The sequence below is a fragment of the Grampus griseus genome, assembly GCF_964374135.1.
Source record: "Grampus griseus genome assembly, chromosome: 7".
Lineage (NCBI taxonomy): Eukaryota > Metazoa > Chordata > Mammalia > Artiodactyla > Delphinidae > Grampus > Grampus griseus.
Genome location: NC_139001.1, coordinates 65,883,232 through 66,157,801, shown reverse-complemented (window position 1 = coordinate 66,157,801; position 274,570 = coordinate 65,883,232). Strand labels below are relative to the sequence as shown.

The window sequence follows — 274,570 nt, the reverse complement described above, 5'->3', positions numbered from 1 at the left end:
GTAATTGTCACCACTGTTTATGTTCTAACTGCCACACCTGCCATATTTTTATGAAATGTATGCTGTGAATTTATCACTTTCTTTTTAATTCACAGGTTGTTTACTATTATATGTGACTATTTTTGTAAATGGGTTTATGTTTGGGGAGAGGGAGTAAAGGTAAGAAATTCTATGTTTCTCTACTGTATAACTGGATATATTTTAAATGAAGGCATGCTGCACTTCTCATTCTCACATGAAAAGAAATCACATCACAAAAGGAAAGAGTTTACTTCTTGTGTCAGGATGTTTTCAGATTTTTGAGGTGCTTAAATAGCTATTCATGTTTTTAAGGTGTCTCATCCAGAAAAATTTTACTGTGCCTGTAAATGTTTCATAGAATTCACAAGCATTAAAAAGTTGTTTTATTTTTTCATAATCCATTACATGTACCTGTATATATGTATATATGTATATGTGCGTGTATATACATATATATGTATACACACACCACACACACACACACACACACACACACACACACACACACACACCCCATTACATAGTCATTCAGAGTCCTGGCAGCATGACTTTAACATTTTTGATAAGTGTCCTTTGGCATAAAATAAAAAATATCCTATCAGTCCTTTCTAAAACCTGAATTGACCAAAAAGCATCCCCTCCCATCACTTTATAAAGTTGATTCTGCTTTTTCCTGCAGTATTGTTTAGCCATCTTCTGCTCTTGGTAAGGTTGACATAGTACATGTCAATTTAAAAAATAAAAGTCTGCTTTGTAAATAGTAATTTTACCCAGTGGTGCATGTTTGAGCAAACAAAAATGATGACTTAAGCACAGTATTTATTGCATCAAATATGTACCACAGTAAGTATAGTTTGCAAGCTTTCAACAGGTAATATGATGTAATTGGTTCCATTATAGTTTGAAGCTGTCACTGCTGCATGTTTATCTTGCCTCTGCTGCTGCATCTTATTCCTTCCACTGTTCAAAAGTCTAATATGGGAAGCCATATATGTCAGTGGTAAAGTGAAGCAAATTGCTCTATCAAGACCTCATTCTTCGTGTCATTAAGCAATAGGTTGCAGCAAACAATAAAGAGCTTCTTGGTTTTTATCCTTCCAGTCTTAATTGAATACTCTATGGTAAAAAGCCCGATGTACAAACATGTTGCAAGCTGCTTAATTCTGTTGAAAATATATGGTTAGAGTTTTCTAAGAAAATATAAATACTGTACAAAGTTCATTTTATTTTATTTTTCAGCTTTTTGTACATAAAATGAGAAATTAAAAGTATCTTCAGGTTGATGTCACAGTCACTACTGTTAGTTTCTGTTCCTAGCACTTTTAAATTAAAGCACTTCACAAAATAAGAAACAAAGACTAACATGCAGTGTAGGTTCCTGCTTTTTTTTTATTAGTACAGTAAACTTTGCACACATTTCAATGTGAAACAAATCTCAGACTGAGTTCAGCATTTATTTGCTTTCAAATAGTGATGCCTTATTATCAAAAGAGGCTTAAGGAACGATCAGTTGATATTCTTGGCATCGCTTGAATCAGATGTTTCCACCTAGTCTTTTTATTCAGTAAATCATCAGTCTTTTCCAGTGTTTGTTCACACAGGTAGATCTTATTCTTACTGACCCATATGGCATTAGAACTTTATCAGATATGATATGAGATCCAAGCTTTTCTTTTCAACAAAAATTATATAAGTGAAATTATATTACCAGTTACAGCAAAACACTTTGTGTTTCTTTCACAAGCAACATTAAATGTAGATTCTTTACACTAAGGCTATTGACTTGTAGTATGTTGGTGAAATGCATGCAGGAAAATGCTATTACCATAAAGAACGGTAAACCACATTACAATCAAGCCAAAAGAATAAAGTTTTTGCTTTTGTTTTTGTATTTAATTGTTCTGTCGTTGTTTCTATCTTTGAAATGCCATTTAAAGGTAAATTTCTATCATGTAAAATGATCTGTCAGAAAAAATGTAAAAATACACATTGAATATAATAATTCATCTTTAAATTTTTTCGTTTAATGGAAATTAATTAAGAAGAGTGTACTGGATATCTAGTTTTAATATTGGCCCAAAACCTAGATATGGTATTGGATACAGTAGTGGAAAATTACAAAAATTAATAAAAGATTGACTAGCATTTTAAGTTGTGCATCCTTTCTCCTTCCCGTCTACCTACTGCTTTGTTTTGTTTTGTTATTCTCTTTTCCATTTTGGTTCCTTCCCTATGTATTCTTGATGTACTTTCTATATAATTTTCCATCACTTCCTTGGGCTCTCAGTATTTTTCATTAAGGATATTCTCATTTTTTCTTTTCTGTTCACCAAATCTCTTGCTTATTATAGTCTGTAGACAACAGATCTGTACACTTAGGCCCCTAATAATCTGCTGCACTAGAAAAAGTTCATATAATATCTTCATATTCATTTCTATAATTTTGGAAGCAAAAATTCCAAGTGAGCTTAGATCTCACTCTTTATAATATATAAACAAAATTCCCCAAATGACACAGATTTGGTTTTTCCATTTAATTATGAGAAGTTTGAAATGTTTTTGAGTTCTGATTACCTATTAGAAATACCTGAGAAGATTTAATAAATGCCAATGTTTGAACCAAAAGCAGACCAATTGAATTCATATCTCTGGGGATGAAACTTAAGCATCTAATTTTTTTAAGGCTCCCCATTGATTTTGATTTATACTTAGGGTTGAGGACCAATGAGTTAGGGTATCCTTGCTCAATATGAAAAAATGTTCTGCAGAAAATGCACCTGTTCCCTTCAGCACTTCATTGTATAAGTCATCATATACAAGTTCCCAATATGATGGCTTTGGGGGTGTTTATCTTGCAGTGAGAGAGGTGTTTATCTTTTTTTTTAATTTTGTTGAAGTATAGTTGATTTACAATCTTGTGTTTAATTTTTGCCATACAGCAAAGTGACTCAGTTATACATATATATTCTTTTTCATATTCTTTTTCATCATGGTTTATCACAGGATATTGAATATTGTTCCCTGTGCTATACAGTAGGAGAGAGGTGTTTATCTTTTTTTTGTTTGTTTATCTTTTTTTTAAGCTTTTTTTTTTGTTAAATATTTATTTATTTATTTATTTGGTTGTGCCGGGTCTTAGTTGTAGCAGGCGGGCTCCTTAGTTGCAGCTCCAGGGCTCCTTAGTGGTAGCTCACGGGTTCCTTAGTTGTGGCATGCAAACTCTTAGTTGTGGCACGCATGTGGGATCTAGTTCCCTGACCAGGGATCAAACCCAGGCCCCCTGCATTGGGAGTGTGGAGTCTTACCCACTGCGCCACCAGGGAAGTCCCAAGAGGTGTTTATCTTGAAGTGTGACATTGACCCATTTGTATCAGGGGTTCTTTTCTAGGACTGTAGTTGGTGGAAAGGGAATTCTATCAGAATAGTTTAGAGATCTTCAAATTATACATACACACACATACAAAATGGCACCTCAACTATCCCTAGTGCATATGGGGGTGGTTTAGGAAACAGTATGAATTCATAGAAATAGTCCTCCAGATACCCTGTTGGGTAAGAACCATTAAATCTGGACAATGGGAGGCAGCTTATATAAAACGTTCATTCGATTTGTCATTGTCAAGTCACATCTAAACAGGAAAGGCTTCCATTCTTATCTTGGGCAGCCCTCATCATCACTTGTTTTCCTAAGCTCTGGTATAATACAGATCAATGTACAAAGAGAAGGGAGGAGTGAAAAAAAGAAGGGAGAGGATGAAAAGGGAGAGGAGAAGGAAGAAGAGGGAAGAAAAATGGGAAAGTCGAGGAAAGGAAGGGAGTATAAGAAATAGGAGGGGGTGCTTCATGAATTATCCTCTGAAAAAAAAGTCTTTTGTTGTTAATATGTACAGCAATAGTGGGGGAAGAGGGAAGGAAGAGGTGTGGGTGAAAGAAATTTTGCTTAGTTGTCAATATGTCAGATCCACAATATAAATGTGATTCTCCTCTCTTTTTTTAAAAGAAAAAACACCTACGAAAAAGTTGAAGAGGACATTATGCAAGTAAATGTTATGATTGCATGAATCGTGAGTTTTATTTATTTATTTATTTATGGCTGCGTTGGGTCTTCATTGCTGCACGTGGGCTTTCTCTAGTTGCGGTGAGTGGGGGCTAGTCTTCGTTGCAGTGCACGGGCTTCTCATTGTGGTGGCTTCTCTTGTTGTGGAGCACGGGACCTAGGCACACAGGCTTCAGTAGTTGTGGCGCATGGGATTAGTGCTCCGCGGCATGTTGGATCTTCCCGGACCAGGGCTCAAGCCCGTGTCCCCTGCATTGGCAGGCGGATTCTTAACCACTGCGCCACCAGGGAAGTCCCTCGTGAGTTTTTTTATTTCATCTGAACTAAATAAATATTTGAGTGTCTACTACATATCAGCTTTATGATAGGAGCTGAGAGATCAAACATGAACTTAACTGTCCAAAGGAGGGTTGTAGCCAAAGGTGAAGAAGCTTGAAAGTTATGCTAAAGAGTCTGGAATTTATTCTGTTGGCAATGAGGAGTGATTGATTGCTCCAAGCAGTAGAATGAGCAGTGAAATCAGATACATCTGTACCTATTTAAGCTGATAGTAATAAGGGTAACTTGCCAGTTTTTTGCTAATATCTTACAGAGATCTCATTTTCCCATCTCTTTTTTTCTAAAGGTGTCTGTGTTTTTATCTTTTTAGTACATATTTTTAAAAGAATATACCTAGCTTTTATTTTATAAAACCCAATTTGATATTTTCTATTAATAGCCTATCTTAATCTACTTACATTTATTTTAGGTACAGATGTATTTTATTTTATTTTTATCACTATTTTGTGCTTTCTATTTTTCAAGCTTTTTTCTTTGTTTCTTCCTTCTTTGCTTTGTCCTCTTTTGCATTAATTTTGTTATCATCATTTTCCCCCATCTCTACTATTGTGAAGATGCACATTATCTTCCTTCCTTCCTTCTTCCTTATTTCTTTTTATAAGTGATTACTTTTAAATTTTAACATGTATACTTAATTAGTGAAATATAATCAATAGTTGCACCCTTATCTGGAGCAATGAAGTTCCAAGACTGATTTCATATCATTGCTCACTTCTTGTGTTATTTTTGTCTACTATTTTAATTCTACCTTGTCTGGCACCCAATGAATTAAACAGTATTATTATTGTGGATTTATGTAGGCAGTGCTTTTTTTTTTTTTTTAGATGTTGGGGGTAGGAGTTTATTAATTAATTTATTTATTTTTGCTGTGTGGGGTCTTCGTTTCTGTGCGAGGGCTTTCTCTAGTTGTGGCAAGCGGGGGCCACTCTTCATCGCGGTGCGCGGGCCTCTCACTATCGCGGTCTCTCTTGTTGTGGAGCACATGCTCCAGACGCGCAGGCTCAGTAGTTGTGGCTCACGGGCCTAGTTGCTCCGCGGCATGTGGGATCCTCCCAGACCAGGGCTCGAACCCGTGTCCCCTGCATTAGCAGGCAGATTCTCAACCACTGCGCCACCAGGGAAGCCCGGCAGTGCTTATTTAGACTTATTTAGATGTTAATTCATTTCTTTCTTTAAATTTGCTTCTTTTGCTTACTTCTTCATTTTGTGTTCTATTTCCTTCTTGAAATAGATGAGGAATTCTGTTAGCAAAGTTTGTAGATAGCAAACTCACTCAGTTTTTCTTTTCCTGAAAATGACTAGTCAGCCACATTTTTAATACATTAGCTTATATTATAATTATTTTTGATGTTTTTTAATTTTTTTGCATCATTATAAAATTACTTTTATTAATCTGACTTAGAATTTATGCTAATGTAATTTGAAGATATTTATTAGTATCTTTAATTAAGACAATTTCAGGAAAACTCTTAGATTTTAGCATTAGAAATATTTTCTCATCCCATACTTTTCTATTCTCTCCATCTGGAACTTTTGAGGATTACATGTTGAAATTTCTAAATCTTTCTCCCATGTCTCTTAATGTCTCTCTCTTATTTTTAGTGCTTTTTCTGGATAATTTGTCAGATTTTTTGTATCAGGATAATGCTGTCTTCATAAAACAAGTTAGGAAGTGTTCATTCATTCCTGAAAGAATTTCTGCAAGAGTGGAATTATTTCTCACTTAAATATTGATAGAATTCACTAGTAAAGCCATCTGTAACTTGAATCTTCCTTGTGCAAAATTTTAACTTAAAGATATTAATTTCTTTAACAGATATGGGGCTACTGAGATTTTTTCCTTTTTTTTTTTTTCGTTTTGATAAGTTGCATTTTTCTAAGAATTTCCTCATCTAAGTTATTGCATTTACTGCATAAATTATTCAAATCACTCCCTTTTTATTCTTGTAATGTCTGTGGCCTCTCTAGTCATATCCCTTTTTTCATTTCTGATATTGAAAATTTGTAATTTATCTCTTTTTCTTGATTAGCTTATCTAGGGATTTCCTCAATTTTATTAATGTATTCAAAAATACTAACTTTTGGTTTACTGATTTTCTCTACAGTTTTTCAGTTTTCTGTTCCATTGATTTCTGCTCTTTTCAATTCCTCTACCATCATTTTCATTTTCTTTCCTTACTGGACTGACTAGACATCCATTATAACATTTAAGAGGTATGATGATAATGGTTAGCTTGTTTACTTTTGATCTGAGTATGGGGAAGATTTTAATAATTCACTATTAAGTATGCTGTTTTGGTGTAGGTTTTTAAAATAGCTATCCTTTATCATCTTAAAGAGGATCCCTTCAGTTCCTAATTTTCTAAGAAGTTTTAAAACCACTTATAATACTGAATTTTATTAAATTTTTATTGTATTATATTTAGGTATTCATAGTGTTTTTCTCCTTTATTTTTATATTGCAGTAAATAACATTCATTGATTTTAGAATGTTAGATCTAATTATTTTCCTGGAATTGAATTCAGTTTGGTCACTTTCATTATCAATTTCATATATTGCTGTGTTTCTTTTTTTTCATATTTTGTTTCATATTCTTACATCTATTTTTGTGAAAGAGTTTGGCTTGTAATTTTTCTTTCTTTTAATGTACTGGTTAGATTTTGATTTTAAAGTTATGCTAACCTCTTAAAACAAGATGAAAAAGGTTTTCACCTTTTTGTTCTCTGGTAGAGATTAAGATTGGTATTAATTTTCCCTTAACTGTTTGGATAATTTACTAGTGAAGGCTTCTGGGGCTGAGTTGGTTTTGTGTACAAGTTTTTAGTTTTTTTCTTTAATAGAGAACCATTCAGATTTGCTGTTTCTTGTTTCAGTTTCTGTAACAAATTTTTCAAGGAATTTGTCCATTTCAAATGAAATTTCAAATTTATTCACATAAAGTTGTTTATAACTTTGTTATCTTCTACAAATCTGTAGAATCTGTATTAATGACCCTTTTTTGATTCTTGATATTGGTATTTTGTGACTTTTTTCTTCTTACTATTCAATCTTTCAAAGAACCAACTTTTGACATCTTTTCTACTGTATATCCTTTTTATTTCATTGGGTTTTTTTTTTTTGCATTTATATTTATAACTTACTTTCTTCTATTTCTATGATTTTTATTTTCCATTATTTTCTAAATTATTGAAATTGATTTGTAGCCTTTATTGTTTTTTTAGTAAATGCATTTAGGCTATGTATTTCTCTCTAAGCATGACTTTAATAACATCTACAAATTTTGTTATATTTTATTTTGTTACCATTCAGTTAAAAATATTTTCTAAGTTCTATTGTGATTTCGTCTTATCTTATTGGAAGTTTAGAAGAGTACTGCTAAATTTCCAATACTTCAGGAATATCTAGATATATTTGTTTTGACTTCCAATTTAATTTCTGTTTATTCAGATAATATACCCTGAATAATTTTAACCATTTAACATTTGAGAGGAATTGCTTTTCAGCTCAGCATCTATCAAATGTAACATAAGTTTCATGTGTAGTTGAAAATGAAATGCATTATTTATTTATTAGATGCAGTGTTTTATATGTTTAAAAGATCAAGTTTATTGGCCTTCTCATTCAGAATACATCTTTATTGATTTCTTCTGTCTGTTTCTTCAATCATTTACCAAAAGGGTATGTAAAAATCTCCCAATGTATTTATGAATTTGTTTGTTTCACTGTTAAGTCCTGTTAACTTCTGCTATATATCTTTTGATTTTTATTTGGTTATTTGATATTTATTAGCACCTAAAATTTATAATTGCTACATTTTTGTAGTAGATAGACCCTTTTATCATTATGAAATAGGCTCCTTAATTTCTAGTAATAATAGTCATAATAATTGCTAGTAATAATCTCTAGTAATTGCCCTAAATTCACTTTGTCTGATATTACTATATCTACAGTGGCTTTCACTTAGATGGAGGTTGCATGGTATATCTTTTTTCATTGTTTTACCTTTAATGTTTCTGTAACTTCATATTCAATATTGAATATGGATGTTTTATTTTGTATCCAGTCTGACAATCCTCATCTAACAATCTTTCACACACACACACACACACACACACAATACATTTGGATTTAAATTGATGACTTCTTTTGGATTCATTATTGGTATTTTTTTTAACTTTATACATTTTGTTATTATATTGTTTTTAGCTACCCCACCAACTGCCACATGCTTCTGTGACTTATTAAATTCTAAAATAAATTAGGGGGGTACCTTCAAGATGGCAGAGGAGTAAGACGTGGAGATCACCTTCCTCCCCACAAGAACATCAAAAATACATCTACATGTGGAACAACTCCTACAGAACACCTACTGAACGCTGGCAGAAGACCTCAGACCTCCCAAAAGGCAAGAAACTCCCCACGTACCTGGGTAGGGCAAAAGAAAAAAGAAAACATAGAGACAAAAGAATAGGGACTGGACCTGCACGTCTGAGAGGTAGCTGTGAAGGAGGAAAAATTTCCACACACTAGGAAGCCCCTTCGCGGCCAGAGACATGGGCTAGGTGGGGGTTGGAATCTTTGGAGCCTCGGAAGACAGCAGCAACAGGGGTGCAGAGGGCAAAGTGGAGAGATTCTCACACTGAGGATCTGTGCCGACCGGCACTCACCAGCCCGAGAGGCTGGTCTGCTCACCCGCCGGGGCGGGCGGGGGCTAGGAGCTGAGGATCGGGCTTCAGAGGTCGGATCCCAGGGAGAGGACTGGGGTTGGCAGCCTGAAGGGGGCTAGTGCACCACAGCTAGCCGGGAGGGAGTCCGGAAAAAAGTCTGCGCCTGCTTAAGAGGCAAGAGACCATTGTTTCCTGGTGCGCGAGGAGAGGGGATTCAGATCACCGTCTAAATGAGCTCCAGAGACAGGTACGAGCCGAGGCTATCAGCCTGGACACCAGAGACAGGCATGAGACGCTAATGCTGCTGCAGCAGCCAAGAAGCCTGGGTGCAAGCACAGGTCTCTATCCATACACCCACCCTGGAAGCCTGTGCTTCCCAGGACACTGCCAGGGTCCCGTGATCCAGGGACAACTTCCCCGGGAGAACACACGGCATGCCTCAGGCTGTTGCAACGTCACACCAGCCTCTGCTGCCACAGGCTTGCCTCACATTCCAATTATAACTACCATACCCCTCCTTTCCCCTGGCCTGAGTGAGCCAGAGCCCCCTAATCAGCCGCTGCTTTAACCCCATCCTGTCTGGGCAGGAACAGAAGCAACCTACGTGCAGAGGCGGGGCCAAATCCAAAGCTGAACCCCAAGAGCTGTGCGAACAAAGAAGAGAAAGGGAAATATCTCCCAGCAGCCTCAGGAGCCCTGGATTGTATCCCCAAAATCAACTTAATGTACCCTGAATCTGTGGAATACCTGAATAGACAACGAATCAACCCAAAATTGAGGCGGTGGACTTTGGGAGCAACAGTAGACTTGGGGTTTGCTGTCTGCAACTGACTTGTATCTGATTTTTATGTTTATCTTAGTATAGTTTTTAGCGCTTGTTATCATTGGTAGATTTATTTATTGGTTTTGTTGCTCTCTTTTTTATTATTATTATTACTTTTAAAATTGTTATTTTAATCATTTTTTTATACTTTTATTTTATTTATTTATTTTTCTTTCTTTTTTTTCTCCCTTTTCTTCTGAGCTGTGTGGCTGACAGGGTCTTGATGCTCCAGCTTAGTGTCAGGCCTGAGCCTCTGAGGTGGGAGAGCCGAGTTCAGAACATTGGACCACCAGAGACCTCCTGGCCCCACGTAATATCAACTGGTGAGAGCTCTCCCAGAGATATCTGTCTCAACATTAAGACCCAGCTCCACTCAATGGCCAGGAAGCTCCAGTGCTGGATGCCCCAGGCCAAACAAGTAGCAAGACAGGAACACAACCTATATTTAAACTCTGGAAGGCATTATTGTTACAGCCAATACTCACTTAGATTTCCCATAATATTAATGCTTTTTATTCCTTCTTGAATTTCCTTACTTATGAATCATTTGTCTTCTGCTTGAAAAAAACCTCCCTTTAGTATTTTCTTTACTGTGGGTCCACTCTTATTGAGTCTCTGAAGTTTAATTTGCCAAAAAGTGTTTCTTTTTTATTTTCAGTTTTGAAGGATATTTTCACTAGATATAGATTTCTAAGGTAATTTTTTTTTTCTATTTTAGTATTTTGAGGGTGACATTATTTTCTGTAAAATGATGATTTCCCCCCAAAACACCTAAAACCATGTCTCTCATACAAATTTTTTAAAAGTCCAAGATTTCATTTAACTCCTTAATTAATGAGAAAAACCATAAGAACCCAAACAGCAGGATCAAGTGAGGACTGACTTACAGAGATCTATGATCTCTATCTGACAACACTGATTTGCTTTGCTATGAACAGGAATCATTTGCTGGCCGCAGATGGATTTCACATGAACAGAGACACTGCAGTTTCTTGATTCAAATTCCCTCTTTTCCACATAGTGCCTCCAGATATCTCTGATCCACTGTGCTTTTGGCTCTTTCATACTTCGCTTTCTACCTCTCCCATGCCAGAGCTCCAATGAAATTCTGGATCCTCGTACCTGTTAGAAGCAGACCATGTGACATTGTAACCACCCTCTCGATTCTTCCTGTACCTACAGGACAGCACCACATTGCTCCCAGGATTTGCCAAATGGGGTCATCTCTAAACATCTTTCAAATGTCTTAGGCTATGTCCTGAAAAGTGCAGAATATGCCCTCTGCTTGAGAGTCACTTAAATCTATCTTTGAATGGTAATGGTCTACCACCACCACCTCCAATATTAGTTTCAACTGTGAGGTGGGAGAGAGAATCAGGTCACTCATATCTAATCCCCTTCTCTTAATTTTTTCTCTTCTTTTGCTCCACTGACCAGTAACAGGAAATGTTTTCCCTTTCCTGTGAGACAAGAACTTCCCTTACATAATAAACTATTCTTCCCATTCTAGAGCCTATAATTTATTCAATTCTCTGAACTTTGAGTCTTAATATGCAAAAACTCAACATTACTATAAATTTATAAATATCAAATTTGGAGAGGAGCAATGTTTTTTCCCCTCCAAATTGTTGTAATTGATATATGAATTCCTGTTATTTGAAACAAGAAAATGTCATGTTTTTCAGATAGAAAGGATTCAAGAAAAGGAGAAAAACTTATTTAGAAGACAAAATGCAACAGGAGATAACTCAAACATCTTGGTATACATAAATAATCATATACATTTTAATTGATAACTCTTATAGCATATCATTGAACTCAATCTTCATGGGGTAAGAGGGATTATCACCACATGCTCAATTCTAGAAAGGCTTTCTATAAAAGATTGGCATTATTAGAGGGAAATATAAGTAGCTATAACTATTGCCATTATTTTCCCCACTAGCAAGCATTCTCTTGGAAAACATGCCAATATTTTAGGAAACCATATTCTGATGTGTCTTTGTTGGCCCTTTTTTTTTTCTTTTTGTGGTTCCTCAAAAAGTTAAACATGGACTTACCATATGACCCAACAATTCCACTCCAAGGTATTTAACCACGAGAAATGGAACTATATATTCACACAGAAACTTGTACACAAATGTTTTTAACAGGATTACTCATAACAGAAAAAACGTGGAGACAATCCAAATTTCATCATTGAATGAACAGGTAAACAAATTGTGGTATATACATACAATGAAATATTATTCTACAATAAAAAGGAATGAAGTACTGATATAAACCTCGAAAACAATATGCTAAACGAAAGAAACCAGACACAAAAGTTTGCATATTATATGTTTCCCTTTATGTGATATATTCAAAATAAGCAAATCCATAGAGACAAAGCATAATAGAGCTTACAAGGGGATGGGAGGGCAGAATAGGGAGTGATTACTCAATGGTTATGAGTTATTTATGGAGCGATTAAAAAGTTTTGAAACTAGCGAGAGCTGGTGGTTGCACAACATTGTGAGTACACGAAATACCACTGAATCATACATTTTAAAATGGTTATATTATGTGAATTTCACCTCAAAGAAAATTTGTTTTTAAAAAAAGTTTACATTATTGAAACTCTATCCACTAGAGGACGCTGCTTCCATTGAGAAGCATGACTGGTTTTTGGTGGAGTAGAAGGAGTTAGCCTTGCAAAAACATTTTCTGCTTATTTTCCTTCTATTTTAGGTGTTAAAAAAAAAAGTAGCCAATTTTTTCTAGAAAACATTCCTGGAAAAACTATGAATTTGCATTTGAATATACCTCTTCAAGAAAACATGTTTGTGAAACGTGTATTAAGAAAATATTTCTTTCCTTGCATATAGAAGACCTCTTAGTTCAAAAATTAAACCAACATGAATAAATTATGAAACTAAAGAAAAGGTTAATGGAAAGCATTTCAGAGACTCATATAAAACTTAATGAACAAAGTGTTCAAGCATTCATATAAATACAAAGTTTCAAATACTTCTTCATTATTACTGTAAGTACTTGAGAGAGTCTTGAAAGTGTTTATCCATATTTTCATGAGCACAGTAACATTTAGTTATCCAACTCAGCTCATGTCTTAACTTCTTTCTCTGATTCATGAAATACTTTGTCATGTATTAAAATTAATAAAGCTACATTTGTGGAAGTCATATCAGGAATAAAATAATTAGACCATAATCTCCCTGAGCTACTGTGGCTAGGGCTTTTTAACAAAGTAACACAGGAAATATCATGTATCCACATGTGTGGAATATTTATGTTCAGCTCCAAAACCACACAATAAGTTACTCTTCCTACAAAACGAAAGTCTTCCTGCCACCATACACAACAACTTCCAATTGCAGCAGGGAAAAATTAGCCCAAGAAAACGAGTCCACAAAGTAAATCTGATCCAAAGGGCTCTGATTAGTACCATACAATTATAGTATTGTAGAGCCATTGTTGGGTTAATTTATAAAGTGGGCAGTCAGCCTTTTCCAAGGCATACTAACAGGAAGCAAAGACTTCCTCGGGAATCAGCTGATAAACACTATAAAGACCATGCTCTGAACAAAATCAGAATGATACTAAGTCCTCTATGAAACAAGAAGCAGGCATATCAGTATAGACAGTTTGGGACAAGACTCAATAGGGGCCTGGCTAAAAAAAAAAAAATCCAGAAACATAAGCTTAATCATAGGCCTTTAGCAACATCTGGAAATATACCAGAATCTACTCTATAATCAATATATAAATCATATATAGATTTTCCTAAGGTGTTTCAATTCAGTCATTGTAAAACCAACAAATGGAATATCTATTTGTCATCTCCACCAAATAACTTTCAGATATACATATATATATATATATATATATATATTTTTTTTTTTTTTTTTTTGCAGTACGCGGGCCTCTCACTGTTGTGGCCTCTCCCATTGCGGAGCACAGGCTCCGGACGCGCAGGCTCAGCGGCCATGGCTCACGGGCCCAGCCGCTCCGCGGCATGTGGGATCTTCCCGGACCGGGGCACGAACCCGTGTCCCCTGCATCGGCAGGCGGCCTCTCAACTACTGCGCCACCAGGGAAGCCAATTTTCAGATACTTTTATGATAGCATATTAGTTTTCAATTTCTGAGTAATAACCACAACATGGTGGTTCAGACATGTTTATTATCTCCCAGTTTCTATAGATCAGGAGTTTGGGGACCGCTTACCTGGATCCTCTTCTTAGGACATCACAAGGCTGTAGTCAAGGTATTGGCCAGGGCTGAGGTCTCACCTGATGCCTGAGGTCCTCTTTAAAGCTCATGTAGTAATTGGTAGAATTCAGTTTCTTTTAGCAGTAGACCCATGATGGCTTGTTTCTTCAAGGCCAGCAGAAGAGAGTCTTTTCTGCTTCAAGTCTCTGAGTTCACTCTAATGACAGACACATGTCATTTTACATTTGTCCAAACCCACAGAATGTAAAACACCAAGGGTGAACTATAATGTAAACTATGGACTTGGGTGATGATGTGTCATGTAGGTGAATCAATTGTAACAAATGTACCACTCTGGTGGAGGACATTGATAATGAGGGAGGCTGTGCATGTATAGGGGCAGGAGATATATGGGAAATTCCTGTCCCTTCCTCTCAATTTTTCTGTGAACCTAAAAGTGCTCTAAAATAATTAAGTCCTTTAAATAAATTTAAACCAGTTGGATACCTTCATTACATCTCCAAAATGTAAAATATTTTATGAGACACATATTAATAGTATGCCCTATGATGAAACTCACCTGCTTTAGAGTTTAAAATTGGATTGATAATGTATTGCTGATTCTTGCTTTTCATTGCTAAAAAATATAAGTCCAAATAGGCTACAGAGAATGGTTAAAAACTAGCAATTGTATGCATTTCTGTTTGAAGTTATCATTGTGTTTAGTACTTAGTCACTGGGATAACAATTACTGATATCACCGAAGCACATGCCTCGCCCACCTGCCGTGTTGCTGTGGCCACGTGAGTCTCTCTGCCTCAGTTCCTGTGTTGCCCTCATGGGTAGCAGCACTCCCAATGCTTATTGCTCAGTCTCGCTCTACTACTCTTCTTCTGGTCCCACTTTAGCTCAACACAGAGGAGTAATTCAAGTCTCCTGTTGTCATTCATTTCTTACGCCAAGCTCACTGGTGAAAAGTGGCAGGGTACACATTCATACATGTAAATTGGCAGTGAGTCCAAACTTCAGAGTCTGAGATCGTGTCACCCCTGGGTAATCATCTGGGTTTACAGGCCATGTTCACTCAGCAGCTTAGAGGCAGAGTAGACCCAGTCCTGGGGAGAAGCTTGGCTTCCTGCTATGAACAAGTGAGAGGAGCTCTTCCAGTTAGCTAATGGGAAACATGGGAATAATTTGTTCCCTAGACAATCTGGGTCTGACATTATGTCCTCTGGGTAGCCTTCCTAATGTCTCAGGATTAGAAGTCTGGCAGTCCGTCTCTTGGAGTCTGTGCTCTTGGCCGAAGAGTGGCAGCAATAGAGTCAGAGAAACCAGAGACTTACAGCTTGAGAGATATCTTACCACGAGGTAGGTAATGCTATACTAAGCAGAGAGACAGTGATGTTCACTATACCCAACAGAGAAGCAGGAAACTCTAACTATGAAGTAGCACAGAATAGAACAGCAACAGTTGGGGACTGCCACGTGGAACAGTGGCAGTGCCAGCGGGAGTAAATATGAGCACGTATATGTATTTATGCAAAACACAAATTTGTGAAAATTGGGACCTCCTAGAAATATTTGTAAGGCTGGAGACCATGTAGAACAGGAAGAACAAAAACTAGAAATATTTGGGTAGCTAAGGTGACCAACCATCTAGTTTACTTGAGAATTTCCTGGTTTTAGCACTGAAAGTCCCATGTCCTGGGAAATCCCTCAGTCCCAGGAGAAGGGTTGGTCACTCTAGTTATAACTCTTACTGTGTTCCAACTTGTCCTATATTCTGGTTAGACCTGGGGAAATTTGGATCATACATTTTAAAATTATATATACATTTTATTATTTTCTTAGTTAAAAATTCTAGAAGTGAAATTGCTGGGCCAAAGATTGCAGTTAACTTTGTCATTTTTGACACACATTTTCAAGTTGCCCTTGAAAGAAAAAGAATTAACCTCCTACCAAATATTAAGGCATTTTCAAAGCTATAGAAACTTAAATCGCTTGTACTGGCACAGGAATAGATATATCAATGCAATTATATTCATTCAAATCCAGAAATAGATTTAAATATGTATAGGATTTAAGATATGATAGATGATATTTCATATCAGTTGGGAAAATATGGATTATTTAATGCATATAGTTGGGCAGCTGTATAGTCATCTGAAAGAGAAGTGAATCCCAATCTCCCTCCTTATAACAAAATAAATTCTAAATTTACCAAAATTTAAATATTAAAATAAAAACATAAAAATATAGAAAAACACGTCATTTTTTTTATTATCCTTGAGTAGAAAATGACTTTCCAAGTATACAAAAATCTGCAAAGTCCAAAGCAAATGACTGATTCTCTTGAACATGTATAAATATTTTTTAAAAGACATGCGTATTCAGGATAACATTCAATAAATAAATCAACAAGAAAAATAATAAAGTGGAACAATATTTTCAACACAAATGACAAAGAATTAATTTTTTTAAAAAAGAATTCACAGAAAACAAAATTCAAATAACCAATAAATATCTGATGTTTGGCATCACTAGCGCTTAAAAATGCAAATCAAAACAGCACATTTTTAACCATTATATTGGCAAAGTTGAAAAAATTTGATAATATTCCGTCTAACGTGGGTGTGGGAAAACAGGCATTTTTTTTTACAAGGTTCTTGTAAATTGAAATAACATTTTGGGATGGCAATTTCACAATATTTATGACGTTTTAAATTAACATATCTCCTTTACCCAGCAAATCCATTGGTAGGTGTTTATTCTTTAAATATATTTACTCAAATACACGATGACATAAAAAGAAGAATGTTCGCTTCTGCATTAGTTATAAGAGCAAAGAACTGAAAATAATTTAATGCTTGTCAGTAGAGTTCTGGTTAAATAATGTGACAACTACTTAATATAATACAACGCAACTGTTGATAGAATGAGGCAGATTTATATTAACAGAAATGGATAGTTGCTGTGGCGCAGTGGTTGAGAGTCCGCATGCTGATGCAGAGGACACGGGTTCATGCCCCGGTCCGGGAAGACCCCACATGCCGCGGAGCGGCTGGGCCCGTGGGCCATGGCCGCTGAGCCTGCACGTCCGGAGCCTGTGCTCCGCAACGGGAGAGGCCACAACAGTGAGAGGCCCGTGTACCGCAAAAAAAAAAAAAAAAAAAAAAAAAAAAAGAATAACATGTTTAGAATGAGTTTATTTGTATAAAAATGTATATACAAAAAGAAATATTCTGGAAGGATAAACATGAAACCGTTACTCATCACTTCTGGCAAGTATCAATAGAAATAGGGCCTAGAGGTTGGGCTGGAAACTTTTCTTTTATATTACACTCATCTGGATGATTTTGTTTTGGCCACAAGCATGGGTTTTTAATAATAGAATATTACTAATAGGAATTTTAAAGGACGTACCAATCTGTTCTTGCACTTGTTTGCCTACTTTCATGATATCTTCCCAACAAGAATGGATATTTCCTGAATGGCTTCATTCAGGTTGATCACAGTTGAATGTCAGGGAGACGAGGAAGCATGTCAGCCTTTTGCAGTGTGTGATGTTCATTCTGTTTGCCCCACTTATATGAATTTTTTCTAAATTAAGTGAATAAAAAGGTTCTGAGTATATCCCCTAGACTTAGTTCTGGAACATGCCTCTTAAACTCATAAAAAACAAAAAAGACTCCTCCTACCCCCACCATCTCTCCCTTTTTACTAATCAGTAATCAAATCATTAACAAATGGCCCTGGATCAGTGGGTGGTGCTGTCTGTTGGTCAGAAACAGAAACTCAGACTACCTCACACTGTATAAGTTTAATAAAGGGATATGTGTGGAAATCAGGAAGGCAAGAACCCCACAGAAACTCGGGAAGAGTTGAATGGTTGAGATGCAGTGAAATTGAACAGAGTGAGGTAGAATTATCCACACAGCATTAGGGTTCATTTATTTGGTCACCTCATTAACCGAGCACATCCTTGTTGGGCAATGATGGAGACTTATCTCTGCTCCCACCAGCCCCCACCCAGCTCGTGCATCTCATTTGTAGCTGCTTCTTCTCCTTCATGTCTTCACTTCACTCATGGCTCTCATGGCCCTGCCTCAACATGGTCTCCTGGGTATCTTCTCGGCTTCTGTTCCCACATGGTCTTCTCCTGCAGATTCTCTCTCTGTTTCCTGGCTTAAATTCCAGAGAAGGAATCTAGCTCCCCTCATGACTTACCTGTGCTTAGAGATTTCTATTCCAGGCCACTTTGGATGGTTGCCTTTGGGATAGGAACCTGTCTTGTGCACATAAAGGATTGGAGAATATAGACCTGACTTACCATAGGTTGGGACCAATGTGTAAAAGTGAGAGAATTATTCTGGATTTTTTGCCTAAATAGCTTTAAAAGATCTCTGCAAGAAACTGTGGAATTTATATAATAACAAGAAAATGACACTTCTGCTATTACGATTTAGACCTCTCCTTCAGCCATATAATCAGGTAAAAGCAATGAATCTTACTTGATAAAAAAAATCATATCTAATAAAGAGTTGTCCAAAAAACATTAGACATTATCAAGTCTAGAAAAATATTATGTAATTTATCCTTCTGATTTTCTGGTTTATATATATTTTACAATATACACAATATACTAATATACTATTAGATTAGTAATTACTAAGTAGCCATATGTAATTAGGGATATGTTTAAAAATTAACTGATAGTGTTTACATTCAAAAAAGTTATAAGCTACCCACTTGACTGTCAGCTTTATGAAGTCAGGGCTCCTTTCATTTATCCACATTTCTCACTTAGCACCTAGCATTTAACCATGTTGAGAAGCTCTTGTAAGCCAGACCAGATACTAGTTTGTTTATTGTATACCACAGTCCTGAGGATCCATGTTTTTTATAGAAAGGGGTAAATCAGTATAGTAGTCAATGACTTCAGCAGAAGTAGTACTTGTGGATATAATGTGACAGAATCAGTGTGCCCATCCTGTACAATGCACTGTGCCTGCCCAAGCAGTGTGCAAGGGCAGGAATCCCACCCCATGACTGAGAGCTGAGAGCTGGAATGGAATGAAGGGCTCTTGTCCAAGAAACATTCAAGCACCGCAGGAAAGGGGTGCAAGGCTAAAGAGCTGAGAGGTAGCGCCTTGTCCTGGCATGGACACACTGATCACAGGGATGTATAATTAGGCCTCTGGCTGTGTCGCCATCCCGGGAGGTAACATATAGGTAAGTTAACAGGTCAGCAGGGCCATTAAGTTGAGGCACAGAAAAAGGTTTCAGGGAGGAGCCAGGAATCTGGAATCCTAGAGAAAAAATTGAGTCAGGAAAAAAAAAGGGTAGCTCTCTAACAGAGACCAGAGCAGATAGAGAATCCAGGGATGAAGCTAAATAGGTACTCAGCTAAATAACTGCATCAGGATGGCCCTTGTTAGTTTTGTTAAACTGCTAGTTTCTCAGTGACTTTTCTTGGACCAATTGGAAACAGTTTATAAGTATGAGGTAGATTTTCAGAAACATGGTCAAGGGCCATTCTCCCTGTTAGAATCTTTTTAGATGCTATAGTTTCAACAAACAGAAGTAATTCAGGTATGGAATATATGGAAATATATGCGGTATTAGGAAGAGATTTTCTATTATTAAAAAGATAAAATACTTAGGCTACTTTCAAAGATGCTTCATAAAATGTCCCCAAACTTCTGTCCATAGCTTAGCATTCATTTTTATGTTTCAAAATACCTTGGAGGCAAGCCACACAGACCAGAAGTCTTTACTCATGCAACACACGCATGTTCAAGTCTCTATATCTCAATGCCTACGTGTTGGTCCCTGTTGTATAGTGAAGAATTTAGCTGGTCTTTGTCTTCAGGTTCTGGGAAGTAGCCTCTAAATCCTTGGAATTTTCCAAGTGATAAGGGTATTTTTGTTATTCACGGTGGTGGTCCCTGACACTTTATACTTGTGACCTACTAGTTCCCTACTCATAGGGAGTTTATGCTGAGATGACTCAGGACCAACCATGTAATCAGAGGGTTGGGGCTTTGAGCCATGTGACAGAAGCCCAATATCCAGGAAGAGGAGGGTGGGTATAGATTTAGTTCCATCATATGGCCAGTGACTCACTCATTCATTCCTGTGTAAAGGGAACCCAATACAAATTCTAGACACTGAAGCTTGGGTGAGTTCCCCTGGTTGGCAATACTCTGTTGACTTAAAAAACAAGCAAACAACACTCCCAAATACCATTTATTAAACATCTATTCTGTTCCAGGCACTATACCAGATTACAGCAGTGACAAAAGCTGCCAGTGCCCTCTGCAGAGCAGAGGTGAAGACTTTGGGGTCCTCTGCTGTGAAAGCTGCAGAGTTCGCAGCTGTCACCGGAGCTGTTGAGCTCCTCTGGGACAAAGGCTGCCGGTGTCCTCTGTGCAGCAGGTCACTGAGGGTCTCGATGGCGCCCGCCACATGGTTGGTGACGATGCTGATTCTGAGAGCCCCTGACCTTCTTTTCTGTTTCCCGCTTTCTCCAGATGTTTCAGCCAATCCAATCTCCTCGGCAATCCTTTCTGTGCCGTCATACTCTCTTTTTCTTCCCTCCACTGAGTTGCTGTAGGATCTTAATTGAATGCTTGAGCCCTCCCAGGGCTATTTTTATTCATGAATAGCAATCTGTTTTTATGGGAGGATGAAAAGTAAGGATTTCCTACTCTGTCTGCTTGTTAAAGTCCTAGATCTGTCTCTCTAATCACACCGAGTATTTAAAAGACATGTACTTAAGGGTCAAGATTTAATAAAATTAATTTTTACTGCTTCATTAACATTCTTAAATGAAACTGGCTTTTTCTATCTTTCTTTTTCCCACGTCTTTGTGGCAGGAAGAATAAAATTACTAGAAATGGAGGACAGTAGGGTGCCACTGATGGTCTTTGTGCTAAAGCACCAGCAGTTTTACCATTATTGCTTCTGCATCATCTATGCAAATGTCAACAAAGTGGGAAAGAAAGCAGATAATGTCTTAGTGGTATTATGAAAAGCATTTTGATCTCATGGACCCACTGAGAGAGTACTGGGGGCCCCAGAGGGTCCATGGAACACACTTTGAAAACTGCTGATGAAATAGCACTCCCTGTTGCTTAGTGATGCTTCCACTAAAATATAAGCTTCTTGGAGTCAGGTTCACTCCTGTCTTGTTTGTCATTTTAGTTTCAAAGCCTAGAAAACTGCTCAGCATGAAATATTGCAAAGTAAATATGTATATAACAAACGATGAATTTAATGTTAGTCATATCTGAAGCTTGCACTCCACTGTTTTGCTTTCAGTGTTCCCCTAATAAATGTCTATCAGTTATCTTGGCTGATAAGACAAAACAAAACAAAACAAACAAACAAAAAAGCAGACTCTATAAAGCTGGTCTCTTAAAAGGCTTACCCTGCATGTGATGATATCCCAAAAATTACATAGTCAAAAGAGATCGTCTTTAATTCCATAGTGGAACTGGTCTCGTGCCTGAACGCAGAAGTGGCTTCTGATGCATGCTCTAGTAACTTCCCATCCTTGAGCCCTGCATGGAAGGTCAGCTTTTCCATGGCAATCTCTATAACAAATGGTGCAAAACACATTCTTTCCTTTTTTTTTTCTTTCCTTGACAATAGCTTCCCTTAAAAAGGCAGTGGGGAGGGTAATTATAAAACATTTAATGTCCACTTGCCTTTTCAAGCACTTTAAAAAAAAAAAAAGTACTTGCTTCTTATTTCAATTATTAGTTGCTGTGAATAATAGAGTATTTTTCACCACAGCTCTGACTGTATTTATTCCGTAATGAACTTGTCTGATGGAGAGCATAACATCCCCATCAAAAGCCATGCTGCAAGGGCAAGTGCCTCCCCGCATTTGCACCTGCTGTTTTCTCTGCAGAGAATGTCCTCCCCCGCTAAAACCTTACCTGTCATTCAAGCCTTAACTCCAGTCTCACCTCTTCTCTATGGCCTTGTGGTCTTCTCCACATGCAAGTTATGTTTCCATCTGTTTCCCCCTGTCATTTATACATACCTGCTGCAGCACTGATCATGATGAATTTTAGATCTTTACCAGCAGGGATGATGTAATCGTCAACTTTGGGTCCCCAGGACCTGGTACAGTGCCTGAAACAAAATAGATATTTAACAAATGGTCTTTGGGATTGTTGTTGTTGCTGTTTTTTAAGTCAATACTATTATCCTGTCGAGAGAATCTAAGCAAAGTTGTTTTATCTTCTGATTATCATACAGATACCTCATGATATATGCTCCACTATGAGATACATTATCACCTCAGAGAAACCAGATTTCATAAATGCTATATAAATCCTGGCAACATGTGGTCCAGTCCTGCCTTGAGTACATGCAAAAAGGTAATAAAGCAGCAAGAAAAACAATAAGAAGCAGTTTAATTCTTCCGTGTTTTCCAGAAACTTCAAGGAAAGTGTGCTTTCATAAAGGTAACAGCCCAACTCCTTGATACTGTGGCAAAGAGTGGTCCATGGAAGCATTAGCTTCACTGGGAGCTTATTAGAAATGCCAAATCTCAGTTCCCAGTCCCAAAATATCCAGTTTAACAAAATCCCCAGGAGATTTGTATGCTTGTTAATGATTGAAAAGGACTAATCTAACTTCTTAAAAATCACCTTCATCCATTTCTCTCATTTTCATTGTTTTCAAAGCAGCTGTTCCCATATCTCTCATCTATGGGTGCTCTGTGATTCCAAATTTCTGCCAATGGGTAATAGAGATATTTCTAGAAAGTAAAACAAATCCCACCTCATCCCCATCCTTCTACAGAGGAAGGAAGGACTGTGAAGGTAAGAAGAAAAGGACCCTGGGAAGGATGAGGAAGAAGCAAATCTGAAGAGGGAAGGTGCTTGTAGGTGTGAGTGGTTTACTCTGGAACATCTATGGTTTGTTGTATAGTCAGTGAAAAATAGAACAAATTTTATTTTTATCTTTTTAAAAAGTGTACACTCTTGAAGAAAACTACTTCCCTATTAGAATCCAGATTACTCTGCTCAGATACAGCTTTTTGGAAACAGTATTAATTAAAACAAAACTACTAAATCACCATTGGTGATGGTCATGTGAGTTCAGAAAAACATTGTAAAGTCTCTGATCTTTAAAGAGTAGAAGGATAAACCACTGATTTACTCTAATTATTTTATCTCGGCTCACCTGTCTGTGATCTGTGATTTAGCAATTCAGAAGTGTCTCCTTAAGAAAAAAAAAAAATGTGTTTTTCCCTAAGCTTATTAAACTGTTGACTTGTGGTTCTAACTCATTACACTTAGCAAAAATATGAACTTCAATAAGAATCTGATACAGGCAATCTAAGGAGCCTTAGATGTTGACTTTTCACAATGCACGCTGTCTTTTTTTTAAAAAAATATATTCATAGCTTGTTGCTTTATATTAAAGGGATCCAGAATAAACCACTGTGGCATAAAAAATTATTTTGAGCTGAAGACCTTTGAGTTGCTGAAATCCCTTATCTGCCTAAAAGCAGAGCCTCCCCAAAAGAACCCAGCTGTCACAAATCACCTCCCGGGGGCAATGCTAATTTCTTCTTGGAGACCAGTAGTCAGTACTGCACCCAAGCAGACATTGCTACAAAACCATCCTATCTCCCATCTATTCTCCTAAAGCCCATTTATCTTTTAAAAAGTCATTTGTTTTTCCATAAGTGGCCTTTTTAATCCCCTTCTAAGGAGTCATTTGTTCTCCCAGAAGTGCCACTCTGCTCCCCCCAACTCCCTCTTAAGATGGTATATAAGCCCCAAATTCGCCTCCTCAAGTCACATTTCTTTGTGAACTCCCTTGTATACACATGTAATTAAATCTGGTTTCTTTCTTCTTGCTAATCTATCACTTGTCAGTTTAATTGGAGGTCCCAAACACTTAACATAAGAGGGTAAAGTTTTTGGTTTGCAGACAATATTCAATCTTATCAAATTTGAGGCAATCTAAATTGGTATTAAAATGGCAGGCGTACCCAGACCAGAATTAGTATGATTTAACCATTTTATAACTATTTACTCTTTAAAATTTTGGTGAATGTGAGCTGAATTCACTCTGCATAATCAATAGAACCATAGGAAGCGTGGATTAGCATCAGGGACACCAACAGTGCATTTACGTGACTGATTCTTTAACCATTCAGGGCTCACACATTGGTGTTTTCTTCAGCCGCATGGTATTAAAAGAAACGGCGAATTTTGACTACCTTTACGAGAGGCATATACTCTGGTTTTATACCATTCCCGCTCCTCTGTAGTATTCGACATACTTGCTTCTTACATATTTTTAATAACTTTATAGCACCTGAAGGCAGTTGAGCAAGTGTCTCCTGATTTTAACTAGATTGCTCAAGATAACTGTAAATATCCACTAAATTCTGAATAATATCAACCTAAGAGCTAGGCCTAAATCCATATCGTTAAATTGCATTTCAGCAGATTTTTGTTATGGCAACATTATACAAAAACAACAGTAATTCCCATTAACAATAAAATAGTACTCAAATTGATTTCCTATATTAATAGTTCTAAAACTTTTGGGGGTAACACACACTAATTAAGAATGTGATAAAGGCCATATACTTTCTGTCCAGCAAAATGTACTTGCTTTCCTTGTCCCCCAAATACTTCACAAGCAACTTTAAGTTGTTTATGAAAGCCCATTTGTAGAGTGCTTTTCCATTAAGTACTTAATATGGTGAAAACTAAGCAACTCGCAGTTAAAAACTGAGCTTCTGAAGAAGCTACTACATTAAGTGTGTGTTAGTGTAATGGTGACGTTATCTCAGATCTCATATTGAATGTTTTAGGTTACAAACTCTTGGAGAAGAGACTATATCTATCATATTTCTTTCCCAATGCAAAGCATAATTCCACACCTGGTATTACTACTACTAATACTGCCTTCTTAATCTTTAATATTTGACAAGTGTATTTGAAAGTTGCAGATAGGTTGGGAAGTTGATGTATAAGGGATTTGGAAAGCTTTAGTATTTGCTGTTCATGGCAGAACAATGCAAAGATTATTATTACAATACATTTTTATAAAAGATGTGACTTTATAGTAATTTAGTTATCACTATTTTGAATCCGTGGGCGTATCATTGGCAGTTATGCTACGTTATGCTAAATCTGTAGATATTTTATTTTATCATGCATGTTTCTACATGATTGAAGAGACCATCTCTCACAGGATACTATACCATCCATTTAGTATTTTTTTAATTTTTTTTTTTATTGAAGTATAGTTAATTTGCAATGTTGTGTCCATCTCTGCTGTACAGCAAAGTGACTCAGTTATACACATATAGACATTCTTTTTTCAATATTCTTTTCCATTACAGTTTATCACAGGTTATTGAATGTAGTTCCCTGTGCTACACAGTAGGATCTTGTTGCTTATCCATCCTATATATAATAGTTTACATCTGCTAATCCCAAACTCCCAGTTCTTCCCTCCACTACCCCCCTCCCCATTTAGTATTTTTGATAGTTGATTAACGAAAGAAAAGAAATGGCTGCAGCAGAAACTTGGATACATATTACCAAACAACCACAAAACTGCTATCACATACAAAATCTGTCTTGCTCTTACTTCAAGAGCTGTGTTGATATTAAATGATTTATACTTGACACGTGTGATTTATAAAACCCCCATTAGGAAGTAGTTATTTCTGTATATCGAGATTTTGTTTCATTTCTTCTAACAATAAAAATTAGGCCGAGGCTACTTTGTTCTTTAAAAAGAATAAACTTAGAATATATAAAAAATCTTTGGATTCCAAGAAAAAATTAACATAAGAATTTTAATATGCTGGATTATTTTTACTCATTGTTAATCTTAATAAGTGCGTTCAATTGAATCCTGACTCCACAACTTAACAAATGCAAAATTTTTGAAAGTTGACCATGCATTATATTGTAAAAATTTTTAAAAATTAAATTGAACACGTTGGCTGGTGTACAGTAATTTTATTCAATATTAGTTCTATTCCCCCTCCCCTATTGATGTGATGGAGTAATGGCTTCATGCAAAATTTTCATCAAAGTCTGATAGTCTTTTAGAACAATAGCTGTGCAGTCTTTGTAAATGTATAAAATCAACACTGTTCTCTAGAAGTTTTCCTTCCAAGTACTTAAATAAGCATGCAGTTATTTCCTTTGTGGAGAAAGTATGACAAAGATTTGATAACATCTAACTGGAATTATTTTGGTTCACTTTTCTCTGAGGAATTAGTTGATTTTCAAACTTAAAAAAAATAAACAAGGGACAATTTGTTTAAACAACACCAAATCTTGGCCTCTCCTCACTTCTATCTCTTTCTATACATACCTATCCACCAACAATTGTGATACTTAAAGGGGCTTCAATGAACTCCTAAGACTTTGCAGAGTACAGTTTGAAAATGATTACAGTTTCTCTATACCTACACGTCTCTGTCAATAGAACAAAAAAATTAAAATAAAATTTCTTTTCCACCATGTTTATGTTTATAAGAAGTTTTATTTTCATACTTCCTATCTCAAATTTAACTGAAATTTACCCATTTAAAAAATATTCGATTAATACTGGCTTTTTAGTCATTAAGGTTTATATGGATCAGTCACTGCATTCAATTGATTATTTGTGTGTCAGATTGAGTAGTGTTGAAAGTAATGCTAAAACTCTACTAAAGAAATCTGGGAGAGGGCTTCCCTGGTGGCATAGCGGTTAAGAATCCATTTGCCAATGCAGGAGACACAGCTTCGAGCCCTGGTCCGGGAAGATCCCACATGCCGCAGAGCAACTAAGTCCATGCGCCACAACTACTGATCCTGCTCTCTAAAGCCTGTGAGCCACAACTACTGAACCCATGTGCCACAACTACTGAAGCCCATGTGCTTACAGCCCATGCTCCACAACGAGAGAAGCCACCGCAGTGAGAAGGCCACGCACCGCAACAAAGAGTAGCCCCAGCTCGCTGCAACAAGAGAAAGTCTGCATGCAGCAACGAAGACCCAATGCAGCCAAAAATAAAGAAATAAATTAATTTAAAAAACAAAGAAATCCAGGAGGGTAATTAAAAGGTGAAAATTAACTAACAAATATTTATCAAGTATCTACCAAGTATAAGGTACCACAATAGGCTCCATGTGAGTGCAGAGGGTATGTGCACTCACAGAATTTATATAATATAGTTGAAACTTAAATAAATAGCTTATATTATAATACAAAGAGTGTAAATGCCTTGAGTTATTAAGTAGAATAAGAGTTCAGAAGACAGAAGAATGATTAAGGCTGCCAGAATGGTTGACCATTTAAGCAACATAGACCCTGAGGAATGATCAAAGCATAGATAAAGAAAATGTTAAGGAAAAGAATGTAATAGAACAAAGGAACAGAATTGGCTAAAACACAGATATGAGGAAGCAAGAAGCATATATGGAAAATGGTGAGTATCTAGAGTGGTCCTATAGGACAGTGCTTGTCAAACTGTGCTCCAGGAAACCCTACAGTCATGTAGAGGTAAATGAAGTGCCATGATAAAGGGGAGGAATGCTAAGTAACTGGATCTTCAGAGAGCCCTTCAACACCCAAAACACTAGACCACCTCTATTTTTGTTTCTATATATATTGAGGTTCCATATATAATTCATTTTGAAAAAACTTTTCCTCTGCTGAAACAAAAAATAGTCAGTGTTTTAGGATTGTTGTTGAAAACTAAATTCAGCCAGCTTAAGGAAGATAAAGATGATTTATTATAAAGAAACTGGGCATTTCTCAGAAACCAAGAACAAGACTGTGGGCAAGAATTGAGCCTGTTACTACAAGGGTAAGAATTAATAAAGCCTCAGAAAGGAACTTAAATCCAGAAATAGAAAAATATCAAGAGTTCAGAAAGCATGCTTTCTCTGTTTCTCAATTTTATTTCTCTCAGTGAATAGACTTCATTATTCTTTCTTCTGCAGAGAAGTTTTATTTGCTTCTTTGTCAACACAGTTGGCAGAAGCAGACAGATCAAAGCTACCAAGTGCTTCCATGGTACGGGGACTGGCTAACTGGAGCTGTGATAGGTTAAAAGTCATAAAGATTAAAAAGAAGAAAAAAAAAAGATGAACAGAGAATCTGTGACCTGCGGGACAAATCACTTGGCCAAATTTATGTGTAATTGGTGTCCCACAAGGAGGGTGGTAGGAACAGAAAAAATATTTGAGGATATAATGGTTGAAGTTTTCCAAGTTTAATAAAACTTATAAAACAATAGTTCAAAGATGCTTAACAACCCCAAACAGAATAAAAGAAAACCATATAAGGCATAGTATAATCAAATTTTTGAAAACCAAGTCATAAAAAGAAAATCTTGAAAATAGCCAGAGAATAAAGGCAAACTGAATACAAAAGTCAAAAGAAAAGAATGATGGCAGATTCTGGTCAGAAACACAATAAAGCAATATTTTAAATACTTAAAAAGGGAAAAAAATCCTTTCATCCTAGAATTCTATATTCAGCAAAACTATTTTTCAAAAATAGAGGTGAATTAAAAATCTTTTTAGAAAAACAAAAGCTTAGAGAATTCATCACCAGTATACCTTCACCACCAGAAATATTGAAGGGAGTTCATCAAGTACAAGGAAAATTATGTTAGAGGGAAATTTGAATCTTCACCAAAAAATGAAGAACACCAGAAATGTTAAATATTTAGGTAAATATAAAAAATATATTTTCTCATTTTTAAGTTCTTTAAAAGATAATCAGTGCAAAAATAACATGTTGAAGGGTTTAAGCATATGTAGAAGTAAAATATTTTACAAAAATAGAGAGAAATGGAAATAAACTAATTTTACATTTTTATACTAAACATAAAATGGTATAATATTACTTTATAATATACATTAAAGAGGTATACTTTACCCCTTGCAACCTCTTAAATATAAAATAATAAGTTATTGCTAATAAGCCAATATGGAGATAAAACAAAATTATAAAAATATTCTTTTATAAAAATATAAAGAAAGAAGAAAATGAGGAATAAAGGAAAAGATACTTTAGACAATGCAAAGCAAAACAAAACAAAAAACAAGGAAAGGCTGACAATATCAAGTGTTGGTAAGGATAATAAGGCAACTCTCATACACTATTGCCTTACATATGAGTGTGCAAAATACCTTGGAGTCACTTTGGAAAGCAATTTAAGAATTTCTTTCCAGGTTAAATATACATTTACCATAAAATCCAGCAATTCCATTACTAGATATTTTAACTTGTATGTGTACATTTATTGAAGCTTTATTCTTTTTTTTTTTTTTGGCTGTGTTGGGTCTTCGTTCCTGCTCACGGGCTTTCTCTAGTTGCGGTGAGCTGGGGCTACTCTTCATTGCGGTGCATGGGCTTCTCATTGCGTGGCTTCTCTTGTTGCAGAGCACTGGCTCTGGGCGTGTGGGCTTCAGTAGTTGTGGCACACAGGCTCAGTAGTTGTGGCTCGTGGGCTCTAGAGCGCAGGCTCAGTAGTTGTGGCACATGGGCTTAGTTGCTCCACGGCATGTGGGATCTTCCCAGACCGGGGCACGAACCCGTGTCCCCGGCATCGGCAGGCGGACTCTCAACCACTGTGCCACCAGGGAAGCCCAGCAGGCAGATTTTTAACCACTGTGCCACCAAGGAAGTCCCGAAGCTTTATTCTTAATAGCCCCAGCAGAAAACAACCCAAATTTCCACCAACTGCTGAATAAACAAATTGTGGTATATCCATAGAATGGAATACCACTTAGCAATAAGAGAATGAACTAATGCATGCAACAACATGGATGAATCTCATAATCATTTATGCTAAGTGAAGCAGGACTATCTACTGAAGAAAGACTATCTACTGCATGATCCCCTTCATATAAAATTCTATAAAGGGCAAAATTATAATGACAGAAAACAGAGCAATAATCCCCCCTGATGGAGGTGGAGGGGAACGGTGTGATTAGAAGGAGGTATCATGGAGCTCCCTGACCCCCAGAGGTTCACTGTCCTCTAAACTTCGGCCCATTACTCTCGGCGGCCAGGAACAAAAGTCTTCCTCATCTCATTCAAAAATTATCAGCTTTATGATTTAATTTTCATTAAAGCCTCTCTGCCAAGAAGCATAAGGTTGGGTCTTTGATTAAAAAAGCTCGGTGCTTTGTGACCACCTAGAGGGGTGGGATAGGGAGGATGGGGGGGAGACAAAAGAGGGAGGAGATATGGGGATATATGTATATGCATAGCTGATTCACTTTGTTATAAAGCAGAAACTAACACATCATTGTAAAGCAATTATACTCCAATAAAGATGTTAAAAAAAAAAAACACTAGTCGAAACTGTTAAAGACCAAGGTTATTCTAAACTAGGTTTTTGATTATAAGCCACAAACATGAATACAGTGCATAGCTGAAAGAATAATACTGAATAGAAGCCAAAGAATGTGTGGATAAATGATTCCAAAAAACTTAGTGACTGAAGACTGTATCCATGCCTGCTGTGGAAGACAGAATTCTAAGACGGTCTCCATTATTAGCATCTCCTTGGTGTACACATCCTACACAATCCCCTCCCCATGAGTGTGGACAGGACTGGTCATGGCAGAGCGCTCCAGCAATTACGTTATCCATCAGTTCACTTTGAGTTAATAAAGAATGGAGTTATTGTTCCTGGATCTGATCTAACCAAGGTGAGCCCTTTAAAAAGAGGTGGTATCTAAGAGAGCCATTCTGCTGACCTTGAAGAATGAGCCGCTATAAGTTTTATCAACACAAGGGAATGAATTCTATCAACAACCATATAAGCTTGGAAGAGGAGATTCCCGGGCCTCAGATGAGACTCCAGCTCTGGCTGACACCTTGATTGAGCAGAAAATACAGTAATGTGGTGTTCGGACTTTGGACACATAGACACTGGTCATCTGTTACACAGCAATAGAAAATGAATATGCCTATCTAGAGTTGGTGCTGGAGTTTCATTCTGGTCATTATGACATAAACTCTCTCAAAGCATTTCTTTGTTGCCAGTGCTATCTGTCCCTCTGAAGTGGTGAGAATTTCCCACTACCCACAGTGTGCACCTTCAACTAGTGTAGAGGAAACAGTCAAAGACCCAGATGGGTGATATTCTTTCCCTTCAAGTAAGAAGATACACAGTATACACTTTTATGTCTTTCCATCCACCTAGATTGTGCATTCCATCTGGGGGGAGCATGTGCTGTGAAAGTTTTGTAACCATTTAAAAAGTATTTATAATGTATTTTGCTTTAAGTCTATTCAGTGTATAATAGACAAAAGCAAATGACATTTTTTTTCCTTGATGGCTCTTTCACCAGTTTCCCAAGGATGGTTACTATAATTTAGTTAAAATATTCATTTTATTTCTAGGACTTTCAAGATCCTGATTAATATCCATTCAACTATAATGCCAAAACCTTTTTTGACACTAAACACTATTTACTCACAAAAAGAATAATAAATGTCAGTTACTTTTAGCCCAATAATTGCTTAATAATTACCAAAGTTTTTAACATCTATAACAGGTAGCATTAAGACAATGCTTACAATACCCAGATAACTAATACCATTTCATTATCATCAGCTGGTACATATTTCTAATTCATAGATGAGAAAAGGAAGAATTTCTAACTTATTGACTAGAGGTCAAAGGAAAAGTATTCTCTCTAATCCAGTTTCCAAAAGTCAGATCTGCAAACTTTTTTAACCTGCATACTCAAGTCAGTAAGATATTTTCAAACAAATATCCTCAGTTTATGGGTGTTTATTTATTTATGTTATAAATAAATATATGTCTATATTCCTTACATTACAAAGGATGCAACAGAATTTTTAAAAAATGAACTGAGGAAGCCATAAACATTATTTTAATAACTATTTTAATATGAAGGGGGACAAAATGCTTTTTAAAAATATGTATATATTATGTTATAGGGGACAAAACTAACATTTCATGTGCCTCATTATTTATAAAAATATTTTAGCTTAACGCTTTATAATATAGGAATTTGCAGATATGAGTTTAAGTTCAGTTTACTTAGACACTTGGGTTTAGTAGCCCATCTTAGCTGACAAAAAAAGGATGCAGATCCAGACAAAAAAAAAGTCTTTTTTTTTTTTTACTTTTCTTCTCAAATCATCCCACTCATTTCTCTATGTTGTCCATTAAAGATTTTTGTTGAAATTCAATCAAGATTTAATCTTCCCTGAAGTCCATCAGTTTTTCTTGTAAACTAATCAAGTGTTAATTATATCTTTAAATAATGGTTCAAAACCCACTGAACCTCTTTTGAAAATTTTTTATCAGGGTAGAAAATTTGTTTTCCATATTTTTAAGTGTGCAGATTTTTAGCAACAAAATTATGTAATGATGGAAACATCCATTTTCAAAATGCTCTTTCCATAGCCTGCATTTATTTCAGAAAAGAGTTCTTTTTATTGATCAACTTCTTGGATCTTAGTAGATTATTCCTCTTAATTAGGTTGAGAAACAGCTTGCATTAAGAGTAGGAAATGTGGGCTTCCCTGGTGGTGCAGTGGTTGAGAGTCCGCCTGCCGATGCAGGGGACACGGGTTCGTGCCCCGGTCCGGGAGGATCCCACATGCTGCGGAGCGGCTAGGCCCGTGAGCCATGGCCACTGAACCTGCGCGTCCGGAGCCTGTGCTCCGCAACGGGAGAGGCCACAACAGTGAGAGGCCCGCATACCGCAAAAAAAAAAAAAAAAAAAAAAAGAGTAGGAAATGTGTCAGCTGTGTCATTTTCAGGTGGCTTACTTGTGGTTGCATTACTTGCAATGTCTTCAATCAATCACAATTCTTTTTAAGCCACTAGTCCATTTTCTGAAGGCTTAGGCCAGTGAAAATCAGGGGGGAAAATCCATACATCCACCTAAATGAGCCCCAGTGAAATGCTTTGTGTTGTAATAACGTTTGAATGAGAATGTTTCTGTCAACCCCTCCTCCATTCTAAAGACCCACTTTCTCTACCTCAGTAGGTGACCCATGACTGCCCCTGCTGATGGGCTCACTGTGAGGGCCAGAGTATGAGTAAAGCCTAATGCCTTTCTTAGCTTTCAAATTAAAATTAAATTAAATTAAATTAATAAAATATTTTTAGTTTTTTCTTTCCCCATCTTCAATAGACGTCTTGAACAATTCACTTTGAAGATTGATGTTGGTCATCACCTTCACCAAGTCCTGGTGATGCTTGATAAAATTTCAATTCCTGAGTCCCATCCAGACCTACTGGGGCAATGATCAGAGTTTTAAAACAAGCTTTACAGGTCACCACTTTACACAACAAAGGGACAATTTGTCTTGAATCAGTGATTCCCAAGCAAAGTAGAAAAACAGGCTTATATCAGAATTAACTTGGGATGCTTGTTAAAAATATCCAGACACTGGATTCCATCCGAGAGCAGCTAAAACCAAACCTCTACGAGTAGGACCCAGACTTTTGTATTTTTTAAGTGATTTCTCATGCAGGACCCAGTATGGAAACCACTGCAGTCTATATCACTGAAGTGAGCTTTGTAATAAGAACTGACATTTTTCTTATTCCTCTCAAGATTCAATTTGCTAACAAGCTTTTAGAGTTCTTTGAGGTTCTTAGTTTAGATCTGTGGTTCTCAAAGTGAGGATCCCAGACCAGCAGCAGCAGCATGACTTGGAAACTTTAGAAATACGAATTCTCAGACCGCATCCCAACCCACTGAATCAGAAACTTTGGGGTGGGGCTGAGCACTCTGTGCTGTAAGGACCCCTGAATGTAATTCTGATGCACACTTAAGTTGGAGACTACTGGTTGAGGTCAAATCATGAAAATTACCTGCCCCATTTTTTGGTGGGGAGGGACTTTATAATAATTTCCTATTTAAAAACTAAATTAATTTCTTAAAAGTTGTATTATTGACAATGAATAAAACCTCATGCATTCTCTCTGTGTTTCCCTTAAGTTGTGTGCTGCAGAGATTGGCAAGAATAGCACCATTTTAAATACTGTATTGGGGGAGCCTGAGATCAGAATTGAGGAAATCTTTTAAGGTTAAGTTCTCACAAATACTTCCTCCCAAAGACCTTGTGCTAGTCTGTGATTTCCCAGCAGATGTTTTCCATTATACTGCTACTGGGTCATGACAGACGCTGCAAGGTCTGCAGTTGCCATGACAACCATGGTTTTTGGTCTGCAGAGAATACTATACAGCTCAGAGGTGTATGTTTTTTCCTTAGTAATGAAAATGTTGATCCATCAAATGAATTGATCTAGTTGACAACTGTACATTTGATAAATCAGCAGTAAATTTGCACAATCACATTTATTATACATGCTTTATCCAGTGGACTGTATGCTGTTTCCACTAAATTTTCTAGACAAATAAAGAGCCTGTGGTAAACATATCAGTCTTTAAAACTATAAAAAGCTGGGGGAAATGTTTTCTTATTCTTATAAACCATATTTTTCATGTAGGAGAAAATGACTTTAGGGAAAAAAAGCTACAGATTTTGGTGATTCACAGTTACTGTTTTATACTCATTTTGAAACTATTTTCCCCTTGGTCATTCTACAAAATGAAAGCAAGTATTAATTTGCAAAGCAATGATAATTTAATAACATTGTAGATTTGAAAGCAATATATGTAGCATCTAATTGTTGGTAATTTCATTAGGGAACTTGTTATCTAAGGTATCATTAGGTTTTACATTCACAAAAATGCTATGGCAAAACATTTTCAGAATTAAGGTCCTTTGAAAAATGAACCAATTATTTTTAAATTAAATCAGGAGACAGTTTCAGGTTTTTTTTTTTCCTACCAGTATATGTCTGGACATGACAAGTTTTCTCTCAATTATTATTCACAACATACTGAAAACCTGTTCTGGTTGGTTTATGACCTATATAAGAATGAAAATCTTTCAAACAGAGGTATTTTAAATTATGGTAATTACTTTCAGTTCTAGGTCTCATGAAGTCAGGGTCAAAGTATAATGTTCATTCAGTAAGCTGTGAAATCTAACTGCATTTCTTCTACTACAAAGTAATTAGGGATGGGCTCTATTTTCTACTTGTTTTTGCAATACTTTAAAAGTTTTTGCCTTGAAATATTTTTGACTAAATATAATCATGTATATGCATTACATTGATAGGTAATTATTCCATTTTAATTCTTTATTTTTTGAATTGGTTATAACTCAATGAAAATTTGAAAATATTTTCTTTTTTCTTTGTTCTGGAAAATAAAAAAAGTCTTTATATTCTTTCATTGGCAACTTTCTCTGAAATATAGACCTTGAAATAATTATATTTGGTATTTTTCTTCTACCGGTTGTATCTTATTGCAATGCATCAGTGGTGTGTGTATTTTTATTCTTTCCTCCTTGTAGATTATGTGCTTCCTAAAGTTCAGTATTATTTCTTTGGTTTGTCTTTGTATCCCTTGTAGTACCTAATACAAACATAGGTGCACAATTAATCCTTGTTATAATCAATTGAAATAAAATATTTTATCCTCCTGTAGATTTCAATTGAATGAATGTCAATCTGGTATTGCTTTCTAGATTTCTGAATTTTCCAGATTCTAAAATTAATATTATTTTCATAATCTGAAAGGAAACTATGCTTTAAAATAACAACAAAAGTAGGGCTTCCCTGGTGGCGCAGTGGTTGGGAGTCCACCTGCCGATGCAGAGAACGCGGGTTCGTGCCCCTGTCCGGGAAGATTCCACATGCCGCGGAGTGGCTAGGCCCGTGAGCCATGGCCGCTGAGCCTGTGCGTCTGAAGCCTGTGCTCCGCAGCTGGAGGGGCCGCAGCGGTGAGAGGCCGGCGTACCGCAAAATATAAAAAAAAAAATAAATAACAACAAAAGTGAAATTCAGTAGCTACCTTTCTGCCTTGATGTTCCTCTCAGTTCTACGTCACCTGGTAAACACAACAGTGGTGTTTGTATGTTTTTATCACCCTCCAGCCCCTCTGAAATTATGGATAAAATTTTTGAAGTGATGAAGTCTGTTTATTCTAGAGAAATTATACATCCACACTCAATCAGGAAGTGGAAGAAAAGAGTCCCCTTTCTCCTCATCTTGTTCTATTCCTTTCCACCCACCTCTCATCCTCTCCTCTATGGGTTGGTCTTTTAGGAAAAGAAGAATCATAGGATTTCAGAGCCGAAAGGGACCTAAGAGACTATTAGGTTACAATCTCCAGTGCCCCCTGGAGCTGGGCAGTGGGTGTAGTGGGCTTGCCAAGGACTGTGTTGTCTTGGAAAACACAAGCCCCGTCCAAAGGAGGCAGTGCATACTCAGATCCAGGCAGTTATTGCCAAGAGAGAATGTAGGACAGCTCTGCCAGTTCCTTCAAGAAAATTCAAAAACGGATTTTTATCTAAACATCCCAATTTTAATTTTATTTTTTTAAACTTAAAAAAAAATTGAAGTATAGTTGACCTACAATATTGTATTAGTTTCAGGGGTACAACACAGTGATTCAATATTTTTGTAGATTACATACCGTACAAGGTTTTTATAAAATATTGGCTATATTCCTTGTGCTGTACATGATATCCCTGTTGCTTATTTATTTTATAATTGGCAGTTTGTACCTCTTAATCCCCTTCACCTATTTTGTCCCTTCCCCCACCGCTTTCCCCTGTGATAACCACTAGTTTGTTCTCTGTATCTGTGAGTCTGTTTCTGTTTTGTTATATTTGTTCCTTGTTTTGTTTTTCAGATTCTGCATATATGGGAAAACATACAGTATTTGTCTTTCTCTGTCTGACTTATTTCACTAAGCGTAATACCCTCCAGGTCCATCCATGTTGTCACAAATGGCAAGATTTCATTCTTTTTTATGACAAAGTAATATTCTATTTTATATATGTACACATACACCACATCTTCTTTATCCATTTATTTATTGATGGACACTTAGGTTGCTTCCATAGTTTGGCTATTATAAATAATGCTGCTATGAACATAGAAGTACATATATCTTTTCAAATTACTGTTTTGACTTTTTGGATAAATACCCAGGAGTGGAATTGCTAAGTTGTATGGTTAGTTCTATTTTTAGTTTTTTGAGGAAACTTCATACTGTTTTCCATAGTGGCTGTACCAATATACATTGGTTCCCTTTTCTCCATAACCTTACCAAGACTTGTTACTTCTTGTCCTTTTGACAATAACCATTCTGACAGGTGGAAGGTAATATTTCATTGTGGTTTTGATTTGCATTTCCCTGATGATTAGTGATGTTGAGCATCTTTTCATGTGCCTGTTGGCCATCTGTATGTCTTCTTTGGAAAAATACCTATTCAGGTCCTCTGCCACTTATTAATTGGGTGGTTTGTTTGATATTGGGTTGTATGAGTTCTTTACATGTTTTGGATATTAACCCCTTATCAGACATATCATTTGTAAATATCTTCTTCCATTTAGTAGAAATGGAGGAAATTCCCTTTCGCTTTATTGATGGTTTCCTTCACTGTGAAGAAGCTTTGGTTTAATTAGGTCCCAAGGTCCCATTTGTTGATTTTTGCTTTTCTTGCCTTCGCTGATGAGACAGATCCAATAAATATTGCTAAGACTGATGTCAAAGACTATACTGCCTATGTTTTCTTATTGGAATTTTATGGTTTCAGGTCTTACATTTAAGTCTTTAGTCCATTTTGAGTTTATATTTGTATATGGTGTGAGAAAATTTTCTAGTTTCTTTTTTTTATATGTAGCTGTCCAGTAACATCCTCTCTTTTAAATGCTGGCAACTGATGCACACAAAAAAAGTACTTTTTGTCCAAAAAAACGTATCCTCAGGCCAAAATTAGTCCATGAGCTACCAGGTCGCAGAATGTGCTTAGACCAAACTTTCGTTTCATAGCTGAGGAAACTAAAGTTCAGACTAATATGAAAACTTGCCTTAAGACCATCCTGGATCTTAGACAGAAACTTCAGTTTATCAACCATAAGTGTTGGTGACTTGATAGAGATATTTTCTAAACAAGTCAGGAAGGAAGTTTGCAAGCATGTACTCTGTGGGGATGGAGTGTCCGGAAACTGTTTTATATCTTTGATCATGGAAGCAAGAAGGCATTTGTTTTGTGGATTAGAAAGTGACAACAAGGCTTTGTTTGAGTAGGTGATATGGCCCAACATCTGAGATGCAATGTAGAGTAATAATGCTTAATTTGTCTTCATTGCATTTTTAAAATAACTCCAAGTTCTTTTGTGTAGAATAACATAGCAGTCTCTGAATTACAGTTAAAGTTTCGCTAATGCAAGGAAATTGATATATTTTATATTACTTCTATTAGATTATTATTTTCATGAATGCTTTAGGATTTGTAATTTAGAGAAAGAGGAAATTATCTACCGAAATTGCAAGAATAATCTCTCTCCCTGCATTTATATTATTACATTGCATTTTGTTTTCTGCATTTAAAGTGTTTTTTCCCTAAAGTCTCAAGAAAATTCCAATACATCACTGGTAAAATCAACCAGACCTTCCTTATAAAAAGTAAGGTTTCTATATCCTTAGATAAAATTTTGTCCACCGAAGAGATTTTATATTAAAATGGCCCATCATGCATTGCTCCTTGTCTCACAAACTATACAAGATTGGAAACAGGATCAACCAGACCAGAAATGGCTAAAATCTGAAGATGAGAGTATGGCTGCAAAGATTAAGAAAGGCCTAAATCACAAAATACATCACAAAGCACACTTCAAATGTTTAATAAAAAGACTCTACATCAGTGTTCCTCAGCCCAGATCACCCAGGAAACTTAAAAAACAAAAAAACAAAAAAAACCCAGTGCCCAACAAAGAATTCTGATTGAATTGATCTGGGAGGTGGGCATACAGATATCTTATCCCAGTGCAGCTCCACTGAGATAAGTACCACCTCCAGTGGTACTGATACATGGTGGAAATAACAAGGGATCCAGAAGTAGGTAAGTTCTCCTCTAAGTGCTCATATCAGTCCTTGTCATGCATCCCAGGATGTCCAGCATCAGTAACTAAAGAGGAGGGACAAATCCATCTCAGTCCCATAGTGATGTGCTGACTACAGAAGAGGGAACCGAGAGCCTTAGTTAATTGCATCTTAAGTGCCAAAGCTGATCGAGTTCATGATTCCCTCTCAGTGTCTATTTCCCTGGCCAGCACAGCAGTTTCCAGATAAAGTGGCTTGTGTCAATAAGACTAAAGTCCTTTTAGTTCTCTGGGGACTCAAAGCAGTAGAGGAGATTAGGACATTGACAGAACGAAGCACCACTTGCTGGACATGCTCAGGGACAAGGTTGTAGTAGAGTCCACCTAATAGAAAATGTAAAAGCATTCCAGAGAGCACCAGAATTCTGCATAGGAGGCTGAACTCTGGCTGGCAGGGAGGAGAATAGTCCTTTGAAACCTGTCTTAAAGTTACATTTGCAAAACAAATCACTTGTTTTACCTAGAACATGTGTTTATTTGCAATACAAGAAGTTATAGAGCCATGAAAGGCTGTTGGAGATTATGGATTTAACCAAATATCCCAGCCAGCCATCTATCTGTGATGTCTGTGATGGTTTAGTTTAAGAGCCGGCTGGTTGTCAAAGCAATTCTTAAACACAAGGTCAGGGGCAGAGAGGGAGGCTGAATGCTCTAGTATGGCCACTGGCACAGGCCTTGAAGTGATGGGTTTGGGAAGAACATCAATACTCTGAATGACACTCAGTGGTGAAAAGTTTATTCCTGACTAGACTTGACCTCAGAGGGTTACAGCTCCCAGTGTTAGTTTATTTAAGTTCATCAACATCTCCCAAGGTGCTGGGTCAGTGTTGTTTCCGGTACAGGCCACGTTATGGACTCAGAATCCTCACTTCTACTTCTTCCTAAATGTCCACTCTGACAGTTAATATTTGGACCTTCAGAACATCGAAATTCTTATTATCCTTATCTACAGGATAACTAGGACAAATTGCCACAAACTTGCTTCTGTTAAAGGATTCCTTAGTAATTTTCTGTGCCAATATTTAGAGTTGTCACTTATCACTTTAAGGAAGAGAGAAAATATGGATACATACATTTATTTCCGTTTAAGCTCTGAGTAATTCTCTAATTTACATTTAATCCTCTGAGAACCTACAGATAGAGATTTACACAGTAGAGATAACCAACTTTTATAAATTTTAATATTTTAAGTTTTAATACTTAACATCAAAAGGATATATCTAGTGAACACAAAACTTTCAAGTCTGTATTTCCGAAACTGTGTTCTGCAGACCTAGGGTTCTATGGTGTGTTAGCAGTTGCCCATACACTCATGTACCAATGTAAACACACACACACACACACACACACACACACACACACACACACACAGAATTTACTAGATTGGGAGGTGCTGTCTTAAGTAAATGCAAACTGGCTTAATTACTCCAAAAATTGAAAAGCTTATGCCAATTAACATTAGGAGGATATATTTTAACACGTTTCCAAAATTATTCAACCAATCAATCCACCTTGGAGGGTCATGTGATGAGATTAGTGTTTTTTAAAAAGAACTTCAGAAGAATGTGTTCTACATGATATACTGAAAAGCCATGGATTTTGAAATCCCAGACAGTATTCAAATTCCAACTTTGTCACTTATCCATCAACGTGACTGTGGACAAGCTACTCAACTGATTTCTTGAGTAGGAATTGGATAAATAATATCTGCCTCATAAGATTGATCTGAGATTAAAAGATATGAATTATGTAAATATCTTGGAATTATGGAAATACAGAAGTCCTCAATATATCAAGAAATCTGAATTCACTCCCTCCTCTCACTTGAGTCTCTTCTGATGGCCCTTCATGCACATCCATATGTATTTATATGATTCTAACCAAATTTCACATATAGATCTTGTTCTTACTTCACTTAATTATTTGCTATAAAGATGGGCCTGTATTAAGGTAGTCCATACAACTTAACAGGCCAGCTAGCATTCTATGGTATTAGACACTAGTTTCCTTGGACTATCACTTACTGTTGGACATTTGAGTTATTTTCAAAGTTTCCTTTTCATAAACAGCTTTGTATGAACAACTTGGAAAAAATTACTTGTTTGCCTTTAGACTATTTTCTGGGAGTATATTCCCCAAAGTGCAATTACTAGGTCAAAAGAAAGAAAGCATTGTATAGCTTTTTTCACAAATGGCTCTGCAGAAATCTGAACCAATTTACAATGTCACTTAAAATATATGTGTACCTTTTTTACCCTAACCTGTCACCAATGGATCTTTATTGCTTTTGCTAGTTTAATGGGTACATACTGGTACCTTCAGTTTGCTTTAAGGCAATTTTATTTAATTTCCAGATTTTTAAGTATGATGGTTTACTGTCTATTTTTATGCAAGTATGCAAGCTGTTTATTTTACTCTTTTGATATTTATTGACTAGAATCTGAATCTGAATCTCCAGTGTTATAGGATCTTCAGCCAACCTCATGTTTTAGGGCAAATATTGATAACATGTGATAACACTTCTTTAGGATGACGAGCAAGCTTTGTCATGTGACTCCAACCCTTTCCTCTTTTACCACTTCCCGGCCCCATTCTACCCTCTGAATTTTGTACTTTAGCGGATCTCAATTTTTTTTAGTACAAGAATGATGCCACACAAAATCTAGTGCTCAAATCTCAGCTTATGGCTGGCCAAGGTTGTTTAAGTTTTTCTAAAACCCAGAAGAGTCATGATCTCAAACTTATATCAATAATTTATCCCATGGAAAGCCTTTAACTCGGATCCTGATAATTTTTAAATTAAGGTGTAAAGGGACTAGACAATTATGTAAGAGCATTACAGAGGACTATTTCATATAATGCCAAGCTCTGCCTGCAATATTTTTCTCACTTGGCCACTTTCTACCCAGTTCTTTAGGACCAATCCTGACTTTAGACAACAGTTTCCATCTCACTAATCTATAGCTTAGCATTCAGTTGCAGGTCCTGCTAGTCCAGTCTTGAACTGCAGTACTGATCACTAATTTATCTGTCTTGAACCCAAGGATTAAGGTACTTGGTTTTGCCTCTGTGGGCACTCCACAGGGACAGTTGTCTGTTCTCCAAAACTGAAGCTTGTTGGTGGCGGGAGAGTTGGTCTGTGACCTGCTGATTGACTATAGACGCTGACTTCCTGCCTATCCTAAGCCTTAGCAAATATGGAGTCATCTTATTAACTACTAACAGATGAGAAGCTAGATGAATCATGATCCAAAGTCTGAAGCTCTACCATTGTTTTCCACAGAAAAGAGTGTGTGTTATTTACATGGCAAACTGAACAGCTCTCTCTTGCCAAGGTCCACAAAATGAGGAATCTTTTATATGCATATGAATGACTCAAATATTTCCTTCTCTATATTAAGGAAACATGCATGCTTTGTAAAAGAACAGTTATTGAGGACTGTGTACTGAAAGAAAAGAGGCAGGAGAGGGAGCCATAGAGGAGACAACCCGGCAATTGTCTGCAGAAACATTTCACTAGATGTCACCCCACTCTTGAGTCAGGATTAAGGTTTTTTTTTAGCAGAGCACAGTAGCAGGAAAGATGCCTTCAGTTTCCTGGCAAAAAAAATCTTCTCTCTCCTCCAACCTGATGGAGTATCTGTGTGTTGAAATGATTCCAAGTCATAAAAGGAACTTCTGGCTTTAACCAAATGATTTTTAATATCCGTGAAGTTTTGACATTTGAGTGATGATGTACTATGCTAACTTACTATGTAATTGTATATAGTGTATATTTACTATATAGAAATTGTAAAATGCAAATAAGCAAAAGGAAAAGGGAAAAACCCTACATGACATGACCTTGCTTTCAAAAATAAAATTACAAACGTTTTGATACATCCTTCTAAAATTCTTCTTATACACAAACATATACAGGCACTAAAGAGTTGACTCATAAAGTACATATTATGAATTCTTTTCATGTCAATAAATACATCTGTTACTGTGAACATATAATCACTTAAACGGCATAATAGTATTATATTATTTATTAAGTTCCATATAGTCGAACATTGACACTACAGGCTTGAGATCCTAGTATGTTGAAAAAAGAGGTGAGCCTTAATGTATTTTTCCCATGTTTTATATTAGTGGGTATGACATTACCAAATCTTACTTAAACCATTTTAATATTTTCCTTTGAAATAATTGTTCAAACTTCAAAAAAAAAATCTTAGAGTAAGCCACCTTTATCCAAGTATTTGATATGAATATGTGTATTTACCACTAACTTTTCAATTCTAAGGAAGAAAAATGGTGACTTACTCGATGTGAGTATTCACTCCTATGAAGCCTGAAATGGCTCAGGTTTCTTATCTGAATGTGTGTGGAGCTGGGGGGGATCAGCGGACACATATTGTGTACAAAATATTGTGTGTATGTCATTTACTGGCAAAGACTTTATAGGTTTCAAGGTTTTCAAAGATGTTAGTGATATATTCTTGAGACCAGATGTTTCTGTGTTCTTATTCCTTACTGGGTTAGTTCATGCTATTTATTTAATTTCTCTGATCTCATTTTTTCCACCTGTAAATTGGAGGTCATGATATCTACCTTGATGTGTCATTGGAATTAAAAGAGATCATGCTTTTAAAGTTCCTGGTCCATAAAAGCACCAGGAGTTTATTTTCTGTTTTATAAATGAAACTTCCTCTTTCTCAGAAATATAATCCATGATTCTTCACGTCAGTTGAATGAATGAGTAAATAATACATGTTTAACTCTGTAAAACGATTAAACAGATTTTATTGAACTGCACAATTATGAGGAAACCATGCTTCCTGCTAGTATTTCCATATGGCTTTTATCAATATGCTTTTTTTTAACATCTTTATTGGAGTATAATTGCTTTACAATGTTGTGTTAGTTTCTGCTGCACAACAAAGTGTATCAGCTATATGCATACATATATCCCTATATCCTCCCCCTCTTGCATCTTGCTCCCTCCCACACTCCCTATCCCACTCCTCTAGGTGGACACAAAGCACTGAGCTGATCTCCCTGTGGTATGCAGCTGCTTCCCACTAGCTATCTATTTTACATTTGCTAGTGTACATATATCCATGCCACTCTCTCACTTCATCCCAGCTTACCCTTCCCCCTCTCTGTGTCCTCAAGTCCATTCTCTACGTCTGTGTCTTTATTCCTGTCTTGTCCCTAGGTTCGTCAGAACCTTTTTTTTTTTAGATTCCATGTATATGTGTTAGCATACGGTATTTGTTTTTCTCTTTCTGACTTACTTCACTCTGTATGACAGTCTCTAGGTCCATCCACCTCACTACAAAAAACTCAGTTTCGTTTCTTTTCATGGCTAAGTGTCCATCGACAGATGAATGGATAAAGAAGATGTGGTACATATATACAATGGAATATCAATATGCTTTTGATCTGTTTATTCTAAGCACTATACATTCTTATAATTTTTGTCTTCCTTTGATTTTATTCCTTCTCTCTTTTAATTCTTTCCTACCTGGCAAACTAATGAAGTCATTAGGCCCAAAATGAAATAAATCCTGTTGGGTTATGAATATATGATTTCAGTTTCTGTTGATATCCACCATGTGCTAATGGAATACGTTGTTTGGTTTTTGAAAGAAAATAATGACGTGATGCTCCGACAGCTCACTCTCTATACACTTTCCATAATAGTCAAGTAGTAATAGGAAAGTGGTTGCTTTTCTGTGACAGAGCTGTTTAGATAGCCTGGTCAAGCCTCATAGCTTTGCCTGCACCTACCCAGCAAGTGAAGGAATAAAGCAAGAAAACTTCTATCCCTTCTCACTAGGATACATGCTCCCCACTCCCTCAAACACACTATTTAAGTTTCCTCAAAAAGATACTGTGTTCAAGGAATGCTGTATCGATCCTTGTATTACCTTTATCAGAAATGGTTTCTTTCTCAGGCATATTACTAAATAGAAAACACCACTGATCTTGACTTAGCACAGAAACAAATATGTGTGCTTGGTGTATGTGTGTACATGTACATGATTTTGTATACGTACAAAATTCAGTTCTTTGTTTCTCAGTCTCCCGCCCTATAAGAACAATAAGGGAAAAACCCAGCTAGGTGGGAATTGGTTAATCTTTATTTGCAAGCCTTGTACTTCTAATGCCAGACATTTTCTTTCTTTCTTTTTCTTTCTTTTTTCCCTAAGTGGGCTTGTCTGAATGATTCCAGAAGAAGTTAGTAGGTGGCGACTTTCAACTATGCTTTCTGTGCTAAACGTGTCTGCTTTTACCTTGGGTACTGTGCAAACTGTGCTCACGCTGTTTTACTCTTTAGGGCTGTACTTGCTCAAGCTGTGTTACTGTTCACTACTGCTGTAACACCAAGACCTAAACATTTTAAAAGAGAGGTCAAAATAAACACATTCTGTTCCTTTACTCAATGCGTCTTCATGGACTGCTTAATATGCACCAGATACTGCTTGTGTGATTAAGTGTACACTTCTCTTATTAAGTTCTTCCTATTAGCTGTGTTTATTCTCACTTCTGGAAAAAGAAAATCTGTTTTCAGAATACAGTATTATATTCAATGTACACCTTATATGCAGTTTGCTGCCCATTGTATCTGATTCATGTGGTTTACTAGTTTCTGCCTTTCTGTGAACTTTGAAAAGAATGTAAGCATTTAGACTCTGTTTCATCAGTTCAAAGTTTAGGAGGATTTGTTTTAAGTTATTGAAGTAGTCGATACAATAACCCCTTTTACCGACCTACCCTCATTGAACAAATCTCCCATTTCCTATAAATCAAGGTAAACTGAAATAAAACTATACATTTGGTCTTGGACCCGAATGTAAGTTGATATGAAGTAGTGTTATTTATTCAATTATATTTTGGAACACCTTTTTACACATCTGGCACAGTGCTAAACTATGAAGACCTGATGATAAATAAAGGTTTCTGCTTTTTTTTTTTTTTGCGGTACGCGGGCCTCTCACTGTTGTGGCCTCTCCTGTTGCGGAGCACAGGCTCCGGACGCGCAGGCTCAGCGGCCATGGCTCACGGGCCTAGCCGCTCCGCGGCATGTGGGATCTTCCCGGACCGGGGCACGAACCCGTGTGCCCTGCATCGGCAGGCGGACTCTCAACCACTGCGCCACCAGGGAAGCCCAAGTTTCTGCTTTTAATAGGATTTTTTTTTTCTTTTGGCTGCGCAGCATGTGGGATCTTATTTCCCGACCAGGGATTGAACCCGTGCCCCCTGCAGTGGAAGTACAGAGTCTTAACCACTAGACTGCCAGAGAATTCCCTAGTTTCTGCCTTTAAGAAGCTTCCAGGGCTAAGCTACATGCTAACCTGTTTCCTTCCATCTGGTGGAAAAATGATAGAAACTTCTATGGGTTCTCCTTTTTATATACACCCAAGGGTCAGATTTCAAACTCAGAACTGAGTTATCAAGAGTTTCTTACATTGAGTATCCATAAACTAAAATCGGCACACTACTAATATGTACCGAAGTCTCTATATCGATTTTTATTACATATCCTTTCAGCAAATATTTATTTTAAAAATATCTAGCATTTATTTACTAATGTTACATGCACTGTACTAAATATGCATATGTATAAATAAATATAAATATTGTCTCTTTAAATATACACAAAAAAACCCTACAAAGAAGGTATTATTATTAAACCCATTATACAAAAGAAGAAACTAAAGCTTAGGGAAATTTACATCATAGAGCCAGGACTGGAATCAGGGTCTGGATCTGGAGCCCATGCTTTAATTACATTGTACTAGATGTTGGGGATTGAATGATGAGCAAATCAAACACCTCTCCTGACCTCATGGAGCTTACAGTCTAATTAGGGAGACAGATACTAACTAAATCATCATACAAATATATAAACACAAACAGTAATAGGTACTCAGAAGTGCAAATACAGGACATTAGAACAAAACTACCATGGGGAACAAGATATAATCTGACAGGGTAAGAGAAAACATCTCTGACAAAGTTAGATTTGAGCTTCTTTCTGAAGTATTAGCGAGCTTTAAATCGGTGCGTGTAGTGGAAAAGCCGTTAGAGGTTAAAGTATTCATAGACAGAGGACAAGACTGTGAGGCAGAGGAAATTAAAGGAAATCCAAAATGGCTGAGACACCTCTAGCCAGGAGAAACTGGTATGAAATCTAATGAAATCTGTGAAGTATTAGAGGCCAGACTGTGTTGGACCATAGGCAATGTTAGGAATGTTTGTCCTTTTCCTGGGCGCTTTGAGAATCCATCCGCTCAGTAATTTTAAGTTTCTAAAAGTTCTATTTACCTCAAAACACTTGGCAGTTTTGCAATCCTACTGCACATAAACATAAAGACATTTGAAACTTCTTCAGTCTTTGTGAAGATTTTGTTATAAGTGTGTCGAGTTGTCTGAGATTTTTATTTGAAGTTATTTATTACTTTAAATTTTTCATTACTTTTAGCTTATCTTCATTACATATTTAGTTGGTTGTAAAATTTTTGGCTAACCTCATTCATCTGGAATGTCCAGTGTTTGCATTAGTAATATTTTTGGCCTATAATTTTAAAAATATTACCTGAAGGTTAATATATGTTATAGTGTAAGCTTTTGTCTTAGTACATTCAGACTAGTATAACCGAATACTACAGACTGGGTGGCTTATAAACAACAACAAAATATTATTTCTCACAGTTCTGGCGGCTGGGAAGTCCAAGATCAAGACACAAGCAGATTCGGTGTCTGCTGAGAGCCTGCTTCCTGGTGGAAGGAACAAGAGAGCTCTCTGAGGCCTCTTTTATTAGGGAAATAATCCCATTCATAAGGGCTCCACCCTCATGACCTAATCACCTTTCAAAGGCCCCATCTACTGAATTAAATGGTTAAAATTTCAACACATGAATCTGGGGGAGACACAGACTTTCAGTCCATAACAAACACGATGATGCCTATCGATAGAAAATGTGTACGTTATTCCACTTCCCAGATTTTCTTAAAAGGAGGCACTTTTGTTATAAAGCAGAAACTAACACACCATTGTAAAGCAATTATACTCCAATAAAGATGTAAAAAAAAAAATAATAAAATAAATAAATAAAACACACCATTGTAAAGCAATTATACCCCAATAAAGATGTTTAAAAAAAAAAAGCTAGATCATAAAGAAAAATAAATAAATAAAATTACTTTTTCAAAAAATAAAAAGGAGGCACTTTCTTGTTGTGTGGTGGTTGTTTTTTTCTACGTTGGAATCTAGGCATTAAGTAGGATGCTTGTTTTAACAAAAGTCTTTTATTTTTTTTCCCAGTGGGTCAAATTCAAAAAATATTTGACAGCCATACATGCCCACCTTGCATGAATCAGGCATGAAACAAATACCACACAAAAGAGCATTTCTATAATGGAGATGAGGACAGAGGGAAAACAGACTGCCCAAGTCTCCCTGAAAGAAATGGGAAAGGCTGTAAACCAGGCAATATTTGGTCTGAGGCTCTACGGCTGAGTGGAATTTTGCCATGTTTTTCAATGGAAGAGAGCAGAGGAAATAAAATGTAGAACTGCATGGAAATGAGAGAATATTCCATAATTACAAAGTACTGATAAACTTGAAATTCCAGAAAACAAACAAAAGCCACAGCAAGTGATCAGCCAGGACAGGTATGCAGCTTGTGAGACACATGGAGGTGGAAGTGTCCAGTTTGCCAACTTTTGAAAAGAAATCTGTTTTTCACAGAGGTAGATTTTATGACCTATAACAACTGAGGACCCAAGACCAGCAGGGGAAGCAGAGTCTGCCTTAAATCATGAGGCTATTTCTAGGGAATGGTGAGTTACTTGACTTTCAAGTGAGAAAGTACATAAAAATATTGTGATGGATATTGTTGGAAGGGAATACACATTGTTGAGACTCCTCAAACTTTCTATTTTTATGGAAATTAGTAGTCAGGAAAAACACACCAAAAGGAGATGATCAATATGTATGCACAGAGTTTTGGCTCTTGACAAACACCCATATGATAACGTCAGGTCTACTCAGCACATTAATGAATTTTGGCAAGAGTTATGAATTGTCTTAGCAACGTCCCCAGGAAATGAAGTTTGGCTGATGCAATGCCATCTTAGGAAAGGCCAGATCTGCATATCATTAACATTTGTGTTGGTGGGTTCCCAAAAATGGATGTAGTTTGACCCCAAACGAGTGTTGCAATAAAAGCCCCTGCTTGCTACAGGAGTGGGAAACCATGTGAGGGAAGCAAAAAATCAGACGTTTCTTCAAGCACAAATGGCTGGTGTCAAAACCGGTTACAATCGTGCTATGTTTGGCAGCTGCACCTGCGTGGTAACTAGGGAGCTATCCGGGTATGAATGTTTGTTTCACACATCAGAATTTAAAGTAGAGGATGGAATACACTGGGCAACATCTCATGAAAATGGAGTTTTTTCCTCCTTCCATAATTTGAGCCCAAAGCCTTAAAACAGGAGGAAACCATGACATAATAGTGTTTTCATCTGTAGAAAAGTACATATTTTTCGATGCTAGTAATGGCGTTTAAAAGGGGAACATGCCTATTTGGTCACAGGCCACTCCGACATTATAACTCTCTTGGAATTTCCTTTTTAAGCAACCTTTCCTAGAGGCCCAGTATTGGCCTGAGACCAATTTACTCTTTGCCAAAAAAGTTATTTCTCAGGCCCAATTATCTAGGAAGCTCATAAAATGTGTGCCTTGGCAGACTGAAGAAAAAAGATTTTTTTTAATCAGGTTTTCCAGAGGAACTCTCAGAATTTCCAATCCAAGATCCTGTTTTGGTTGGAAGAAAGTGCACAGATAGAAACATTAATAAAGAAAAATGAGGAGTGTTGTCTAACTATGGGCAGATTTATTATATCAGGACCCTCCTAGTGGAAGTGAAGGGAATGGGAAAAGGAAGGAATCTAGAACTAAGGATCTCATAAAATGCCCATATTTAACATGCACAGTCATTTGGTAACCTACCTTAAGGAAAGGCCTAGAAGTCAGAGGCAGGATAAAGACCCCTTTTTATAATTGTTTGAACCAGATGAGTACGGCAAAAGCAAAGAGGACCAAGAGGTTAGTCTGAGATCCATGTCAGGTGGAGGGTCAGGAGACTGATAATGGCCTAGGACTTCGCTTATTTATACCCTGTTGCCATGATTTTAAGGTGTGTTTTTATCTTCACAACGAGACAACAGTTACCTTTATTCCTGTTTTCTCTAAGATTTCTCTGGTATATCTAGTTCTTTTATCCGAGAGGCCTTTAAACATGTTAACTTCTGTTATTCCTCTTGAAGCGAGTGTATGTACCTTAATCCAGAAGAATTTTTCCTGAAATTCACAAAACAAAGGTAGGATGCGGAGACATTTCAATGCTAATTATATATGCCTCTGAATGCTATTTGCTTCAAATACTTAGGTGACAAAAATAGTATTCATTTCTATCCTTCTATAAACTTACGTTTACTTTTTTTTGCGGTACGCTGGCCTCTCACTGCTGTGGCCTCTCCTGTTGCAGAGCACAGGCTCCGGACGCGCAGGCTCAGCGGCCATGGCTCACGGGCCTAGCCGCTCCGCAGCATATGGGATCTTCGCGGCCAGGGTACGAACCCGCGTCCCCTGCATTGGCAGGCGGACTTTCAACCACTGCGCCACTAGGGAAACCCGAACTTACGTTTATTCTTAATCCTTTGCTTCAAATAAGTTCACAACTGCAGACTGATCTTTATCAGAAAATAATAATAACAATAACAAAAATAATAGTACTCACGTCGTAGCAGGAGAAAGGGGTGTGATCTCGCGTGAGTTCCTGGGAGAAGCTGCCAAGTGAGGGTCCCTGGCTTTGCGCAGGAAAGAATTAAAGAGCGAGCTGTAGTAAAGTGAAAGCGAGTTTATTTAGATAGATACACATTCCATAGGCAGAATGCAGTCTGTTTCAGAAGGCAAGAGTGGGAAATATGGGGTGAATTTTTATGGGCTGGGTATTTTCATATGCTAATGAGTGGGAGGAATATTCTAACTAGTTTGGAGAAGGGGCGGGGATTTCCAGGAATTGGGCCACCACCCAATTTTTTTTTTTTTTTTTTGGCGGTTCGCGGGCCTCTCACTGTCGCGGCCTCTACCGTTGCGGAGCACAGGCTCCGGACGCGCAGGCTCAGCGGCCATGGCTCACGGGCCCAGCCGCTCCGCGGCACGTGGGATCCTCCCGGACCGGGGCAGAAACCCGTGTCCCCTGCATCGGCAGGCGGACTCTCAACCACTGCGCCACCAGGGAAGCCCCACCACCCAAATTTTGGCCTTTTTTTGGTCAGCCTTGGAACTGTCACGGTGCTTGTGGGTGTGTCGTTTAGCATATGCTAATATATTGCAATGAGCGCATAATGAGGGTCAGGGTTTAGGGAAGTCAAATCTTCCGCCATCTTGAGCCTAGTAGGTTCTAACGCGTCTTCGTCATGTCCTGTTTTTCTCAACGGCTGTGTCATTCTCTTAACGATTGTGCCCTGCCGCCTCCCCTCCAGTCTCAACGTTACAGCATCCTCTTTGGTAAGATAAAAACTTAAAATCTTGATGTCATTTTTGTTCCTGCAAATGGAGACAGGGAGAAAAACTGGGAGAGTGAAAACACTTCAGAATTCTGTGTGTGTGAGTGGTAAGGAAATGCAGTGATTTCACCTGGACTGGTTTAGAATGAATAAAAAAGTTTAAACTGGGTGAAAACAAATGGCCCTGGCATTCCATTCCCCTCATGGATTGCCCTAAGGAGTCAGTTTAGGGTATGCTGAGTGTCAGAGCTGCTCTGTGAACCAGCTGCTGGATTCTATTGCTTTAGGAAAGAGGAAAACCAAATGTTATTCTTTGAAATTTAAGGAAACATAGAACTACCTTTGAACTAATCAAGAACACTTTTAAAAACCCTATTAGGATTTTTAAGGCCATTTTGAGAAACAGAAAATTCACCTGAAAATGTTTTACTGGCCAAGTCTCTCAAGGCACCTGCTACCATTTCAAATATTTGAATTCCATGGGAAACTTTGGCCAAACCTCACATTATCATATAACCATGGCAAGATTTTTCTTGTTCTTTTTGCTTTTTTGCAAATAAAACTCTTCTGTTTGCAAGGTGCAGCTGTAGGTACTACATCTTCCTGTATGAGTAGGACAAAACAAATGAACATATATCATGTATGAAACGTTATTAATTATTTTGCTACTTGTTTTCTTTTGCTTTCGAGAAATTCATATTTAAATAATATATTTTTAAGAAACCTTTAGAGGTAATGTGTTGGCCCTCATCTTTGTCTTTTAAATATATAAATAACCCTGAATTGGTACAATTTCTTCCTGTGATCATGCCAGATTTGTAATAAATATCTATGTACTGATAAGGAAAGAGTGCCTACCCAAACACTATCTGGGAGAAATGCCTCCCTGGGAGTTACAGCAGAGATCAACTTGGAGGGAATAAAATGACAAAGCATGTGTCATTTCCATCATTCCCTCTGAGATGACTACAGAAGAATAGGATGTATAGTCCTATAGTACCCTTCACTAAGATTTACAGCAATTGTTCCTTTCTTTCAGATTGCTGTTACTTTCCTCAGTGTTACATACTGTCATTAAATTCTCCACCCTCACTATTACAGCTTCCATTACCACCCACATGGCACTACGGCTTTATCCATGGGTGGCAGATGTTATCACCATATGTCATCCGATCAATTTTCCATTCAAGGGTAATGTAATGTTTGGGGGAAAGCCAACTCACACTTTAGTAAAGGCTTTCTCTGTAGTCTTCACCAGCCGTAAATGCAAGCATCCTTTCAACTTCTTGGCTCTGATACCTAACCAAAAAATCAGCAGGGATCTTAGAAATGCATTGCATATTTCCATGTTAGTTGGGCTCTCTCTCACTATCACCTGCCAAATTGTTTCCTACTAAGGAGTTTGGCACTATTTTGCTTTCCTCTACTTTTATTCTTCTCAGAACATTCAGGACAGAGAATCATTAGCTAGATGAATCCCAAAGGAGATAGTGGTTTCAGGTCTGGTTCACGAGGTTGTTACTTCTTGTTTATTTCTAGGATCTTTACTTCATCTCTTTGTTCCAGAAGTTGGCGTTGCTCATAGAGTTTGAAATGCTTATTCTATAAAATTCTAAAGGATAGCCAACACTAAGACAAGATCAATTTATCATTATTTATCATGATTTGCACATGCTCTCTCTCTTTCATTCCTTTTTGTTTTCTTCTTTCTTCTCAACATTTTCTCCCAACTCCACTCCTCTCTTGCTGTGGGTTTATACTTTTCCACATTTATTGAACACTTACTATTTGCCAATCACTGTGCTGTGCTCTGCATATTTAAATATTAAATAACTACATAATTGTGGATGCATCTGGACTACCACTCCTCAAAATCGTCCCAATTCCTTTCTGATGCAGATGGGCCCCAAATCCCACATTAAGAAATGCTAACCTAGGGATTCCTCCAGCTATTCCTAGCAGTAGGACCACAGAAGCTTGGAAAGCATCCTCCGCAGGAGAGGACTTGAAGTGGGAATCAGGGATAATTTAACCTTCTCTTTATCTCCAGCAGAGCTACCCCAAATAACCGAGCACACAAAGTAAAATCAGTACCCTTCTATCTAAAGTCAATTTTAATTGACAGCCACTCCCTTCCTAACAAGATTTACACCCCTAAAAACTTTCCATAGTTATTTCTGGGCTACCAGTGATTTGCCCTCATTCCAGTTGTTCTTGGAGTTGAAGAATACTTTCTTGTCACTTCTCTTTTTTTCTCCCTTTGGTCTTATTTCCATGAGGACACATTACTGATTTAAGAAATTGAATAGCAAAGCCTATAAATATCTGTACGGTGGAGAAAACATTCATTGTTTAATTTATACCCTCCCACGGAAACTTTTTCAGACCCTCACCTAGTGAAAGCTCAATTAATAGCACTTTTTATCATAAAGAGCCATGATCTGTATTATATTTTGTAAGAATTCAATCTGTATATGGTTTAAATTCTTCGTCAGTCCTAGACCAGCTTCCTTTAAGCTGTGGACAGATTTGCTTTGTTGCCTTAAAGAAGTCTAAGGATATTTTCCTCAGTTGTCCTTTTTATGCCTCTTAGTTCAGAATTGAAATGATTTTGCCCAAGGTTATTAGAATAATATTGGAATTCAATTAGTCACTTTGAGACATGGCAACCGAATGGCTGACTCCTTTTTAATTTTTAACAAGTTCCATAATTCACATAGAGAAATTGATGCCAGTATTTAAGATATATGAAGAAATGCAAGCCACATAACTTTGAAATATTTAAATATTCTAATACTCCGGATGAAATATCTTTTTCATACTGACTAGGCTCTGAAACTGGTTTTTAATGAAAACAGTGCCCAACAGAGGTTGAAATGCAAATAGTATTATGCATCAATATAAAGGGTCTTGATTCATTTTAATTTTATCTCTTTGCAAACTGAATGTGCATAATGTTATCTTGATGTTCAGTCTCAACCTCTTCTATCTACATATCAAAATGTACAATAAGAAGATCATTTTTTTCACTGAAAAAAAATCAGTGGGAACTGAAAAATAAGCAAGGTACCTAAGCTTTACGTTATTTTGCTTTGATTTCAGGTGGGTAAAGCATTGATTTTCCTACAGCCAAAGCAAGACATTTTTACTTCAGCCGAGTTCCCCTGCAGATATTTTCCATAGTTTGGAGCTATTCTTTGAAATATCTTTCATCTCTTTATTCCTTTCCTCTCCATGTTCCTTTTCTCCTCTCCCTGCCTCTCTCCAGCTGCAAGGATTTGTCTCCTAAAAGAGTGGGGGTGGGAGGGAACGAGGGATGAAAGCAGACAGGGAGCATGAGCTAGAGAATGCCAGGATCTGGCTTTTGTTATTGGTTGGCTGCTGCTTGATGGGTAGACTAGGGAGGAGAGAACTCTTCAGTCTGTTCTGACGGAGCCGAAGTACAGAAACCATATTTACAGGTAAGAGCAAAAGAGAAGGAAAAAAATTATTTTTCTTCAAAAGAGAATGCTTCTCAATTCCTACTGAGACAATTTTATGATATAGAAATTATTCTATAAGACATTTCCTTGAAAGTGTGTCCCTCTCATTACTTGAGGAAGCTTTGCAATGAGCTGTTCTCTCTCCCTGCAAAATCCTTAGCTGATAAAAACACCAGAGGCATGTCTTATCCTGGATAACTTTCTAGCAAGTGTTACAGAAGCAAAGTTAATGGATAAGATGAGTCATCATGTGTCTTTTATCGTTTGTTTTTATTCAAGTTTATGTTATTGGAAATCAAAGGAAGGTTGAAGAAAGCTCGGTAAAATTCACAGGTCCTGAGAAAATGGAGCTTTCTCCGAATATACAGTATAAAATTTCACATGGTGTTTAATAGTTACAACACAAGAAATGGTTTAGGAAAATAATTTTTGCAGGTTGTAGACTCTTTTAGCACTAATTTAGCATGAATGATTTATATGCATTTTTTAACTCACTCCTCTTGATAAACCTCATGCTATTGAGTAGCTATATCATTTTGTTTAATGAATTGTAAGCTCATATGATAATTAAACAACTGTCTTTATCAACATGTATGGAGCCGTTTCCATTTTCAAAGCTTAGAAACATGTTTTTGAAGGATTAAACACTGCTGTAAAAAATAGCATCTTATTAGGCAAGTTTCATTGGTAGTTTCCTTTATCAATCAAATATATCTAGGTAAGAATTCCATCACAGTATTTATATTGTTGGTAATATCCCTAGGACAATATTTTTTAACAGCTCAAAATTTAAGGTTTTACTTTACCAGTTGCTTCTCTCTCTTAATATTGTCTTTTATTTATAAGAGGGTAAATAATAAGGGTAAATGTATAAACTCAATGACACACTTACAGTAAAGACATGAAAAATAATTTTACTCCAAGTCCATTTAATATTATAGTGATTTTAATTCATAAATATAGGTCAATTAAGGATGGGGAAACTCATTAAAATGGAGCTTATTTTAAAAAAGGTCATTACTGACTTGAAGACATTGACCATCAATTAATACTTGTTGATTATAATAATAAAACAAAGTCTTTCAATGATGTAAATGACTTGTTCATATATTTTAAAAATACTCCTTTTGAATGATTCACAAACTAATAGGAACGAACATGTACAATTTCTAAGGATTTTTTTGGTCTTGTGTTTGCTTTTTGTTTTTGTTTGAGAAAGGAGATGGATTTTGTCTTTGAAGAACAGACAAAAACATAACAGTTCTTGCAAAATTGAAAAAAGAGGGGGAAAAAAACTACTGAATATTCGGTAAAGATTATCTAAATGAATGGAGAACTATCTTTAATTTCCTAAATGTGCTGAACATAGTTATGTTTACACACTTAAGTGTCATATTGACCCAAGCAAATACTCTTGCATGATTTATTTTGAACTATTTCTGGATTTCAAAAATCTTATGATACTAAAATATTGCCATGTTTCTAATTATTCATGGATTCTTCTGATCTTGTTTTCAAAACAAAATGATGGTAGAAATTAATCCATGCCTTAGACTGGAATTTAAGGTGATATGTAAGACCAGATATTCTTCGCCTGAAATGTGTTAAAGAAAATAAATTAAGGCAGTTATAGTTTTTGAAAATTATAAATTCCAAGTAAATCTACCTCCAAGAATGAAGGGGAATTGATGAAAATTAGAGAGCAGAGTTCCACATGGTTTTAAATTATTCTGTTTCCTTGGAAACCAGCTGCTGCAGATGCATTTTGCTTTCTTTGGCTAAAAATATCATCCTTTTAATAATTGGCAAGGGAAAGGTTCTGAATAAAACCAGAGTATATTGTTGCTGCTTTCTATAATTTCCTTAATGGCTCACATATTTTGGATGAAAAGTAGATAAAACCTTTCTCAATCAGCATTTCCTATCATCCATGGGCAGACGTCTGCATGAGATAACTATGGTAGCCTTTACTGAAGGGACTGCATGAAAAAGAGTGTGTGTGTGTGTGTGTGTGTGTGTGTGTGTGTGTGTGTGAGTGTGTGCACAGGCGCGCGTGCTGGGGTGGAAGCAAGAGAAAAAAAAGTATGAAAGAAAACAGTTAAGAGGTTCCTGTCCAAGTGAAGGATGAAACAAGGCAAATGAGAACCATGTAAGGCTGCTCTATGAGAGATGCCAAAGCAAGACCATTTGTTTTTCCTTTAGTGCAAACATTAAGATTCAAACGTAGGTTTTTAATGGAGACCACTGCATCCAACTTTGTCTCCTGTGCACAATACTTTCTTCCTTTTTTCTCTTTATGTTTGTAATGGTTAGTAGGATACTGAGCAAGACAATAAATTAAACTTTTTTTAATGTATTAGTCATTTTAGTCATAAAAAGAAAAGCTTGAGATATATGTTCAGTCTATGGATAGTGAAGAGGATTAAATACATATTTTGACAGATTAAGACTGTTTTTTACTTAATGTCCAGACTATCTTTTATTAATGTAGTCATTTCCTTACCTTTGTAATCTCATATATAAAAAATTATATATTGCAACAACCTAAAACTGTTTTTTATTAGTATTAAGGTAATATATTTGAAATTTAATAGAAATTATTATAAATACACATATGTACTTTTTGTTTTATTTGAAACCCTTTGCTTTTGTTTGGAAATAAAAATTCATTTTCTGTGGCTTTCTTTATAAAAAATAAAAATCACTACTACCATCGTATTTTACTCTAGGCAATTTTTAAAATTACAACATTTTCATTATAGTTTTTTTTCTCTCGGCTATTTGGTGAGAGGGAAAATCAGCATAAAGCTGTCACATCTTTCCTATTTTATTATAATTCAGATGAGAGTCCTAACTCTATCTTCTCTTTACCATTTGTTAAATGCTTTTGACATATAATATCTTATTTTCATAATATTAACTTAGTGTATTAGATTTATTGTTAGCAATGGAGCAAATAAAGTACTACAAGCTTAAACCATGTTTTCATATATTTAATATCTAGGCAATACATTATTTAAAGTTAAATTAATTTGATATGTCAGTATGTTATTTTTCAAAGAATTAGGATAATGGGAAGTATTTAGCTTTTATCAATTAACACGAGCAAAGCACTTCAGTGGCAGCACTTTCATTGTAAACACAGATGACATTAAAGAGCGCGCTAACAGCAAATCAGATAGACTAGTAAATGGATTATGCAACCTGTATAAATAATTCATTTCAGGCATAATCAAAATTACCAAGTATGTTTCAAGTTCCTTAAAATGATGCAGTGCATGGACTTACCCTAACTACAGATAATTTTTAAGTAGTTTGTTAGTAGTGGTTCTTTACTGTTTCGTGCTTCTTTATTAGCTAAAAGCAGCTTGCCAGATTCGTAGGGGAGTTTACACAGGTCTCTTCAGTCTCACAAAATGTATTCAGGAAAATGAAATATTAATAGTTTCCTCTATAATATAGGTAGACAACTTTATAGCTATAATGAAAATATGCTGGTTTGGCAAATAACCCCACATTGTTGGAAACGGAAGGGTGGGATTTAAAAGAAATGGAAATTCCAGGTTAAGAGAGTTCGGGTCAGGTTTCACAATGTTCAAACTGTGCTATGTACTTAAGGTAATTCAAGCAAATGAAAAATCATGTTAACATTTGTACTATGGTAGGCCATAACTCAAATATATTCTTGATCAGAATTTATTTTTGACTTAGTATATACCGAATACCTGATAGTATAGTATAGGGCTTATATAGCTGTAGAAAGGGAGTTGGTCCAAAGCAGCATTATTACTCTTTAATTACCATTTCGTAAATCAAGGAGCAGGGAATGGATTTGCTTATCAAGCTAACGATCACATTTGGATGTTTCACATATCTCAGTGAACTCAGTTGGGCAAATCATTTGATTCCTTAGTCAACTGTTTAGATCTCAGTTGGTGACAAATAGACTAAGTAGTTTGACCTGAAAATTGTTGAATGTGCATGCTTTGAGAATACAGACTCAGTATAACTTTTCAAGCATTTAATTCATACAATTATGATGACCTTGGTAAATGTCAATGCCACTTCTAAGGATCACACTTTAACAAGAAGACTACTTGATGGGAGATCAGCTTTGCCATCCATTCATTTTAGTCTCATGGCCAAAAGATAGTAGCCATGTGATTTATTTCCAAAGAGTCTTTGTACTTTAGTGAGATCAGGAGCTTAACACATTATCTTCCAGTACAACAACAAAAGGTAGTACACACAACACATTTCTATATTTCTCCTGACTCACATGCACATTTGTAACAATATTAAATCACCAGGTAAAAGTAGTTCTTATGTAAATTTTTATATCTTTAAACGATATTGACTACGAAGTCCTTTAGCAAACACTCATTTAAGTTTCTTATTCCCTTTCAGTATTTTAGTCTTCCATTATTCTAGAAGTGTGGAGCTGGCCTATAGAGATAATCCCTTCCTTGACCGCTTATTTTACCTATGAACAAAGTAAGGCACAGAGAAGGGTTCCCACAATAATTGTTTTAGTGGGAAACTGAGCATTATGTAAAATAAGAATAGCCAAACGCTATGAGTTTGTATTAAATATTGGATATAATGCATTAAATACTGGAGGGATGGAAAGCAGAGTTTAGGAGGACTTTGGAAGAAGGTGGAAAAACATGGTGTGGCCAGATGGTCCCCAGTGCGTGACAACACAGGAATTTTAGAGTTGCACAGAACTCTTCACTTTAGTCCTGCTTTTGGTTTCCTGTCAGCCTGATCACTTTGTCTTACTGTCATAATCTCCTTGACTTTCTGTGAGTTTGCTGTCAGGGTCAAAAATGCATTTTAGTTTTGTTTTCTAGTAAGTGTTGTTAGAGTTAGCTGCTGTCATATTGTGGATATATCACAACATACTTAATAAATGAAACAAGTAATTTCCTAAACAGGACTCCTGAATGTATTTACAAAGATTTTCATTTCCTTTTCTATCTCAGGTTAAGCTAGCCAGGGAAAATCAACAATGTCATCAGTCATTACTCAGTAATACTGGTTTTGATGCTGTCAGCATATTAAGGCAGAAAGATTCTGGGAAAAGTTTTCAAAAGTGATTTTAAAACTTCTTGCTTCGCTGTCTCAAAATTCCTTTTTTGTAGTTCATAAAACTCAAACCTTAGGTTGTTTGACCACTGTGATGTCTAAATCAGTAAAGGGCCCCAAGCTGACTCTCCCAACCTGCCCACTGAAGTCCCCTATAGGACTGAGGGTCAAATGGGAAACTGCACTTAGGGACTCCATTGTAAGCTTCTATATTCAGAGATCTTCACACACTATGGGCAGGGCCATAGCTAGCAGCCTCAGGGCCACCTCAGTCCTATCCTGTGCTCCCTGCCATTACTTCTTAGTGTGGTCCTTCCAGTCACTTCTAGGACCTCTCTATAACCTTTTATCAACTCAATTATAATTCTGTGGCAGAGGGTTTCCTTTGTCTTGTATCATCAACATCTACCATAATGCCTGATACATTTTATATACCAAATTGTATCAAAATTGTTTTTCTGACTGCATAAATAAGTGAATAATCTTGTCAGATTATTCTTACCCTTTTCTTGCACCTTCCCCAGTGACAGACACTCATTACATGCTAAAGATAGTCCCTTTCTTTCATGTGCTGCTTTGTTAACACTCTTCAGTGTGATAATGTTCGTGTCACATAAATGTCATTAAGCCATGCAAAATTTTGTATTGCAGACTTTTTATTATGCAAACTCCTTTTGACCTCTCTGACTTTAACAGGGGATTTCATCTGTATGCAGTCCCCATTTCATGACTCCCTGCACTGTGCTGTTCTATTATACTACTCTTCTGTTTCTGATCACACGCACACACAGGCACACACACACAGATCATCATCATATAGTAAATCAATGGACTAATTGAAAATTAATGTAATTAATTTTTATATTAACATGTAATATAAATGTTAAATAATGTTTGTTTAAGAAAATATAGTAATAAGTATTTTACCAATCTGATACATATTCCATCTCTCAATAACTCCCCACTTTCTTGAGTCAGAGTTATTTAGCAACATTTGATTAAAGTTTAAATTGTTCAGCAATATTTTTCTTCTGCTCCAGGTCCACTTTCTGCCATTTATCTTGTGTTGTGGTGAACAATTTTAAGTCATCGTGTTTGGCAGATGACAATGCTGAATCAGCTACAAAGAATCTAAGGGTGTGTACTAAGAGTTAATGTACCCATTTTACTGGGGTTTAATATGTCTCAAGGTAAAGGCAAGCAGATAATACAGGACAGGTGGAAGTCCCAGTCTGCCACAGCAAGGTAGAACTTACTGAAAAAAAAAAGGAACGTCACGCCATGATGTAATGTCTGGGGAGTCTATAGAGAAAGAACAACTGCTAATAGCTAATATATCTTTAAATATGCTCATGTGTGTGGGGACTGTACTGTGGGTGTACATATATACCCCTTAAATGAAGGATTCAGTCAGCCAGTCAGCACATCTGCTTCTAGAAATGCATACTCTAGTACAAATTGGGTATTGTAACTTTGGCTAACCTATTAGTTCTTTAGTACAGCATAGTGATTGATGAAATGCGTAATGATCGATGGAATGCATAATAAACTTTGCAGCTATACAGTCTATAGTTCAACTCCCAAACATGCTATCTTACTGCCTGTGTAAATGTGGGCAAGTTACTTAAGCTATCTGAGCCTCAGTTTCCCTTTCTGTGAAATTCAGTTATTATCTACCTGGGTGATATTGTAAAGACTGATAGATCCATGTAGAACATTTTTCACTACAGAATTTAAGACATAGTCAGGAATTGTGTGCAATTTCAGTTGTTACTGTTAGTCATCCTTTTCTGTTAATAAACTAAGAATGGAAGGAGCAAAATAATCCCCAGGGTTTTTAATGGCTTCCTAAATACTATTCCTCATTAGGGGATTAAAAAATTTCTTTTTTTTCCATATTAACTGCAGTTAACTCATTGGATATCAGCTGGCTAAATTAGTACTGTATGAGATAGTAAAATTGCAAAAACAATTTAAGCAATAAGATACCATCAGGAGTCAAGGAAGAGTGTGATGATTAAAATATGATTTCAAGTGCCAGAATGCCCAGGTTCGGGTGCTGCCTGTAAGACTAATTAGCTTTATGACCTTGGCTCATCATCTAACCTCTCTGTGCTTCAATTTTTAATCTGAAAATGACATTAATAATAATGCCTACCTCCTATGCATACAACAAAGATTAAATAAGTTGATACATGTCGGATTGCTTTTCTATTGCCTTGCAACAAACTACCGCAAATTTAGCAGTTTAAACAATGCCCACGTATTATCATGTAGTACTGTAGGTCAGAAGTTCTGCCGAGTGTGGCTAAATTCTTAGCCACAAGGCTGAAACCAGGGTCAGCACAGCTGAATTCTTGTCTGGTCACTCTGGGGGAAGATCTATCTCAAAGCTCATACCTGTTGGCAGAATTCAGTTCCTTGTGCTTCTAGGACTAGGGTCCCTGTTTCCTCCTTGCTGCAGCTGGAGCCACTCTCAGCTCCTAGAGGCTGCACACATTCCTTGTCATGTGACCCCTTCCATCTTCAAAGTCAACCGCAGAGAATCTCTCTTGTGTGGAATCCTTCTCACCCTTAATTTCTGTCCTCTAGATTTAAAGTTTTATGTGATTAATTCAGGCCCACCTGGATAATCTACCAGGTCACTGATTTGGGACCTCCATTATATATGCAGATTCCCTTTGCCATATAATGTGAACATAACGGAGTGATATTTCACCATATTCACAATCCTGGGTTTATACAAAGAGCACACACCAGAAGGTGGGCAATCTTGTATACCACCTTAGAATCCAACGTAATACATATGTAAAATGCCAGAACAGTGCCTGGCATATAGTAAGCATGATGTGTGTTAGCTCTTACTCTTACTGAATATATGAAAAATTTACAAAATTTTAAAAAAAACAGCAACGTTGCAGTAATGACAAGGGTATAGTGAAATGACATCCTACTGCACCATTAAAGACATAAATTGGTAGAACCTTTCTGCCAGGTAACTTGACAATGTGTACTGAAAGCCTGGTAATTCCACATCTAGGAATTCATCCTAGAGATATAATCAGAGATGTACACAAAGATATATGAAAGAAAATGTTAATTATATGGAGGTTTATAATAAATATTTTAAAAGAAACCAAGCATCTCCCTTAGAATTGTAGTTAAATATTATTGCATAGCTATTCAATGAAATGCTGTGTAGCCTTAAACACAAAAATGAAAATCGAATAAAAACAAGTGGTTTAGAAAATTATTTAATGAGAAGGGAACATGCTCATGTTATAAGTGGAGGAATTATAGGTTACAAAGTTGCATATATAGTGTTAATCAATTAGTACTCCTTCTGGAGTGTGAAGTGGCCTTTCGGCAAGACAGGTTCACATGACAAGGGAGGGAACATACCCTGATGCTGTCTGGTCATGCCCATCCATCCAAAGAACAAGGGTATCCTCAAAAGAAGACTTTGTAGTATCTCCCCTAGTTTTCTGTCCTGTTGCCATTTATTCCATGCCTTGAAGAGAAATGGCATGCTCTGGTCGCTCACTTCTATTTATAGCCCCCCTCTATACTGAACTGACTAAATTGCACTCTTAGTCAAGACTTTAGTGTATTGTTTTTGTTTTGTTTTAGCTATAATGCCAAGCATCTGGAATTCATAATACATACCAATGGAGGACATATAAATACCTACAGTGCACATTCTAACACTGTAAAACAGCTACTACTAGCCCCATTTAACAGGTGGGAAAACTTTGGCTCAGAGAAATTAAGTAACTCACGAAAGAACTATTTAAGGAAATGGTGAAACCAGGTTTTCAAGCAACTGGCTTCACCTTTTTCACCATACCAGTGACTCCTGGTAGTTCCTGGGACTCTCTTACATTTAAAAAAATTTCCCCAGAAAATTTTAATGATTAGCCTAGTCTAAGTCCTACTGTAGGACACATCACCACTTTCCCTATACCTGAAGGCAAATTTGTGGTAACAGTGCAGACTGCTTTTTTCTCCTAAGCTTTTTCCAGCTCCAGGCTCTCAGGTTCTAAATTTTAAATTAACTGATGTGTTTTTAATTGGGGGATCCAGACATCACCACAAGTTCAGATTAAAGCAGTTTATCCCATTTCCCTCTCAACCCAAAGGGAGATGTACCAAATTTCATAATCTTTGAAACTAGCATTTCTCCATAGATACTACAACCCAGGCTAATTTCTTCTACCTCTTCATCTTCTGTGACTTAACTCTTGATAAATATCACTGCCCAGATCTCTCAAGTCACCAAATTGTCCATTTCTCCTTTGGGGATTTTCTTCCATTCTTTACAAACTCTTTCTCCCATGTCCTACTTTCCCTTCATATCCCCAGGGCCATTCAATCCCCAGGGCCATTTCACTTTTATTCACCTTTATTCTGCATCTGTCTCTGGATCCAACAATCTGTCCTCATTCTTGTTCTAGTCTTTGTCAATTAACCTTAGTAATCAACCCAAGCCCATGGTTGTATCCCAGCTCTATAGAAGTGTTCTTATAGTGGGGGAATAAGGGGAACTTAAAAATATATATATGGTTGTGAAGATTTACTATTTAGTATATTTAGGCTCTCTGGTGTCATACAATCATAAAATCAATCATTGGATACTTTATTCTGTAAAACTTGCCTAATAACAACAAATACTTAAGTTCTTGGGGGAGATCCATATAAACTCTGAACTACTGTTTTTAGAAAAATAATTTCCATTTATAGAAAGGGCAATGTACCCAACATTCATGGTAGTTCTGACCTCAAAATGACAAATTATATTTTTACCTTTAGATTCTTTTAGTGACCTGTCTCAATTCAGTTATTTCTCATTACATCATAAATTGAACATAAAAATTAATAATTTATTTTCTTCCCCTACTCCTAAATGCTAGTAATCTTTTGTCTTTTGAGTGTCTTGGTTTGTATAAAAACATTCAACTGTCATTTTGAATATTTTAATTCAAAATATGACTCTGCTATTTGATAAAATTATGACTATTTTCATATTAGGAGCAGTATTAAGAAAATTGTATTATTTTATATACTTTTCAAAAGGAATTTTTGGATATAGGATTAATAAGAATACTATTAGATAGATAAAGAGAACCTAAGTCGACTCCATTTTTTTTTCTGGACCTGGGACACATAGGACCTTGTTAAGGGGCCCTGAATTAGAATTCTAAAACTTTTGACTTTTAACAAATATCATAATCTTTTAGGTGCTAGAAAATATAAATCAAGTCATCCATACTTCTGTCTGCTTGCTAACAGTTTCATACAGCCATGTACTCTCAAAAGAGCATTCTGTGTTATAGGGTGACAATATTGCTTAGGATTGCTCTCCCTGGACTATGTGGCTGGGGCAAACTCAATCAAGGACACTCATAATAACTCTGTTCTCCCTTCCCACCTATTACTGCAGACATCTGAATGGGGGTAGCATCTTAATCTCTCTCACAATTTAACTTCTGCATGATCTCACTGTCTGTTGCCATGGAAATAATTGTAACATTGCAATTTTAGTACTACAGCCAGAGCACACTACAGTAGAATCAAACTGGCAGACACAAAGTAGGATGAATCTATTTTTCCTCTCTCTCTCCAAATATTTCTTATGCTTTTGGACATTTTTTCCCATCCTTTCTTTGTGTTTACTCAGCTAATTACACAGTTCATTCTCTCTTTAATGACTCTGTGCAAGTTTCTTCAAGGTCATCAGAACTAAAAGTATAAATGTGAGCAAATCCACACAAATTATTTACATCGATTTCATACCAGTTAAGGAAAAACTTGCAATAGCTTCCTATAACGATTAAACAGGGTACATCAACATTTAAAAAAATCCATCAACAGCTCTCAGTTTTTAGGAGGTTTTCTGCAATTCTTTTGAACTCTCCATAAGTCGCTTGAAGATAAGGGAGACTCTTCAACCGATTGCTTTCAAACAAGGTCAACTCCAAGCCAGAATCCTATAACCCTTGCAGTAGCAAGTAGTAGTTATGGATTTTACTTTAAAAAAAATCTTGAATGAGTAGCTTTAGGGAGGGTGGTGGATAAAATAGTTATTAACTCTTTGCCTCCATATTCCCATCAATAAGTGAATCTTTGATAATGGTCACCATCCATATAATGCCTCTTCTCTACCAAATTAAAAGAAGTATTCCTTTAGAGTAAGAAAGGAAAGCCTTCTTTTTCATTGTTAATTTTATTTGCCAAAGCAGTACCACAAAGTGGTAGGATATATCAGAATTGGTCCTATTTAAAACCTAACAGGAAAGGTGGCTCCCACCATCATCAAATATTTGGTAAATTTAGAGACCAGAGATGGTTGTAGGTAAAATTAAGTAACCACATTACTTTGGGAAGCACTTTGACCTTCCTTCCCCTTCTAACTTCGTTCTAAATTCTTTCCCCACCAAAGAAACCTCTTCAACCCTCCGACTGGTCAGGTTCTGATTTTAACTGTTCATCTGAGCTGCTAAGTCCTCCTTAATTCTAGGACTTTTCCATTCCCCATCAAATCTACCTTTCCTTTACCGTAGGCCCTCTTTTTCTTTGTTTTTTTTTTTAATGAAATAATAGGCAAATTTGTGGTCTTTTTTTCTTTTTTTTTTTTGGCCGTGCAGCACGGCATGTGGTATCTTAGTTCCTCGACCAGGGATTGAACGTGTGCCCCTTGCAGTGGAAGCACAGAGTCTTAACCACTGGACCACCAGGGAAGTCCAGAATGAGTGGTCCTTTTAAAGTACAAGTGAGATATTATCATTCCACTACTTACGCCCTTCATCTCATGTAGAGTAGTATCCAAAGTCCTTACAGGCTCTACACAATCTAGCTCCCAATACCTGTCTAACCTCATTGCCTACTATGTCGAACCCAGGACCTCGACACTCACCGCTCCTTTGCCCTGGCCTAATCTTCCCCCAGATGTCAAAATCGCTGGCTCCCTTACCTTCCTCACTGTAACATTAGCTCACCAAGTAATTAAAAATGCAATGTTCTCTATCAGCCAATCTCTTAGTCACTATACCACTTGACTACTTATCTTTCTTCATAGTATTTAACTCTACAGGACATATTATATATTTAACTTACTTATCTGTTTATTATTTGTTTACCCCTTCCCCCATCAACACCCAGAAAGTGAGCATCATTAGAGGAAGGAATTTTTTTTCTGTGTTGTTACTTTATTGCTCTCTAGCGATAGTCACTATAATAGTCACTGGTTCATGCTAGAAGCTCAAGAGATATTTATTGAATAAATAATAAGTGGCCCCTTAACAAAGTACAGAAAACAAATCTCTTTTCTATAGAATGGCACAAATATCTGAACGAAGACACAGATTCCCTTACTCAACAATCTGAACTAGGATATATTTAAAAGAACAAGACAATTGTTGTTTAGTGTTGAGGCTTTCAGGATACAATACGGTAGAGGATGTTCTTTCAGAAGTAAAACGATATGCCAATTAAGGATACTAGGAAGCAGAAAGTACAGAACAGAGGAAGCCAGTCAGCAGAAGGACCTGGAGCACATATGCCCCACAGAAGCATAGCTACCAAAACTGAGGGACTCCATGAAGTCACTGAGAGGCACAATGCAAGTGGCCAGACTTCTTAAGAAAGTCACGCTAATCAGATTGGTTCCTTATTACAGATAGGACTGCCATGCTCAGTTTTGATGGCTTAAGATACTACCTCTCTTGGGTAGTATACTACCTCTCTTTGCACATGTATCGTGCAAGTGTCTTTTGTAAAGTAAGTTTGTTCTCCCAACTTATGTATCTCTAGTAAAGGCATTTCAGGTACTGTGTTGGGCTAGTGGGGAAGAGAATGTTTTGATTCCTTTGTCTGTTGATCCTTCCAAGTCACAGATCTGAACCATTCTTTGTTTATTTTATAGAGCCAATCCAAGAGGGGTTTTAAATTACAATGTAATCTAAAGAACACTCCTTTATAAGCAAAATTAATAAGGGAAAGGAGGATGGGGCATGTGAAAGCTAACAGTGTAAAGGATTGCTTCTGAATGTGAATGCGGCATTGGCCAGATTTTGGAGTGTGTTAAATTGGGAAAGCATGGAGCTGAAATGACCTGGACTGAGTAGTAGCTTCCCACTTTGGCCTGGGTGTACACCTCCAGTTTGCCATAGTTCACACTGCTTACTACCCACTGTCTCTTTGGTTGTGAGACCACTTATTATTGTTCCTATGCTATCATTTTCCTTCGGGTAGAAAAGTATTTCTTGATACCTTTGTTACAAATAACAGTAGACAAATGAGAAGACTGAGATGACTTCATGATTTTATTATATCTGACCCTCTTTATTCATTGAGGTTAACTGCCATTGTAAGAATTTGTGTTTGCAACCGCTGATTACCTTAAGAGTTACTTTATGGCTATGAAGAAATTATTACTCTCAGAGGTCTAATGACTCATCTAAATTGACATTAACAAATTTTAAAAAATGCATCAGGCTACCTCTGACTGGCTTTCACTGACCATGTTGATACAAGAGTGAAGAGACTTAAATTAATATTTTATCCAGCAAAAGATTTAGGACTGTGATTTACCCTATATTAAATCTAGTCTGCCAACCTCTGTGGTATAGGACTCAAGAATTCCCTGTAGCTCTGCTGAACTGACTGGAAACATTATAAGGCATCTAAATTCTGTAGGTATAGCCATTCCTAGCAACCAGTTTGATTTTTAACGGACAGAGAGCCCCAGGAAAGTAGATGCCTTTGTACCTGAGAAAAAAGAATTCCCAAGCAACATAGACATGCCCTAATCAGTATGCTCCGGGTATGACAGCATGCAAGTGAGTGATCTATTTCGTTCTGAACCCCTGCTCTGTGACAGTACGTGATTTACCAGAACAAATCAAATAAATGTATTTGACTCCTGTATTTGACTCAAAACACTGAGCCATATTTCCTTATGCAGCCCTCTGAATTCACATTCTTAATTTTGACTTTTTCTCATAAAATACTGTTGTCAGAATGCAAATAGCAATGAATCAAGGTAGAACTGTTTTCAATGCTTTCAAACATTGTGTAAAGAATGATTTCTGCATGGATATGACACTCTGGCAGACGTGGTTCAAAAAATTACAACCCCCCAAAACAATTTGGAGACCTTGACTGTGCAATCAGTGGTCAGATATCTCAATGCTCTGTTGCTCCCGTTCCTGCTACAGGTACATGTGACAGCGCTGCAGCGATGAGTGGAATTTTAAAGGAGAAGTTGGAAGAAATTGAGGGCTCCGCACCCTGCTCCTCTGTGCAGGAATCTGATGATGAAGTTTTTAGCTGTGACAGTGCCACCAGTGTTGATAGCGTCTATCTGTCCACTTCTAATCATTTCACTGGTGAGTATCTGAGGCTGTACTTCAGGTTGTACTCTAAATTGTGTTGTATGGTCGATTCTTGGAGTTTTTATCTGATGGCTTATATCTGCCCCTAAGCTGTTTATGATAACAGACTTAATTTGCAAAACATGATACCATTTTGGTTAATTAAGTCTCAGTAGTTTACTCCTGTTTCTTTCTACAGAGTGAGTATGAGAGGCAGAAATGAGTCCAAAGTTAAGCAAATAGCAATTGAAAATAATTTCCTATGTGTCTTCAGTTTTCTGAAATAGATTCATCTTTTCGAAATTAAATCATCTGAGCTCTTTTGAACATCTAATACTAGTCAGTGAGTTGTGGAATACTTGCAGTGCTGAGTACAAAACATTCACTTCCCAGGTGAGAAAACGGTGTTTGTTTTTAAAAGAATGCTGCTCTGAAATAAAAGCCTTGAAAACCCTAAAATTCTGTAGTTGTTTGGATACTGGTAAACCTCAGACCCAAGGCCGGGTTCATGCGCTACAGTAAATACAGCTTTCTACACATATATACTTCTCCTAAGCAGTTCATGTGAACAACATCATTTAACTTAAGGTGATATGTTCAAACTTAAAATTGTAGCCATTTAAAGTTGCATTCCTTGTAACACATGCTCATATGAAGATTAGGCAAATCCTTTCCAACATTTCCATGTCCACTCAACACCAGTCATTAGGAGACTGGTGATTTTCAAACTATGTTTTAGAAGAGTTAACATCATTCAAAGCAAAACTAAACAAAGTCAATAAAAACCCCTGGGGCATTTGTGTTTGGGGTTTTTTTAGCTCACCAAAACAGCCTTTTAAAATTCACACTGAAGTTTATACAGTGTGGCTCTGTGATACCTCTAATTCCATTTTTAACCTTCCTCTCCATTTTTTTTTTTTTTTTTTTGCGGTACGTGGGCCTCTCACTGTTGTGGCCTCTCCTGTTGTGGAGCACAGGCTCCAGACGCGCAGGCTCGGTGGCCATGGCTCACGGGCCCAGCCGCTCCGCGGCATGTGGGATCCTCCCGGACCGGGGCACGAACCTGTGTCCCCTGCATCGGCAGGCGGACTCTCAACCACTGCGCCACCAGGGAACTCCCTTCCTCTCCATTTTTAACCTTTGTCTCCCTGACCGCCAAGAATTCAAAAGTTTGTTTGGTATTCATGAATTCTCCCTCATCACCGTTAGAAGGATTTAGAATAAAAATAGGTGTAACTTTATAGGAATGTTTAGCTTCTGTTATTTATCTCTTGACTAAAGTAGAACTTATTTTTAATGAACTTGTAGAAAATATAAAAAAGTAAGGAGAAGATAAAGGAACACTTGGGAGAAGGGAGGAAACAATAGCTGTTTTGAGAACAAGATTCTCTAGTTACATAGGACAGTTACTGTCAATCAGTGGATTTGCGGGATAAGTTTTGTTTGAAATTTATCTATAGCCTTCTGCTTCTTTCTCTAAGTGACTGTAGCCTTGTGGTAGGCACACACCTTGCTGTCACCCACGGTGCCTAGAAGAGCACTGAATATTGAATGTTGCTTAGACTTCTTTATTGAGTGAACAGATTAATTTTCAGACAATTTTTACACTTTTTTTGATAAATAAAAATTGTATATATTTAATGTGCACAACATGATGTTTTGACTTATGTATGCATTGTGAAATTATTATCACATTCAAGCTAATGAACATTTCCATCACCTCACAGTTACCTTTTTTTCGTTTTTGGCGGTGGCGGTGGTGGTGAGAACATAAGATCTACTCTTCTGGCAAATTTCAAGAATGAAATACATTATTTTTATAATTTCCGACGACTTTTTTTTAAACTGGAGAGAATGAGTCTACTGGATGCCCTTATCCTTAGAAAAGCAACAGTGCATGTATAAATTCAAGAGCCTCAGGAACACTATTAAATTCCTTTTCTGTGTACCTTGAGAGTGTTCCTTCTCCAAGCCCTAGAGCACGGCAGGAGCTCCTAGTACTTCTCAACTGTTACCCCTTTAGCCACTCCCGAAAAACACCATCAATCTAGACCCTGTTTCTTTGAGGTCTTCCTACTCTAGTGCAGTGCAGCATTTTCCACACACCTGTGATTTGTTTTGAAACCTTCAGCATGCTTAAACCTCCTCCCTCCTGTCTATGCTTCTCCTAAAGTTACAAATTGACTCTCTCCTGGAAAAATCAATTGCAGGCCTTCTCTATGCAAGGTGCCTATTGATTTCTATAGCTTGTGAGCTCACAAAGTACCTATAATGTTCATTTAAACACCATCAGGTCTTACAATTGCAGATCAAAATACTTTCCAGATGAAAGTAATGTTCTAGTAGTGTACAGGGGTTTGAAAAATGATAGGTCAGGCACTTGTTATGAGCACCTGAACAGTTCCCTGGAGGGTAAAAGTTTGAGTGGAGAGTGGTTTTATTTTGATATAATAAACTATTTGATAACTATTTTGCTATCTGGTCATAACTTTCCTGCTTCATCACCATGGCACGAGTCTATGGAGGAGGAGATGTCTGTTGTGTACAGAGGAGACAGCAGGCTAGTGAAAGCAGTGGCGAAGTTTGATTAGCTCTTTCAGCTACTTTTCGTTGCAAGTATTCAAGGGTTTTGAGGGAAATATTTACCGATACTCCTCTGTAAGGAAACAATGGTATGCATCATTGAGCACCTTGTAACTGAATGTGTGAGGATAAAAACGATTTGGGATAAACGGTGGGGAGGAGGAGTAAGAAAAAAATAGATGGAAATGTGACAGTAACAGGGGTATTTCCTGTTACTGTGGGTTATTCTCAGCCTGATCTCCAGTACAAACGCTTATTATTTTATAAAATTGGGCAAATTGAGGAAGAAAGTGCATTTGAATTTTTTTAGAGGGTCCAATGATCTTATATATGAGTAAGAAAAAAAATAGTAGAGTCAACCCTCATTTTGAATTCAAAGAATGTTAGAACTAGTAGAGCCTTTGAGAACATCTAGATTGACCCTTATTTTACCGATGTGGAGACCACAGCCCAGGGAGAGTTACTTGACAAGAATCCAAATGTGAGCTAGTGGCAGAGAACTTTATTGTAGATCCCTAGAGGATTGGCCTTTCTACTAGACTGTGCTGCTCTCTGATGGGTCTGTTATATCACTGACTACTAAGTAGAGGGACCCAAATCATCAAGTGAAAGACATGGCTGTATCTTTTGTGCCAGCTCCTCTTAGAAACAGAATGAGCCCATCTTTCGGCATCTCATATCTGTTGCCTTTTTCTTCAGTTGGTTTCTATTGAAAGTGTGCATATCTTCTGGCTGTAATACAATGCCAGTGATGAGTTTATGAATAAATTCAATGAGCATAAAGAAGTAGTGGACAGAGAATTCGATTTGAGTGTGAATGAACCATTTCTCTTCCTCCTGCTGTAAGTGACAGGGCAGACTGTTGAGATTTTGCTTGTGTGTCCCTGACATTGATGAAAATATCTTACAGCAAACATGTTGTTTTACATTTACATGAATGAAATTGGTTTGTCATGGTGACATAATGCTACTTGTGATAATGTGAAAATGTTACGATGAAAAGTAGGTGAGATGCAGTCTGCGGTGTGCATCTTCACTGGCAGCTAACGAATAGAAGGTTATTTCATTTACTTTAGAAGTAAAACCTTTGTATATTCCACTTTTGCCAGAAGGGTGAATAGTCATCCTGGATTCACTGAAAAAAAAAATAATAATAATGATATCCTTCCATCCCTTGAACTCCAGGACCCTACATTACTTTTACTTGTTCAATAATTCAAGACTTCAGAAACCCACTTAACTTGCATTTCAATGAGACTCAGTCACAGCTTCTGACTGAAGGCAGTAATTATATTCCATTTTACTGGCTAGGTAAAGAATTGGCTTTTATGTTTGCTTGTTTGTTTTAAGCCCTGAAAAACTTAAATTTGGCTTTAAATGTAAAAGCACGATTAGACCGAGTTTCAAATAAAATTTTATATATTGATATCGTAGTGAATCTAGAAAAACAACACATTGCTTGTGGTTTTAACTCTCAGTTAGGTACTATAAAAAACTAATTATAAAGATAGTTCTGGTGGTGTTAATGGTACTATTTCTTACATTATTCAAGGGATAAGGCCCTATTAGCATGAGATCCAAAATACTTAATAGAAAATCTTCCATTTTTCCACAGCTCTTATTTACTCAGGATGTCTATAGATGGAACTGATCTTGTAGCTGAATTTCATAAAGAGTACAAGAAGTAGAGCTGCTATTAAATATTAAAGACACCACCTTTACATTAGTGATCAGAATATTTTCACCTGACAATGTAATTTGTTTACAAATATTTCTTAGAGTATTTGCATTTTATATACTTCTTGATAAGAATCATTCATATCTTTATTTTGGGGTCATCTAGAAGTGGTCCTGGGCAATAAGGAGATGATTACCCAGTTGCAAAATAGTGTGACTTGAAAAATGGATCCAAATGAATTTAGGTGATTAAAATTCTGCTCAGCATTTTCAAAGTCCCATAATCTTTTGGCTTTGGTTTGAATACCAGAGGCTGACTGGCATTATACTTGTTGTTTATGATGGTGATGATAAAATCATAGTGCCTGAAGCAACTGTCCTTGTGTTTCTCAAAAGATTTTAAAATTCATCATGCAAATCAGGCAATCTGATGCTTTCTGACAGCTCGAGGGAAGTATACTTGTGTGCATGTGAATGCAAAAAAGAATTAAACCTGGTTCTGCTAAAAAAAAAAAAAAAAAAAAAAAAAAAGCCAGTTGGTGCTATTTCTGAATTGGCTGCAATATTTAACCATTTCACTCTGGAAAATACTTGTTTATACTCTGAAAATATTACTTCTTTTTTTGTCTAAAGAATTTGGGAGTAAACCGGGAATGTTTTAGGGCCACAGAATTATTGTACCATATGTTTTATACGTTCGGCTACAGTGATCAGGCATGAACTAGAATAGTTAAGTGTCTGAAATTTACTGAATTCCATTGAGAATTAGATTAAGGTTAAAAGTACTGTTTTTAAATGTAATGAAGAAAGAGCAGTCATAATAAATATAACAAAACATAAATATTTGATTTTCAACCAAAGGTCAGCATATAGAAACTAGAAAGACATTTTCTTTGAATGGTGTTTAATTTTCAGGTAGGAAAGTATATATGTATATGTATAGCTGATTCACTTTTTTATAAAGCAGAAACTAACACACCACTGTAAAGCAATTATACTCCAATAAGGATGTTTAAAAAAAAAAAGAAAAAAATAAATAAAATTGAAATGGACACTCAATTTTTTGCATTTGGCTTTATCTAATCTCACAAATATTATACCAATGGAGCAGTAATGAAGACTGATTTATGTAATTTACAATTCTAGAAATTTGAATGAAATGTTATGAAACTCGCTTTATATAATGAACTATTAAATCACTTTAAGATCCTTAATGGATATCTGCAGTGGTCTTAGCATGGCAAAAAACAAAAACAAAAATAAAAACCTCAAACCAAATTCTAATAAAACAATTTCCAAAGTACTGTGAAAGCTGGTGAAGATTGCTGCACCAAGTGCTAAAAGCACTAGATATTTCTGGCTGAAATACAATAGTGGGTCCCATTAATTGTGATATTGTGGAGACTGAAATGCACTCAGTGCTATATATTTTTATGCCATGATTGAATGATAATGTTAGTGGATATAAAAGTGTATATATTTTAGTTTTAAATCATATTAATAAAATTACTTTTAAATATTCACAATTAAGAATACTTAATATATTTCATTTTAAACTTTGCTCTGATGCCCACGATTTATACATTTCAAAAAATGTATATATTTTGAATCTTAACAATGCCAGCATTTGGGGTATTTAATTCCATCTTTGAGGAAACTTGTTTGGAAGAAATAAGGACTATTAATTTTAAACATAGTTAATTTTTCTAACTTTTTAGCCTGTTCTATTTTATAATTTCTCCAAAGATGTTGTCCCTTATCTTCTTGCTATGTCAGCTCTGACTTTCTGTTGTTTGCTGTTTCTATGACAACCATCATGTTGGCTTGAAGAGAGTAGTACATATTTCAGATACATATACAATTCTAGACACACACACACGCACACTTTTAGAATTTTTTATTTACCAAAAAAATTGATGACTAGGCTGACAATTATAGTGGTCATTAATCAGTACTAAAATTAAATGCTATGCTAACATCATGGCTCCGTAAGATATATATCATATATTTGACCTAGATTTTTTTAAAAATATGCACAGGGCTTCCCTGGTGGCGCAGTGGTTGAGAGTCCGCCTGCCGATGCAGGGGACACGGGCTCGTGCCCCAGTCCGGGAAGATCCCACATGCCGCGGAGCGGCTGGGCCCGCGAGCCATGGACGCTGAGCCTGCGTGTCCGGAGCCTGTGCCCTGCAACGGGAGAGGCCACAACAGTGAGAGGCCCGCGTACCGCAAAAAAATAAAAATAAAAATAAAAATATGCATAAAGCTAGATAAGCTGCAAAAGAAAACTGAGGGAGTAAACTTAACTAAAATTTATGGACACTAATAAAGAAGCGTATATATTTTAAAAGTCCCCTCAATATGAGATAAATATTTTGATGAAAAAAAGAATGAATGGAATTCAGGATAAGCAACCTAAATAAGCATTGTTATTTTCAATAAAACAGCTCTTACATTTTTAGGATTCGCTAGCTTTGCAGCTAGAATATGGAAATGGTTGAAATTTATAATTACAATATTTTAAGTTCCTTGATGGCAAAGGCTGTGTCTTATATTTCCCCCACATTACTTAATGTTAATAATCATAATAGCAAGCTTTATTAAACATTTTATCACTTGCCAGGCATTGTGCTAGATGTTTTAAACAAATTATTTTATTTGATTCTTATAACACTAGGTCCTAAATAAATTTATTTTTGATTGGTATGTTCATGACTTTTTTATAAAAAGTACATGTCTTAATTGATCAAATGATTTCTGTCATCTTAAACATGACATGAGTGAAGTGAAATAGGCTAACTAATTGTATAGAAATTAATTAAGATTGCTGGATACAATTAGGGTCTCCTTCAACAGGTACAGACCCATAGGAAAAATGTTTTTATATCACATGTTCATGGTTTCCAATGTATGCATATAATATTGTCAGTATAAATGAAATCACTCTCCAAACTTCCTACATAGTTTTAAATTTATTAATAAATCAGAATTCAATATTCTAAGATTAGAACATTGAAATATTTTGAATCAATATATTTAACATTTATTTATTACTTTAAAAAGTTAAATATTTTAAAAGTTTTAGCTTTAATTTTTGCAGTATTTTTTCTTATGGTGAAAAATTATAAAGAAACTATATGCTATGCAATTGGTTAAATAATCTATGGAAAACCCATATAGTAGATTCCCATGTGGCCATTAAAAAGAGCTAAACAAATGTATCTATTGACATAAAAATATATTCACATTAATAAATAATTCACATTAATTGCAAAATTATATTGCAGTTTCATTCCATTTGTAAAATCTTACACATGAGGTATGAATGTAATAAGATCCAGAAACAAAATGAGAAACACATATTTTCTATAGAAAACCTTAAGTTTTCTCTGAATAGTGGCATTATGGGTAATTTTAATTATCTATGTATTTCTCAATATTTCCCAAAATCTATATATTTTCTCAATTTATATGAATATATTTTAGCTTAACAAGATTTATTGTGTCCATTTATTACAATAGCTTTCTAGAATTTTTCACTAATATAATTACTGCTGTTATAATATGTTTATAAATTTTCCCCTGAAGTTGGAAATCATAGTTCAAAGGGTACATTTTAATTGCCCTCCAGAAAATTTTACCAGGTTATGTGCTCACTTCTAGTAATTGAAGTAACTGAGTGCCTTTTCCTCTAACATCTTTCCAGCCTTACTAGGCATTCTCTCTCTCTGTCTCTGTGCATACTTACATACGTACATACATACATATACACCTGGCCAATTTGATAGGTAAAAACTGATATTCTCTCTTTTTTTTTTAACATCTTTTTTGGATTATAACTGCTTTACAATGGTGTGTTAGTTTCTTCTTTATAACAAAGCGAATCAGCTATACATATACATATATCCCCATATCTCCTCCCTCTTGTGTCTCCCTCCCATCCTCCCTATCCCACTCCTCTAGGTGGTCACAAAGCACTGAGCAAAACTGATATTCTCTTAATGCTTTAACTTGAATTTCTCTGAATAGTAGGAAGCTAATTATTTATATATTTATTTATTTGCCCTTTTTTGTGTGTATAAATTGTCTATTTTGGTTCTTTTTTTATTATGATTTTCTTTTTCATTGTTTTATATTAAGGATTTTTGATTAACCTATAAGCAATAGTATCATTCCTATTTTGTCATTGATCTTTTAACTCTGTTTATGTTTGCCATAGAAATATGTCATTGTGGTCAAACGTATCATGGATTTGACTTTTAGGAGATGTTTAGGGAGACCTCAGTTCCCAAGATTAATTGCACACAAATAACCTCCTCTAGAACTTTCATAAATTTCCATTAAAAATTTAGATCATTAGACCAATTGAAAATTATGTTGGCATACTCTATGAAAGAGATAAATTTCCAGTTTTCCTAAAATCATATACTGAATAATATAATAGTTTCTATCAATTTGAAGTTCTGTTCTTATCTTGAACCAAATTCTTATTCAGTATTTGTAGTAGGATCAGTGTCTGTAGTTTTCTTTCTATTTCATCATCTAGATGGTTATACCTAAACCAACAACACTGTTATATTATGACTCTGTAGTAAGTTTTATGTCACATAGGAGTTCCTAATTTTCCCTAACCCATTGCTATGAAGAGAAACACAATACACTACCATACTCTTTAAAGACTCTATTAGCTATTCTCACATAATTATTATTTGAATTTTATAAGAATATTGTCAAGCTACCAAAAAAACCACTGCTATGCCATTGGATTTACATTAAATTTACAGGTTAATTTGGGCCATAAGGCAAATTGACACCTTATAATTCCATTCCAGGAATGCCAGATAATCTGTCCATATTTAACTGTCATTTTACCCACAGTAGAGTTTTATGCTTTTCTTCTTGCAGTGAATTTTTCTTGAGTCCCTAAGTTTGTAAAATATTTTTGTACCTGTTATGAATGAGACTTTTCTATATATGTTCTAACAGATTATTTTTTGGTACTGAGAAAGGCATAAGGTTTTTTTCTTTTAATGGAAATGTTTCCAGGTTTTCACCTTTAATTTGACTGTAGGATATCCTTTATCCTATATTAAGGAGGTATCCTTCCATTAAAGGTTTTTAATTAATAATGAATGTAAAGTTACATCAAATTCTTTACTGGAATATATCAAGATAATCCTATTTTTCTTCAAACTTTTAATATGATGAAGTGAAAACTATTTTTTCTAATATAAAACTATTATTGCTTTTGACTCTGTTTTATCATAAAATATTCTTTAATTTCACATGAGAATATAATTTAGTCTGGAAATGTGGGTGTATTAAGAGGTCCTAAAAATGTTCAAGGTTATTTTAAAATCCACTTAAAAATATGTTTCATTGAGAGAGAACAAAGTTGAAGGCATCACTCTTCCTTATTTCAAACTGTATTACAAAACTATAGTAATTAAAACAGTGTGGTACTGGCATAAAAACAGACCGTAGATCACTGGAACAGATTAAATACCCCTAAAATAAACTCAGGCATGTTTGACCAACTAATACTTTACAAGGGAGTCAAAAACACTCAATGAAGAAAGGAGAGTCTCTTCAATAAATGGTATTGGAAAAAACTGTACATTCATATAAAAATAATGAAACTGGACCTCTGTCATACACCATTCACAAAAATTAACTTGAAAAGGATTAAAGACTTAATTGTAAGGCTGAAAACTGCAAAACTCCTCAAGGAAAATATATGGGAAAATCTCCTTGACATTGGTCTTGGCAGTGGGTTTCTGGAAATGACACTAAAAGCACAAGCAACAAAAGGAAAAATCAACAAGTAATACTACATCAAGCTGAAAAGCTCTGCATAGCAAATAAAACAATCAACAAAATGAAAAAACAATCCATGGAATAGAGGAAGTATTTGCAAATAATATATCTGATGAGTTAATATTCAAAATATATAAGGAATTCATGAAAATAATAAATAAATTATCCATTAAAAAAATGGGCAAAGGAACTGAATAGAATTTTTTCAAAGTAGACGTACAATGACCAACAAGTTCATGAAAAGGTGCTCAACTTCAGTAATCATCAGGGAAATGCAGATCAAAACAGCAATGAGAAATTACCTCACACTTGTTAGAATAGCTACTATCAAAAAGACAAGAGATAACAAATGTTGGCAAGAACGTGGAGAATAAGGAACCCCTGTGCAGCCACTATGGAAAACAATATGAGGTTCCTCAAAAAATTAAAACCATATTCCCACATCTGGGCAAATGCCCAGAGGAAATAAAATCACTATCTCAAAGAGAAATATGCACCCCTTATGTTCATTGCAGCATTATTTACAATAACCAACCTATGTCCATTGATGGATGAATGAATATAGAAGTTGTGGTGTATATATACAATGGATGTTATTCAGCCATAAAAAGAAGAAAATCCTGCCGTTTTTGACAACATGGATGGAATTTTGGGCATTAATGCTAAGTGAAATAAGTCAAACAGAGAAAGACAAATACTGTATGATCTCACTTATATGTGATATTAAAAAACAAACAAACTCATAGAACAAGAATAGACTGATGGTTTCCAGAGGCTGGAGGGTGGGGGAAACATGGAGACATTGATCAAAGGCTACAAAAATAAATAAACACAATAAAATGTTTCAAAATGCATTTCAAATTCACCCAAACACACACACACACACACACACACACACACATATGGTAATAAGAAAAAAATGGGCCAAAAAAGCGCTATACTTTTTTCCACTTAACTGGGGAGTAGTAAAAAGATAAAGTATAGATATTGCTTAATGTGAAAGAAGGAAAAGCTAGAAACACTAGTGTTTAGTACAAATAAATAGATATAGTGGTTTGTTGAGTCTTCTTTACCTATTTTGCAAATGGGTTAAAGGATAAATCATCCACTTTATTAAAAAAAATCTTTCTTCAACATTGAGGTACGATAAAAGGGAACAAAACTGCTCTGTTCAGCATCCCACATATTGTAGCTGCAGATTAACTTTAAACACATTTTTGTTTCTTTGTGGCCAATTTTTGTTTTGATAGCCTCCATCTGGCATTGATCTGCATTCATTTTGTAGTCTGATTACCAGGCATGAAACAAAGAAATCAACTGGTTCCTCTATCTTAAAAGGCTGGGAGAAATTACCTTTTTAGATTTCTTTTTTTTAAATTTTTTAGTATTTAAATTCTCTATGTAAGATAAAAGAGGGAGAGAATTCATTCAGTATGACGGTAAAACAGGACCTCTCAACACAACCACATTGACTTAATTTCCCTTACTCGTAATAAATAACTATACCCGTTCTTTAATTGCATTTCTTTTACTGGTTATACTTGGCATATGTCCTAGCACTTCTGTAAAATAGTCAGTTAATGGTCACGATTATGTTGGTGAAGACTTTTTACTCAAATGAAGAAGCCCTACACAATCTAGCTTAAACAAAAAAGAGCAATCTTAGTTCAAGTAACTGAGAAAGGCAAAAAGGGATCTGGAGGTCAAATACCAACCTCAGCGCTTCCTCCGACCCCAATGACTTGGCTCTGTTCTCACTATGGGAGGGCCTCATTTTCTCCCACTGCATATGGGGTATTGGGTTTCCCTTAAGATCTATGGAAGATATGTGCCTACACATAGACATACACATCTTCCTAGCACTATATATATATTTTTTTTTCGGATTTTAATGCTTTAATTGTTTTTTAAACATCTTTATTGGAGTATAATTGCTTTACATTGCTGTGTTAGTTTCTGCTGTATAACAAAGTGAATCAGCTATATGTATACATATATCCCCATATCGCCTCCTTCTTGCGTCTCCCTCCCACCTTCCCTATCCCACCCCTCTAGGTGGTCACAAAGCACCAAGCTGATCTTCCTGTGCTATGCTGCTGCTTCCCACTAGCTATCTATTTTACATTTGGTAGTGTATATATGTCAATGCCACTCTCTCACTTCGTCTCAGCTTACCCTTCCCCCTCCCTATGTCCTCAAGTCCATTCTTTACATCTGCGTCTTTATTCCTTTCCTGCTGCTAGGTTATTCAGAACCTTTTTTTTTTTTTTAAGATTCCATATATATGTGTTAGCATACGGTATTTATTTTTCTCTTTCTGACGTACTTCACTCTGTATGACAGTCTCTAGGTCCATCCACCTCACTACAAATAACTCAATTTCGTTTCTTTTTATGGCTGAGTAATATTCCATTGTATATATGGGCCACAAAGAACATATATATGTATATATGTTCTTTATCCATTCATCTGTCAGAGGACACTTCGGTTGCTTCCATGTCCTGGCTATTTATTGTAAATAGAGCTGCAGTGAACATTGTGGTACATGACTCTTTTTGAATTATGGTTATCTCAGGGTATATGCCCAGAAGTGGGATTGCTGGGTGATATGGTAGTTCTATTTTTAGTTGTTTAAGCAACCTCCATACGGTTCTCCATAGTGGCTGTATCAATTTACATTCCCACCAACAGTGCAAGAGGGTTCCCTTTTCTCCACACCCTCTCCAGCATTTATTGTTTGTAGATTTTTTGATGATGGCCATTCTGAACAGTGTGAGGTGATACCTCACTGTAGTTTTGATTTGCATTTCTCTAATGATTAGTGATGTTGAGCATCCTTTCATGTGTTTGTTGACAATCTGTATATTTTCTTCGGAGAAATGTCTATTTAGGTCTTCTGCCCATTTTTGGATTGGTTTGCTTGTTTTTTTGCTATTGAGCTGCATGACCTGCTTGTAAATTTTGGAGATTAATCCTTTGTCAGTTGCTTCATTTGAAAATATTTTCTCCCATTCTGAGGGTTGTCTTTTCGCCTGGTTTATAGTTTCCTTTGCTGTGCAAAAGCTTTTAAGTTTCATTAGGTCCCATTTGTTTATTTTTGTTTTTATTCCCTTTCTCTAGGAGGTGGGTCAAAAAGGATCTCGCTGTGATTTATGTCAAAGAGTGTTCTTCCTATGTTTTCCTCTAAGAGTTTTATATTATCTGACCTTACAATTAAGTCTTTAATCCATTTTAAGTTTATTTTTGTGTATGGTGTTAGGGAGTGTTCTAATTTCATTCTTTGACATGTAGCTGTCCAGTTTTCCCAGCACCACTTATTGAAGACGCTGTCTTTTCTACAGTGTATATTCTTGCCTCCTTTATCAAAAATAAGGTGACCATATGTGTGTGGGTTTATCTCTGGGCTTTCTATCCTGTTCCATTGATCTATATTTCTGTTTTTGTGCCAGTACCATACTGTCTTGATTACTTTAGCTTTGTAGTATAGTCTGAAGTCAGGGAGCCTGATTCCTCCAGCTCTGTTTTTCTTTCTCGAGATTTCATTGGCTATTCGGGGTCTTTTGTGTTTCCATACAAATTGTGAAATTTTTTGTTCTAGTTCGGGGAAAAATGCCATTGGTAATTTGATAGGAATTGCACTGAATCTGTAGATTGCTTTGGGTAGTATTAGTAATTTTCACAATGTTGATTCTTCCAATCCAAGAACATGGTATGTCTCTCCATCTGTTTGTATCATCTTTAATTTCTTTCATCAGTGTCTTATAGTTTTCTGCAAACAGGTCTTTTGTCTCCTTAGGTAGGTTTATTCCTAGGTATTTTATTCTTCTTGTTGCAATGATAAATGGGAGTGTTTCCTTAATTTCTCTTTCAGATTTTTCATCATTAGTGTATAGAAATGCAAGAGATTTCTGTGCATTAATTTTGTATCCTGCCAGTTTACCAAATTCATTGATTAGGTCTAGTAGTTTTCTGGTAGCATCTTTAGGATTCTCTATGTATAGTATCATGTCATCTGCAAACAGTGACAGTTTTACTTCTTCTTTTCCTATTTAGATCCCTTTTATTTCTTTTTCTTCTCTGAATGCTGTGGCTGAAGCTTCCAAAACTATGTTGAATAATAGTGGTGAGAGTGGGCATCCTTGTCCTGTTCCTGATTTTAGAGGAAATTATTTCAGCTTTTCACCATTGAGAATGATGTTGGCTGTGGGTTTGTCATATATGGCCTTTATTATGTTAAGTTCCCCCTATGCCTACTTGCTGGAGAGTTTTTATAATAAATTGGTGTTGAATTTTGTCAGAAGCTTTTTCTGCATCTATTGAGATGATCACATGGTTTTTATCCTTCAGTTTGTTAATATGGTATATCACATTGCTTGATTTGCATATATTGAAGAATCCTTGCATTCCTGGGATAACCCCACTTGAACATAGTGTAGGATCATTTTAATGTGCTGTTGGATTCTGTTTGCTAGTATTTTGTTGAGGAATTTTGCATCTATGTTCATCAGTGATATTGGCCTGTAGTTTTCTTTTTTTGTGACATCTTTTTCTGGTTTTGTTATCAGGGTGATGGTGGCCTTGTAGAATGAGTTTGGGAACATTTCCTCCCTGTGCTATATTTTGGAAGAGTTTGAGAAGGATAGGTGTTAGCTCTTCTCTAAATTCTTGATAAAATTTGCCTGTGAAGCCAGCTGGTCCTGGGCTTTTGTTTGCTGGAGGATTTTAAATCACAGTTTTAATTTCAGTGCTTGTGATTGGTCTGTTTATATTTTCTATTTTTTCCTGGTTCAGTCTCAGAAGGTTGTGCTTTTCTAAGAATTTGTCCATTTCTTCCATGTTGTCCATTTTATTGGCGTATAGTTTCTTGTAGCAATAGCTCATGATCCTTTGTATTTCTGCAGTGTCTGTTGTTATTTCTTCTTTTTCATTTCTGGTTGTGTTGGTTTGAGTCTTCTCCCTTTTTTTTCTTCATGAGCCTGGTTAGTGGTTTATCAATTTTGTTCATCTTCTGAAAGAACCAGTTTTAGTTTTATTGATCTTTGCTATTGTTTCCTTCATTTATTGTTCATTTTTTTCTGATCTTCTGATCTTTATGATTTCTTTCCTTCTGCTAACTTTGGGTTTTTTGTTCTTGTTTCTCTAATTGCTTTAGGTGTAAGGTTAGGTTTTTTATTTGAGATTTTTCTTGTTTCTCGAGGTAGGAAGGTATTGCTATAAAGTTCCCTCTTTGAACTGCTTTTGCTGCATCCCATAGGTTTTGGGCCATCGTGTTTTCATTGTCATTTGTTTCTAGGTAGTCTTTGATTTCCTCTTTGATTTCTTCAGTGATCTTGGTTATTTAGTAGCATATTGTTTAGCCTCCATGTGTTTGTATTTTTTACAGTTTTTTTCCTGTAATTGATATCTATTCTCATAGCGTTGTGATCGGAAAAGGTACTTGATACGATTTCAAATTTCTTAAATTTACCAAGGCTTGATTTGTGACTCAAGATATGATTTATCCTGCAGAATGTTCCATGAGCACTTGAGAAGAAAGTGTATTCTATTGTCTTTGAATGGAATGTCCTATAAATATCAGTTAAGTCCATCTTGTTTAATATGTCATTTAAAGCTTGTGTTTCCTTATTTATTTTCATTTTGGATGATCAGTCCATTGGTGAAAGTGGGGTGTTAAAGTCCCCTGCTATTATTGTGTTACTGTCAATTTCCCCTCTTATGGCTGTTAGCACTTGCCTTATGTATTGAGGTGCTCCTATTTTGGGTGCATAAATATTTACAGTTGTTATATCTTCTTGTTGGATTGATCCCTTGATCATTATGTAGTGTCCTTCTTTGTCTCTTGTTATAGTCTTTATTTTAAAGTATGTTTAGTCTGATATAAGAATTGCTACTCCAGCTTTCTTTTGATTTCCATTTGCATGGAAAATCTTTTTCCATCCCTTCACTTTCAGTCTGTATGTGTCTCTAGGTCTGAAATGGATCTCTTGTAGACAGCATATATACAGATCTTATTTTTGTATGCATTCAGCCAGTCTGTGTCTTTTGGTTAGAGAATTTAATCCATTTACAATTAAAGTAATTATCGATATGTATGTTCCTATTACCATATGTTAATTGTTTTTTTATGTCTTTTTCTTCTCTTGTGTTTCCTGACTGGAGAAGTTCCTTTAGCATTTGTTGTAAAGCTGGTTTTGTAGGGCTGAATTTTCTTAAATTTGGTTGTCTGTAAAAGTTTTAATTTCTCTGTCGAATCTGAATGAGATCCTTGCTGGGCAGAGTAATCTTGGTTGTAGGTTTTTCCCTTTCATCACTTTAAATATGTCCTGCCAGTCCCTTCTGGCTTGCAGAGTTTCTGCTGAAAGATCAGCTGTTAACCTTATGGGGATTCCCTTGTGTGTTATTTGTTGTTTTTCCCTTGCTGCCTTTAATATTTTTTCTTTGTATTTAATTTTTGATAGTTTGATTAATATGTGTCTTGGCCTGTTTCTCCTTGGATTTATCCTGTATGGGACTCTCGGCCCTTCCTAGACTTGATTTACTATTTCATTTACCATGTTAGGGAAATTTTCAATTATAATCTCTTCAAACATTTCTCAGACCCTTTCCTTTTCTCTTCTTCTTCTGGGACCCCAATCGAATGTTGGTGCATTTAATGTTATCCCTGAGGTCTCTGAGACTGTCCTCAATTCTTTTCATTCTTTTTTCTTTATTCTGCTCTACAGTAGTTATTTCCACTATTTTATCTTCCAGGTCACTTATCCGTTCTTCTGCTTCAGTTATTCTGCTATTTATTCCTTCTAGAGAATATTTAATTTCATTTGTTGTGTTGTTCATCATTGTTTGTTCGCTCTTTAGTTCTTCTAGGTCCTTGTTAAACGTTTCTTATAATTTCTCCATTCTAAGATTTTGGATCATCTCCACTCCCATTACTCTGAATTCTTTTTCAGGTAGACTGCCTATTTCCTCTTCATTTATTTGGTCTGGTGGGTTTTTACCTTGCTCCTGCATCTGATGCATATTTCTCTGTCTTCTCATTTTGTTTTACTTACTCTGTTTGGGGTCTCCTTTTCACAGGCTGCAGTTTCCTAATTCCCATTGTTTTTGGTGTCTGCCTCCAGTGGGTAAGGTTGGTTCAGTGGGTTGTGTAGGCTTCCTGGTGGAGGGTCTGGTGCATGTGTTCTGGTAGGTGGGTCTGCATCTTGTCTTTTGACGGGCAAGGCTGCCTCTGGTGGTGTGTTTTGGGGTGTCTGTTAACTTAGTATGATTTTAGGTAGCCTCTCCGCTAATGGATGAGGTTGTGTTCCTGTCTTGCTACTTGTTTGGCATGGGCATCCAGCACTGGAGCTTGCTGGCCATTGGGTGGATCTGGGTCTTAGCGTTCAGATGGAGATCTCTGGGAGAGCTCTCACCGATTATTATTACGGGGGGCCAGGAGGTCTCTGGTGGTCCAGTGTCCTGAACTTGGCTCTCCCACCTCAGAGGCTCAGGCCTGACACCAGGCCAGAGCACCAAGACCCTGTCAGCCACATGGCTCAGAAGAAAAGGGAGAAAAACAAAATTTTTTTAAATAATAAAATAAAATAATTAAATTAAAAAATTTTTTAATTATTAAAATTTAAAAAATTAAAAAGTAATAAAAAAAAGAGAGCAACAAAACCAATAAACAAATCTACCAATGATAATAAGTACTAAAAGCTATACTAAGATAAACATAAAAATCAGATACAAGTCAGTCACAGACAGCAAACCCCAAGTCTACAGTTGCTCCCGAAGTCCACTGCCTCAATTTTGGGTTGATTCGTTGTCTATTCAGGTATTCCACAGATGCAGAGTACATCAAGTTGACTGTGGGGATTTAATCCGCTGCTCCTGAGGCTGCTGGGAGAAATTTCCCTTTCTCTTCTTTCTTTGCACAGCTCCCAGGGTTCAGCTTTGGTTTTGTCCCCACCTCTGCATGTAGGTTGCCCCCAGGCTTCTGTTCCTGCCCAGACAGGACAGGGTTAAAGCAGTGGCTGATTAAGGGGCTCTGGCTCACTCAGGCTGGGGGGAGGGAGGGGTACAGTAGTTATAATTGGAATGTGGGGCGAGCCTGCAACGGCAGAGGCCAGTATGACGTTGTAACAGCCTGAGGTGTGCCCTGTGTTCTCCTGGGAAAGTTGTCCCTGTATCACTGGACCCTGGCAGTGGCTGGCTGCACAGGCTCCTGGGGGCAGGGGTGTGGATAGTGACCTGTGCTTGCACATGGATTCTTGGTGGCTGCAGCAGCAGTGTTAGCGGTTCATGCCCATCTCTGGGGTCCAAGCTAATAGACACGGCTCACACCCATCTCTGGAGCTCATTTAGGCGGTGCTCTACCTTCTGTGGGCAGACAGGGAAGGAATCCCCTCTCCTCGTGCACCACAAAACAATGGTCTCTTGCCTCTTAGGCAGGTCCAGAGTTTTTCCCGGACTCCCTCCCAGCTAGCTGTGGCACACTAGCCCTCTTCAAGCTGTGTTCACACGGCCAACCCCAGTTCTCTCCCTGGGATCTGACCTCTGAAGCCCGAGCCTCAGCTCCAGGCCCCACCCACACCTGCAGGTGAGCAGACAAGCCTCTCAGGCTGGTGAGTGCTGCTTGGCACTGATCCTCTGTGCAGGGATCTCTCCGCTTTGCCCTCTGCACCCCTGTAGCTGCACTCTCCTCCATGGCTCCCCCCCATCCACCCTCTGTCTCCGCCAGTGAAGGGGCTTCCTAGTGTGTGGAAACTTTTCCTCCTTCACAGCTCCCTCCCAGAGGTTCAGGTCCAGTCCCTATTCTTTTGTCTCTGTTTTTTCTTTTTTCTTTTGCCCTACCCAGGTACGTGGGGATTTTCTTGCCTTTTGGGAAGTTTGAGGTCTTCTGGCCACATTCAGTAGGTGTTCTGTAACAGTTGTTCCACATGTAGACGTATTTTCTTTTTTTTTTTTTTTTTTTGGGTACGCGGGCCTCTCACTGTTGTGGCCTCTCCCGTTGCAGAGCACAGGCTCCGGATGCACAGGCTCAGCGGCCATGGCTCACAGGCCCAGCCGCTCCGCGGCATGTGGGATCTTCCCGGACTGGGGCACGAACCCGTGTCCCCTGCATTGTCAGGCAGACTCTCAACAACTGCGCCACCAGGGAAGCCCTGTAGATGTATTTTTGATGTATTTGTGGGGAGAAAGGTGATCTCCACGTCTTACTACTCCGTCATCTTGAAGGTCCCCCCTCTAGCACCATATTCTTGAAGACAAGGAGCAGTCTTTTCCAACCCTGGCTCTAACAGCTCAGATGGTGAAATAGCTCATGTTTTCATGAGGATTGTCTTAGTGTGTCAACTATGTGCCCATTTATGTTCAGTCTCTGCCCTTCCTCTGAAAATTGCATTTCCTGACTGCCTTGCCTACTGACTTCCCTACAAAATGCAAAATCAGAGTTCATAAGCCCATTCAATAGATGAAGAAACTGATATTATGTAATTTGCCCAAAGTCACAGAAGAAAGATGAAAACATCAAAAGATGTCAACCTCTGTTTTTTGGTACTCCAGAGCCTAAACACTTTTTATTACATTGTCATGCCACTAATATTTCTCTCGAACTGCATTGAATCTTCATTTCTCTACTCATATCTGTAAAAATCTTCACTCAGTGTTCAGTCATTATTCACTTTATGGTAAAATCACTTTATTATTAAGTCATCTATCATGAAGTCTATCAATAGATAGACTTCTGTAACAAAATTTCCTCATATGATATCAAGACTTTTTGTGGCTCTCCTGTTGCAGAGCACAGGCTCCGGACACAGAGGCTCAGCAGCCATGGCTCACAGGCCCAGCCGCTCTGCAGCATGTGGGATCTTCCCGGACTGGGGCACGAACCCGTGTCCCCTGCATCGGCAGGCGGACTCTCAACCACTGCGCCACCAGGGAAGCCCTAGACTTTTTCTTTTCTTCATCCACACATACTTGACATTAGCCAGTGAGCTCCTTGGTGTTGCAAGCAGACTAATTTGGGGTCAGATTAAATACATAATTATATATACCCCATTTCTGTCTGCCACTACATGCAATATTCCTGAAATGTGGAGAAAGTATATAAACACATTAAGTAGTAATTAGGTGCTGGGCACTTTCTACAGGGAAATTTTGGTGAGGCTCCTTATATCTTAACAGTGGCAGAGAAGAACATATTCTTAAGTAACAAATATGTGGTTTTTTCTCATTTCTTTTAAGAGAATGGAAGTTGTCAGGGCAGTGCCAGCAACCCTGCAAGACATTATTTGGGCATTCCTACCCTGCAGAATAGTGACTGTGTGGTTTCCATGCAGGAGAATCAAAACAATTAAAATAGATACTGTAGACTGCTTCATTAACTGAAAGTGGAGGGAACAAGTCTGTAAAGATCTTCCTCTTTTACTTCTGTCAGTGGATATTGCTTTTTCTTTTTTTAAGTTTAATTTCTATTTTCTGCAGCTGAGCATGAAAGTACACTGACTAACACAGTCTGCAATTTAGCTATGTTCCTAGGACCATCTGTAAGAATTTATGCATTTCTTGGGAATCTGATCAATTCTAGCAGCAATTCTGTATTTTCCTTGTGAAATTAAGGAGCCCTGCAATCAATTTTATATTTAAAAGTTGGTTTCTGCTTGAAAAAAAATGTGGACCCAATGTCCAAAAACTATTCTGTGCTTCAAAATTGGTTTCCTTGAATAATTCTCTCTTATGCAGACACACATGCATTTTTATGTGAAGTCGTAAATATCATATCACAGAATTTAATGTAAGGAAGATTTGTTCCTTCTCTCCTATCTATTTATTTAGTCATTTATTTATATCATTATAGACTCACAGATATTCATTTTATTCTTTGGGTTATAATCTAATACTGTCATTAATTTTTATTGCTTAAATTAGTCCAACTTTGACCATTGAGAGTTCTTTCAGGTCAGTCCTTCTGTCCTTCTCACATGACATAGACTTCTCATGTGCCTATCCTTTTTTCTTTCCCTTTCTTACTTTTCATTACTGTAAGATGATTCAGGTTCATCTTGTATTTACCCTGTCCCAATCCTAGAATTAGCCATTTCTCAAAGAGTTAGGTTTTTAATATGAGTCATTGGGTAAATGGTGATGTCATTTACTAAAATGGGTAAGACTGAAGTAAGAGGAGGAAGCCTGAGATTTGTTATCTTTCTCTTTCTTTCTTTCTCTCTCTCTCTCTTTCTTTCTTTCTTTCTTTCTCTTCCTTCCTTCCATCTTTCTTTCATTTTTTAATTATTTTTTGACATGTTAAAATTTGAAAAGCCTATTAGCCATTTAAGTGGAGCTGTAGATTAGAGTAGGCAGTGTGTATAAAAATCTAAAATTCTGAGAAGAGGTTCAGGCTACATATCTAAATTTGAGAATCACAAATAAATGGTGGTATTTAAAGACATAGGACCAGATCTGCTTTCTTAGGAAAGGGTCAGATAGAAAAGTCTCAGACCTCAATCCATGAGAGGATTTAGAGGTTAGGAAGAATGGAAGAAATCAGGCAGGAAGGTTGAGGAAGGGCAGTAAATGAGGTAGGAGAAAACCCTACTCTGTGCATGGTATGTTGCAAGCCAGGTAAAGAAATAGCTCAAGACTGAACTGAAAATCTGAGTCAAAATCTCTTGAGATATTGAAGATAAGGACTGAAAATTTACCATTGGATTTGGTAATATTCAAATTCACTGATGACCTTGATAAATGCTATTTCAGTGGAACTGTGGACCAGTTCCACAGTCTAATTTTGGGGAGTTCAATATAGAATTACATCTGAGAAATGGAGAATACCTTCTCTTGGGAAGTTGCTACAAAACGGAGTGGAGAAATAGTGATAGTGAGATGGGGAAATGATAGAAAGGGAATTTATTTTTAAGTTTGGAGATATTACAACATATTTGCAGACAAAGGGAATAATAGAGTAAAATAGGGGGGAAATGATGATGCAGAAGAAAGAGGGGATCGTTAAAGTAGCAAAGACCTAGAATTGGTGAGAGGAAATTAGAATCCAAAGCTTAAGAGAAGGAGATGACCTTAGGTGGGAGAAAGAACAGTTTCTCCATCATAACAGGATTGAAGGCAGACTATATGGGTACAAATATCAAGAGTACATGGAATATAGTAGGAAGAAGGAAAGAAGTTCCAGGCCCTGGAGTTCTATCAATTTTCTTAGAAGCAATATCATAAACCGAGATGGAAAAGATGAGAAGAAATGTTGGACAGTTGAAAAGAAGTAAAGGTGCCTTTTCATGGTATCATAGAGTTGAATTATGAATTAATAAGGGAAATGTGATATTAGATTGTCAGGCACGACTACTGGGGACCCACTTGCAATAGCCTACATTTTCTCTAGTCATTATCATCCGTTCAGCTACTAGAGGCAGGTTCATAGTAGGAAGAGAGTTGAGTTTAACTAGCTGATTTTTTATTTTTTTGGTCACATTGATTTGAAAAAGAGAGAAAAAGTCCTTCATGGTGAGTGTATATGTGAGGAAGAGATTACAATGATGAATAACGGACCCTAAATTCAGTAAGTGGGGAAATGTGAACATGAGTGGGACAACAGAAAAATGTGTAGAGGTCAAGAAAATTTTGTTGATGAAGTGTACGGTTTATCAGAGACTTTTCGTCACAAAGATTCTTTAAGGCTTCCCCACACCTTACTGATACATTGCTCTTGCGATGGTAGAATCTGAAACATCTTTTCAATCTCTTTTATGATAATCTGTCTAGTCAGGTTTGCACCTTTTCTTGGGTCAGTCTTGCTAATTTACAATTTTCTGGGAAATTATCTACTCCTTTAGGTTTTTTAAATTTTTACCTAAATTTTCACCCAAATTTTCTTATAGTTCTTGCAAATTCCTAGTAATTATAGTTATGTCTTTTCCCATGTCTTTAAATAGAGATCTATCTGAACTCTTTCAGAGAATTGTTTGCACACTTTGGAGCACAGCTGATTGAGTGGAAAAATCCCATGGTGACCACCTGATATGTAAATAGCCTAACTAGGACTGATTTAATTTCTTTTGATAACTCTTGTCCCCACTTTTACTGAAATGGAATGACTAAGTGCTATCATCATTTTAGAAACTTTTTTGGTCATGTGATACTCTTCATTATAGTTCAACACATATTAGGAAAAAATGGAAATTAATTATTTTGTTGTTTGTTAAATAGTGGATTAAGGGCTGCATATATTTTGATAACCGCACTTTATCAGATGTATGAAGGTACAAAATTGAAGTGGTATTGTTACTTAAGAAATCATTCTAAATAGAATCAATGTGATTGTCAGTGGTGTTTTATTCTCTTAAAAAAAATAGGGCCAGGGCTTCCCTGGTGGCGCAGTGGTTGGGAGCCCGCCTGCCGATGCAGGGGACACAGGTTCGTGCCCTGGTTCGGGAGGATCCCACGTGCCGCGGAGCGGCTGGGCCCGTGAGCCATGGCTGCTGGTCCTGCGTGTCCTGAGCCTGTGCTCCGCAGTGGGAGAGGCCACAGCAGTGAGAGGCCCATGTACCGCAAAAAAAAAAAAAACCTCTAAAAAAAAAATAGGGCCAAACTGTACATGGCAGATTGGTCTTTCCTGCTAGATTCCTTTGCCCTAGGCCCTTTGCTTCTGTCAGGAAGTTGTCCTTCAGAGTGAAAGATGCTTTTGCTGGTTGCAGGCATATTAATTATGCAATACTGTATTTCGAGATGCAATTGCAAATATAACTAAACTATTGCCCTGAACTTACCAGTCGTATTATCGCCTTAGAAAACCTGAACAGCTAATTCACCTTTCTTCATTTGTGTTCATAGAGTATTTCCTTTTGACATACTGAAACTGAGATGAAGCAGGCTTCCAGACTTGCAGAAGTGATCAGCTTGGGGGTCTCAAACTCCCTGATCCTTGGAGGAACAAGTGTATTCTCAAAATCCCCACATTTGCAAGAAAGTTATTTTTTTAGAGATGGCAACAGTTAAGAGTGTTTTAAACAAGTTAAAATTCGTTATATCTAACCACTGAATCATCCACTATAAACAACACAAGCTGATCTTATAGCTCAGTCAAGGCCACCACTGAGATGTGACCTTCAGTGACCTCAGTGAAGTCTAGCATGGCTATTGATTAAAACATGCCAGCAAGAGTCTGTGCCTCATTGACCTGCTAAAGGTGCCCTTTAGAGAAAATGTTGACAAACACAGGAGAGAGCCTTGACCCTCACTTGCCACTCTGAATGGCTGCTGGGATTTGTAAGTTGATTTGCAGTAATGTACGTGGGCAACCGGGAAGCCATAGGGCCTGGAACTAGGAGAGGTGGTGTTCACCTTTCCCTCCAGCCCTGTGACATTGCAGAAATTTCTAAAAATGAAAACTGGTTCTCAGGGAATTTCTCAGTTGAACCCCAGGTATTAGTAAAGACTAGATATAAACCATAAGTGTTAGGTGCACATTTTAAAATGATAATATAGGTTTGTGTCAATTTTGTTTTTCACAGAACTCATAATCAGAAACTGAGGTTCTTTAGATGAGCACAACAAAAGATTTGTGAGGACAAATGATGTTACATTTACATTAGTATACATATTCCAAGTCTTCCATAAATGTCACCCTCCTTGAATATTTTTCATAGTACCTGAGATAGTTATATGTGTCCACAAATCAGTCCCAGATGTCACTTGTCACTGCTAAGGCCACCCATGGGACTGCAGTCCCACTCAAATAGTGGTGTAGTGAGTACTGCAGGTATTCTAGTTTGTTCTGCCAAGTAACCGTGCGTATCCGTGTAGACACACGTAAAGTTTAAATGGAGAAAGAAGCTCCTGGAGACACAATTGTCCTGAGACAATTTTTTTCTTAGGAATTTTTGATGTTCTAAGCTTGTTTGAATGCCATCAGCATAAATTGTTTGCTCAGTCTATTTCTTCATTCAATAACCCATTTACAGTATTTCTACATTAGCTATTGTTACTGGCTATGATCAGTAATAGTTCATTTCTGGCTATTGTGGAAACACAATAAATGAACCACACTTCACAAGTTTCTCTACATCATGTTTAAGGAAAATTGTTACACTTGTATATGGACATAATGATTTATCTTAACATATTAGAATGGAAAGTTTATTAATCTTTAGGAAAAGTAATTATACATATTTTAGTCTGGGGAAATAAAAGCACGTAATTACTGCCAGGATTTTATCATCTCTTTAAATTATTGCACTAATCATAATAAATACTCATTGTGATTTTCATCAACTATCTAGCTACAATATTTTGATTTTCCTGTTTATTTTTGTGTCTTGAAGATACGAATCTCCTGGAGACTAGAAAGTTATTTAAATCTAGTGTAATGCTGATTGATAAGATAAAATGCCTTTAATTTCTTATCCATAGTAACAGTTGTTGATTGAATAATAGGTAAATAAATGAATGAACATGTATGAATGATTAGAAATTTACTACATTTTTCTAAGATGAATGTTCTTTCTGCACTAATTTATATACGGTATGATCATTCAGTTCTAAATTTAATGCCTTATTTATATTCCAAGATTCCTATTGATTTTCCTCTGTGTCACATTATATTTACACCCTGTCATCAGCTTTACTCTTTGAAAATATAACGTTATGTAACATATTGAAACATATTTTCTTTTATAAGGAAAAAATAAGGAGATATCAACAGACTGAAAAGATGTTTTCAGAGGCATAGATTCTTCAGGAAGATACTGGCGTTCATAAGATCTCAAGGTTAGCATACATTATTATTTTCATGCTTTTACAGATCTGAGATATAACTGTGTCACTGCTCCGTGTTGTTATTGCTAATGTGTAATTGGATAATAAGGAAAAATGCTCTTATATAAAATACATATTTTTTAAAAGATCTTTTCAAAATTTTTAGAAATTCATTTATACCAGAAATGTATTATTTCATTCAATTGGGATGGTTACAAGAAAATATTGTTTTAGTAGAGAATCCATTGGTTATTAAAATTTTCTTCTTTTTTAAAGGGTAACACTGTTAGCATAAATATAAATGTTAGGCATTCCTATAAAATTTTATTTTTGATTTCTTAAGGAATGTACACCTATTTAGCAAATTTTTTATTTCTTTTGTATCTTTGGTTACAACATACACACATATATACATATAGTTTAGAAGGATAGCTGATCAGCAATCCTTCTAAAATTCTTAGAATCCCACTCCCCAACTTTCCCAAGTACAGTGAAAGAAATTTTACTCTTGTCAGAAAATGTGACCTCAATAAAATGACAGTTGATATGAATGAACAAAAAGATATTTGAGAAACTTTTCTAAGTTGTTAGAATCATATGTCTAGAAAAGAAAAGCAAAATAAGCCTACTCTCATTAAACAGCTTTTTATAATAGTAAACAAATGTAAAATATTCATTTGGAAGTTTGAGTTACAACGTAGGTTAAAATGGCTCATTCTAATGGGATAGCTTGAGAAAGTGAATGATTTCTGACTTCTTTATATTGTGGGACCCAATATCAAATATTCATGATTTTAAATGAAATGTATTAATGATGCTTATTTATTTATTTTTATTTGTTTTGTATGTTTATTTATTTATCTTTATTGAGATAACATTGGTTTATAACATTATGTAAGATGCATGTGTATAACATTATGTAAGATGCATGTGTACAACATTATATTTCTGCTTCTGTGTACAACACAGCATGCTCACCATAAAAAATTTAGTTTCTGTCTGTTACCATAGAGTTGACCTTCCTTACCCATTCCCCATGCCTCCAACCGCCTCCCAGCCCCTTCCTCTCTGGTAACCACTACTCTGTTCTCTGTAATGATCGTTTTATTTTTATTGCCTTGGTCAGGCTTGCCTTCAATATCTACTTGTTTTCCTCACTCATCCAAGGATATATTCATTCAAAATTTATTTAGGACTTACGATATGCAAGACAATGGCTGAGTGCTGCTTTGGTTGTTTCAAAATGAATAAGATATGGTTCTTGTTCTCGAGAATTGCCGAACCAATATGTTTCTCGGAAATTAATTTTATTATTAACACAAGCAACACATAATTAAAAAGACAGGCTAGATTTAAAAGGGCATGTAATGAATTCTAAAGCACAATGGGAATTATTTGGGGATTATTCATATTTTCACATTATGGCTTTTATTAGCCTACAATACTGAGAGTTAATACCAATGGGAATGATGCTCCGTTACAACCCACACTCAAATGACCTTTTATTAAAGTAGCTCTTCAAGTACACCACAAGTAAGTAATATGAGATTCTAAGAAAGAAAAGTCTCTTTTTTGCCACAACTGCAAATTTAATGTTGTAGAAAATAGTTATGCAAACACATGAAAAGAACAAAGGTGAGCATTGCCTACTTGGTTTTTCTTATTCCTGTACAGGCAACTTTATTAAGCTCACCAGAGAATTAAATCATTTCCCCAATGACCTAGAAAGGCAAGTAGATTTGCAATGCTTGTAATGTAGGTTTGAATGATATAAACCCCTAAGGAATCCATATGCAAATAGCTGGATAAGTAAAGAGATTTGCAGTGGAGTGGGAGTCCAAACTCTGCTGGAAATGGAATCGCATAGCACTCTGCTTCTCACAAAGAGCTTTTAGAAAGGTCATGTCTTAAGAAGTTAAAGCAAGTCAAGTAATTAAAAATAGTAAACATCTTTTTGAAAAGTCAGTGAAGACACCCCTTTCTTAATTATTCCATTAAAGTGGTTAAATTAATTTATATAAGAACTACAATCATTCAACAAATATTTATCAATTGCCTGCTATGTGCATGGGGGCAACAGCAGTGAATAAAATACACCAATATCCTTGCCTTAGTGGAAATTACATTCTAAAGGGTGGAAATATACAATCAATAAAAAACAAAGTTAATTATATGTTACATTAGATGGTGATGGTGCTATGGAGAAAAAGAAAACAGGTAAAGAACATAGAAAGTAAGGAGGGGTAGAATTTTTAAAGCGCCTAATAACCTAGTACTACATAATTTGTACAAAGGAGATAGATGTCACTTTACCCCACATCGTGCCAACTAAAAGCAAGTATAGTGAAATATAGCATCTGATGGTAAGTTTTCTAAATCATCATTTGCTAAGGTAAATATCATTTTAATGTACGTAAAATAACTAGTATGTATTTCAGTTTCGCTGGAAAGAAAAGACTTTTTTAAATGATAATACATTTACTACATGTACATGAAATACTGTCAAAGTGTTTGCAATAAAGAAATATACAACTGAACATGGATTCATCCATTCACTTACTAAAGGATAAAGACTGTAACTATCCATCTGTGTATGGGGGAAAATCAATCCATTTTTTAGAATTGAATAAATATTATAAACCTAATAGTTAAGGATCTCTATGATAATATATATAGATGATTCATGGTGCTAGAAGACTCTATATAATTTTTTTATTGTTCTATCATCAGTCTTATTATCATTTTGGGAGAGTACGGAGTACTGGGATTGAAGACAGAAGGAAATTATTTAAACACCACCTCATTCACATAGTACACTAATTTTTTAAAAGACATGTGTTTCGTTGTACATTTGATTTATTAGAAGAAGTGTGGAGATTTGGAAATTAAAATAAATCAATCTATTTGTGATCTTCAACAAATGAGTCATCAGGTTTCTTTTGATGGTAATCTGGTTGGAATTTTTCTGTGAACCATTAGGTGCTGAGCACAAGATTCTGGAGTTGTTTACAGGCCAGATAACCCTGCCCATTTTTTGGAGTCTGCACTATAGATGAACTCATCACATAAATTGACATTATCTTAAAAGCCATTCAGTTTTGACTTTACTGGATAAAATTGAAAAGTTTAGCCAACTTGATGTGCAGAAAAGTAGTTAAATCAGTTTTTTCGTTGTTAATAAGTCAATGTGAAAGGAATATCTAGCCATCCAAAAGAACAAAATTTAGATTAAGAGGTTTCAAAACCTATTAAGTATCACAATTCCTTTAATCTTCCAAAAGACAGGTATTATAAATAGTATTATCATCTAAAGGAAATAAATGGCCAGTATTGAAGTAGTAAAAGAAGTACAAAGTAAAGGTCACGACTGTTTAGAAGACCTATCTTAATTAAACCAAGGCAGTGGGTATATATAACATGCTGTATTGTAGACAGAAGAGATGGTCAGCTCTGTGAAGCTGACCATACAGAGGCAACCAGCACAACAGTATTGTCTGTTTTGGGAAAACCAAAAGAAAAGAAAAAATAAGAGTTGCAGAGGACTAGTGGAAGATTATGGGAAAAACAAAGACTTCTTATTAATGTCACTGTGTCAGAGATAGATTCCTCCCAAACCAACATTAATCTTTGTTAGATTTATCTAGAGACTTTGAAAGAAAGAACTAGAAACTCTCGTTTAAGGGTAACTAAAACATGACTTTTCAAAAGCAAGTAGAAAATAGCAAATGCTTTCCCTTAAATTCGCTCACTTTCATCTTCCGTATATGTGCTTTACAAAAGTTAAACCCAGGAATATTTTGCAGATTTGTACCACAAATCCAGTTCCCCATGGACTCTTCCAAATAATGACTCTTGCATCCTCTCGCAAACCACCACACACAAATGTACACCTTTGAATCTCACATCACCTGGCATGCCCATGTTCTGGGTTGTTCCTCCCTCTCCACCTTTCTTCAGTGGTTCTCCAAATGACTTCCTACCATTCTCCTTTTCCATCATTCTTATAAATGATCTGTCTAATCCAGGTTTCTCAACCTCAGCACTACTGACACTTTGATGGCATAATTTTTTGTTGAGGGGCTGTCCTGTGCACTGTAGGATGTTTAGCAGCCTCCCGGGCAGTAGTCGCCAGTAGTACTCCACCCCACAAGTCGTGAAAACCAAAAATGTCTCCAGACATTGCCCAGTGTCCCTTTGTCTCATCCCCAGATGAGAACCACTGATCAAATCCTAACAGTCACAACCTCAATAAGCATCCACTCCATATCAACAACCTCCCAACCACCTACAGCATCTTGTTCTCCATTAAAACTCAACTGAGACCCTTTAAATTCCAGCCCCCTTTGTTAAAGTGAAACTCACTTCTGACCATCTGTATTTGTTTTTAGTTCCCTTTTATTTGCTTATACCTGGCCTTGTATCTAAAATGTGTCTAACGGAATGAGTGAGAAAATTAGGGAAAAGGAAAAATAAGGTAAAAACATAAGATTGTCAGGAGTTGCAAATGAATAAACCCTTTTCCTCTCACTTTTTTTTTCTTGAATTCATGGATACTTCCATGTTCCCCAAGTCTTAACTTGGAATTCGGCTTGGACACCAGCAGCTCACCCTCCACATTTCTTAGTCTGTCCTTTTTACAGTGTACATGCAAACCTGAATCCATAGGGGAAATCTCTTTTCTTACATACAGGCACATGAGTGCTCCAGGAGCAAATTATACCACTCTGCAGATAGATGGTTTTCTAATCTGAGTCAGCCCCTCAGTAGCATTCGCTAATCCTTTCACCCTGACTGTGGTCAGCCACCATTTCAAAACCGTATCACCCCACACAAGCCATGCAATCTCTCCCCTTCACTCTCAGTGCACCTGCTGTTTTGACAAGAAAAGTAAGGTCATTTTGCGGAAACTACTTGTGCATCCTTGCAGTTCCCTCCAGCACCAAACATCAACATCTATCACCATTCTTTCTTTCCTCCAATCTTAAGGGATCAGGAGTCCTTCCTGCTATTCAAGGCAAAGCGTGGATTTGATTTTATTCCCTATCACTGATGCTGAGGCTTTTGCCATTAATTTCCCTTATGTCCTTTATCTTCAACTTTTTCTTCTTTGCTGGCCCTTTTTCTTCAACCTGTACATGCTCTTCAAACTTCTATCCAAAAAATAAATCAGCAAACAGAAGCAAGCTGGCCTCTCCCTTCACTAGATTTCACTTGCTGCTGCCATCCAATTTCTCTACTCCCCAGCTCATTCAGACTCTCCATAGCTGCGGTTATCTCCAGCCTCCAAGGTTCAGCCACTCCTCAGCACAGTAAGATCTGATTTCTAACCCCATTTAACAGAGCATGCTCTCTCTAAAGTCTCAGATGACCTGCAGCCCTTATCTTGACTGGTTCTCTCAGGGGTATTTGACACTGTTAACTTCATTTTTCTTCTTTCACTCCCTGGGCTGCTGTGACACCCCTCCCTCTTGGTTTGCCTCATACCTTGGAGACGCTTTTATAAAGTCCCCTTTCACAGGCTCTTCTTTCTCTGTTCTTTCACATAGTCAGGAATCACAACTCAAATACCAATAGGCAGCCATAGGTAATATAAATGAGCGAAATCAGCTGACTGAAAGCAATAAACACTGCCGGGGCCAAACAACTTGCCCACGAAAGGTCTTGATATTTCACTCGTGCTCACATGATAGTGCTCCCTAGAGACCCACCCTCAGCTTACTTCTCATCCACCCTCCTGGCTCTCCCTGATCAAGCAAAGCCACTCTTAAGACTATGAATGACATAGATGGCAGTGACTCCAACCCTGTTCTTTGATTAAACTACAGAATTGCACATTACACACACATGTCTATGTCTACAGGATATCAATGCCTAGTAAGGACAGACACAAAACCAAATCATCAGAGTAATGGAAATACAAAGTCCAAAAACAGACACGATATACACGTGATCATAACATGCAACAAAGAAATAATCATCAGTCAATGGGGGAGGCCTTCCAATGAAAGGCTGTTAACAACCCCAAGTACACATAATTAATTCGTGTCTGATAAAGAAGGCACTTTGAATGGGGAGAAGCAGGGAAGGACAATGGCTTACTTAGAAGAAGGTACTAGAACAATTCTTTAACTACGTGGGGAAAGATAAGGTGAGATCTATACATCATACTATACTGAAGTAAATTGCGGATAGATTTAAAATATTTTAAAAGATTTAAAATTACTTTAAATATTTTCAAATGTTTAAATTATTATTGAACATTCAGTAAATTCAATAGCTCACAGGTATTTATGTGCCTTGGGTTTAGGAAAGCACTTAAGCAATGCAAGAAAGCAAAAGAAAAATGATTTATTCATTTTTATATTTACAAACAATAAAATTTACTCTTCTTGGTGTACAGTTTCATGAGATTTGACAATTGCACAGAGTCATGTACTTCACCACAATCAAGATACAGAACAGAGCTTCTCTGGTGGCGCAGTGGTTGAGAGTCCGCCTGCTGATGCAGGGGACGCGGGTTCGTGCCCCGGTCCGGGAAGATCCCATATGCCACGGAGCGGCTGGGCCCGTGAGCCATGGCTGCTGAGCCTGCGCGTCCGGAGCCTGTGCTCCGCAACGGGAGAGGCCACAACAGTGAGAGGCCCGCGTACCGCAGAAAAAAAGAAAAAAAGATACAGAACAGTTTCATCACCCCCAAAATTCCCTTGAGGTGCCCCTTGTTGGCCCCTGCCCATCCTAATCCCTGGCAACTGATCTGTATAGGTCACTATAGTTTTGCCTTTTCCAGAATGTCATATCAGTGGAAACATACAGAATGTAATCTTTTGCATCCGGCCTCTTTCCCTTAATTAAAATGCATTTGAGATAGATTTATGTTGTTGCATATTTCAATAGTGTTTTCCTTATTATTACTAAGTAGTATTCCATTGTATAGATGTATCACAGTTTGTTTATCCATTAAAGGACATTTGGGTTGTTTAGATTTTGATGTTTTGAATAAAGCTGCTATAAGGATCCAAGTAGAATTTTTTGTGAGAAGCTAAGTTTTCGTTTATCATGGGTAACTGCTTTGGTGGGATTGTGTGTCACATGTTAAGTTTATAACTTTCTAAGACACTACAAAAATGTATTCCAAAATGGCTTATATCATCTTGCGTTTCCATCAGTAATGTATGAACATTCACACTGCTCCACACATTTACCAGTATTTGGTATTGCCAGTTTTTTTTTTTAATTAATTAATTAATTAATTTAGTTTTGGCTGTGTTGGGTCTTCGTTTCTGTGCGAGGGCTTTCTCTAGTTGCGGCAAGTGGGGCCACTCTTCATCGCGGTGCACGGGCCTCTCACTGTCGCGGCCTCTCTTGTTGCGGAGCACAGGCTCTAGACACGCAGGCTCAGCAGTTGTGGCTCACGGGCCCAGTTGCTCCGCGGCATGTGGGATCTTCCCAGACCAGGGCTTGAACCCGTGTCCCCTGCATTGGTAGGCAGATTCTCAACCACTGCGTCACCAGGGAAGCCTTCCAGTTTTAATTTAATTTATTTTATTCTAGCCATTCTAATTGTTGTGGTTTTTAATTTGTGTGTCCTTAATAAATAATAATATTGAGCATTTTTACTTGTGCTTATTCACCATCTATATACATATATACTTTTGTGAAGTGTTTGTTCAAATATTTTGTCCAATTTTTTTAAAAGTCTTAATTATTTAGAGCAGTTTTAGGTTCACAGCAAAATTGAGAGGAAGGTACAGAGATTTTCCATATATTCCCCACCCCATACACATGCATAGCTTCCCCCATTATCAACATCCTTCACCAGAGTGGTAGCTTTGTTATACCTTTTGTTATACCTGATGAACCTACATTGACACATCGCCCAAAGTCCATGGTTTACATTAGGTTTCATTCTTGGTGGTGTACATTGTATGGGTTTGGGTAAATGTATAACGACATGTATCCATCACTGTAGTATAATACAAAATATTTTCACTACCCTCCGAGTCCTTTGTGCCCCACCTACTTATCTTTCCTTCCCACCCTCAATCCCTGGCAACCACTGATTTTTTACTGTCTGCATAGTTTTTGCCTTTTCCAGAATGTCATATACTTGGAAGAGTATAGTACATAGCCTTCTCAGGTTGTCTTCTTTCACTTGATAATATGCATTTACGTTTCCTCCCTGTCTTTTTGTGGCTGAAAAGCCACATTTATTTTTATCACTAAAAAATATTCCATTGTCTGGATGTACCACACTTTTTTATCCATTCACCTACTAAAGGATATCTAAGTTTTGGTAATTATGAATAAAGTTCCTAGAAACATTCACTTGCAGATTTTTTCATGGACATAAGTTTCCAACCCCTTTGGGTAAATAATTGTTAAGTCATATGGTAAGAGTATGTTTAGTTTTGTAAGAAACTGCCAAACTGTCTTCCAAAGTGCCTGTACCATTCTGCATTCCCAGGAGCAATGAAGAGTTCCTATTGCTCCACATCCTTGCCAGCATTTGGTATTGTCAGTGTTTTGGATTTTGGCCATTCTAATAGGTGTATAGTGGTATCTCATTTTTAAAATTTGCATTTTCCTGATGATATATGATGTGGAACATCTTTTCATATGCTATTTGCCATCTGTATATCTTTGGTGAGGTGTCTGTTCAGGTCTTTGCCCCATTTTTTAATCTTTTTTTCTTATTGTTGAGTTTTAAGAGTTCTTTGTATATATATATATATTTTTTTTTTTTGGCCTGATTTTTTTTATTGAGTTGTTTTTATTGTTTAGTTTTGAGAGTTCTTTATAAATATTCTGGATAAAAATCCTTTGGGAGATGTGGAATTTGCAAATATTTTCTCCTTTGTGACTCGTTTTTTGTATTCTTGACTTTTTTCTTTTACAGAGTAAGAGTTTTTAACTTTGATGAAGTCACATTTATGAATTTTTTTCTTTTATGAATTAGGATTTTGGTGTTGTATCTAAGAGCTCTTTGCCTATCCCAAGGTCATAAAGATTTCACCTATTTTTCTTCTAAATATTTTATAATGTCATGTTTTACATTTAGGTATATGATCAATTTTGAGTAAATTTTTGTATAAGGTTAGAGACTGAGGTTCAATATTTTGCATACAGACATCCAACTGTTTCATCACTATTTTTCTTGAAGACTCTCTCTTCTCCTTTAAATTGCCTCTGCACTTTTGTCAAAAATCAATCATATTTGTGTGGATCTATTTCTGGTCTCTCTATTTTGTCCCACTGATGTATGTATTTGTAATTTTTCCCATTATCACAGTCTTGATTCCTGTAGCTCTGTAGTAAGTCTTGAGATCAGATAGTGTGTGCCCTCTTCTTTTTCAAAATTGCTTTGTCCTATGCATTTTAAAATCATCTTGTCAATATCTAAAAAAACCCCAATTCTTCTGGGGTTTTGATTGGAAATCATTGACATATATTTTTTAAATACTCCAAATTAAACTTAAATTAAAAAATCTTGAAAAATATTCACTATATATATAAGATACAAACAGTCAATATTATTAAAGTATGGAGAATTGTTAGATATCATTAAGAAAATATAAACTTCATTAAGGTAATTAGCAAGGCCTTGTGGGAACTTTTTACAAAAGGTGTTCTGGTCAGCTCTAAATTTAAAAAATAATGTTAAAATAACAAGTAATCAAAAACATTTGATGTGTAATGGTCATAAAAACATAAAAACTTTGGGAAATAATGTAGCATACTGACAGAGAGCATCATTTTAAGGTCAGACTGAACTTTGAGTTCATTCTTTACTTATCTGTGAGGATTTAAGCGAACTTTCTAATGTTCAGATACTCTATCAATTAAGTAGAAGAAGATAAAGTCTGGTACATTGTAAACACAAAAGTGGATTATTATTGGTGAAGATGTGGAGAAATGAACTGTATCATACTGCAAAGGTGGACAAGTAAATTGTTTCAACTTTTCTCAAAGACCATTTGTCATTATGTGTCAAATAATCGTACTCCTTACATATTCTTAGGAACTCCAAATATTTACAAACCTTAATGAAACAATCAATTATGAACACAAAACTATGTATACAAAGACATTTATTAAGATAATATTTAGGGACATCCCTGGCGGTTCAGTGGTGAAGACTTTGCCTTCCAGTGCAGGGGGTGCAGGTTCAATCCTGGTCAGGGAGCTAAGATCCCACATGCCTTGTGGCCAAAAAAACAAAACAAAAATCAGAAGCAATATTGTAACAAATTTTAATAAAGACTTTAAAAATGGTCCACATCAAAAAAATCCTTAAATATAATATTTAAAATAATGAAAATGGGAAACATCTGCATGTCTGAAAATAATGAAGTAATTAAATAAATTATTAAATATCCATGTAAAGTAATATCCTGAGATGGTTAAAATAAAGGTGTTCCACAGCATGTTTTATTATTATTGGTGACATCTGAAATATACCAATAAGTGAAAAAGTAGGCTATAAAACAGCTTTTACAGTATGATGTCATTTATGCTCTTAAATGATGTATATGCATGTAAGAAAGGATGATTATATAAATGCATATGTGTATGGGTGTATGCACATATACACATGTACGTATAATGGAAGTGATTAGGTCTGTGTGGTTGGGTGTAAATTTAATTAATTGCTTTTTTGGTGTTTTTCAGTAGTCTCCAAATTTCCTGAAAATACACCTTATTATTACAAAAAAAGATAATTTAAAATATGGAATAGGAAGGGATAGGAAATCATAAACTACATAAAAAAATAAATAGCCAACTACTTAAAACATTATTTATTTCATAGATGACAGTGAAGGGTGATTAGCCTTATTATTTAAGGAAATTCACCAATTAATATGAACATCAATAGGACTCCAATAGAAAAATGGGCTAAAATAATAGAACAACATGCATAAAAATGAAATATAAGCAGCTGATAAACATATAAAAAACTTCATCTTTAACAGTACTCAAAGAAATGGGAATAAAGTGTTATAATTTTATGTCTATCAAACCAGCACAGATTTTTTTATTGCATATCTGTTTCACTGACATATACTGTTGACGGAAATACATTAGTAGCAAAATATGTTAAACTTTCATATGCTTATGCTTTCTTATCTTAAACAATAAATTTCCAGACAAAAGCAAATATATCATAGAATTACATATAATTGTTTGAATCATTGAAAATAATAAGCATGTTCTATAATAGGAGAATTGTTTTAAAAATTGTGGTACATCCAGAAGATATAATATGACACATCCACTGAAATTTCATTTACAAGAAATTTTAATGACAAGAAAAATACTCATCATATGTTAGATGAGAAAAATAGACATGAAAAAGTGGAGAAAATATAAATTAAGTATATAAAAGGAGCATTAAAGTAAACCAAAGACAGAGAAATTAAATAAAATATTTTAAATTATTGTATAATAAGGTAAATATTATAAATAGCATTTGAAAACAGATTTTTTTAAAAAAGTAGAATGGGAAGTGATTTGTATTTTTAATTTCTAAATGTTCATAGTGTTTTTTTCTATTGAGGTATAGTTGATGTACAATACTATATAAGTTTCAGGAGTACAACATAGTCATTCACAATTTTTAAAGGTTATTTTCCAATTTTAGTCATTATAAAATGTTGGTTATATTCCCTGTACAATATATCCTTGTAGCTTATTTACTTTATGCATAATATGTCTATTAATCCCCTACCCCTATATTGCCCTTCCCTCCTTCCCTCTCCCCACTGGTAACCACTAGTCTGCTCTCTATATCTGTGAGTCTATTTCTTTTTTGTTATATTCACTAGTTTTTTTATTTTTTAGATTTTACATGTAAGTAATATCTGTCTGATTTATTTCATCTAGCAAATGCCCTCCGAGTCCATCCATGTTGTTGTGAATGGCAAAATTTCATTCTTTTTTATGGCTGAAGTAGTATTCCATTGTATATATATACCATATCTTTATACATTCATCTGTTGATGGACACTAAATGTTCATAATTTTCATGTAAATCTTAATTTTAAAATATTTGTTTATCTCCTCTATGTCTCAAACTTTTTCCTGCTACTGTGTTGACCATCTCATTTAAAAATAGCCAGTCATGTAAGTCAGGAAGCTTCTCACTCATCAGTCATTTCCAGAAAACCACGACCAAATTTGACTAAGTCTTTTCTTCATGCTACTTCTCATCCCCTCCTGAGAGCTGCACTGTCACTACCACCACTTTAATTCTGCTGCTCTTCATCTCTCAGCTGGATAACTTGATAGCCTGTTGATGAGTTTCTCTGATTCCTCTTGTGTCCCTTCAAATCCATTCTCAATACAGCCTCCCGGAGGCTCAATCTAAAACAAATGTCTGACCGTGACCTTCATTCACCCTCCTGCATTTCTTCAGCAATGTCCCATACATTGATAAGATCCAAGCCACTTGTCTCAAGTACCTGCTTTTTGCATTCCTCTTCAGCATCTTCGCTCACCGTGCTCAACCTTGATTCTACATTTCATCATCCTGAACTCTTATACCCACCCCCTTGGTTCCATACCTTTGTGCCTTGACATAGATGCTTTTTCTGGTTGGAATGCTGTTCTGTTCATCCTCTCCTCTCTTTTTGTTGCTTCACTAATTCCTCTTTGTACTGAAAGGATTAGATCTAGTGACCCCTCAAGCAGAAAAGTTTTTTTCAGAGCTTTTTCCATGTCCTAGCTCCTTATGTTTACTATCAGATTATTATCAGCTTTTTTTTTCAAATTATCTATTTACGTGTTATCCTCCCCTCAAGACCAGTGAGCTCCAAAGTATAACCTTTGGGGTGAACAAGAAGATCTTTTGAGAAGCAAAGTAAAAATATTAGTATCTCTATTTCTGTTTGTTCCTCATTTCTATGTTTAAGTATTCATACAATTGAGATAATATATTTGTACAATAATACATTATATTATATATAAATGCATATACATACATATATAGGATGGCAGTGAATGCAGAAACTTTTTTTTGCTGGTGGGAATGTATGGTTTACCATGCTTGAAGACCATTGCTCTGAAGTTTTGCAAGGGCAAGGAATATGCCTTTTTATCCATATTTTTATCCATATCCTTTTTATCCATATAGGGACTCTCTGTTGAACTTAACTGAAAGTAAAATTTTAACAAACTCTTATCTATATTTATGAAGTTGGTTGTGAAGTGATTAAAAATTTAGATTAAGGTGGAAAATCCTCTCTCTCTTGTTTACTAAACTTGATGTGTATGAGAGTTAGAGGGAATTTGAGAGAGAAAAATACAAAGCAATAGAGAAAAAAATTCATATTAAAGTAACTTTCATTATTGCAAATGGTTTTAAATCATGAGGAAATGAAGTTTTAACATGCATGCTTATAGTTTCCCAAAGGTACTTAAAATGCAACATTGTCTTAGACAAAAAGATCTATGAGGATTTATAAAAGGGAGCATAACTTTTCAAAGCTAATGAAGTTTTGAGGATAGAGTGTGTTTGTGCATCCCAATTCTACAAGCTCAGAACTTGAAAGTCCTTTAAAAATTCCCTTTTCAAGGAGTTGCCCAGTTTACATATGCACTGGGATATCTGCCAATCAGTATTAATACTAATTGATAGAAGGACCAGAAGTCTAAACCCGAGAGAAAATTCCATTCAAATGTTTGATTACCCTATAGTGAATGACTCTCCTAATTTTAATAAAATCATATTTCTAGTTTTCTGTAATTCCAGACAAAGAATGTAGGGAAAATGTAAAGGAATGTCATCTTCCTGGTTTGTATAAGGACAAATGGTACACAAATGAATGAATAATAAAATATTTACAAGCTGTGTTTTTGTTTTTTTTTTTTTTGCGGTACGCGGGCCTCTCACTGCTGTGGCCTCTCCCGCCGTGGAGCACAGGCTCCGGACGCGCAGGCTCAGCGGCCACGGCTCACGGGCCCAGCCGCTCCGCGGCACGCGGGATCCTCCGGACCGGGGCACGAACCCGCGTCCCCCGCATCGGCAGGCGGGCGCTCAACCACTGCGCCACCAGGGAAGCCCACAAGCTGTGTTTTGGTGTTGTTTTCAGGGAAAATTTGAAAGTATATATCTAAATATAACATCAGATGTTGGAAAGGAATTTTTCTCTTCTAATTAGTTTTTAAAAAATCTTTATGAACATGATGAATAAGGAGGCCCTCTTGGATTTTTTTTTCTTACAAAATGTTATAACTTTATGTTTTCCTGCCCCTGCTTCATTTTAAGTAGAGCTGATCTAATTTAGTTGGTTTTTTAGGTTTTTAACATCAAGCCAAAAATAAACATCTAAAAATTTGTGTTACTCTTGGACAATTATGTCCCACTCTAAGGCATACATTTCCTGAAACTGTTATTTTTATCTCACTCATGATTACCTGTAAGAATCAAAAGAAATGAATATATGGTATGCGGTATTTCTCACATGGCCTCATATATTAAGAAAAAATTAAAACTAACAGATGGAACCTATTTCAGAACACCTAAAAAAATCCCTTAGTTTTAAAGTTCTTTTAGTCTCCAAAATGATTTTTCAGACCAGGATAATATGGTATATCTTGAAGACAAACATTTAGGGAAGTTTCTTCAACACAGGTTTGATTTCCAGTTGTCGACATCATATAACTAGTTTCTTTTACAGCCAGCAGAGATGGTAGCTTCAGCCTTTCTGTTAAATATAAATGGGAAGTGTTGGAAAAATGGCTGCAATTTTATGCTTAATTTTATCTCTAGGTATTCTACTTTCTAGATTTCTAAAGCAATAAATACAGCATAAGTAACAGTCAGAAACACAAAAGTGTAATTATAATGACATGAGTGTTTCCAAATTCTCCTTTTAATCAGCATCACCCTCATGTGAGACTGATTGGGAAACTCATTCTGCTTTGAAATCTACTTTTTGATTCATCCCGTAACAATGCGAATCCCTTATTTAGCCACGTCTACTTGAAAATCAGTAAGGTTAAAGGGCATAACAAAGTGCTAACAGAGGCCAAGCTGCCTCATGCTCACATTATGTGCTCTATGTTGAAACTTCCAGAGGTTTATTGGTGCAGTGGGACTAGAAAAATGAGAGCAGAACCAATTTTCTCCCTGGCCTTCACCCTTTCCCACAGACCACAGGATAACCACCATTATCAAAAGGAAACTAAAATTTTCCTCTTCTGTTTTTTGTCAAAGTAAAATAATGGGATTTCTTTTTTCTCCTCAAGGATGTTTCACTAGGTCAAATATAAATCTTAGCAGAATATTGCTTATGTTCAGAACAAGTAGTGTATTTCCTTTTCTTTCCCTCTATTGCTGATATATGAATAATGAGTATTAAAATGAACATATGTAAATGTGAAAGCTTTACACCAAGTTGACAAGAATTTTTAAATTGTATTTATGAATGGGCAAAATATGCCTATGCTTTTTATTGTTTTCAACGTGTCTATTATGAAGATTTATGTTGATGAAGTCAATACCACATAAAATGAATCCTAGATCTAGGAGACAATTAATTCTTCTCATAACTGTAAAACTTGAAAAAAAATGTAAAGAAAGAAAATACAGTAAAAATAACATGTGTGGTGAAATGATCTTATCACAAATTGTACTGGTTTCTTTAGTAAAGAACTATCTATGCTTTAAAAGTAAAGAATTAAAACAAACATATTCCATTAAGACAGGGCTGAAAACTGGCAGCCTGAAAACTGAAGATATATATTTTCTGGCTATCAAGAGTTGGCTTTTTAAAACATTAAATTTGCTGAATTTCCACTACTTTCCATTTTCTTATTCTGTGCTATTTCACATATTTTGTTATCTCTCTGGCCCTGAAGTCATCTGGGTTTGTAACCCCAGCTTTAAAAAATTGTTTTTGCATGATTTTAAAAACATTAGCAAGTGTGCAGAACAGATTCTCTTATTTACTATCAGTAGACATGTAAATTCTTTACGGTGTTTTCTGAGGGTATTAGGTAATATTTACTAAAACATTAATTCCTTTGAATCTTCTATCTCGCTGAAGTTATTCTACAGAAACACTCATATCGGTGCGTAAAAGATGTTCACTGATAAATTGATGAAGTGTGAAAAATAGGAAACCTTCCAAATACCTGTCAATAATGTATTGGTTTAATAAATTATAGTAAATACATAATGGAATATTATATAGCTCTTTAATAAAAGAATGAGGTAGTTCTAATGGACGGGATATGGAAATATATCAAGTAAATATTATTAAGTAAAAAAAGAAAGTGGCAAAATATTTTTGTGTTTGTGTGAATAATTATCTCATATTATTAAAATGATAATACATGACTATATTGCTAATGTATGCCAAACTGGTAATTGTAGCTCTCTTTTATGGGGTAGGATCATGATGGGTTTCTTATATATTAAACCCATACTCCTGTAACATTTAAATAATTAGAGCAAGCATACATGACATATAATAAAAAGCTAAACTATAGACATCCAAAACACTGCAATTTTCTATAAAAAAATTATCAGTTAAGAAACAATTTTCCTGGGCTTCCCTGGTGGTGCAGTGGTTAAGAATCCGCCTACCAATGCAGGGGACATGGGTTCGGGCCCTGGTCCGGGAGGATCCCGCATGCCGTGGAGCAACTAAGCCCGTGTGCCACAACTACTGAGCCTGCGCTCTAGAGCCCAGGAGCCACAACTACTGAGTCTGTGTGCCCCAACTACTGAGGCCTGCGTGCCTAGAGCTCGTGCTCCACAACAAGAGGGGCCACCAAGTTGAGAAGCCCGTGCACTGCAACGAAGACCCAACTCAGCCAAGGATAAATAAGTAAATTTAAAAAAAAAAAAAGAAACAATTTTCCTATATTTATACCTTAGGCATAGCTTAAGAACAGTGATATATATATGGTCCAGATTGTAAACATTCATTTGATTATGTTTACAAGATTTTTGTTGCTTTTTTTCTTATTTAAATGAATAAAATGCATTGTTAGAGGTATAGATAAAATTGTTAAAATCTAACTCATTCTTAGGAAGAAGAAGAACAAATATTTAGGTACATATTTCTCATAGACTTAAGAGAAGCATATGTGGAGCTTCATGAAAACTTTTATGCTGTGGACCAGGTCTATTCTCAATGCGTTAGATATTTCTTCTTTGACTCACATTTTAAAATTCTGTAATAACCTGTTTTGGAAGGATAGAAAAAGCATATTCCTCCTGCTGTTGAGATGAAAAATTTGTCATCTCTGTCTTAATCATGAACTAGGCAGTGGGTTACAAAATAAACTTGGCAAAATTTAGATGACCTGTCCTTGTAGACCATTTGGTCTACAAATGGACAGATGATACACAAGATGACCTTCTTGTCATCAAGGATAGGATCAAGAATGAGGCAAGCTTGCATGCAGAAGAAGGAATTTGTGTGCTAGCCTTGGAAAATGTTATGTCTGATCTGATCACAATGACAGGTTTATTGCCAAGATGAGAGGGAATTAAAACCTGGCTGGCCTAAGGGGAACTTGAGAATAAAGAGAGGATGGCAGTTTGGAAAATGAGATCATGGCTTGGACTATTGTCATCATTATCAATAGCAAACATATACTGAGAACCCACTAGATGAAAGGCATTGAATTACGTGTGGTGAGGCTGTCGTTATAAAACCCACAGGAGAAGCTGACAGAATGATATATATTTACACAGTTGATTTAATGGTATAGTTAGTCATTCTTGACATCACCAGAATTGGTAACATTCGAAAGTTTCTGTTTCCCATGAAACTATGACTCTTCTCCTTATAAAAATGCACACAGAAGTTTACATGTGAAATCAGAGGTTCATTCATTCACAGATCCCTGATTTTCTTTCAAAAGGATTTTCTTAGGTTAACACTAAAGATGGAAAAGACAATCTGGTTTTGAACTCCAGGGTAATATGCACATTTGTGAACCAATAATATGCTCTCAAAATTCATTTTAATTAGATATGCCGACACAGACTTTCTGTGCATTTGTCAGTTTAAATATAAAGTGTCGAATATTCTAGTTGCTTGACAAACAGTAGTAGTTTTGTTGTTGTTATTGTTTTAAAGTTAGTCCAGGACGTGCAGACTCAAAGTTTTAAAATGTAGATTCATTTGACCTCAGATTTCTCTTGTTTATTTATTATAGATCATGATTAAACAGATTTCTTCAAAGTGAATCTGGGCATGCTTTTTACTTCTTCCCTAAGAATGAACTGACTAAGATTTCCTCAACGTCACCATAAATTTCAGCTGAATACGATTTCACATGATTCCCCCCATCAATGAACATGTCAATATCCAATGACCACATAAAAACCATGCTTTGTCATTTCAAGTATTGGTTTTGTTAGGTGTCGAATAGATAATAACTGTCTTTAAGGCTATATTATTCTGGGTGTTTACTGACCTCACCTTTACGAAATTACTCAGAATTTCTAGAGTGTGTGTTAAACATGTGTTAAACTCTTCAGTGCAACACACCAAACAGAAATGTATATAAGATTGTGCTCTGCTTCTGCCACAGAGACACTGGCACAGACATAGATTCTGGTGGAATCTGCTCATTCTTCCAAAAGTGATATTTAGTCATGATCCACTATAGGTAATTCTTTCCTGTGTGTCAGTCATAGGACACATTAAATGTTACATCACAGGAGAACAAGATTTTGAATTGTGTTTTCAATTAGGTAGATGAATAAATAATATGCATTAATATTAATCAATATGTATTAATTAAGATCTGCAAAGAGACCATATGTTGCACTGGATATAGCCATTGTTTCCATATTGTATCAGATGTATGGTAGTCTCCAAAGGGAAATTGAAAAAAGGATCTATAAAACAAACAATCAAGCAGGAAGCTCTGCCTTCCCTTTCCTCTCTCTATCTCAATGGGTTCCCCAAAAGAACTATCCACAGCAGTCCAGATTTCTACTCTTCACATCACTTTATTGTCTTTGTTGCCCCAGGACAGAAGATAAATCAATGTCTTCAAGTGTCAGGAGACAAGGATGGTGGATAACAAACTCGACTGTTACTGACACATTCAGTGCCATGCTGCTTTTTCGTGTTTATGGCAAAGGGACAAAACAAGGGGGAAAGAAGCTACTTACTGAGTGCCAGTGGGTTTACCAGCCGTGACCTCGTGAATACTGAGCTTTTGGGATTTGTTGACCACATGGTAAAGATATTCAGAGACTGAACAACAGGGGACCCAAAGGCCCTTTACATCAGAAACCTCACCTTAAATTTTCCAAATGACAATATCCCTGGATCCTAGACATATAATGAATGATATTTATCTGCTCTTTCACAAAAATGTTACATGAGGAGTAGCTGAAAGAGTTTTTGTCATCAATGAATATCTTTTATCAGTATTATAAGTGTACATGTGAGAAAAAATTTATCACTAACTTAAAACTCATTTGTTATGAATTATTAGCAATTGTTCAGAATGTAACATCTCCTCTCAAAGAGCTCATAATTTTTTTTCACATTTCACTTATGGTAACCCAACGAAATATTATATTACTCACTCAGCACTTCCTTTTCTTTCTGTATCCTCTTAATGTTTCCTCACTTCTTTTGCTTGCTTTTCCTTTTTTCCATCCTCCCCTTTCTATTTTCTTCTCTTCTCATTGATCTTAGGGTTTCCTTCCCTCACCTTAATTAAATTTATGACCTAGAACTGCTGTTTGCCTTCCCTTTTTCTTTTTGATTTGTTCAGTTCAGGAAACATTTATTATCTACCACGTGCACAGGCACTGAGAATCCTAAGTGAAGAAGAAATAGCTTCTGCTTTGAGGAAACTATGGCGTTTTTTTCCCTTTGGCTCCTGAGGAGGGGTAAGAAAAACAAAACTAGATTGTTTGTGGATAAAGGGGAAGACAAACCCAGCCTTTATCTTTAGCATCATTAGCAAGAACCAGCTCTGCTTCAACCGGATCCCTTAGCAGTTCAGTAGTGACTACAATTCCTTAAAGGGGCAAAATCTTTCATTCTACACTATAGGAATGTCTATAAGTACAAATACCCCTGAGAGAAACCTAGTTAATTAAGCTCTTCCTATTTGAGATTCCCATGGTGCACTGTTTAATTTATTTTATTATTATTATTATCATTGTATACTATCTTGCCTCTAACTGTGCTATTTCCCCCAAAACAGTAGGAGAAAAGTGGGACAGGCCGTTTTAAAGCCCTGGGATTCTAATTTCCAGCGTTACCTTCATCCCTTCCCCTGGTATTCTTGCTTCTTTGAAGGTTGTATTAGCTGCCTCTTCTTTCTCCTATCTCCATAAAGGAGTTAACTAATTCTGTGTTCTACACCACTTACCCACTGCCCCCACTTCCATTCCATCTCTTCCTCCATAACTCTTGGGGAAGACAGGAGCATGTCTAGTCTTCCACTATTTTCATATGGTCTTAAAGAGCTATTTCATGGAATTGTTTTTGAATTGGATCATTGACATTTTCAATGACATCCTCCTTAGTATTTTGCCTTGACATTTCTCCCATTTTTTTCATGACCTCTCCAGGAATAGAAATAGTCTCTTTCTTCAGTTGAAGTGTCCCCCTCCCCTTCATTAAAGAATAATGAAATGGCTTCTCTTTCACTGAATCTTGACATATTTTCTGGAATGTGACAATACATTTGTGAATGCTATTTTAGGGACACACACCTCATTTATGAAAGATCTAGCATCTGTTGCCATTGCTAGGTACCTGCCTTAACCAATTTTCAAATAGCAAAAACCGTTATGTATAAATTTCTATCACTTGTTACTTCAAAATCACCCAAATATATTTAGAATTTTCCCCACATTTGGTGAAGAAATATTCTTAATGATGGATTTTAGGAAATATGAACTATCGTGGGGTAGCAGGTTGGGAAGGTGAAGTGATATTTAAGCAACCAAGATAGGCTTAAATTTTCTTTGAGTTTTGTCCTTTATCTTTAAAATTCATGCAACTCTTTGTATGCAACTCCATGCTATCTTTATGTTTATTATAATACAGTGGGATGTTTTGATTACTTACAGCATTTTCTCTAAGTTTTTTCATTAAAACTGATAGATCAATATGCATTGTTTTTACTCTGTGCTTTTGTGTTAGGTCTGCCATGCCTCCCTTAATAGAGAAACAGGAATAGACAATAATTTGCTTTTTCCTTCACCCTGCCCAACTAGGCCACTGAATTTTTATGGTTAATCAACTTGATCTTCTTCCTTGTCATGTACAAACCCACTTTTCCCCTCACTCCTGTGTGACGTTTCACCTGACATGATATAAAAGCCTCACTGATTTGTCCAATATTTGGTTATTTTTCCCAAATGAATGTGTATTTTTAACATTTTTACCTAGATCCTTTTAGCTGTCTTTGAGAACTCCAAGAAGACAAAAGCTTTGTTTCTTAATCTAATTTATAGTGTGACTTGTACGGCTAATGGATAACAAGATACTTAATAAATGCATTTTGATGATGATTTTTAAATTTCTTTTCCACAGCTTTCTTTATATAACCTTCTTGCTTGAATGAATGTGGATTTATATTTGTAATCAAGTGGTTACCTTCTAGAGGTATGGTTAATAATAAGGAAGAAATCAGCAGTAACAGGAGTGATTGTTGATATAAAAATGGCATAAATTTTAAAAATTAATTTAATACATGCTTGGGCTTCTTTTGTTTTCATGTGAGACTGATTCTTGGTTAAGGGTGTCTGTTAGTGACTGTGCCAGAGCAAACTGTAAGGAAATTTCTTGACTTAAAACTAGAGGTGCTGGGAATCAGAATAAATCCACAGGTGACGCCTAATTCTTGAACTTGAGAGATCTCCAGAGTTGCTGGTAATGTGCCAATAAACCTAAAAGATGAAATGCTAGAAGTAATTGACCTGTAGTCCATCCCCAATGAAACAACATGAAATTACAATACTCTCTGGCCCAAACCTCTAGCCTATTACTATTCCTGGAGAGCAGAGTGCATCGTCTCACTGAGGCAAGGTGCTGGCAGGCAACCAGGTCTCTCTCTTTTTCTGCTCTAAAATGCATTGAATAGGCTGTTGAACTTGTTTATATTATTTGCTTCAGTGGCTTGCCTTGGCAAATTACTCCCTGTCTTTATTGTTAGATTCAGTGTACTGCTAGTGTTTTAATTTTAGTTGGTAGCCCAGTGTTTAACATTTCTACTAGTGTAAACAGTGTTGGATAAGTTGATATTCTTTCTGAGAAAGAAGCTTATAAAATTTATCTCATCCTCTATTTGGCATTCTTTTACCCAGTACCAAGAAAGCCTCTATGTTTGAATTTAAAATTATGTTTATTCTATGGGAAACATAATTAATACCTATGAACTTGTCCTTTGCTCTACTGCTGGGCAAGGCATTCTCTTCTTTAGCTCCTTCCAATGCTTAACTGTGAAGTCAGCTTCTCTTCATCATTCTCTGCTCACTAAGCCCTGGAGACACATGTAGACTTTCCCCTCCTATTCCACAAGACACCTCATTGATCTTTCCAGTTTTATTGCACCAGTTCTTTGTTTTCCACAGGAATCCCTGCTGGCTTGTCCCTACAGGATTCTGGCTGCATTCTGAATTACATACGTAGTCTAAATCTCTAAAGCCTGAACTCTGGATTCTGGTAAATTAGAGGGAGAATTTAGCTGCCTGGCCTGCCTGGAAAGGATAATCCATTTCTGTGGTTGGTAGTTTGTAGTCATTCTGTATTTATCTTTAACATAGTTTCTGTATAATTTGTATAATTTATGCATCTAGAAATAACATCACAGGAACATTTTGCATATATTTTAAAAAATCAAATATTTCTATATGGCAAGGTTTTCTCTGAAAAGCATGCCTTTCCAAAGAAAATGTTGCATTATAACATCTTGTATTGCTCTGACTGCTTGAATTTGGAGTCAGTATTTTATATTCCATCAAACAATCAACAACTTTTACTTGAATATTCATCTGAAGGATCAGTTAATGTTCAGAGTTCAAATTTCGGCTCAGTCCCTGTCTAGAGCTTCTGGCCTCTTTCTACCTGATTACCTGCTACGTAATTACATCCTCTCTACCAAATGGATTTTTTTAGACCGTGAGAAAAGGTTGTCATGTTCTTTTACTTGCGTAATTCACATATTGGAGACTATAGACGTTCATAAAGGAAAAGCCCTTTTGCCTTATTCTCTACCGATGACTTTTCACATATCTTCTAGAATGCAGGCTCTCAGTGGAAATCTGTTCACCACTCCAGTGTCCTTGCTGATAGTTTCCCAACATAGCTATCACAGCCTTGGAGCAGTGATTAGAATTTTCAAAGATATTTTTTAAATTGCCTATTCCTTTCCAGAACTTCTGATAACTTCATCCCAACACTCCTGACACTCTAGTTCCTCCCCTGGAAAATTAGTTTGCTGAATGCAGAATATCACTGATGGGACTGTTCTGTGCAAGTGAGTGACATGGAGAAAGTAAAAGCGTTGACTACCAGACCTTTGAAAATTAGATGAAGCTTTCTGGGAAAAAATAAAAAGCCGATACACACAACTTTTTGCATATACTTTCCTAGGACTCATGAATCTCTTAAAACTCCCTATTACCATTTGGTGTTGATCTTGTCAGCATTAGTGAAAAAATATATATATATATTATATGTGTATATATATAATATATGTGAGATTTATATTGTGAAATATATATAGTGAAATACAGTAAAGGTATATGCATGTAAGTATATATGTATATAAATATGTAATACTTAAACAAAAATACTCAAGCAATTCATTATGTGTCATTAACTCCTTTTTTCAGTTGTCAATATATTATGAATCTCTTCTCATATCAGCAGTTATCCAATGACCTCATAATTTTAATGACTGAATAGTATTACACCATAGGTATATCAGATTACATAGTAAATCCTCTATTTCCAAACAGTGAGATTGCTTATATTTTTCCACTATTCATAGTGATCCTTAGAGTTAAGTGCTTAAATACATTTATGATTGTTCTCTCTGCATAAATTCTTAGAAATGAATTTTAGGACTTTTGATAAGAAATGCCAATCAGTGGACATTTATCTTGCATATTCTAATTCCAACTGATCATAGTATTCTCTCTTAGTAAACATGAATAAACATGATTATTCAGGAATATTCATAATCTTCAAGATTTCTGGTGACAAGTCTTTATGGAGTATCCAGGAGTAAATCTGAATGACGTTTTTCTGAATTTACCGAGGATCTGTGCTTTTGTAAGCAGCAGTAGATTCTCGAACTCCTCTGAAACAGATCAAACAATTAGTTAGCTCTTACAAGTAGTTGAGATATGTTATGTGGTTGTGTCCCTCTCCTGAACACGCTGAGGGTGACAGTTATCTGGCTTCCTGAATTGGCTGAAACATCAATCGACTCACATTTAATTTGAGGCTTTGGGATTTTCTACCTTTACTAGACCAGGTTGTTTCATCCATCTTCCTTAACTATGCCCAGCATCTCCCTGGACTGCAGAGCTAGAGCTGCCCTTGTCTCTAGCTGCCCTTATTCTTTTTACTACTGGAATTTTTATCTAACTGATTTGCCTTTTTTTTTTTAATAGAAGAAAATATTTGTAGCAAAGGGCATGCAACTTAAAAGTACATTTAGTTAGGAAAGATAGAAATAGAAGTTATTTGAAATGATTTAAGTAAAATATTGTGAACATTTCAATTATATTTTAATCAGAATTTGAAACTGGTATGTGACTATTACCACATCTCCATTATCATTTAGTTACAGCTTTAAAAGGTCAAATATGTTATTTTCTATCTGTTAAAAAAAAAGCTGATTTACCACGGATAGAGGAGAAGACTTCTCAGTCATCAAGCTCAATTATTTCCTTCTCATTCAGGATTTGTTGATGTTCTAATGAAGGTAGAAGTTGATTAAAATAGTAGGATTTAACTTATTTTGAAGTTGCAATAAAATCAGTGGTTTTAAATCATTCGTTCAATAAATATTGATTAAGTTCCTATTTTATGTGCAAGACACTATTCTAGGGCCTTGAACACATCAACAAACGAGATGAAGATACCTTCCTTACAAGAATTTACTTCCTAGCAACAGAAGATAGACAATTAGCAATTAATGTAATATTATGTTCTGTGTATATATCATGTAATGTATATAATATATATATCATATATATGATAATCTATATATAATATAGATTCTGTATATGTAAACTATCCAGAATATCATATAGTAGGTTAGAAAGTGATAAGGAAAAAAGAAAAATAGAACTGGGGAAGTAAGATCTGAAGGGCAGAGTAGGAGGGTGGGCAGATTGTAGTATTAAATAAGGTGGACAGTTTACTGAGAGAAGGAAAGAATTGGAAGAAGTGGAGGAGGTAGTCAGGGGTTACCAGGGGCAATAGTGATCCAGGCAGAGGGGACAACCAGAATGGGGGCCCTTAGGTGGGAGTGACGCCACTTAAAAGACAGCAGTGAGGCCAGGGATGGCATGAATGATTAAGAAGAATGACTAAGAAAAGAGTTGTAGGTGATGAAGTCAAAGAAGTAAAGGGGTCTTGTTTATACAGACCCTTTTCACTAGTGAAAAACTTTATTACTCTGAGTAAATGGAAGAGCCCTTGAAAGGTTTTGGGAAGAAGGTGACATGATCTGACTTAGACATTTAAAAGGATCTGCCAGGCTGCTGTATTAAAAACTGTAAAAGAGAAAAAAGGCAGAAGGGAGACCTCTAATGAAGTTTGGACCGGGTGATAGCAGTGGAGGTGTAAGAAGTGGTCTAATTTTGGATGTTTTGTAGGTAGTTGCAATGGGACTTACTGACAGGTTGTGAAGTGCTAGAAAAAGAGAGAAGACAAACAGAGCAACTGGGATCAAAGTATGATCAGTGGAGATGGAGAAGGCCACGTATAACAGGACTGAGTAGGGGAAATCAGAAGTTCAGGTGAGGATAAAAAGTTTAAAATATCCATTATACATTCAAGCAGAGATAGTGAGGATGCAGGTAGGTATTGCAGCATGGAGTTAGGAGAACAGCCTGGACAAAATATATAGCTTCAGCAGGGAGATGATATGTAAAACCACGAGAGAGCATGAGATCACAAAGGCAGTAAATGTAAATAGAGAAAAGATCCAAAAATTGAGACCTGACCCTCTCCAATTTAATCAAGAGGTTGGAGAGAAGAGGACTACCAGAAAAGGAGACTGAGAAGGACTAAAACAGTGAAGTAGGAGAAGAGACAAAGGATGTGACATCATGGGTCACAAGAACGTGCATCAAGAGAAGGAAGTGATTGGTTGTGTCAGCTGCTTCTGATAGGCCAAGAAAAGGCAGATTGAGAATTGGCCATTGCCTTTAATGATACGGAGATCACCGCTGGTCTTGATGAGAGCTGCTTTAGTGGGTCAGTGGAATTAAAGCCTGACTTAAGTGGATTTAAGAGAGTATGGGTGGAGAAGATTTAGTGTATGTGTAGATAGTTATTTCAAGGAGTTTTGCTACAAAGGGGAGCAAAGAAGGGGGGCAGTAACTGGATGGGAAGTGGTGTTGGGAGAAGGTTGTCATTTTCTTAACTGGGAGAGACAACAGCATATTTATATGAGAAGGATCCAGTGGAAAGTGAACAATTAATGACACAATTAATGACGTGGCAGAAGGAGAGAATTGCTGTCTCAGTGTCCTTGAGTAAACGAGACGGGGTAGGGTCTAATACATAAGGGAGGTGAGCATATTGGGAAAATTTTAATATACTATTTTGACACTGCATGACAGTCTCATTATAAATAGTTCAAAGAGTCCAAGATTCAGAGTAGAAGTGGGTGGCATGTGGATAGGTATGTGGGCTTACTGTCACTTATTTCTAGGTTATTAATTCTTAACCAGGGGCCATGAGGATAGTGACCATATCTATCTTATTTATTCTGTGTGCCTAGCGCCTAGGATGGGTTCTGGCACATTAAAGAGGTGCTTAATAAATATTTTCTAATTGACTGATTAGGTGAAGGAGATGTTTTATTTTCTGTATTTCTTACATTTAGCATAATTTACCCTTATACTTTTTTCTTGCAGTTTTATTGAGATATAATTGACATATAGCACTGTATAAGTTTAAAATGTATACCCTTATTACTTTTTAAATTAAAAAATGAACGTTATTAATCTTAAAGAAATGAATGGAACCAGGAATCTATAATTGGTGATTTCAAGTGAAAAGCAATATTTAAAAAATAAACTACCTTGGGCAACTTACTAAATACTGTGTAATTCTGAACTGTTGACTGAAAAAAAAAATGCACAATGAGAGTTGTGAGTTAAGTTTTATTTGGGGCAAAATGAGGACTATAGCCCAGGAGACAGCCTCTCAGCTAGCTCTGAGGAACTGCTCCAGAGAAGTAAGGCGAAGGTCAGTGTTGTACATGATTTTAGTCCAGCACACATGTCAGCAGAGGCTTGTCACGAGGAGCAGCTGTCTCCATTCATGATTTTAGTGCTTTTCTAGATATGAGGAGATACAAGAATTTGGGCTCATAAAATCTTCTCCTGAAAATATCTAAATATCTGAAGGCCTGTTCTGCCAGTTTTTCCCAGAGCACAGAGTGCCTCATTCCTGATCTCCACCCTGAATTCCTTCCAGGGTGTGTTGACGGTCAGAGGTTGCAGCAGCTAGTGACTTAATCCTTGCAGAGGCAGATGGCAATGCCAATTTTTAGATGGCAAAACCAAAATAAAAATAATATGTATGGGATGCCAATAATATGGTAGGCTTTTCCATTTACGTAGTAAGATATTACAACTAACCCCATTTTATAGATGAGGAAACCAAAGCTTAGAGATGTTAAGTATCTTGACAGAAATCACAAGGTGAAGTGAAAGACATGGACTCAACCAAGGTCTGTCTGACTTCCTGCTCTTCCCTACTTCACAAATCTGTGTTTTGCAATGCTGGTACCCTGCATAAAAATATTACCCAAAAACCTAATGCAACATTTTCTTTGTATCAGATTCATTCTAAGCAGTTTCTTCACCACATAAATTCAGAATTGTTTCCTAGCAGTATTATCTTGGCTTAAAATGTATTTTTAATTAGTAGCCTTTTAAGAAAGGTAGAAGCACATTTGAACGAGTTCAGAGGATTTTCCTCAAACAACAAGGTGCAGCCAGATTGCTTTTTCTGATACATACCTGTCTTTCCTCCCAGGGGAAGGTGGGAGAAGAGAAGGAGCTTACAATACGGAAACCCATTTATAGTTTGAGACCCTGGAAAACATTACAAAGCAGAAAGTGAATTATTTGTCCTTTTGTCAAAGTTGGAATTCTAACTGACTTAAAGTACAGAATTCAATTCATTGGATAGGCATCTGGGATTACATTAGCCATATTCTGATTTTTTAAAAATTTGAAGTATATTAGTAAACATTGTGAAAATCTTTTCAAATAATATTAAATATATTAAGTAAAACTGAACGTTTCTTCTTTATCTCCCTTCTCCTAATGGTAAGCATGGTCAAAGCTGACTATGTCTTTTTTCAAGACTTTTTCTGTGTACAGTAAAAACATTATCTTGGTGTTCTCTGCTTTGGAACATACGTAGGAGCCACACTCATTTTTACATCTGCAGAGCATCCCATGTTATGAATGTGTCAATACTCATTTAACTATTTCCCTATGGAAGGACATTTGAAATTCTTTTCAATTTTTCACTGTTACAAATAGTGCTACAATAAGCACCTATGTATTTCCAGAGAATATGTTCCTAGACATAGAATTACTGGTCAAAAGCATTGGGCATTCAAAAATTTTGACAGATAGTGCCAAATTACGGGGGGAAAAAAGCTGCTCTGCAACGAAGTAGGCCAAAGCTTGCTATCATAGCCCTTTGCCAACACTGAATATCATCAGTCTTGAAATCTGCCAATTTGAGGTGTGTGTGTGTGCTTTATTGGTACCTCTGGATTTTAATTTGCATTTCCCTGATTATTAAAGAAGTTGAGCATCTTTTCATCTGTATATTGGCAGTTGGTATTTCTTTTTTCTATTAAGTATCTGCATAGAATTCAAAATATGCCCAGTTTCTCAATGATTTCTCCTTTTAGGTTTGACTGAAATATTCCAGAGAGTACCCAAGTTTTACCCAGGAAATAAGAGTACATGTGCAGATCATTATTTTCAAAATGGAAAGTATATTTCTTTTTGTGGATTTTTTTCTTGACTCTAAAAGTAAGTCATGATAATGATAAGAAAAATAAGATCCAGGTGTGCAGAAAACCATTTTTAAAAAACTATTAAGAAGACAATTAAGAAAAATGTTAAAACCTGTTACAATAACAACCCAGAGGTACCCACTATCAACATTTGGGTGGATCTGTACACTTTATTTTTTAGCATACCATTTTACCAAAGTGATAAAAGATGATAGTACACATTGTTTTTAAACAATTTGAAGTATTTTAAATTGTAATTTATTTTGTTTTTATTGTGAAAATAATTCACACTCATGGTGAAGCACACAAATACCTAGAAAAGTGTAATGTGGAACTCAAAACTTTCTGCTCAACCCTGCTCCTGCACAAGCTAACTTTTTGGTTTGCTAAATTATGTCCTCAACAATTGCCTTATTATTTTGGTGTTCAGACCCATGGAGAAGGCCTACTTAAGCAATAATGAAGTGAAAATTCCCTCAAAATATGCACTGGTATTAATTAATCACAGAATTTTGCTTTTCCTGAAGTATCATGGGTAAAGCATAGTCATGGGGTATGAAGACGTGATTGGAGTCCCATTTCTGCCATTTATTAATAGTCTGACATTAAGAACTACTTCACTCCTCCTCAGATGCAAACTGGGATTAGTAACGCATACCCTTCAAGGTACTCTGAGGATTAAGTGACATTACTGCCTGACACATGGCAAAGTGCCCAATAAATACATTTGAATTTGAATTATCCAAACTATTCCGTATAGCTATATTTATCTTATAACTAGATTTACACAGGAAATGTTATTTTCACATCATTTATTTATAACCAAAAGTCTTTGACTTACCACAAAGATGGCAAACAAGACTTTAAGTGTTGTGACATAAAACATAAGAGCTTCACTAGGTCATCACATTTATTATTTTCAAGCACAGGGCATCTAAATTGTTTGGAAATCATTACGTCCTAAAAATTGAGAAGCGTAAACACGAGCAAGCACATAAATCCTACTAGTAGCGTCATTTTTTTTTTACGTGACATTAGAGTAGCATATTTAATCATGGTATCTCAATATTCCTATGAAGAATCTACTGTGGACAGGATAGTCTTTAAATAGAAGGTTTAGACAGAATTATGTCAAAAATTAATACAACCCATATTCATGGCATTTTTCAAAACTACTCCTTTAGGAATTTCTATTCCAGTCTAAATAAAAAGGGAATTAGCTTTTAAAAATATTTTCCCACTACTAACTTTCCTTATCCTTTCAACTTGTTTTGGTAATTGTTTTACTGAGGTTATATATATTTTACTGAGGAGATATATATATATATATATATATATATATATATATATATATATATACACACTGTGTATATATAGTAGTGAAGAGTTTTATGGCTTACTTAAGGGAAACTTCTTTTGAATTCTTGAATTCTTTGACTCTGTCTACTTAATCTGCTCTTAGTTATACTGAGATTGCCTGAAGGAATAATTTTGAGCTGGTGTTTCATATTGTGAAGATGATTCTATTTATAATCTGAGCTAATAGACACTGCATTTTTATGAAGTCTTCATCTCAGAGCCCTATTAAATCGGGGAAGTACCAGAAATGGTTGTCACTTTTTCAATGTAAAAATATCAATATGAAAGAAGGCAAAATGTGCCTTTGATATTGTAGAATATTATTGTAAGTAAGGCCTTATTTTAGAGGGCAATTCAATACATCAGTGAGCCTATGGATGAATTATGATGTGATCCTGTGGGAAAAAGAAAAATCAAGGGGAACAGAGTGGACAATTTATTTTGAATAGAGTGGGAATGGTATTAACAGCTCAATTAAGTACCAATGGTTTAGAATTAGCTAAAAGTCATTGTCTTCCTGGGACAAATATATTCTAGCTTTTCTAACTTGCTTTATGTTTCACATAAATGCGAACTAAAATGTGTTTACATTTTTCCTGTTGACAACAGAGCAAGCCAAAAAAGGCTTCACTTGCTGAGTAGAAATGAAGATTCATCCATCTTTGCTTTCTAGAACACTGTCAGGGCACAATTCTTTAAGTTTCTATATTTAGGCTAACGTAGACACATTTTCACTGGAGAAGTTTGGCCCAACTATTCTGAATCTTCCGCATTCCTCGCTGTCCTACTTTCTCTCTCCATCTCCAGCACACGTTCACCAACTATGTCTTAGGAAGCACCATCACTCCATAGGTGAATAATGTTTTCTCATCAGTCGCTCTGCACTGGATTCAGGCCTCTGACAAGAACAGCTATTTGATAAAATGACAGTGGTCAGCTTTTCCTCAAACATAGTTTCTCTGCATTTTTAGTTTTATCACATAATCTCACTTTCTCCACCTCACCTCCTAAAGAAGACTCTTTTTTTTTTTTTTTACCCCTGAAGTTGCTCTTTCAGATCCACCTTCTCCTACCTTTTTCTATCATCTGCTTCCAGAGCTAGACAGCTTTCACAGTCCCTTCCTGTGTTCTCATTCTTTGATTGCAAATCTGCCTGAGCTTTAAATGTAATTCCAAGGTCATTCCCCCACAGAGTGTTGAAGCTTCTGTTTCACACTCGCTAGATCAGGCTAATACCCCTAATCGTTTCATCTCCACTCAGAACCCTAGGAAAGGCACACTGTTATGTGTTCTCCCTACCCAAGTGTGAACTCTGTAAAAGGATGTTGAAACAGACATTTAAAAAGTTCCCACTAAGAGAAAATGAAGGATCCATCACACCTTATTTCCATAATGCTTTATCTATTTCCCCCCAAATCTTTTAGTCTCCCCCAATACCCAAGTGAATGGTGGGAACTCCTGCTGTTTGTCTCGCTACCACTCAGCTTTCTCTTTCTCTGTTATCCCTGAGTGCTAAATCACAAGTGGAGATAGAGAAATTACACATTAAAAACTCTCATGTGTATCCAGCAATGGCAGAAGTCAGTTTCAAAAGCCCCTGCAGATCTTGATAATAACGATTTCTTTCTAATTCTGGTTGTTCATTGCTAAAATAGAAAAGCTGGGAGCAGGACAAAATTGTATTCCCAGAGAAATCTAAACAGTAGCTCTTCATAACAAAGTAAAAATAATGTTCACTGATCTGCAAACTTTATGGGTATATCATAAAATATTGGGTCACCACTCTGGATCTGGTAACAAAACAAAAATATGTAGATTATTCCAAAAAGAACAGCTCAGAACTCCAAGTTAAAGCCGTAATGTCAACCTGTTCTCAAATGAGACAGATACATGGAAAGAAATCTTCAGAGGGCTTTTTAAGAGCTGCCAAAGAAATACAGAAATTCAATAAATAGAAAAAGTGTGGAAAAGCATTCACATTTATTTTCAATGAAGAATCTAGCCTATTCTCATGACATAATGATAAACAACAAGAGAGCCTACGTCCTTGATTTGTGAAGACTTTATGAGGACCATCCTCCAGAATACTGAGAACTCACATTGCTGGGAGGGCCAGTGTTCTGACACAGTCTCTGACCGATTCTCCTGCCCTACATTTTTCGTTTATAAGCATGTTGGGCAGAGTGGCTCAAATGGAAATTTAATTAAAAGAGAAAAAAGCTACCAGTTTTTCTTCAAATAGGTAAATCATGATTTTATGGAATTTCTGATTAATATAAGTGTATAATATACCAAAATCGTCTCATCACAGGAATTCTACTTCTGGTGCCCTTAAGCCCATTCCCTTCAGACTCCTGCAGCCGTCTCCAACAGTAATCTGGACAGAAAACCAAGCATCTGTTCTAGTGTAATACTCATCCTGCATCAACCAGTGTTAAGGTGAGATATGCTTTGGTGTTTGCAACATAGTTGTCAGCTATGGACTTGGTAGGATAATGAAAGTTAATATTTATTGAGTTCACCATGGACTAGTACACTCATATCTTCTTTAATCCTCAGTAACCTGAAAGGTACAAATTATCATTATCTCTGTACACAGCCATCTACAACCCCCATATCACCCCCTCCTTCCCTGAAAATTTTAGCTTTTGTCTTACTGTTACTCTCCCTAACATCATACCTTCATAACCTAATTCTTGGTTATATCTATATCCATGTAAATAAGCCTTTCAGTGGTAGGTTTCTGACTACCTTCTCCAATAGCTTTATCTTTTACTTTCCTCCTGTGTACATACCATACAACTGTTCATAACCAATAATTGTAACCCTTCTGTGATCTCCATTCTCTAACTACCTCCTATCTTACTTGCTTCCTCCCCCTAGTAATATGATTCTTATAATCCTTCAACCCCATTGGGACCTACCATGCATGGATCCCACCACCTTTCCACTCATGTCTTCCTTTCTTCCCCAAATAAACTAGATTCCATGGCCCATCATTATAATCACTTCCTGAAATTTACCCTCAACTCCCTTTGCCCATCTCTCCTGCTTTATAATACATTCCTGGCATGACCCCACCTCAGGTTCAACCTTACATTGCCTATTTCAGACCGGTTTCCAGCTGAACATGACTGAAGAAAAATGTACAACTATACTGATTTATTTCTATTTAAATTCATAACCACTAATTTCAACTGAGTCTAGGTGGCAGTCACTAATCCTATCTTATTTTCCAGGTCCACTAAGTCCCTTCCCATCCAGAAGACATTCTTTTTCTTCTTATAACAAAACTCCAACACCTCCTCCCCCCATCTCTGTGGTCAGCTTATGATCTTGTTCACTATTTCACTGAGAAAATAGAAGCAGAAGAGAAATGTCGTAGGCGCTCCTCCATATCTCAACCTTCTATTTGTCACTATGGATGAACTGTTTGTGTTGCTATCGAGGCCAGACACTCAACTTGTACACAAGATCTCATTCTTTGTTGCCTATCCAAAGATATTGCTCTGGTATTTACTGTTCTCTCCTATATCATCAATATCTCCCTCTACTATATCACTTCTATCAGCTTGTAAGTATGCTTTTTTTCTTTAAAAGTGAAGTCTCTTTTCTCCCACGTCACCTTTCATCTATGCCTCATTTCTATCCACTCACTTAGCAAAACTCCTTGAGAGAGCTATTTACACTCTGTGGTCTGGCATTGCCCCTACCACTTCATCAAAGCTGCTCATCAAGGTCACAGTGCTCTTTGAGTTTCTAAATATGATTGTAATTCTCAGCCTTCCGCTTACCTGACCCATCACTAGCTTTGGAGAGAGTTGATTACTCCCTCCTGTGCGCCGCCCTATTTTATTTTATTTATTTTTTAAACTTTACTTTGCTGCCAAGAAACTACACTCCTCGTTTTCCTCTTGCCATGTTTGCTGGCTCTTCTCAGTTTCCTTTGTCAGTTATTCCTCATTTCCCCAGTCACTAAACATTGGGGTGCACAGGACTCAGTCCTCAGACTGCCTCTCTCCTTTATCTGCAATCTAGAGACTTTGCATATTATTTGTTCACTGGAAAATGTTTATCTTTAGCTTAAAGTCCTTCCATAAATTTCAACTCATACATATAGATAGATAGGTAAAACTACCTATCTGACTTCTCCACTTAAATATATAATAGACATCTCAAAGTTAATTTGACCTAACCTAAACTCTTATTCTTATTTATCCCTTGGAAAACTTTTGCAGGCTTTCCAGGCATAAAACACTAACGCCCTCCTTATAATTGCACAGGTGAGAATCCTTGGAGTCCAGGTTGTCTCCTCTGTTTTCCCTAATCCCAAATCAAGCAAGTCTTTTCTGACTCTACTCCAAAATATATTCAGAATAAACCATGTCTTATCACCTTCACCTGATTCAGGTCCCCATCATTTTTCATCTGGTTTATTGTTAACAGCTTCCTAACTGGCCCCTCTTTCTACCCTTACTCTCACACAGTGTATTTTCAACACAGCAGCCAGAGTCATCTTTTTTTTTATTTTTTGCGGTACGCGGGCCTCTCACTGTTGTGGCCTCTCCCGTTGCGGAGCACAGGCTCCGGACGCGCAGGCTCAGCGGGCCCAGCAGCTCCGCGGCACGTGGGATCCTCCCGGACTGGGGCACAAACCCGCGTCCCCTGCATCGGCAGGAGGACTCTCAACCACTGCGCCACTAGGGAAGCCCTCTTTTTTTTTTTTTTCAGAGTCATCTTAACCTTATTCGTATTGTTCACTTTTCTGCTCAAGACCCTCCAGTGACTTTCTGTTTCACTCAAAGTCCTTACAAGGGGCTACAAATGACAGGACTATCTGGTGCTCTTCTTATGCCTCAATCACCTCACACATGTCTCTGCCCTCGTCTCCTCCTCTCTCCCTCCCTTGCTCACTCTTTTCCAACATTCTCACCTCCTTGTTATTTCTGGAACGGGCCATATCCTTTGTGTTTGCCATTTCTTTTTTTCTGGAATTCTCTTCACTGCAGATGCTCTCATGGCTCACTTCTTCACCTCCTTCAGGTCTTTGTTCAAAAATCACTTCTCAGTGAGGCTTTTTCTAATCACTCTCTAAAATTTGCCCACCTCCTTCTCCATCCTAGGACTTCACTCCCTATCCCTTGTGCACTTACCACATGATACAGTGTATATTTTATTTAGTTATTTTCTTGTTACCTATTTATTTTCTTTCTCCCCTTCTTCTCTTATGTCCACTAGAATGAAGTTCCTCGAAGGTGAGAATTTTTTCTGTGCCTAGAAAAGTGCCTGAAACATAGTCGATGTCCCCAAAGTATTTTTTCATGAATGGTTTCCCATTTTAAATAGGACGCTTAGAAAGTATAAGACCAAAACCATAGAGCAAGTAAGCTGTGCTGCTGAGTCTGGAACCCAGGCACTCTGAGTCCCATGCCTTGCCAAGTACTCTTCACCTAGACCTGTTTACCAGATGCTGGAGTAGGACCTGGAGTGGCAGTGACTCATCATCCCTTGCTTACTTATTAATGGTGAAGCTGGGATAGTTACAGGAGAGAAGTTGTACTTTCAATACAAATTGGAAAATAAAATGGAAACAATGAGGAAAGGCTCTTAGAGCAGTTTTATGAATTCAGAGGCTGAATCTTTTTTTTTCATTCTAATTAAATTCATTTATTTTTAATTTTTTAATAGATCTTTATTGGATTATAATTGCTTCACAATACCATGTTAGTTTTTGTTGCACAACAAAGCGAATCAGCCATACTCATGCACATGTCCCCATATCCCCTCCCTCTTGAGCCTCCCTTCCACCCTCCCCATCCCACCCCTCTAGGTCATCACAGAGCACCGAGCTCATCTCCCTGTGCTATGCTGCTGCTTCCCACCAGCCAACTAGTTTACATTCGGTAGTGTATATGTATCCATGCTACTCTCACTTCGCCCCAGCTTCACCCTCCCACCCCATGCCCAGAAGCTGAATCTTAACAGATGAGTAGGAATAGCCAGAGAAGAAAAGAGGAGGTATTTTAGGTGATAGAAATAGCATTGCAAATACATGGAGGTGTATAGTTGCATTTTATGTTCAGTGCCCTATTAGTGGGATGGAAAAAAAAAAACATATAGTATTTGATAGAAGGTAAGACTGAGGCAGGAAGAAGAGTCCATATGGTGGAGACTCTTGGGACCATGCTAAGTATCCTGATAGTGAGTCATGCAGGAGTTTAGAGGGGTGGGGGGGGGGGTGTTCCTTGATTACACTTCTGTTTGCGATTGCCCACCCAGTGCCAGGTGTAAAGAGGGAGACCAGGGACTAGACCAGCACAGTGGTCCAGCTCAGTGAAAATGCCTGGGCAAAGACTGCAGTAGTAGGGATGCAGCTAAATGGGCAGAACTAAGAAATATTTGGCGGAGGAGTCAGGACTTCATTAGGTGGAATTAGGAGTAAGGGCAGGAAAGCACTGAGAGTGATTCCAAGTTTCTTGGCTTCTGCAACGGGGATGGTGTTGCTGGACTAAGATATGGAACATGCGAGAGAAGCAGGTCTGGTGGGGATGACTTCAGGTTCATTGTCTGACACAGTGACTTTGAGATGCCTCAGGGAAATCCAAGTAACAAAATTAGTCTGAAGTCTAAAGAGAGATCAAGGCTGGAGAGGCAGACATAGAGGTCATCTGCATAAAAGTGAAAATCAAACCCTGAGAATGGATCAGACTGCCAAGGCAAGAACGGGGAACAGGGAGCAGTGGGTGGAGAATGCTGGGGAACACCAGGTGGGAATGGCTGCAGGAAAGAGGGCTGGATGAAGAGGAACCTGCCATGGCAACCAAGAATCAAAAGTCGGAAAAGTGGAAGATGCCTAGGGGAGTTTGATGCAAGTGACAGAAATAGAACACTTAAAAAGGGCTGAAAAATTTTAAAGGGATAGTTTCTTCTGGAAAGGTCAGTTCTAAAGGAATGATGGAAGCAGATGCCTTATGGAAGAATAGATGAGAGATGACAAATTACAATAATTTTCCAAATTATTGGATATAAAGAGAGAAGTGGAGTAATATCAAGATGGCAGTGCAAAAAGTGCTTTGTTTCATTTTTCAAATGAAATGAGAAGGTGTGTTCTGGGTTGGTATTTATCCTATACACATTGCAATTATTCACTAGTTGCTTATGACTCCTACTAGATCCGATAGTCAGATTTACCTATTCTGATTCCATGGTGGAATCTATTCCGATCTATTCAGAATCTAGAGTCAGCAGTCAGGGTCATCGTTAAATATTTTTTATATTCTCCTTAGTGTGATTATAGGCTAAAGGGAAGAAGGTAGAAAAGGAATGGCTGAAGGTATGGAAAAATGGCAATTATTCTTAGCAAAGGTTAGCAAACTATGGCTGAGAGCCAAATGTGGCCTACTACTTCTTTTTGTATGACCCTCAAATAACGGTTTAACGTTTTTTAACGATTGAAAAAATAAAAAGAGCGTTTCATGACCCATAACGATTTCATGAAATTCAAATTTCAGCGCCCATACATAAAATTTTATTGGAACGCAGACAAATCAATTTGTTTACATACCATCTACAGTTGCTTTTGCATTGCAACAACAGGGTTGAATAGTTGCAACAGAGACCATATGTCTTGCAAAAGCCTAAAATATGTATTATCTGGTTTATTACAGAAAAAACTTGTTGACCACTGATTTATAGTACAATTCTTGAGAAGAGAGAGGGAGAAGATGGGATCAAGGGCACATGCAGAGGTATTGGCCTTGAACAGGAAAAAAGATGCTTCATCCTACAAAACGGGGAAAGGATGATAGGATTGTGCAAATATAAACAGTTTTGTAGGGGCTGGAGGAGAAAGAGGTGGGGGCTCGTCCTCACCACATACACCTCACACTCTAAGTGAAATGTGTTAGCTGCCATCGATCATGACATTCTAGAGGACAAAAACTGTGTCGTATTCATCTCTGTCTTCCCCACACCTTTCAGCACAGAACCTTTCTTTCAGCCACTCTCACTAAATATTTAATTGAATCCCAGGTGAAACTCTATTATAAGCGCATTCCTAGAAACCTCTGCCTTTAGGGCCTTGCATTTAATTCTCTTACTATCTGAGCCCACATTTATTCAAGTTTGATATGTTTAGAGGTGTAAAGAAAATGGAAGCTGACTTCTTATTCAGTTAATTTCCAGTTCACTAAATGGAGTCCATATAGTCAGAAAGAGTTAATATTCTTATTAAAATTGTTCTGTTTTTCCCTTTTTTCAGCTGGAATAGTTTTGTATATCAGTAAGGTGTTTTAAGAATAAATACTATACAAGTATAAGTCATTAATACAGATTTTTTTTAAAGCTACTAACAATGTAAAAAGAAAATAGGAACCACAGGAAAGTTTAAAAGTTAAAGGGGAAAAATTATTATAGAGTAGCATATATGACAACCCTCAGTTATTTTATTTAGCCAGCATGGTGAGTTTTAAGAGCTTGAATTTTAACACGCTTGGGTATACACTACTCATTCACTGCCATTGTCACAGTTGCTACTGTCTTATACCTGCTCATACGAATATATTGCCAGCCCGGACCTGAAAAGTATTTAAATTTCTAATTGCTAATGAAGAGTTATCTGAAAGCACAGAACAGTACAGATGACCAACTTGAGGTTTATTTTCATCATGGCTTAAATATACATGCACACATATACATACAAGAATATTTACATGAATATACATAAATTCACCCCAATCAGCCGAATCGTCAGCTCTCCCTTGTTTACTTAAAAAGTAACAGCATGACAGTGGTAATCATATTACAATATATAAATATATCAAACCAACACGTTGTACACTTTAAACTTTCACAATGTTATGTGCCAATTATAAGTCAACAAATAAATAAGCACCAAAATAAAAAAAAAGTAACAGCATGTTTGTGAAAGTGTCTATTTTACCTGTTAATCTATTGTGAAAATTAATTTTGCAAACACCCAGTTATCTAATGTTCTTTAGCCCCCCAATAAATCTTTCCATCTCCAAAGGGAGCTATACGTGTGATGACCTATAATGATATTCATCTTGGCATGATCATCGTTATAGTAATCTTCTAGTAAGGCATAGATTGCTGAAAAGAATACTCTGAAGTGACTGATGATAGCGTTATAATGCCCAGTGACAGAGAACATATCTATACATTCAAAGTAATAGTAACTAGGCACATTTACACACTCCCAGGCTGCCGCCTCTAATCTAGAAACTTGTCTAACATGTAAAGTACAGCACCAACTTGCAGTAAAATGATGTGTCAGGAGCTTTGGGGGAGAAAGAGAGAGAGAGAGAGAGAGAGAGGACATATGCAAAGGGAAAAAAAAAGCAAAATATTATGCCTATTAATCAATTCATGGGATATGAGAATTGGAAAATGGGAGTTTTTGTTTCTTCTTTCCAACTGCATTATTTTTCAACAAATACAAAATTTTGGTTCTTTGCCACTTTCTTCAATAAATCACTCTGGTACCAGAAAAAAAATCCCCAAACAAAGCAGTGCATGGTCTGTGAAGGTGACAGAAACATCAATAAAAATAGTCAGTTTAACTGTTGATCTCTATTGATAGAGGTGTACCTTTAAGATCACTTGTTCTAAATGGTATCAAACTCCTCATAGGTAAAGGCTAGGAGGAACAGGATATGGTTGCAGCTGAACATGCTTTTCATTAAGTATCTTACTTTAGGCTTTCTATCTGAACAACATTTAAATGCATTAGACCAGGATAAATGTTGGGAAGCTGACATTTTTTTAAAAAAATGAACAAAACATAATTTATTAGCAGACTGTTCTCTGGAAGGAGTCCCAGTTATTTACAAGTAAAGAAAAGGGATGTATAATAGAACTAATAGTTGTACTAATGAGCAAAATCAGGTTCTATTGTCACCATTTAGTTTTGACACATTAGAATTTAAGGGAATATAACTAAATTGAGATCTATAAGAATAGGAAAAATGTTAAATTTGCATTTTAAGCCATCTTTCTAGTCTCCTGTTTGTCCCATATTATGGAATTACTCTGCATGTGATACTTTTTCAAACCTAATATCATTTTTTATTCATCCTTATCCAAGGACAAAAGGTTAGGTCCTATTTCTTGTCTTAGAGAGCTCACAAACTATTATTTTATCTGAAAATTTCCTCTTGTTAAATGATGGGATCAATGGACTTCTCCCCTAAAAATATATTTTTAATAGGAGTGTCAATTTTATATAGTATACATATACTCCCAGGAGCAGAGGAAGTTGCTTAGTGACTTCTGTAAAGCTTTTTTGAAAATGACCCATGGTACTGGTCTATGTAGTAAGAGAATCAGGGAGTTACGACTGCTTTTTAGCACTCACCTTAACCATACTTTTCATAATACCTGTGAACAATCCTTATATGCCCATCTCTTTTCCTGCATCTTCGTCTATCATGTTATTCTATAGCCAACCCAAGCTCTATGCTATCTTTTCTCTCTACCCTTAAGCCACGTGGTTCTCACTGAGTGATTCCATTCATGCCCCGCAGCCTCTGCATCTCCTGTGACAGTGTCTACCCAAACCACCGGAAGCCTGGCTACCATGCTGAGCTTGAGTTATTCAAATCACTCTGTTTTTGATAAGAAGAAAAGCAACACAGTAATCAGGTGATAAAGTACTATTTAAAAGCAAAGCTCAGCGCTTCCCTGGTGGCGCAGTAGTTGAGAGTCCACCTGCCGATGCAGGGGACACCGGTTCGTGCCCCGGTCCGGGAAGATCACACATGCTGCAGAGCGGCTAGGCCCGTGAGCCATGGCCGCTGAGCCTGCGCATCCGGAGCCTGTGCTCCGCAACGGGAGAGGCCACAATAGTGAGAGGCCCACATACCGCTAAAGCAAAGCTCAAAATATCTGTGTATAATTTGGTTAACTACTTGATCAGATATGAAATGCAGGTCCGTATGGCAAACCAGACTTTTTCCCGTTATGTGCTTGGCTTGCAGATCTACTCTGTTAGTGATTTGCCTTTAATCTCTAAACTGTTTATTTCACTGGTGTTTATGATATGATTTGGCTCACTGAAGCTTAAACCTTTGAGGGGTAAAAAATGCTATTATTTTTATATTTAGTTATAACTGTCCACTTTCACACAGTGCATTTAGGAACAGGAAACATCCCCTTAAACACTATCCATTTATCGAACATATAAAAGGAAAGACTTTAATTCCTTATAGTAGTTACTAAGGGCTACCACTTGTCAAATACATTTCTGCAGTTAAATAATAAAAAGCCAGAGTGTTTGATTGAAAAGAGCACTAGTCTAAGCTAAGAAAGTGGCTACTTGAAATATTTATGCCTTACTTTTCCCACCAGTAAAACTTCTTCCTTGCATGGCTACTTAAGGATGAAAAGTATATTTAAAACACCTCAGGAGAAAATTCAAGTCCATCAAAAGATTGAATAAATTCAAGTTACCCAGCAAAACCCTCCCAAAGGCCATATGAAATTGGACTCATAAAGGGAGAATGGTTGAAATGTTTTTTTCTTCCTCTCCAAGAATGATTTCTTACGTTTCCAATTCAGCAACGATCCTTCTGTTTATTCTGTGCCTTGATATTCAACAAAAAGTCATTTCAATCTTGGCAATATATTCACCCAAACCGAAAATGAACTGTTCATTTGGGTTTCATTCTCTCTGCAAATATCATAAAATTACATTTATTCTCTCTTCTATAAATTTAACACCAATATTTACAAAATTCTTGCAATACAGGCCACATTATATTCTCTTTTGTCCTATGAAATTCACCACAATTAAACTGAAATCTTACTATTTTCCATAGCACAGTATGTCCCTTGCCTCAAGAGGAAAGAATAGACAGTTGTGATAGACAAAAACTGAGTAAGAAATTTCTACTTTGTAAACCGTTTTTCCTTCTGGTCCATCTGCTGTAGATTTGATGCAGGAGGGTGTTCTCATCATCAATCAGTGTCTCGATAAGTATTTCTTATGTTAATGGCCATTAAAGTCTAGTGAACTTAATGCTGAAAAAACATAAATACAAAGCTCTTCTATATGTAATATTAGTGTGTGGACATTTTAGTCTATCTAGCATACTTTTATTTAACACATGTCATGAATTGGTAGAAAGCTTCTGTTTACAGAAATAGCATTCTTAAAATAGCTTACATATTGGCAGACATGTTGATCCAAAATGTGAAATGTTTGTGAAGGCCCATTAGCAAAGCCTGAATACCTCTTACGTGCAAGTGTCTGTACTCTAAAAGAAACCTACCTCTGACTTCAAAGAGACTATGTTAGACAAATAAGTACATGCAAAATCACAGGCACTGCTCTTGGACATGGGAACAGTTGAAGCACATCTCTTCTGTATTTGGAAGAAAAGGAGGAAAGGGAGAAAAGTTGTTGGCAAAGAGGGTAGTAATGATGATTGGTACTTGAGGAAAAGGTCCAAGACATTTTATCAGTTGGAGGAATTTTTAACAAGGCTGAAAATGTGTTACCAGCTGTGGAACAGCTACAAGAGGAGAAAAATTGCAAGGTATCCTGTCTGATCCAATTCTCATAACCCTGTTGTGATGGGTGGGAGGAGGAAGTGTGTACAATATCTCCAGTTTTCATTTGTTTTTTATTGAGACGAGCTCAGAAAACACAAACTGGAAGCTGGTGTTAAACAATAATTCTGTCCTCTGAATAACAACCTGCATGTTGCCAGCATTATCAAACGTTATAAAGACAGCTATCTAAAAGCTGTGTACACCTTATGTCTATATTCTAAAAACATTTTTGCAAGAACTTGTGCAACAGCATTGAGCATCTCTGGTGTGAAAGCCTTGTGGTAGGCACTAAAGGTATAAATATGAATAATGTGGAGGCTTTATCTTTGAGATCCCAGTTTATTGGTATCTTTCTAGAAATGTAGACACATTAATACAGTATGATGTTATAAAGTGGATAGTAGAGTACTAAACAAAGACACATGAAAGAGAGAGAAAGGAATGGCCTTTTCTCTCCATGTGCAAAGGATATGGAGATAGGTTTTAAAGGGAGGGCAATTTTGAGCTAAGTCTTAAAGGGGAGGCAAGAGTTGATTGATGGAGGAAATAAGAGTATAAGAAATCAGAGGACCATCTCACAGTTAATACTGGCCTGTGGACTGAGAATGGGCTTCTATTCCAGACTCTTCTATTTATAGCTAAAGATGTAGGGGTCATTACAGATTAAAAGTTGCCCCTCAAATTGTTGCCTGGGAAACACTCTCCAACTATGTTATGATTGGTTCTTTTCCAGTATACAATTAATAACTATAACAAAACTGACAATAGTATATTTAGGTTCAGAAGTTTCAGCATCATTTCTCTCTGGGATAGCAAGAAAACAAGAGTTCCACTCCTGGACATTTGCTTTGCAGGCACTCTCCAAGCATAAGGAAAATTTAGTATGAATGCATCAATATTTTCCCAATTAGATGTTTTTACCTCAGGCTTTCCAATTTTTCTGCTGTTAAATTTCAACCGGAACTACATAATGCCCAGCTGTAGATTTTTTTTTTTAATTCTCAAGGTCGTCTTCCAGTTTAAACATGTATCTCTTAGCTCTAGTGCCCTTACCATTTTTTGTGAAAATACAATCTCTCTCCTCCAGGCAAGTAAAGTAATTTATCATAATGTAGGGCTCAGCAGCTGGGTCAGAAGTAGGGTTACTCTACTCACTGAGACCTTCTTGTGCCACCTCCAGTCACCCCTTCTCGTCCACTGCCACTGAGAGAAGGCATGGGAGTAGATATGTGAATCTCTTTGCAGAACCTCAAAAGTGAATTTAGAAAAGCAGTGCAGTATGTAGTTCCTTAAAGAAAATGTTGAAAAGGAATCTGTTCATCAATCAAAAGAAATCACATCTTTAACAAAGCTGGTAGACAGGATGGCATCGTGTCCAATCCAGCCTAAGGGTGGAGTGTGGAGGCAGAGTTCAATTTCCTTCATATCTAAAGGCTTAAACTTACAGCAGTTGAAATTGTTTGAACAATATCCTTATTTGAAGAACCTAGGGGCAAGACGGGAATAAAGATGCAGACCTACTAGAGAATGGACTTGAGGATACGGGGAGGGGGAAGGGTAAGCTGGGACAAAGTGAGAGAGTGGCATGGACATATATACACTACCAAACGTAAAATAGATAGCTAGTGGGAAGCAGCTGCATAGCACAGGGAGATCAGCTCCATGCTTTGTGACCACCTAGAGGGTTGGAATAGGGAAGGTGGGAGGGAGGGAGATGCAAGAGGGAAGAGATATGGGGACATATGTATATGTATAACTGATTCACTTTGTTATAAAGCAGAAACTAACACACCATTGTAAAGCTATTATACTCCAATAAAGATGTTAAAAATATATATATCCTTATTTTTAAATGCCTTTCTTACCATTAAATTAAGTTAGCATAATTAATTTTAATATAAAAGTTCTAATGTTATTAATTTTACATTGTATCAGTAACAGGAAACAGAACACTTGTAAAATATAGAAAAAGCCAAAGTCAAAAATCAAAATCACCTATTACCTAACGTCCAAAAGATAACTATTTTTTATGATTTTGATTCTACTTTTCTAATTATTTTATGCTTATAGATACTTAAAATATTGAGCCCGTAGTGTGTATATTGCTTTAAACTCACACATAGTCCCTTAATTCCTTTGATTCCTCTCCAGTCTTCTTCTATACATATTAGTTGTAATCATGTTTCTTTATATTTCTGGGAAATTTCTTCACTAATTATTTTTTAAGCATATGTATTGTTTTTACATAGTCAAAATACTGATTTCAATGGCTATCTGATATTCTACTACATTGATAAATATACATTAAGTATATTTAGGTAATTTAAAGTTGGTTTTTTTGTTTGTTTTTTTGCGGTACATGGGCCTCTCACTGCTGTGACCTCTCCCGTTGCGGAGCACAGGCTCCGGACGCGCAGGCTCAGCGGCCATGGCTCATGGGCCCAGCCACTCCGTGGCATGTGGGATCTTCCCGGACCGGGGCACGAACCCGTGTCCCCTGCATTGGCAGGCAGACTCTCAACCACTGTGGCACCAGGGAAGCCCCTAAAGTTTTAATTATTGTGTGATTTCTTGAAATAGCTTTGTATTTAAAAACCTCATTCTTCTTGTAGCCCATTAAACCATAAATTTATTGCTGCCACCTGGTTCCACAGTGGCCATGGAATATAGTAAATTAAAATAAAGGGAAAATGGAATAATGTAGCCATAGGTGTCCTAGGTCAAAGAAATACTGTATAAATAAAATGTAATAAGCATATGTAGACAACCTTAAAGTCACCTCACTGTGAATGGCTGGGAAACAGTAGCAATATAATGCCCAATTTTGTCTCAGCCGTCATAATTGCATGTTCCATAGATAACTATCAGTAATTAAAGAGGCAAAGATCCAAATCTTGCTTTGGCTTCAAAAGAGTAGCAATAGCTGTGGTATCCCCAGTTGTCGGCTAAAGTTATCAGGAGTTATAGTATTCAGATAAAATGTATTTACCGTTCTCTCTATTCTTAATCCCACATAAGAAATTCTTAGAATATCTAGAGTTTAAATGAGACTGTGATCAAAACTTGTTTTTACTGTTTATTTACAAGGCTAATGGCTTTTCTTCAATGGCATGTTGATGTTCTAAACTAAGACACATGTGACTAAGACAAGGTTCTTTAGCCTAACGACCGAATTAAATAACACCACCTTCCAATACGAAGGAACACATATGCACTATGATCACATGTGTACATAACGATCATATACTAGTATTATAAGGGTGTATAATTTCCTTCCCTCCAGAGATAAAAATCAGAGCCAAACATGGTTGGATCATGGTTTCATGTAATAGTGCTCTTTGATAAAACAGACATGAATAGTGAATACTAAACAGGAAGCCGACTATATGAACAAGGAAGAAAATGCATGCTTCAATTCAAAGAAACCAGTCACTAGCATTAATAGCGAGCCACGGGATTAAGCTCATTAAAAAATTTGCCTAAAGGAGAAATCTCATTTGCTTCTTGTATTTCTTCATGTCGTATGTTTAATATAAAGCACAGAGGTGGATTTTGTGATCTGGATCATGATTTTAATCTGCATAGAACACTTTAATAATAGTTTCCTTATCTGAGTACCACAATTAAGTTCAATTGATGGTATTCCAGATTTGAAGTTTGATTGTGAAGTTGTTTTTCTTTCTTTACCTTTAATCAGGCCACTGAGAGAAATTCTGTTCTCTTAAAAGTTAGCTGTGATGGAGGGAATTGTTTATCTAGGTAATCGATTTTGTCTATGAGCTCCTCTGCCAGGCATTGGGCACTCAGAGGTCAAGAAGGAATCTTTGTGTTCTTAGAACCATGTACTTTTGCCAGGTGCATGGTAGGCATTCAGTATTTACCACTGAGTGGCTCCATATCTGATATTCCTCTTGTATTTCTTTCTTTCTTTCTTTTTTTATTTTTATTCTTTTATTTTTTATTTATTTTTATTTTTTTATTTTGTTTGCGGTACACGGGCCTCTCACTGTTGTGGCCTCTCCCGTTGCGGAGCACAGGCTCCGGATGCACAGGCTCAGCGACCATGGCTCACGGGCCCAGCCGCTCCGCGGCACGTGGGATCTTCCCGGACCGGGGCACGAACCCGTGTCCCCTGCATCGGCAGGCGGACTCTCAACCACTGCACCACCAGGGAAGCCCTCTTCCTTTCTTTTTTAATGTATTATTATCTTTAATTAAGTACAAAGACTTTCCCAATCATGTCATCTGGAGATCATTTTATCCAGTGCTCTGTTTGGCCGCCAGTCTCTTGTCTCTCTTCTCAGCAATGGTAAGGCAGATACCCCTTCCCTGGGGAAGAGAGATCCATGGTTTGTTGTTTTTGCCAATAACAAAAATGTTGGAGAGCCAGATGGCAAAGCTGTTGCCATTGGCATCTTTCACATGAACTATATCAAAAGAAACAGAATGTCTTTTCTGGTTGGTGATCACAGCAATTCTTCCCAGGTTAGCATCTCCAGTCACCATGCTCAGGTTACCAGTGTCAAATTTGACAAAATCAGTAATCTTGCCAGTCTCCAAATCAATTTGAATGGTGTCATTTACCTTGACGAGGGGATCAGGGTAGCTGATGGTGCGAGCACCATGGGTCACCAGATGAGGGATTCCTTTTGTGCCCACAAAGATCTTTCTCATGTTGCACAACTTATACTTGGCCTCCTCAGGTGTAATATGATGAATAGCAAAGCGATCCTTGTTGTCATGGATGAGACGAAAATTCTCTCCAGTCTTGTCAATACTGATGACAACCATCAGGGTAGGTTATATCAGTGTGAACCTTGCCATCAATCTTAATGAAACCCTGCATGCAGATCTTCTTTACTTCATCTTCTGTTAAGGCATACTTATGTCTCTTCCTTAGGAAAATGATTAGGGGGAAACATTCCTTCAGCTTGTGGGGACTTGTAGATGGACAAGGAGCAAACACACTAGTCAGTTTATCCAAAGCTTTGGAGTTTCTACACAATTCAGGTGCTCCTTGAGACCATGAGCCATAGCTGCACTAGGCACAAAAAGACTTCCTCTTATATGTCTATCCATGGTTACTGGTATCTTCATCCATACTGTCTCCTAAATTAAAAATCCTAGATTCAGGGTTCCCCCTCACTCCCACTTAAGTATCTGTTGATTTATTTCCTTAATATCTTTCCTCTCCATCCCCAGGGCTGCCACTGTTTTCATTCAGAGCTTTATAACTTTTTTCTAGGATATTTCAACTGTCTCATTTGGTCTCCTTTCTTCTAGACCCTCTCTCTAATTCATTCTCCTGAGTTACCTAATAAAACACAGTTGTAGTCAAGCCACTTAAACATCCCCTATAAGTACAAATTGATTCTTAGTTGAACTCCAAACAACCCAGCATTACAAATGCACAATCCCATATCAAGATCAAATAACGTTACCATTTTCACAGTGAAATTTTTAGTTTCTTTCACATATACATTAGTCATGCCTCAGAATCTGTATGTATTATAGCTCTTCTTCCCAGCATACTCTTTTCCTTTTCCACAAAAGAACTCCTACTCATCCCTTAAGATTTATTTTCCATGTCACCTCCTCTATGAAGCCCACTGTGACTACCTTAAGTAACATGATACCAGTAGAGCCACACTGCATTAAAGCCATACTACCTGGATTTGGATACTGACTCTGTCACCTTGGCAAGTCACTTAACCAGTCTATGCCTTAGTTGTCTCATCAATGAAATGGAGATAGTAAAAGTAATTACCTCATAGGCTTGTTGCAATGGTTATGTGAATCAATTAATACACGTAAAGTAAAACACTTCAGTCTTGGTTAAGTGTTTGATAACTGTTAGCTATTTTTATATAGTTTATTCACTCCCCTCTTTATGTTCTTATATAATTTTCAGTTAGAGAATGTATCCCATTATGCTGTATCTATCTCTTTATATAGGTCCCTACCTCTAGATGGAAAGCCACTTAGCTTGAAAGCCACTTAGCTTGAAGACTGTGACTTATTCATCTCTTTAACCTATCAGAGCACCAAACCAGATCCTGAGCATATAGTATTCAGTGAATGTAAAATGAATAAATGTGTGAGTGAATGAATGAATGAATGAATGAACAAACTCAGGTAAATAATATGCCCAAACTGTTTCTGTATGTGTCTGTTACACAAATCAAAGTAGATTCAGTCTATTAGCCAAGTATCTATAGACTTGTATTGGTGAAATAAAATATAGGAAACTCTTTCTTGTGCCTTGAACCCCAAAGCAGTGTCATAGCCCTTCTAGTTACGATGTAACCTTCCCATTGACATGGAAAAGCCACTGGTCCTATTAAATTATTATTTTTTTCTTTTTTACCTGCTCAGTCCACGTTTGCTTTTGCATATGCTGTTTGACTCCATATTTTTGGTCTCTGGTTAGACATCTAATTTATTAATAAGATGAAATCATTATAATCAACTCTGATGGTCACTAAGAAATAAATGTATCCTTTGTGTTCTCAGAGAGGAGGTTTGCCTCATTTAAATGCTCTTTTCTCTTTATAAATGCTGTTTTCTGATGCCTTTGTGGTGATAAAGAGAATGAAGGGTGGGGGGGGGAACCTAGATACTTTCTTCTCTGGGTCACTTTGCATAAAGACTTCTTTACAGCCACGTTCAGATGATTTATGTACATATTGTATATGCAGCAGCAGCAGTTATTGAGCTATTCCTACCATTTAACCTGCATCATTCTGAGTGGCCGTTCACTGGCTGCTTAACTTAACATCTGCTACTTTGGTAGTCTAATATCCAGATAGGATGAAGAATCAGAAAAATAAAACTCCAATAGGCTTGTTTACTTCGATAGGTAATGGTGTGTGGTTTTGCGGGGTGGGGTGTGTTTTGTCTTAGTTTGCATTATCCAAAATTATCTATCTTTTTAATCTTTGCAGAATTAAGACATGTTTGTCTTTTCCCAACTTAGGAATCAGACAGCAGAAAGAAATATAAATGGTCTCCTCTGTGTACTGTATTTAAGGAAGGTCTTGTTGTTTTATAGTCTTTTGCAGCTTCCCAAACACAACATTAACAATATTTGATATTAACAAATTTTCACAATATTTGAAAGTAGACAAACTGAGGCCAATACAAATCAAAATACCCGTACAATTACTAAATCTGTCTAACTAAACTAGTTAAATGCTCTCTAGTTGTCATATATAATTGGTAACTGAATCATAAAACTATTGACTTTTAAGGCTATAAATGAGATCAGAGCTTGGCTTATCCAACCAATATAAAATTCCTTCTTTCTTTTTGACGAATTCCTTTCTCCTCATTCCTCAATTGTCACCTTTAGTTCAGGCTTTCATCATATCTTCTTAACTCCTCTTCCTCAACCTCCGTGCTGCCTTGGTGCTCTACGAGTCTAGACACGCCTCAACTGCCAAAGTTGCTTTCTTTATTCATCACTTTGACTATACCGCTTTTCCTATGCCTTGGTCACTTCCCAACATCTCATACGTTGCAAAAATCTCCTCACTTCAAGCTTCATTGCACTCCAAGAAGGGGCACTAGACTTCCTTTTCTCCTTCACCTCCCAACACATGCCTAAATCTCCTGTCACCCAAAACACTTCCTCAAAGTCCTCTCATTGTAGTTAGTAAAGCTCATGCCCATGTTTCTGGGCTTTTCCCAAAGTACCATTACTGGGAATTCCCTTTTCTCCTGGCTAGTGAAGCAATCTCTTCCCTATTAGTTCAGAAACCCCATTCCTGCAATACAATCTTCTTAGATAAATCAGTCCTTATGTGCTTTGGACACACCCTGAATTTTTTTTTTTGCTTCTTTCTCTGCCCTCCTAGGTTGTATTTTCTTTTAATGCATCCATTAAATTCATCCATTTCACTGAATATATGTATCAGACAGTCCTTTCATGTACTTTTAGGTTTATTATGTTGTCTCTGTCATACACATGTAAATAGGTTCCAGTTATCAATTGCTGAGTAACTACCACAACACTTAGTGTCTAAAACAGCAACCATTTTATTACATCTTATGAATTCTGTAGGACAAGAATTTTAGAAAAACTCAGCTCAGCGCTTCTCCACATAGTGACAACTAGGGTCACTTCATGATATCCGTTTGGTGGATGGGTAGGTTTGGAGGGTCCAAGGTGGCTTTACATACATGTTAGGCATCAGGAATGGCCGGAACCCTGAGCTCGGTTTGGACTGTTTGAGCAAAGTGCTTATATGTGGCTTCTCCAAGGCAGTCTTAGGGTAATTAATCCTCTTACATGGCAACTCAAGGCTCCTGGAAGACTCAAGAGGCTCCAAGAGGCCCAAGTAGAAGCTTTAAAGTTTCTTAGGACCTAACCTTGGAATTTCTAAAACATCACCTCTGCAGCCTCTATTGGATTAAGCAAATCATTAAGACTAGCTTAGAGTAAAGGCAAGTGAAATTGGATTCAACCTCTTGATGAGAAGGATAGCATAGGAATATGTAGCCATTATATGTAATATATAGATATAGAGATAGAGATTAGATAAATGATAGATAAAATCTTTTGATAAATGGCTTTAATTATGGTAATGATTTTCTGACTTTAGGAAACAATATTGAAAAGAAATTGTATTGATTGTACCTATAATGCATGTTGTCAACAAAATATTCAAACTTTAGAAAACATTCTCTCTACTTTACCACCCTCCCGTAACTTGCTCAGCACTTTTTTTTTTTTAACCTAGATAGACTACAGTCTTCTTGGGTACAATGTATATTTCATTTTTTATATCCCTAGCAACTGTCTCAGAGCTTGGTACACAGTAAGCTCTCAATAAATGTTTGCTGAATTGAATTGAATTAGTCCTGGATTTTGAGGCTGACATGGCCAACTTAATGACTTCTCTGAACATACCGTAAAGAAGGATAAAGGTAGCAAGAAAATCCAGCCTTATCAAGGATAAATCCAACAGGAGGTACTGATATATATATTAATATATATATTATATATTAATATATATTTATATATAATATATATATTAATATATATATATGCCAACTAATACAGTTCTAGAAAACACAGGTGATGGTATCAGTTAATCTTTTCCATCTTCCTTCATGCAGTAGAAATTTCAAGAGACCATCCATTTAGCATGTCTATGCCCAAATTACTGCAGGAGCTGGATAGCAAACATTCTGGATTACTTCTGACAAGCTTTAGTTATTTTGGAGAAAAGGGGGGCAGACAAAATGATTCTATTATGCCTTTGTCATTAGAGAAAAGCCAAGCTACTAAGAGTCAATAATAAGAATTGACATATCTTTTTGAATTCGCAGCTTCTAATATACAAAGTAAATTAAAACGTCCTTTTAATCTTGAATGGAATTTCCTTCTTTAAGCTGTGATCTTGTGTTTCTCTGTTAATTTCAAATTTAAAGAACTCTTGGCTGATGAAACTGTTGTATAAGCAGAGGCACTGTTGTTCATTGTGTAATGTGAGAATCAGAAACTCTACTGCAATTCTCTTGTCATGTCGCTGACAGAGTTCCAGAATTTTGATTGGAAGGATGGGTATATTTTATAATTTGTTTTAATTCTGAGGCAATTTTATGAGATTTGTTTCAAATTACTTACTAAATTCATTTCTATTTTTTTTCTGTATGTATTAGGAAAAAACTGCCTCTTGTTTCCAAAAGTCCTATCTACTCATTATATCTGTTTGTCTTGGCTATTAGGATAATGCATTTAAAAATTCTTTTAAATAATCATTAGAATTTTACATCATTTTTTCTCATTTTACTAATATTAGTGGACAATGCTTGAATAAAACCAATTTAGGGAACTGAAGTACAAAAATCTTGCTATATATTTCCATGACATGCTTTCCAAAAATTTTTCTGTTCCTGTTTTGCAGACTTGACAAATAAGGCATAAGATGATAAAATAACTCACCAAGGTCATTTAAGATAATAGTAGACCTGGGAAGCTTATTACTGTTTCATGATCATTTTGTCTCTTTCTAGGTCTTTCCAACTATGTTGTCCACCTTTAAATACCTTTTTCAACATTAATGAATTTAGTAAGCTTTTACATTTAATACATTGTTTACAGACTATAGTCTTTCTGTTGGAGACATTATTTTACTAATTTGTTTTAATTGCTAGCTATTTCTATATCCCTTGTATTTATTTATAGTTCTTTCTTACTGTAAATTATTTCTTTACATACATTCATACAAAATTCACATATATGGATTTTTATTTCTAATTTCACACCCATTGCCCCTCCCTGTCCCAAGAATTTGGAAGTAACGGTTTTCTACTGATTCTTTCCTTCCATTTGGCAACCATTTTATTTCACTGTTTTTGAAGTGATGCAGTAGGAGAAAAATGGCTGCCTTTTGTTTATTTCCTTGTACATTAACATGATGACATCATCAAAGATATTAGCTAGAATGTACATATCTTTAAGAACCCAGAGGTACACTATAAGCCAGAAACACTCTGTTTTCCTCTTCCTCTTAATGCCCCAAGGTTTTGCAGCTTTAGTGTAGCTCTTGTGTGCAGGGGGAAAAAGGAACTTGAGCATTTTGGAACAAATGCATTAAAATGGTGGCATTTAAAACATATCTGAATATTTTTTCAATGTTAAGAAAAATCCATGAAAAGGCAGTTATTTAAGTCATGAAACATTCTAAATCAATGCTACCACTACAAAAAATATTATAAAGCATGATGTTAAATCATTGTATTTAGAGACTGGCTAAAATATTTAGCCACATGTGCCTATTCTGGCTTTAAATTATTTTTTAAAATTTCCATTGACACAAAAAATTTTGTTATAATTATTTCCAAAAAATAACTTCTCATTAATGGAAGGTTTAAGCAGGTATATAGATTTACTATTTTTAAGATTACTGTATTACTTACAAACACTATTAAAATGTACTATATAACTGTACAGAAAATTTATTTTCTGATCTTCATTTATGATGCTTCTGACTATTCTTTCTGTGCTCTTTGTTGCACATTGCATGTACTTGTCATAGGATTTCCATTGAGATTAACAAGCAACAAGCTTTCAGTTACAAATTCAATTTAGATTATTAAAGAGATAAGAAGTTTATTTTTTTCATCAACTTCCAATTATTAAATAGCTTTTTCATTTGGAAATACACAATCCATTTTCAAATTTTGAGAAATAATTTTAGGTAGTTATTTTTAAATGTATTTTAGAAAGATAATCTGACTATACCTATGTGTGTGTATGTATATGTATTAATTCAATATTTACATAGCAGAAAATTCCTGTAAATGTTGAGTACTCAGCTCTGAAACTACTTGTTAACACTGAAATCAGATAAGGTAAACCATATGCTTTATTGAGGTAAGCGGTCTAAAATAAGTTACTGAGATTTTAAGAATTAATATGAACCACATGTCCTTTAGATCTTTAAATTGAAATCTTCATTGTTCTTTTAAGTCAGCTGTTCTAGGGATGTGTCATCTTTTGAGAAGATAAATTAATCATCTACCTCACTAATATACATCAATAAAAGAGACTCACCCTCTCATCTACTTTATCAAAAATAATTAGAACATCCATATTTTTATTCATATATTATATCTTATTTTTATTCATATATTGTATCTATTAGTGATTGAGATTTTCATTGAGGAGATTTTTAGGGAAACAGCCACTTATCCTTTTAGAGAGCAACCTCCTCCAATAAAAATAAACACCAGCAATCTAAAGGTTAAAACATACTGTCAGATCATTCAGTTAAGCAAGGCTCTTTAATAACATTTGTACAACAGTACTTTCAGAAAGCAGAAGGTAGGAAATAGCTCTTTGCTAGTTCCCCTTCCTTAAATTATTATCCAGCCTCTTATTAAAATAAAATCTAGTGAACTTCTTTTGAATGCCTGCTCAAACGCTTTCTATAATAAAAAAAAATCTTGTGAAGGGATTTCCATAAGTTGTGCTGCATTAATGACTTAGAGCAGCTTCCTAATCTGTTATTCCTTCCTCCTAGCAGACCTCAGCTGATAAAAATATCCATACACACAGTGAAGTCAGTGGCATGCCTGGCTTTCTCAGACAAAACTCCCATGTGATCACATATAGGCAGCCTCAGTGAGGCTGATGCCGTGCAGCAAGCAGTAGGTAATGAGTCTTTGTGCAGAGTGAAGCTCTTGTCGCTGAACAATAAAGCATACGGTACCAGCAATAAAACACAGGGCTGGCAAATTTCAGAAGATTCCGCTGAACCAGGAAGAACAGTGCCTTCGGTGATGCTGACACGCATTATAAAATGATAATCAATTTATTTTGGATTCTAATGAATAAAGAGTGCAAGGACTAAGACTACAGCTATTTGAACAGGTCAGTGATTTTATAAATTACTCCTACACTTCCTTGTGTTTGATTGGATTTAAATTAGGATGGTCTGATGTGTGTTTTGCCTTAAACAAAAACTTTGCAAGATATTTACAGTGTGTAATATGAAGGATGCACTTGAATTGACCCAATTCAATTAAATGGCTGATGTAGTCAGATGTGATAGAGAAAGGTTTATATGATTATAGTAAACTGAAAAGTTATTTATTCTATTTAAAAATTTATGGGTTAAAAATCATGCAATAATTTCTAATCTTCTATGATTCAGAAAGAACATAAAGCAGAATACTACTAACAAACAGCTCAAATAAAAAGCTTCACATTAATGTTTCCGGTATTAAAAAATCCTGTATTGCAATAGTTTGTGTCTTATGATTTGGATGATATATCCTTCAAAATTTATTGATGTCTTTCAGTGCACTGCAAGAGGTTTAGTATATTTAATTATTTAAATAAAAAATTTTAAAACCAAGAAAATTTTGAAATGTTAATAATGCTGTCTCCCAGAATAATGCATTTTATATTTAACTATAATATAGTATATATCTATAGTAATCTGTTGTGTGCCTTTTGTTTTGCATGTTATATTTCTTTTGATAGATGGAAAATATTATTGCATTAAACCTTTTATTTCATAAATATTCACTCATTAGTGGAGAAAACAAATTAGCTTAATTTAAAAAAGAAGAATTGATTAATTATGTTATGATGCATATTTCCATTGACTCACCATTTAGAAAAGAAGAATATGTGCCTTCATGGGTATTTATAAAAATATGTACACACATGACCTTCTGTATCTAGAAAATAACCACTTCTTAGGTTTATGAGCAAGAGAGTTTATGTTTTAAATAGAGAGATTGCTGTGTGTAGGAAGACAAGGAAGAAATAACTCTAGCAAATAATAGCACAACACTGAACATCTCTGTCAAAGACATACAAGCATTACTGCTGCATGAATCTTTACATTAAAACACATAGTTTAACTTTGCTCTGCATTTTTACTGCTGTATTGTTTTAAAGGCATCGTGGGACCTAAATTCTTTACAATTAATTTCTTGGACACCATATAGGATGATCTTCTCTAAGGCACTAGAGTACATTTAACATTTTATAGAATTACCGGTGACTTCATGTATTTGTATAGTGACTCAAATAATTGTATGCCTGTAAGATGCTGTTTAAACCACAACAAAAAGAAATACCCTATGTCCCTGATTATGCGTGTACTATGTATTCGAAGGGAAAAAAAAATAGCTATGTTTCAAAAACAAGAGAAGTTAATGAAAATTTTAAATTGGCCTTCCACATGTATTTAAATGAAGTATTTGACTATTTGAGTTTCCTTGGTTACCACTGTCGCTGCTGACAGCTTCTTTTTGGTGGGGAGGGGGGAAAGCAGCACTCCAAAACAAAGAGTTAAAAAACACTTATCCATTAATAGACGCGGGGGTGGGGTAGGGAGGCGGGAGGGTGTGATGCGGACAGCCCGGCGCAGTTGGTGCCCACTCCCCATCGCGTATTCCAGCTCTCGGGCGATTCAGGTATTCTGGCAGAACCGCAGTTCCACAATTCCTTACCCAGCATTCCGTTTCAGCTGCTGGAGGGCTGCCTGAGCCTTATGCAAATGAGACCAGCTCCGAGGCTTTGACTGCAGAAGCGAGAGGAGGGGGGCAGAAGGGAGTTCAGAGGTCACAGGGCTGGTGGAAAGGCTGGATCGGTTGCCCGAAAAAAAAAATGCACTGGGCTCCTCTGCAGCAGTGTTTTGCAGCAGTTACATGAAGTGTGCTTTATTTCTCAGAGTGAAGATCTTAACAGCGTGTGTGCCGTAGTCGTTTAAAGTAAACGCAGGTACGGTGACAGATTTCATGATGCGCCTGATTTTATTTCTATAAAAGACACTGATGAGGATTGGCTATTTTAACTCATTGTGGAAATTGGCAGGGTGTTCTCGATTTTCAGCTTCCCTTAACTAGTTTATTAAATCTTCTTAACGTTGTCTCAATTTGAAACGTAGGTGTTTTGTTCCAATGGAATAATGTCATGAGAGAAAAAACTGGTTTGGGGCTTCTAAATAATTCCATTTTGAGGAAAGTTTTTGACTGCAGAGAGGTGTCTGGGTTGAAACATCTAGCTGAACATCAAGACTTTCAACTTTTTGAGGATTTTCACATTTTTAAGAAATGTATTTTAAATGAGGTATCTGGAACTAAATAATGGAGTTCTTTTGTTCATACCCCACATGATATCATAAGGACAGTTTTAATAAGTTATATTTTCATTTCATTTTAAGAGAGGGTTTCAGTTTTGAGATACTTCTTTCTATATTTCATCGTTAAACATCTTATCAAAGAAATAATTTATTTGGGGGTCCCATCCTTTAAATACTTTAATTTTCATAATTGTTATTAATTTTCTTTGGAACTTTTTAGACAATGCTATTTTGAACTCAACGTGTTCAACTTCCTATGACTTTTCCTTTCAGTTAAATCTGGATTGTGAAGTGATCCTCATAAATGTCACAGGCAGGACAAAAGTCTTCTTTTTCCATGCACGAAATTTCACACTTTTGTAAAATGTGTTATCACATCATAGAAAAAAGTCTGACCTGAACCAAACAAATGTGTACTCACTTTTATTGTTCATATTGCTTTTTTATTTCCAAAGCATATTTTTAAATAAACGTAAAGCATCGTGATCAGACTGTTTGTCTATATCATTAAAATTTTTAAATATATCAATTCAGCAGTTACAATGCTGATGGGAAAAATGTTATTTTAATTTGCATCAAGTGTGCATCTGTCTACATTATAGGTTGTACGTGTATGAAAATAAATTGGAAAGATGAAGAGGCAAAATAATGTTTAGTCATGAAATAACTGCTTTATGCTTTCATATTTGCATAAGATATTTTGGAGTGAATTTTATGCAGCTTACGTACAAAGAGCTAGTACATGTTTAGATAAACTTTCTTTTGCATTGAAAAGGGGGTGTTTATTTATTATAATGATTAAGACTTGGCAGTTTGGCAACAATATCTTTTATTTTTAAATGGGGGGTGGGGGGGAGCATGGAAGGCAGACCAAAACAGGAGGATGGCCATTTAAAACAGTGATTTAAAACAGTGAAAGACAATTACTTGAAATATTTATGAAATCACTTCATAGTAGTCATCCAGGGCCAGATTCTCACCCTTTATCACTCTATGGGGACATTGTGACATTTATCCAGGATCCCGAGATTAATTTAGGAAAAGAAATTCATATTTTGGTATGAGTTTTTAAAAAACAAACTGCCATTTTCTTCTAAATTCTCTTTTGAAACTTTTAGTAATGACTGAAGCTTAAGGGGGTATATTTTAAGTCAATTGTTTCCTTTTTATGTTGAATGGAAAATGCTGTCCTCTGTCCTCTGGTCCAAACAACGTATTTGTTTACTTTTGTTTTATACATATGTATATAATTTATATATATATAAACATATATATATATAAATTATATATAAATATATATATATACATAGGTTATGAAATACCTATGTTTACATATATTTATATATGTATATATTGTTATGCATACTATAAATTATATATATTTTGTATGTATACATACATACATATATTTCAAACAGCCAAATAAAATCTTTCTTATGGTCAACCATATTTAATCCAACAATTTTGAAAAGGAAAAACTCTTTATTTCATTTTTAACTCAGGTAGTGCCCATAGTTTATACCTCCCAACCGCTGCGTGTGTTCTAGGCAGGGCACAGGGAGGGAGGAGGAGAGAACTGGGTTTAAAATTCATTTAGCTTGTCCAATACTATTAACTTTGTAAATGCAACCGCTACCCGTTAGCACATTCTGAATATAGAAATAAAAACAGTGCGGGCAAAGAAGGAGAGCCTGTGAAGATTCTTGGAGAAAACGTGGTAATAGACAAATGTGAAATAAAGAGAATTGTTGTGCTTCCGTGAGCCACGAGAGAGCTATATATGTCCTGCAGCAAATTTATGGCTTTGAATATCCTGGAGAATTTATGTCTCTATGCAAATTCACTCAGAACTTTGAAGTCTTTTTTGCATTTGCTCGAGCCATACTGCTTCCATTCAAATCTCAGCAGCGTGTACCTAGTAAGTTCATGGTCTGGATAGTTGGGTGTATACAGAAAAATGCATTTGTGTAAATGCAATTCAAATTAAATTTAGAAAGTTAAAGAGTAAATAGAATAATGTAAAAACAAATCATTGAAGGAAGTGCAGTTAGTGTACTTGAAGAGGTGATGTTACATCAGACTTCAAAGGAATCTTTAAGGATTTTTCAAAAATTAATTTCCTGCTTTCTGATTACCAGTCTGTCTTTGTCATCACTTGAAACTAGAGACCATATTGTAAGCTTGGAAAAGATGTTAGGGCAAACATGTCGTACTCAGTCTAGCAGTATGGAACATAGTCTAAAATCTACAAATAACTGTTGTCATCTCAAAATCGCATGTGTAGGTTTTAGGTTGTATTATCACTATATGTGTCCTCCTGAACTTCTGGTGCCTATGAAATAGAAAAAAGAAGAAAATAACTTATAACATATAGCAGGAAAATACTCAAAATAATTGAGTATTCAAAACAATCACATTTCTTCATTTTAACCTGGCATTTCTTAGGAAACAAAACATGATTGCATTTTTATCGCCTATTCTAAAATTTAAATAGAATTGTATCAGTTTTATTGAAGAGTATAAGGATGATAAATTTGCAAAATGATTTTAAAGGTCTTATTTTTATTCCATAGTATTAGACACATGGCAACATTATAGTAATACTTTGTCTAGGACAGTTGGAAAATAATCTGTACTAAATTAACCAATTTTCCAAACAGGTAAAGTTTATGACTTAAATGGCCAGTTTTTTTAAATGTGTTAATTGCTTTCATGGAAGCAAAATACAGTGCATGCCATTCTGCCTTATTGAGCAAAGTGGAAATCCATTTAGGCTTTTCTTCATGGCATAAGAATCATTATTTCCATCGTTACATTAACTTATTGCAAATGATAACACTGTTCCCCAACTGTACACCAACACTAAATGGTGTTTCTATTATATGCTTTTTGCATATAGTTTTATATGTTTTTTATATACTTTATATGCTTTTTATAAATTTACTCCTTCTTTTCTCATGTTAATATTTATTTTAATAGTTAACAATTATTCCTTATCTGAGAGTAATTCGAAAATCAAGTTTGTGCACTTTATTTTACATTAACTTCTAAATCATTTAGACTTCAGTGGGCAAAGAGAGAGAGATAACATCCCTCTATACTTCTCCTATGTACTGAACTTCTGACACGTACATATATGTAGTATACTGAGCATAGAAACATAGAAAATAGAATTTGTTTTAGTTTTCTTATGTTCAGGATATTGAAAATCATGTTTGAGCTCTAGATAAATGAGAAATTGGTTCTTGTTGCTACAATGAGAATCTGTCATAGTAAACCACCAACAGAAATTTGAAATTACTTTGTCTAATAAGGAAATGAGGAATCTCTAACAGGTATACCAAAGAAAACACGCAGACCAATTGTTTTGGTGGTGTTTGACTAAACATTGGTGTCATATACCTATTCTTGCCAATTTCAGGAATTGTGTCTATTTCATTCTTAAATCCTGGGGCTTTGTGATACACCATCACCATGCTAGTTAGGAAGAGTTGTCACTCAGGCAATCTCTTATTTCCATGCAAGCTTACGAATCCACATATTCATTTAGAAATGCATTTAGTCCTGTGTGTGTGTGCACGTACACGTGTGCACACCTAACATTCTCCCCAATCACATACAAGAAAAGTAAGACAACAGAGCCATCAATCCCCATTTCTTTTAAAATTCACTAGTGTAATGCATGTGTAAAGATACACGAGGTGGCTAATACCATAACAGCTAATAGGTGGTCTCTTACACTTTGAAGACCTTTGAAAAGCTGAAGGAATATTGCTTCTCATTCTGTAAGAATTAGAATAGTCCAAACTATTGGGGAAAAGCTCCATATTCTGGTCTTTTTTTGCCCATTAATATTTAAAAAGGCCTGAGAACTACTTTAACAAACCTGGGTAACTTTGTTTAATACAATAAAACGTTGTAAACTTAGGGCAATTCATGAACAATTGAAAAACCAGGAAAGTATTGTATATTGTTTTCTTGATAAGTAAGTGCTTTTATTATGTAGTTTATTGAGTGTGTGAGTTCAAGCTATATCATGGAGTGTGAAAAGACTGAATAGGAGAGTGGTTTGGAGCTTACCTTCATGTTCCAACCCTGGTGTCACTTCTAAGACATGGTCTGCAACTTACAATCCATGTGGCCTTGGACAGGGTACTTGAAAACTCTAAGCCTCATCTTCATCTGCAAAGTGGGGATAACTGTCTCTATATCAAAGGGTTTTTATGAAAATGAAATGGCATGATGCATGCCTGGCACAAAGTAAGATCATTTTAAGTGATAACTAATATTACTATTTTTCATCCCACAGGGGTTGATTCCCTGGTGCTGATAAGACAAGTTCAGCTTAAGCCTATAGTTACAGATAATCTTGATAAAACATCTTAGACTTCAATGGATGAGGAAAAGCCGTGTTTTCCAAAAATAGAAACCCACTAAGAGTTTATTGGAGGTCATACCTAGGAGGTACTAAGCAGCTGATATCTTATAATCAGATGGGACAAGTAGAGAAGGCAGTCACCAAATTCAAACTATATGTGGCTTCATAGATAGCTTAAATCTTACCAAACAGAAGCATAATAACCACAAAATCCTCACATAGGATGTAGTAATATGTGATTTTCTGAGCTCTCTTGTTTTATATCACTTGTTGCTTTAAAATGTTTCATCTTTGGGCCTTTGCCTACTATTTTTTCTTTTCCATGTTGACTTTGTACAATTAAGGCATTAGTTGTTCATTCTATTCACCACAGTTCCTATCTTATCCATAGACTATGGACCTTTCAATTACAGAGGGAGCCTGGCTCATGTTAGGTGCCCAAGAAATGTTTGCTGAGCCAGTGCTGTTGTGGAGCATGAGTCCAGTTCTACCTCATGACTTAAAAGTGCTAATTTGTTTGAATCATGAAACGATCTCTATTCATGGACTTACTGCTATTTTACACTTCCTGTGTATCAGAATGATGTCTAGAAATATTACATCAATTGATTTAGCCACAAGGTTTTTCAGAAGAAATTTAGAAAATATACCTACATTTTTTTACTTAAAAATTATTATAATAGTAGCATACCTAGAAGTGATAACTATACATTGGTAACAAGTGTCGGATAAATTGGTTGGGGAGGAATATCATGACTCTGCTTTTGTGAGACTTGTTTGAATGATGAAACTTTTCTAAATAGTGGGTTTCCAAGTTTTAAAAGATTGTATGAGCATGGTGTGATTTATTTCTGTTGTGAACCAGTTTTAATTTATGCCAGTAGAACCTTCACTGAGACTTGAAAATCCAAGTATTTAATCTTACTCTCTAAATTATTTTTACTAATTGCTGTTTAATGTGATGTCAGCTGAAGGTTGAATAACTATTGTTCTCTGCCTTAGATAGTAGAAATCTATATCTTGCCTCAGGTAGTAATCATTTTAAAGAACATCCAAAGTACTTTCTTCTACTTACTCTAATTTTTAAAATCTTCTTTATTTTTTTGCACAGTATCTTTGGCAGGATCCCAGTGCTTAGATGGGTATAGTCCTAAAGCTTGACCATATTTTATTCTGATGTCCACTTTAGAGTACTTTATGAGGGAAGTGTTTTTAAATATCCTTTCACTTCAGACTATTCTAATGATTCTTCTGAAGGAAAAGGATGTCATATTTCTTACATACCTTTTGAGCTACACTGACTACTTTATTATTTAGTCAGAAACTTTCTAAAAGACTGAAGAGAAACTTCTTAAGTGCTAAGGAGAAAAAAATACGTTATCTTCCAGTGCTGCAGTAGTAATTCTAAATTCTTCCATGTCTGTGTGGTCTTTTTTTTTCCTTAATGTGGTAAGTCTTGCCAATCTTCCAGGAAACTAGGCTAAATACTCTTTAGTCGTAATAGCAAGCACATCAAATAAATTTTTCGTTGGCACTTTTGTCGTTGGGGTAGGAAAAATAGGCTGACAACAGACACTTGATCAATTTTCAACAGTTTTAAAAGCCTTATCATGTTCTTGGTTGGGTCTCTGTGCTCTTGCTAACTGAAAACACGTCCTGAAAGTTAACGTTGGGGAAGGACTTTTGGCTTTCAGTTCACATGTGTTCTGCTATATCATGTTGACAAATAACAAGTAATGAACAATGTTTAGGGTTAAGAGGCATTAAAAACCAAGTTTTGGGTATCTTATATGGATCCTAATCCCAATGACAGGTAATATGGAAAGCTTCTTGGGGTCTCCCCAGCCAGACATTCATAAAGAACCCCTTTACCATTAGTAAGTGGAGTAGCCTTCCATCCCTTTGTCAGCAGGGCATAAATCAATTTAGCCATTGCAGTTTGCACACAGTGAGGGAAGAGGTATGGACAGTTAGAGGCACCTACCTTTGATGGAGAATCCATGGGTAAATGACGTGCATTTGTGCACTGTTTTCAGGGATAAGCGCTCATTTCTTTAATCAAATTCTCAAACTGCAAATCATCAAGCTGCAAAACTGTCGAAATCCAAAGCACATAAAGTAACTCAGACCTCTAACTCAAGGTCATGGGCAACTCCGGCACAAGGAATTCATACATAATTGGGGAACTCTACAAGCATTTCTCCAACAAAAATATTCATTAGACAAGAGTGCTCCCAGCATTTTTGGCTTAAGCAGACACCTAGACAAGAGAAGTGTATTTGGCTAACTTGTACTTCTTGAATTGGCAAGCCACCAGTAGCATTTTTCACATTGGTGGTGCCCCATGGAAACACCTTGCAGGATTTTATCTTGTGAATTAATTGCCAAATCCCTATCTTCTTGGCGGCAGATAGGTTAATTTCTTGCCAAATGGGTTAAGGCAGAAATAGCCCTAGTATTGTGAAAGAAGTTATCCCTTTTTTTTTTTTTTAAGAGAAATGCATAAGCATTCTGAGACCTGTGGTGTGATAAGTGTTCAAGGCATTGAAATCTGATGCCAACTTCTTAAGATAATGATTATCTTATTTAGCAGAAACTTTAGCCAATAGTCAGTGTTTGATTAACATAACAGTGTAAGGGCAGTAGCAGTGTGAGTGTTAGGGCAGAACAAAGATTACTCAAATTCATGGTGTAAAAAATTTGAGGAGGAAAAGGGTTGAATATAAATTAACTCGTTTAAAATTGTATCCTGATAGTTAGGAACACATCTGGATAACTAATGATATCCCACCAGAAAATAAAAGTAACACAGTATGATGTTTTTTTAGCCAAGCTCTCTTTTGTTGAGTATTGGAATAAAACCTACACACCATCAATTGAGCAACTGTCCTCTTCATCCTCTCTCTAGCCCTGTAGACAATCTGGTTGATGAAGTGTGACATTGTGAATAATCTTGCTTTTGCCAACTCAACTTCTCCCACCTGCTATCACAGATGAGCCACACACCAGTATTTTCATCAACTTGTTTGCAGTACTTCTCATCTCATCATTTGAATTTGGTGAAGCAACCAGAAGAAACGTCAAAATTGTTTTCCATTCTGCACGAAAGTAAAGAAGAATAAGCTTCTTTTTCTATGCAACTTAATCCTGACACTGGTGTTTCCTGTTCAAGGCGAAGAGCCTGAGCTTATCAAAGTCGTTGGGAGAGAACAGTCATGGTTTCTTAGCTTTTTGTGCTTGCTGGAAGAATTTGATGAAGATGTAAAATAGATGATTTTGTTCTTTGACAAATCATGAAGAAACGTCCTTCATGTCAGGTTATAATGCAGTTAACATGCTCCTTTGATGTATGCCGTATCACCAAGGCAGAAGGGTGTTTGTTAATGACCTTTGCAGTTAAAGGTTGCTCTCATTTTGATCAACTACAAAACTAGCAAGCAAGCAATGCAAAGGATATACGCAGACTCCCAGGTAAAAGTGAACAGAGGGGCTCTAGACACCGCCCTTGTTTCTGAGAGAGGACCATGTAAAGCTCCCGGTTTAAGCAGCCTCCATTGGAATTAAGGACATGCCAGGTCAAATGAACCAGGAACTCACAGCTCACCACCCTTTCTTTTATCAGGCCAGGGAAGAAACAGCATCTCACCAAAAAGACCTCCTCATTACCATATAAGGAAATTCTTGCCATGCCAGAATTACTTCCTTTTAAATTCATTTTTTCCTGTGTCAGTGATAGGCCATGCCTGCCCTAAGCCTATTAACCGTCTCCCACCTCCTCACCTTTTTTTCAATAGTTTGATAAACTCTTGATTCACCCTAATAACCTTACATATTTTATTTACTGGGTTTTGTCTGATTGGTAAAGGACAGGAATATTCACGTATGGTATTTCCAGTTGGTAGGTGGCATTTTTTTATGTAGATGTTTTGTTGATTTTATAGTCATTCTACTTTCTCACCAAGAGCACCAGTTAGGGTTGTGAGAAGAGATGCAGGCTGCCCAGTTAAATTTAAATTTCAGATAAGCAACAAATAATAAGTAAAATGATATCTCAAATGCTATTTATTTTTTTATCTAAAATTCAAATTTAACTGGGTGTCCTGTTTTAATTTGCTAAATATTTTAATTTGCTAAATCTGGCAACCTTAAAATGATTCTTCTCCAAATCAGACAACTTGCTCTTCAGAACTAGGAGATTGATGATGCTCTTAAGGCATTTTTCCTGTGGTCATTTCCCTATAATGCAGAGCAAAACATTGGGAAATAGGGACAGAATGTAAGAAGAAAAAAGGATTAAACATTAGATGAATATAAATGGGATAGTAAGAACTCAATGGGTTACCTGGGAAAGCTATGAAATTTTTAGGCAGTCAAAAGAGAGGGATATGAACCAGGTCCTAACAAATACCCAAAGTTTAGCTTCAGTAGTTCTTCCAGAGGCATTAAAATGTACATTTTTATCCAGTGTCTTACTTATCTTCACCCTGCAGCCTTCTGGTTTTCAACACTTTTTCCAGAAATATATTAAATAAAATAATTGTATTTACTTATAACCATAGAAAATCTAGTGTAGTTGATTAGTATCTTTTTGAGGAGAAATGGAAACATTTATACTTTTCTACTACTCTTTCTTTAAATGTGTCCAGAGACTTCTTACATCTAACACAAATATGAAATAAATAGTATATGATAATTAAGAATAACAGGTATCCAAAATTACACGATGTTTATTAGAGTTTTAAAATAAAGTAGTTCAGGGCTTCCCTGGTGGCGCAGTGGTTGAGAGTCCGCCTGCCGATGCAGGGGACACGGGTTCGTGCCCCGGTCCGGGAGGATCCCACATGCCGCAGAGCGGCTGGGCCCGTGAGCCATGGCCGCTGAGCCTGCGCGTCCGGAGCCTGTGCTCCGCAACGGGAGAGGCCACAGCAGTGAGAGGCCCGCGTACCGCAAAAAAAATAAATAAAAATAAACGAAAAATAAAATAAAATAAAGTGTTCTTAATTGAATTTGGCAATAGAAAGGGCACTTAGGTGTAGAGAAAGAGGAATCCCAAACTGAGAAGCCGGCCAAGTGTTGAATTCATAGATGTTTTGCCGAAAGCCTTACTTCCGGTTTCAAGGTTTGTAGGATTGGCTCGCAAAATAACCTCTCTACACTCAGTTAAACAAGAATTTAGAGAGAGTTTATTGAATTAACAAATAACAGTATACTAATTAAGAAAAGAATAGTATAACTAAGAAAGAATAGTAAAGGCAGAGGTATATACATCACCGAATTGGGGAAGCACCTACATCCAGGTCCAAGGAGCGCTGGGAAGTCCCTTGAACAGCAATCTGGAGTCCCAGTTGAGAAGGTCCACCCCTCGGGTGAGACTTCAGTTTGCCACTCGAAGGAGCCCAGCGTTTAGCACCAGGCCGCAGGCCGCTAACAATCAGCCTACTTGCAGGTTTGCAGCTCTGGTTGTTGTCATAAATGCCTTGGTCTTAACTCATAAGTTTTGGAATGTTCTTGATCCCCAGGGGCTGGCCAGACCCTCAAGGTGAAAGAAGTCCCATGACTTACGCTCTATCTTATCTAGGGGTTTATTATTGATTCTGGCCTGGGTGTAGCTCAGCAGTTAGGCATGCAGTCAGCTTTAGCATCATTATCCAGTCGCCTCTGAAGCCAGAACAAGACTACTTTACTAACTTCCCCAACAACGGACTATATTAATAAGTGAAAAAATTAGATAAATCAGTGTTAGACAAGGAAAGAATATTGGCTTTGAAATGCAATTGAACTCATTGAAGCCTCTGAGTGAGGTTCTCTGAGGTGATAGCAAATTGGCTGGCTCCTTGTCTACTGGCCACGTAGTCGAATGGTCGCAGGGCTGACACCTGACCCAAAATGGGCTAAAAGGTTGCTCATGCTTTGGAACATTAAACTTGAACTGTGAGACGTAGAAGTTGTTGGGCTTAAACCTGGTAACTATGGTGCTCTAAAAAAAAGGATCATGGAATTTCTACAACCATAATCCCAGAAGCTGTCCTTATTCCTGCAGTTCCTCAGTTTTTCATTTCAGCTCTATCTTAGATTGCATGAACTAGTTCAGTATTTTTCCAACAGATGTCTTTGTGCTTAAGTTAGCTAGAATTGGCTTTTGGGTTGCTTGCAAGCAAAAAAAAAAAAATTATATGACGCTTTGAGGTCAATTTCATCTCATTTTAATTCTCATCTAATCAAATATGCCAGATATTTTGATAGGAGAGATAGAGTGGTGAATGAGATGTACATGATTCTGCTTACGGAGCTTTTAGTCTATCAGAGAAAATAGACACTGACAAAATAATTAAAGTATGGAAATAGAAGGGTTTCATCCATTCATCAAACAAATATTTACCGAGCCTCTATTAGATACAAAGCATTGTTCTAGACCCTTGGAACATCAGTTCAGAGATCCCTGCCCTGGTATCTTCCAGCAGTGAGAGGCCCGCGTACCACAAAAAAAAATAATTAATAAACCTAAAAATACATAAATAAATAATATGGATTTAGGAGGTGATAAGTGCTGTGGGAAAAGAAATCAAAAAGTAGATCGGAAAGAATCATGCATACATCAAAAGACTTAGATTCCAGAGAGAAAAAGCAGGTTAGAGAAACTGAATTATTATTAGTGCTGAAATATTGGCAAAAAGGCCAATGGCTCAAAAAGAAGATGAAGTTAGCCAGAGTTAGCCAGAGTATATTGTTAAGGACTTTATAAGCCATTTTGAGGATTTTGAACTTTATCCTAAGGTAATCCAAAGCCACTTAAGAGTTTTAAGCTGCTGACCATGATCACATTTGCAATTTAAATTTATCATTGTTCCTCCAACCTGGAAAACCCATTGAAAGCAAACAGTAGTGGATGGGAGAGAATAATTAGGATGTGACTGTCCTAGTCCAAATGAGAAATGGTGATACCCTTGACTAACATGTGTTTCTTGAATTGGAAAATGGTAGCTGTGTTTAAATGGCTGATAACGAGACTTAGATTCTCAGCTTATCATATTTAGAGTAAATTAATGCCTGTTCAGGTTTATCTTCTGTTCTTTGAGCTTTGATGCTGTTTGCCAACTTGAAATGTTGACCACTTTTTCACTGGCTTCATACCTACCAAGTTTAATTATGCCTCGTCTTTGGGAACAAAAATATATTATTAAATGACTATTTAAGGAGCTATGGCAGCCACAGGACAAGCATTGATTCTGCTCACTTGCATCTATACCTAGCTAGCCACCTATTGTCGTCCTCAAATTCTGAGAGAACCAATACAGGGTACAAGCAAACCAAGTATATACAACTCCTTTATTAACAGGGTCTTTTCCCTAAATTCTTTTTTTTTTTTAGTATTTGTTTAAGGATCTCTTTGTTTTTCTTTTTTTTTTCTTTCTTTTATTTTTATTTTTATTTCCTAAATTCTTGTATTCTTTTCTTTCCTAGTGAGCTAGTATAGATGCTGTAGGTGAAAACCACATGCTCCCATTACCATTCCACTATTAGGTCTTGATCAAGGTTTATATACTTGTAAGCAATAGGTCATTTGGCCCTCATAATTCGTTAGGACATCTTGTTATGCTCACAATGTTTTTTAAAGGCTGTGAAACTAGATAGGTGTTTCGCTTGGTTGCTGCACAGGCAATTTAGCACTTAACCAGTTTCATGGGTATAAGTTAAAGTTATGCCCACTTGTAATTATTTGAATGTTTAATTTCCAGCATAGATACTAATCCCACCTTAAACAGTCAGTTCCTTTGTCCCTTTGACCTGGGAATAGCTCAGGCTCTTTCAGTCTCAAAGATGTAGACAGAAATTACAGCCAACCTTCAACTCCATTGCTTCAAGTCTTGCCAGTACAAATGTAATAACAAAGGGAAAAGAGACTTTTGAATTCCCTCATCATCCCTCCAAAAATTTCCCCTCTCGTGCTTGAGGAGGTGAGAAAGGAAGAGAAGAGTACCACGTACCACGTTTTGCCATGTTTGAATATAGTTTCCTTTGGGCCTGTTGGGTATCCTTGAGAAATCTGCCTTTCTTAAGGAAGCTGGGGGAGGTCAGATGGGAAAGTAGAGCTTAAGGACATGGTTTTTAACTGTTCCTATTGCAATATCTTATTATAAAAATGTACTTTTTAAACACGGATTTCCTTTTTGTATTATTTTGTCTTGGTGTCTCTCCCTCATGAATTACTTTGCATCTTGTTTGAAGTGAACAATTTTAAAATTTATATCCTGTCCTACTTTTCTTTCAGGAACTTTACTTAAAATATCTGTTTTTCTCTCCACCCTCTCAGATATGCATGAACATCTTATGCATTTCACACTCTTTAAGATGGAGAAAATAATAAGCTAATCTGAATAGTGGTAAAATCAGTCAGAGTAGAGATTTTATTCTCAAAAGAATAGACAGTGTAGTGTCGTCTTATTGCTATCAGTTATCTCTATTGTTAATATAAGTCGTGAAAAAGACATAAAGTAGTAAAACAAGGCAGTAGAACATGAATTTGCAGGTTATTCTCAATTCCATGCAGCCCAGCATAGTGGATGCTTGCTCCTTGGGAGCAGGTAACACATTCTACTCCTTTTTGTATCCCCTACTCCACCCAAGGAGGCAATCATTTGCATACCAGTTACTAAACACGTGAATAGATGAGTAAAGTAAGTTGAAATTAATGATACTTAACAGACATCTAATACTGTACTTATAGAATTCACACCAGTGGCGGACCAAGAAGATTTTGACTAGGAATTGAGTGCTGGGTTATATAACTCTCTAGGGCTGGTGTGTGGACACACCCAAGGAAGGAAAAGTCCAAGGAAGGAAAAGTCCAAGGAAGGAGCTACTGGAGAACAGATTAGAAATTAGACAAATGGCCCTCCAATTTGAGGATGTATCAGAATCACCTGGAGGGCTTCATAAAGCAGAGTGCTAGGCCCTACCCTCTGGGAGTTTCTGATTCAGTAGATCTGGAACGAGGCTTGAGAATTTGCATTTAGGGGCTTACCTGGTGGCGCAGTAGTTGAGAGGCCGCCTGCCAATGCAGGGGACACGGGTTCGTGCCCCAGTCCGGGAGGATCCCACATGCCACGGAGCGGCTGGGCCCGTGAGCCATGGCCGCTGAGCCTGCGCGTCCGGAGCCTGTGCTCCGCAACGGGAGAGGCCACAGCAGTGAGAGGCCCGCGTACCGCAAAAAAAAAAAAAAGAGAGAGAATTTGCATTTCCCTCCCAGGTGATGCTTATGCTGCTAATCCCAGTAGTAGACCTTGAAAACTACTGAATTAAAATTTGGAAAACTCGCCCAGCTAAGGGGATCTGGTCAGGCTGCCTGCTCTGTGATCTGCACGGAGAAGGGGTTATTACAGAGATTTCTGAGGGCAGTGCCTAGATAATGTAACTAAGAACTCAAAAGAGAGTTAAAATCAGCTGACATAATGAGATGGAAGATAGAATGCATGGAATCAATTTAGCAATACTTTCAGCTAAGTTAAATTAATTTAACAATGTAAGACCATCACATATATCTAAGCTAATTTATATATAAGTTATTCCTGAAAATATTCTTACACTGCAAGGAAAGTTTATGCCCTTCAGCTGACTGTGTATATGTCAAGGTAAATGGGGAAGGTAGAGAAAGGGCAGCTCAAGGAAAGGGGAAAACCCATTCATCCTAGAGAAAGGATTTAGGAGAAACCGTATCCACTACCCACACCTCACTCTTCCCACCCAACTAGTGCTACGTCCCAACTAACTAGCCTTAGGAGGTTTCCGAAACAGTAGCAGCAGCTTCAGCAACCAGGTGTCATAGGGACATACTTCACCTTATTGTAATATTTCAATGGAAACTACCTAAAATTTAGACCTGATTTCATATAGTGCTCAGCTAATTAGGTTTCTTACATTTTAAAACTTGAGTACGAAGTTTTTGCATATTTACATGTGTTCCTTCCAGCAATCATTTAGGACTTTGGGGAACATTGGTGTTTATTTTTGATACAGAATCTTATGGACTTAGGTGGATTTTCTCAATTTGCCAACAAAAAGGAATAAAGGTATTGCATTAAAATGAACTATGTCTAAAAAAGTTGATACATTTTGGTAAGCAAATGGTCAACTGCTCATATTTAATTTAATTTTTGTTAATTTGTAAATGTTTTTTAAAAAACTGCTTAGTGATCCTTTCAAGGGAAAGCTCAGCTCATGTATAAAAAGCCACATAAAAATGACTCCGGGACCTTGGCTGCACATCAGCGGTCAGATATTTCAATGCTTCGTTGCTCCCGTTCCTGCTACAGGTACATGTGACAGCGCTGCAGCGATGAGTGGAATTTTAAAGAGGAAGTTTGAAGAAGTTGACGGCTCCTCCCCCTGCTCCTCTGTGCGGGAATCAGATGATGAAGTTTCCAGCAGTGAAAGTGCTGACAGTGGGGACAGTGTCAATCCATCCACTTCTAATCATTTTCCCCGTGAGTATGGAAACTATACCTGAAACCGATTGTCTGCTTCTACAGTGAAAATAATTGTATCATCTTGGTCATTTTTTAACTTTTATTACTAGTTTGTTTTTGTTTTTACAGTTGAGCTAAAAACAAAACATGATTAAGTAAAAATGAAATATTTCTGAGGCATCAGTGGGTTCCTTTATTTAGAATGCTTTTGGGAGTGGATTATTTGATAGTGTTAACCAACTGATTCAATGGAAAAAATGACATTTTATTATTATTACTTTTCAAAGGAAGCACCCTACTCCAACAGTAGATGGGGAAGGACAAGTCCAGGCACAAAAATATGTATCCTCCCATAGCTGAAATGATATTCTAGGAGGAAAACATAAAGTGAGGAGGATGTATTTGGCAGTGGAAGTTCTAGGTTCAGTGGGAAAGAGCATAGCCAACCATGCGTTAAGAAATGAAAAAGCAGCAAAACTCTCCCAAGTGTGCGAGTGCAGTGTATACCTCTTTTCCACTCATCCCTTTATTCTCTTATCCTTAAGAATAATATTTAAAGCCCACAAAGGAAAAAAAGGTGTATGCTTTCTCTTTTTCCTTTTTCTGCCACACTGTAACATCACTCCTTCCTGTCAGACAAGGTGAGGTTTGAAGGACTGACAGGAAGATTTTGTAAGGAAATACAATCTACAGGCTAAAGGAAACTGACTATTAATAGCTAAATAATCTTGAATTTATATTTACAACAGGAAGATTTTAATATGATATGATAGATAACTAGTCTTAGTTTTTTTATTTTTCAGTTAAGTAGCTGATTTTATTAATATGTGATTCCATAACATAAAATTTATTTTGGAAATGTGACAACGCAGAAAACCAAGAGAATTAACCATATTTTTAAGAGGTAATAGGGAACTCAGTAAAACTATTGAACACAAAACAAACATACAAAATCGACAGCATTCCTTTAAGCAAGCAAAATTAATAGAAAATATAATGAAAGGGCAACTACACTTATTATAACAGGAAAAAATCATCAAATATTCAGGGACAAGGTTATTGTGTGATGTAGGTGATCTTCAAATACATTTACATATATCATTATGATGTGAAATGAGCTTGTGTTTTGATTCAAAAGAAGATATATGTTTACCTATTTGGCCTTAATATTAACAGTGATAATAACAACAACATCATCATCTGACAGGGTTCTGTGAAGATCAAAGAGCAAGTGAGATAATACATATGAAGGAACTTTATAAAATGTCAAGTACTAAGCGCATGTTATATTAAAAATTATTCTCATAGCTAACATTTACTGGGTACATGCTGTGATTCAGTAGTTTTATATACATTATTCCTATTCTTTATAGCAATCCTGGAAGTACCATTACTTTCAGTTTACGAAGGAAATGACTGAGGATCAAAGAGGCTAAACATCTTGCCCAAGATCACACAGGATTAAAGCCTAGACATACATATATACACACACACACACACACGTATATATATGTCCATATATTTATGTGTTCCACCCCATAGCCTTCACCTTTTCCATTATCTCACTCTGCCCTTTAGTTATGTAATATTGGACATATCTTTAAAATGTGATTTATTGTGAGTTAGAAAAGAATACTGGAATTAATGAAGAGACAGGTTATGTTTCTGGTAAACATTTATAAAGGTAAATCTGTTAAAGCTTTCCACATTAATTTATGAATATAAAAGGATAATCTCAATAAAACCTTCAACTGGATTTTCTTAGAAGGTGATGGAATAATAAAAATCCATTTGGAAAAATAAGCTAATGAGAATAAAGGGATATTTTTTAAAAGAAGCCATAAATGTTGAAAAGCCACTCCAGATATCAAATAATAGTAGAAAATTATATAGTTTAACATTTTCGGTACCATGTTAGATCTAGGAAAATAGAGAAAATCTCAACATAGTATAGATAAGAATTTTATATATATATATATATATATATATATATATATATACACACACACACAAGTGTATATGAATAGGGCATTATAAAACAATGGGAAAAGGAGTATTTAATAAATGGTTTTGGTATTAGAGTTTGAAAAAGAAAAATTTAGATAACACATCTCACAACATTGCCAAAATACATTTCAGATGGATTAAGTAGACAAATATTTTTAAAAATCAAATCACAGGGGAAGTTTCATATTTGGTAGGATTGTTATCTGAGTGTTGAAGTAACATAAAAAAGTTACATTGCAAAATACTTAACATATTTATATAAAAATATTAAACATACCTGATCCCCAAAAATCCCAAAGTAAAATAATCTATATTGGAAAAAAAATATTTGCAGTTAATAGTTAATATGGTAAAGCGTTACTGTCTGAATAGCGAATAAAAAAACACATAAATTTTTATATAAATTAAGATACACACCCCCAAACATAATCTACATGATAGGAAATATGATTAGCAAATATTTTGAAGCATTTAACACCAGTAGTAATAACACAGATTAAAATAATACTAATGAGATTTCATTAGTATGAAATCATGGAAATTTCATCTCCTTGAAATTAGTGTTCCTCCCTTCAACAGAAAATACTAATACCTAAGTGCTGGTGAAGGTCGCAGTACAAATTTTGCATACATCCATATTGCTTTTGATGGCAATGAAATTTATAAAAGTGTCTGTTTAGCACTTTGGAAATATAAGAGCCATAATGATATTCATATCTATAAGTCTGTACTTCAGAGAATTTATCTGAAGGGGGAAACATCAAAAACATGGGGAAAAGTGCATAACTGAAAATGTTGGTTCTTGAGGGAAATAACAAAAAATGGGAACTGGGGCAGGGAAGAGGAAGGTAACATGTCTAAGAGTGGGGAAATGATGCATTAAGTTATGGTAGCTTATACAATTAATTAATTTACATGATAGGTATGAAGACAGGAGATTATGTTAAGAAAAGCAGAACACAAAATTTTACCTACACTGTCAGGGAAAGTCTCTGTATCATAATGGCAAAGAATGGTAAGGTGCTTTAAAAACTGAAAACGATTTGATTTGTTGAAGTATTAGAATGATAGATTAATTTTCATATTTATTAATTTTTATTTCAGTTAATATTTATACATCCCACAACAAAGAAATTTTAAATTTAAACTAAAATGATAACTGTAGTTCTGATTGTGTTTATGTAAGCAAATGGCATGATCAGCTAAATCATGCAATACTTCAGCTAACTAGTAAAGGGTTTTTATGAGTTATGTCCAACAGATGTTATTTTTCCTGTTGAAGAAAATAGAAATATTTTGTGATGCCCAAGAATTTATTGAAATTTTCAACTCATTATTTATTATCAGTGATAGTTGGCAATGGTTAGTTTATGAAATTGCTGATTTAACTTTGTATTAAATGAAATCTGGTGGAGATTTTTCATGATTTTTAAAGATAATTAAATGATTGATTTAATAAAAAGTGCCTTTTTGATTTAATAGTCTGTTTAGTTCACCATATTCACATTATGGAGAAGGAAAAAAAGAAAAAGTGAGAGAAAAAACCCCCAAAATCAAAAATTCTCCCTCAAATATTTGCTTTATAAAAGATCTGAACATGTTAACCAATGTAAAAGAAATAGTTTAAAAGATTTCTTGTTTCTAGAAATGTATTTCAGATTATTTGCTAGCCCCAAATTGATGCACAAATTTTTATAAAATGTTTTATTTATTTTTTCAGCTAAAGTACAGTGATCTTATCTGCATATGAATCTATGAACATACATTTTTAGAAATATTGTTATTGATGAATCTTATTTCTTTAATATATTTTTCTACTTTCAAGAAAAAAAGTAGTTACCTTAGAGTAAAAAAGGATTTTTGATGACTATCAAATTTGTGTAGTATTAGGAAACCAAATTTAGCTTCACACTGAGATCTTTTAAGATACAGTTATTTAAATCTCACTCATCATGAGCTCATCTTTCAAGTTTAAAATGTCAGATGCACTCAGTGCTTTATAAGCATTAACATATTGTATAACATAACATTTTGTTATCATTGCAAATATAGGAATTGATAAAACTGTGTGGTACAAGTCAGCAGCTATGGTAGTAGAAAATTCCATCTATCCTAAGCTTTCTATAAGCTATTCAACTTGCAGCACATCACATTATGATAGTAAAAGCTTCGAAATATAAATCAGTAAAGGCATATGGCTTTTACCTTGGACTTTTGAGTTTTGCTAGGCAACTAGCATACTTACCAGCAATGAACCAAGGTCATATCTTATACTTCCCTTGAGATAGAAGTAGCTGGATTCTGTATTGCTGTGGAACACTTTGTTTCATCAAATCCCTGTGGCTCTATAGCCAATCAGCCTGTACTTGAGTGCTGTCAAAAGGAGAGCTACAGAGAAGCTGGAATGATTTTTTTTTTCTGCCCTCTCAAGGTTCCTGGCGCTTCACACGAGTAATGAGAAGCTGTATGATGAAAGGAACACATTTTTCCTGAAACAGAGTGTTTCTACAGATAAATATATAGTATTTAGGAAGTGGAAATATCAAAAGGCAAAATGATAGGTATTCTAAATTGCACACGAAAACAGGTAGTGTATGTCTTATATAGGGATAAGAGTTTCTAATTTACACTTTCACATTCTTGGGTTCATTTGATATCCTAAAGTTGTTGTGTGATTAGGAGCCATTATTGTACCCATTTTATAAAAGTAGAAATTAACATTCAGAGATATATTATTAATTTATCCAATGGCTGAGATTTTAATGTTTTCCTCCCTCCTTCCTTCCTTTCTTTCTTACTTCCCTCTCTTTTCTCTCTGAATAAACAGGCATAAATACGCTGCCATGTGCACCCAAGTCACAGTCTTCCTCCAATGTCATTTCCCTCACAATGACTGCACATTTCATAGTGGGATTAGAGACAAAAAATCAAAAGAAATCAGATCTTGACATGAAACTTTGTAGTGGAAGTATGACCGAAACATATCTATTCTCTTTACCAAGCAGTTAAAATGCATTGAAAATCTAGATTCAGTTTTGACAAATATAGTGTATCTTATGTTACAGTCTCTGTGGTAGGTGCTTTCAGACATGTCAAAATGATAGACTACAAGTAATAAATACAACTCAGAGATACAGTGACAGATCATGTCTACTCAGCATTGTGGTATTAATTTGAGAACTTACTATAGCAAAGACAAACATAGCAATCTATCCCTAGATCAGTGATTTTTCAAACAATGGAGGAGTGTTAAGGCAGAAACTGAACATAGAAATTTTAGGGAAGTCTTTGAGCAGGACTTAGGACCACATGACCCTCAAAAGCTCCTTACTACCCTGTAATAATATGGTTCTAAGAACAAGGATCAAAATAGCATCTTAAGTTAGAGCAGACACCAAGTGGGAAAAGATAAGCAGCGTAGGTCAAGGCACCTCTGATGAGCTATTAAATTAAGACATCTCCAGACTCTGACTCTGCAGCTCCTTATGTTGGAAAAGAACCAAATAGCCTGGCCTTGTGAGATCAGACCTGGAACCAGTTGCAGATCTATTATACTAGGTCATGTCCCTATCTGAACACCAGACATGGACCAGTTGAGTCATTAAGTATTAAGTTTAGTTTAGTGGAAATGTGGGAGTTTAAGTAGTTGGCACAATTACGAGTGGAGGAAATAGATACGAGTTAGTGGTCCATTTGGAAAATACTCACTTGAATGTACTATAAAAGCCATTGGCTGATACAGTGGAATTATTTTCAGATCATTTCATCTGAGAGATCTGAGAGATCCAGTATGATAAATCAGAAATAGTCAACCATTGCTGCCTCCTCTGACCTTACTTAGACCATCCTTCAGGTTGAAATGTCTTCTACTCTGCCTCTCAATCTCTAACTATAAAGTTATGTACCTGCTACAAGGCTCATATCAAATATTTCTTTCTCCATGAACACTTTACCACGTCTCTCATGATACTCATCCTCTTTGCCTGAATCTCCTGGTATTTCACCAACATTCAAAACCTTTGGCAATGGTTTTCTAACTTCTTTCCATCTCAGTTTTGCCCACCAAGCCATGATGTCAGTAGCCATGTTGAACTCATTGAACCATTAGCCTCATGTTTCCTTGACCACCTCTATTCTGGAGTCTTCCATTCTATTCACGTCCTTCACCTCCACTCCATATAGCTGCTTACGTCCACAGCTTCACCCAGGATAGTTCTATAAACTAGTACAGCTCTATCACCAAAATATCAAATTTCAGTGTTCCAAACTCAGACCATAACCTGTTTTCCTTCCACTTCCTTTCTCCCCCTACCCAGTTTTTTTACCTCATCCTGTTTTCCCCCAACATAACACCCACGTCTTGTCTTTACATATCTTTCCACTCCACCCTTTACATTTGCTCCATTATTTCAGCTTTTTTTTTTTTTTGGAGTCTTGGACTCAACCATTTTCCTCCCATATCCTTCACTCCATATTTCCTTTTTATTCAAAACATCCGAACACTTTAAGGAAGTTTTGGAGAAAATGACGAAACTGTATGTTTTCAAACTCAGCTGCCTGTTACTGCCACAAAACATCCTCCTAAGGTGCCCACGGTCATTTTCTTTTCTATCTCAAAGAGCAGAGTGTTCATCAGACTCATCAAGTCCCTCCACCTCCTACCTCATATTCAACAGATCACCTTGCCTTCACTGTGAATGCTACCTTCCTATTTGTCCTTATCTGCATGTCCTTACATTCTACCTTTAAGCAGAGCCGTCAAAATGAGTTTTAAAGGAATGAGTGTAAGCTCATCAAAGGCAGGAACTCAGTCTTTGTATGCCTAGTATCTAGTAGGCACTTAATAAATATTGGATAACAGATTGACCTGAAGAGTCAGGTTTATATATATGTATACAACGTACGTGTGTGTGTGTGTGTATATATATATATATATATATATATACACACACACTGTTGAGTGAAATACACAAGTTGCAAATAAGACAGTACTTACATAATTAAAACACACAGACAACACTCTATTTTATGGAAGTAAAAATATACATAGGAAGGGCTGATACACAACAATGTGGGGATTGGTTCCTCTAGAGAGAAAGGATATAAGAAGGGGTGGTGGCTGCTTTAGCTGTACTTTCTCACTTTCACTTATATTTTAAAAGGAGCAATCTAAAATAAGTATGCAAAATATTAACACTATACACTGTTATAGTGTATATACAGTAAATCCCACATAACATTTTTGCCTCTTCTATGGTGTTAATACAGAACATTGTTTCTTTATTTATCAGTAAAGTAGCTGCTTGTGTGTGGGAGCTATTGTAAAAGAAAAATATTTACGTTTGCTATGATTTTGCTTTCCCTAGTGCATCAGGTGAATTTGTGAGAATGAGACTCTACTGCAAATTCCTTCAATTTGTTGTAACTGAAAAAGCCACAACCAAGGAGTCAGAAGATTCTCAATCTAGTTTTAGTTCTATTACAAGTAGCTCTGACCGTGATTATATCATGTTTTTTCATTTGAAAAATGTGAAAATAGATTGATTTTAAGGTATTTTAAATTGCATAAGATTCAGATAATCCTTTTTCCCTCCAAATATAATATGCCTCTGGTAGTCTTTTTTGCTTGAGTTATTTATAGTATTGTATTTGAGGACATCTTTGTGCTTTCAGTGTTTATGCTTGTGTACTATTAGTGTACCTATATACAAGTCCAATAGAATATTCCATCTGGTGCTTTTAGTTTGTAGGTTCCACCCCTCAAAAAGAAGACAATCATGTGGGTTATTTTAATTGGTGACATTTTGGGCTGTCTTGATTAAACGGATAATGCACTCAAAGAATAGTACATTAGAACTGTAAAAAAGACAGTTTCATAAGGACTGAGTAAAATTAAGTAATGATGGTTGGAATAAGGAGTTGTGTATGTTGTTCTGTTGACAGTGAAATGTTGGAGAATAAATAGAATATTCATGTACTTACAATTTTAAAAATTATCTTCAAAGCTGTCTTTATCTGAGATGTATAAGTGAACACTCCAGAACATCTCATTACCACAAAGGAATATTCTAGCTAAAAATTTCTAAAGAAAGCTGCAAAAGAATGATGCATTGGAAGGAATGATTTATCTGGAATATGTTTAAAATGCATAGTCATTTGAAGCCATGGAATGTTATTTATAAAACTAAATATCTACATTTGTCTCATTTATGTGCTAATTGTGTTTTAATATTGATAGGGTCAACCCTACTTGTCCACAGAATGTACAGGCATTTAGGCAGTATACTTTAAGAGGCTTTTCTGTCCTAAAATATCTTCTACCACATAATTGGAATTCCCACCATTAATGTAATCGCTTTGGGATGATTCCTTTGGAATGTCTATTGAAATCCACAGGGCTTCCCTTGTGGCGCAGTGGTTGAGAGTCCGCCTGCCGATGCAGGGGACGCGGGTTCATGCCCCGGTCCGGGAAGATCCCACGTGCCACGGAGCGGCTGGGCCCGTGAGCCGTGGGCGCGGAGCCTGTGCTCCGCAATGGGAGAGGCCATGGCAGTGAGAGGTCCGCGTACCGGAAAAAAAAAAAAAAAAAAAAAAAAAATTCCACATATAGGTGGCCTATGTAGTCTATCTAGTAGTTAAAAATGTAATGTCTATACTGAAATTGCTTATATTCTCATCAAAGATTGTCTACTCAGGGGCAAGTAAGGTAGTATCTCTGATGTTTAGTTTCCTCATCTATAAATACCAATAAAAAATAGTATCTACATTATAAGTTTAATGGTGGCTTAAATGGGCGATATAGGCAAAATGCTTTACATTGTACTTCATATTTAGTAAGTGCCCAAGAAGTGTTAGCTATGATGATGATAATGGTTCCAATGAGGGACAACACAAATTTTATTAACAGTTATTTTGGAAAACTACCTATGCAGAGAATAACTCTCCAGAGGAAAGGAGACTTATGATAGCTGTGGTTTTGGTAGGCTGGGAGAGAAGTCTGGAAAAGATATAGATTAGAGATGCAAATCCAAATATCTTCAGAACCAGGCAAGTCATAGAACTGTGAGAAAGCATCCAGGTGTATGACATGAAGGTATGGCGGATCTAGAGTATACCTCCCTAAAAGGAATTAGACTTAATGGTAACAATCATAACAATAAACCTGTCTAATCCAATGAAATTCTTCTTGAGGTTGTATTCAGTTTACTAACTACCTGTTTGCTACTCCTGGCCTAGGCATTGGAACATTATTCAGAGGATATCATGAGATTCAACACAACAGCTATGGAAGTAAGAATTTCCAAAGTATATTCTCCACTCTTGCTGGCATTAGTCCTAAAAAGTCATAAGGGTTCAGAATAATAGTCATAGCAGTACTAGCTGCCATTTATTGAACTTTCATTAAACACTCAGTGCGAGGGACTGCACTTACATTTTATGTATGTTATCTTAATTAGCATAACCTATGAAGCATCTGATGCTGATTTTAAGTAGCTGCTCAGAATCACAAAGCTAATATGTAGTGGGGCCAGCTTTTAGTCTTTATGTCAGTGTGACTCTGGAACCTGTACTTCTGTATTATTATATCATATTGTTTCCCATAATTATTGTTGAAAACAGCATTAACAGTCTTTCTCATTCGAGCATCACTTCTCAGATTTCTGAAAACATCTCCTAACTGTTTAGGAAATATAGTATAATCTACTGTTAATTAATAAAATAGCACATAGATTCCATTTCAAATGAGAGACACTCAGTAAATATTACATGGGTTGGGTTCAAAGTAAATAAGCTGTATTGGCTGACTAACTCTTTCCTTTGTGTTTAAATTGCAGGGCAGATAGTCAGAATTTTGTCCTCTTAGGTTTTTCTGAAGCTGAAGCACTTAGTCTTTTTCTGAATGACATTTTCTTTTTAGAGTAAAAGGAACAGGGAAGAAGAGTTGCTGACGTTGTTATGACTGAGGGTGTAAGGATGGGCATTGTGGCACCTCCCAGCCAGGCCCACTTCCCCGCAGGAAGTGCTTCAGAGCTGCAGAGAAGAGGGTGTCTTGTCAGCTGCCTCCCCGTTGATTGACCACATCAGGCTTTAAAAATATCTATGATCTCATTAGCATCAGCCATTTGCAGAGCTCTCTTGTAGACCATCTTAATGGAAACGTGAGAGCTTTTATGGGTGCACTCTAGGATAGGATTTACGGGAAATAGTCACAGCAGGTGTTTGATGTCTTTTGGACTTATTCTCCTGAATTCTAGATACCATCAGAACATCAAGAGAGTGTGACTTTTGTGTAAATACCAGGACAGAGAAATAAGTGTTGGCACAGGTATTTCTGGAAAATTTTCTATAACATTTATCAAGGACAATTTACTAGAAGAAATGGATAGTAACTTGAGGCTTAAAAGTCAGAGAGGGAAGGAAGGAGGGGAGAGGAAGGGAGGGAGAAAGAAGATAATGCAGTCGATTGCACTGAAAATGTATACTTATATACTCAGAATATGGGATTAGGAAAGGAAAAGGGTAGTAAGCAGGAAAAGCATCATAGGGTAGAGGCGTGTGCTTGGCTCAGGCCCGAAGCACAGACAGCAAACAAGTAATAAATAAGAATGTGTATTAAAAAACCAATTGCTACTGTTCCAGTTAGCATCTCTTAAAGTTTCCAGTTAAGAGGCAGAGTCCATTGCAACCTGGCAAGAAGGGTGGGTTTCCTTTCAAATGGTAAAAGAAATGCGAGATTTAAAAAAATGATGTTTACTGCTATACTTTACATGCATTTATACAGTTAATGCCTATTACTTTTAATCCTAATTTTTCACATGAAGGAACTGGAACTCAGAGAAGGTTAGTGACGTTTTTCAGGGTCCTGTTTTTTTCTTTTTTTTTTTTTTTTTTGCGGTATGCGGGCCTCTCACTGTTGTGGCCTCTCCCGTTGCGGAGCACAGGCTCCGGACGCGCAGGCTCAGTGGCCATGGCTCACGGGCCCAGCCGCTCCACGGCATGTGGGATCTTCCGGGACCAGGGCACGAACCCGTGTCCCCTGCATCGGCAGGCGGACTCTCAACCACTGCGCCACCAGGGAAGCCCTCAGGGTCCTGTTTTTAATAAGTGGCAGAACCACATTCAAACCCTGGCCAGCTTCCTTCCAGTGCCTCCACTCTTAACCATGCACCTTTCCCTTTCTATGGAAGCCTCAAAGGACATGCTCAATGAAATCTTTTTCTTCTCTGATTTGCTTCTTAATCTAGGCTTGAATTTAACCCTTGCAGAAATCTATGTGGGTGTGATTTAATTTTCTAAGTATAAAATAAAATCATTAATTCAAGAAAGTCTTCATTATACAGCTTTTATTAGTATTGCCTAAAAAGTAAAAACATTTATAATTTATCATATATGCCCTTGCTTTTAATAAAGACTACCTTTATATTGTCTGTGTAATACTTAAAAAACCACAAGATGCATGCCAAAATATTAAATACAAATTTGCCACATGCAAAGATTTTTTAAATATTATTTTTGTGGTTATTCTTGGTAATCGTTTAGTTCTCCAATTTTCAAATTTGTGTTTTGTATAGAGTAGCAAAATCAATTACCTTAGAATTCTTGAATAATAGAACTATGCATGTGTAAAGGAGTATATGTCAGAGTATTATATAAGCTGCATTCATTTGTCCAAAGTTTTGAGGACATATGGGTGAAAATATTGCTTGTAATGGTAACCAAATTTTCAGAAACGGAGACCTGATTGAAATAAAGAGGAATTTATTTGGGGTTTGTTAAGACTGCAGCCTGGGAGACAACAGATTTAAGAAGCACTTGAATTGTGTTTGCTAGGACTACAAAATGGGGAAGGCTTACAACGGCAAAAAAACTACAAGGTTCCATAAGTTGTTTGTCAGTAATTAGGACTGGAGCTGGCAAGAACTAAGGGTGCTTGTTAAGCAAGGATTTGTTTGGCATCTGAAATGATTACATAGTTGCAAAGGTGGAGGTGGGACTTTGAAACTACAAGGTTGCAGCTAGCAGCTGCTAGCAGATATTGTTTTGAAAATGGCTGGTGGTGTCCTTCAGTTTGATACAGTTTAGAGAAAATTCAAGTTCTCAGTGATGCAGGAATGGGTCTGAAACCACATCTACAATGGTAACCCGGCTCCATTTTGGATGCCTGAATCATAGTTACTCCATTTTGATTTTTAAATAATCTTAAAAATGTCACCATAATCATCAAAACAGTGAAATTCTAACAATACTGTTTTACACTGTTTTGATGGTTATCATAAGAGCTGTTTTGCTTTTGCTTGTATGTTTATTTTGTACTTTGAGTTATTCCCATAAATATTATATTGAAATAAAATTATATTTACTTGCCAGCCATGATGGAGTTATTTACTCCACAGAAATTGGCAAATACCACACATCAGGGCTATGCATTTATTGTTTTGTAGATTGTGCAATGGAAGAGCGATGGAAAAAATGTGAAAAATGCAAATTAAAATTATATCATTTCTGTACCTTTTACATTGTGAATAGCACAAAAACGTGAATATTCTTCTAGTCATCAAAAATTATTATTCTACTTAGGAGAGAAGTCATTCATGTCATTGATGAATGAGTGAAGTTTCAACATGTTTTTGATATTTCATTTTCCTTTTACCCATTTACTTAAATGAAAATATCAATCAGTATTCATATCTAACTACACTCATCTATCAGTTGCAACCAGAAGTTGGTGATAGATACAAAAATTAGGCAAAAGTCAATTAATAATTGATTCTGTGAGAATCAATTGATTAAATAGAATTACAATAAAGAATATTTATATTTTATTATTTGTAAATCATGGGCTATGCATTCTTTATATAAATAAATGTATTTTTATGGAGAGCCAGTTGTTAACTACTTGGTTAGCTCTATGATTATTGTTAAACCCAGCAGTTTTTTGTGCATTTAAAAATTATTTTGCACTTTTCCTTTATCCTTTTGAATGCCCTGAGTATAAAATTTTAGTGTTTCTTAACTGAGAAAATGGTATTTTGTTAATTTTCATAAATATTGACTCATTACAAATTCTTAAAACTGTAAGAAATAGAGGGGAAAGCCACTCATTACACTAAAATGAAAAAATAATCTGGGCAATAATTTATAGATATTTAAATATTAAAAAAAATAATCCGGCTTTTCTCTTATGTTTCTCAACCATTTCAGGTCTTTTTATGCTGTAAGCTTTTGTCTGATTTGTGGTCAGTTAGCTCAGTTAGAATTTGAGTGTGAATATCAGGCACAATTCCAGACTGACAACTGCATCAGCTTCCTTCTCCTCCGCTGACACAGGCTACCCCCAATTCTGATCATATAGCTACACTGTCTATTCTCCAATTCTACAGAAATGGGCTAGAGGACAAATAAATGAAAATGTTCCACAGCAACAGAAAAACAGAGTTCAAAGTGTGTGGTGCTCAATGATCTTTGTACACAGATCATAGTCCCATATGATATACCAACAAAAATGTTCCATCTGTGAGTTTTCAGCACAGTTGTGATAGGTCATTTGCTATGCTATCTTTAAGCAGATGCTTGAAAAACTAAGAGTGTCTTTTTCCCCCTCTTGGAAATTGAAGTGTGTTATCTTATTAACATAGCTCTCATTGTCATCAGTGTTAGCGAATATTTACTAACAGCACCCAAACAGTTCTTTCATTTAATTGGACTCTGAAATTCACAAAGTTAGGCACCTTTGTTATTTAGGGGCAATAGCAGCAGAAAGACAGTATGAACCAAGAACTAAACAAATTGACATTTACACAGATTACACCATTTCATATAATTGTGAAGCCAGCATCAGGACATGTTTGCTATCCATTCACCTCTTTGCCCTGTGTACAGCCCATGCAGAGAAAATTATATATGTGGAAGGATTATGGAGTGCTAGAAATAATAGCCTTCACAGGGATGGGAAATGCTCTGAGGTTAATTATAAAAGGTTTATTAGGAGACCCAAATTTTGAGTTGGGCTTAAAGAATGATTTGGTAATGTATTAGAGGTGGAAAAAGAAGTATACAGTAGGATTATGGTGGATTATCCTTGTGAATGTTGTTATTTATGTGGTATGAGTTTGGGAGGCTGTTCAAAAGTGCCGTAATATGTTAGGAACACATTCCTTTTCATTTAGACCCACCCTTCACATTCTTTCTTTGGGGATGGTTAATATCAGGGCTTTAAAGCCATAAAGCTGTCAATCACAGCCGGCATAGTGAGTGACTTGGTTTCTAAGAGAAGGTTTGTGGGGCCCCAGTAGTGTTCTACATATATGAATTAAAGAAGAGCTCCAATGAAATCAAGCAAAAGAGCAACAAAAAGAGAACTAGAGCCGAAGCTCTAGTTTATATAATTTTATATTTATTATATATTTTTATTATAATATATTATATAAATATTATATATTTATATATATTTATTATATAATTATATATATATCTAGTTTATATAATATATAATATATAATTTATAATTTTACCTAAAATTATTCCTAAAAGAATGCAGAGTAGATGAGGGATTGTAGGAAAATCCCCTCTTCTGTGCCCTAATTTTCCACTTACTGAGTTGTGAAGTGAAAAATTACGAGGTATTTTTTTTCTACTTACCTAAACTCCTTTCAAGTCAGATTCACACAATCTGAAGATTACAACTGACCCTTTTTGCTACCACAAAATATTTCATTACATTAGGAGTGAGCCTAGGGAGTAAAGAGTGCTTCTTGGTGAGTGAGTTGGTTGGGGCCACATGTGATTTTCCCCCTATAGTGTACCTCATAGCTGCTGGCAAAATCAAGAAAGTGTCAAAAACAATGAGAGAACTTATCTTTTTAAAGCCATATGATCGGGCTTCCCTGGTGGTGCTGTGTTTGAGAGTCCGCCTGCTGATGCCGGGGACACAGGTTCGTGTCCTGGTCCGGGAAGATCCCACGTGCCGCGGAGCGGCTGGGCCCGTGAGCCATGGCCGCTGAGCCTGCGCATCCGTAGCCTGTGCTCCGCGACAGGAGAGGCCACAACGGTGAGAGGCCCGCGTACCGCAAAACAAAACAAAACAAAAACTCATATGATCATCTCAATAGATGCAGAAAAAGCTTTTGACAAAATTCAACACCGATTTATGATAAAAACTCTCCAGAAAGTAGGCATAGAGGGAACCTACCTCAACATAATAAAGGCCATATATGACAAACCCACAGCAAACATCATTCTCAATGGTGAAAAACTGAAAGCATTTCCTCTAAGATCAGGCACAAGACAAGGATGTCCACTCTCACCGCTATTATTCAACATAGTTTTGGAAGTCCTAGCCACGGCATTTAGAGAAGAAAAAGAAATAAAAGGGATCTAAACTGGAAAAGAAGTAAAACTGTCACTGTTTGCAGATGACATGATACTATACATAGAAAATCCTAAAGATGCCACCAGAAAACTACTAGAGTTAATCAATGAATTTTGTAAAGTTTGAGGATACTAAATTAATGCACAGAAATCTCTTGCATTCCTATATACACTAACAATGAAAGATCAGAAAGAGAAACTAAGGAAACAATCCCATTTACCATTGCAACAAAAAGAATAAAATACCTAGGAATTAACCTACCTAAAGAGGCAAAAAACCTGTACTGAGAAAACTATAAGATACTGATGAAAGAAATCAAAGATGACACAACAGATGGAGAGATATACCATGTTCTTGGATTGGAAGAATCAATATTTTGAAAATGACTATACTACCCAAAGTAATCTACAGATTCAGTGCAATCCCTATCAAATTACCATGGCATTTTTCACAGAATTAGAAGAAGAAAAATGTTTTAATTTGTATGGAAACACAAAAGACCCTGAATAGCCAAAGCAATCTTGAGACAGAAAAATAGAGCTGGAGGAATCAGGCTCCCTGACTTCAGACTATACTACAAAGCTGCAGTAGTCAAGACAGTATGGTACTGGCACAAAAACGGAAATATAGTTCAATGGAACAAGATAAAAGCCCAGAGATAAACCCACACACATATGGTCACCTAATCTATGACAAAGGAGGCAAGAATATACAATGGAGAAAAGACAGTCTCTTCAATAAGTGGTGCTGGGAAAACTGAACAGCTACATGTAAAAGAATGAAATTAGAACACTCCCTAACTCCATACATGAAAATAAACTCAAAGACCTAAATTTAAGACCGGACAGTATAAAACTCTTCGAGGAAAACATAGGAAGAACACTCTTTGACATAAATCACAGCAAGGTCTTTTTTGACCCACCTCCCAGAGTAATGAAAATAAAAAGAAAAATAAACAAATGGGACCTAATTAAACTTAAAAGCTTTTGCACAGCAAAGGAAACCATAGACAAGACGAAAAGAAAACCCTCAGAATGGGAGAAAATATTTGCAAACAAAGCAACTGACAAGGGATTAATCTCCAAAATATACAAACAGATCATGCAGCTCAATATCAAATAAACAACCCAATCGAAAAATTGACAGAATACCTAAATAGACATTTCTCCAAGGAAGACATACAGATGGCCAAGAGGCACATGAAAAGATGCTCAACACCACTAATTATTAGAGAAATGCAAATCAAAACTACTATGAGGTATCTCCTTACACCAGTCAGAAGGGCCATCATCAAAAAGTCTACAAACAGTAAATGCTGGAGAAGGTGTGGAGAAAAGGGAACCCTCTTGCCCTGTTGGTGGGAATGTAAATTGATACAGCCACTCTGGAGAACAGTATGGAGTTTCCTTAAAAAACTAAAAATAGAACTACAATATGACCCAGCAATCCCACTAATGGGCATATACCCTGAGAAAACCATAATTCAAAAAGACTCATGCACCCCAGTGTTCACTGCAGCACTATTTACAAAAGCCAGGATATGGAGGCAACCTAAATGTCCATCAACAGAGGAATGAATAAAGAAGATGTGGTACATATACACAGTGGAATATTACTCAGCCATTAAAAGGAACGAAATTGGGTCATTTGTAGAGACACGGATGGGCCTAGAGACTCTCATACAGAGTGAAGTAAGTCATAAAGAGAAAAACAAATATCATATATTAATGCATATATGTGAAATCTAGAAAAATGGTGCAGATGAACCTTCCTCTATTCCTGCTTTCTTGCAAAGCAGAAACAGAGACACAGATGTAGAGAACAAACGTATGGACACCAAGGGGGAGAAGGGGGCGTGAGTTGAATTGGGAGATTGAGATTGACATGTATACACTGCTATGTATGGAATAGATAACTAGTGAGAGCCTGCTGTATAGCACAGGAACTCTACTCAATACTCTGTGGTGACCTAGATGGAATCCAGAAGGGAGAGGATATGTGTATACATATGGCTGATTCACTTTGCTGTACAGTAGAAAGTAGCACAACACTGTGAAGCAACTCTACCCCAATAAGTTTTTTTACAAATCAGTTATAAAGTTCTGTACACACAATGTAAAGCATTATCAAAAAGAGGAGAGTTGGAGGCTCAGAAATGCTTGCCTTGTATCCTAGAGTTTATTCACTGGCAGATATGCTGGTGTAGGTAATTTTGACCTGTGCTGTTTCTCTACTCGCTCAATCTGATGAAGTTACTGAATTGCTTATACAACCACCTAAGTCAGAAGGACTTAGAAGTTCCAAGGAAAAAGAATTTAAAGAATTCTTTTAAACTTACTAGTGAAGTCATTCATTTGATTATTAATAAGACTAAACTTACTACTCTGGTTGGAGGAGTAGATGCTTAGTAAGAGCAAGGCTTGGAAATCAAAGAAAAATTCTCAGATGAAGGGCATGTATCTGAAGTGGGCACCCACAGGAAATGCAACCTTTTTTCTTCTCTTATTTTTAGAGATTTTATATATCACCTAAGCAAAAATATTTAATTGCAAAATTTTTAAAAACTAGAATTAAAGCAGCTTTGTATTTAGTTAATAATTACTTGATACATCATTTTCTATAAATGTTATTGGATAAAGCATATAAGCACTTTAAATTTTTAGTTTTTCTTTTTGATCAATTTGATCCAGCCAGAGCTTATAACCTTCTAAAAATTATCTAAGGTATCTGGTCATCTACTGTTCAAAAAAGAAAAAAAGAATGAAACCTTGTAAAGTTAATAAATATTTTTAATTTTCTTTGTTTTTTTTTGAAATCTATGCTGTCGTAGTTGAATGAAATGTATTCACTTAAACTGATTACAAGTACAAAGTGGCTTTTTTGGTGTGTATTTCGCAATTAAAAGATAATGTGGGGAATGGTAATATTGATATTAAAAGGGATCCTCAGTGTTGAAAACATTGAAAAAACATTATTCTAGATCCTCAAATATGATTTATTCAGAAATAAGGGTATGTCCAATGGGGTTGATAAGGTAGACCATTCAGCAATTATTAGTATCGCATAGTTGCCTCTGTCGCTTCCAAATAGATTACTCTGTTCAAATCAATACTACATAAATGTTTATTTTAAGAATTATTTAGAAGGATAATAAAGCAGAAAAGACTTTTATTTAAATATTGCTATAGAGAGTTTCCCTGGTGGCGCAGTGGTTGAGAGTCCGCCTGCCGATGCAGGGGACACGGGTTCGTGCCCTGGTCTGGGAAGATCCCACATGCTGCGGAGCGGCTGGGCCCGTGAGCCATGGCCGCTGAGCTTGTGCGTCCGGAGCCTGTGCTCCACAACGGGAGAGACCGCGTATCGCAAAAAAAATAAAAATAAAAATAAAATAATAATAATAATATTGCTATAGAATTTGCAAAATACTGCAAGCACACCCTTGATATATTGTGACTCATTTTCCATTATATTCTGTGATATATGCTCACAGTGGGTAGTATTGGTAACCCATAAATGTGGTGGCTGATATCTTACGTTTGGTATTTGTAAGGTGCTTTTTCATTCAGTGAATGCTCACATATTTTCATAGAAGGAGTTTACCTGAAGGATGTTACATTATAATTCCTTTTCTACAACAAAATGTCAATGTTGCTTATGGCTTAAATGGCCTCAAGCTTTGTTTACCATCCCTTAATTTTATCTTCTCTTTCATATGTGTATGTGATATATATGTATATATATACATATATATATAAAATGATTCATATATAATGATTATATTATATAATTGTATTATATATAATTATATATATATTATATATATAGTATAATATATGTAATGATCAGTTCTTTAGCTGACCTCTTTCTAGTCTGCTTTTCTTCAAACTTACACTTTTAGGAGAGCAATGACCACTATATAGTAACCTCAGTTTTCTTACTTTATTTCCCCAATGTTTGAAAGAACGGAAGGGTATGGTCCCATTATGATACATCTTAAGCTGGAAATCAGAAGCCAAACTAAACAAATACCAGTCCTTGGTAAGCAATTGTGGATCATTGTAGTCCTGGGTGTTACGCTGAGTCTTTTCCAACCACAGCTGTTCTTGGCAGCTTTTACTGCAGGCGTCCTACCAAAATATTTTTATTTGTGTTCCGCTTGCCTTCTTCAATCCTTTTTTTGAAATACCATTGATGCCAGCTCTTTTCTGGCTTTCCATCTCCCTTTCCTCCCAGCAGGCAAAATTGTCCTCAAGTATTCTTTTATTCAATATGCTGAGAATGGAAGACACTAGGAAATAAAACATGGTTTGGCCCTCAAGGAACTCCCAGTTGTAGTGATGGGAAAAGAAGATGCAAGCAGTTTTCAGTAGAGCATAAAATGAATCGGTAAAAGTAAGGAAAAGTGTGTGAAGCAGCACAGAGCAGAATATTTCTGTTGAAAGGGGTATGGACCAAGAAGGTCTTACAGATGAGGGGATATTTGAGCTGTTTTGTTTTTATTTAGTTGAAAATAATAACATTTCTTTATTAAAGAGAATTTAACATATGTTCTCATCAAATTCTCTATCTTTTCTTGTTCTTAATAGTTTGTACCATTGAAAAACAATCTATTTTAAATAGTCTCAACACATTTTGTCTTTATGCATGCTTGAAAGTGTGCACACGTGCGTACACACACCCACACAGGATTTATCTTGCTTCCCTATTGCCTTAGCCTCATTTACTCCTTGCCTCTTCTTATTTTGACTTCTCATTTGATATTTCTACCTAGGTGTGCTATTAAATGTTCTCGCAGGGGATTTGAATGTTTATTTTGCTCTTTGGAGACATCAGCTTTACCACGTAGGGAATTTTCTTCAGATCATTTAACATGCTCCCCTACTCTTACAGATCTTGAAGGTCAGGTAGAACTTTCCTCTTTGTGCTGGTCTTTCTATTGTATTCTGAAATGTCTCCTTTCTAATAGGCATCTTACTGTATATATTTCTGCCATATTTTCCACATTGAAAAATAATTTCTGAAGTTACTGTGGCAGTCAGAAAAGAGAGTATGTCTCCAATTGAATTCAAAAAGTTCTTTTTTTCTTGGCAAATCAATATTTTTAATTCTAGTAGCCTATTTCCCTTCTTTCATACGTGTATTTTCCACCATGTTATTATCCAGCTAAGCCTCCTTAATTCTCATCTGGCTTTATAGATCTTTGATGGGTTAGTTCTGGGTCTGTATATTTTTGTAAGAATCAAAATATGTATTTTAAAAATAGTATACTAAAGAGAGGCATATATTTAAATAGCTTTTCTTTAGTATCTATGTATTAGTTTGGCTGATGTAACAAAGTAATAGCCGCTTTAGCTACATTATAGAATATAGCTTATGATTAAGGTTATTATGTAGCTTAAAGAAAATAAAGTTTATCTCTAAACATAGGGTCTAAGCATAAGGAGCCCACTGCCCGTATGGCAGCTCCCTGGTTGTGGGAACTCAGGTTACTTCTATCTTGTTGACCTTTGATACTTCACATACAACTTCCAGGTTGGCTATTTGGTCTCCTGCCACCATGTTCACATTCTCACTCGTGGGTAGGGGGTAAGAAAAGAATGGTGGGGAGAAAGACACTTCTCTTAAAAACAAGACCCGGAAATTGCACATATGATTTTTACTCATACCCATGGGTCAGAACCTAGTCTCTTCATGACCCCACTTAACTGCCAGGGAGGCTGGGTGACTAGCTTGAAAATATTAGCAGAGAAAAAGTCAAGATATTGGCGATAGAACTACCAGTCTCTATGCTAATCTATACCTGTACATCCCACTTTCTTCTCCTCCAACCCAGACCTACTGTCTTTAAATCCACTTGTCCCTCACTTTTCTGAAGAGTCTCCATGCCCAAGCCTTTTGACATACCAGGCTTTTGTATGATGTTTCATGTATTTGTTCTTTGACAACCCTGCCCATCAGAGCCTTCAGCCGTCAGATATTGTGATGGTGTGCGGTCACTGATTGTCTCTCTCCCTCCCTTCTGATTCCTACTTTTGATTTCTCTTTCAGGTGGCTGTTGTCTTGGCTTTTTGTCTCCTACCATTACTTTTTCTAACACTCTTCCTTTCCGTTTTTAGAGCAACCTCAAGTGAAGTGACTCTTCCTGTCTCCTTTTCTCCACAAACGCAATGCTCTCCTTCTCTGGCTTTTCCCGGGATTCCACAGGAAGCCTGTCAGCCTCATTTCTCCATTCCTCTCTGGAGCTTCCTCTTGCCAATCCCCATTCCTTACAAACAATAGCAGAAGAGTTCTAGCTACCCTGCACTCTTACTCCAGCCCAGTTATCTTGTTTCTTCTTTCATCCTGGACCCTAAAGATGATTCAGGAAAGCCATCCTGGAATTTGGGGAGGGGAGGGGAATCGTTTCTATTTTATATAATTTTGGCTTTTTAATAAAGAAATTTTATTAAATATTTTATTTTTCTTAAGCTTTTCCATATATATTCAGAAGCTAAAGGGTACAATAATCTTTATCAAAACTGTATTGGGATTCTGAGTATATATGCCCCAGCCTGGTTCTGTGGGACCTCCTGAGGGAATGAACAAAGGCTTCCGTGCCAGCTCTGCAGAATCACATAGAGGGCTTCCATCAAGCCAGTCCTTTCTTCTTCCTAAAACGGCCTCCAAAGGCAGTCTTTCTTGTTTTTTTTCCTTTGATGTAAGCTCACAATTTTCTCACTTTCAGGGATTTAAATTACTACAAATGTTCTGGGGGTTCACCCATTTTTTTTTTCTCTGTGTATTTTTTTTTTCCATTGAGGTGAAATTCACATAAAATAAAATCATCATGTTAAAGTATACATTCAACGTAGGATACATTTTTATTTTATTTTATTTTTTAATGAATTTATTCATTTTATTTATTTATTTTTGGCTGTGTTGGGTCTTTGTTGCTGTGCGCAGGCTTTCTCTAGTTGTGGCGAGCGGGGGCTACTCTCCCTTGCGAGGGCTTCTCATTGCCCTGGATTCTCTTGTTGCAGAGCACAGGCTCTAGGCATGCAGGCTTCAGTAGTTGTGGCACGCAGGTTCACTAGTTGTGGCACACGGGCTTAGTTGCTCCGCGGCATGTGGGATCTTCCTGGACCAGGGCTTGAACCTGTGTCTCCTACATTGGCAGGTGGATTCTTAACCACTGCGCCACCAGGGAAACCCAGGATACATTTTTAAAATTTCACCTTGATTTTCTCGCTTTTCCCTTGAAGGGTCAAGATACACCTTTCATTTTGTTTTTGAAATTTTTAAATAAAAATTGTATATATGTAAGGTATATGGCATGATCTTTTGGTATACATATATAGTGAAATGATCACTATAATGAAGCTAATTAACATTTCCATCTCCTCATATAGTTACCGTGTGTGTGTGTGTGTGTGTGTGTGTGTGTGGTTACAGCACCTAAAATCTACTCTTTTAACAAATTTCCAGTCTACAATACAGTATTATTAATAGAGTCATCATGCTGTACGTTAGCTCTCCAGACTTATTCATCCTGTATCACTGCAACTTTGTGAAGATTCATCCATTCCGAGGTACCATAGTACCTACAGAGTCCCTTGCTGGCTAGCTGTTCTCATCCATTGTCAAACTGGTGCCTCATAAATTTCCCCTTAGAGGTCCTCCCTCTTCACAAATGCTGCCTGGTCTCCTCTTCTTTTTTTTTTTTTTAGAAGATGTTGGGGGTAGGAGTTTTTTAATTAATTTATTTATTTTGGCTGTGTTGGGTCTTCGTTTCTGTGCGAGGGCTTTCTCTAGTTGTGGCGAGCGGGGGCCACTCTTCATCGCGGTGTGTGGGGCTCTCACTATCGCGGCCTCTCTTATTGCAGAGCACAGGCTCCGGACACACAGGCTCAGTAGTTGTGGTTCACAGGCCCAGTTGCTCTGCGGCATGTGGGATCCTCCCAGACCAGGGCTCAAACCCGTGTCCCCTGCATTAGCAGGCGGACTCTCAACCACTGCGCCACCAGGGAAACCCCTAGTTTCCTCTTCTTAACTAAGAAGCCTTCTTTCCATCCTACAGCCCTCAAGGAAAGCCAAACACACCAAGATTCTCACCTTTCCTCCCCCAGCCTCTCCCTATTTCCTCCTCCTTCCTAACATCTCATTCCTTTGTTTATTCTGTCCACTCCAGTTGTCTCACCTACCATTCACTAGGAATCGCTTAGGTGCCAGACGTTATACTTGTTAATCTCCACAACCCAGTGAGGTAGATATTCTCATTTTACAAAGAGGAAACAGGCAAGAGAGGTTATAAAGCTGGAAGAAGGTGGGAAACTAAATAGTGGCTGAGTCAGGATCGAAATCCCAGTCTGGCTCTGAAGCCAACACTGTGTCACACTACCATTCAGACATACTTGTCACGTTCTGTTTTTAAAGAAGTCGCACAGAGTCATTGAAACAACGTGACAGTCCAAAAATCCAATTTCAAATCCTGACTCCACCATTTGGTTTGTGTCCTAGCCAAGTTACTAAACTTCTGAGTTCATTTTCTCACCTGTAACATGGGGCCAATGATCCTTTCTTTAATTCAAGAAATATTTACGGAGCACCTCCTATGTGCCGGCCACAGTTCTAGGCCATGAGGACACGGCCCTGACTAAGACAGACGTTACCCTGCTCTCAAGGAACCAACATTTTAGTGGGAAGGCAGGTAATGAATATACATATCATGTAGTTGTAAGCACTCTAAAGAAAAATAAAACAGGGAAGAGGAGAGAGTGAGACAAAAGAGGGGAAGAAAAGACCATTCCAAGAATGTGAAACTTAAGCAGAGACTCATAATAAGAAAGGGAGGGAGCAACGTGGATATCTGTTATAAGAATATTCCAGGCAAAAGGAAAGGGCAAAGGACCAAAGGCAGGATTCAGTAGTAACTAACTCAAAAGCTTGTTAATGATTAAGTTAATCCTTACAGTGTGTACGGATTGGTATATTTCAGGCACATAAATGTCATCTTTTCCCCTTCAAAGTTTTCATGTATTACCAACACTCGATATTTCCTGTCCAAATCATATGTGAGAGCTGCACACATCCAAAGACTTCCTGTTTTGCTCCACTGCTATGGTGTGCACTTTCTTTGTGCCTTCTGCCACCACCTTTCACTACCCCTGGTCTCTCCTCTTTGTACCCAGTGGCCAAGTGGCTTCACCCCAGTGTGGACCAATCTCTCCCAGTGTGAAAGCTCTTGATTCTGCCATGCTTTTAAACATAAGATTAAAGTTACTTATATTTGTCCCCAAACCAGAGAAAATCCCTACTCCTACCTCTAGTTTTCCATACCCCCAGTCACATCCCACTTCCCCACGAACACAACGAACTGATTCTTTTTTTCTTTCTCCAGTGGCACTCCCCTCACCATTGTACAGGCTGCATCTCTGGCTTCCTTGTTTCTGGTGTGATATGTGTTGCTTATTCTGGCTTTAGGCTTTCACGCACTTTAGAGAAGAGGTTCTTCATGGCTTCCTTTGAACCCCTTCACCCCTTATTTGACTCTTCTCTTTTACTCCCTGCTGGTTATCTCAAATATTCTCTTAAAGACTCTTCTTCTCATCCACTAGTTGACAACATTGAGAGCTTGTGGGAGCCATTTAACTAGGCTGGATGTTCCCCTCCATCTTCTCCTTCTACCCTGAGAAGACCTCTACCTCTGATGTAAGCCTACCCATCGCCTCTCTTCTGCAGGTGCAATCATTTCCCTTTCATTTTCTTGATTTCTCTATTGTCCAAGCCGGGCTAGTTTGTTTTGCTTTCCATTGCCTGAAATCCTCTGCCATTTCCCCTGCAAGCCCTTTTGCACTAGCTGCTCTTTCTATGCTATGATAGCCACAGGTAGCTTCCCTGAGTTCTATTCTCTTTCATTCTAGACCCTTGAAGTAGGCCTAGCCTACCTTTACTGAGAAATGATTTGTGGCCATCTGCAAGAAATAGCGTTTTCTCCCTCTTTTAAAAGAATTCACTGATAGTCTCTCCTTTTTGAAACCCCTTTTCTCCCTTCACATTATACTGATTGCTTGAACCACATGCAAACCATGCTTTTGGTGCCCTTTCTTGGAGCCATTGTAGAATTCTTGAAAAAGAGAATGGGTAGTTTTTAGCCTCAACCTGTTCAACTTGATGAATACACATTAGAGTTTGATACGCATTAAAGCCTGAGAACATTTTCAAAGATCACATGTGACCCTGCTAGAGGCATAGTCTGCTCCTTCAGGCCCTCACCAAGTTGTTCTGACATCCCTCCCTCCTTCCTGCTTGGGGGCCCAGGGACAGATAGAGGACTACCGTGTGTGCTCACTGTTTGCCTCCTGCTGACTCATTAAATAATATGCAACAACAGCAGATTCCATGACCCTGGAACGCTCCCATATCCATTTCACTTGGAGTAGCTATGCTTTCTCATTCCCCGGTTCATACATCTCATTCACAGAGGTAAAGCTCCCATGACTTTTCTCCAAAATGCTTTGAATTCAGGAGTGCGCTTATGATCTGTCTATCTCTGTGAAGCGGTTGAAGCATCATAAGGTCATTTGGTTACCTGTCAAGTCAGGAGAGAGGGCAGAGTCAGAGGTAGGGTGTAATCTTCTCCCTCCAGATCGCCGTGATTTAGTCTACCAAGTGAGAAATGAAGATGTCTCTACATGTTTGATTTAGAAACCAAATCAGTAAGCTCCAGAACCATCAGATTTCTGTGCTTGTGAAAACCTGAAGCATCAGCTGAGCATTAATCCTATTCAGTCACCCTCTCTTTCTTCCGTTTAAAAGTTTTCATCTTTATTTATCTTCATTTTGCACTCTACCATTCATTGATTCCCTCTTTTAATCCCGGACGCCCTGCCTGGTGTATTCAGCAAACTCTTCCTTCTCTCAGATCTAGAGGACGCTGAGCTGATTTCCTGTGGTTCGGTTCTCAACCACTTAAAAGAAAGGTTGCAGCGTTTTCTTTTGTACGCAGGTGAGTTTGATTGTTTGAAACAAGCTTTCTTTCAAAGAGTCTCAACAGACTGTACAAAAGCTTAATCATCGTATCTGTATATAGACTAAAATAAGACCTGGGGGGGCACCATCTGAGGGTTCCTGTTCTTTGATTTTTGAAGAAATTTTTGAAAGCTCCTTTTTGTTTCCTTTTCTGCCTGAAAAATTAAATTCTAGTGAACAATGTATTAATCATGCATACATATTTTGGATTGGTCTTTTCTTTTTTTACTAAGATGACATTTAGAATTGCGAGTTTTATTTCTTCTGGTGCTTTATCTGACCCCTTTTCCTTCAGTGTTGATTCACCCAGCTTTGTTGCCTTTCTTGCTTTACCCATTTGTAATTCCTCCTCCTTAATCACTTTGAAATCCACCATATTTTCTCCTGTTCGTTAGCCCACAATCTCCCCGGGGCATTAACTGTAGTGAGTGGTGGACACGTTTCAGGTACCTGTGAGAGCCTGCCATGGGGCGTTGTCCCTTCAGCTAGATGCCAACAGTTTCTGCAGCCTCGGTCTCCAGTATCCTCTCCAAAACTGCTCTCACACTGCATCTCTTTTTTTTCCCAGATATCAGATGAAAGACAAGGTAGACATTTTATATTTACCCTGTACATGGATATCTCCCTCATGGTGAATTTCAACACCATTTCAGGAAACATTGACTTTGTACAGCTATCCTCTAGTGGGAATTTTAGCAGAAATTCTTTTATTTCTCTTATCATAAAATTGCTAATATTCAACATGTTCAGAGTCAGCTCTTCAGTTCTTCAAAACTGGTGGAGCAAAGGCCTATTGCCTTCATTCATTCAACAAACATTTATTGAAAGCCTACCCCAGGACACACAGGAACAGGTGGATGCCCCAGGGAGGTTAATCGTTTGTTCCACATTCTCTTACTAGGGCCAGGGTTTTCAATTATTTGTATACCTTTTTCATTATGTTCAAAATGAGAGATTTATTACCTGTACTAAACATTTTGTAACATTATAACTTAAACGTAATTGCCTTGCTGCTGCAATTTTCTGAACTAGATAACTTCTGAGGAGGCATATAAGAGAGTTTGAAATTTAAATGATAAAATAAATCACGTGTTCCTGGTAAACAGTAGTTATGCCATGCATCAGGTGCTTTCAGAATTTCATCTCCCGGTGACCATGACTTCAGGTAACTGACTAGGTGCTGGGCAGCACGCATGCAGGGATGTGGCTCATTCCTGTCCTTGCAAGGAGAAGCTTGGTGTGTGTGCCATGCATATCCTCAACAAAGATGACTGGTGACAGTGAAGGCTTTTTTATATACTTTGTTGGGAACGAGACCAATTTACAAGTTGCCAGTCTCCTTTGGAAATCCAGCTATATTGGCACATATATTTTATTTATTCCAGCGATATTCTAATATCCCGTTACGGACGCCCTAATAGGAACGCTTGGCAACTGCCCAGCTGTCCTGCCCTTAATATATCAGGGATATTAAGGAAAAGCTAGATGCACTCCATGCTCTGAAATACCTCAATCCAATAGAAGAAGCAGAATTGGAAACAGATAAGTTACACAAACTGGTAATTAGACAATCAGAATATGTCTTGTTTTAAATGATATTTTTACAGCAATAATCTATTTTATAATTCAGAGTTCAGCAAACTACAGCCATTGCAAGCCAAGCCTCTCCTGTCACCAGCTTTCGTAAGTAAAGTTTTACTGGCATACAACCGCCCTGGTCCATTTACATATTGCACATTGTCTGTGGCTGCCTTTGCACTGTAATGGCGAGTGGAATAGTTGCAGGGGATGGAATGGCCCACAAAACCAAAATTTTTACTATCTGGCCCTTTCCAGAAAAAGGTTTGTTGACCCCTGCAATAAAATATGTATGAACCTATTTCAAAGTGTTAGGTTCAAATACTATGGGCATTTAAAGCATTTGACTCAAGAATTGTTTGCAATATTTTCACACTTTCTGTGCTGTGTGGCCAAACCTAGACACAATAATGAAATATGACCATCCTCACACTAATGTTGATAGAAAACCATTAAGCATTGTATAAGTGCTTAGAATACTGCCTAGGTACTAATTCTGAATTTAGTGAGAAAATGTTCTTTTTATTTTCTTATCAATGTCACAAGTCTGACATCCTATTAAGAAAACAAAAAAAGTGAAATAAGAAGAACCAAATGTTGTTTTCTCTCTCTTCAACAGTCTCTCCCTGCAATGGGAGTTTAGAGTCTTACATTTACATTTTAAAAATCTAAATCTAGGAAATCAACAAATCAAACCCATTTGTGTTTTAATAAATTCTCCAGCAGAATATTTCATTGTGATTCATAAAAAAACCTTGGATTAAATGAATATCTCCTCATGGCATAGTTCCAATAAATATAATTGTGGCATACCCCGTGATTCGCCCACATTTTTACTTTGCTTCTGTGTTTACCAGAATTTGCACTCTCCAGTCTAGTTGAACCACATGGACCAAGCGACTTAGCAGCTGTCAATTTCCATTTCCTATCTGCAGAGTAGAAGCCCTTTATCTTATCTGTAGGGCTGTGCCGAGAATTAATGATATAAAACCTGAAAAACATTGAGCACTGTGGTAGATGTGTGAAAAATGTTATTTTCCTTCCCTTTTTTGATACATTCTGTGATATTTGACCGTTCTTTCATGTCATACTTAATGCAAATGTTCCTGTCACCTTAAACTTAGCAAAAGGACCACCCGAGTGAACCAAATGCTGATGGAATGGTGAAGCTGGTTTCTTGTCTCTGAAAGCCTTCATCTCCGTCGTTACCTGATAAATACCATTTCAACTGATTGAAACCTAGGGATGCTCAACTCCAAAGGACTAATAATGCAATAATATTGTTAAAAAGAAGGCAGCCAGGACTGTCTTTTATTGTTTCTTTCTATCACTTAAATCACCTGTAACTATGTTGGAATATAGATCATTAACCTCCCAGAGTCAGCAGGTTTTGAGTTTCTATTTTTTTTTAATAAATTTATTTTATTTATTGATTTTATTTTTGGCTGTGTTGGGTCTTTGTTGCTCTGCGCCAGCTTTCTCTAGTTGTGGCGAGCGGGGGCTACTCTTCATTGTGGTGCGCGGGCTTCTCATTGCAGTGGCTCCTCTTGTTGCCAGCACAGGCTCTAGGCACACGGGCTTCAGTAGTTGTGGCACGCAGGCTCAGTAGTTGTGGCTCACGGGCTTTAGAGCACAGGCTCAGTAGATGTGGTGCACAGACTTAGTTGCTCTGCAGCATGTGAGATCTTCCCAGACCAGGGCTCGAACACACATCCCCTGCATTGGCAGGTGGATTCTTAACCACTGTACCACCAGGGAAGTCCTTGAGTTTCTATCTTTAAGGAAGAATGTAATGGTCTGTCATCAAGCCTCAGCTTTCTGGCATTGACTGTATTTTGATCTTGTTATTTTTCTAAGATTTCTTATGAAATTGACCAGGAAATATTTACTTTTTAATTACAAAAAGAAAGAAATCTCTTCTGATAATTGAAGCTTCTTTAGTCTTGCTTTATTCAACATTCTAATGCCTTTCTTTGTTTTCCACATAATAACTTCAATCCCCCAGCTTACAAGCTTTCCAAGACTCCCCACTGGGAACAGACTAAAATCCGGTCTCCTGATCACAAGATTTGAGTTTAAAACCAAGCTGGTCTATTCTATTGTATGTTGGATTCTAGGGCTTGTGTCTAATTCCTCTGTTCATTTCTTCAGTGCTGAGAATAGTGCCTGGCACATAGTAAGGTGCTCAGTAAATATCTGTTAAATTTAACTAGTAACTGAAGTATGAACAGAACTGCAACCATCCACTCTTTGTGGATCCCTGAATGTGTTCTGTCCCTGGCACCCTTGGGGTTCTTTTCAGTACCGTTGAAATCCTACCCACACTTTCAAGGCCCTGCTCCATTAAACCTTTCCTGATCCTTCAGCAGCCAAGATTAATCTCTCCATTGAGTTTTCATAGCATTCCCTACATCTGTTACAGTATTAAAGCAATTCGTTCATTCTACAAGTATTTATTTGTTGTGAAATATTATTTATAAAATATGTATTGAGCACCTATTCTGCAGTGTTCCAGGCACTGAAGATACAGTGGTGAAAAGTCTGATAAGGGCCTTGTAAGTTTATATTCTGATGGTCATAACGAAAACAAACAGACAAATGTATCACATCAGGCGGTGATATGGACTCTGACAAAAAATAAAGGAGGGAAAGGAATGGAGAATGGTGGATGGGCCTCTCTGAGGAAAAGGCACGTGAGCAGAGACCTAGGTTACACAGGGAAGTGTGCAAGGCTCTGTGCTAGAGGCTGAGAAGATAAAGACTGTGAAGCATGCTCCTTGCTCTCAACAACATGAAGAAACTTACCTGTTAGGTGATAATAATTGCACTCTAGTGTCTGGAAACAATGCCAACACAACCTGCAGACGAAAGCCATTCTAGCACCGATGTGTTTGCCTTGCTATTTTAGATGCTTCTGTGTTCCTTATTATAGTGTCCTTTTGTCTAGGAAGACATCATGGGTTGTTCATCTTGGTGTCCCCCAGCATGTTCACAGTGCCTGGTGCCTTCCCGGCCCAGCAGACTGGTGGGTTTGGCCAGTGCAGTCCTGAGCAGAGCCTTCCCAGCACTGAGGCTGGAACTGAGGGAGGAGCTGCCTGGAGCTCCGTCTGGGTGTTCTCCGCAGAGGGAGCTGATTGCTCTCCCCTATGAATTACCGTCCACACTGAGAAGCCCTCGGCAGCGGATCTGATGAGTGGGAGAGCTGCCAAAGCAGTGCAGCCAGGCTGGGCCCCCGGGGCACCTGTGAGGTCATCCTCTTGCTTTCTGTTTGAAAAGCTTACTGTGATCACAGTGGAGGTGTGTGGGTGGAACTGGGAGAAACTCTTACTCTTTTCTCTCTTTATATAGATATCAAAAATGTACCCCAGTACCACACGGGGTAATTTGATTCATCCAGGTTGGTAAAAGCCTGCCTCTATTTTCCTCCCAGGAAAAGAAGGAATTTTAAATAGAAACTAAATTCCAAAGTCTTCAGAAACCCTAACCCTCATTCTCAGAGGCACATCTGAGACTTTACTCTCTGGGATAATTGTCGGCTTTAACAAGGAGGTTGGCGTTCATTGAAGCAGAAAGAAAGAGAGCAAGTGACAAAGTGCAAGTGAGTGATTTGTACGCAGGTAGAAACATGGCATCATAGAATGTTGGTACACCCAGGACAGGATTTTGAATCCTTAATCTTATTTATTATACTATTTATTATACTATACTATATATATTATACTATTTACATATGAGACAGTATTATCTTGTCTGCACACAGTATCTCACTTAATGGTGAGACTGGTCGGGACTGGTCTAGATTTTGTGACAGATGACAGTAGTCATCTCGATGTTGTGGCCATGGTCCAGTGCAGTTCACCAGGATTGCAGATGAGAATGACATGATTCTGTAGAAATGAAAATCTGTTTCAGAGTCATAGGTAATCATTGCATAACAAAATGTGTAACCTTGCTCCTCTCCCTGGCTCTACTCTTCCTCACTCCATACTCTCTTTTCCCCCTGAATTGCTCCCCTGAGAGCTGCAAGGCACATCCTTTCATTATGCAGAACCATTTAGCTCCCTCCAGTTTCTGCTCCCAAACATTCAAACACAGCATGGGAGTGGCAGACTAAAGAGTAAAGAAACCTGATTTTTGTTGTAACTCAGTTTCCTGAATCTATGTAAACACCTGACACTGTTTTAATAGTATTCCTGTAGACATTAAGAAAAACAATGTCTTCCATTGGGTCAAATGAACTTCCTTGTCTTTATCGGCTGTGGCCAGTGGCACACTCGTTTTGTCAGCAGATTGGCAATTTATGCAGAAGCCACTTAGAAATTGCCTGGGTTATAGGTGCTTAATATATGTTTCTTCAGTGAATGAGTATGAATGCATGCCTACATAATTGCGTGCATAAATTAGGAGCGTATATGTGAGGAACTCCTTGAAGGAGTGAATAACATAAGAAGATGATCTGTGTGTTTTTAGAGATCAGTGTATGAGGAAAACCATTCTAAGTTCATTGATAAGACATGTCTTGAGATGCTTTCCCAGTAATGTTGATGTATTTGCCTTACTCAAGTTCATCTCTTCCATTTAGTTCTCATAACTGACAGCATTGATGTACAAGACAGGACAGGTGATTACTGTTACCATGTACAACCTTGGCTTCGCTAGAATCAAATTAGCAAATCAACCAGATACTAATCACAAATGGATATATGACTATAAAAACATATATCTATGTTACTTGTATTGGGTTAGCCAAAAAGTTTGTTTGGGTTTTCCATAAGATGTTACAGACAACGCCGAACAAACTTTTTGGCCAAACCAATATACGTAAGTCACATGTATATTTGAATTCTAGCAAAACTTAGACTCTATGGATATTTTTTCCACCCATTCCAAAATTCCAACATGCTAATTCTCCTACACTTGTATTATTTTTTAAATAATTAGAGAATTAAGCATTAGTTGACTCATTACCTACAAATTCTTCTGGTTTTTACCAGTGCTGGAGCAGAGCACACAGAGATGTGGTTTATGATTGGTAGATTGGGATTGAGGGCAGTGACTGGGCAGTAGGGTTGACCCCTATGTAAGAAAATCAGCAGTCCTGTTCACGATACCACAGGTATCATGGCATATGGTTCTGGTCTAGGCCAATTTTTTGTTTTTAGCTAAAACGTCTGATATGGTGAAAAGAAGTATGGCAGAAGATATTGTGGGATCAAGGAAATAGGCAGGTCACAGAGCTAAGATTCTAAGTAGATTCAACAAGGCCATATAGCACTAACTCATAAAATAACTTGGAATTGAAGGAATAAGACCAAGTCCTGAGTAGGAGGAAAGAACTAAAAGAGACCAGAGCTCTGATAGGAAAGCTTCAGTTCTAACAGGGAAATGGAATGTGAATTCAGAACCAAGAATGAGGCTGCTTTAAACTGTCTGGGTCTTTATATAGAGATCTGGCAGAAACGCTACTCTCCAGTGGATGTCGGTATGCCCTGTGAGGAAGAACAGACTAATTGTATACCTGGCATGCTAATGGAGATGAAGTTATTAATATATTTCCAGGCTCATCCTCACTGGCTCCAAATTAGTACTCACAGCTGGTTGTGATGAGACAGGCAAGGAATAACATATTCATAACCATTATGGAGTAGTTTAGGCTCTTAAACATACTATATGGAATTCTATGTATAAGTACTTGTGCTTATATTTAATGGAATTTAGAAAATGTGAAACATATGGTCATAAGTGCTGGGGTATAAGATGACTCATTTATAGTAATGCCACTTCATGAAGGCACTAAACAATTTTATTGTCTTATGTTCAGAAAGCTATAGAAGTGTTCTTAAAGGGCACAGTGGAGATTTTACAGTCTAAGTTTTCAGCTTTTTGTGATGTTCATTGTAGAAGAGTTGGAAAATTCAAAACAGCATAAAGAAATGGATTTTTAAAAACTATAACCCTATCACTCCAAAATGATCAATATTAGCATTGTGGTATATTTTCCCAGTATTTCTTTCATGTATTATTATATAGCTGCTATGTATTGTTAAGCATTTTTTTCTAATCTGCTACTGTTTTTTACTGAACACTATATCAGGCATTTTCTAGTATTATTAAAACATCTGCACAATCTTATTAATCTTGTTGGCTACAGAACTATCCCTTCATATGGACAGAGGCTTGTTTTAACTCAACCGTTTCCATAGTGTTGAGCATTTAGGGGTTTTCAGTTTGGCAGTATGCATAACTTGAACATGTTTGGACATAAATAATTTTTAAAATTTCTTAATTTTTTAAGATCAATTTCTAGATTCAGAATTATTTTTATTCAAAACAAGATGAAGATTTTCTAAGGTTCTTGGTATACATTGAGAAATTGCTTTCTGAAAATGTTGCAATAATTTATATACCAATCAGTAGTATAGAAAAGTGCTCATCTCTTTGTACTGTTGCCACAATTTAAGATTATTAGAATTTTGTATTATTTGCTAATTAAATGGGAGAAAATTGGATTTTGTTATTGTTTTGATTTTTACTTATTTGATTATTAGTTAGTTTGAACACTTTTTATATATTTTAATCATTTAAATACCATTTTTGTCACTTTTCTATTTATTAACTTTGCTCAGCCGTCAATTGTTAGAAAATGGCCCATGAACAAAGAAGAAGTACAGCTGATTCTCATTATTCATGGTAGTTGTGTTCTATAAAGTTGCAGCAAACACCAAATGAGCAAATACTGAACCACTGCTCCTAGGAGAAATACAGGGCTAGGTTTCTAGGAGCCTCTAGTCCTAAGATTTTCATTCACTGATCAATACATACCTTGTTTAGTGTGTTTCTATTTCAAAACACCTTATTTAATATTTATTGTTGATTGATTAACATTAAACTCATGGCCAAAAGCACTGTGACTCACGCCCGAACAAAGCTCATCTAACATGTGTATATTTTCTCTGTAAGGCACATCACAGCCTTGCACTTAGGAATACTAGAGAACATTTCAGCACTACGCTTTGGGGCCATTTTAAACAGCAAAATGACCAACAAGAAGCCCCAAAGTGCAAATCCTGTGGCACTAAACGTACTACGTGAAGGATGCATGTTTACACTAGGAGAGCTGAAACAGAGAGGCAGGCAGTCCCCTTGTTCAGTCTCAGCTGAGAACATGAGGCTACTCAAACTTTTCACTGCTCTGGGCATGTCTGTGAATGACCACGAACGTGCCATGAGTATTGATTGGAGGTTACAAGTAAGTTTCAACAAGTAGGCAAATTCACAAATACAGAATCCATGAATAATGAGGACTGACTGTATCTTCATATCTTCGTGATCTGGCCACAGATAAATGGTGATAAATATGGGTGAGTAAAGAAATGAATAGACGGATAAATGTAAATCAATTCATGTTGAAGGGAACAAGTAAAAAGAAAAGTGTTCTTTAAATCCTATAATTTTGAAGTATAGACAGGAGTTGCAATACCCACAGCAAGGAAAGAGCAAAACTGAGAATGGCAAAGCGAGTATGTTGACACCTGAGGAGAAAGAGCAGAACAGGGCAATGCAAAGGGCACCAGCGAGAAGCCAGATGGAGCTGAACGTGAGGCTCATTTGCCAGCTTGTGACCTTGGATGAAAACCACTCTGAGCCTCCATGGTCTCCTCCACGAAATCAAGATTAAAATATCCTCCTTAGACTAAATGTCCCTTAGGGGTACCTTTTGTCTTTTATTCAGTTACAGCCCTAGGACTTTGCATAATTCCCAAAATATGTATGTCAGCTATGTCAGATATATATATGTCAGATACTCAATGGCCAAAATGTACCAGAAATGAAAAGAAATATGTTTAAAGTTCAGAATATTCTACATTTAAAGTACAGAACAAAGCATTTTCATTGTAAAACACTTGTCATACAGGACTAGTCCCTAACAATGAATAGTTAACAAACGTCGATCACTCCATTTCAGACGCTCTACTGCTCTATATAAATGATTTATGTGAATTCAAATTATATGAATGATTTATTAATTTCTTTATTTTTATTTAACAAACATATAGTACTTACCATGCGCCAAGCTTTGTTTAATGCTTGACAAATGTTAATTTGTTTAATCCTTGTAACAACACTATGCAGTAGGTTTTATTATTAAAACTATTTTATACATGAGTCATAGAGGGAGTAACTCGCCCAAGGTCACACAGCCAGTAAATGGCAGACCCAGGATTTGAACTAAGTGCTTTGGCTCCAGAGTTCATGGTTATAACCTCTACTTTGTCACAGTGGCCCTGGGAGATTCGAGATAAGGAAACAGGGGTTAAGTAACTGACCTAAGTTAGCAATGAACCTGCTGGTGTGTCTGACTCTAAAGCCTGTGTCATTAGGATTTATAGCTCAAGGTCACTAGCATTCTGGTGATAAAACAGCAGAGGCTTACAATGGTTTACTACCTATGTTGCTTCTAACGGCTTCTAAAACACAAACAACTTGCTTTCTCTCTTCCTGGTTTCTTAATAATGCGGCTAGATTATCATTGCCCTAATTCTAGATTTTTTCTGAGTCCTGAGAGCAGGTGTTCATGGAATATAAGAAGGAAAAAAAAAGAGTATTAGCCCATTCCGGAACTAAGGAAGGGAGGCAGGATATTGTCAAGATTAACAGCTTGAGCTATGGACTGACACTGTCTGAATTCAGATCAGGCTTCCCTGCTACCAGCTGTGAGGTTTTCGTAAACCACTTCACCTCTCTGGACCTCAGTTTCAGCCACAAAATTGAACAGTTCTACCTATTCAAACCATGCTTGTATTGGTGTGAGGATTCAATGAATTACTACCTATAAAGCAATAAGAAAGGTCCTTGGCACACGGTGAATACACAAATAAAACTTCAATAATAGAAGCAACATTTTAAAATTATCCAAGTTTGTCTTTTCCAATTTCACCTCTTATGTACTAGTAAGTTTCCAAACTTTGTGATTACACACCTTTATCATTAAAATTGGCATATGTACAAACATCCTTACTTTATGTATAGATTATCGAAATGTGTAGCAATAGATTGTAGTAACAGATTGCATGAAATTTTAAACTAGGTAACAGCAACAGTTCACCAAGTCCTGGTTTATCTTTCCCTAATATGCCTAAGCTGCCCTGGGGCACCCTGGATCCTTGTACCCAGACCTCCCCTCCCCAAAGAGTTCTTTGCTCAAAGCTACCTATGGCCTCCTCTAGTCTTTCTTAATTTCAATGACTTGTAAAAGAAAAAGGGGTAACTTCTTCTGTTGATGGAAAGTAATTATATCCATTACCATCTGGGAACAATAATAGTCCCTTAACTCTTCCAAGATTATTCACATACTCAAAAAACATCCTACGTTATCCCTACTGAATTCTTGATCAAAGGCCAGAAGTCTGGAGGTCAAGGCAGGGTCTACCTCAAATTGATTCTGCTTCTCACATTTTTCCTTTTGCCAACTCCCAGCACCAGCTCCCTTTGGTGAATGAATTGGTCTGTGGCAGGGGTTGGAGATGAGTATTTTGCTTGTGAAAGTCACTTAAAACTTGGACTTAGCAACATTGAAGACCACATATACATGAGAGGGAGGTCAGGGAACTGGTTAGTGGAAGATGCTGAGAACCAAGATTCCAAGTTTGAGTTCACTCCAGACAATAAAAGAAACATAGAAATCATTGAGAAGTGGTGTTCTTGAAGATAGAAGAGGCTGAATCCTGCTTTTATTAAACACAGTATACTCATTCCGCTCATTTTTTCTCTTCCATCCCAAGGAATATAAAATCCTAAAATGTAGAAGGAAAAGAAACCTTTTTACACCTTTGCTTCTCCCTTACATAGCCTGAACCTGAGGTCACATTTAGCTTTGGAAAAAATATTTCTTGTAACAACCCATATGTCATAAGAGTAGCATAGGAAAGGGAAAACATAGATCCCAAAAGGAGGACTGTTTCTATACCTCCAGAGGTACCTGAGAATATATATGGATACACACAGTTGGCCCCCCCATATCCATGGATTCTGCATCTGCGGATTAAACCAATGAATGATCAAAAATATTCAGAAAAAATTCCAGAAAGTTTCAAAAAGAGAAACACGAATTTGCCATGCTCTGGCAACTATTTATATAATATTTACATTGTATTTGCAATAATCTACATAGCATTTACATTGTATTAGCTATTATAAGTAAGCTTGAGATGATTTAAAGTATACAGGAGGATGTACATAGGTTATGTGCAAATATTATACTAATTTATATAAGGGACTTGAGTATCCATGGGCTTTGTTTCCATGGGGGGTCCTAGAACCAATTTCCCATGGATACTGAGGGACACCTGTATTCCCTTACATGCCCCATAGATGTGATAGCAAATCGTAACTGGTACTACTCCTGGGGGCTGCCAAAATCATTCCCAAGAACTTTGGACTTATTCTCTCCTTTGGCAAGATGTTTGCAAAGGGAGGTATCTGTGAGCTATGAAGAGACCGAGAGGAACAATGCTATACTTTACAGGAATAAAAATACCGCACGAAGCATTCTCTAGGAAACTCTTTAGTTCATAGACTCTTTATAGGGAAAATTGTTTCTTTATGTGTTTTGAATATTGCTTTCACATACTAAGTAATAAATAGTTATGATGTAGGTGCTTATGAAATTTTTATTTTGCAAGAATTAGAGTTTAATAAAAGTAGAACCCTATCAATAAATTCCACTCATTCATTAAAAAACTATGTATTAAATATATCCCCACACTATTCTAGGTGCTTGGGATATATGAATGAACAAAATAAATAAAAAATCTGTTGGGAGACCCTTGCCAAGAATGCACTGCCCTGTCCCCTCTATACCTGGGCCATTTCTCAGTGTTGCATTTGTAGCAAGCAGCCCTGAAGGATGAAGTAATGTCTCCTTCCTTCCAGATGAAGAGCAGGCTTGCTTACTGCTTACTAAAAAAACAGTGGGTTCCCAAACTTACTATGCTTTTGGTACAATGCAAACCTACTATGCATGTAGCATCTATTTGACCCCTCCACATTGCCCCCATAGAATCTGGGGGACAAGGAGTACCAACAAGAACAAGATGCTCATGCTGCTTGCTGTACTGTGAACAATGAAGTAGTTTGTTTCTGATCCAGAAACTCATGTTTTTGCCCCCATCTGCAAAACGTTAACAAGATAACTCTTTAGTGTCAAGGTAAAATCGTCCCAGAGAAGACAAATCTCTGCCTTCATTCAATTTACATTCTAGCCTATATTGTATCAATTCTATCTTGCTTTCATATTTCAATAAAAATTTAAATCCGGCCTTCCCTGGTGGTGCAGCGGTTGAGAGTCCGCCTGCCGATGCAGAGGACACAGGTTCGTGCCCCGATCCGGGAAGATCCCACATGCCGTGGAGCAGCTGGGCCCGTGAGCCATGGCCACTGGGCCTGCGCGTCCGGGGCCTGTGCTCCGCAACGGGAGAGGCCACAACGGTGAGAGGCCCGCGTACCACCAAAAAAAAAAAAAATTTAAATCCTCCTTGCTTGCTTCTGCAACTTTTCTCAGGAGCTCATCAACCATGGTTTTTACTTATGTTTAATCACCACTATCAATAAAAAGAGAAAAATTAGATGACTTAGAATATGGATGTTATTATAAAATTTCATAGGAAATTATAAATCTTGTGCAATATGATATTTTAAGGTAAGTAACTACTTTAAGGTGAAGATAACAATTTAAATACTAGGAGACAGAATTGTTTTGTAGATCTATCACTAATGAACTGCTAAAGGCACGAATTTCAATCCTGTTTTTGCCAGAGGTCAATATCAATTAGTGATATATATATATATATATATATATATTTTTTTTTTTTTGTGTGTGTGTGTACGCGGGCCTCTCACTGTTGTGGCCGCTCCCGTTGCGGAGCACAGGCTCCGGATGCACAGGCTCAGCGGCCATGGCTCACGGGCCCAGCTGCTCCGCGGCATGTGGGATCTTCCCGGACCGGGGCACGAACCCGTGTCCCCTGCATCGGCAGGCGGACTCTGAACCGCTGCGCCACCAGGGAAGCCCCGTCCAATTAGTGATATTTTATCAACAGGATTTCTCTTTCAAAACCGTTTTATAATATTCAGATAACTCTTTCCCTTGCCAGCTACTTGCTTTTCAGAGATGGGTTTACCAACTCATTATTAATGGATTATTTAGAGGTTTATTATGGTGCCAGGGTTTGTTTTTTTATGTTAGGTCTAGTGAAATGTAAAATATAGCATATTTCAAATGGTTTGTTAATACAAAAGTTATGTGTACCCTCAAGCCATGAGGGCGATGTGTCCCCTCTTCAGTATATAATGGTTTTTATTGAAAGGTGTCTCTAGAAAATAAAGTGAATAGAAATTAGTGAGGAAGGAAGACACTGACCATGAGGCTTTAGGGGAAAACTGTCAAATGTCATCTTATCATTTAAAATTAAGGAAAATATATTTAGGAAATGTATATGTTTACTTATTTAGCCCAAAGTTCAGTTATTCATTCATCGAATTTAGTGACCCAGACATTTATCAAGTGAGTCCTCCGTGCCCAGCTCTGTGCTGTACGCTGAGGGTTCCCCAGGGAGCAAAATGCAGTCGTTGCCCCCTAGGTCCTTAGCAGGCAGTGGAGGAGAAACGCACACTCATCTGTATCAAGGCAGCGATGTTCTGGAAATGTGTAGAAAGAGCATTTACCTCATCTTAAGGATTCTATGAAAGTCTTCCTGAAGTTGACATTTGAGCTGAGTCTCAATTTATCTTCCTGGTATTGTTAGGTATTGGGTAGTAATTTTATGCCAGACGTGATACTTCAGAGATTTCCTTATTCGAAGTTTTAAAAAGTGTTAAAACAGACAAGGAGGAGATTATGAGAACTTGAAGAATATGCTCAATCGAAAAATATATATGTTTGTAGAAAAATCATAAAGTTTTTCTTTTCTTTTCTTTTCCTTTTTTTTTTTTTTTTTTTTTTTTTGACGTTTACAAGCCTCCCAAATCACTCATTGACAACCAGGAAACAGAAGGCATCTCAGTAACCCCAGCTGCCCCCCTCCCAGCTGCCTTTGCAGCCTCTGCTTTAATCCCAACTCTGCAGCCCTGGATCTCTTTTTGAAATTTAGCATTTCTAACATATGGAGCCAATAATACAGCATTGATGAACTTCTTCCTTTTATGTTTTTAACGATTTGGATTTTTATTGGGGGTAAGTATAATAAAGACTTTTTAGGCCTAAGGGTAAAAAAGAAAAAGGTGATTCCAGATTTCATCCTTCCTGGGAAAGTTCAAAGTTCAAGTATACTATCTTTGACCCAGTGTTGTTCTGCAGAATGACTTGCTCTTAGAAGAGTTTTGTTGCTGCTCTTGTTGTTTTAGAGGATTTTGCTTTGTTTTGTTGTTATTGTTGTTCAGTGATGTTCTGACCTGGATTGTCGAGATATGTGAGGCTTGATGGGGCTATATTGTTGGATCAGATGAGATACTGTGTGGGAAAGTCATTGAGCAGGTGGGAAGTGCTGTTTAATCCTTCTAACAGGAGAGGCTCATGGTGGTACTGAGAAAATGTAAAAAGCAGCAAAACAGGTTAGTAGAGCCAAAGAATAGCAAATGTCTCCTTCTGTCACTGTGTGAGCATTTTAATCAAATGACCTGCCTCATGCAGCTTTATTTTGCATTGAGATATTCTATATCCCCCAAATATTTCTCCAATGGTGGTAATGAATTGCATTGCCCTCTCCGTTGTAAGAGCGTGGGTATTCTGCTGCGGAGCCATATGGTTCCCATTTATTTTAATGTGTCTTTGACATCAGGAGAATTGCTGAGACAGCAGAGGAAAGTGCTTACAACTTGGACTGCAGCCAGAACTGCGAATATTTATGTTTAGTAATGACTACCTTTTTTTCCCAATTAAAGAAACGGTATAGTCTTAAGATGGTATCCATGTTGAGATTTTAATAAAGTGAGAGTTTAAGTTTATATATTTTGGAAATAGCTGTTACTTTAGTAGCAGAGAAATGTATTTCTTAAGCATGAAGTTTTAGGGTTTAATTGCACATATGAGAGATTAAAGGAACAAGCTGGGAAGTAGGTGGTACTTATTTTCTCACTGATAATAAAGAAACACACTTTTTGCTTGGTTTAACAGCAATACCAAGATAGTAGTCTGCATATGTAATGCTTTCCATCTGTGATTCCTAAGGCTTTTAACAAAGGTAATTATTTCTGATAATATTCCTGTGAGGTAGATAAACATAATTCTGAAAATACTAATGACTGAGAAATGAAGGTGCCCATTAATCTAATCTGTATAATGGAGATCAGCAAGTTTAGAATTCAGATTTTGATTTAAGTACATTATCTAACAATTTACTATTTTCCAGGTATCGGGATAGGATAATATTTTCTCTAATTCATTAGTAATACCGTATGCTTATAATAAAGAAGCATTCTTTAAAAATGAGAAGACAGTAAAGACCTCAGTAATAATGAATGTTCCATATGTAAATGTTAATATCAGCTCTGTAGAAATCTTAGGTTCCTTGTAAAATTTTAATGTTATCTAAAAGAATATACATAGTGTGAGCAGAGAAAAGAGGTGATAATAATGTTGATCATAATTCTGTGAAATTGTTCTCACTAGTAATAAGGTCAGATGGCGAGTTGAATATATGGAACAGGAAAGAAATTTCCCAACTTCCAGTCTGTTTGGGGCAGAACTGAACAGAATGCAGGGCCCAGATTTAGCAAAACACTTTAATATTATACTGTCTTTCGAATATTTTGCTTAAGGATTTTAATGTGCAAACTTTAAGTGATGTATCATATAAACACACAATTTATCATATAAAGACCAGAAGGAAGACTTCATGTCAAATATAGAATTAAAACTCCAAGATTCATGATGCCTAGTACTATTTGATGGATGAATTGATGAAAAAGGAAAATTAGAATGAAACTTGGTAGATCGCTCAGTTAGTGGTGCTATTTTAATCTACGGTTTAATCTAAATTTGTTTTAGTTTAACAATTCACCATCCCCAGTATTAACTGCATTTGATGTTGATGGCTAGCGCTTTCTAAGTCACATCACATTTTCAGTAGAACAGCCGTTTAATGTAAGCAGGAGAGGGTCAGTGCTAAGTCAACTATATATTAAGATTATATAAAAGAGAGAACATGATTTCTTTTTAAAATTTTGTTCTTTCCATTTTTAAAACAATTTGATTGGAGTATAGTTGATTTACAATGTTGTATTAGTTTCAGGAATACAGCAAAGTGAATCAGTTATACATATACATATATCCATTCTTTTTCAGATTCTTTTTCCATATAGGTTATTACAGAATATTGAGTAGAGTTCCCTGTGCTATACACTAGGTCCTTACTAGTTTCTCCCAATTTTTTAATTTCAAGTTTATAACTCCAAACTATCGTATTTATCCCTTTTGTCCTAACAAGTATGAGAACAAAATGACCTCTTCCCTATTTTTTTAGATTACTCACAAGAATTAGGGGGAAAGTGCAGGGGGCACCTTTAATAAATAAAAATGTGTGAATGAAAAACAGCTAGTTCTGAGAAATGACCAACCACTCCTTGTGAGTTAATCATCTTAATTATTTATGACATCAAAGCTGGAAGGTCGAAGCTTGCACTTAATTTTTATATGCCGCTTTCTGAATGTACATCAAAATCCTGGGCAATAAACCTTATTTTTTTTCAAGCTGAGGATGGCAAGTAGATGATTACACTATTAAACCACCCCTATAATTGCAGTGTGCTGAGTGGCCTGGGCTGTAGCTGTCAGGAGAGACTCAGGAGAGAGCTGGTTCCCTCCACGCAGATCTCGTGCTTGCTTGTGTGGACGTAGCTGACAGACTCAGTGGATGACGACGTGACATGAATATTCATGATCCAAAACAAAGCTTTAGCCTCAAGGGTCATCTTTTTATATTATTTCTCTTCTTGTTAATTTTTTTTTGCTTAAATGCATATACAATATTTTTACATATCTTGATAGAAAATGTATTATCACACAGTCTTATGTGAGAGGGTTTTTTGTTTTGTTTTTGTAAACTAAGGATTTAACCAAAAGGGTCTCATCTTGAATTATTTCACTCAGAAGCTGCAATGAACAAAAGACATTATTAGTCTCAAAAGTAATCCATTGGTGAATATTTTCATCTTGTTATAGGATGGAAAATACTTATGGTTAAACTACCTAATCTTGTCTACAAATTATAAACCTAGTCCTCTACAGAAGGACTGACATCAGAATCAGAAGACGACTGGTTCTTATGTATGTCTATCATATTTTATATTCTCCAGTCTATTTGCTGCTTTACTAATACATAAATTGGTTGGTTGGTTCGAGATGGGGAAGAATGGCATTTAGGAGCTGGAGAGACAGATGCGCTACTATTTGAAAAGCATTTAGAGCTATCATTCACACTGTAGGAAACCAAATACAAATTGAGACTTGATAACTTGAGCATCACTTCAAGTTGGAGCTACTCTTCCTTGATTTTTGCTTTTGAATGCTGCTTTCATAGAAATAAAGTCAGTAGTAAAAGAAAAACAAGCCGCTGGTTTGCTCTTTGATGGATTCTGACATTTTCTTACACTTACTGACTGTCTCAGTTCTGATGAAATTTTGGGAAATGCAAAGCACTTCAATTCCAAAATATTGGGAATACCCCAATATTGTCCCTAACACGTTCAGTGTTTGGGAAAGTCTCTTTCTTTCCTTTGTGATTGTTTTTGCCTGCGTTATATCCTTCATAACTGAGTATAAAGTAACATACTGAGTATAAAATACCATAACATTGATTTGGCCATCACTTTATGTTACATACTTAGGGTAATTTGGATTTTGTTCATGATTGGAAGGAAAATATTCCCAATTAGTCTTTACTTTCATTTTGCCTCTCATTTACCCATGCCTTAAGATATTTCCTTCTTATCAGTCTTTTGGAATTGCTCCTGCTAAAATGATTTACTACGGCCCTAAGTACCTTACTTGAGCAAAGTAACAAAATAAACACAACTGGGGCAAATATATTTGAGAAACTTGAGAATGTGACTTAAAGGAATAAAAGGGGACAATTAGAACAAGGAGGGATTGCTTTTGATAGCAAAATTGCCTTCATTTTCAAAGGAACTACTCCTATGTTTCTTGGTTACTAGATCCATTTTCACTCCTTACTTGTGGTTAAGATTTGAGACCATGTGTGTGACACCATGATCAAGAGGGGCCAACCTTGACAATCACATCAAGCTGGAGAAGATGTGAAAATATGATCACAGGAAATTTTCAGAAGTCACTTGTGAAGACTGAGGACATTTTTTTTTTAGTCTTAATAATTTTAAACATTGGAAATTGATTTAATATCTAAGCTGTTATGCTAATTTCTATGCAAAATATTTTCTGATGAAACTGAATTTTCTGTTTGAAAGCTAGTTTTCATGCATGATTTCGTAACTGATTTGATCTTGATTTGTTCTTCAAAAGGTAAGAAACAACATGCATACTTTCAGAGCCCCTGACTAATTTGGTCTGTATGATGCAAAAACACAAGTTTTTATTGCCCAGGATTTACCAAGATAAACAAATTAATTTCAGCAATCTTACTTTGCTTCTACGGAATTTCCCCCAAATAAATGAAAAATAGACTCAAAATATTGACTTACAAATCACCTGGTATTTTCCTTTTGAGCATAGCACATAGAAGTATGCTATTAACTTCAGACCCAAATGGTAGAGTTAATATTTTCCGCAATTTACCCCTTGTTTAGCATCAGACTGGACCATAAACTCTCAACCTCCACGTGCCAACTTTAGTGCCAAAATACATAGTTCTGTTTACTGCTTTCTGCCTTTCCAGCTATACCAGGGCTTTGCTGATAGCTGTTGACACTAAAAGAGCCAGGTGTGCCTTAGGAGGGTAACTAGATTGCTGCTCAAGCATTGGCCCCAGAGTGGCTGCACTATGGCTTCCATTTTTTCTTAAGTTATTTTATTGAAGTGTAGTTGATTTACAATGCTGTGTTAATTTCTACTATACAACAAAGTGATTCAGTTATACATATATATATATATTCCTTTTCATATTCTTTTCCATTATGGTTTATCGCAGGATACTGAATATAGTTCCCTGTGTTCTACAGTAGGACCTTGTTGTTTATCCATTCTATATATAGTAGTTTGCATCTGCTAATCCCAAGTGGCTTCCATTTTTAATCCACTCTGATCATGAACTCTTTATTATAATGTATGGTACAGCTTATTTTATTTTATCTACTTACATTCTGACCCTGCCATTGTGAATTAGTCAGTTTCTCAACTCTCTTCTTCACTTATTTTTAAAAGCATTTTTTAAGGTTGGGTAGCTTCTTCAGATGGCTAATGTCAGTTACTCTGTGCTTTTTATTCCTTTAATTTACAAGGGTCAATATTATCTCCATAATATGTGATCATTTTACAGCAACACCAGTATGCCCTGTTGGACCACCATAATGGTGGTCCCAAAAGCTGTGTCCTGGGCAGGATATATAGTACTGTTGCATTTAGACACTTCTGCTTTAGGATGGTAATCGTGAATGGGATAAAAGAAGAGGAGCTGAGAGGCAACAAAAACTTAGCCTTGTGTATGAAAACAGACTAGTTCTTTTTCAAAGCAGTAATGAAAGCCACCTTCTCCTTCTTCTTTCTTCTTGCTCTTGACCTCACGGTAGTAAAATGAACCCCTGGACTCTGTAGAGACACAAAGTTGAGTTCAATCATTCTGTAAAGGGCACAAATTACTAGGTAGATATTTCAGGGAGGTTCCGGATTCCCTAAGGCAGTTGTGCTGAGTGAATTTACTCTGTTTTTCCCAGGCTTGAAGAACATAGACTTCTTTTTGATAACTTCATTCTGTGATGTTAGTCAAATCGGGGCTTGGAGACAGGAGATAGCCCACAAGAGCCCATTCTGGGACTCCAATTCAATCATCAGAAGAGAGACGTGAGTGGCTCCTAAGTTTAGGAAAGCCACACTTAAAATATCCTTCATTGGACTTCCTTGGTGGCACAGTGGTTGAGAGTTCGCCTGCCGATTCAGGGGACACTGGTTCGTGCCCCGGTCCGGGAAGATCCCACATGCCGCGGAGCGGCTAGGCCCGTGAGCCATGGCCGCTGAGCCTGCGCGTCCGGAGCCTGTGCTCCGCAATGGGAGAGGCCACAACAGTGAGAGGCCCGCATAATGCAAAAAAAAAAAAAAAAAAATCCTTCATAAGGCTGATCTTGTGGCATTTCAAAGCCTTCCTCTTAAATATATCCCATAGGCTTTTTGATCATTGTTTCTACAGTGCTATTTATAACATGCAAGTGCTAAAACAAGTATAAGCACATGTTTGAATTATAAACCCTAGTGGATAGGAGGAAGCACTAATCCTAGTGCACTTTGACAGTGTTAGAAATGCCAAGAGCCCAGGTAAAGGGCTTCTGCTCTCTGCAACTATTGTCTTTTTCTAAGCCTTGGAAAAACATCTCTTAACTGTCTTTTGGGGAAAGTGTAATCTGGCTTTTTGTGAAAGGATGGTACAATAGATTCATCCAGAAGGTTGAAGAATTTTTTTTTTAAAATAAATTTAGTTTTGGCTGCGTTGGGTCTTCGTTGCTGCGCGCAGGCTTTCTCTAGTTGCGGCGAGCCGGGGCTACTCTTCAGTTCGGTGCGCAGGCTTCTCATTGTGGTGGCTTCTCTTGTTGCGGAGCATGGGCTCTAGGTGTGCGGACTTCATAAGTTGTGGCATGTGGGCTCAGTAGTTGTGGCGCTCAGCCTTATTTGCTCCGTGACATGTGGGATCTTCCTGGACCAGGGCTTAAACCCATGTCCCCTGCTTTGGAAGGCAGATTCTTAATCACTGCTCCACCAGGGAAGTCCATGAAGAATTCTTATAATCTAAAAATACAGGTACAAAATCTAAGTAAATTTTTTTAAAAGGAAATTTGCCTAGAGTACTATGAATTGTCTAAAAAATAAGTAATAAAATTATCAGAGGTGTTTATAGTAATTATTTTAAATGAGTACATTAAAATGTTTTTATTTCATTTGTAAATTATGGCCTTGAAAGATAATGTCTTCAGGGCATCATTTGTATGATACTAAGAGTAAATTAGGTTGAAAGTTATCACCCAAAAAGCAGAGTCTCTAGCCTGCTGTAAGGTGGTGACGGATGAGGCTGTCAGATAGGGTAGCAGATTACTGGGCAGATTATAGAATTTTGCTTTTTACAGTGATCTTTTACATTTTGACAAATTCTTCTCTGTTTTGAGATGATTTAACATACAGTTATGAAGCAGATCAGAGCTTCTAAATCTAAGTTGAAAATTGTCACTGCTGCCAGGAGTACAAGTATTTTGCCGTGAACGTGTACATAAATAAATGGGAGAACTACGTACATGCTTGAAAGCATTTGCTTCCTGGCAATCTCTTCTGGAGAGGTAAAGCAATAAAGAGGAGAGAAAGTTGGGAAAGCTAAATTCTTGCCCAAATGTCCTCCTTCTCTTGCTCTGTAATCTTTGAGTCTGTTTCTTCTGTCTGAGTTTCTCATCACTGGAAGTGGAAGTTCCGTACAGGCAGGGATCACCATCTGTTTTTTTCACCAGTATGTCCAATCATTTAGAAAGTGCCTGGCATGTAGTAGGCCCTTGGTTTATATTTATCGAATAAGTAAATCCTTGAAATGAGATGTGTCATAGCACCTCTCTGTGTTTGGCTTGAGAGTTTTATGGGGGAAAAATGAGATAAATGAACTTGAACCCCTTGAAAGAATATTCTTATATAAATCCAAAGTGATGCTGTATTCACTTTTCCTTCATTGCTTATACAGCCTTCCAAATAGAAATCATCTTTGGTCTACAAATAACAAATTTTGGGAGGATGTGGAGAAAAGGGAACCCTTGTACACTTTTGGTGGGAATGTAAATTGGTGCAGCTACTATGGAAAACAGTACAGAAGTTTCTCAAAAAAAAACTAAAAATAGAACTACCATATGAACTGGATATATATCCAAAAAAACCAAAAACACTAATTCGTAAAGATACATGCACCCCAATGTTTATAGCAGCTTTATTTATAATAGCCAAGGTATGGAAACATCCTAAGTGTCCATCAACAGATGAATGGATAAAGAAGCTGTGGTATATATATATATGATGGAATACTAGTCAGCCATAAAAAAGGACAAAATGTTGCCATTTGCAGCAACATGGATGGACTTGGAGGGCATTATGCTAAGTGAAATAAGTCAGACAGAGAAAGATAAATACCATATGATATCACTTGTATGTGGAATCTAAAAAATACAGCAAATTAGTGAATATAATATAAAAGAAACAGACTCACAAATATAGAGAACAAACCAGTGATTGCCAGTGGGGAAGAGGGGAGGGACGATAAAAGGATGGGAGAGTGGGAGGTATAAACTATTGAGTGTAAAATGGGTGCAAGGATGTATTGTACAACGCAGGGAATATAGCCAATATTTTGAAATAACTGTAAATGGGAAGAAACCTTTAAAAAGTGTATAAAAATAAAACATTTTTTAAAAAGAGATATACACCCCCCCAAAAAAAAGTCATCTTTGGAGTCTGCAGCAGTTGACATCTACCAGAAGCAATGTGACACCAAATCTCAGCCTTGTTCAGCTCCCTTAGCATGACCTCAGCTCTCTACTGTGAAATGATGGTTAAAAGACTGAGCTCTTGAATAATGAATCCCAGTTTCACCACTAGTTATGTGACCTTGGCCATGTTATTTAACCTTTGGTGGATTGGTTTCCTCAAATGGAGACATGGGTAATTTCAACACAAGGAGTTATAAGGATAAGATGAGATAATTCATGTAGAGTTCTCTGCATAGTCCATAAATGTTAGCTCATATATGTATTTTTTTACGTCCAAGGAGTCCATTGTTTCTTTCTGTCTATTTCATTCATTTCTTTCTTCATGAAAGAGATAGCTCCAATTCTGTAAGACTGGGTTACTTCACTACAAAAGAAAAAGACTGGGCTAGATGATGTCTAGCATGTCTTCCAACTCCAAAAGGTCAGGATTATAACGTGTAGCTCTCTTTTCCCTCAAATACAGTGTGTATCTCAACGTTCCATCGTGCTCTGTGCATCTTGATTTCCCTGTAACTAGTAATAAAAGTTCTGATATATCTCATGACGTTTTCAATTTTCTCAATGTATACTTGGATTAAAATCCCACTGTCTGTAATGTTATTTATTGGAGTTTTCATCAAATGAAAGCTTGGTTAAATTTAGGTTATAAAAATACCTAAATGGTGCCTTTGAGCCTTTTTTGGTGTACATTTTTACTGCTTTTTGGAATTTTCTAAAATTTAGAAACAGACATGTTTTTCATGCCAGATGCCTTCCATATCAAAATAAGAGCCAAAGCGTTTGTAGTATGTGTCTTTTCTGATTATAGTATGCTACGGCTTATGTGAAAACCATAAAAGTAAAACTTAAAAGGTTAGAGGAAATGAGAAATTAAATTGTGCCACTGATCCACAGACTACTGGCAACTTTCCTAAAAGTTTGCTTAGACTACCATTATAGAAGGACTTAAAAGTCTACTCTGCCACAGCTGGAAGAAAATAGAGGAAAGGAAAGAGAAATCGGTGCCAACTCTGAGAGACCACATTTTTAGTGTCTCCCAGCCAGAAAAGGTTGACCATAGATTGAAGATCATCGAGTGGCAATTTCTAATTCTTCGCCTCTTCTGAAGACTGCTGCCCTGGCTGTTCACTGAACTGTCTCTTTCCCTTTCAGCTTCCTCCATCCTTAAAAGGGAGAAGCGGCTGAGGACGAAGAATGTACATTTCAGTTGTGTCACCGTGTACTACTTCACCAGGAGGCAGGGCTTCACGAGCGTGCCCAGCCAAGGTGGCAGCACCCTGGGCATGTCTAGCCGTCACAACAGCGTGCGCCAGTACACCCTGGGCGAATTTGCCAGAGAGCAGGAGAGGCTTCACCGCGAGATGCTGAGAGAACACCTCAGGGAGGAAAAACTGAATTCTTTAAAGCTAAAGGTAAAAAAACCTTAGACGCTCACTTTTTTTTTTTTGCCAACCCCCCCCCATCCTTACCTCACTTTGGTTGCATTAACCATTTTCATATTTAGATCCACAGATTAAACTGGGCATTTTCCACAACAGACTGTCTGCTGAAGCTTTTTAAAAGCAAAAACAGTATGGTCGCCTGAAAACAGGGTGGAAAACTTACCTGACATTGTTTACTTATTCATCCTATGAATATTTCTTTAGATCCTAGACCCTGTGCTTGGGCTGGGACTATGTAGTATGAAACATAGATGTGATTGCTTTTCTCCTGGGACTTACGTATCAATAGGAAAGATAAATATTAATCATGTAGACAAAATAAAACCACATCTTCGTGAAGTGCTGTGAAGGGGAGTTGCAAGGTGCTATGAAAGTAAGTAACAGGGAATTGATGTGGTCCAGAGGTCAAGGAAGGTTTCCTCGAGGAAGTGATGGTTGAACTGAAATCTGCACAGATAGACAGGAAGTGTTGGCGAGAGTGGTTCAGGCGGCAGGGAGAGCTGGAGCTGCCTCATGGCAGGAGGAATCACGGTGAGCACACAGAGCTAGCATGGCTGGAGCAGAGTTGAAGAAAGTAGAATGATGCGGGGGGTGGTGGTGGTGGTTGGGCTTTGTAAGTCTGGTTGAGGCATTTGTTTCCTCTTCATCCTGATGCCATCAGAAGTCATACAGGAGTCCTAAGCATGGAGTTGGGGGTGGCAGGGTAATGTGATTCAGTTCATGCTATGATGTGAGGATAGTTTCGGGGCAGGGGCAGCCATGTTGGGGGAGCTTATGGAGTCAGACCAGGTAAGAGGCTATTACAGTGGTCCAGGAGAGAGATGATGGTAGGTTAGATTAGACTGATGGTAGAGAGAGGAAGAGAGATGGACAGAGGGAGTAATTTAGGAAATAAAATCGACAGTCCTTGATGATGGGTTGGATTAGGAAGGGAAAGAGGGGGACTGTCAAGAATGACTCCTGAATTTCTGGCTTGCAAAACTAAATGGGTTGTGGGTGATATTACTTTTCTCAATAACGAGGATATGACAAGGAATCCAGGAAGAGAAGCAGGTTCAGGCCGGGGGGTGCGGGCGGGCAGTGCCGTGGTGGTTATATAATGAGATCATTTTTGGAGATACTGCTTTTGAGAGGCTTTTGAGTTATCAAAGTGATGTCTGGGAGAGGTCCAGGTGGAGATAACTATTGTTGTGCCACCTTAGAGATTAAGTGGAGAGAAACACAGCTCAGAAAACCTTTTCCTCAACCGGAGACACTCTTTATGTTTGTATTGAGCCATCAGCCTATCAACATGTAGAAAGTGCTCTCCCATCATTATCTAATGAAAAAGGAAGTCTTTCTTAGGAAATCCAGAGTGCTAAACATAAGGGATCACTGGTTAAATAGCAGAAGCACCATAAGCACATCTGTGTTACCTGTACCTTTAGTTTCCAGTATGAAGTCAGTTGGCAGAGGTGTGATGTGTGTTTCAAAACACCTTGTTTTTATGTATTTTGCAATGTATGCATGTGCTTTGTTCCCAATTTACAAGAAGGCAGTTGCTTAAATGAAGCTAGACACAACCTAGCCTAAAGTGTGCCTTATATTTTCTTTGGTGGTATTTTTGACAGATTTCAATGAAAGTCTCTTCAGATTTTTTGGTAGCCAGACACTGTTACTGTTGTCCTCCATGATTGCTTTGCATGTAGCCTAATTTAATGATAATGCTCAGATTTGCTTCTGAAATCCACCCTCTGCCTTTCTAACCCGCTGCAAACCAACTCTACCCCCTACCCAAAGGGTGAAGTCATTCTCCAGATTCAAATATTGGCAGAACAATAGTGATGGCTGCTCTTCATTAAGTGATTTTTATTTGCCAGGCATTTTATAAACATTATTTAACCCTAACAAAACCCCACTGGTAGGTAAATTATGAGACCATGTGTACAGCCAAAGAAGAAGAAGCACAAAGATGTTAAGTAACTGGCTCACTCAATAGAAAACTGGTTTTGTTATCCTGTTCCTTACTATTCTAAAATTAATTGATTGTTCCCTATAGGCATTGGGAAAGACAATCTCTGTACCTATAGGGAGTTGTCCCTTTCTGGGGTTTGGTACTGTGTGCAGTGGTTTTTTAACAGCTGGGGGACTGTAATTCTATCTGAGAGAAGATTTATTGTGGTGACCTTTGAAGCACATTGTACATTCCATGACTATTAGGGGGAGCTACACACCTGCAGGGTCCTTCCTCCATACCAGGCAATGATATATTCTGATACTATAATTTGTATTCAGTTACTTCTACCCTTTTATTTTTAACAAGCTAAAGAAGAAGCAAAAAAGAGGCTTCTATTATTGATTTACTTTTGTCATTGTGCTTAGTTTTGGAAGTTGGGAAGACATTCATCCGAGTGGGTGTCATGTCTTGGTTTGTCATTGATAACCGAAAACATGCAGCTTTCCCTTTTGGTAAAGATATAAACAAAAGGCATTAGGACATCATCACTCCTTCCAAATGAATATCAAGCAAAAAGATAATGGGATTCTAAGGTGATCTGATCTAAGCCTCCCTATACTGAAAGTATTCAAAAACTCGGAAACACATGTCACATAAAACGAATGAAAGATCACGGCAATGTGGACTCACTGGCTAAAAAAAGCTGAGGGAAATTAATGAAGGAAAACATATATTTTAATTGTGATTCCTCTAGTGTATTAACTTTTATGAGTTTTTAAATGTCATTGACTATGCTTGTCTAAGGTTTAACTACCCCAAATCTAACATTAGCTATCCAAAAACATTACCTATCCAAAAATTTCACTCTGATACTTGAAATTTCACTTTTAATGTGACGTTTGTTTTGAAATATACCTCTGGCATAAGCAACGAAATGTGACTAAATTGATTCCATTTTTTGGCTGGAGCAGCAAGAGAGGGTCAGTAGCTGAGAGAGGGGTCCAAAGAGGAAAGGGAGGATTATTAAAGACAAACTTTGCCACTTTGGTTTTGCCTGGAGGTGGCCCTCTGTGGGTGACAGCGAGCTGCCCATTGAGTAAGGAAAGAGAAGGCAGCATCTGACAAAAAACACTTTCCAAAGCTCTCAGCACCAAACTTTTTCCTAAGCCCTTGCTAGGAAACTCATTGGACTTGGAACTGGGTAGTTTCCTTCCTACTTACTTCAGAATCAACAGCCCCAGAAGAGTAAGAAGTTTCTCTTTCCATTCTACCTGTGTGTCTTTCCAGGGTGTCTCTCTAGGTTCTAAATAGTGAGCCCATTTATACAACAACACCTCCTCCCATGGGGCCTTCATAGTGAAAGGTTAGTAAAAAGAACACAGACACGCATCTTGATGTTTCTTGATGTTTCTTTGGAAACAAAATAAGATAGAAATTTAGCTCTTCATTGTAAAATGTCTTCTTATTTAGTGATTCATCTCTTAATCAAATTATGAGTTAAATATATTAAGAAATAATATATGCAATTAGATTTGTAGAACAAATCCAATTTTATTTGGGGGGTTCAAGTGTGTCTTTTTTGTTGTTGGCATTGGTGTGCCAAACATTGCCTAGAAACAATTAATAGAGAAAGCTTATTGAATAAAGTGCATGTTTCTAGAAGAAATAACTAGCTTTAGATTTCTAAATTACAGCGCACAGTACTTTTTTCCTGTCAAGCCCATTCAGACATGTTGTACTCGTCACAGTAATCAATGCAGTCATCTTAATACTATACTTTTTTCCAAATTAAGTACTTAGATTTCATCATCTGCACCACATTGTTGAACAATTACATTAGACTTTATTCCCATTTCACATGGGTCTGTAAAATGCATTAGGGGGCTATTTATATGTTTCAAAAGAGCCTTGGCATTCGAATTGCCTCTGGGGTTATATCTTACTGGATTCTACTACCTTGGTGTAGGAAATGTACCTTAGTTTTCACAGCTTTCACTGGACTCTCTTTCTTAATGTTTTTTCAACATTGATTGTTTTTCCTCTCCTTTCTAAGATCAAGCCTTTCTCTACTCTTGTACCATTTCCAGAGGCTTTCCAAAGCTATACAGTTTTCTCATGTGTCCCTTGACTAATGCTTGGTTGTTTGCTGTCTTTCTTCATAAAAAAAGTTACCAGATGGTGACTCTTCCTTTAAGGAGCAACCTTGAAAATATCTCTATCTAAATCTCCTTCACCCCAAATCTTAGATTTATGACTGTGTGTTATTCATTTAGAAATTTACCTGTACAATATTATAATTCTTCCTCTTCACCCCCAGCCCTGCCCCTTGTATCCTCTTAAGAGTCTTGTGATTTAACTAACCTACAGGTAAAGTTCTTAAATACCTAGGAGATAGGAGGGATTAGAGGTTTGTGAGAGGTGGTTGACACCGAATATCTCTAACCTATAGTTTCAAAATTTGGGGATGTGGTTTTAACTGTTTCCTTATACCACAGTTCTTATTAGACGGGTCAGAATCTGCTGATCTTGGTAGTCTTAAGCTCCACTTATTCCTACAGAACTTCTTTGTCAGCCTCTGTAGAGATTACTCAGGAGCATACGTAGCACCAGTGCTTCCAGAATGCAACCCTCAGTGGAGGCCTGCTCCAACACTGAATGCAAAACTCTGATTTCCATTTGCCATGTCACATGTACAGCCTATTTTGACAAGAACAGAGAAGACACACCTAACCAAAGTGATGCATCCTGAGAGACTGGGCTTCAGCCCTGAGCAAATGCAATATATTTAAGAATAGGTTCTTTCAAAATATTGCTGGCATTTTCATTTAAATGGAAAACTTAAGCATATGTAATCACATCTCTACATTCTTCCTGTACAGTAAACATTGATCTTCTCATTGAGGAGAAATCTGTTGAACTGATTCTCCTGGTTAAAATATGGGGTTCATGCAGCGGTGTCTGTAGCCAGCTTGTAAAAATTCTTCACTAAAGAGGATTGTCTCATCTCTTCCCCGTGGTAGCTCAAAATCACCCACGATGGGAGTATTCACACCGTGCGACTTGGCAAACACAAAACTAACAGCACAATTAGACAAACAAATTCGACAACAAATTAGAAACACCCCTCCCTTTTTTTTTCAGAGACCCAGTTGTTAAATATTTATCAGCCACACTCTTGGATTCATTTAGCTTATTAGCTGCTGCTAAAAGAGACAAAGTTTGTCTGAACCAGAAGGGAGGATAAAGGAATGTATGAAAAATTTATATGTCTTATTGTTGATATTATCATCTTTTCTGGTGACTTTTGGGGCGATATGTAAACCAAAGACTCATTGTAAATTCAGGTTGTTGAAATATTTATTAGCTGACAAAACAACCTAACATTTCAAGGACATGATTAATCTGGTTCCAATTTGCCACCTGCAATTAACAACTAATGAGCCAAAGAATTATACTATAAGATTTGACTGAATGTCAAAATGATATAAATGTTTTACTTCAGTTTGCCAGAGACCTTAATGACCAGGTTATCTATCCAGCTCGTAGCAGGTAACCAGGCATTCCTTTCATCAAATACATATGCAGATTTGTATATCCAGCCCCTTACTATACATCTCCGGCAACCCAAAGCACACTGATTTTTAAAAAATTTTATTGTAGCATAGTTGATTATGGTTACCAAAGAGGAAAAGGGGGGAGGGATAAATTAGGAGGTTGGGATTAACATATATACACTACTATATATAAAAGCACACTGCTTTTTGAGAAAGCCAATTCCATTTTGTAGCTGTAAATTGTTAGAAAGCTCTTCTTTCTGTTGATCAAACTGCTATCATCTAATTGTACCTTTTGACCCTAATTCTGGCCTCTAAGGACGTAGAATAAATCTTGTCCCAGTTCTCCAAACTCCAAGTGTTTGAAAGCAGTGTTGATGGACACGCAAATATTTGATAATAGGCTATATGGATGGGCTCCATGTGTCTCTGTTCTATAAGATTAAACATCCCTAGTTCTTTTCACTAATCCTGCTGTTTTTCAGACACTTTATGGCCTTGGTTACCTTCTTCTGGATATAATGCTATTTATTTATGTCCACCTCACAATATGGTACTCGATCTGGACATTGTACTCCTAGTGAGATTTGTTCAGTATGTTACATTACATTCTCCCAAGTCGTGGATACTCTATCCACAGTATACACTAAAGGTACAGTAGCTTTCTGGACCTTAATCAATGTTTTTGTTCATATTATGCTGGTGGTAAGTAAAACAACAACAAAAAACAAGCAAGCAAACACACAAAACCCAGGTAAATCAGGTCTGCATCATTACATAAATTAAAACATTTTAACATCTCCTGGGCAAGAATCTTCTTTAGCGCTAGACATGGTGTACAGAGAAGCATCAATAAAGTTTTGTTTTCTATTTTAATGAACCTAATCTTGTCATCTGAAGGTATGATTAGCCTGCCTTTTAGTTATCCATCCAATATATTATTTAAAAACTATATTTAACAAGACAGGGCCAAGTTCAGGATACCCCCTCAGAGTAGTGACCCTCAAGAGGAAAAGGGGGAGACTTTCCTGTCACCACCCCACAGCGACCTCCCTGGAGATTCCTTGCCAGGTGGGTCACCACTGCCGATAGGATGTGTAGGTGCCACATCCCTCATTGGTGGTGCAAAGGAGCCGAGCATCGCTGTTCTTTGAAACATTTTCAACGTTTCAACTAACTAAAAATCCATGCATTCAACCATACCCTTATTAATCATCTTGTATTCCATCCTTCCATGTACAGAACATAAGAAATTTTGTCAGAGAATCTCAAGACTAGATCACTGGTTTTCTAATTATGTTCCGTGGGGTCAGGGCTCTGGGTGCCTCACTCTTGCTTTTGTCTGTTTTATATATTAAGATTCTTCATGGGCTTTAATTTGACAAATGGACATTTTCTCCCTAGTGGGCCCAGGCAACAGTCACTGTTCCCTCTTTTCACATGTACAGACCATCTGTTTAAATCATCTTTTCTGGAATTTTATCTAGAATTAGCACTTTTTATTTTTATTTATTTATTTTTTTTAGTTTTCTTTTTTTTTGCGATACGCGGGCCTCTCACCGTTGTGGCCTCTCCCGTTGCGGAGCACAGGCTCCGGACACGCAGGCTCAGCAACCATGGCTCACGGGCCCAGCCGCTCCGCGGCATGTGGGATCTTCCCGCACCAGGGCACGAACCCGTGACCCCTGCATCGGCAGGCAGACTCTCAACCACTGCGCCACCAGGGAAGCCCTAGAATTAGCACTTTTTAAAATAATAATTCACTTGCATTTTGATTACCTTTTAATTCCTTTCCCTATGACTCTTCACAGATATTTGACTGAGCAATCATAACTTTAAGCTTTTTCATTGCTCTAAAACATGAATACCCTGGGCCTGAGTATTCTTACATAAAACAGCTCAGTACTCTTTCACTCTCTCCCACCTCTTGTTTTTACATGAAATCCTTCCTAGCTGTTTTCCCATTTCTTGTTTAAAGGTTTTTCTCCTTGATAGAGACGTGGAATCAGAGTAAGAAGTAAATAATTCTACTTTGTGTCTTTGTACCTCCCCTCCCATTTTATTTGTCAATCATTTCCTCCTTCCCACTGCTTCTATAACTTGCTCATATATTTTATTGAACTTACCACACTGTATCATATTTGTTACATGGTCATCTCCCCAGCAGGCTAGAAGCTACTTAGATGGAAGCACTGTTATACATGTGTAAACCCTGATACCTGATACAGCGGCTGGCAGCATAGCATAGTGATTAAGGATATTCATTCATTCATTCAAAAATATTTATTAATCAATTAGTATGAGGTTGCAGTTAACACAGTGCTGGAGACAGAATTATGAGCAAGACAGATATGGTCCTTGTTCTCAATGTATTCACAGTAGAATGAATGAGGGAGGTATACATAAAACCAATTACCAACACTAATATATTACTACAAAATTAGGCAGCATACTATGCTGATTAAACGCAGGCCAGGGTAAAAGATTTAAAAGTCAGCTGAAGAAATCAAAAGTAACATTATTTCAACAGTGGTAGCTGTCACTTGGAGCAGCTTCTTTTGCTGGCATATCTATTAGAAAGAACACCTCCGCAAGCCCACAAAATAAAAACTCAAAGGAAATGCTAACTGGTGAGAATGTCATATCTTCAGCTGGCTTCCTGTCTTCTTTTTTGAGCTCCTGTTCTCTGTATATGAGTCATATATTTTTTTATTTCTGAATGAGCTAATTATAAGGAAGCTTGTCTGCTCTTTGCCTCCTGCCCTGCAGTGCTGAGATCAGCTCTTAGAGCGTGGCTGCAACCATATCCTTTTCTTCCATACAGGTTTCCTATTACTCTAAGAATTTTCACTCCAAACTCGTCTCGTGAGCCTGGCTCAAGCTTTGGAGTCAAATAGACCTGAGTTTGATTCTCAGTGCAATCACTAATTATCTATGTAACTAGACGTTGGCAAATTATCTTCTCAAGGCTCCAGTTTTCTCCAAATACCGTATTCGAAGGCATATATATGGAATCTAAAAAAAAAAAAAAAAGAGAAATGGTACTGAGGAACCTAGTTGCAGGGCAGGAATAAAGCTGTAGACATAGAGAATGGACTTGAAGACACGGGGTGGGAGGGGGAAGCTGGGGCCAAGTGGCAGTAGCATCGACATATATACACTACCGAATGTAAAATAGTTAGCTAGTGGGAAGCAGCAGCATAGCACAGGGAGGTCAGCTCCATGCTTTGTGATGACCTAGGGGTGTGGGATAGGGAGAATGGGAGGGAGGCTCAAAGGGGAGGGGATATGGGGACATATGTATGCATGTGGCTGATTCACTTTGGTGTACAACAGAAACTAACACGGTATTGTGAGGCAGTTATACTCCAATAAAGATCAATTTTAAAAAAAAGAAAAAAGCACTGTTGCAAAACAAAACCAAAAACAAAAGCTCCAGTTTTCTCAACTGCAAAAATACTTCCTAAGATTGTTTGCAAATCAGGTGAGATAATTTATATAAAGTATGGAGGGAGTTCAGTACCTTGTTTTCAGTATATGATAGCTTGGGCCACTCATTATACAGATCATCATCATTATAATAGGCAGGAATCAGTGTTTGTGGAATTGAATTATTCTTTCACATTCTTGTTTCCACTGTCATTGTTACATGTGTTAAGAACTTTGTAATAACCAGGAGATTTTATTACTAAGAACACCTTTTAACCACTGAAGGGAAGTGTTTTTATTTCTGTGGGTTTTATTTTGTTTTGTTTTGTTTTCAGCATTATAGTCCATCCACATTTTCAGTATTGTTTCCCTCTCCATAATCATTTTGCACTAAATTAGTTTCTTCAAGCACTTAATTCATCAAAAAGTTCATCTTGTAGGAATTTACAGTGGAATATATCCACTACATGCTATAGCCAAAAAAAACCACAAAAGATTGAATGCTGAGTTGATAATCCCCTCCCCCCCCACTCACTCACTCCCCCGCCTGACCTGGTACTTGATTCAGGATAGTCTGAGAATCACTCTGCCGATTCTGACAGTAATGTGTAATGTGTCCCATCCCGCAAATATATTTAGATGGGCAAAGGTTTTACTCTGTTGCGCTTTGGGAACTATTTACTCATACGTAACAGTACATATCAGACAGATTTGCAAAAGTAAGATGTTTCAATTCGGTTTAAGAAAAGTTATAGTCCTTTCATTTGTAGAGTGAGTCTGGACAAGTTTACACAGTGGCTCAAGAACTAAGTCCTATCTTAAGTAGCATCATTGGAACAAAGCAAGTACACACACACACACACACACACACACACACACACACACCTTAAGATACTTCCAATACAGTATAAATAAATGCACATATATGTGAGATAAATATAAAATAAGATAAGGATCACTAAATCAAATTATGAGTTAAGTCATTACTTTTCACCTGTAAAATGGCTAAGGCAGGGGAAGGGAGATGCTACTTTCTGAAAACCTAAAGTTTATTTACTTTTTTGTTTTTTGCTTATGGATCAAGACAGGAAGTGATGTCACAAAAGTTCAGCCAGTCTGGCTAATTTGCAAGCCAACGAATGCATGCTCTGTCCCATCTCAGGCCTTTGAAGCTGTTGTTGCTCAGTGGGGAATACCTTCTGCCTCCACCTGTTCAGCTAACTGCTACTCCACCTTCAGATTCAAGCTTAGGTGTGAAAGTCTACCCTCCTCACCCCATCACCAGCCCCACCTCAAGGTGGCCCTCCTGCATGGTTTCAATGCCTTGTGTTCAAGCTCAGCTAGGAAATCCTTATAAATTGGATTAAAATTACTAGATTCCTCTTCTCTTTACTCTAATCCATTGATTTCAAGACCCATGTCTTGTGCACCAACACACTTAGAGCCTAATGTAAAATAAGCACAAAAGATCACTGAATATATATTCAATATATAAAAAGTATGTCTATATAATTATCAAGACAGTTAAGAACCCAAGCTGTAGAGTTAAATATTTAGGATTCTGATGTGGTACACACCTCACTGCTTATGATCTTGGACAAGTTATTTAGCATTCCTGTGCCTCAGTTTCCCCATCAGTTAAATGGGTAGAATGCTAATATCTACTTCGTGAGATTTTTGTGATGGTCAGTGAGTAAACGCAGGTAAAGTGCTTGCAGCAGTGACACACAGATTCAGAACTGTTACTATTATCGTCTCATGTATGATTCTCTCACCTTTCTTTCACCTCCAGCTCCAATCTCTCTTCTTTTCTCTCTCTCTCTCTCTCTCTCTCTCTCTCTCTCTCTCACACACACACACACACACACACACACACACAAGCAGGCTTGAAGGTCAGGATCCTTTGGTGGTCTCCTTAAACCACATTTTTGGCAAGCTTTGTTTGAGCTCTTGGAAAGGCAGTGTTCTTTGGGAAAAGAACACTGAGATAGAAATGGTCCAAATCCCAGACTGGCTTCTAAGGAATCTACTTCAAAAGAGAGCATTCCTTTGAATATGCTGGTTACTCTGTATGTATTTATTTTGTAAACAAAATAGCTTGTTAGACACATTGAGGTTTAACTCCACATTATAGTCCCTGTACTGCATTAGGTACCATTGAAAACTTGGAATCTATCTGTTTTACACAGGGAAAAGCATGCTAGAATAGGGGTCAGGGAATTAGGTTCTATAAGCATGTCTTGGAGGGGACACAATTAATCTGAGCCTCAATAATGCATAAAATAAGGAGGCTGTATTTGATGAACTAACATCTGAAAATTCAATGATTCTATTCTGAGATAGGAAGAAGACATTTATAGGTATCACTCATGTCAAAGAGACAAAATGTACAAAATAAATATTCTTGTGAAGATGGACCAATGGGGTAAAGGAGTCAGCAAAAACAGATGAGGAAATCATGGAAGACTCCCTAGAGTTTGTTGTACAAGATCTTGAAAGCATGATGAACATGAGTTGATGGACAGAAATAGAGAGCTCATTGACTTATTGCCCCGTTGCTCTAATATAGAAAAATGCATTTGAAAATAATGTATGTAATACTCTGATTTAAAGGAGCATTTAAACTCGATAGGTTTGGTCTGCGTTTGAAAGGGGCAAATGGGCATATCCTGGAGGAGAGGGCTGGGGAAGGACTTCCAAGGGGACAGCAGAGAATAGTATCTGTCATTGGTTACGTAACCAAACCAGAAACCGTGAGGACAAAGAGAGAAGCCAATTAACCGGGTTGAACTAGAATATTTCCAGTCTTCACTAGCAACGGCAGAGATGATATTGGATAGATGAGGAGAAAACCTTGCCAGATCACTTCAATGATAATGTGAGATTTTTTTGAAAATCTAAATTAGGACCCTTGTGGGTTCTTGAACAAGAGTAAGAACAGTATGTAGCTAGCTGTGTATCAAGGACTTTTAGATTCTTAATTGAATTTTTATTTAAAAATGAAACTGTTTATTGTAATTTAAGTGTGGGAATAAGAAATGCAGATTTCATTTCTAAGGGCTCTTATATTTGTTTTTTTATGAGTGAAGAATTGTTTTATTGTATTTTTTTAATTTTTATTGAAATATGGTTGATTTACAATGTGTTAGTTTCAGGTATACAGCAAAGTGATTCAGTTTATATATATATATATATATACACACACACATACATATATATATGTAACTGAATATGTATATATATCTTCATATATATATGTATATATAGATATATCTTTTTCAGATTCTTTTCCATTATAGGTTATTACAAGATATTGAGTATAGTTCCCTGTGCTATATAGTAGGTCCTTGTTGGTTATCTATTTTGTATATAGTAGTGTGTATATTTTAATCCCAAACTCCTAATTTATCCCTCCCCTCCCCTTTCCCCTTTGGTAATCATAAATTTCCTTTCTGTCTGTGAGTCTGTTTCTCTTTTGTAAATAAGTTCATTTGTATCATGTTTTAGATTCCACATATAAGCAATTTCATATGATGTTTGTCTTTGTCTGACTTCACTTAGTATGATAATCTCTAGGTCTATCCACATTGCTACAAATGGCATTATTTCATCCTTTTTCATGGCTGAGTAATATTTCATCACATATATGTGTATGTATATATATGTGTTTGTGTGTGTTTATATATATCTTCTTTATCAATTCATCTGTCGATGACACTTAGGTCGCTTCCATGTCTTGGCTATTGTAAATAGTGCTGCTGTGAACACTGGGGTGCATGTATCTTTTCGAATTAGAGTTTTCTCCAGATATATGCCCAGGAGTGGGATCATACGGTATTGGAATAAGCATCATCTGTAGTTTATTTGAGATACAGTTGTTTCTTTTTCATTCTTAGATGCCATTTGGTTAGTCATGTTGCCTTAAAAATTGTCATGTTTTTAAATGTTTGCTGAAGTCTTACTTTTTGTTGATTTTTAGATTTCATGTATTATATGACAGCAACCATTATTTTTTAAAAAATCAAACCCTGTTGATATGAAATGAAGTTTTTTGTTGTTTTTGTGATGTTACCAGTTACTGTTAGTGGACATCACAGAAAAATGAAAACAGCTTAACCAATACATTTATAAAGAAATTCCAAGGAAGGAAATAAATTACAGATCACACCAAGAAACAAAACCCAATAAAAGGAAATGCCCAACTTTATAGGAACACAGATTTAAGCTCTGAAATATAAAAAAATACATAAATTAGTAGCTTTTGACAATGCATTTCAGGGACCCTTTGCAATATATTTTAATATACACTTGCTACTGTGTTGTTTCCTCTACCTGAGGGCAAAAATCAATCTTCTGTTTGTTTTTCAATACATTCAGAGTTGTCCAGGTTGGGATTTTTGTCAGTAATAAATATTCTTATCTAAATATAGGATTTTTCCTAGGAAGATAAGAAACTGATGTCTGGTGTCACCAGGGTATTTTAACTGTGTAATAACTGAATTGTTATTAAGTTCAAAAGGCATAGTAATAATTGCAGTTAATGAAGTTCATGAAGTGATACATATAAAACTTAAAGAATCAAAATAGCTTCCCTATATAGAACTTCCTTGAATAATCTCTGAGTTTCTTCATTTATTCCTGTGCTGCTTCCCAGAATATAGTTCTTGCTTATATTCAGAGGAAATGTCTCTTTCTAAATGTTTTTTTATGAAGAAAATATATTATGTGGTGATATGGCAGTAAGAAGTGAAATACTGACTCAGGGTTTCCCGATGGATGAAATTAATTTAGAAAAGAAATATACACAGAAGCAGAAAAGTTATGGGTATGAGACACAGTCGTCCACAGGTGCTATTATGTGGAAGGTATTGCTCTGGGCAGTTTCCTATGAAGTCCTTCGAGGGAGGAGTTCATTGTTTGGGTTGCCTGTTGGCAAGAGCCTGCCACGCTGCCCTCTGCTCCTTGTCTTACTGAGAGCACAGTGACCTGACTAAGTGCGTCATATCAAGCTCTCGTTCATGGAACATTCTGTAGGGAAACCGTGTTTGTAATCCCAACAGCACAGGACAGCAAAACTTTACTTCCTAGTACATAGTTTCTCTGGAGCCCAAAAGACAGGGTTGTTATTTCAAGGACATGTTTGCTTATTTAGGTGGCAGTAGCTTCCGCTAAGATGCTATCACCTCTGAACAAGGACACATTTATTCCAACATCAAATCTGCCCATCACAAACTGAGTCTAACAATAGCTTTCACTGATGGGCATCTGTGACCTCTGGCCTTTTTCACATCGCGCAGGCTGAAAGCTCCAGCAACTATACCTCCTAACATTAAGAGGTTAAGAGTTCCAATTAACAAGTCTTGTGTCCATTTAAAAGCCTATCATTTTTATGCATTCATTTTCCTTCCTGTAATTTCTCTAAAGAGAAAAGTAAAAGGAAATGATTTGACTCACAAACATTTTCTTCATCCCTATGAATCATTTATTTTGTAACTGGAAGTTTATACCTCTTAATCTCCCACACCTATCCACAAACACTTATGGATTATGGGGACATAATGTTATATAATAGCTTCATTCTTACCAAGTGCAGAAGTAGGGATTTTAGACCCTGTCCATGCTAAGTCTCTTTTTTGCTGCTTTGTATTTCTAGATGACGAAGAATGGCACCGTGGAATCTGAAGAAGCTAGCACTCTTACAGTGGATGACATTTCTGATGATGATATCGATTTAGACAACACCGAGGTAGACGAGTACTTCTTTCTCCAACCCCTGCCAACAAAAAAACGGAGAGCACTGCTGCGGGCCTCTGGGGTGAAAAAGATTGATGTGGAGGAAAAGCATGAGCTACGAGCCATCCGCCTATCTCGAGAGGACTGTGGCTGTGACTGCCGGGTGTTCTGTGATCCAGAAACGTGTACCTGCAGCCTGGCAGGCATTAAGTGTCAGGTAAGGATTGGGATTTCAAGGAATCCGAAGGCATGACATTATACACCAACCCCTAAAGAGGCAGTTGTGTTCCATGTAATGAAGTTTCCCACACGTGGAGGAAAATTCTGGGGTAAGGCAAGACACATGATTCAAGAAGAGAGAAATACTAATTCAATGACATTTAGGGGTATATGTAATATATATATATATATATATATATATATATATATATATATATATATATATATGGTATAGTGTGAAAGGCAATCCAAGCTGCAGTTGTCAGTTGAAATTGTTTGCTCTTGGATTCATTTATTATGCAAACTTATTTTGTCTTCTTACAAGCATTCAGGGAGATCATGACATCCCTAACATTTAAAGTTTGTATTCTCTGATCCATCCATGGGGTGTAAAATGATGATTGCTTAGAGGTAGTGTAGATTAGTGGAAAAATTACCAGACTGGGACTTAAGAAAACTGAGTTTTCCTCCTGGCTCTGCCTTTTGCCACGATGTGAAATTGGCAAGTCAGGTAAACTTACTGGGTTCCGTTTTCCCACTTCTAAAATGAATGGGCTGGGCTAGGTCAGGGGTTGGGAAACGATAACTCACAGGTCAGATCCAGCCTGCCGCCCTGTTTTTGTAAGTAAAGTTTTATTGAAGCACAGCCATGTATTTTTTGTGTGTGTTTACATGTTGCCTATAACTGCTTTCATACTTCTACAGCAGAGCTTGAGTAGTTGTCGCAGAGACTGTATGGCCCACAAAGGCTAAAATAATTATTCTCTGGCCTTTTTACAAAAAAAGAGCTTACCAACCCCTGAACTAGATACTTCTCAGGTTCCTATCCATCTATATCATTGGTGCGCCATGATTAGTTAGGGGTTTTTATTGTATGCAGAAACTCAACTTTTTCAATAAGAGCCTCTCAGGCAGACAAAAGGAGAGGACAGTTCTTATCAACTGAACAGTTGCTTGAGGTAGATTCACAGAAAGTGGAATCACAGGTAAGAAAGTAGCTATAGATTCTGGCTCAACATCTGCTACTACTTTTTGTGGGGACCGGGATGACTGTGCTGGAATCCACTTTCTCCTCTCTTGCATGGGAAATACCCCATGCTTGGATAAGGTGGAAAGAAGGGCAAGTTCTTTCTGGTTGCCTGTGCTCTGGTCTGCATAAAGGTGGAATCTAAGCCAGCAAATATCTTCGGAGTCCCTCAGATTGCCCAGAATTCCACTCATCACCTGAGTGAAGAGCTCAGTCCAACAACACTTGCTGAACCTAATCACTCTATCTACAGAGTCCAAACACTCGAATAATCATGGGATATTGATTAAATGAACATCTCCTTCTCTCCAGAAGCTTGTAGTCTAAGGGAGGGGTAGGGAAGGCCGGGGAGCCAGCAACTAAACAAAAATCCACCAGTCACCGTCATGAATGTGCGTACGCATCGCAGCCTGCAGTTGCATACGTGCGTCACCTACCAAGGATCCAAAAGAATGAGAAGGTACGCCAATGAGAGTGAGTTATCACACTGCTTGATACTAAGGTGGTGTCAATCTGGACACCTTGGGCAGAGAAGTTCATTTTATAATAAGCAAAAAAAACCTCCTGGCTAGAATGAGGAATGTCATGTCATTTAGACTAAAAATAGCAGGTGGGGATGAGGGCAGTAAGTTTGTTTCAAACTGAGCCTGTGAGCTGGCATGCAGCAGAAAAAAAGGGAGCTTGGGGAAAGGACAGAAGCATTGAAAAAAATGGGAGCAAAATTAATGGGATGGAGAGAAGAGGGAAACGGAGAATGGCGACAGAAGTAAAGAAAGCACAGGAGGGATAAATGAACAAAACTACACACCATAACTCATTTTTATTTTGAGTATGGGTTTAAAATTAGGTTAACTCATGTTCTAAGCCTTCACTTCCCTTTTTGTTTCTGTCTGCAGTTTGATTGTCGTTTGTTCTGGCGTAAGTGGGTTTAAGTCATCCCAGATTTCAAAGGCTTTGCCCTGAGGTACTGGATTTTTATTTGATTTGTAAGAGTTCCAGGGGGCTAATCTGTGTTCTTCCCTCCAAGGTGGATCGAATGTCTTTCCCATGTGGCTGCACTAAAGAAGGATGTAGTAACACAGCAGGTAGAATTGAATTTAATCCTATCCGTGTCCGGACTCACTTTTTGCACACAATAATGAAACTTGAACTGGAGAAAAACCGAGAGCAGCAAATCCCCACGCTGAACGGCTGCCACGGGGAGATAAGTGCCCACAGTAGTTCCATGGGCCCTGTGGCTCACTCCGTCGGATATTCCATCGCAGACAATTTTGAGATTGAAACGGAACCCCAGGCTGCAGTGCTGCACCTGCAGTCGGCGGAGGAATTAGATTGCCAAGGAGAGGAAGAGGAGGACGGTAGCAGCTTCTGCAGCGGAGTCACGGACTCCAGCACCCAAAGCTTGGCCCCCAGCGAGTCAGACGAGGAGGAAGACGAGGACGACGAGGAGGAAGAGGAGGACGACGACGAGAAAGGGGACAGTTTCGTGGAAGCTTTGGGTCCCCATGCCGAAGGGGTCCCTCTTCCTTCCGTCCTTTGTTACTCCGATGGCACGGCCGTCCACGAAAGCCACGCGAAAAGCGCTCCCTTTTATGCCAACTCTTCTACCCTCTATTACCAAATAGACAGCCACATTCCAGGAACTCCCAACCAGATCCCCGAGAACTACTCGGAAAGAGAGACTGTCAAAAGCGGTGCCCTCTCGCTGGTGCCTTACACCATGACCCCGGAGCAATTCGTGGACTATGCCCGACAAGCGGAAGAGGCGTACGGCGCCTCCCACTACCCAGCTGCCAACCCCTCTGTCATCGTTTGCTGCTCCTCTTCGGAAAACGACAGCGGTGTGCCCTGCAATAGCTTATATCCCGAACACAGGTCCAATCATCCTCAAGTGGAATTTCACTCATACTTGAAAGGCCCCTCCCAGGAAGGGTTTGGCTCTGCATTGAATGGGGACAGTCACATTTCAGAGCATCCTGCTGAAGATTCTTTGAGCCTCGCAGAAAAGAGCAGATTGCACGAAGAGTGCATCAAATCGCCCGTGGTGGAGACTGTCCCTGTTTAGTAGCTTAAGTTATTCTTGGACCAACTCTTCTCCTATGTAAAGCACTGTATTTAATTGGATTTCCTGGGCTCATCGTGGTTTCAGCTGAGGACCAAGAAAACTTGGACCGTGGTGAATCTTCCAGACTGTATTTTGTTTTCTCCCTTCTAGCTACGTGACTGTGCCGTTGCACAAATGCAGTCTCTATGAGGGTTTTAAACGATTTCAGACTGTTTTGATAGAAAATGCTAATTTTAAAAAAGCATATCTCACAGTTGCCTACCTGTGAAACTGTGTGAAACCTGCCAAGCTGTGTAGATCAGAGCTCCAAGTTTTGGATTATCGGGCCTGTGCAAGATTGTTAACTAAGACTGGGAAATAATAAGATTTAGAGTCCTAATTTTCGATATATCTGAAGATGATGGTGACTTTTTAATGTAAAAGTAATTATTGTAAGAAAAAGATTTAATTGTTCCATGCGTATTTTATTTATGGTAGTTAGAAGTCATGTTTTGATGAAAACGAACAGCAGCATGTTCTTTTAAGCTGAAGACACATAGTTAGTACCACCGAGCATGCCCACATGGATTGCCTCTGGAATCCATTCACATTTTTATGATCGTGTCTGATCAAATTTGCAAATACTTTCTTAAGGGTGAAATAGGCCTATTTTTGCTATTTTGGACAAATAAATGAGTCTATATGTGCAGGTCCTTACACAGTTTTCTCTAAAGTTAACAGTTAGGACAATCCTCTGGTGAGGGTCTAGTTCATTGCCCTCCCTCAGTTGACTCCAGAGATGGAGGTAGAAGGAATTGCCTTTCTTTTTTAAACAGCATCATCTTGGTTCTTAGCTTGGACAGCACCTTCAAACTCTACTCCCCTGCATCAAAATGCACTTTAGTGCCCCTTCATGGTACCTTGTGAGGGGTGGGGACTAAGAACTCTTTGAGATGAAAAATTTTAAAAAAACATTTTTTAATCTGTAACTATTATAAGGTTCATATAATTAAATAGAGGAATCACCCAGTGATACTTTATGAAGGAAAAATGACCTGTTTTCCTTCACCACTCTCAAGACCTAACTCGGTAAAAGCAGAGGAGGCCGAGAAAACACGGAAGAGACAGAACCTCAGCAACCAGCCTTTTTCTACAGCGTGATCAATCCATCTCTACACAATGAGCGTATAATGAAATTTCCATTTAGTGACTAGCTGATTGAAGGGGGGGCCTCTACCCAAATACTCAACTAGGCCTTACTTTTCTGAAGCATTTTGATTTCTCTTGCCTGGGACAATTAGCAGAACAGTCCAGAATGCATTGAATACTTTCTAATTACCTCATGTTCTCTTATTAAAGGGGACAGATAGAAATAAAACATGCACTCCCCACCTTTAGATTATCTGCGCTTGGTTCGTCGGAGGACTTCTAAGATCCCGTTTTCCTGTAAATTAATTTAGGTAACTAAATAGTGTGTTCTACTTTTTTTTTTTTCCAATGCAATATGACTATGCTAAATCTGTTTCATATTTTTGACCTTCTATTATATCATTTCACATTTTATGCCTCTTTGAAATGTGGACATGCCTTGCTATTCAGTGACTGCATCGCTACTTATTTTTTATGTCTTTTAGACTTGGATGTTTGGATATATGGATATAAATATATTGTAGATCTCAAGTCCTTAAAAGATACTATTTTATTTCACTGAACTTAAAAAATGTTTGATCTAGAGAAAGTCCTCCAATGGAAAAGTTTCTACTAAGACTTGATTTGGGGAAAACATGTTTACTTGGCAGCTCTTCCACTGTGCAGTTGGTTCCTGCCCCTACTCTACCCCACCACTGGGCCAAACTAGAACCATTAGTATTAACAGTACAGCAGCTTTGGGTTGGTCCTTATGGAGGTAGCAGTAATGAGGGCAGGGATGTTCCTTTTGAATGACAAGCCCTTTGGGCTAATCAGATTGGGGTTTTGCTCAAATCTTGATAGTATATCCCATGTTGTCTACAAAGTTACAGTTTTTAGTGCTTGATCTCCAAATTTTCCCCCTATTATATAATCTAAAGAGCACAGGCCCAAAGAGAAAATGACAGGAGGCTATTGTTCCTTCATTTGAGCACGTGAAAGAATCACGTGTGCCATATTGGCTGGGCCATTACAAGCCTTTGAAGCAGCTACGTGTGAAGTATTCAGCTTATTCTTGGAACACAGTGTGGCAGAGTGGGGCAGAGGTGACTCTGGCTGGGCAGAGTTGAAGGGTAGAATGCCAGTCCAGATTCTGAAATGATAGATATTTAATTTAGTTCAACTTTATTTTCACAAGAAGGTTGACACCTACTTGTTTATGTTTGGCTGGGTCTCTGTTTTGTAGCTTCATTTCCAAAAAGATGTTTAACCTAGAAACAGGCAAACAAACAAACAAAAACAGAGCTTTTGCCCCTATCTGTCCAACTGGGGTGGAAAGTCACTGCTACACAGAAGGATTAACCTTCCAGCCACAACAGCTTCTATTCCAAATGTTCATATACATAACCTAACCCCTAAACGTCTCCCACAAACTACACACACAGATTACCTATTAAATCACCCCGGGACGTTGCACATGCATGCACACACACACACACACACACACACACACACACGTACACACACACACACACACACACACACACACACACACATACATAGTAGGTGTATACCACACATTGGCGAATGACAGATTTTAGGCAATGGCCAGTAATGAGTACTGAATTTTTCCCACCCTAGCATCTGGTTGGGTTTTATGATCTAAAAATGTGGTTTAAAAATAAAGATAATTTTTAAAGCTATAGTTTAAAAATATTGGTTCAAAGTTGCAAGTAATACTAATGAGGGAATCATTTCATTATCACTTCCTTTCCCAGAAAAGCTGAGAGAGCACTGTGTGCCAATGGACTTTTTTTTTCCATTAATAGACCTTCTATTCAACAAAAACTGCCCACATGCCAGGAAAGCGCTACAGTTTTTCTAAGGTTTTTAAATGGGGATCAAGCTGGATGCAGCCAGTGGATTCTTCAGATCTTTATACCAAGACACAGTAACCTGACCTGCAGCTGTTGTATTGCCCCCGTAGTATAGCTAACCAAATTATAGTCTTTTTTGACACACAGCTTTTTAGTCATTCACTGTCAATGGCAAAGCTTCGTGCTTTGGTCCCTGTTGTTTTAGCACCAGCCCTGTACTTTTTATTAGGGCTTAATTCCCAGTTTATAATCCAGGCCAAATTGATTTGCAAGTCAAGTGGCTGGAGCAGCTTGCATTTCCTTTGTCATTTTAGGTTTCTTCTGGGAGAAAGGAGTCAATGAAAGAGAATTACTTAAGTTTTTCCCATCTCTTGATCATTGATTATAAAGACGTTAGTAAAATCCATTTGTCTCATGTCTTTTGGTTAATTGAAGAATATGGTTACTTTTTGAAAGCCAGTATTTTCTTTGTGATGAAACTATATTTTTCCCAGAGTGCCAATCACATATAAAATGTGAAATTAATACTTACTAATTAAATTTTATTATTAAAATCTTCACAATCGTATATGGCCCAGCAATACCTCCCCCAATAAAAGCTGAATTACAGAAACACTGGCCGCAAATTAATCAAGAAAAAAGAGGATTATAAGTGATTGTGCTCTTTAAATTTTTATACTCCAACAGATGACTTCTAGGCAACATTCTGGTTTGGTTATCATTAAACAGGAAAATATATGATTTATTTTCTATAAACATATATCACTGATTCTTTGTTTAAACTTCTGAGATTGTTGTACAAGTTAAAATCCTTTGTTCTTGATCTTTAGAATGTACTAAGTATCACTTCTTTCTTTTAACAAATATTTATTGAACACCTACTATGTTAGAGGAACTGTCCCAGGTGGTTAAAAAAGAGGGGGAAAACACTACAAATTCTAAGGGATTATGATAATGATGAAAAATGGAATGAAATAATCAAGCCCCATTCTAATCATTTTAATCTGTGATTTTATAAAGTGATATTAGAAATAATGACATCAATTCTTGTCTAATTACATTCAAACTGCGACTAAAGAGAGAACTTCTTTTGCCTAAATTAATGGAACTCAATGGACCCTCCTTCTCCCCTCTCTCCCCATCTGAAATTTATGAATTAAATCTGGACTCAGCTAGAAGAACTGTAATCCAATGAAAAAGAGATTGTCAGATAATTGCTTCTTCCCTGTTAGACCTATGTAAGTGATGCTAAATTTATACCAACAAACTCCTACCCGACAGTTTCAAAGGCAGGTTGACTCACACATAACCCAGGAAACATTTCAGGAAACCTTTGAAACAACAATGTAGAACACCATCACTCTTCCTTCTGTTTATAAACAGCCTATCAAAATAGCTAAGCCTGAGTTCCTAGTTCCAAAGCATTGCCTTGCAGCTTGTAGAAAACACATTGGTCATTCAGCGCCCTCACTTTTAGCCAGGGATACAAACCATTGAATTAGTAGGTAGAAAATTAACATCCTCAGAAGTTGAGACAGCCTTTTTAAAAGGTGCCATGAGCCTTCCATTTCTCCAAATACAGACTTAATCTTTCTCTTAAAATGGCATCTGCTCCTTGTCTCCAAGACAGTTTAGAGTATATTATTGTAGTCAGTGTATGAAATACCAACCTTAAATGGGAAGTACCTTCATGCTTTCTTAGGCAAGACTTAACTGTAATTCAAAACTGGAACAAATCTATGTATTCTTACCACAACCAACACCAAAAGCTTAAAGCCTTGATCACTCTTAGTTCTAACACAAATTTGCAACTACAGATTACATTATTCTTTCTGAGATCTGCTAACTTGAGTGACTTAAATACCTAAGCCAAATGCCACAGCTTTGCACAGACAGCGCAGCTCATCAGATGTTTTCCGTAGCATTAAAGAATGTAATTGACAATTTAACTGAATATCACCAATTTGAAAACTCACTAGAATTATAGACATGTCGGGGGGTTGAGGATGGAATATAAGCTTAGTAAGTGGTGGTGTCTCCTAGGAACCATAAAGTTTCAACAGAGCTGACAAACTAGAATTTTATTATACTGGAAAAACTAGATTCATAAATGGCAGCCCAAAACCTAGAAGGGTCAATTACAATGTGGACACTCACAGCCCAGTTGGTGTTCCCATCTGTGACCTACTATCCCCATCAATTTCACCTTCCGATCTAAAAATCATTTGATGCTTAAAAAAAATAAAAACACAGAGCTACAGCATGCTAAAGAAACTGTTTTAAAGATTTAAACACATTTTATATTAAAAAGACTGATAGACTCTCGTCAAAAGTAATGAATATGGAAATAAAAGAGCTCTTTAATATTTTACCTGCCAAATCTGTATATTCAATGTGACTGTTTAAAACAGTCACTTCTAAGTTTTATTTCAACTCCTCTCATAGAAAGGGGAGCATGAGGCTCCCCTCCCCCTTTCTAACCAATGCAAGTGTTTTGGTTTTTTTCTTACCAGAAATTCAAATTCAAAAGTTTGATATGAACTGGGTTTTACCTGGTGAGCAGTCCTGGTGTTAGTCTAACTTTGTGCTGTCTGGATAGTAAGTGTAATAATGCCTTGATTTCTGTATCCTGACAGTGGTGATTCAGACAGAATGATGGGAAGCAGGAAGGTCTATACAACCAGATTCAAAGCCTAAACCAGTTCATCTATTATATGCAATTTTTGTAATCTAACTTATAGCCTGGGATTTTAGTAAATACAGGTACTTGTTACATTCATGGAAAATGAATCTCGAAGATTTAAGTCAGGTTGTTGACTACTTTCTTTCACTTGTGATAAATATACCACTATACAAGGTAGTTGTTTTCACTTGATACTTGACACTTGCTTATAATTCAAGAAAAGCCAACTCTGGTGTGTCATTTTATTTCATCTCATAAAAGTTTCTGGCAGAAGTGAAGTTTCAAAAGAGTATGATAGAATGTATTTTGGACAGTATTTGTATTCAACATGCTAATGGTGGCATTCCTTTCTTTGCATTTCTTGTTACCATGGTGATAGTCAAGTCAGTTCAATGACCCTCATTTTAGTGACATGTGTGAGGCCACTTAAATATTTTTAAGATAATGTATATTGATTAGAAGCATTTAGGAAAAGACAAATTTATGGTAGAAATTAGCCTTGCCTTTGTCTAAGTTAATTTATGTGACCTTGTTTGAATGGTTTTAGTTGCAATTTTAGAATACTTCTTTGCTAGGTATTCCTCTCCTTTCTCTTGTGGCTTTCTCCCAATATTTTTATCTGGCTTAGCAGTATCTTAAAAGTTATTTATTGATGAGTATTAGGAAGGAAATTGATATAGAAAATATCTCTTTAAAAATTGTCTGGGAGCTTCTATCACCAGAGATCTTCATCAAGCCCTCCTGCCACACTGGGTAAGACCTGAAACAACCTTGTCAGGGATGTGGCCTCCTAATATGATTTTGCTGTTGTCTCTAAATAGGGAACCTATAAAAAATATGGTTGAGGGGCTTCCCTGGTGACACAGTGGTTAAGAATCTGCCTGCCAATGCCAGGGACACGGGTTCAAGCCCTGGTCTGGGAAGATCCCACATGACGTGGAGCAACTAAGCCCGTGCACCACAACTACTGAGCCTGCACTCTAGAGCCCGCGAGCCACAACTACTGAGCCCACGTGCCACAACTACTGAAGCCCGCATGCCTAGAGCCTGTGCTCCGCAACAAGAGAAGCCACCACAGTGAGAAGCCCGCACATCACAGTGAAGAGTGGCCCCTGCTGGCTGCAACTAGAGAAAGCCCGCATGCAGCAACGAAGACCCAACACAGCCAAAAGTAAACAAATAAAATAAATTTATTTTAAAAAAAATAAGGTTGAAATTTCTAACTTTGTAGCATAATTTATCCAATTTTGTTTTGCTCTTCCTTTTTATGTTGGCCACCAAGCTTTCCTCCTTAGCCATATATAAAGTGCCCATCTTTTAAAAAGAAATCAAAGATCTATATACCATTTTGAAATGATACTTAAATATGAAAGAGAAGGAAGAAATAAAATAAAATCCAAATCTGAATTCTCCTGAAGAGGAAAAATCTAAATACTTAAACCTAGAAAATAAATTGCCTGCGATTTGTTGGTTTTGTTTTTAATCTAGTGTTGATCCTTGGATGGTTTAACGATACCCAAATTATATCTGAATATAATGGATTTTAAATTTTAGTAGTTGGCAAAGTCATTTCCTTTGTACCATAATCAAATAGGGTCCACTGCCAAAGGTTACTGTCTGAATCTTGATTCATTAGGCACTAGTCATGCCAAACGGGTATCTCAGAATAGTTTCATCTTTTCAAAGATACTCACAATGACCAACTGTGTGTGAATAATGGAAAGTTTGAGATTCTTCTGTATTCTTCAAATTTTATAGCCCTGAGACTAGAAGAGATCTCCAGAGGTCATCTGGCTCATCCATCTACCTCCAGGGAGGACAGTCACTCAGGCATGCTCTACAGGATAGACACCCATCTATTCTTAACATCTCTAGGGAAGGCAGTTTCCTTGGCAACACAATCCAGTCCTCCTAGGTTTTTCTCACAGTACGAAAATATCTTGGCCAGTCTTTGTGAGTTAGGCACCTGGCAACAGTTGTGGTGATTTGGGCCATTGTACTGGGAGAATCGGAAAGTTAGGTTTCCCCTACCTTTGATGTTTGTTACATTTGATGATTCCATAAGTCTCCTAAGAAATCAGAGTTTTAAAAATAAAGATGTGGGTATTGGGACAGTGTTCAGTAACGTGACCTGCTCTCAACAAATATGGCTGTAGTTTTTGTTCGTTCGTTTTTATTTTCTCTTTTGTTTTACCATTGCTATGATGTCAGGGAAAGTGACTGTTTCAGATCCCCGGTGACAGACATCAACACTAGGATCGAGTGACTCAACTTTTTAACTGTTCAATTTTCTGAGAAGTTACAATTACAAAAAGTGAGCATTTTCCACCTTCTTGCTTCTAAATAAGTACCTTCTTATTCATCTTTCTACACCCTAAAAATGACAAATGAGAATCTCAAATTTTTCCACTTTTTCTGGGGAAGTGACTGGTTGTGGCGAGTCTGGTGTGGAATGAAACGACTCCAGAGAATTACTCAGCTACCATTTGATCCCAGCCTTTGTCCCCATGTTGTTAAAACAGTGGCTGCTTGCCTTCTCAGGGATCAGCAAAATGATTTAAATATTTGTCATCTTGACAAGGCCTGAAAACGAAAGGAATCCGGGAGGGTGGTGATTTTTTCCTGATTACATCACTTGACCCAAGCACCCCCTGCAGAGAGCTTCTTCTGTTTGTTCAGAGTTGCCTCCAACTCAGAGTCAGAACTAACCGGAAAATGAAGAACACCCTCAAAATCGATGTTTCCTTTCTCCATGGGATTTTTTCCAATCTAGGTACAGCTGCTTATGCCCCCCAACTCAGATGCTCTTGTGAAATGACAGCCACATCAGTGCGTGGTTGCTCCCCACAAATAACATTAGGGGAAATAACCTTTTTTGCTTTAAAAAAAAAAAAAAAACTATAGAATGCTTATGTAAAGAATGTTGAATCATTTGGCCCATGTTTTAATTGACTCTAGACACCTCTTTGGAAATAAGTCCGAGGCGTAGTTTGTGAAACATGTTTCAAAAGTGTTTGATGTAAAATAAACGCTAGACATTTACAGTACAGAAATAGTTTAAAAAAAAAAAAAAAACCTGTAGATTACAACTCCGTTCCTGAGAACCTCAGCCTTTATCGTGTCTTAGTAAAGTTGATCTGCTTTCATTTTAGTTTATTGCATTTCTGGTGTAATAGCCTCTTAAGATAGAACTATTAATACATATGTACTGGTTAATGCCTGTTAATGCAGAAAATGCACTTTGTTATTTCAATGTGTTTCCCTCAATGTCACAGGGTATAACAATTTGATAGGAAAAGGTCATTTGACATTGGTCAAAAATGCATTCTCCCCATTTAAAATGTATATGTATAATTGGTTGCATAGACAAATGTCACCTTTTGCAGTATCTTTATCTCCATCATAGTCTTAGACATCAACTGTGTGCCCACTTTCCAGCTGCCGTAGAAATTTGGTACATTTGCAAATTCTGGTGAAATCTAGTGAGCTGAATGTAATGGTAGATCAAATGATCCAAAGCACTTGGGTGTTATCTTTCAGTCTACATTGAACCATTCGGACATTGGGAATGGTTTTTACACAAGGGAAGTCTTTTGAGAGTATTTGTGGGGGGGGAGGGGGTTGTTTTGTTTTGTTTTGTGTCTTTTGGATTTCGCTGGCCAAAAAAAAGTAATCTAAAACCAGTGAGATCAATCCACCGTAACATTTTCAACATTGTGATTGGTTTTATCTTTTAGTTGATTCCTATTATGAGTTTTACTCAATTTCAACAGTATTTCAATAGATATTTTATTACTGTTATGTTCAATATAATCATTTAGAAAGGTTGAAAGGGAAGAGAATCAAACTACAATTCATACATAACTTCACTTTACACTAAGTTGTCATGTTCTACGTCACGTAGTTTCTAGATTGATTTCTCTTGTGTATAAGTTACAACATCAAAGATGCCAAAGGGTATATAAAATAAGCTACAATAATATTCAACAGAACTTAACCTGGACCTTATGTTGTAATAATTTATTCATATTAGCTGTAGTCTTCTGTATTTATATTTTCAGTATTTATTATGAATGACATGGAAATTCGTGTATTTATTGTGGCTTTTTATTGCAGTGTGTATATATATATATATCTATTACAAATAAGCATTTTTAAGTCTGATCCTTAAGTTTCTTTTATTAGTGGCACTTGTATTATGCTGTACTTTTTATTATATATTGTACAATATCTTGTCCATTTGTTTGCAGCAGAGTAAAACCGGTTTCTAAGTTGTATCTACTGTTGCATTTTTGTTGCATTTTGTGTAAATCCTTTGTTTTTACCTTCTGAGCCGTCACACACACACAAGAATACCTCCCTCCCCTGGTGCAAAAGATACATTCCTGAAAAGCTGTGTGTGAAGCCAGTTCCTGTGAAATGGCTCATTACCTGATCATCTCAAAGATGTGCTAACTTTATTATGATTGATCTCTAAGTGGACATGCTTAATAAAATGTTTCCTCCTCAACTCTTCAACCCTGTCATCAAGTAATGACATGTAAACAAAGATGAGGGCCAGAGAGGAGCATCTTATCCCAAGGAAACTGGGGAGGATATTTTTACCAAGACAAATCCAATCCTTTGCAAGTAGTATCCTGCAATTCACCTGTTTAGTAGTATTTGTGTTCTGCTTTGCTTAAAGCAGAATCTGTGTGATTTGGGGTTTAGAATATATATGTACACATAAGTACATATATATGCCTACCTATTTGATAATGCCGACTTAAGGTAACCAAACTCCTTTTTATTGGCAGTAGAATGAAGAGAAAAGAAAATGGATCCTTCCTAATCTCCTACTATGTGCAGGTCACTGTCTTCAAACAACTTGTTTTTCTTACATCTGGACACTGGTCTACATTTTTGAAAGTTAAATAATAATATGTGATTGTGTGATCATCCCCAAAGGCAAATTGGATCGTGTTGCTCACTTAACAACTCTTCTGTACGCTTCCTTCCTCATTGCCAACAAGATAAAACCCAAACTCTTTGGAATGCCCCCACGAGATCACCTAAGATCTGGGTACAGCAAACCTCCCCAGCCATTTTGCTCATCAGCCTCTCTCTTTGCTTCCCTTGCCCACAGACAGACCACTTAGACTTTGCCTACTACCCTATTTTTTTCTGCCTCCCTTTTTGCCCAGAGTATACACTCCACACCCCATCCTGACAACACAATTATAATGACTTCTTATTTTTCAAGAGAAAACACAAATGCCCCTTCCTTTATGTTGCCTTTCTGATTTTCCTGAAGATTGATTACCTGCTCTTTTATGCCTAATGCAGACGTTTATTAGCGCCTCTCCCTTCAAGTCTCACTGCACTTATTTAGGTACCTAGTCCCTCTACAGAACTCCCTGAGAACAGAAAATGTGTCTTCTTACTCGCCATGTCCTTGGCATCCAGCTTAGCGCCCAGACCATAGTAGATGCTTAAAGTATGTTTACTGACGTATGTGCAGTGCAAAACTGAGTGGTGCATTTGTAGGAGTTCAGATGAGGGAAGGATGGGTGGCTGAAAGTGTGGAGAGGGTGTCAGATTCAGGAGGAGGAAGAAATTCAGCTGGTAGGGGACATTCTAGGTTCCACGTTGTGGAACAGCTTGAGGAAGGGCTGAGTCAGGACCAAATCACCCACTTCTGTGTAGGGTAGAAGGAAGTTGCTAAGAGCAGATGATTTACATTCAGGAACAAATGAGCATCAGGTGAGGAGAATCGATTCAGATATTGCAAAGCTTTGAAGACCAGTCTAGAGAGTCTGACTTGTATCCTTAGGGAAACAGGGAAATCTTGAAGGGATTAGAAGAGGAAGATTAGATTAGATTAGAAGGAACCAAAGAAGAGTGATGTTTAGCAGAGTGGAATCACTGTGGTTGCAGGACACAGACAGTTTGGGAAGATGGGAACACCAGAGTAAAAATCGTCCTTGTAGGTATTGCAGTCATTACTCATTCAGAAAATCACTGTCAAGGACCTACTCTGTTTAGGACACTTTGCTAGATTACAAGGGGGCAGAGCTGAGCAAGACAGGCAGATCCCCTCCAGACGAACAAAGATAGGGGTCCTGATGATGATGACAAAGAAAATGTTGCTTATTTGAAAGCCTACTTAGGTGTGAGAGATTAAGAGCAGCAAAAAGATGATGAGCTTAAAATACGACAGGTGGAGTACAGGGAAGGACTTAAGAGAATGGCTATATCGTTAACAGAAATGACGATGTTACAAGCAGGAAGAGGTGTGTTCATTTTGGACATTGAATTGTGGCTGGAATACTCAGTGAAAATACCAAATGGACAGAAGGAAATATGAATCTAGAGCTTAGATGAAGATGTGAGATTGGGAATGAATGGGTGTTTTAAGAGGAAACCAGAGAGAGAATGAGAAATGTACAGAGGAGAGGACTGAACCTTTCAAAGGCTGGGGTTGCAGGTTGTGCTCTCAGGCAGTGGTGCTGAGACGGAGTTTAGCAAGCAGGATTTTCGTCAGGGACCAATACTCATGGAAGCTGGAGGAGGACGCAGGTGAGGAAGAGGGAGAACTCAAGCTACAAAACAGATGCAACAAAGCCCCGACCAGCCATTCCCACCTGGGTGCTCTGAAGCATAAAGGGCTCCTCCAAGCCTGGGGGCTGAAAATGGCTGGGCTTTTATAGTCACCCCACAGTCAGTTACTGGATGTGGTCCCCTGGGATGGGAGTGCTCTGGGGCGAGTTGGTACTCTGTAATAGAAGAAATGCCCAAAAAGAGCCAAAGACTGGAGGCTGTTTGCTAGGAACACTCTCAGAAGCTGGGAAAGTCCTTCCTTGAAGGGGAATCCTTGAAGGTGGCACGGCTCTGTGTCTTCCACAGTCCATAATTCAGACCCACTTCTTCATTTGAATTTCAAGGAGCAGGCCCTCCAGGATTCAGGAATACTTAGAAGAGCTTCATTAGTAGAATAAACTACAGCTCTTGCCACTGCAATTGGCCTTAGTACCACCACTGATATTCATCATCTCCCCAGTTCACTATAATTTCTACATTCTCCTCATCTTCAGCAACCACTTCTGCTAATCTCAGTGGCTTACTTGGTGGTATGACTCAGACCCAAGAGGCATCTTAGTGCACTGATACTCCTTCCTGGCCCCCATCGTGTAATAGTAGACCCATCTCTTCCTGATGATCAAGATGACGACTCTTAGGGCTTCCCTGGTGGCGCAGTGGTTGAGAATCCGCCTGCTGATGCAGGGGACATGGGTTCGTGCCCCGGTCCGGGAAGATCCCACATGCCGCGGAGCGGCTGCGCCCGTGAGCGATGGCCGCTGAGCCTGCACGTCCGGAGCCTGTGCTCCGCAACGGGAGAGGCCACAACAGTGAGAGGCCCGCGTACCACAAAAAACAAACAAACAAAAAAAACAAAGTGTGCCTCCTTTGGGAACTAGGGCCTTTAACCCAGAGGAGCCTATAGAGTTGTGGAATAGGATGTACAGTTTTCCCCAGTGGGTCATGTTAAGTGGGGCCACTTCCTTCACCCCATGGAAGGAACACTTGGGTTCCTAGACCCGTGTGTTCTTTCTCCTGGGGATGTAATAGTATATAAAGGTTTTTGATCCAATGTGTATACTGCAACCTGAGGCACGGTACCCCATCCTATAGAGCAGTGGTCACCAACCTTTTTGGCACCAGGGACCTGTTTCGTGAAAGACAGTTTTTCCACTGACAGGGGGGTGAGGTGGGGTCCAAGGGGGTGTTCAGGCAGTAACGCGAGCCATGGGGAGCAGCAGATGAAGCTTCACTCGCTCGCCCAGCACTCACCTCCTGCTGGGCAGCCCTGTTCCTAACAGGCCACAGGCTGGAAGTGGCCTGCGACCCAGGGGTTGGGGACCCCTGCTATAGAGTATCACCTCCAAACTTTAGCAGGTCAGTCAACACTCTGTCAGGCTGGTGGCTACTGAGTCCATGATATGACCAGTGGATCTTGTGGTCATGGGCCCACTCCATACCTCCTTTCCTATAAGTTAGTTCACGGCTCTGATATGATGTTAAATGGGACCCCATATGGGCAGATCATATATACTGTAAGCCCTGCAGCTAAGAAAGGCAAAATCAGACTTAGAATATATATTTTTTTAATTAAAAGCAAACAAACAACAACAATAGTAAAAAGCAACCTCTTTCCATCCAGGATGTAAGAAAGTCCAATGTAATCAATTTGCCAGCAAGTGTCTGGTTAGATTTCGGAAGAACAGTGCCATATCGAGAGCCCAGCATGAAGCTCTATAGATTCGGCAGTAGTTGTAGCTTCATCAACCTTGGTAAATTGGAGGCCATGCTCATGGGCCTAGCCTTCCTATCTCCCACTGTCACCCAATTCGTGTGCCTATCACGGCAGCACTGGAGTAGCCAATGGCTGAGGCTGGCTGCTGTCAGCTGGCCGAGTTCTTCTGCCTACACCAGTACTTATCCCTCTTCATGGTGGGAAGTGCAATCATTTATCTCTACTGTGAAGGAGATGTCCTGGAATGCCCCAGACCACAGGGTCCCCAACGATTATACTGATGTGGCAGGCTTCTGAATCTTCAGAGTGTTTATCTCCTGCCCTTTAGAGCTCCTGTGTTTTACCAAGGCCTTCAGCATTCATGATGACCATTTATTACTCATCTGGCCTGATTAGCATAGTATCATAAATGGGGTGGTATTCTGCAGGATATCCAGAGAGTCAAGATTTCTTTGTACTGTATTATGACAGAGTAAAAAACTAAATACATATTGTCACCCATTCCATGTGAAGGCAAATAATTTCAATCCTCTTTTCTAATTGGAATCGAAAGGAATACATTTGCCAAATCAATGGTCTCACCCATGTACCTGAGGTTGGTTAGCCTTCTCTAGCAAAGATATTACATCTGGCACAGCAACTGCAATTGCGGTTACCACTTGGTTGAATTTGCAGTAAAATACTCTCATTCTCCAGGATTCATCTGCATTCTGCAGGGGCTCAGGTGACTTAAATGGAGATGTGATGGGACCTCCACCCCTGCATCCTTAGGTCTTTAAGGGTACCACTAATTTCCACTATCCTCCCTGGAATGCAAACTTGTTTTTTAATTTTACCTTGATTAGGGGGAGGGCACAGGAACGGTTTCAGAGATTTCCTCTTGGCCTTCCTCACTATTATAGCCTTTATCCCACAAGCCAAAGGTCCTATGTGGGGATTGCATACATACCAAATACGCCAATCTCAATTATGTAGTCGGAGACAGGGGAACTGGCCACTGGATGGGTCTACAGACCCAGTGGACTTAAGCCGGACCTTAACTAGGTCACTGTTTATTTCCTGGTTCTTATAGGCCCCCTCTTGAACAGGGGGCTCATAGTGAGGCTTCAGTTCTCCAGGTCATTGTCAAGTCTAATCCAGTGTCAAATAGTCCTTAAATGTTGGGATATTCCCCTTTCCCTGGTGCACAGGCATCTGAGTAAATGGTTGTAGGTCCCTTTTCAGGAGGACTGGGGGAACCATTACCATGTATACTTGTATGATATAGCTGGGTCCTTCCTCCTAGGGATCTGGCCTCCTCTTGGGTCAATCAGCCTGAGTCTGAAAACTAACCCAGGTCTAGAAAATGGGCAAGAGATATTTGATCTTTTATTGGGGTGATTGCCTTCAGGCTCCTAGACATCCATCCTAATTTCTTGTGATGGTATAAACTGAGTAGTACTTGTGTTGGCTGCCCACCTATTTTTTGTCTCAGGACCCTTCACTGCCACTCTGACTCTGCCACTAATTATGATAATTGCAACCTCCCGGTTTTTAGCAGTTATGTGCCACTACCTGTCCTCTATTGTTTTAGAGTTCTACCATCCCCACTGGACTGCCACCTTGGGCCAGGAAGTATCTGTCCTCCATATATAATATCATCAAATCATCAAGGTCTTTGTATGTCATATTTAGGACTTTGGCTATTAAGCAGTGGCGAGTTTTATTCCACTCAGAGTTTTAAAAGGGTACGTCTGACAGCAAAATAGAATGGATTAAGAGAGGTGTACAAGACAGGAAGCAGAGAAACTGATTAAGAGTAGCCATGATCGGGGGCTTCCCTGGTGGTGCGGTGGTTAAGAATTGCCTGCCAATGCAGGAGACACAGGTTTGAGCCCTGGTCCGGGAAGATCTCACATGACGCGGAACAAATAAGTCCGTGCACCACAACTACTGATCCCGCGCTCTAGAGCCCGTGAGCCACAACTACTGAGCCCACACGCCACAACTACTGCAGCCCGCGCCCCTAGAACCCGTGCTCCGCAACAACAGAAGCCACCGCAATGAGAAGCCCATGCACCGCAACAAAGAGTAGGCCCCACTCACCGCAACTAGAGAAAGCCCGCTCACAGCAACGAAGACCCAACGCAACCAAAAGTAAATAAATAAAATAAATAAATTTATTTAAAAAAAAAAGAGTAGCCGTGATCGATGGAAGCAGTTCTACCTTGCTCATCATTGTATTTGCAGTACCTAGCATGGTGGCTGGACATGGAAGAGCCTCCATAAATCACCATTAAATGAGTGTATCCTCAAGCCAAGTACCAACGCTCACCTGAACCAAGACAAGGGCCATGGGAACATCGAGGGGGCAACCTGTTCAAAACATATGTCAAAGGCTGAATGCAGAGGAAGGGAGAGGAAGGATTGAAGGGTAATGCAGAGATTCCCTGATTTGCACGTAGAGGTACACTTGCTCTAGACCAGAAACACTAGAAGAGGAGTAACGGTGGACAAGGGAAGGGAAAGAAGGAAAGAAAGACTGAATTCTAAGGTTCACCTAATAATCTATGGTTAAGAGCTGCCTTTGTTGAAATTTCTCAACCAAGTCTCCGCTGCTAACGCGCTTTCTCATAGCCGTTTTGTATGCACGAGTTCTCGATGATCAGCACCTCCCTATCGGTATGGAACAGCCTCTGCCTCTTTGTCAAGCTTTCACTGGTAAAGCAAAGCAGCAAGCCAATTACTGAGATCATTCAGATGAAAATTTTACTTTTGCCTGAATTAGCCAGAGAATTGAAGCATAAATGGACCTTTTCACTTGACTGATTGAGATAATTGCCTCACTTTTCTAGGGGAGACCTATAGCTGGGAGGCTGCGTTTGATCACCAAAACATGTTTGTAATATGCATTATTGACTTCTCCTGAAACGTCTATGCTTGGCTAGGTGCCACACCCAAACGCTATACCTCGTCTCTTGAGGTATCACTAACAATGCAGAGAAATACCATCCCTGGGAAAACTCAGTGTTTGAATTCTTTCATTCTGGGCCAGCCTGAAAACAGAGGTGCTCAGGCCACCAGAAGAGGTAAAATGGCATCTAGGGGAGTCTGGGGGGGAGGCGGCAGGGCAGGAGGTTGGCTCAGTGGATAAGATGCGACAAGTGAGAATTAGCTCCAGGTGCATGGAAACAAATGGCTTTTCCTGAAAGAAGTGGGTAGGTAGACTTGAAAGAAACATGTAATTTACATTTATTATTGGAGGGGTGAGAGGAGTTAATAAAGAGACCTGAGTAGGGGCACACATTAAAGCAACAGCAGGACTCAGATCAGAGCCTTTGGCCTGGATCCTATGTTATAGAGGCTTTTTCAAAAAGCGTGGGACATGGGGAAAAAAGGACTCCAAAGAAACAGCACAGCGTCTGAGCTTTTCCACAGCATTTACTATCTGCTGGCCCACTGCTATGACAGCCTGCGAGCGCACAGACAAAGCATGGTCAGTGATGACCTAGAAAATTCGCGGAAGAGCAAGACGTACATTAGAAAAACCCTCACAAACTTTCATTCTAGGAGGAAAGGTTGTCATGGAAATGTGTTCATAATTACTTTGTGATGGCTCCCCTTACTGGCCGACAGGCAGAACGTCCTAGATCCCATTCTGAAGACAAGTGGGAGGACATACATAACACCGAGGCGTCCTGCTTAACTTCTAAGTCTCCTGCGTTAAAAAAAAAAAAAAAAAAAAAAAAGTTGCTAAAGTAGATTTTATTTTCTGAATATCAAAGTAAAAGAAGGGAAATTTCAGCCATGGCATTTATAAAATCCACCAGACTTATTCTTTGATCTTTATATTAATTATCCCCAGTGGTTGGTAGAGTCCAATGATAGGATTTGTGATTTATAAAGTAATATGATTGCTTTAAATGTTTTAATTCTTTAAACTTTTATAGTTACATCTAATTTCAAAAACTACTTGAGGTGATGGATGAGGTACACACAAGCACACACACACACACACACATCAGGATTGATATATATAAATGAGCTGCATTTTTTGAAGACTATATGCTTACAATAAGGAGACTCATTGTTCAAAGCAATCTTGAATTTCTTTTTTATTCTATTGTTTGGACTATAACTTTGTGGCAAGTATTAATACTTTAAAAATCTATTTGGCATTTTGTAACATCCAAAAATCATTCAGAATCAACTATGTTGAATTGTGAATGAACTAGTAAAGTTAAACAATTGTATCTAAAATAATAAAAATAAAATATATGTTTTCCACAATGTTCCCCAGGATTTCCCCCCAAATAATCTTTAAAATGTCAAATAATGTGCTAACTTAGCACATTAGGTGCTATATATATCATCCACCTTTCCCACAGGTTGTGTACGTGTTTTTTTAATTTAAACATAAGGACAGGAATATTTTATTTAAAAATTTAAAATCTATATATAGGTATGGTCAGATATCTTCATATGCACTCTGCTGTCAAGAAGTCTGAGTAGAAAAATTCAGTTGCTACTACAAGACTAATTTTTTCCTTTAAACCAAGACTAGTAAATTTTGCTTGCAAGACAAATGATATTGGCATGGAAGTAATCACACTATTAAACTGATTTTTTTTAATTTAAGCTGACCAGCAAGAGATAGGATACTCTTGAGATTAACAGTTTACATTGAAATTATTCATTCTCATTAGATTTTTCACTCTTTTCTTTTTATTTTACTATATCCACTGTGTTAGTCAAGAGATTTGAACTTATGTTTAGGGGCAAACAAGCTCTAAATCTCAATGGTTTGAAACCTGGTCTCACATCAGGTCCATCTTAAATGAGAGGGGCACTCTGCTCCAAGCCGTCCTCACACAAGTATTGAGACTGATGGAAACTTCCAGCATCTGAAACATTGCAGGCAGTGGGAGGAAGGTGGTTAATCGCTCACTCTTTCTTAAGGATTTTTGACTGGAAGTAACATGTCACTTCCACTACAATTGCAGTGACCAAAATAAGTCAGATGGGCAGAAATAGAATTGCATTTTACTTCCTATTGTCTTAGTTGACTCCCAACAAAAATACTTTAATCTTTCATAGAAACAAAGGGGGTTGGGTAATGCTATCCTACTATGTGCTTGGAAAGAGAACAGAAACACTGTGAACAGCATGAAAAACTACCACACTTACACTGAATGAGGAACTTTATCTTAATACAAGGAAAGGGGACATTGCTTCCTACCTAAGAATCAAATACAGCAACAGGATACAGTGAAATTTATGTTTTGATTTTTTAACAGAAAGAGGCTGAACATAATATTTGCTGATTAGATTTAATGCCTGAACTTCTTTCCAAGTCTTACTTTTTACTGAAATAAATTGTACTTAAATTGAGCTCTCTGGGGATTTCACAGTGATTGATTGATTAGACTGTGGTTAGGGCCACTCAGGATAAGTGTGAGACATGGGGCAACGGTGCGAGAGCAGCTGCTTTCAGGGCTCTGGCCTTAATCTTGAGTGTTGCCATGGTGACAGCTGCCAGCAGGAACCCACTGGGAGCCCAGTAGGCGCACTGGCTGCCAGACCTTTGTATCAGACATACCATCCCCAGCCTTTCAGACATAAGCATAATGAACTCTTTAGCCAGGGTGTTTCTGCTTCCTATCCTAGGGGACAGTTTATTCTTGCTTCAACTGTCAATTATCAGATGTCAATTCGGAAAGACAAACTCTATTTTCTCTTTCTTCCTGTACTCTTCCTTGCAGCTTATTTTCATATCACAGCCCACCCTTTTCCCCATTTTATAGTTACATAATTAACAATTCTTAATAGAGCAACCTCAACACGTATGTCCTCTAATACAACGCTGACCAGTAGAACTTTCTGTGATGTTGAAAATGTTCTATGTCTGTGCCATTCAATACAGCAGCCACTGGCCACATGTGCCTAGTCAGCATTTGAAGTGTGGTCAATACAACTGAGTCACTAAATTTTTAAAATTTATTTAATTTTAGCTCATTTTAATTTTATTTTAATTAGCTACATGTGGCTAGGACGATAGCATTGAACAGCACAGTTCTAGAATCATATTTAAGCTCAGGGAGTTGTACGACCTACAGCTGCCCAGAAGGGAACCATCCTTAGCAGCTTCCTCTCATTTGGAGCAGCGTATTATCTGTTCTAAAGCATATTATTGCTACTGCCGCATAAGGTATGCCTTGCCCTGTACTAACCTCCTTGCTTCTTGTAAATTTAATTATGCAGCCAAAGAAAGAGGAGTAAAAGGAAATATGATGATTTGGGCCATTAAAGGTAATAGTCATCTAGAAGCAAACCTTAAGAATGGGAAAGATGTTACTGTTTCTAATTAATATACTGGCCACATTACTGTGATTCTGCAAAAGAACAAGATTCTCACTAGAAGTCATCAGTTCTAGTCCCAGAGTTTAGGCTAGTTAACTGTATTATTTAGGGAAGACACACAGCAGAGGGTTTTTTTTAATTTTTTTTTTTGCCTAAAATTTCTCCTCTGTATGAAAAGGGGGATAATAATATTTACTGTGTGTTTACTCACATGACAGAGGCTTTAAGTCTCATTTATTCCTTTTAACGAGTCAGTAAATTAGGATTTATTATGTACAATATACAGATGAGGAAACTGAAGCTTAGGAGGGTTAAGTGGTTAAGATTTCTCAGCTAGTAATTTTAAGAACCAAATGACCTTCCAACTCAAGTCTGTCTCCAAAACCCAAGTTCTTTCTACTAAATATCATTAGAATGTTTCTATAATCCCTTCCAACTCTTGATTATCACTAAAGTGAGTGCCATGTATTTAAACGTATTGAATGAGCTTTGCAAACAAGCAAAAATAGAATTCTTAACTGTACTCCAGTTTTAAAAACATTATAATAACTGTAACTATTAGATACTTCCCCAGCCGGACCCATCTAAGATGCCCCAGTTTCGTGGCTTTCAATCCTGGCTTCACATTAGAATTATTTGGAGAGTTTCTTTTAAAATACGGATGCCAGGGATCTTTCCCAAACTAATAAAATCAGAATTTCCAGGAATGGGGCCCAGGAACAGCTTGTTTTAAGACCGTCACGTGGTACCAATGTGCAGCAGGGCTGAGAACTGATCTACCAGGTGTGGAAGTTGCAGAAACTTGGCTCTGTTGAGCCACCTGCTAGAACTTCATGAACCTGCGTCCAGGAGAAAGCCCCTTGGCATCTTGGTTGATGTGTTTCATTTTACGGACATGTGCTGGGAGCAACTGCCGTGTGGAGATGACGAAGCAGTCTCACACAAACAAGCTTCTCCTCCTGAAGACTGGTTAACCATGACACCAGAGGAATATTTTCAATCTGAGCCTTAGGACCCCTAAGCCTCTGTCACACACAAAATTGGAAGGAAAGTAGTGCAAAAAGAGTAATTATCTGATGGGAGAAAGGACTTGCCAACTTCGTTCTGAATTTCTTTCCATGTGCATAGGAGCTATAACAGGGCAAGTCCAAGTTCAGATTGCAACAGCGTTCGAAAGGCTTCCCTCCTGGCAGGTAATGCCACAGAGAGCAGGTATGCTAAAGTGGGATTCCTCCAACGGGCAAAGGAGTTTAGTAGTTAGGTTGGTTCATAGACTAGAAAAATAAGCTTGCCCATCTTCTCACACCGAAACCAGTTGCTTTTGTTTTCCTTTTTTTCAATCTGAATTCTGTGCAGAATTTTCTGTTACCAAAAAAATGAGCAGAAGTAGACCAAAACTTCAGTAGCCCTCAACAGAGCTTAACTCTGACATGATTTTAAAGAGCTCAAGTTTATCATCCTCAAAAATTTTGAGTGACATGCCTTTTCTCACAGCACTGATTCTCAAACTTGGAGAAGTTTGTTTAAAATGCATATTTCTGGATCCCACTCCTGGAGGTCTAGAGTGGAACCTATTTGAAATCTGTATATTTTAAGGATTCCAGTAAATCTGTTCTAAGTGATCATGGTAGGCCGAGTAATGGTCCCCATAAGATGTTCACATTGTAATTCTCAGAATATGTGAATAAGTTAGCTTAAATAACAAAAGAGACTTTGCGGATGTGATTAAAATAAGGATCTTAAGCTGGGAAGACTATCCTGGTCATCCAGGGGGGCCCAATGTAACTACAAGGGCCTTTATAAGAGGGAAGCAAGAGGGTCAAAGTTTAAAAAGGAAATGTGACAATGGGACCAGAGGTTGAAATGAGGCACTTTGAAGATGAAGGAGCCACGAGCCAAGGAATGCAGACAGCCTCTAGAAGCTGGAAAAGACAAGCAAATAGATTCTCTGATTGTCTCTTAAAAACTCCAGAAGGAATGCTGCTCTGCCAACATCTTGATTTTAGACTTCTGACTTCTAGAACTGTAAAAGAATAGCTTTATGTTGTTTTAAGCCACTAAGTTTGTGCTAATTTGTTACAGCAGTAATAGGAAACTAGTACAGTGATCCAGGCATTAACCCAAATAAAAAGCTGTAGAAATCAGCTTCAATACCTCCCATTATAGAAAAGTAACTTTGAGCACAAGGAGTGAAGTAAATTAGCTAACTTCACTCACAGACCTGTGGCAAGTCCAGGAGAAAAGTGGAATTTTCTTAGTTTGGTTCTATCTCTTTAACCTGGCGCTCAAGGTGTAACTCCTCAATCTAACCCAACCTTTTCCACATTATCCCAGTACTCCTATATCCTCACTCCTATGGAAGAGCAAACTAGGAGACACATTTCTCCCCCTGGATAAGCCCTATATTTTCTGTTTCACTACCTTGGCACATGTATTTCCCTCTTCCTTAAGTCCTCACATTCTTAATTGTTAAGGTTCATTCGAAGTCAAGTCCTGCCCCTTCTTGAGCTATCCAGCATCAGATGAACGTTGGCCTCTGACTCTTGTGGCGTCAGTACAGCTGCTCTGTACTGATCATGATGAAGACTCCCCGGTCAGTCTATTTATTCCTCAATACGATGATCTGATTAACTCTGGGGCTTATGGATACTCTGTAAAGTAATAATGAGGCAGGAATGGATAACTAAAGATGTTTAATCCAAGTCGAGCACCCGGACTTTCCTTGTTCAATAATTAAAATCTTCTAAGTGCCTTGATTTATAGATAGCAACCTCAATATTCACATCTCATTAGAGTAAAAGTTTTTTAAAACATATTTCTTATTGAGATATAATTCACATACCATAAAATGCACCATTTAAAAGTTGTCTTTAGTATATTCACAGAGCTGTGCAACAATCACGATTATCTAATTCCAGAACATTTTCTTTACGCCCAAAAGAAATCTTTTAACCATTAATAGATACTCCTCATTCTCTCTCCACTTCCCCAGCCTCTGGCAACCACTAATCAATTTTTTCTCTCTATGGATATGTCTATTTCATGTAAATTAAATCATCCAATAAGTGGTCTTTTGTAGCTGGTTTCTTTTACTAAGTTTAATGTTTTTAAGGTTCATCCATGTTGTAGATTGTATCAGGATCTCATTTCTTTTTATGGTTGAATAACATTCCATTCTATGGATATATCACATTTTTTTTACCCATTCATCGGTGAATAGATATTTGGGTCATTTCTACTTTTTAGCTAATACGAATAATGTTGTTATGAACATTTGTGCACCAATTTGTGTGTGTGTGTGTGTTAAAATATGCTTTTAATTCCATTTGGTATATAACTAGGGGTAGAATTGTTGGGTCATGTGATAACCTATGTATAACTTTTTGAGGTACTGCCAAAGACAAATACTGTATGATATCACTTATATGTGGAATCTAAAAAATAAAACAAATGAATAAATATAACAAAACAGACTCACAGACATAGAGAACAAACCAGTGGTTATCAGTGGGAAGAGAGATGATGGAGGGGCAAGAAAGAGATAGGGGATAAAGAGGTACAAACTACTATGTATAAAATAAATAAGATACAAAGATATATTGTACAGCAATAAGTTTAAATGGAATATAATCTATAGAGATATTGAATCACTATGCTGTACCTTTGAAACTAATATTGTAAATCAACTATACTTCAATAAAAATAAATAAAAGCTGTTTCACTGTAGGAGTGACTTGGGGACTTGGTACCATTTGGAGACTTTCCAGTTTCCTCTTTCCATTGGTGTTGTTTCCCAAACTTAGCTAGATAAGGAGATGTTATTTGAGAACGCAGATTCTGGAATCTGCTCCAGTCCTCCAGGTAGTAACCTGGAGACCTGCAGCTTAAAAGCTCTTCAAGGATCCTAGTGATTGGCCAAGTATAGAAAATCGATGCTATATGTTTTATTTCTTTTCCAGAAAGACTAACCACCTCAAAGTTAAACATTAAAGATAGTCTGAATGCAGTTGGTTTGACTCCTGGGATAGAAATGATGCTAAATAATTTAATAGGAACTTTTGTCAGGACTGTAAGAACGAGTTGCTAAAGATCTATTGTATCAAGAAGAGGGAAGGCAAAAATTTACTGGGGACACACTTCATCAAATGCTGTTGTATATGGAACATGAAACTTAAGAGTCCCAATTTCCCTGCCAGGTCAGGTTTCCTCTTCCATAGCTGTTACATAACTGAGTATGTGAAAAACTGAAAAGTTGTTTCAATTCAAAAGTAAAAATGTACAGTGCATTTCTTATTTACAGTCTTTGTTCCTAAAGTTACGTCTAGATTAGTTGCTTAGAACCACATAAATATCTTTTAGGAGATGTAGTAAATGGTGAAAATGGTTAATACACTTTTAGAATTTTTTGCAGCATATTAAATGTCTATTTAAAATAATATAGCAGAAAAACAGTTCAATAAACCTATCTGAAGTTCTGGAAATAGAAGGTCATGGAGAGAAGGCAAGAAGAAGGCACAAGAGGTGAGAAAAGAAGAAACAAAGGGAAAATGTGTTTCCTCTTCTTTTCTGAATGCAGGGTCCACCATAAGGAAAGTGGTTTTGCATCTTTCTTTGCCTTTTCTGTACCCCTTTCTTTGGCCTGTATTGTCCTCATAGCCAAACCACAGGTCGGCTGGCACTACCCCAGTCAAAGCTCTCCTAAGCTTAGTGAACAGAACACTTGTTCTTCCAGCACAGTGCAAAAACCTCAGCTAAGCTTAGCTGGAAAACCTTGATCTCATCTATAACCCTTTTACAATTTCAATGGAACCTACCTTGTTTTACAAAGGCCATAACCCAAGATAAACACACACATATATATATAAAATTAATTAGGGAATATAAAACAGTGAAGAACAATGATAACAACAATGAAATCAGGATATAGGCAGGAACGCTAGGACCTCTAACTTTACCCCACTTTTCAAAAAACTTGAGGGGTAGTATCTACGTGGATTGAAATGTGAAATTCTCTGTCAAGTATTAAAAGACTCAAATTCCTTTCATTCACAGATAGTTCCAATTCTCTCAGGTGGGCAGCATTTAAAATAATTTGTTACCAAAAACTCAGTGGTGCCCAGCTTTCTGTGATATGTGCCATAAAGAGAGATGGACTCAACCCTTTATTTAAATTGTTTGTGGTGGTGTTTTCATTATACTAAGGAAAAAAGTAGGGTCAAAATGGAGATCCATAGTGCTTTATGTTTTGCTCGGTTTTTAGTTTGTTGTAGTTGTCATTGTTTAACTTTTTATTTTTACATAATTTCAGATTTACAGAAAAATTTCAAGAGTAGTACAGAAAATTTACATCTACCAGTCACCCAGTCTCCCCCGTGTGAAATTTCATCATCTTTGCTTTCTCTTTCAAACATTTTTCCTCCTGAACCGTTAGAGTGTAAGTTGCGGAAATGATGCCCCTTCACCACTAAATCCTTCAATGTTCCACAGAGATTTGGATCCGCTCTGCTAGCTAGGTGAGTTCCCATACCCCCTGAAGCACACAGGCTGGAGGGTTAGAATGCCTCTGTCCCTGGGTTTTCAGATCAGCATTAGACCCAAGCTTCTATTGACTGAAACATCTCAATGTTTCAGGAATTTAGAGCAGCTCCTGGAATCCCCCGGAAAAAAAAAAAAAGGGCAGTAACTATTGTCTACCCCTGTCAGGGCCTTTGTTTTCTAATGTTTTTCGACATCCAAAGCTGCTCCAGTATTTAAAAAAAAAAAAAAAATACAGTTCCCCTCCCACCTTAGCTGCTGACCTAATTTAGCTGAACACACCCTATTAAGTATTTATTAAACATCAGTTTGTGGAAACACTATATCAAAATGGGTACACAAGGGCAAAGCCTACCGGGCAGGTTTTCGGTACATCAAAATGCACAGCTCAGCATTAGGAGGGTGACTGATGCTCTGAAAAGTGTAACAAGAGCTTGAGTATTTGGAAAAATGGTTCTACACGATAGCAGGAGCCCACTTTTCTTTTAAGTGGGTTAAAAAGCAGAACCAGAAACATCATAAATACAGTGGAAGAGAAGCTACATTTCATCTTCCTATGTGGATTTGGAAAGAAGTCTCTTTCGTTTATTGTTCAGCTTTCACGTTTGCAACTGTTCATTTCCTTGAGCACCAAGGGCAGTTGCAAGTGTTGTGGAGGCTGAAGCTGTTACAATTTGGGAGCTTCTTGTTATGAAAATAAAACATAGAATTATGAACATAGAGTACAAAGGTAAATACCCATAATGAGAATTTAAATCTCAACAAATGACACATTTTAAAAAACTGACAAATATCATAAATGCCATAAAATCAATAAAAATAAGCTTGGTTAATTAACTAATATGCCTCTATATTTTCCTGCATTTTTTAGCTGCATGCTCTCTCCATACAATGATATTTTAATGTCATTTTCTACATAGAGAATATAAAAATAATTCCATCACACCTCTACCATGAATGGATAAAATTTCTATCAAAAATAAATAAACTGACTCCTTTATTAGGGCCAATTTTAAGCAGTGATTTAGACTTCTTTTTACAAGTATGTCCCTCACCCTCTAGACAGTACTGGCAAAATTCTCCTGTGACGCACAACAGGTTGGGAGTGATATATTATGTCAAGTCTTCTCTTGGAGAAACTTTGATCAGACTTTCTAAATGTGGAGCCTTTTGCCAGAGTGAGGGTAGAAGAACCAGAGGACCTTGGGACTTGGGGGAGAAGGACGGACAATGAAAAGGGACAAGAGCATAAAAAAAGAAGCAGAAAACAGAGTTAGATGAGAGGATGCTGAAATCATCTTCCTGAACACTGATTCATAAGGCCTTTGGTAACATTTTCTCTGCCTCCATCACAAAGTGAATTTGAATGCCAGCGGGCGGGCACGCTCCCGTTGTTGAGAAACAGATCTAAAAGTAAGTACCAAGCAGACAAAAATGGGTGATAAACATGATGAGCAGCACTTTTCAGCTAACTATAGAAGATGTAAGCACAGATGGAGGAGGATAGTTTATCTTTGCTGCTGCTTGAAAAATAAACACCAGAAATATAAATGCCATCAAAATGTTGACTCTTCTCAAACCAAAAATTTTGGTTTCGTATTCAAAGCCATGCCCATTTAGAAGAAAAACACATTCATTTGGGTTTTGTGGTTTGGGGAAAGAGCTGCCAGAGAGGAGTTGAAGCCACAGTGGAGCATTCCTGGACAATCTATCGCAGGCCTGGGAGATCACCATGCAGGCAGCTGCTGCTCCCCTAATCGTCAAAATAGCAACAGGACCACAAATAATTCAAAGCCCGAGACGTTTTCTTCCCTCCAGTTCAAACTCTCCTGCTTCCGTTAGATGGCTCCAGCAATCCTGCCTCTTTCACAAAGCCTTTCCCAACTGAAACTGTGGCGGCTCCCTTTGAACTCTACTTTATATAAACACACAGTTCCCATGGTTCCCTTATAACTCCCAAAATGCACTTGCTCTGTGGTCAGATCATAATGCAAATCCTTTTATGCTGCATTTGTTCAATGCTCGTCGCTTTGGCTCTACAGCGTTCATATCCGGTAGGCCCTTCTGAAGTATTCTAAGTTCCACATCTAATTCACCAAGCGTTTTGCTTAGCAAAGCCTCTTACACAGATACATATTGATCATGAATGCTTTAGGACATATTAGAGACAACAGGGCCATTTTAGAGAAAATAAGAATAGTAGTAAGCAAAGCAGACCCTCCTCGTGATGCATACCCCACCTCCGCCGGCACCCCCAACACTGCATCATCTTCACCCTCCTGCCGTCTTTACCTAACCATGTTTTCTTTTAATTATAAAATGCTTCATAAATACAGAAGACTGTATGAAATATAAATCTTCATTTTCAAGAAGAATGAAATGAGCACCCACCTTAAGAAACAGAATGTACCTTAGACAGTCCTTGTGTGTCCCCTCCAGGTCACAGCCCTGTCCTTCCACATTCTCAGTAAACACTGACTTTCATGTTAGTCATTGACTTTTGCTATTCTTTAGGTATTTTACTACCTATGATTTATCTCCAACAACGCACAGTTTAGTTTTTAAAAACTCAGTAGCAACCACAACCTATCTGTGTAAGAAAAAGATCAATATTGCTGCTGATAGAGGACATCTCCCAGAAGAAAATAAGCTGACAGAGGCTCTCTGTCATAGCATGCCTTCAGTTTCCCTGGGAGTTTACAAAAGTCACTAATACGGAAGCAGAGGAAAATAGACCGGGAGGGAGGGACTGTCAAAGCTAGGGCATCTGGGTGTGAGTCCGGAGGTGGAGGTCTGGAAGTAATAAAGTCAGGAGAGGGGCCAGCTCTGCCCTCTCTGCATCTAAGCTCACCGTGGCCCACCTCCTGCTCTCAAGAGTGGGTGAAAGATGACCCTCTTTTACCCGATTCAAAGAATAAATGCCAGATTACTGGGAGAAGCTGAAGGGCAGTCAACCTGGCTAACACTAGGTTGTTCTTCAAAGTACAGCTCCTGGGCATGTCTTCCAGTAAAACTTCCCTGACACACACACACACACACACACACACACACACACACCGTTGTGTGCAGGGTCACCCCTGTAACTCTCTTTGCACTCTGTGCTAACTTCTAACTTTGGTAGGTGCCGACTCCTACCTCAACTGTAATCATATGATCAGTTGTCCACTTCCTCGTTGAACTGGACACTCCTTGAGGGAATAGATCATATCTTACTCATTTTAATAAGTCACCTAATGTTTGCCTAACTTACTAATGTGTACACATTTCATTGAAACTAAATACCAAGACTTGATAAGCATAAGGCAGAATATGTGGTCTTGCTACCCCACCCTTATTAGGAATAGGGGATTGGGGGAATCTCTTCTGTTAAAGTGCTTCTGTGAATTCTTCTTGCATTCTCCTGGCTTCAGGCATGTCACATCTTATACAAATATTTCAGTACTGTCTTTGGCACAGGCAAGGAGACCTTTCCACAGTGATGCGCATGAAATAAAGGTGTCACAAAAATATTTTTGCCCTCATTTGTGCCTAAAACCAAACACGAATATGTTGTACTAAGTAAATAAAAGTATGATGTAATCATCTTCTATTTTTCCTAACACAGCTAGTAGTTGTTTTTACTTTTATAATTAGAAGGTGAACAATGTATTAAGAATGCCACTGCCTTTTAAATAACCTTTACTAACAATAGTTTTCTATGAGATAAGCACCTTTACTGATTTAACTAATCTATAAAATAAAAATTAGTAAAAATTAGGCATCTAGATTATCAGATATTACCCCACTACCCAGAATTAACCATATTACATTACTGTATATCCTCCCAGATTTTTCCCCCCCAAAAATGAGATCATTCTGAACACTGATTTTTAACTGGATTTTTTAAAATTCAGTATGTCCTACATGTCTTCCCATCTTGATAAATACACTTCTAAAGCAGTAATGTTTAGTGTCTGTATATGAATCTATACATGTATAGTAAAATTATAATAAAAAACAAAGGAAAATAAACACGAAACTCAGAAAAGTGGGTGTTTTTACAGGGGGGAGATTGGATCTGTGAAGAGTCTAGCCATGATTTTAAAGACATAAATATTTTTCATTATTTTTTTACATGATATTTTATATATAAAATTTATATACATATACTATTTCATAGTATAGGTATACAAAACTTTATTCACAACCTTCCTCTAATAAGCATTTATATTGTTACAATCTTTCACTAAATAACATTCTGATGAATATTCTTACACTAAAAGTTATAAAAACTTTTCTTTATATCCTAAGATAAAGTTCTAGAAACTGAATTGCTGAGTCAAATAGTTTGCACAATTTTAAGACCATTAACACATATTGCTGAGCCGCCATTCAGAAAGATTATGCCAATTTCAAATCCCACCAGCAACTTGTGAGTGTCCTTTTCTCTCAGCCCTCACCAACACTAAGCATAATTATGGGGCAAAAAAACCTCTTCCAGTGTGGCTAGTGAAAAACTTGTCTTCTATATTTTTTCTAATTTGTATATCTTTAATTACTAGATTAAACCTTTTAAGTTTTGAGCCATTTCTACTTTTTCTTTTATGAATTATTTGTGAATATTCTTTGCTTATTTTTCTGCTAGTGTTATTATTCTTATTGATCTGTAAGAGGTCCTTATATAATTCAAGATGTCAAACTTCTGTCTTATATTGTGTGAGGCAAAATAATGGCCTCCCCAAAATGTTCATGTCCTAGTCCCTACGACCTCTAAATATGTTATGTTACATGTCAAAAGGACTTAAGGTTGCAGATGGAAGTAAGGTTGCTAATCAACTGGCCTTAAAATAAGATTACTGGATTATCCAGTGGACTCAAAGCAATCATAGACATTCTTAAAAGTGGGAGAGAGGGACAGAGGAAGGATCAGTCACAGAGATGTGAAGATGCTGGCTTTGGGGATGGAGGAGGGGAGCCACAAACCAAAGAATGTGAGTGGCCTCTAGAGGATGGAAAAGGCAAGGAAACAGATTCTCACCTAGAGCTCCCAGGAACACAGCCCTGCCAACAGATTGATTTTTTGCCCAGTGAGACCTGTTTAGGGCTTCTGATCTCCAAAACTATAAGATATTAAATTTGTATTGTTTCAAACCACCAAGATTGTGGTAACTTATTATAGCAGCAATAGGAAACTGATACACATGTTGCATATGTTTTTCCAATGTTTAATGTACAGAATATTTACAAAGCTACCAAAGCGCCCCTTGTGACTTGTGCTTTTTAAAATGTATTCACTGTATTATTATATTCTCACCTACAGTGAAACAGATGAGATTTGATCAAAAACACAATTGGTCTAGTTTGGCTTCAAATAAATTTTTCTCTGTTTCAAAAACTGTTTATAAAAAACAAGAGGCTGTTTTCTCTTCACCTCTTTTTTCTTCTTTTTCCTTTCCCTTCTCTTGGAGGTGGCCTGGGGGCTAAGGAGGTTAGAAGGACAAGAAGGAAAGGGCATTTTCTGGGAATAATGAGGTCAGTACATTGGATATATGTGACTGTAATAAACATAGTGAGAAGAAGAAATGCCCGAAAATATAATTTGGGATCAAATTATAAAGATGTTTATATTCCACACAGGGTCTTTTGGCATTATCTGAGAGTGAAAAACCATTACAGGCTCTTAGGTAGGCAAATAATGTGTTCAAGGCTGCGAGTTAGTGGTTAAAAATATTTTAAGCATAGAAAATACAGTCCAACTAAATTGAACTAAAATACAGTTCCAAAAATACAGTGCACTAAAACAAGATATTTCTTTTTTTAAATTAATTTTTATTGGAGTATAGTTGCTTTACAATGTTGTGTTAGTTTCTACCGTACAGCAAAATGAATCAGCTATACCTATACATATATCTCCTCTTTCTTGGATTTCCTTCCCATTTAGCTCACCACAGAGCATTGAGTAGAGTTCCCTGTGCTATACAGTAGGTTCTTATTAGCTATCTATTTTATACATAGTAACAATAGTGTATATATGTCAATCCCAATCTCCCAGTTCCTCCTACCCTCCCTTCCCCCTTGGTGTCCATACATTTGTTCTCTACATCTGTGTCCCTATTTCTGCTTGGCAAAGAAGATCAGCTATACCATTTTTCTAGATTCCACATATATGCTTTAATATACGATATTTGTTTTTCTCTTTCTGATTTACTTCACTCTGTATGACAGTCTCTAGGTCCATCCACATCTCTACAAATGACCCAGTTTCGTTCCTTTTTATGGCTGAGTAATATTCCATTGTATATATGTACCACATTTTCTTTATCCATTCCTCTGTTGATGGACACTTAGGTTGCTTCCATATCCTGGCTATTGTAAATAGTGCTGCAATGAACATTGGGGTGCATGTGTCTATTTGAATTATGGTTTTCTCTGGATATATGCCAAGTAGTTGGATTGCTGGTCATATGGTAGTTCTATTTTTAGTTTTTTAAGGAACCTCCATGCTGTTCTCCTTAGTGGCTGTATCAATTTACATTCCCACCAACAGTGCAAGAGAGTTCCCTTTTCTCCACACCCTCTCCAGCATTTGTTGTGTGTATATTTTTTGATGATGGCCATTCTGACTGGTGTTAGGTGTTACCTCATTGTAGTCTTGATGTGCATTTCTCTAATAATTAGTGATGTTGAACATCTTCTCATATGTTTGTTAGCCATTGGTTTGTCTTCTTTGGAGAAGTGTCTATTTAGGTCTTCCACCCATTTTTCAGTTGGGCTGTTTGTTTTTCTGATATTGAGCTGCATGAGCTGTTTGTATATTTTGGAGATTAATCCCTTGTCAGTTGCTTCATTTACAAATATTTTCTCCCATTCTGAGGGTTGTCTATTCATCTTGTTTATAGTTTCCTTTGCTGTGCAAAAGCTTTTAAGTTTCATTAGGTCCCATTTGTTTATTTTTGATTTTATTCTCATTAATCTAGGAGATGGGTCAAAAGAGACCTTCCTGCGATTTATGTCAAAGAGTGTTCTGCCTATTTTTCCTCTAAGAGTTTTATAGTGTCTGGCCTTACATTTAGGTCTTTAATCCATTTTGAGTTTATTTTTGTGTATGGTGTTAAGGAGTGTTCTAATTTCATTTTTTTACATATAGCTGTCCAGTTTTCCAGCACCACTTATTGAAGAGTCTGTCTTTTCTCCATTGTATATTCTTGCCTCCTTCGTCATAGATTAGGTGACAATAGGTGTGTGGGTTTATCTCAGGGCTTTCTATCCTGTTCCATTGATCTATATTTCTGTTTTTGTGCCAGTACCATACTGTCTTGACTACTGCAGCTTTGTAGTACAGTCTTAAGTCAGGGAGCCTGATTCCTCCAGCTTCATTTTTCTTTCTCAAGATTGCTTTGGCTATTCAGGGTCTTTTGTGTTTCCATACAAATTGTAAAATGAAAATTGGAAAATAATTTGAACTGAGTGAAAACACATCATAATTTGTAAGATGCACCTGAAGTAATAAAGAAATTTATAGCTTTTAAACAAAAATGATTTAAGATCAGCTATTTAAGCTTCCATCTTGAAAAGCCGAAGAAAAAAAGAGAGAGAACACATTAAAGTCCAATTAAATAGAAAAAAGGAAACCAATAAGAAGAATAGAAATACATGAACAGAAAATAGGAAAATCAAGAAAATCAACAGTCAAAATGTGGTTCTTTGATATAAATTAATAAAATTGATAAACATATAGCAAGACTAATCAAAAGAGTAAGAAAAAAAAGTGTAAATTACTGGTATCAGGCATAAAAGAGGCACATCACTAGCAATCTTCCAGATATTAAAAGAATGATAAAGGGGATGTTTTAGATAAATTTATACCAATAAATTTGCAATTTAGAGAGAATAAACTAATTCCTCAATAGTATACAACAAAGTTGATATAAGAAAAGTTGAAATACTTAAAGAACACTAAATTAACCCTCCATTAAAAAGAGAGGGTTAATCTCTAAGATATGTAAAAGAAGTCAGACAACTCAACAGCAAAAAAAAAGCAAAATGAAACCAAAAAAAAAAAAGGTTAAAAAATAGGCAGAGGAATTGAATAGACATTTTTCCAAAGAAATATACAAATGGCCAACAGGTACAACATGAAAATGTGCTCAGCATCACTAATCAACAAGGAAATGCCAATCAAAACTACAATGAGATATCACCTCAGTCCCATTAAAATGGCTATCATCAGACATATAAGAGATGAGAAGTGTTGATGAGGATGTGGAGAAAAGAGAATCCCTGTGCACTATTGGTGGGAATGTAAATTGGTACAGCTACTGTGGAAAACAGTATGAAGGTTCGTCAAAAAATAAGAACTATCATATGATCCTCAAAAAATTAGAACTAGGGCTTCCCTGGTGGTGAGTTGGTTGCGAGTCCGCCATGCAGGGGACACAGGTTCGTGCCCTGGTCCAGGAAGATCCCACATGCCGCGGAGCGGCTAGGCCCGTGAGCCATCGCTGCTGAGCCTGTGCATCTGGAGCCTGTGCTCCATAACGGGAGAGGCCACAACAGTGAGAGGCCCGCATACCAAAAAAAAAAAAAAAAAAAAAAATTAGAACTACCATATGATATATATCCAAAAGAAACAAAATCACTATCTTGTAAAGATATCTCTACCCCCATGTTCATTGCAGCAGTGTTTACAATAGCCAAGACAGGAAAACAACCTAAGTGTCCACCAAGAGATGAATGGATAAAGAAAATGTGGTATATATACAAATGGACTATTATTCGGCCATAAAAAAGAAGGAAATCCTGCCATTTGCAACAATTTGAATGAACTTTGAGGACATTATGTTAAGTGAAATAAGTCTGACAAACAAAGACAAACATTTTACAATTTCACATATACATGGAACACCCCCCCCCCAAAAAAAAACCAAACTCAAAGATACAGAAAACAGATTGAGGCTCCAGAAATAGAGCGTGGGGAGGGGTGGGTAAAATGGGTGAAAGGAGTCAAAATTTTTAAAAAAAGAAAGCAATCCAGGCCAAGATGGCTTCTCTAGTAAATCCTATCATTTAAGGAAAAAATAATATTTCTATTACACATTGTCTTTCAGAAAATAAAGGAGGAGGAAACAACTTCCCAAATAGTTGTTTTTTTTTGTTTTTTTGTTTTTTTGTGTGGTACGCGGGCCTCTCACTGTTGTGGCCTCTCCCGTTGTGGAGCACAGGCTCCGGACGCACAGGCCCAGCTGCCATGGCTCACGGGCCCAGCCACTCTGTGGCACATGGGATCCTCCCGGACCGGGGCACGAACCCACGTCCCCTACATCGGCAGGCGGACTCTCAACCACTGCACCACCAGGGAAGCCCCCAAATAGTTTTATGAGTCAACATAACCTGAATAACAAAACCTAACAAAGACATTACAAGAAAATTCCAAACGAATGTCTTTCATGAACATAGATACAAAATCCCTAACAAAGTATTGGCAAATTAAATCTTTTGATATATAAAAAGGGCATTGTAATGGAAGTTTTGGCCAGAGCACCTAGACAAGAAAGAAACAAAATACATAAAGATTGGAAAGAAAAAAGTAAAACTATTTCTATTCAGTTATGGCACAATCTTATGTACATAAAACCTTAAGTATTTCATTAACAAACTATTGGAACTAATAAACAAGTTCAGCAACTTTGCAGCCTACAAGATAAATGCAAATGCAAATACAGGATATAAAATCAAAGATCAAGAATCTAGAATAGCCAAAACAATCTTGAAAAAAGGAATAATAAAGTTGGGCAACTTGTTCTACAGGATTTCATAACCTATTATAGAACTGTAGTAATCAAGATAGTGTAGTATTGCCATAAGGAAAGATATGTAGATCTAGATAAAATAGACTAGACAGCCCAAAAATAGACACACAGAGTGCACTGATTTCTCAAAAAGGGCACCAATGTAATTCTTTGGGGAAAGAAAGTTCACAAATGATATTAGAACAACTAGATATCCTTATGAAAATTAAATAAATAAATCTCAAACTCCTACATCACTCCATATATAAAAAGTATTTCAAGATGAATTATTCACCTAAAATAAAAGCTAAGACAATAAAGTGTCTAGAAGAAATAGAAATATATCTTCACACCCTTGGAGCAGGTAAAGATTTCTTAGAACACACAAAGCAAGAAACAGAAAAGAAAATGGGAAAAATTACACTTCAATAAAAAGAAGTACTGTACACTAAAACACATCATTAAGAAAATAAACAATCAAGCTTCCGACTGGGGGAAAATATTTACAATACGTATGTCTAACTAAGGACTTTTATTCATAATATATGAAGATCTTCTACAAATCAATAATAACAAAATCTACTCAATAAACATGCACAAAAAACTTAAACACTTTACCAAAAAAGATATGTCTGTCCAAAATGAACATGAAAAGGTGTTCAAAATCATTCCTTATCAGAGAAATAAAAATTAAAACCACCATAAGATACATGTCCACACTCACTAGAATGCCTAAAATCAAAAAGGTTGAAAATACTAAATGTTAGTGAGGACTCAGAGCCAGTGGGAACTCTCATATACTGCCGGTGGGAATATAAACTATTACAACCATTTAAAAAACAACTACTTGGGGAATTCCTTGGTGGTCCAGTGGTTAGGATGCTACGCTTCCACTGCTGGGGGCCCAGATTCAATCCCTGGTTGGGGAACTAAGATCCCGCAAGCTGCGTGGTGTGACCAAAAAAATTAATAAATAAAATCAAAAATAAATAAAAAATGTTTTTTAAACTACTGACAGTATCTTTTAAAGTTAAACATACATCAAATCTATGATCCATTCCTAGGTATCTATCTAAAAGAAGTAAAACCATACATTCACAGAAAGATTTGTACGTGAATGTTCATAGCACTGTTGTTCAAAATAGCCAAACACTAAAAACAACTGAAATGTCCATCAATGGAAGATGGATAAACAAAGCATGGTGTATCCATACATGGAATATTACTTGGCAGTTAAAAGGCAAGCCTACAGATACATAAAACTTCATGGATGAATCTCAAAAACATTATGATGGACAACAAAAGCTCTGTGCATTTTATTGTGTATAAATTATGTCTCAATAAAAACTTAACTTTATAAGACAAACTAAAAATTTCTACTGGTAGAAAACAAATTATCTAACTCTACACAGCACAGGAATGAAAAAAATAGAATATCTTTGACCTGAGAGGCAAAAAAAGAGGACAGTGAGAAAGTGCTCACAATATGATTAAGTGGAAGCATTTTCATACATATAATATGTATAATCATTTAAATATGTGTGCTTTAAACTTTAAAGGAAAAGATAGCAAGGAAAGAAATCATGTTATAGTTTACAAATCCTAGGATTTGTTCTAAAGTCATCTGTCATTTTTTTTTTTTTAGCTCCCTGGCATCTGAACTCCCTTCCTATGCCTGTGAAATTTCTGCCTTCTGCTGCAGAAGCCCCAAAGCCAGATACCAACTTTCAGAAGCTCCATTCCCTTGCGGGGAGGGCACACGAACAGCCTGGATACTGGCAGTGGGAATTCACTCTAGCAGCCATGGCAGTA

The 274,570-nt window shown here is 37.1% G+C and overlaps 1 protein-coding gene and 1 pseudogene across 2 annotated transcripts; one reads left to right on the top strand and one right to left on the bottom strand.

The window, feature by feature from the left end:
* Positions 1-69,527: 69,527 nt before the first annotated feature.
* CSRNP3 (cysteine and serine rich nuclear protein 3) lies at positions 69,528-237,157 on the top strand (the record flags this gene model as incomplete). The annotated part of the gene is made up of 5 exons (XM_082658556.1): positions 69,528-69,675; positions 167,949-168,119; positions 218,905-219,164; positions 233,767-234,063; positions 236,120-237,157. The coding sequence occupies 5 exons, from the start codon at positions 69,528-69,530 to the stop codon at positions 237,155-237,157; spliced, it is 1,914 nt and encodes a 637-aa protein (XP_082514682.1).
* On the bottom strand, positions 142,909-157,346 carry LOC309824940 (small ribosomal subunit protein eS4-like; annotated as a pseudogene). The gene is made up of 2 exons: positions 157,341-157,346; positions 142,909-143,692 (listed from the first exon to the last, which is right to left on the bottom strand). The product of its transcript is annotated as a small ribosomal subunit protein eS4-like (transcript).
* Positions 237,158-274,570: the final 37,413 nt, after the last annotated feature.